The 288,358-nt window shown below is 39.7% G+C and overlaps 1 protein-coding gene and 1 pseudogene across 1 annotated transcript; one reads left to right on the forward strand and one right to left on the reverse strand.

Annotated features, from left to right (window-relative positions):
• Positions 1-58,287: 58,287 nt before the first annotated feature.
• Stim2 (stromal interaction molecule 2) lies at positions 58,288-238,693 on the reverse strand. The gene is made up of 13 exons (XM_004656103.2): positions 238,154-238,693; positions 175,913-176,043; positions 141,056-141,170; positions 94,864-94,975; positions 91,358-91,473; positions 88,103-88,280; positions 86,319-86,496; positions 81,148-81,315; positions 80,847-80,870; positions 80,334-80,434; positions 79,848-80,086; positions 64,748-65,030; positions 58,288-60,870 (listed from the first exon to the last, which is right to left on the reverse strand). Exons 1-13 carry the CDS (start codon positions 238,560-238,562, stop codon positions 60,393-60,395), a joined length of 2,532 nt encoding a protein of 843 aa, XP_004656160.2. The 5' UTR covers positions 238,563-238,693; the 3' UTR covers positions 58,288-60,392.
• LOC101604933 lies at positions 163,421-165,787 on the forward strand (annotated as a pseudogene).
• Positions 238,694-288,358: the final 49,665 nt, after the last annotated feature.

Consider the following 288,358-nt stretch of genomic DNA (forward strand, 5'->3'; position numbering starts at 1 on the left):
GCATCCAGAGTTCTGGTGGGGGTTGGGGGCGCCTTGTGCATAAGGAGTCTAGGTTCCTGTTGGACACGAAAGCACTGAGCTTCCACTTCTGCTGCTCAGAAGTTGATCCTGGTACAAAGGAATCTAGCCAAGGCCCATGGACAGTGAAGGGCAAAAGATCTTTGAAATACATTTTATCTGACCAGAGAACTGGCACAATGTAGCTGTCTTGACACATGATCTACCAAGAAGAAGTTGGCATGCAAGTCCTGACCTGAGATGCCCTGGCTGCTGGGACCTGGCCTAGAATTGTTGTGGTACTTGGTAGCATCTTCTGGCTTCAATCATGGATGGCAAGAAAGTAGGTTCTTCATATGAATCTCAGTCACTGGTTGCAGTGATTGCTTCACCCCACATCCAAGACAGTCTCAGATGTTATCATCTCCTCCATTCTGCACAGCTCAGAAGAGGATTGTTCTGTCTGCCTCAGGGTAGGTAGACTCATGACTTCACTCTCTTAGCCCAGGTTCCTCCCAGTATGGTGAGACTCCAATATCATGTGCTTGTAGTCCTTATAACGCTGGCCCTATTTTGCCTAGCCTACTAACATACATATCTGCTTGGTTTCCTATCCTTTGAGGTTCTAGTATCTTTCATGTTAACAACCTTCATTAGTCTTGCTAATCCCCTGGATTTAATCATTACTCACTGTACCTAAGTACTGAACCATCACACAGTGCTCCACAAGAATGAGCAATTAGAAAGTTCATAAAGCTTCAATTCTGTAAGTAGAAAGAAGGTGAAAAGTGAACTGCAGCATGTAGAAACATGGCATCAAAACATGAGGGCTCACAGGCTGGGAGGGGACATCCGGAGGCATTTCCCCACCCACCCACAATGATGACTGCTGTTCTCACATCTCATAACCCACAACCTCATGATGAATACCAGCAATCCTACCAGGGGCAGGGAATAGGGGAATGGCGGTACTAACACATGATGTGTCCATACAAAGTTTCTACTTAATTAAAAAAAATAAACAAAGTTAAGGGCTGGAGAGGTGGTTCAACAGTTAAGGTGTTTACCTACAAAGCCTAACAACCCAGGTTCAATTCCCCAGTGCTTATGTAAAGCCAGATGCACAAAGTGATCCATACATCTGGAGTTCATTGGCAGCAACTGGAGGCCCTGGCACGCCCATTCTCTGTGTCTGTCTCTCTTCTATCCTCTCTCTCTGCTTGCAAACAAATAAATAAAAATGTTTCTTTAAACTAAATAAAATTAAAAAGAAATGAGAGTTCTTCCCCAAGCACCAGGCACAACACTGGTGACAATTTCCTGTTCTGTGCACCTGACACCTGAGTGCTCAAATATCTGTGAAGATGAAACAAGGCAGGGCCTGATGGCAGCTGCTCCTTGCTGTCTCTACACACACAGCCTTGACCACTACCTACATAGGCAAAAATGTGGCAACTGGGCACAAAAGCTCAGCTCATGTTCTGCTTAGCATTTGGTGTTGGTGAGCACTCTGCCACAGAGCTGAAGTGTCCTAACACTGGGGTAGGCTTCCATTGGTACTTTTTCCTGTGTTTGACACCTTTCCCTTCCTTCTTGTCCTTCCTCCTTCCCTCTCTCTTTAGGCATAGTCTTTCTTACCTACTGTAGCATGGGGAGAGTGGTCAATAACAGCACCAACCAGGAACTTCAGATCTTCATTGTTTGTTATTTTAAAAAGTATGTGTGTGGGAGGGGTTGGTACATGTGGAATATACATGTGTGTACACATGCATGAAAATATACTTACATGCAGAGGCCAGAGGAAGATGTTGAGTGTCCTACGGCTCTTCCACCTTATTTCCTTCAAAAAATAGTCTCTCACTGAACATGAAGCTTAGTATTGTTTCATTAGACTCATGAGCCAATTAGACCAGTGACCCTCTTGTCTTGGCCTCCCTCAGGGCTAGGATTACAGGCATGGGAGGCAACACCCAGGTTTTTACGTGGATGCCAGGGATTAAACTCAGATCCTCATGCTTGCACAAGCACTCTTACCTACTACGCCATCTCCCAAGGCCTCTGAGACCTTAATTCCTAACCTCTGCTTTCTCACTAACTCAAGCTGAGGCAAAACAAATCAAGGGAGGCCACTGAGTTATGTTCCTGTTACATTCCCATCCTCTTATATCATTTTACATCCTTCTAGACTAGTTGAAGCTTTTGCCTGTGGAAGTACTTGCAAGATGACATTTATCTGTTGTAATTTATGGTATCCTCATTAAGATAAGTGCTTCTAAGTAATTCTTTTTTTTTTCTTATTGAAGGACTCTTAAAATGTAGCCTTTCCCTATGGTACAATCATAGCTAAAAAAGCCCACATCTCTAGCACACACTGATGGCAATTGACTTCCTCTTTGTGCCTCAAAGGGCTAGTGGGGTATCACCTCCCCATGAAGAAGGGGTTTCCAGCATGTGTGAGCATTCTAGTCTTAATTGTACTCGTGCTGATCCATAAACCCAGATGCACTGAGTGAGGAAGCTGTCTTCCAGTTTAGGGCTGGCTGACCACCTGCCCTGCTCAGGCTGTGAACACTCTGGGTATGGTTTCCTTGAACATCCCTAGCAACCTGGGCCACATTCCATGTGCAGCTGGAGTTTACAGTTAGCAATCAGTATGTCTGAGTATTGTCAAAGGGCAGCACAGACTGACTATCCAAGTGGACTCTCATGTACTGATGAGCCATTATGAAGATTGGCAGTCTATGGAAGCCATAGAGGCTTCTAGAAACAATAGGTCACTCAGATGCTTGAAACAGAGAACAAGGTCAAGGCAGTGGAGCATCTACTGGGTTATTGTTTCAGTCCCCTTCTTTGAGAACTGCAAGGTGTGTGCCTCCTTACAATCATGTTTGTTCCCTTTCCTCTGAATGAAAAGGTGGACACATGGCCCAGCCTGGCCATTCAGAGATTCTTCTGTGAGAATTTGGAATTGGAGTTGAGAAAAAAAGTCACTCTCTTGGGTGTTTGGACCACTTCCAAGGAGATATGGCTTAGATGAACTCTGTCAGACAGAAATAATAAACAGAAACAAATCAAAATAAAAAAACTTTTCTGGGAGCTAGAGAGATGACTTAGCCAGTCAATCACTATTCATGTGAGTGGGAGGGTCTGAGTTAGGGTCCCCAGGACCTCCTGTAAATGCTGGACATATGTGGTGACCTGACTATAACCCTAGCACAAGGGAGGTCAAGACAGGTTTCCACAGGGCAAGCTGGGTAGGTGGACAATCTAAATCATTGAACTCTGGTCTCAATAAATAAGGTAGACTTGCAGAATAGAAAACTAATAAAAAATAAATAAATAAATAAGGTAGAGAGGCCCACATTGCAGAACTGGGACAGAGAGGAAGGAAAAGATGGTACCAACACATGGTGTATCCATACAAAATAATAAAAAATTAATTCTTTAAAAAGAGAAAAAAGTAAGGTAAAGAGATATCAAGGATAATCCTTAAAGTCATCCTTAGGCCTCCACACATGCTCATGCACTCACACACATACAAACATGCACAAATGTATGCCTACACACACACACACACACACACACACACACACACACACACACACACACATACACACAGTTATGCAGCAAGAGGAATGATGAGGTAGCTGTGTGCACTCATATGTATCTATGGAGATGAGAGATGGAGTAAAATACTCTTCCCAGTTCTCCTTCCTCATCAGTAAGTAAAAGGGGAAAGCTGTTTAGCAAGAAGTGATATGAAAAAGAGCTGAGTTAATTTTTGTACATTTCTACTGGTTTGGACAGAACAAAATATATAAACATATATTCATGTCAGTTAAATATTGTTATGTTTGCACTTAAAAGTATGGCACAATATAAAACTGAATAGTGAAATGCATGCTAATGATGTAATTTTCAATATTTTCTCCCTTAGAATAGCATTAAAAGAGGAATATAAACAACCATGGTATTGTAGTTACCGTCTTTTGCTGGAACAAAGCATCAGACCAAAAGCAACTGACAGGAGTAAAGTTTTTATTTTGTCTTAGTCTCATGGAGAAGCTTCATGATGGAAGGGGAAAGATCGTAGAGACTGGACATCGCCTCCCACAAAGCAGGTGGAAATCAGCAGCAAGAGTGAGCTGAACTCTGGCAAGGAGAGCTGCCTATAACACCTCTAAGCTCACCCCCCAAAAGACACCTCTTCCAGCAAGGCTCCACCTCCAAAACTCCCAATAGCTTGGAACTAAGCATTCAGAACATATTAGTTTCTGGGAGACAACTGATTCAAACCACCAAACATGGCAAGTTTTAACAGCTACAGTAGATAAAAGGGGAAAATGCTGTATTTTAATATCCTTTAACCATACACTCTCCCCTGCATTTTCATTTTGTACTGGGCTGGCCAACTATGAAACCAAGAACTGCTTGAAATGCTATTTCTGCTCAGATGCTCTGAACTTTTGCTTTTTCCCAGCATTTCTCATAGCTATTTCTATGCATACTGAAACACAAATGTCACATAATCACAGCACTCAAGTGCGCAAAAATGTCACCTTTTTTTACTTCCCTGCAACTGATGCTCAGTTCTTCAAATTCCATTTGCCATTGATGACAGAGGGAAATAATCTTTCCAATTCAAGGAAATCCAGTGTCTGTGGATCTGAACTCAGTCAACTCCATCAGCCCTCCATCTCCCGCTCCCCGGGTAGAGATTCCAGTCTCAGGCCTCAGGACACGACATCTGTCTACATTGACTTCCACTGAGACAGAAGATCACTGTCCACCTGTGTTCATCAGTCCTCCTCCTGCAGCTACTGATGCAGCTGAAGTCCACACCACGCTGCCCCAACCCACTCATCCTCCTTCACTCCTTCCACACCCATTAGGCCAAAGGTTTACTGGAGCCTATCACATCCACTCATTTATACTTTGCCATGGCTGCCTTCACTCTAAGATGGCAGAATTCAGTAGTTTCAACAAAGACTTCATGTCCTCAACAAGCCTAAGACACTTATCTTCTGACTTTTTACAGAAAAATCTTGCCAACCCTGATCTAGGCTCACTCCTACGTGTCGCCTCAGTGACATTCTTTCTTCTTGAGGCAGTTTTCTGCCCCCATCAGAAGCAAAGAGCTCTCAACTTACTTTGGCGTCCATCAACCTCTGGAACATCTGCTCATGTCACAAGGTGTAAAACCATTGTTGCATTCCCAGAAACATCATCTCAGCCTGTCCTCTTCTGTTGCATTAGTTCGAATGGATGTCCCCCATAGACTCGGGTGTTTTATCAAAATGGATTTTGCAGCTTCAGTTGCCTGCTGGAAGACTCCAGCTCACTGAGAGTGGATCTGGATTCAAGTCTAAGGTGTGCAGAGGTTTTGAGCTCTGACTGTGCTGGCTCTGTGGTGTCTCTTTGCTTGGATTTACGAATTGGAACAGCTTCTTCGGCCACTGATGGAACTTCCCTTGGATCTGTAAGCTTGAATAAAGCCCTTCCTCACCTAAACTGCCCAGTTTGGATGTTCATTCCAGTAACACGAAATTGACTACAACTGTCAATGCCAGTTACATCTCCATTGCATCTTTAGACAAGATATTGGTTTTGCATCATGGTGTATCTGCCACTTGTCTTATTCTTATTCATCTACTGGTATATAATAAATTACCCCAAAAGTTAGTCCACACATCATCTTATAGTTTCCCTAGGCCAGGAATCTTCTGTGTCTTATCCTCTCCGAAGCTTGCAGTCAACCTATTGTCATCCCAGGCTCAGGCAAGGGAGGATCCACTCTCAAGCCCATGGCAGGCCTCAAAGGTTCTGCTGCAAGCTCATACCATACTAACCTCCACCATAGAAGCAATACAAGGCAGTGGGGCACAGCTCTCAAGAGTAATACCATGGTCTTCTCCTACCATGTTCTTTCTCTAAGCTAAATTAATTGTACAAAATAATAAGTTTTATTATAACACTTTCACAATAGTGCTCATATATGCATATGATATATATTTATTGTATCCCTACCAGTACTTAAATGACCCCTTCTGCTTGCGCTCCATTCTTCGTTTTTCTGTAGAGTACATACAGTGTGGTATGGGTGTGCGGTACATGTACATGTGTGTGCAGATGGGCTCACCCTCTGAACGTGCAGGCCGACGATGCTCCCCCTCCATTACCTATCCACATGATTTCTTGAGATGAAGGCTCTTGCTGATTCCAGAGCTGGCTGTTGTCAGGAGCCCCAGCAATTCTTTGGTCTGTTTTCCCTACAGATCTGGAGGTACAGATAAGCTTGGTCATGCCTAGCTGTTTATGTGGGTGTTGAGGAATCAAACTCAGGTGGCATCGGGGTCCCTCAAGTCCTCATGCTTGCAGAAAGCCATTTTATCTGCCATGCCATGCCATGTCTCTATCTCCATTATACTCTTTTTTTTTTTTTTTTTTTTTTTTTTTTTTTGGTTCTTCAAAGTAGGGTCTCACTCTAGCTCAAGCTGACCTGGAATTCACTCTGTAGTCTCAGGGTGGCCTTGAATTCTCAGTGATCCTCCTACCTCTGCCTCCCAAGTGCTGGGATTAAAGGCATACGCCACTACGCCCGACTATACTCTTTTTTTTTTTTTTTTTTGGTGTGAATGTGTGTAATATGATGTGTGTGTGTGTTTATGTGAGATGTGTGCACATGTGTGTTAGAGCTGAAGTAGCCCAGGCACTCACCTGCAGAGGCTGGAGTGGAATGTTGAGTGTCCTACTTTCTTATGTGAGTCAGAGTCTCTTACTGCTCCAGGAGCTTCTTGATTTTTCATAAGCCCTGGCAATTCTTTGGTCTCTGCTCTCCTACAGCATCAGGGTTATAGATGTACATGCCCACATCTATTGGCTTATGTAAGTCCAGCTCATATTCAAGGAAAGGGGAATTAAACTCCACTTCTGAAAAGAAGGAGAATCCTTAAAACCACCACGTCCCATCCCTCTAAGGCTTATGGCAAACTCTAGTTCCAACACGTCTTGAATATAACCAGAGCGACCACAACAAATCTCTTGCAGGAGGAAGCCTAGGCTCTAAAGATAGCTATCAAGACAAAAGCATCTGTTGTAGTCAGTTCCCCGCTGCTGGTTTAGACTAGGTTTAGGTTTAGGGTGGAAGGGATTTGTTTCAGCTTACAGATGCATGGGGAAGTTCCGTCAATGGCAGAAGAAGCTGCTTACTTCCACACTCCAAGAGGAGAAAAAAATGACGAGCAGCCAGCAAACACAGTATCCGACAAGAAGCAGAGACATGCCCAACCAGAACTCCCACTGCTCTCCTTACCACGGGGCTGGAATCAGCTCTGCCGCCAGTGACACCTTAGGTCTGGACTCCAGGACCCACCCCTAGTGTTGCCTCCTCCAACCAGGTGACTGGAGATCCAAATTACAAGATTTAATAAAACACCTGAGTCTTCGAGGGATAAATATTCATGCTATCACAAAAATCCATTCAGAAATGTGTTTGAAAACCATTTGATATCTTAAGGATCCTTCTCCCTTGAAATGATAAATATTTTGGTGCAAAAGGGTAGGACCAGCAAGAAAAGCACTGGTTATTGTATTCCACCACATTTACTTGATTAAGAATCTTGGGTAAAGGGGCTGGAGAGATGGCTTAGCGGTTAAGCGCTTGCCTGTGAAGCCTAAGGACCCCAGTTCGAGGCTCGGTTCCCCAGGTCCCACGTTAGCCAGATGCACAAGGGGGTGCACGCATCTGGAGTTCGTTTGCAGAGGCTGGAAGCCCTGGCGCGCCCATTCTCTCTCTCCCTCTATCTGTCTTTCTCTCTCTGTCTGTCACTCTCAAATAAAAAAAAAAAAAAGTTATAAAAAAAAAAAGAATCTTGGGTAAAAAAAAGAAAAGAATCTTGGGTAAGCCAGACGAACAAGGTGATACAAGTGTGCAAGGTCGCACATGCACATAAGATGGTACACACTTCTGGAGTTTGATTGCAGTGGCTAGAAGCCCTGGAGCACCAGTTCTCTCTCTCTCTCCCTTCCTCCCTCTCTCTCTCTCTCTTTCTCTCTCTCTCTCTCTCTCTCTCTCTCTCTCCCGCTCTCACTCTTGCTTTCACACTCTCACATAAAAAAGGTCAGTCTGTTGAGCTTGCCTCAAAATTTTTTTTTTAAATTAAAAGAATCTTGGGTATCTAAAACCTATCTGTTCAAAGAAACAAGGCAGATAAAGTGAGACATATGGGTCTAGATTGACAGTAATGAGCCCTCAGTTCCCCACAGGTCTAAATACATGACATGTTTATTCAAACACTGAGGGCTGCATAAATGTCAGTGAGCAAGTGGTTTAAGAACAGGTCCATGGAAGGTCAAGGTGAAGAACATCACAGCCTCTCGACAGGAGGCCATCCTATACAGGTGGCATTTTGTCTTCTCTGATTCACACCCACAAGAGCAAAATGTTCATAATGCACAGTGTTAACATGTCTTCGTTCATGCACAGTACTCATGAAGTTTAAAAGCAGTACTTTCCTCATTATAAAAATAAGTTACAATAAAATAACACCCATTGCTTCCAATGAGCAATTTACTGAGCACTTTACATATATTCTCATTGAATTCTCATCCTCTCAACAACTCTGCTAGAGACATATTATTCTGCTTTTCTTGTTTTGGCTTGTTTGTTTTTTGTTTTTTTTTAGATGAGTAAACAAGCCTAAAGAACTTAATTTCCTGAGTCACATAACTATGAAATAATCTAGCCAGAATTTAAACCCATATCTACCTGAATCCCAAGTCTTTACAATGATACTATACAAAAAATGTTTAAAATAAACCACATGCACATTTTTTCTGTATATAAATATTTAGGGGCAAATAGTGTTTCCCTATTAAAATAAACAAAAACATTTGTACATAGGAAAAATTAATGTACATTGTTAAGACTAGATTTAAACTATGCATGGAAATTCCTAAGGAAATGGATTCCATATTGTTTCTGTTGGATTTTCCTCCATTAAAAAAAAGTCAACCTTGGCATCACACACCACTTCACAAGTGAGTAGTCAAAAATTGAGGCTATCAGGCACTGGAAAGTTTTGATTTTAAATGCTTAACACAGTCCTATTTCCTCGTGGGACTCCCCCAACATAGCACCTGCAACTTTGTATAGGGGAAATGCGTGGTTGGCTTTTCAATGCTTGTCCCACCCCACTTTGCCTCTGAGTTCTGGTGCAATCCCATTGAGATCCGTGCTAGGGAATGAAACACTTAGACTTGTTTGTTGATTCAAAGGTAACTCCCTGGGAAATGCTATAACAATTGTGTTGAAATCCACTCAAATAAAATGTTTTTGCTTATTAGGAAACAGTCCTTGCAACGGAAGTAAGCTGTGCATGAGACAAGATGAGAAGAACAGAGTCGCTCACAGGTTTCTGATAATTTCTGAAGATGTGCCAATGTATCATATTTAAGAGAAAAGTGAAGCTACTTGAAAAACAGCAACTCATGGGCTGGAGAGACAGCTCAGTGGTTAAAGGTATTTTCTTGTAAAGCCTAATGGCACAGGTTTGATTCTCCAGTACACCCATGTAAGGCCAGAAGTACTAAGTTGCACATGCATCTGGAGTTTCATTTGCCAGAGGGCCCAACCTCCCTCTCTCTTTCTCTCTATCAAATAAATACATAACAATACTTGGCCACAGGCTGTACAGATGCCTAAGCATTGAAGGCACTTCCTGCAAAGCCTAATGCCCCAGGTTCAATTCCCCGGTACCCATGTAAGGCCAGTTGCACAAAGTAGCACATGCATCTATACTTTGTTTGCAGTGGCTGGAGGTCCTGGCATGCCCATTCTCTTTCTCTCTGTTTTCTTTCTTCTCTCTCTCTCTCTCTCTCTCTCTCTCTCTCTCTCTCTCTCTCTCTCCTTGAAAATAAATAAATATATTTTTTAAATATTTAGCCAGGGGTGGTGGCACATGCCTTCAATCCTAACCCTTGGGAGTCAGAGGTAAGAGGATTGCTGTGAGTTGAAACCCAGCCTGGAGCTGTAAGAGTAAGTTCCAGGTCATCCTGAGCCCAAGTGAGACCCTACCTCAGAAAAAAAAAAAACAAGCATATATAATGTTTAAAACAGAACAACTCAACAACTTAGGCTTCATCAACTGGAAATTAGGACACTGGCCCATGCTGAAAGACACCTGCCATTTGTAGAGTGACAGTGTGCTACAAATTCTACAGATGTGTCCATGTATTCCACACAATCCCTGTACACCTGTCTCCACTTCACTCGTGAAGGAAATGTGTAAAATGATACAAGAGATCAGGAATTTTTGAAGGTCACTGAGCTAAAATGTAGCAAGGCTTTGACCTGGACTGGAGTCTGATTCTTCAGATACAAAGGTCACTGGCACATGCTAACTCTGGATGTTCCCTTGTTGGAACAGCCATAGCATTCTAATTTATGATATACTCAAAAGTCTTTCCTGCCAGAGCCTCTCCCAACCCTTGAAAGGACTGAGGATGCACAGGCCAGTGGAGTGTTGGCTTGAGTTCCTGATGCCACCACTAGTTAGGGCCATGGGGAAGCCACATGCAGCCCCACCATGGGATACTTGAGATATGTGTGAAGAAATGGCTGCAAACTCCATGCCAGCACCTTCCCACACTTCTGTCCCCAGTGACCATGAAGGGCAGTTTCACCTTTCCTACCACCTGATGCATCTTACTCAAGTGTCTCTAATTGGCTGAGCATAACCTCGAATCACACTGAAGCAAAGAATTATGGGGTGTGTCAGTTGTCACTCATTCTCTGAAATGTGAAAGAGAACTGGCAGAACCACTGAGCTGACCATGGCCAATTCAGCCCAAAGAGTCAGGTTAAGGTCCGTCATCCGGGGCCAGAGAGATAGCTCATTCAGTAAAGCGCTTGCATCCCAAGTATGAGGACCTGAGTCGGGTCTCCAGTACCCATATAACAAATGTGAGGTGTGGTGGTGTATGTCTATAATCCCAGCACCAGAGAGGACAGGCAGATCTCTGGGGCTGGCTATCCAGGTGGTTGAGTTTGGTGAGTTTCAGGCCAATGAGAAATCCTGTCTCAAAAAAGATGAACGGTGTAGCTGAGAAATGACACCTGAAGTTGTCCTCTGGCTTGCACCCAGGCACACACACATGTATATATGCATACACACACACACACACACACACACACACACACACACACACTTTTTAAAACTATTTTTATTTATTTGAGAGAGAGAGTATGAGTGCACCAGGGCCTCCTGCCACTGCAAAGGAATATTCAAGATGTATGTGCCACTTTGTATATCTGGCTTTAATTAGGTACTGAGGAATTGAACCTGGAGCAACAAGCTTTCCAAGCAACTGTTTTTAATGGTAGAACCATCTCCCTAGCACCAACATTTTAAAAAAATTAATGGCTATGAGCCCTACGGGTGTAACATCTGCTACTGTCTGGCCAAAAATATGTACTATGTTCACCAAACTGCTCAGTAAGTACTTCTCCTAATGGTCATACCCATATATTTTTGGCTAGAGAAGCTTCTCTTTTCAGATGGCAGTGACCTTGGGATGACTCAAAAGGCACCATGGTGCTGAGCAGAAGTGACAGAGGAGTGCTTAGCCCTGAAGTATCTCTATCACACCTTCCAAGGCTCAGGGTCTATTGTGGAAGAGGTGGCTGAAAGAATGTAAGAGCCAAAGGAAGGGTAGGACTCCTTACAATGTGCTCCTCCAGACACAAAATGACCTGGATATCCATGACTTCCTGACACTACCTACACAAGACCAACATAATAAGAGGAAAAGATCATGAAATCAAAACAAAAGAGAGACTGATTGAGAGGGGGAGGAGATATGATGGACAGTGGAGTTTCAAAGGGGAAAGTGGGGGAGGGGGAGAGAATTGCCATGATTTATTGTCTATAATTATGGAAGTTGTCAATTTAAAAAAGCTTAAACTGTCCATGGCTATGGGCTGGAATGGAGGAGAATTTGTGCATTTCTCTTCTAGTCTAGTTGACTGCAGATTACCCAGGTTTATTCCCACTGAGGTTGGCAGAGTTCCCAGGGCGTGAACAGAAGCTGCAAAACCTCATAAGCCTCAGGCTCAGAAAGCATCTTGTCATCTCAGCACATCTTACTGGCCCAGGCAAGTTGTACAGGCTGCCCAGACTCAAAGGGCAGAGAAACTGACCACATTTACTGTTTAAGAGGAGGCCCAAGAAATGTCCAAATAGGTTGTACATTCCCAGAGCAGAGTAATTGCCACTTTTGTAAACATCTACAAAATCGATTAAATAATTCTTGGAAATAAAGGCATGTAAGAGTCACCATGTTTTTAAGTCATTTTCCAGACTTATGTGTATTAGACTGTATTGTCTCCATGAAGAAGGCATAATTCTTGTTGGTCTGATATCCAATAATCATCTTGATGAAACACAACTCTGCCTCATTATGAATTTCTAGCCTGAATCTAGAGAGATGGCTGTTTTTGTAATTTAGGGGATGTAATGCTACCAATGGGGTAGGTTTTTATTTATTTATTTTTGTTTTTATTTATTATTAAGAACATATTTTGTATGGATACATCAAGTGTTGGTACCATCTTTTCCCTCCTCCCTGCCCCATTCCGCAGGGGACCCTCTTCAGTGGGGCTGCCGGTATTCCCCATGGGGTTGTGGGTTACGTGTTTCAGGAGCAGCAGTCAGTTACTGGGGGCTGAGGGGGGGGGCGGTAAGTGCCTCTGGGCATGACATCCCAACCTATGGCTCTTACAAGCTTTTTGCCCCCTCTTCTGCAAAATTCCTTGAGCCATGGTAGGTATGTCTTAAGTCTACTTCATTCATTGATAAGCTTAGGAGCCTCTGGATTTCTGCTTTAGTATGTCTTGAGTATCCTCAAATTATGTCTCCTTCACCCTGGCACTAATTTTAAGGCTTACCACAGAAGCAGCACTCTTGCTCATCTCCCCACTTCCTCTGTGGTTTCACCTGGGTCTTGATTGAGATGTGAGGGGTGGTTTATCTCCTTGGGTCTTGCTACCTACTGAAAAAGAAAAACAGATTCTCCAATCTGTGTGTGCACCCTCCTGAGCAGGGGATCCACAGAAAATGTCTTCTTTTATGTCAGGGTTGGGAGGGGAAATAAGGTGCAATCATGATCCTCCACCTTTGGTCTCCACTTGGAAAGATCACAGCATGAGTTGCAACAGCCTCCCTAAAGTCATTATTACTTCAGAGCCAGTTGAATTGCTGGATAATAACAATTCCTTGCACTTACAGAATATGTTTCCTCCAAGGAGAGCCAAGTAATTTACTATCACTTATTAATTAATCCTCAGCCCCCATGTGAGATAGGGGTGGGATATTATACATCTTTGACAGATGTATAAGGTGGGCAAAGGGACATAAAGTGACAGTAGGCTTCTGCCCAAGGTCATTCTGTTGTCACACTCACTGGACATATTCCAAACTCTACAGACCAGTGGAATTCTTCAGAGCAAGGGGAGGTGGGGAGGGGAGTTCTAGCTTTTCCAGTCATGTGAGATTCTGAGTTAAACATTAGGATTTCTATCCCACTTCATGGGTGCCTGTGGTTTCTCATTTTTACTGTTCTCTGTGTGTGTTGGGGGCTGCCATGTCGTTTTAAACTGAGCATTCAGGTGTCCAAGAAGAAGTGGGCTCAATCCCATTCATTTTGCCCTCTGTTCACTTGGGCAGGATGTATACACCCCAAGCCAAAATGGGATTCCAGAATTTCTCACAGAGTGTGACAGGGGACAGAGAATGGCAGAGGGACATGTGAGTCATCCTCCAGAGCCTTGTATTTGCACAGAAGCATCAAGCTGGGAGGTAAATGCAGATATGCTTTTTTTATGGTTGGTGGGGACAGGGAGAAAGAATTGGCATGCCAGGGCCTCCAGCCTCTGCAATCAAACTCTTGTGCTACCTTGTGTGTATATGTGACCTTGCACACTTATGTCACCCTGTGTGTCTGGCTTATGGAGAACCTTGAGAGTCAAACAGGGGTTCTTAGGGCTTGCAGACAAGTGCCTTAACCACTAAGCCATGTCTCCAGCCCAAATACACTTTATTTTAATCAGAACATACATGTCGCCACCCTCAGCTGACTTGAAGTCCACTTTCCTTAGCGGCTGAACCAGTTCTTGGGGAAGTAGCTGACCCCAGAGGAGTCTTTCAGAGGAGTCTCAGGTACTATTCCCCATTCAGACCCCAAATGTGCATATTCCATAACACAACTTCAACCAAGCTGGATGGGTGTGGTTTGTAAAGAGCAGAGAGAACCTACCCCATGAGGAGAAGAACTACACAATTCACTGGAAAGTCAGACACTGGAAGACTGACATCCTCATGGCAAGAGAAGGAGCCAGCGTCCTGAGCTTTGCCACACCAGCTGCAGCCACCCTTGGCAAAGAACACTTTTGAAGGCCTAGGAGAAGGTAAGCAGTACTTCACTTCCAGGGTCAATTTAGTGGAAGAAAGCTTTGTAATGTTTACAACCTGAATGAAACCCTCTTCTGATATGATACACATTTGCGCTAATAGACCACCTCCTGTCCTTCATGCCTTCACTCCTCTATCAGACGGTTACAGTGCATCTGGTCTATTCAAAGCCCTCTTCTGGAACAAAACAAAGCCTACAGCCTGCAGTGAAACATTCACAAATTATTTTCTTTTTTTTTTTTTTACTTTTTTCTACTTCCTGTTGTTCCCTTTAGACCTGTGTGCCTTGTAGGCTCTGCCAAGGTAAGACAGACACTCATCTCATTCCCTGGAGATTAGCATGTAAATTAGAAACCCATCCTGGGAAATGGCTGAGTAAGGTTTCCAGCAAGACACAAAGAAATGCTCCAGCTCTCCAAGGAAGGAGGGCATGCGGAGGAGCAGTCATCAGAAAAGGCTGTGGGAAGAAGCAGTGCTGCATGTGACTCAGACCACTGCCCAGGGCAGGAGTGCCTCCGTACTATCATTCTCACTGCGGAGCCCTGGGCACAGGGGACAAGTGTGTCATAACCCAGGGACGGGCCTGCAGCTGGCAGCTGTCGGCCCACCTGGAAAAGTTCCCATGGGACCACACCAGAATATCTTAGGATTCTCTCTCCCTGGAAGCTGGAGCACTGCTTTTTTTTTTTTTTTCCTCAGTCCTGAGATTAATCTTGTGTGTCTGTGTATGACAGGTGAATGTATGTCCCAACATGTGTTTTAACTAATTGCTCATTACTGAGTGAAATTTGTCATCTTCAACCTGTCCTTTTCCCGCCCATCTGCCCACACCTGTTAAATCCTCTTGATTATCCTCCAAAGCCACATTTAACTGATCCAGCCTCCTCCGCTCCACCACCACAGAACAGCCCTGGAACAAACCTCACATCTCACTGTTTGCATCAAGTATCTGTTTTTCAGAGTCATTGCGAAAAAGAAATGAGATAGTTATGCAAAGCGCTGGCATGGTGTCAGCCATCATTACGTGTCGATTCTCTTCCTCCCCCTTCCACTGTCTTCCTGTGTTCCCATAGCAAACTGCTCATTTGACTATATTGATTTAGGTTAAAGGCTGCTTTGTACAAAGAGCCCTTTAAGTTGATAATGAATAATTTTTAAAAGAAATGGGAACTATATCAACGATAAGGTAACAAAGATAGAAATAATAGGTGTGGACTGGAGAGGCAAGGTAGACAAAAATAATTGATTTTCATGAGCACTTTGGCTAGGGAATTAGACCCAGGAATTTGCTAATGATCCAATCATATGATTTCAAAGCATCTGTCAAATCAACCATATTTTATAACATAACCTTCTGGAAACTTGCCACATGAGAATTTCACTCTATATTTAAAAAGACAAAAGAAATGAAGGATGGTGATTTTAAAAAGCTATTACTAAATATAAGAAGAATACAAAAGAACCCAGGAGAGAAAGACATGGGATACTGGTAACAGATCTGTTCACTGTGGGCAGGTGTCAGGTGACAACCAATGCCAGTTTACACATAAATTGCTAAAATACTACCTCACAGAGTGCAAAGTTTAGCAGATACCTGAGAAGCAGCAACTAGTAGCTAATGAGCTAACACATACACTGTCTGAAGACAACTCTATTTCTCTGTGACCTATTTAGAAAAGAAGCATTAAAAAGAGACCCTGTAAGAAGCAAAGAGAAATATTGTTCTTTACCAGTGCTTTCTCTCAAGATTCTATGCCAAATTCAGTATGGGAGTACTTGGCCAGAAACCAACTGACCTATAATAAGACTCCAGTTATCCACTGAATCTGATTTATTAAGGTCCAAGGGCCATCTATTTATTTTCTAAATAACATTGGGAAACATCTTTTCTATATGTACCATTAAGATTATTTGAGGGAAGGGTCCTGGAGAGATGGCTTTGTGGTTAAGACTCTTGCCAGAAAAGCCAAAGTACCCAGGTTTGATTCCCCAGGAACCACATAAGCCAGATACACAAGGTGGCACATGCATCTGGAGTTCATTTGCAGTGACTAGAGGCTCTGGCATGCCCATTCTCTCACTTGTCTCTCCATCTGCCTCTCTCTCTCTCTCTCTCTCTCTCTCTCTCTCTCTCTTTCAAATAAATAAATAAAAATATTTTTTAAAAAAAGATTATTTGAGCCAGGGATGGGGTACATGCCTTTAATCCCAGCACTTGGTAGTCAGAGGTAGGTAGATTGCCATGAGTCTGAGGTTACCTTGAGACTACATACTGAATTCCAGGTCAGCCTGGGCTAGAGCGAGACCCTGCCTTGAAAAACCAAAAGAATAAATTATTTGGGGGTGGGGGACAACATGAAAGTTACCAAAAATTAACTGGAATCCAGGTGTGATGGTACATGCCTTTAATCTCAACAATCAGGAAGCTGAGGTAGGAGGATCACTGTGAGTTCAAGGCCAGTCTGACACTACAGAGTGAATACCAGGTAAGCCTGGGCTAGAGTGAAACCCTCCCTCAAAACAACAATAACAATAACTGAAGTCTTTTAGAGACCATGTTTTTGTTGTTGCTGTTTTGTTTTGGTTTGTTTTTATTAATTAGAAACTTTGTTGCATGGACAAATCTTGTGTTAGTCCCATTCTTCTCCTCCCACCCCAGTTCCACTGAGGCCCCCCTCACTGTTCTGGCATTCACCATGGGGTTAGGGGTTGGTTACAAATGCAACAGTCAGCCATTGAGGTGAGCAATGTCTTTGAATACTCCCTCCACTCTGTGGCTCTTACAGTCTTTCTGCCCCTTCTTCCACAATGTTTCTTAAGCCTTGGTGGCTGTATTACGAATCTACTTGGGCCACTGAGTCAGACACCATGTTTTTGTATCTTCAGCAGGAAGCTGCCTGGTCTGCCTCAGTGCCAGGCACTTAAGCCACAGAGGTGCCAGCCTCTAAATGGTACCCCAGTCCCTCCTGTGCCTAGCAGAGAAAAACTCAGAAGCAAGTCTTCAAACAACCTCCCACCTTGAACCCTGCTTAGCTAGACAAGGTTTCTATCATTCTATGCACTTAGGGAAGGAAATCATCTGCATTTTTATTTGAGCCAAATCCACTTTAGGCAATCCCAAAGAGATGATTATTAACTGTTCCCACTCCGACAACATCTTCTGGCCTAATTAAGGACAGCCATGGCTCTGGGGATAGAAAAGCTGGTAGGACTCCAACACCGTCCTCATGTAATGCATTCTCTCACCTCACCCAGCAGAAACTGGCAAAAGCCACTGAGAACAAGATGAGCTAGAACTGGGCAAGTCACCAAGCTGAGGAGATGGTGACTGCTCCCCAGTTCTAAAGAGAAAAGCAAGAATCTACAGCTGTCCCTCCACAGAGATGCCCTTATATACAACCAGGGCAGCAGGGACATACAGATTGCGGCTGTTCTCTCACCTTTATACATGTGGGAAAAATGGTGAACCCAGAGCTGGAGAGAGTTGGCTCAGTGGCTAAGGAACTTGCCTGCAAAGCCTAATGACCCAGGTTCAACTCACCAGGACCCACATAAGCCAGATGTACAAGGTGACACATGAGCATAAAATAAGGTCACGCATGCACACAAGATGACACATGTGTCTGGAATGCAACTGCAGTGGCAAGAGGCCCTGACCACCAATTCTCTCTCTCATAAATAAATAAAATATTTTTTTTTAAAAAATAGAAGAAAGATGAACCCAAATCAGTGGGTAAGATGATTGGGCTTCACACACACACACATACACACACACACCAGAAAGATTCTTTCTTTAAACATGTGTATAAATGAAGCTTTTCTCACCAAACTTGCAGCCCTCTGAGAAGCTTCTGCACAGAAGGTGTCCCATGACTAATCTGAATAAGCATGAGCCTGTCAAGTTAAGAGTGTGTGTGCCAGTTGCCACCGGGCAGACCTCCCTGCTTTCTACAGTGATGGATGTTTGCATGCAGCTGGTACACTTAGCCTGGCATGCGCCAGAGTCTCCAGGGTCCTCAAAGCTCTCCTTACTATCGCTGCTTGCAATGTAGTAACGCAAACAATACATTTCATTCAAATCAACTGCATAATTGGCAGATAGTTTGAAATTTTATTCTATAGTAAGGGTGACTTTTATTGCTGTAGAGACTGGGGGATAGCAATAGCCAGATTTCTGGTCCCTGAAAAGGCAGTATTAGAGTTCTATAGGAATGTAAAGTTGAGAAGAGGGGCTCTTCCCAAGATTTGTGTGCAAAATAAAGCAAGAGCTTTACAAAGCAGGGGAGCTGGACTCCTTAATGTGGCTCTCCTTCAGAAATATTTATACAAGCCTGTGAGCCAAACTCAATGATTCAGAGTCGCTACCTGAGGTGTGCACAAAAACATCAAATATTTAAACCCTCATTTTGCAGAAAAAGAATACTTTACATGCTGTCTTGACTGAGTAGCATTTAGACAAAATTCTCTTTGTTCTCACCAAGAGAGATATGAACATTTTTTTTCTCATCTTTTCCTTACTAGGAGGGAATGTCTTTTCCTTTGCTGAAGAACCAGGAAAACACTGGTAGGTTGAAAGGTTGGTTAATCATTCCAGATTCACCTACAGGATATCAGCCCCAGGGCATTGACCGACCCACTTGGCCCCGAGGGGCATGGAGAAGGATGACACTGGTCTCTCCGGCTCTCCAGAAAGATGCTGGCAAGTGATGAGCTGAAGAAGTACAGTGGGACCAGTGGGTTATGGGGGACCACATGGGGTACAGATGATCAAATGTAATATGTATGTATGAAAATGTAAAAATAAGAATGTCAGTGAGAAAAGAACCTCCCAGTCTACACATTCTCCTACCAGACCTGCCTCTCAGTCCAGCTCTTTCCTTCCTGCCTCCTCAAGTCATTCTGCCTTTGCCCATGTGGTCAATTACACCATGGGTAATTGACAGGAGAGCTGGCTTTAGCCCGGGACTTCCACACTTGAGGAGAGACACAATTGTCCTAAGGTGGAAATACAGAGCTGGTGCTTCTCGTAACAAGCACCTCTTAGCCAAAGGTGGCAGTGTTGACAATATACACCATGTATAAAAAGTGACCTGTCTTGAGGTTTGTTTTGAAATGAGAAAGGCTGTCAGAATTTTCAGTGTTAGGAGAAGGTGGATGTTTATTCTAATTCAATTTCCATCTGGCCATCTGTGAAGTCTCTGAAAGTTTGACCAAAAGATAGACCCCACTTCACTGGGAGAATCTTTTAAATTAGCTCTAACAAGATGCAACTTGGAGCTGGAGACGTGGACTAGGGGGAAAACAAAAAAATAAAAATACAAAAAGCATTCTGTGGGGACAAAGGTGGCCAAGCAAGTTTTGGTGCAAGTGTTCAGGTTCTGATGCATAAATCCACAAAGACACAGAAGGGACACAGAGGCAGAAAGGAAGCAGAAAGGTCAAGAGGAGGCCAGGAACGATTTAAGTCAGAGAATTTAAGTCATGCGGGAGGCGGGAGTTATCCTGGATGGAGGTAGGCTACCTCTCTGCCCTGGAGGTGCAGGACCTGGGTCATGCTGCCAGGGAGGTAACTAGGAGCAGACGGTACCGCTAACATGGCTGAGGCCCACTTTGAATTGTCACAGACCTCACTGTCATCCCAGAACACTGTGGAAACTAGGTGAGGCAGTCATGACAATGGTAAAAGAGATCCGTGGATCTGAGATTTCCAGCATTGAATTCAGGAGTGTGGAAGAGTTAGAGCTCAGGGCAGTGTGAAAGCCAGCTCAGCAAAACCTTGCACACTGGCTTATTTAGAGACAACCTAAGTAGGCGTGGTTTTGTGTGCTGCATTGGATACCTGGAGCACCAGAAGGACTCAACGAAGACCTCCACCTGGACAGTACTGACCGCCACTGACAGCGTTTCTTCCTGTTGGCTTCCTTTCAGGCACTGTGAAGAGAATCCTCCAAATATCTCTGTCCCTCAGTGAGGCCATCTTCATGTTGACACAACACCCATCCCTAAGCAAATCCCAGCTGGGCCAGAGGGACAATATAGAACTTGGATACTGGAGGGGAATGAGCCTCACTCATTCTTCCAGCTCTAACCGGAGCAGAAAAGCAGGTTCTTAAATGCCAAAACAGAGAGTTTCAGGCTCCTGCTTCACACTCAACTGTAGTGCAGACTCACCAGGGCTGAAGGGAGGGCACTCTCAAAGCCCAGAGCCCCCAAACCAAAAGACATCAGGGAAATATTACTGGGCGGTGCTGAAGATAAAATTAATACTTCATATTTGTCCAAATCACCAAAGCAAATTGCACAAAATACCTCCAAATGGAATATTTAATTAGCCACTCTGAAACGGATTTGTTCTCAAGCCATCAATCTAATTAACACACCAACTTCCCCCTTGCAGCACTTGCCTTGCAAGAGCAGGGCGCACATTGTTCTAGTTCAGTCTGCAGATGACTCTGAGAGCCTTCCCTTGTCTTTCAGCCGATTTTCTGTTCTCTTGCCTCCCATTTTTGTGGGTAACATTCATTAAGAACAAAACAAAATAAAGAAATTGCTCCCAGTGAGAAACACTAGATGTCTCAAACTGTACGAGGAAGGGGCTGTTTTTCCAATGTACACTGCAGATGTGGCAGCTGGATGCATGTGCACATGCAAAACGCACGCGTACTAAGCGAACAGGCTGCAAAGCCGAGACGATTGTATGCAATATGCTCTCTTTCGGCTATTAACTCAGGAAGCGCCAAGGAAGGGGTGGGCGGACGACTCTCATTTTGTTCTTTTAAAAATCGCAGCTTTATGGACTATACCTGCTTACTGATAAATTTGGGTTTTTTTAAAGTACTACAATAAATTTTGGGACAAAATTATTCCTCCTAAAAAATTATGTAATGAACAATTTGCAGGCATTTGGACAGGGAATAGCTGCGTCACCGGTACAATACTGCCATCTAGAGGAAAGAGTGAGAAACCACATCCCCCTTCTAATTTTTCTGATTGCTTTTGTCCATGCTCACAAGTTTATGTGCGGAGGCTAAAGTAGTATGTCAGGGGTTCCCTTACCACTCATCTGTGTATTCCCTTAAGACGTGGTTTCACCCCAAACCCAGAGCTGCTATCAACAAGACCCAGATATTCTCCAAGTCTCTGGCCCTGTCTATTTTACAGCTGTGTGTCTCCTTACCCAGCTTTTTTTGTTGTTTGGTTTTTAGAGGTAGGGTTTCACTCTAGCCCAGGCTGACCTGAAACTCACTATGTAGTTTCCAGGCGGTCTGGAACTCATAGCAATCCTCCTACCTCTGTGTCCTGAATGCTGGGATTCACCCAGCTTTTAATTTATTTTTATTTAAGACAGAGAGAAAGGAAGAAAGAGAGGGAGATAGAGAAAGAGAGAATGGGTGCACCAGGGCCTCTAGCCACTGCAAACGAACTCCAAATGCATGTGCCACCTTGTGCATCTGGCTTACATGGGACCTGGAGAATCAAACCTGGGTACTTAGATGTCCCAGGCATGTGTCTTAACCGCTAAGCCATCTGTCCAGACCCCCACCCAGCTTTTTTTTTTTTTTTTTTTTTTTAGGCATGGTCTTGCTCTAGCCCAGGCTGAAGGCTGACCTGGAATTCACTATGTAGTCTCAGGGTGACATCAAACTTAACAGTAATTCTCCTACCTCTGCCTCCCAAGTGCTGGGATTAAAGGTGTGTGCCACAACACCCAGCCCACATCCAGCTTTTAATTTTTTTTTATATGAGAGAGGGAAAGAGACTGAGAGATAGAGAGAGAGAGAGAATGGGCATGCCAGGGCTTCCAGCCATTGCAAATGAACTCCAAATGCATGTGCCGCCTTGTGCATCTGGCTTACCTGGGTCCTGGGGAATCGAACCGAGGTCCTTTGGCTTTGGCAGCAAGTGCCTTAACTGGTAAGCCGTCTCTCCAGCATTCACATCTAGCGTTTAAAGTGGGTTTTTGGAAGTCTCTGCCCCAAGAGGCCCTCATGCTCAAGCAGCAAGCACTCTTACTTGCTCAACCATCTCCCCAGCCCTGCCTGGTCTTCTTATATTAATTTTTCATTTTAGCTATGGTTTATACATGGAATAATATTACTTCGTAGGCTCTGTTTGGTCCTTCAGCTGGTAGCACTGTTTTGGGGAGTGGTGGAAACTTTGAAAGCTTGCACTGATTGGAGAAAGTAGGTCACTGGGCGTTTGAATTGGGTCCAGTTGCCTTTCTCTCTACCAACTTCCTGTCAGTCATGAGGCAAACAGTTTGGAGCCCCAGGGTCCTGCTGCCATGGTGGTCTATGTAGGCACATGGAGCCAATCAATGGATGCTGGAACCCCACCTGGCTTCACTTAAATTGTTCTCTCTGGAATTTTGGTTACAGTGATGCAAGTTACTAATATGGATGGAGGAGAGGAGGTAATGGGAGGGGGCTTAATCAAAATTTAAGACATTATGAATATGCCATTGGAAACCTATTTATTTGTCAGCCAATATGTATGTTAAAAGAGAGAGGGGGACTGGAGAGATGGCTTAGTGGTTAAGGCATGTGCCTGCAAAGCCAAAGGATCCTAGTTAGATTCTTCAGGACCCATGTAAGCCAGATGCATAAGGGGGCGCATGCATCTGGAGTTCATTTGCAGTAGCTGGAGACCCTGGCACGCCCATTCTCTCTTTCTCTCTCTCTCTGTCTCACTGCCGCTTTCTCTCTCTCAAATAAATAAATAAATAAATATATTTTAAAAAGAGAGAGAATTTGGGCAGAAGTCTTCTGAGGAGGTGGATAATATTATGCCCAGAAACTGTAGATTATTTATTTTTATTTATTTATTTATTGGGTTTTCAAAGTAGGAGCTCACTCTAGCCCAGGCTGACCTGGAATTCACTATGTAGTCTCAGGGTGCCCTTGAACTCATCGCAATTCTCCTACCTCTGCTTCTTGAGTACTGGGATTAAAGGCATGTGCCACCATACCTGGCCGCTGTAGATTGTTATTAAAAAAAAAAAAAAAATCCAGTACCAGGGGTGGGATACATTCCAGTGAGTTGTTGGCCACGGAGGCTCCTGATGCCCCCAAAACATGACAGGCTATTGCCAAGGTTCTTAGTTGCCTAACAGAACTAGAATGTGAGACTCTATTACTGTAGACCCCACATGCTTAGGCTACAGGTCACCAAGAAATCAAACTGGAGCTGAGCTGGAAACCTCCTCCCTGCTGACTGTCAGCTATCAGGGTGCTAGAACAAGCTATGCAGCACCCAGCCTCTGGGGGGAGAAAAGTCATCAATGATCTAAACTAGCTAGGGGCCCTGTAAGCCCTACGGCTGGCCAGCCCAGACAAATGTATCAACTGGTACAATGGTAGCATGTGAGTTTTGAGAGAAACCAACTGCTCTTTGATTGGACTTGAGGCTGCTGCATAGGAGGGAATTCATACCTGGTACTGCAAATCAAATAGAAGCCTATATCTGAGGTCATAAGCCTTATGGAGAAAACTACCACTGATGTACGGTTAAATACATATATTATGCCCACCAAAGTGCCCTGTTATGTTTATGCCCATATGTTTATGCCCATAAGTTAAGGCTACTCTCACTTTTGGTTAAAGAAGTTTCTCTTCGCAGATGACAGTGACCATGGAGATGACTCAAAACTTACTGAGAAGAAGTGACAATGGAGTGTTCAGCACTAAGTGAGACATCTCTATCACACCTTCCAAAGTTCAGGGATCAGAGGAGGCAGAAAGAATATGAGATTCTTAATTCTCTTACAAAGAAAGGGGAGGAATGCTTACAATATTGTCATCCACATACAAAGTGGCCTTGATATTCATGACCTCTCAGTGGCTGATGCCACCTACACAAGCCCTGCAAAACAGGAGGGGGCAAATAATGACATCAAAATAGAAGAGAGAGAAGTCGGAAAGAAATGATTCAGTGGAGGAGGGATTTGGAAGGAGGGAGAAGAGGTGGGTCAGGATTATGATTGTTTTGAGAGTTTTGAGGCTTCTTGCCAATAAACTAACATGCCAATGCTCATGCCATGTGGGTGGCAGGAGGGGGTAGGGAGGCCCATGTGGGAGTATGGGTCTGCTACTGGGCTGAGACAAGGGGGACCTGGAAGTTCAGGAAAGGTGAATAGCCAAAAGAGACCTTGCTCGCCCAGGGAGAATCTATTTATAATTTATCATGGTGGACTTTACCCTTAGGCTCAAGTGCATTTGAGAATTGATTAGTCTGGGCTGAGGGTCGGGGTCAGGCATAGAGGGTGAGAGAGCTCATTGGATTGCTGGATCAGATGCTGAACTCTGCTGCTGAAATGGAGGCACGATGTTCCCTTGTTGGACCTTCCCTCCTTACTGGCTACCTAATTCCCCCTCAAGATCATGGTATCTTAATCTCTATTTATCAAAATTACCAATAAACAGTTTAAAAAATTAAAATAAGGAGCTGCAGAGATGGCTAAGCGGTTAAGGCACTTGCCAGAAAAGCCTAAGGATCTGGTTTTGATTACCCAGTACCCATGTAAAGCCAGCTTTACAAGGTGGCATGCATGCATCTGGAATTCATTTGCAGTGACTAGGGGCCCTGGCATGCCCTTCTTCTCTCTCTCTCTCTCTCTCTCAATAAAATAATACAATATATAAATAAAACAAAATTTAAAAGTTACTAATGAAGGAGGATAGTTGAAAGCTACTTTCTTTTAGGCAGTTTCAGTTAGAAATTGAGGCCCAAAGAGAACCGGGAGATGCCACGCCACATACCACATCGCCCTGGCACAAGAATAGAGCTCTTGGTGGAAATGGAACTGATGTCTGATGGAGACTGATCTACAACGACCCCTGCTGCCCACAGTCTAGCATGCTACCGAAATAAATGGCCCAAGTAGGCTGGCCCTGAGGTCGACTCTCCAAATCTACAAACCAATTAGGTCTTCCCCTTCCATACAAGTCTGATGAAAGAATACATTTTCTATACTATAAAGGCTGTGGCCTTCTTCCTGTTGCTTTCTCTGGATCCCCTCCCATCCCTGCCTACATACACATGAGTGGCTTCCCCTCTCAACGTGGGGGTGGGGAAAAGAATACTTCTTGGTCTAGATGGTCTTACTGCTTGCCTCTGTTTTGTAGCTCAGAATAATTTCTCACTTTGTTTACTTGTATGATTTTCCTCAGGTCTCTGAATCTACCACATGTGAACTTCCCTTACACTCCAGATCTACCACGTGGGTGTTGTCACCAACTCGAGGTCTGCTACCTGCATAATTTCTTTAAACTCAGGGTAACCATGAGTATAACCCTCTTCGTCACTCATTTCTCCTCTGGGTCTCTTGATCTCTGCTTTGATATCTGCCCTCTCATTTTTCCTTGAGGCTCACCATTTGCCTTCTTAGCTCCCCTACATGGAGAAGCAGGTTCCTCCTAGGCCCTCCCACCCAAGCTCCTAGATTCCATGCATTTGCAGCTCTATTTTAATTCCTCCTTAAAAGCCTCAGTTTCTTTTGAGTGAGCTTTCCATATGTTTGCAGCTTTCCTCTAGTCTCTCTTTAAAAGGCTCACTTTCCCTTAATCAAGCTTTATGAACTCCCCTCCATCTGCTTAAGATGCTACTCCAGTCTTTCTCTAAAACCTTAATTTTTCTTAAAAGGAATCTTATAAACTATAAAGTGTTTTCCACATGAGAGCATGTTTCCTACTTCCCACATGTTTATGATTCTTCTCTAGCCTCCCTTCTTACACCCCAATCTCCCTTAAGTCCCACAACTTGTGATTTCCCCAAAATAAATTTAATGCTTCATAATTTACCCTGTCAGGTCTGTCTTTGTTAAAGGTAGGACAGAACCCAAACTTGGGGTTCATAAATTTGGGAGACACCTCCTGAACCCTAAAAATCCTGCATCACTAATACAACTCATTTTAAGAAAACTGGAAAATATACATGTATGTGAAGTCTCTAAATATTTTAGCATGCTAACATAAAATCAAACTGTATAATCTGAGTAAAATATGTCTGAAGGCCAGCTCTAGCTCAAAGAGCAGCTACCTACCCTGTGATTTTTCCAGGGGAAGGAAAAATGTCATTCATGAATGCTGGTCAAATAAGCAAGAAAGATAAAGCCTAGGAAGCATTTTACATGTTGGAAATTTATCAAGTGAAATTGTGTGCATACACTGAAATGCCAGTTTAATCAGGTGAGACTTAAGGATCAATAGCTCTCCCTGAAAACTAGAGAGAACTAAAAAAGAGTTAATAACTAACCTTAATATTAGAGTGCCATAAAGAAGCAGTGGAGACATTCAGTCTTGACAGGCTCAACAACTCCTCCGATTGATAATCTTCCCTTAGCTCAAAAAAATACCTTCGGTTCTTTACATACTTCCTTTGGACCTGCAGCTGGTTCAATCTGTTTGTCTTAGGTTCCTCCTTAGAAGTTTGAACCCCAGCCTGACTCAGGGCTTCAGCCTTCATTCCATGGAAAGGCCGCTGCCCCTTGCTGTACCTCAATAACCAGTCTGTCTATAGAGATCAAGTCTGGTGTTCTCTTTTGCTTTTCTCTTATACTTTCCTTGCATAGACAACAAGGTTTAAATAGATTAGTTATAGTGATCCTATGCCATTTAATTCAAAGACCCCTGTGGTGTAGAACTTAATTGAAATATGCACAATCCCTAATTACCCCCCAGTGACACCAATAACCCTACTGAAGAAAGCCCTCAGGGAAAGAGGAGGAGGGAACATACTACAACCTATGTTAAAAACTTAATTAAAAACTAAAATAAAATATGCAACATCGCAACTTTCCCCCCTCACCACATGCTCTGAGTCTACACCTGAGAAATTTTCAAGAACTGTGAAATGGATGATGGAAGACATCAAGACACCAAAGGGATCAAGATAAAAGCCCCAGCAAGAAATAAATAAAATTATAAGCCAAGACCTGAAATTGTAACTCAGGTAAAGGGGGTATAGCACACAGCTTCAGGTTTGCTGAGATGAACTTCCAGACCAGACACAGTTATGGAGGAAGGGATTTATTGAAGCTTACAGATCCAGGGGAAGTTCCATAATGGCAGGAGAAGCTGGCCTGCCTTCACAGGACCAAACACACGCAGAGAGAAGCACAAACCTAAGGCCAAAAGCCACAGCACACATCAGGAACTCTAGCTAGGCACACTTTGCATATCATTAGATTGAAATCTGAAAACCACTACCACACCTTAAGATCTACCAAGTGACACTGCCTCCAGCCAGGTGGCTTCAGATGCAAACTACAAACAAATAAAAAACTGAATATATTGGGGGCCACCTATTCAAACCACCACATTCTACCCCTGGCCACCAATAGATTTATAACCATCACACATTGTAAATTGTACTCAGTTCAATTTCAAAGGTCCCCACAGTCTTGACCAATTTAAGATTTTAAGACCTATAAAATCAAACAAGTTAAACAATTGTAACATATAAAGGCACAGAGTAAACATTTTCAACTGGTATAAGGCACAGCAAGGAGAGACTAAAACAATGTAAATTCAACCACCATCAAACAAACATCAAACTTCAGCAGTTCAAGTTCAATATAACTAGAGACTGAAAGTCTCCAGATTTTCCAATTCTGCCCCTCCAGCGGGGCAGAGTAGCCAGGGAACACTTCCATCCCAGGCCAACAATGTACTCTATGGTAGCCCTGGCATAGTCCTGGTATATCCAAAACATCTTCAGGTCTTCAGGCAAACCATGGTCCATCTTTCAAAGGCTCTTTCAGCCTATCAGGGCATCAGACTCTGCCTCATGCCTCATCTCAGCAGCAGCTCCTGGAACTGTGTGCAATTCACGACTGCTCCACGCATTTTTCATGCTTCTGAAACCAATACCAGGTGTGCAGGACACAGCCATATTCTTAATTCACAGATGAAATAAATCATAACCTTGAAAAAACAGGTTCCTTATCCAGTCAACTGTTTCCAAAAGTTTGCATTTCTATGAGATTCCTTCCTCAGGCATCCTTTCCATTGTTTTAATGTAAAGCAATTGGACCATCTTCCTTAAGATTGCTAACGTGTTGACAATAGCAGCTTTAGTAACCTAAAATAATTCTCTGTACCAGTAAACTTAACTCGCTTAAAGTTTTCCAGCTTAAAAATCTTAAATCTCAGTCCAATATCTTTAGCCAAGCACATCAGTCCATTACAAATTTAACGTTGATCAGGCTGGAGAGATGGCTTAGCGGTTAAGCGCTTGCCTGTGAAGCCTAAGGACCCCGGTTCGAGGCTCGGTTCCCCAGGTCCCACATCAGCCAGATGCACAAGGGGGTGCACGCGTCTGGAGTTCGTTTGCAGAGGCTGGAAGCCCTGGCATGCCCATTCTCTCTCTCTCCATCTGTCTTTCTCTCTGTGTCTGTCACTCTCAAATAAATAAATTTAAAAAAATTTTTAAAAAAAACAAATTTAACCTTGATCAAACTCTCTGGGCCTGGGCAGCAGGACGTAGCCAGCCCTTAAGCCAGTAGCTCAGTTCCAACAAAGTCCTCTTCAGTCTTTCCTTACCCTTAGAAAGCTCATTAGCTAAGCCTGGAAGTTCAATATTGTCTGCCCTTAGAATTCTCAAACTCTCATCAGAATAGTCTATAAAACTTGGCTTACCACTCCAGAAAGGCATCTTCCTTTGCAAGCACCAAGTCCATGTCCATTTCTCCAAAACAAAGGTTCCAAAAGATCAACATCCACATGGTCAGGTTCATCTCAGTCCACTACTCAATACCAAGTTCTGTATCAGACAGCTTCAGGTTCACTGAGATGAACTTCCAGACTAGGCACAGTTATGGAGGAAGGGATTTATTGAAGCTTACAGATCCAGGGGAAGTTCCATAATAGCAGAAGAGGCTGGCCTGCCTTCACAGGCCCAAGCAGACAGGGAAGAAGAAAGGAAGGAAGGAAGGAAGGAAGGAAGGAAGAAAGGAAGGAAGGAAGGAAGGAAGGAAGGAAGGAAGGAAGGAAGGAAGGAAGGAAGGAAGGAAGGCTGAAAAAAATTGCTTCCAACAGTGGGGTTACTACTGATAACTACATGGCCATGTGGTTCTTAGGACTGAGGAACTGGTTGGCAGGAAGGATGTGGAAGGTCATGGAGATGGAGGCTCAAGAAACCCTGTAACATTATCAGCTTTACTTCATGGCCGATTCTGGTGAGACTCGGAAGATCAGAATGCTAGCATAAAGGCAGAGAGAAAAACTTGGGTTTCAGATAGCATTGAGAATTTGCCTAGAGGAAATTCTGGGGAAAAGAAAAAACTTTCAAGACAATTGTACATTCAAGATGTGGCAGAGTTACTACTTACTGCTTTTAACCAGATTTATAGTGAGATTTTACAGCAAACAGCAGAGCAGAAGGATTTTTAAAATAGGCAGCTTGGCAAGCATGGAATGCAAACAGGGCTGGAGGAACAGAGACAGCAGTAGCCATCATCTCAGAGATTTAGCTGTGAACTTGGCACAACAGGAAAGGTGCTTGGAGGGCCAGACCCCACCCATTAATGGGCCTAGGGTGTGAAACCGCAAACCTATTTGAAAACCTTTCATTGAAAAGTAAGTGCTTTTTTTTTTTTTTTTTTTTTTTTTTTGAGTATGCTGCTGGGAAATAGCTGCTTAGTGAAATGTTTTCCCAGGCTCAGACACACAAGCACACACAAAAAACAATCAGAGGCTGCTGCAGGGCTCCTGAGTACTTTCCACACTGGCAGAATCAGGTGTCAGCCACTTGGTGATGGTTTTGCAGACATGCAAAATGTAAGAGTTAAGGACTCATAGAGGCTCGCACTGCTTTCCAGAGAAAAGTCCTTGGGGCCCAGCTCTAAGGTGTTACTAGAGATGGAACTGAATTACAGCCTAAGGTATGCAGACAGCAGTCAGAGCTCTGCCTGTGGTTCATGAAGTATGCTTGCTTGCAGTGCTCATGGTGGTATTTCTCTTTGTGTGGACCTGTGAAAGGGGACCAGTTTCTTCTGCCATTATGGAACATCCCCTAGATCTGTATGCTTCAATAAATAAATCCTGTTCCCCCCATAAACTGTGCCTACTTTGGAAGTTCCTCCCAGCAATGTGAAGCTAATTAAGACAGGAGGTTTTGATTGGCAGAAGTAGGTCATTCAGGGTGGGCTTCTGAAAGTTATACCCACCCCTTGTTCCAGACTACATTATCTCCTCATCCATGCCATGTGAATAGCTGCCATCTTACACATTTGCCATCTCAGGTGCCACCACTCTACCCACCCTGCCTTCCCCACCATAATGCACTGGAATCCATCTGAAACTCTGAGCCCGAATAAACCTTTTCCCACTTAACTTGTTTCTGTCAGGTATTAGTTACAGTGGCACAAAAGTAATTAATACAGAGGTATACTCTCCAACTTCTTTACACTGAGTTGTTTTGCCTTTTTGTTCTATCAGTATATGAAGAAAGGATGTTAAAATATCCAATCACAATTGTGAACCTGACTCTTGTCTTAATTCTATGGATTTTTGTCACATGTTTTTTTGCTCTATTATTTTTTTTTCTCCATACATACTAGGGTTCTTGTGTGTTCTTGGTGAAGTAACCATTTCTTCATAGTAAAATATCCCTCATTGTGTGTAGTAATAATCTTAATCATGAGTCACTTGGTATAAAATTAAACATGGCAGTTTTATTATGCTTGCTTAAAATTTCCATATCATTTTCTCCCTCTTTTTTAAAAAATTTATATATTTTTTTATTTATTTGAGAGACAGAGAGAGAAAGACACAGCAAGAGGGAGAGAGAAAATGGCACACCAGGGCCTCCAGCCACTGCAAACAAATTCCAGATGCATGTGCCCTCTTGTACATCTGGCTTACATGGGTTTGTGGAATCTGAGGTCCTTTGGCTTTGCAGGCAAATGCCTTAACCGCTAGGTCATCTCTTCAGCCCCCACCCCTTTTTATATTTTATTTAATTATGGTGTGGCATGGGGAGGAGAACAGTGTGGATATTACAGTGTGTGCCCATGTGTGTGTGCAGCCCGTGAAAGCCAGAGTAGAATGTTGAATATCTTCATGTATTGCTCTTTCACATTGTTTCCTTGAGGCAGTTGCCCACTGGACCTTGAGCTACCATCTTTCAGTCAGTTTGGCTGATTAGAGAGCCCCAGCAATTCACCTATCTTAATTTCCCTCAGGACTGGGGTCACAGGCATGCATGACCATACCTGGCTATTTAATGTGAATGTTCCTCCATCGATTTCTACTTGCTCATTTTATTTTTCAATTGTCAATTTTTAAGTATTCTATGTCCTCCACCAAGATTTAGTTAAATCTTATTTTTATAATGATTGCTCTAGGGGTTTCAGTGTCCATCCATCCCTTAACTTATCACACACTGCTATACTACTTCATGTGAAATGAAAGATGTTTTTAAGACTGTAATTTTATTTTTATCACTTGTGCTATTATTGCCACGTATTCAACATAATAATTTCTGAAGCATTTACAGGGCTTTGCATTACATGCCATAGATCTGCATTTCTGGTATCATTTTTAACAGGCCAGAAGAACTTCTTTTAGCATTTCTTAAAGTTCAGGTCTGCTGACAACAAATTTTTTCACCTTTTATCTGAACAGTCTCTTATTTTCAACCTAACTTTTGACAGTTGACAGTTCTTTGTTGAGCTTTTTCTTTTTTTTCAACACTTTTAAGATGTCATTCCATTGTTTTCTGGCTGCCTTCCTTACTTTCAGTTAGAAGTTATTTGTCATATGAACCATTGTCCCATCAGTAATGAGCATTTTTCACCCTGGCTGCTTTGATGATTTCATCCATACCTCTAGTTTGGATATTACTAATTTGCTATGGGTTGGTATTTGTAATGCTCTATTTTCCAAGAGGCATATAATGAAGTCCTTTCCTTTGAATTATCTTTAACTTTTATTTAAAATTTTTTGTTGTGCATTTTAATTTATTTATTTGAGAGTGACAGACAAAGAGGCAGATAGAGAGAGAGAGAGAGAATGGGCACACCAGGGCCTCCAGCCACTGAAAACAAACTCCAGATGCATGCGCCCCCTTGTACATCTGGCTAACATGGGTCCTGGGGAATTGAGCCTCAAACCTGGGTCCTTAGGCTTCACAGGCAAGCGCTTAACTGCTAAGTCATTAACTTTTATTTAGACCAGGAATCAATAAAACTATGGTCCATGACTGCATTTGCTTCACTATGAGTCAATGCAGCTCACAGCAGGCAAATTCCAAGTGTGCCCATTGTTTAACTCTTCCCCATGGCTGCCATGCCATGGCTTTTCTTATAAGAGTTAGCATCAAAGCCTGTGCCCTGGATATCCTAACATTTCCATGCTTGCTTTGCCAACTGTCCTCAACAAACCAACCAAAAGAGCCAAATTAATGGGAAAATCAGAAAAAGAGATTTATGTAATGTGTCCACATTGGGAAGAGACAGTGATAGTGTCCCCTGACCAAGGCCATCTTAGAGTTATGTAAGTTATGGGGAAAGAAATTAGACTTCCGGGGTAAGAACAAGAAGCTGAAGGTGTGTGATGCAGAGAATGAGAAGACTCAGAACAATTAATAGACTATTCCAAAAAGGCTAAAAGGAGACCATCAGAAACCACATTAAGAGAGTTAGAGTAAAGCAGGTAGGAAAGATCAGGAAATTTATGCTAACATGGGAAGAGAAGCATAGGAAAAGAAAATGGCCATTCGGGACTTCCGGTTAAGATGGCGGCGTAGGTACCACGCCAAAGCAGCCTAGGGGGGAAAAAGACCAAAAAAACTCAGCAAAATACATGCTTTTACTAAAAAGTGAGGTGTATAGGAAATTGAGGCGGCAGCGGAGAAGTAGAAGAGTTATAGAGCATCCAGAGCCTGCACAGGCGGGAAAAGCGGCTCCAGCGGCTCAGGCAGCTCGGCCAAATGCCGCAGCCGCGGCGCAGCAGAAAACCGCCAGACCAGCTTGAGCCGCAGGAAAAGCCAGGTGCGGGATTTTCCCCTCACACCGCACTCTCCGCAACTCGGGAAACGTGAGGGGAGAGTGGCAGCGAGCAGTGGAGGAGAAGACCGCGAGGTAGAACACGTGGAGCAGCGAGACAACCAGAGCAGCCGCGGCTCCCTCCCCTCCCCCACCGCTTGAGCCCAGCTCCAGCGAACACAGCAGCCGCCCGGGACCAGGCCACGCCAACTTGGGCTGACAGCGGGACCCAAGCAGGAGCAGAGTTCAGCAGCAACTTCAGTGGCTCCAGCACCGGTACCAGTGGCCCCAGCAGCAGCGGCCCCAGGAGCGGCAGCGGCGGCAGATCCCGCAGCAGCGGCTTCGGGGGGAGCAGCGGCGGTGGTCACGGGCGGCAGCTTCAGCAGCGGTGGTGGCTCCGGTGGTGGCAGCTATGGGAGCAGCAGAGGCAGCAGCAGCGGCTCGGTTTGCCCCATAGGAAAAGCAAGTGCCCAGCTACAGAAATCAGAACAGCAGCCCGACGACCCAGGCAGCAACTTGACTGAGACCAAAATCATCCAAGGTAACTGGGATTACACCAGGGAAGGGTCTCACTTGGTCACAAGCTGACTTGGATCCCTCAACAGACCAGAAATCTAAACCTCTTTGTTGATAGAAGATCTGGTCATTATAATAACTACTCTTGCATACATACTCGGGGCTGTTTTTGATTGAATGTGTACAGTGTTTAGTTAAATTTTAGAATCTACCTGTATTTTATTCCACTCAGCCTGCTTGAATACTCCTATAGCAGGGAATCTCAACCCCTAAGAACATCTTTGTAGATACTCTGAGAGTCTTAAGAGCCACACCTAATACCTTAAGGTCCTACCCTGAAAATATATTACATCAAATCAATTGATACAGCTAAGAATACACAGCTAGCTAGAAAATCCAAGCATTAACTTAATCCAAGATGCAAAAATATATACATTATAACACAAGAAACACTAAAAAGCAAGATGATATAAATCCACCTAAAAGTATTAATGCATCAGAAATGTCCTCCAGAGAGAAAGAGTTAGAGGAAATGCCTGAGAACGAGTTCAAAAGAATAATTATAAATATGTTCAAAGAGGTCAAAGAACACATGAAAACAATCAAAGAAGAAATCAAAGAGGAAATCAAAGGAATCAAAGAAGAGGCAGGACACCAATTTAATGAAATAAAGAAGGCAATACAAGACATAAATAGGGAAATAGAGATAATAAAGAAAAACCAGTCAGAATTACTAGCAATGAAGAACACAGTTAATGAAATAAAAAACTCTGTAGAAAATCTCACCAGTAGGATGGATGAGGGAGAGGACAGAATATCTAAGCTAGAAGACCAGGTGGCAGACCTAATGCAGTCCAACAAAGAGAAAGACAAACTTATAGAAAAGTATGAGTGGGAATTTCAAGATATTCGGGACACTATGAAAAGATCCAATATAAGAATTCAGGGCATAGTAGAAGGAGAAGAACTCCACTCCAGAGGCATAGTAGGCATCTTCAACAAAATCATAGAGGAAAATTTCCCCCAAATTGGGAAAGAGGTGCCAATACAGATACAGGAAGCCTTTAGAACCCCAGCCAGACAAAACCCAGAAAGAACCTCCCCTCGCCATATTATAATCAAACTTCCAAACATACAAACCAAAGAAAAATTACTGAAAGCAGTTAGAGAGAAAAATAAAGTTACCTACAAAAGCAAGCACATCAGGATTACAGCAGATTATTCAACACAAACTTTTAAAGCCAGAAGGGCTTGGAGTGATATATTCCAAGTTCTGAAAGATAACAACTGTCAACCAAGGTTACTTTATCCTGTAAAGTTATCCATTCAAATAGATGGAGAAATAAAGACATTCCATGACAAAAGCAGGTTAAAGGAGTATTTGAAGACAAAACCAGCTCTACAGAAAATACTTGATAGAATCCTCCATGCTGAACAAAAGGAAAAGCACACATATAAGGAACCTAGAAAAAACAAGCTATACTCAAATACCAGTTAACAGAAGAGAGCACAGATAGAACCAGTAACACACACACACACACACAAAAATGGCAAACATAAATACACACCTTTCAATAATATCTCTTAATATCAACGGTCTCAATGCCCCAACGAAAAGACATAGATTTGCAGACTGGGTTAAAAAGCAGGATCCTACAATTTGTTGTCTCCAAGAAACTCACCTTTCTACAAAGGATAGACATTATCTTAGGGTGAAAGGTTGGAAGACGGTGTTTCAAACAAATGGGCCTAGAAAACAAGCAGGGGTTGCTATCCTAATATCAGACAGGGTAGACTTTAGTCCGACGTTAGTCAAGAAAGATAAGGAAGGTCACTTTATATTGATTAATGGCACACTCCAACAGGAGGACATTACAATCCTAAACATATATGCACCTAACATGGGGGCTCCCAAATTCGTCAAACAAACACTATTAGAACTAAGGTCACAGATAACACCAAACACAGTGGTGGTGGGTGACTTTAACACCCCACTCTCATCAATTGACAGGTCATCCAGGGAAAGAATAAACAGAGAGGCATCTGGACTAAATGAGGTCATAGAAGGAATGGACCTAACAGATATATACAGGACATTTCATCCAAAGGCTGCAGAATATACATTCTTTTCAGCAGCACATGGAACATTCTCTAAAATAGACCATATATTAGGACATAAAGCAAATCTTAACAAATTCAGGAAAATTGAAATAATTCCTTGCATTCTATCTGACCACAATGGAATTAAACTACAAATCAGTAGCAAGAAAGGCTATAGAGCATACACAAAATCATGGAAACTAAACAATACACTACTAAATGATGAGTGGGTCAATGAAGAAATCAAAAAGGAAATCAAAAAATTTATAGAGTCAAATGATAATGAGAACACAACATACCAAAATCTCTGGGACACAATGAAGGCAGTTCTAAGAGGTAAATTTATAGCCTTAAGTGCCTATATTAAGAAATTAGAAAGGTCGCAAGTAAACGACCTAATGCTTCGCCTTAAAGCCTTGGAAAAAGAAGAACAAGGCAAACCAAAAATCAGTAGACGGGAAGAAATACTAAGGTTAGGGCAGAAATTAATGAAATAGAAACAAAAAGAACAATCCAAAGAATTAATGAAACAAAGAGTTGGTTCTTTGAAAGGATAAACAAGATTGATAAACCCTTAGCAAATCTGACCAAAAGAAAGAGAGAAGAGACACAAATTAATAAAATCAGAGATGAACAAGGCAACATCACAACAGATTCCAGAGAAATCCAAAAAATCATAGGGACATACTACAAAAGCATATACTCCACAAAGTATGAAAATCTGAAAGAAATGGATGATTTCCTTGATCTATATGACCTACCTAAATTAAATCAAAATGAGATTAATCACTTAAATAGACCTATAACAAACATGGAGATCCGAACAGTTATCAATAATCTCCCAACTAAAAAAAGCCCAGGCCCGGATGGATTCACTGCTGAATTTTACCAGACTTTTAAGGAAGAGCTAACACCATTGCTTCTTAAGCTTTTCCAGGTAATAGAAAAAGAAGGAATTCTACCAAACTCCTTCTATGAGGCCAGCATCACCCTGATACCAAAACCAGGCAAAGATAGAACAAAAAAATAAAATTACAGACCAATCTCCCTCATGAACATAGATGCAAAAATTCTCAACAAAATATTGGCAAACAGAATACAAGAGTATATCAAAAAGATCATTCACCCTGACCAAGTAGGCTTTATCCCAGAGATGCAGGGATGGTTCAACATACGCAAATCTATAAATGTAATACATTACATAAACAGGTTGAAGGACAAAAATCACATGATCATCTCATTAGATGCAGAGAAAGCATTTGACAAAATCCAACATCCCTTCATGATAAAAGTCCTACAGAGACTGGGAATAGAAGGAACATATCTCAATATAATAAAGGCTATTTATGACAAGCCTACAGCCAACATATTACTAAATGGGGAAAAACTGGAAGCTTTTCCACTAAAATCAGGAACAAGACAAGGGTGTCCACTGTCCCCACTTTTATTTAATATAGTTTTGGAAGTCTTAGCCATAGCAATAAGGCAAGAGACACATATAAAAGGGATACAAATTGGAAAGGAAGAAATCAAGTTATCATTATTTGCAGATGACATGATTCTATACATAAAGGACCCTAGAGACTCTACTAGCAAGCTGTTAGAGCTGATCAAAACCTACAGCAATGTAGCAGGATACAAAATAAATACATAGAAATCAGTAGCCTTCATATATGCTAACAACAAACACACAGAGGATGAAATCAGAGAATCACTCCCATTCACAATTGCATCAAAAAAATTAAAATACCTTGGAATAAACCTAACCAAGGAAGTAAAGAATCTATACAATGATAACTTTAAAACACTCAAGCGAGAAATTGCAGAAGACACTAGAAAGTGGAGAAACATCCCTTGTTCCTGGATTGGAAGAATCAATATCGTGAAAATGGCAATCTTACCTAAAGCAATCTACACATTTAATGCAATCCCTATCAAAATTCCAAAGGCTTTCTTCATGGAAATAGAAAAAACAATCCAAAAATTCATTTGGAATCACAAAAAACCTCGAATATCTAAAATAATACTGAGCAACAAAAAAGAGGCTGGTGGTATCACCATACCTGATTTTAACCTATACTACAGAGCCATAGTAACAAAAACAGCATGGTACTGGCACAAAAACAGACATGTAGATCAGTGGAACAGAATAGAGGACCCAGATGTAAGCCCAAGTAGCTATAGCCACCTGATATTCGATAAAAATGCCAAAAATACTTATTGGAGAAGAGACAGCCTCTTCAGCAAATGGTGTTTTGAAAACTGGATAAATATCTGCAGAAGGATGAAAATAGATTCTTCTCTCTCGCCATGCACAAGAATTAAGTCCAAATGGATTAAAGACCTTAACATCAGACCAGAAACTTTGAAACTGCTAGAGGAAAAAGTAGGGGAAACCCTTCAACATATTGGTTTTGGCAAAGACTTTCTAAATACAACCCCAATTACTCAGGCAATAAAACCACAGATTAACCACTGGGACCTAATGAAATTACAAAGATTTTGCACCGCAAAGGACACAGTGAAAAAAGCAAAGAGGCAACCTACAGAATGGGAAAAAATCTTCGCCAGCTATATATCTGATAGAGGATTAATATCTAGGATATACAAAGAACTCAAAAAGTTAAATAATAAGGAATCAAAAAAGCCAATCAAAAAATGGGATAGGGAGTTAAATAGAGAGTTCTCAAAGGAAGAAATACGAATGGCATATAAGCATCTAAAAAAATGTTCTACGTCACTAGTCATCAGGGAAATGCAGATTAAAACTACATTGAGATTCCATCTCACTCCTGTCAGATTGGCCACCATCATGAAAACAAATGATCATAAATGTTGGCGGGGATGTGGAATAAAAGGAACCCTTCTTCACTGCTGGTGGGAATGCAATCTGGTCCAGCCATTGTGGAAAACAGTGTGGAGGTTCCTAAAACAGCTAGAGATTGATTTACCATATGACCCAGCTATAGCGCTCCTAGGCATATATCCAAAGGACTCATCTCATTTCCTTAGAAGTACATGCTCAACCATGTTTATTGCTGCTCAATTTATAATAGCTGGGAAATGGAACCAGCCTAGATGTCCCTCAACAGATGAGTGGATAATGAAGATGTGGTACATTTATACAATGGAGTTCTACTCAGCGGTAAAGAAAAATGAAGTTATGAAATTTGCAGAAAAATGGATGGACCTGGAAAGTATTATACTAAGTCAGGTAACCCAGGCCCAGAAAGCCAAGCACCACATCTTCTCTCTCATATGTGGATCCTAGCTACAGATAACTGGGCTTCTGCGTGAGTATGAAAATACTTAGTAGCAGAGGCCAGTAAGTTGAAAAGGAGACATAAAGGGTGGAGAAAGGAAGGGAGGAGGATACTTAATAGGTTGATATTGTATATATGTAATTACAATGATTGTACTGGGGAGGTAATATGATGGAGAATGGAATTTCAAACGGGAAAGTGTGGGGGTGGGGAAGGAGGGAATTACCATGGGATATATTTTATAATCATGAAAAATGTTAATAAAAATTAAAAAAAAAAAGAAAAGAAAATGGCCTTTCATCCCAGGGTGAGACTTGTCCTTTCTGCTGATAAAAGCAAGAAACATAAGATGCCATTATCATGATGAGATCATATGGCCCATGGAGACCATGTGTATTTTCTTAAAGTTTTCAAAAACAATAGATATATTTTGCTTATCTAAGGACAAAATTATCTGGAACTGTAAGCCCCTAACACTTTCCTCTCTCAGACCTCAACAATCTTTGTTAATACACTTTGAATGTTAAAGAGAAAGAAGTGGTGGTCTAGGATCTGTTAGGGATGTAAGGGTGATACCAATTAGGAACAAGGTAACTTTCTATGATAAGTTGTTAGTGATGGCAGAGGCCCAGGCCACCCTACAAGACTAGCCTGAGTCTGACTCAATCTGATCTACAAAGGTGACAAGCAGCAGTTTCCTAATTCTTCTCCCTTAACCTCTCATAGGCTTGTATTCCCCATGGATTGGTATTTTCTGAGCTTGCACTCCACCTCCCACTAACCAACCAAGGTCCTTCATATATATTTGAACTTGGCAATAATTCCATCCTGACTGGATGACTAATTTATAAAAAAAAAAAAAAAAAAAAGACCTGTTTTAAGTTGCCACATGGATTTCCCAGTAGGTCTTCCCTCTTCCTGTTTCCACCTGGACTGGGAAGGAGGAGCCATTCTTGGCTTGAAAGCATGTCTTATCACTTAAATTTATCCTCTTCAAGCAATTTTTAAAAAAGGATACAAATTGGTAAAGGAAGAACTCAAACTATCCCTATTTGCAGATGACATTTTATATACAAGTGACCCAAAATATTCCATCAAAACATATGAATGTTGGGCTGGAGATATGGCTAATCAGTTAAGGTGCTTGCCTGCAAAGCCAAAGGATCCAGGTTTGATTCCCCAGTACCATATAAAGCCAGATGCACAAGGTGGCACATGTATCATTTGCAATGCCATGGTGTGCCCATTCATATTCTCTCTCTCTCATAAATAAGCAAATTTAAAAGTTTAAAAATGTTTAAAAACTTTTAAAGGTGATAAACTCTTTTAGTAAAGTAGCAGAATCCAAAACCCATACACGCAAATCAGTAGCCTTCCCAAATGCCAAAGATAAACATATGGCAAAAGAGATTAGCCATGGCATCCCATTTTCAATAACTGCACAAGAAACATAAATACCTTGGAATATCACTAACCAAAAACATGAAAGACCTATATAAAGAAAACATAAAAACACTGAGAAAAGAAATTAAGGAGAAACCGGGGCCTATGATGCCAAGTCCCTATTCCCCTGCTCTGGAGGGTACACATGCAGAGTGAGGAGGCCAATGTTCCTGGTTCCTTCCCCACCTCCCAGTTCCCTGGTCCCAGTACCTCTGCTGGTGGCCTGGTCCCTGTGTGCATGCTGCAGAAGGCGGCCTTTTGCTTGGGTTTCTTGATTGACTGCCCCCTGGGACTCCAAATCTCTAGTCCTCTGAGCCAGAGGAAGCATGGGCCACTATGGGAGCTGGCCTCTTGCTCATGGCTCCCCAGCTTCCCAGTTCCTAAGTCCCCAACCCCTGGTCCCCTTGTGCTGAAGAGGGCCCACAAGTGGAATGAGTAGGCCAGAGCTCTCAGGTCACCACCTCCCAGTTCCCCAGGTACCTTTAAAGTACTTGCAATCTCCACAACCTGCACACCTACAGTTATAACCCTATCATGCACCAATCTGGTTCACATTTAAAACAGAATGCTCACTGAAGATCCTAAAAGAACAAATATTTGCTTCCCCCTCAACAAAATAAAACTTTTCCCCAAGATGGGCAGACCACAATGCAAACAAAACCAACAAAAGTCAGAAAACTGAGAGATCTCTACCAAGGATGCTGTTGCAGTCAGGTTTGAATTGCTAGTAGAAATCACCCAACCAAGAGCAACTTCTGGGAATAAGAGATTTATTTTGGCTTACAGACTCAAGGGGAAGCTCCACAATGGCAGGGGGAAATGATGGCACAAGCAGAGGGTGGACATCACCCCCTGGCCAACATAAGGTGGACAATAGCAACAGGAGAGTGAGCCAAACATTGGCTTGGGGAAACTGGCTATAACACCCATAAGCCTGCCCCCAAAATACACTCCCTCCAGGAGGCATTACTTCCCAAATCTCCATCAGCTGGGAACTTAGCATTCAGAACAACTAAACTTATGGGGGACACCTGAATCAAACCACCACAGATGCCTAGTCCCACAATGAAATCCTCCAATGAAATCAAAGAGAAAATGACATTGAATTCCAAAATGAAAGCACAACAAGTTATATAACCCTGACCAAAAGAATTGCTGAACTGAAAACAAACCATCAAAGAACCAATAATCACATTAATGAAATTGAATAGAATCATCTCTTAGAGCACTCAGCTTTTGTCACTAGGTTTAACTTAATTAAAGAAAACCAGAGAAGCCTCAGAAGAGATATAAATGAATTGAAAGTGAGTCAACAAATAGAGGATCTCAATAACCAGCTGATTAAGATTAATGAAGATATGATCAAATGCAGGATGAATTCCAGGAAACAACAAGAAAATCAGACATCAAAAAAGAGATGGACATGATACAAAATAACATAAAACAAAAATAAAATAGAACTTTATTCATTTTGTTTATTTATTTGAGAGCAACAAAGAGAGAGAGGGAGAGAGAATGGGTACACCAGGGCCTCCAGCCACTGCAAATGAACTCCAGATGCATGCGCCCCCTTGTGCATCTGGCTAACATGGGTCCTGAGGAACCGAGCCTTGAATCGGGGTCCTTAGGCTTCACAGGCAAGTGCTTAACTGCTAAGTCATCTCTCCAGCCCTCAAATAGAACTTTTAAAAACCTCTATACAACCCCTCACTAAAAGAGTGACTCATGCAGAAGATAGAACCCTAACCTGGAAGACAAGATAGGAGAAATTGATCAGGAGTCCAAAAACTTTGTTAAGTTCAAAAATTCATGTGAACAGAATATGAGGGAAATGTGGGATACTGTGGTGGTTTGAATAGAATAAATGGCCACCAATATATTCAAGTTTTTTTTTTTGTTTGTAGTTTGCATTTGCAGCCATCTGGCTGGAGGCAATGTCACTAGGTAGATCTTAAGGTGTGGTGGTGGGTTTCAGATCTCAATCTAAAGATATGCAAAGTGTGCCTAGCTGGATTTCCTGAAGTGTGCTGTGGCTTTTGACCTTTTGGCTTGTACTTCTCTCTCTCTGCTTGGTCCTGTGAAGGCAGGCCAGTTTCTTCTGCCATTATGGAACTTCCCCTGGATATGTAAGCTTCAATAAATCCCTTCCTCCATAACTGTGTCTGGTCTGGAAGTTCATCTCAGTGAACCTGAAGCTGTCTGCTACAGATACCCTAAAATGACCAAACATCCAGATCATGAGTATGCCAAGAGAAGAACTCCAGGCTAGAGGCATAGAGAACATATTCAATGAAATTAATGAAGAAAATTTTCCAGTCTTGCAAAAGAGAGGCCCACCCACATATAAGAAGCTCACAGAACACCAGACAGACAGGACCAAAGAAGAAACTACAAGGCATAATATAGTTCAAACTCTTAATAATCAAAACAAAGAGTGCCAAAAGCAGCAAGAGAGAAGCAACTCACTACATACAAACACAATGACATCAGAATTACACCATATTTCTCAATGGAAACCTGGAAAGCCAGAAAGACCTGTAATGGAACACTTCAAAGTCTAAAAAACCATGGCTTCCAACTCAAAATACTGTAAACAGCAAAAGTATCCCTCATAATATATGGGGAAAGGAAAACTTTCCATGAAAACAGTAAATTAAACAATTTATTAACACAAAGACAAACCTACAGAGAATACTTCAGGGAATACTCTACACAGAAGAGTCACAAAAACCAATCTCAAGAGCTTACAAGAAGATTACAATAACCAAAATTAGAGTAGACTTAAAAAAAGTACAAAACATAAGAAAGCACCAAACTCCATAAAGCACCTCACAGTTAAAATCTTAAATATTAAAGGTCTTGACTTACCCACCAAAAGACACGAGTTAACAGGGTGGATCAAAAACATGAACCTTTGTATCTGTTGTCTTCAAGAAATCCACCTCACCACTAAAGACAAACACTGCTTTGGGGGAAAAGGATGGAAAATGATATTCCAAGCAAATGGAAATAAGAAATAAGCAGATGTTGCTATATTAATATCTGATAAAATATACTTCATACCAAAAGTAAGCAAAAAGGACAAAAAAGGTCACTTTTTACTCAAGGGAATGATCCAACATGAGGACACCACAATCATAAATATATATGTCCCAAACACAGGTGCACCACAGTTTATGAAATAAAACTTACTTGACAACAAAACAGAAACAAACACCACCACCATCATAGTCACTGACTTCAATACTCCACTATCATCAATCAACATATCATCCAAGTAGAATATCAACAGGGAAATAACAGAGCTCAACTATACCATAGATCAGCTAGAGCTAATGGCTATCTACAGAACTTTCCACCCCAATCCTATAGAATACACATTCTTCTCAGCAGCCCATGGAACCTTCTTGAAAATGGACCATACATTAGGCCATAAAGCATGCCTCCATAAAATCAGGAAAATTGAAATAGCTTCCTGCATTATATCATATCACAATGCTTTAAAACTAGAAATTAACAAGAGACACATCATGAACTCCACCAGCTCCTGGAGACTGAATTTAAACAATGAATATATTGTGGAAGAAATCAAAACAGAAATTATAAAATTTCAAGAATTGAATGATAATAAAAACACAACCTACTAAAACTTATGGGGCACAATGAAGGCAGTCATAAGGGAAAAATTTATGTACTAAATGCCTTTATAAAAAAGATGGGGATATCCCAAATTAATAACTTCACTGTCTACCTAAAGGCCTTGGAAAAACAAGAAGCTAACCCTAAGAGCTCCATATGGAAAGAAATAATCAAGACCAGAGCAGAAATTAATGAATTAGAAACTAAGAAAACAATTGAATTGAAGAGCTGGTTCTTTAAAGAAAAAACATGATTGATAACCCCTGGCCAAGTTGATCAAGCAAGAAAAGATAAGTATCAAATTGACAAAATCAGAAACAAAAAAGGAGAGGTCACAACAGATATCAATGAAATTGGAAGAATCATCAGGGCATACTTCCAAAACCTCTACTCCACAAAATCAGGTAATCTGGAAGAAATGGATAAATTCCTAGACATATACCACCTACCAAAACTAAACTCAGAGCAGATTAATCTCCTAAACAAACCTACCACATCCATGGAGATTGAAAAGGTAATCAAAACCTCCCCAAGCCAGGCACGGTGGTGCACGCCTTTAATCCCAGCATTTGGGAGGCAGAGGCAGGAGGATTGCTGTGAGTTCAAGGCTACTCTGAGACTACATAGGTGAGTTCCAAGTCAGCCTGAGCTACCTTGAAAAAAAAAAAAAAAAACATAAACAAACCTCCCCCCAAAGAAAATTCTGGACTGGATGGCTTCTAAACTGAATTCTATCAAACCTACACTAAAGAACTGAAACCAATTTTTAAAACTGTTTTGCTAATGGGGAGGTAATATGATGGAGAATGTAATTTCAAAGGGGAAAGTGTGGGGGTGGGGAGGGAGGGAATTACCATGGGATATTTTTTTATAATCATGGAAAATGTTAATAAAAATTAAAAAATTAAAAAAATCTGTTTTGCATAACTGGAGAACAGGGAATGCTCCCCAACTCCATTTATGAAGCTAGCATCACCCTAATATGAAAACCAGACAGAGAAACAATAACAAAACTATAGGTCTATATCCCTGATGAATTTAGATGCAAAGATCCTGAACAAAATCCTCACAAACTTAATTTAACAACACATCAAAAGCATTATCCACTTTGATCAAGTAGGCTTCATCCCAGGAATGCAGGGATACTTCAACATATGGAAATCGGTCAACATGATATACCATATTAATAAACTCAATCACAAGAACCATGTGATCATCTCAACTGGTACAGAGAAGACCTTTGTCAAAACACAACACCACTTCATTATCATAATGCTGAAGAGAATAGACATGGAAGGTTTATATCTCAAACAAAGGCTATATATAAAGCACCTAAAACCCAAATAATACTTAATGGGGCAAGACTCAAGGAGTTCCCATTGAGATCAGGAACAAGACAGGGGTACAAGGACAAATATACAGGGGAATAAATCAATGCGGTTGTCCAGTTTACAATACTAACATAAAATAAAATAAAAATTTTGGAATAATGCCAAGGATGTGAAAGACCTATATAATGAAAACATTAAAAAACTCAAAAAAGAAATTGAGGAGGACACGAGAAGATGGCAAGACCTCCAATGCTCCTGGATAGATAGAATTAATATTGTGAAAATGTCAATTTTACCAAAGCTCAACATCTGGATTTAATATAATACCAATAAAAATTCCAGCATAATTCTTCACAGAGATAGAAAAAAGTGGTCTCTAATTCATATGGAGTGGTAGCAGACCTAGGATATTCAGACATATACTCAGCAAAGGAAACATCTTTAGAGGTATCACCATACTCAATCTAAAGTTATATTACAAAGCCATAATAACAAAAATAGAATGGTACTGGCATAAAAAAAACAGAAATATAGACCAATGGAACAGAACTGAAGACTGGGACCCTAGGTCAAGTAACTACAGCTATTTGATCTTTGACAAAGGTGCCAATAATGTAGACTGGAAGAAAGACAGCATCATCAATAAATGGTGTTGGACAAATTGGACAAGTATATGTAGAAAAATGAACCTGGATGTACACAAAAATCAAGTCCAAATGGATTAAAGTCCTCAATAGAAGACCTGAAACATTCTACTGGAAGAAAAAAATAGAGGAATTCCCCATGATATTGAAGTGGGCAAAGACTTCCTGAACAAACTTCCAGTAACCCAGGAAATTACACAATCGCTCAACCAATGGGATCTCATGAAGCTAAAAAGCTTTTACACAGACCATAATCAGAGCTAATATATTGCTACAGAAGGGGAGAAAATTTTTGCCAGCTATGCCACTAACAGAGGCCTAATATCTATCTACAAAGAACGCAAAAAAACTAAGCAATAAAAAAATCAAACAACTTACTCAAAAAATGGGGCAGAGAACTTAGTATGGAGTTCTCAAGGGAAGAAATACAAATGGCTAACACACACTTAAGAAAATGTTCAACATCACTAACCATTAGGGTAATGCAAATTAAAACAACTCCGAGATTCTACCTTACTTCAATAAGGATGGCAATCATTAAAAAAAACTCTAACAACAGAGCTGGAGAAATGGCTTAGTGGTTAAGGCACTTGCCTGCAATACCAAAGGGACCTAGGTTCAATTCCCCAGGGCCCACATAAGGCAGATGCACAAGGTTGTACATGTGTCTGAAGTTCGTTTGCAATGGCTGGATGCCCTGGTGCACCCATTCTCTCCATATTTGCCTCTCTCTCTCTTTCTGTCTGCTTCTTTCCCTCTCTTTTTCTTTTTCAAATAAATGAATATATTAAAAAAAAAATCTAGCAACAACAAATGTTGGCAAGGATATGGGAAAGAAGAACCCTCATCCACTGTTGATGGCAATGCAAAATTGTACCACCACTATGGAAATAAAAATGGAGATTCCTGAATAGGATGAACATAGAGCTACCAACAGACCCAGTTATTCCTTCGCTGGTCATTTATCCTAAATGCTCAATGCTTCACTACAGAGGTATTTGCTCAACCATGTTGACAGCTGCTCAATTCATTATAGCTAAGAACTGGAATAAACTCATGTGCCCCTCATTGGATGAATGGCTAACAAAATTGTGGTACATTTACACCATGGAATAATCCTCAGCAGTACAAAAAAATGATACATTGAATTTTGTTTAAAAAAATGGACCAACTTGGAACAGATCATACACAACAAAATCACACACGCACAGAAAGACAAACACCACATGGTCTCACGCATCTGTGGTTCCTAACCTGGACCAGCTTGAGTTCCTGACATACCTGATCGGCAACTCAAGGTCCAGGCAATAGGGATGGAAGGGCTTGGGGGGAGGGGAAGAGGAGGGTGGGGAAAAACAAACACAAAACTAAATCCAAAATGAACTGGCATCATAGAAACCATTATCCTTGAAGATAAGAGTAAAATATATAACCCTCAACAGGAGTAAGGGTGAGTACCTGAAAAGAAGGGCCCAGAAGAGGGTGGGATGGAACCTAACCTTAAATTTTTTTTTCTCTGACCTGTAATTTCTGGTACCAGATATAGGTTGGTACCCACAATGAGCTGTTGATCAGAGAGACCTACAAGGTTTCCAAAATGAGACAAACTTCTGTCAAAGCATTTGATTACCCACCTGAGGCAAAAGGTAAAACTCTATTACTGAAGACACCATATGCTGCTGACACAGAGCATGGAGAGACTCAGCTGGAAACCAGAAGAGGGCCAGTCCCCAGACAGCCCATCTAGTACTGAAAAGTGCAACATGAGCTATTGGGGTAAAGAGGCCAAAAATGGTCTGAGCAACCAGAGGTCTAAGCTACTACCCTTACAGGATGTACATGCCAATGCAGTAGTGGCACACAGCTTTGGTGGGTAACCAATAGCTTTCTGATTGCCTAAAACTGGATTCTGTTCCCACAATACATAACCCACAATCCTATGGGGAATACCTACAACCCCACTGACTGGGGGCAGGGATGAAGGAAAAGACAGTACCAACACATGATGCATCCATACAAAAAATGTTAATAATAATAAATAAAATGAAATGGCATATTATTATGTCTGAGTTCACCCATGTACTCTGTATGTTTTACAGCATCCCTAGATTATTTATACTTAATACAGTATAAATGCCATGTTGACTCTCTGGTGTAGGGAACAAAAAGAAAGAACCTTCATCAAAAGCAATTTTTTTTTTTTCCCAAAGGTTTTCTCTCCATGGTAGGTTGAACACACGTCCAAATATATTTTAAAGACATCCAAATATATTTTAAAGTTTATTTCAAAATATGCAAGCTACCAGTGGCACTCTTCTTATACACACATACATGCAAATGCCACGTGCACATGGCGCAGAGATTAGCATCACCAGAGTCACCATATTCTCCTGGACCACTTTCCTCTGAATGTGCAGTCATCTGTGGGAAACATAGGCTTTTATTTCTTCAGGACTGTGACTTGTCACTGAATGTAATACTCCTGAGGTTGAAACCGTGCTTCCTACTCTTGTTTTGTTGAATGGCTTTTTCTGAAGAGATGTGAAAAAGGTCTATTTACCCTAGATTGGGCACTGGTGATAGGCCAAAGAAACAATTCCACCCTAGTTAGTTTTTTAGGGTTAGTGACAGGAGCATGGATAACTCAAAGGCTGCTGTATCATGGAAAAGCTCAACGAAGCACAAGTAATGAGTGGTGACAGCCATGTCCCCAGAACTCTCTGCACAACTTACAGGCACTTCAGTTAATTGGTAGTTCTCTTCTCCCCAGGAATTGTTTTTGAGTAGATAAGGTTGGGTAAAAGCTATGTGAACCTTGAAACTTTTTGTTTTGTTTTGTTTTGCTTTGTTTTTGAGGTAGGGTCTCACTCTAGCCTAGGGTGACCTGGAATTCACTCTGTAGTCTCAGGGTGGCCTCAAACTCATAGCAATCCTCCTACCTCTGGCTCCCGAGTGCTGGGATTAAAGATATGCACTACCACGCCCATCTTAAATTTGTTTTAAAGATTTTATTTTTATTTATTTGAGACAGAGAGAGGGAATGAGAGAGAATCAGCATGTCAGGGTCCTCTAGCCACTGCAAACAAACTCCAGATGCATGTGATACCATTGTGCATCTGTCTTATGTGGGACCTGGAGAATTGAACCTGGGTCCTTAGGCTTCACAGGCAAGAGCCTTAATGGATAAGCTATCTCTCCAGCCCCAAACCTTGCAACTTTTAAGACCTTCTTGAGCCCTGTTTCATCTACCTTCTAGACTGTAAGTTTTGTTTACTTCTGGGTCTTTTAAGATTCATTTATCTCCTGAGTTTCATGAGCTTCTCTTCTCCCTCTCTTCCAAGTCTAAACCTTGTTGGGCATGTTCAGTACTCAATCCAGGCAGCTGCATGCAAGATTTCAGCATTTCCCAACACAGCTGGAGAATACAGATTTTAAGAGGAGAGAAGATCAGCTCTGGTTTTCCTATGAAGTACAGACTATGTTTGGTTGTCTCAACATCATCTTTTCTTCTTTTTTTTTTTTTTTTGCTTGTGTTTGTGTAATATGTGTGGTGTATTCATGTCTGTGAGGATGTACAGACTCCATGCCCATATATACAGAGGCCAGAGAACATTAAGTATCTTCCTCCGTTGCTTATTTGCATTGCTTCCTTGAAATGAAGTCTCTCGTTGAACTTGGAGTCGCCAGGTGTTTCGTTTTTTTTTTTTTGTTTTGTTTTGTTTTGTTTTTTGTATTTTTGTTGTTTTTAATGAGAGCGAGCGAGTGAGCAAGAGAACAAGAGAATTGACATTCCAGGGCCTCCAGCCACTGCGATTGAATTACAGCTGCACGTACCACCTTGTGTGCATGCACAATCTTGTGTATCACCTTGTGTGTTTGGCTTATGTGGGATCTAGGGAGTTGAACATGAATCCTTAGACTTCACATGCAAGTGCCTTAACTGTTAAACCATCTATCCAGCCCCCTTTTCTGGCTTTTTTTTTTTTAATTTTTTTATTTATTTATTTGAGAGCGACAGACACAGAGAGAAAGACAGATAGAGGGAGAGAGAGAGAATGGGCGCGCCAGGGCTTCCAGCCTCTGCAAACGAACTCCAGACGCGTGCGCCCCCTTGTGCATCTGGCTAACGTGGGACCTGGGGAACCGAGCCTCGAACCGGGGTCCTTAGGCATCACAGGCAAGCGCTTAACCGCTACGCCATCTCTCCAGCCCTTTTCTGGCTTTTTAAACAGACTGGCTAACTAGTGAGTCCCAGTGATTCTCTTTCTCTGCTCCTCACAGGACTGACAGGAGTGCATGGCTATGCTCAGCTTTCGATGTAGGTACTGAGGACAGAACTCAGGCCGAAATGCTTGAGTAGCAACCACTCTTATGCAGTGAGCCATCTCCCCAGATGAATGATGAAAGAATCCCAAAATATGATGTAGAGGTGATAAAATATTTCCAAATGAGGAAGTGAGGGGTGGGAAGAGAAGGGAGATGAAAGTCTATGATTTATAGACCAAGAAAAAAATGCAAAGATAAGTTTTATTATGATCAAAATCATTCCAAGATTTTCTTTTTCTTTCCTTTTTTTTTTTTTAAGACAGCATCATAAATATAGCTAAGGAATGTCTCAAATGTGTGATTCTCCTGGCTCAGTCAACTGAATGCTAGTATTGTAGGCACATGCCACTATGTTCAGCTCCCAAGAGTATTTTTCATGTAGATTCATAGTGCCCAGTCCAGTATGAATCAAAACAGAAACTTGAAAAGCAGGTCCCCATTCTCTCTCTCTCTCAAATAAATACATTTTTTAAAAGTCCCTTTCATCTCAATTTTAAGAATGTTCTCCATAAGCTACTGACTTGCATGCTGATTGGCAACCAGTGTGGGGCAGGGGAGTACTATGAGGCCTGCTATGAACTGAATTTTCCCATTCTCTCATGAATACACTGAAGCCCTAAATACAGTGTAAATGTCTTTGGATATGGGGTCTACAGGAATTAAAATTGAGGTTAGATCCAATAAGGTGTTGTAAGTAGAAGAGGTCTTTTCACTTTAAAGTTCTTATTGACAATTTTTGTCCATGTACATCATGTGCTTTGATCACAGTATTACTTTCTTTGGCAGATCCTCCAATCCCATTCCATTGAATCACTGCTTCTTTCCAAGTAGTCCCTTAGAATAAGTCTCTTGAACTCCCTCTGCCATATGAAAAATAGTAAGGAGGCGGCCATCTGAATGCCTCACTAGAACCGTGTCTTACTGCCTCCTTACCTCAGATTTCCAGCCTTCAGAACAGTAAGAAAATAATGTTGTTGAGGCCACTCAGTGCATGGCGTTTCACAAGTTTAGATGTAGCCTGGACTAGTACCAAACTCCTCACTTTCCACTGCACATATTCTCTCATTAAGTCCCCAGTAACTTCTTCTCTCTCACCCTTACAATTGCCTCTCTCCTCTTGGAATTGCTAAGTATGTTACTGAGGTAGCTAAGTGAGAAACAGGTGCTAACAGGCAATTTTAGCAATACATAAACCTATGTGTATCAACTCTCAATCTGTCTAGATAGATCTAAAACAAAAGTAATCATTTTTATTATCAGCAATTAAAATGATTTCGTATGGATCTTAAGGGGGAGGTACAAATCTTGACTATGGCTTACAAGGCATTCCCAATCTCACCCCTTTCTTGTGCCCACATTACAATGCAGTTATTATAACCTCATCATTTACTGGACACACTTGATTCTTTCTCTCCTGGAATGCTTCTGCATGTCATTTCATCTGGATAGCTCAGAAATCTGGTCTGATTTCTAATTGTTCAGGCTTTAGCACAAATGTCACTTCCTCAGCAAAGGCCTTCTTTATCTTCAAGACCTCCTTTAATTAGTCTTGAAGCCCTGAGAACTTTTCTTCTTAGTGTTACTGGTCTTGAGTTGATGGAGCCATCCTCAACTCAGTCTAGGGCTACAGTGCCAGGCACTCAACTGTAACTAAAATCCAGAAGCCAGTGGCTCTTGAGTTTTTTGTCTTGCAACCCAAGACTGGCAAGTGCAGACATGGCAGAAGGGCAAGTTAATCAAAGGCTTATTAGAAAAGAAAGCGACATTAAAGCTAAAAGTAAAAGTAAGTCAGGAAAGCTTCCTTGCAGGCAGGGTATTGAGCTGGTAACTGCCTAGGGACTTGGATCAGGGCTTTTTATAGCCTGGGAGATGTAAATTAAGTATCAAGTTGGGGTGAACTAGTAACTTTGAATGGATGGGGGGAAGTCCTACTAAGTTGATAAGTTAGACAAAGGATTTGCTTCCTGGCGAGTCAACATCAGTCAGGGCTTTTGGGGTTTCAGTTCCCTGAGAATCTTTGTGTTCACTGGCTCTGTGAGGTCAGAGGATCTGTTTATTCCCTTTGGGCCTATAGCCCTGCAAGCCTATAAAAGGTAACTACTTTACTCCTAATTATTATCAATAGCACTAAAAATAAAATTAAGTTTGGCAAGGAAAGGTGTGTAAGCAACTTGAAAGTTCCAGCAAGGTGAGTGCAGATAAAACATTCCTATTAAAGATTAGCACTTAAGAAACCTAATCTTTACAGTGACAATAAGAAAGGTGCACTGAGGGGCTGGAGAGATGGCTTACCGGTTAAGCGTTTGCCTGTGAAGCCTAAGGACCCCGGTTCAAGGCTCGGTTCCCCAGGTCTCACATTAGCCAGATGCACAAGGGGGCGCACGCATCTGGAGTTCGTTTGCAGAGGCTGGAAGCCCTGGCGCGCCCATTCTCTCCCTCTATCTGTCTTTCTCTCTGTGTCTGTCACTCTCAAATAAATAAATAAAAATTAAAAAAAAAAAAAAACAGGTGCACTGAGAGCAAGACACTCCCCCATCCACCCACTGAAGGCTCTAATTTGTGAAAATGCTAATCAATTTAAGGGAAGCCTAAACGGAGAATGCTTTCTGGCGCTACTTGCTAGAATGAAACTGAAGGGATGTGCTCCTCCAAGGTCAGCACATGGAGCAGATGATACAATGGCCCAAGGGAACCAGGTTCCATCCCAAGCTGGCAGCAGACCATGGCAGCACCATCCACTGTACTGGTTTGCAGGCAAAAAGATGTAAACTTGAGGGGCCTTTTGGTCTTATGCCATAGTTCCACATGCTGCTGAGGCCAGGTAATGTGTGGCAGGTGGGGCATCCCAGAATCATGGGACATCTGTTGAGGAAAGCTGCAGGCAAGGAGTGGAGCTGGCCCAGGAGAGAGGCTGTGTAGACTAACAGTAGCAGAACTGGGGCTACCGAGGCCCCCTGGAGCCCACATTATTCCATCACAAGTGCCACATGCAGTGTGAACCTCTAAGATTTTGCTTCCCCTGCTGAATTTTGGTTTTGCCCTTCATCTAAGCTTTCCTTGCTATAACCCCACTGCTCTCATGGAAAGGTCGTGTTTATTCCGTGTCTCTGTATGTAACATTCTTTTGTTACAGGGGCTCACTTAAGACTGTCTGTCACCAGAAGAGATTCTGCTCTTCCACTTTTGAATTTTTAGACAATTGGAAGACTCTGGGGACTTTCATGCTGGACTGAATGAATTTTGCATTATGAGATGTTGATTAACCTATGGGTGGGTGCAAGGTGTTGGAACATTATGATTTAAAATGACATGTTTGGGCATAATGTTGACAAGTAGTGATATTCTGATATCTTGTCAACTTGTTGGGATTTAGGATCACCATGGAAACAAATCTCTGGCACGACTATGAGGAAATTTAGTTTGGTCAATTAAGTAAAACAATCCACCCTTTGAGTAGTACCATTCTATGAGCTAAGGCTCCACACTGAAAAGGAGAAAGCAAGCTGAGTGCTGGCACCTGTCTTCCTCCATCCCCACTGTGGATGCAATGTGACCAGCTGCCCTCAGTGTCTGCCACCATGCTGTCCCCACCATGATGCACTTTTGAACTTCTTTCCTTACGTTTGTCAGGTATTTTGTCACAGCATGAGAAAAGTAAGGTATAAGTGTAGTTTATGGGTTTTTTTCCAGGAAAAGAGGTCAAGAACTATGCTGATCTTTCCGATTTGCTCAACTCCCAGCACATTATAGACTCTCACTACTTAATTACTGAAACAACAGGGCTTAACAGTACAAGCAATCACACTAATTACTATACATGTAGTGTAGCCATTAAATGCTGAGTTTAGGAAGGGCAAAAACCAGGCCTGGATACATTAACTGGGCAAAAACCTGAGTACAGCCTGAATCTGACCTGTTCTTCAGGTAAGGACTACTCACCAGAGAGAGACTAGCTCTAAAAATGTTCTCCAAGAAAAGGTACCAGTCAGTGCATGCCATTTTGATCTATACCTTTCTCAGAATTCCCATTTATGGCAACAAAGTATACAATGCTCATTTACATTGGCTAAGTCTTGAACTGTACTCTTATCTTTGAACTTATGAAGGCCCTTAATAACCTGAAATTTGAAGCCACCAAAGCTACCTGTTAACTCATTTATGAGACATAGATGTTCCGTGCCTGAAGTACCAATTCTTGGGAGTTCACAGCTAAGAAAGGGCAAGTCCCTGAATTTACACAGTACAGTCTATTAGGCCAATAAGTAAACATGTTATTGTGATGTCAACACAAGTGCTCTGAGAAGTTTCAGACATTGACAGAAATGGTACCTTAATCAGACTGGGGTATGCATCAAGGGCTTTCAGAAGATAGCTGACTTGAGTTAAAGGCTAAAAGTTGCCCAATTTAGAAGACATTCCAGGCAGCCTTAGCAGCCACATTATACTCCTTCCCAACTCTTCCATGGGTCCCTATCTCAGGTTATTTCCAGGTCTGATCCCCACCCCTGGAAGGGTCTCCCTCTAGCCCCAGACGACCTGGAATTCACTATGTAGTTTCAGGCTGGCTTCAAACTCACAGCACTCCTCCTACCTTTGCCTCCTGGAGTGCTAGGATTAAAGGGGTGCACTACCATGCCTGGCTTCCAAGTTCAGTTTCTTTCTTTTAAAGTTCAAAAGCAAATTCTGGGGTTACTCATACCCAGGCTACATTTTTCTTTGACTCAACCTTTAATATTTATACTTTTTGGTTACCTAAGCAGACTTTAAATATCAGGAGGAAGGCTTTTCTTGGAGAAGAACCAAACAGAAATGCCACATACTTTCAGAACCTTTCCAAACTCCTAGGTGCTGATGCCATAATTCTTGCTAGACTTGACTCCTTTGGAGACCAAAGGCTGTTATGCCTCCTGCTCTAACATTTTCACACCTATGTATGTATTTTAGTGCTACATTTCAGTTAAAGAGGTGGTGCTTAGGGAATGAACAGAGCATTGAGACAAGTTCAACACTGAACACCTACTATGAAACAAAACTATTTGAAACTAAAATAAGATGAGCCAAACAAGACAAGAACTGTTTTGATCCAGGAATACTGCTCCGTAATACTGCTTGACTCTGACTGTCCTACCACAGAACTTTAGGGCAAAACAGGAAGTCAGTAAGAGGCAGAAGCTCAGCTGCTGCTTTAAGGAGTAGCATCTGAAAACTTGAGCCACTATGCTTATTTGGCACACACCTACCTGCACAGGTGCCCCAGGGGCAAACTGCCTTTCTTACCTCCAGCACATTCCTCCCCATTACTTCTGAAGGCTGATGAAGAAGTGTTCAATTCAATACAAAACTGAACATCAGAACTGTAAGGAATCTGGCAATGAGAACTACATAATTCAGCACAGGATGCTGGGCATTTTGCAGTCTTGCTCCTGTCACACTGTTAAGAAATCAAGATCTAAAGTGAGACCTCTCTATAATATTGGGTCTGGTCCTACAGTGAACACAACCTTCAAAAGGCTCCTCAAGAGAGCCACTTGAGATTCATAGAGAACTTGAGGCGAGCCCAATCTCAGAATGGAGGTGAAATCTTGAAGCCCACTTGATCCTGATTCCTTCAAGGTTAGTAAGGGCCTACCCTGGCATACTAAAAGGATATTGTTTTCAAAAGACTTAACCCTTGAGGAAAGGCAAGGCAAATGGTTTTTTAATTAGTAGTATCTAGGCTTAAACAAGATAGTTAACATGCTCTACTTTTTGGCAATTTATGACAAAATAAGCCTCCATATTTCTATTATCAAGTGATCTGCCAAAACTCAGTAATTGCAAGCACATTTGCAGAAGTCACACTAATAAAAAGCTATAAAACTAACTTGCCTTGGGTCCTTGTTCACATCATAGGCACTCTCTCAATTCGCAGCAAAAGAACATCACTAAATTATTCCTAACACCTCTCCCCATGAGCCTCCAGCACAACACTCACAGTATGCTAAGCACATGTCCAATCTGCCTTCCCATTACATATGGAGTTCCTCCACAGTAAGCACCTGCATATTAGTACATACTCTTTCAGGGCTTATCACAACACTTGGTATATGGTAGATTATTAAAATCTTTATTATTCTTAGTCTCCCACCTGTAATAACTGGGGTACAATCCATCTTAACCATTTATGTTTAATATTTATTTGCACACAGGAGACAGAAGAGAGATATGATGGGTGTACCAGAGCCAACTCCAGATGAATGCACCACTTTGTGCATCTGGCTTTATGTGGGCACTGGAGAACTGAATCCAGGTCATTAAGCTTTGCAGACAAGCACCTTAACTGCTGAGTCATCACTCCAGCCCTACCACCACCATTTAAACAGAGTAAGACTCTATAATCAAGACTTAATAACTAACCTTTCCTTTCACTTTCTTGCCAAATAAGGATGTTAGAAAAATCATGGATCAGTTTAGTTCACCAATAAAAAAACATAATAGCTACATTCAAAATACTGTGAAAGATTTAGGAAAACACTACGTTTTCATGAACCCAGGAAGCAAAAATCATGCATATTAAATTTACTAACATGAGAAATACATGAGATTAACAAAACACTAAAAACCTTCCCAACTTCACAACATTATTTACCTGAGTAGTTAGCAATGCTTTAATCAAATGGTAAGTCAGAAATGATAGTGTGAGAAACACTCGAGCATAATAGGGAGAGTACGTGAATACGAATGTATATAAGAAATCTTGAGAGAAAAGTTATCCCACAAAAAGTATGTGTGACATACATACGTATGCACATATGCATAAATATAAACTTAAAGTACTGACATATACTTCTTTAAAACATACTGAGGAATCAAAATCCTGATTAGAATTCATGCAGAAGAACTAGAAGAACATAGTTCTCTACCACTTATTAATTATGTATCCTTCAACATATTATTAATCTTCTAAGCTGCCTGCTCACCAGTATGATAATGATCTAAAAGTACAGTAAGGACTACCTTACAAGGCTGGTATAAAGATTAAATGAGAACACAAGAACACAAAGTACCATTTAAAACAGTGCCTGGTATACACAGTGCTCAATACATATTAAAGACTATCATTCCACATGTCATAACTTTAGTAACTGCCTAATGTTTAAGGACAGAAGGATGTTTAAAAAGGTTACAGTAAGTTGATACAATGCCATATTATTGCAGTCATTAAACATTGTTCATAAAGAACTTTTAATGATGTTAGAGCAATGCTTATGTTAAGTGGAAAAAAACATGACATAAAAGTAGTATCAATTATGGAAAATATACATTGCTATATAGAAAAATAACTAGCAGAAGATATAACAAACTATTAAAAGCAGTTATCTTAGGTACAATTTATCTGTCTTGTCTTCTTCACTCATTTTCTTTCTTTTTTTTAACTAATTTTTTTTAACTTTTCAGTCAGAAAAAAACAGGAAACACTGTATTTTTCAAAAGATAAAAATAGGCAATAAATGGGAAATTTACAACATTTATAGAAATGCCCAACTCTTCACATGTAAGTGATGTAATACAGAAATTATTGTGACTTTCCAAAACTAAATTACTTTGTTGAATTTATTGAGTACTGTTATTAATGCAAAATAAATATGACAAACAATATAAAACATCAGTTCAATATTTGCATGTGAGTGAAATGCAGTACCCACAATGCACTCCCTGACTGAAAATGCATACCTTCCCCAGGTTCTGACCCAGAACATTCTCTCAACTCTCAATAATCAGCAACACTGTTGGTGGCAGTACCTTTTCTGAGCTTCACTCAACATTCCAGGAGCTTTTTCCTTCCTGGTCTATCAAACTCAAAGTGTTCATCCCTTCGCATTTTTCCTGTCTGTCTAGGAGAAAAAGAAAGGCATTTCCTTCACTGAGTACATTTTCCTGAAAACTTTTCAATTTTTCTGCACAGTTGTTTCTTTCTTGTCCAGCTCTAGAACTGTTGTCCTAAAATCTGCCTTTCAGATTATCTTACTTTATTATCCTAAGACAGTATCTTTTTCACCAGCCAACATCTGTCTCTATCACTTGATCTGTTAACTATGTAACCATCTGCCTGTGTGACTATCATTTAAGACTTTTAACAATTTTTAACATCAATGAAAATAATCACAATTCACATAAGACTTTGTGAAATTTACCTTATTTCAATAAAGCATTCCCTTAAAATAAAATTCAAAGAAACGTTTCAGTCATCAATCCACATTTCTACCTAAATAGCACAGGGTTAAATATTACAGTGTATTTTAGCTACATGGCTGAAAAAAGATTCTAATTAATGTGTATCAGTCTCAACCCAAACATCCATCCACACTGATAACTCTGAATTTTAACAGTGAAATAACCAGAAAGCTCAGATGTTAATGTATGAGCTTGCTCTACATGACTTTATCACAGTAAAGCTATCCTTATAACTGCCTGTCAGTTTAATGAATTTCAAACATTATAAATTAATACAACACAATCTAAATGCACCATAAATTTATATTTGTTAATCTTGATATTAGAACATTTAGACATTTCAAACTACATAAAAATATGACAAACAATATAAAACAGAAAGAAACTTGCTGACAACTCATTTCCAAAACATCAATATTCCTTATATTGTAATTGAGCAACAAGACAGATTACACAGCTTCTCCAAAAACAGTATTTTTAGTGGAGTGTTACCAACAAAAATTAGCACAATCCCACGCAACAATGTTTCCAATTTATTATCTTTTCCACAGTACAAATTTTTCACAAACCATAAATTCTTTGCAGGTATTCAAAATCTGTAAACAAGTGCCTGAACCCCCACACCCCCCACCTCAGTTTAAGCTTGTGAATGTTTTAAGTCCTTCAATCAAGTTTCAACTCTTCCACTTGTATAAGGAATCAAGAGCCTTCTTGCTTTAAATTATTTCTATTTTATCATACAGCCTGCAATGCAGTAAATCACAGTGAAAGCCCTGGGGAAAACAAACAACATGATCTTTACAGCAGGACTTAAAACTTAACAATATTAAATGCATTTGAAGAAGCATCCCATAATAAAAACATGGGTCTTCATTTCCAGAAATCAAGTCAATTAGAAACCCTAGTTTCTACTTAAAAACCCATTTTGATCTAAAATTGAAAACAGTCCCCTATCCATAGTCATTTTATAAACTCTATACAGTTTTGCTTGCAGAGATTTTTTTCCAGTCTGGAAAACAGTAGTGCAATTAGTTTTACGTTATAAAGTTATGTAGTCCATGATGTCAACAGCTCTGTGGAAAGATAAGAAGATACTCAGGTAAACAAGAAATGTTTGCAAGCCCATGCTGGCTTACAGTCCATTAAAGCTTGTAAGTCCATAGTGGCTTTCAACACAATGTTGTATATACATCACTAACAACTATGCAGAAATAAATAGGCAGAAATGACTGTAAACTGTCTCATCTCAATGGTTTTTCAATAATGACTTGACTTGACAAATTGATTATATAGTCACTTAAATAAGCAGACAGTAGACAGTTGCCCTTAAGGACATCCCACTAGGTCATCAGGTCTGGAAAGCTCCAATGGCATTATATTCCTAAAATTAAAACAAAAAGTAGAGTGGAGGGTGGGAGCTGAAGTTTGCAGATGCCACTGGAAGAGAATACTGTCAAGTCAGCAGGTCACTTAGACTTCTTCTTAAAAAGGCTTCTGATTTTTGATGGCTTTTTGCTTTTCTCTCCATTATGACAGAGGTCATGCGGGATGCTGCTTATCCGGGAAACATTTGCAGCTTCCTGGACTGGCTTACTGTCATTGCCAGCTGAGGAACATGATGTATGACGAGGTTTAGGCACTGGGATGCCACTAGAAAGCTGGTTCATGCTACAAGATTTCTCCAATATGCCATTGTACACTTTGCTGGCAGGACTGAAGATCATACTCTTTGTTTCTGTCAGACCTACACAATCAGGAGAGCCCCGCGAGATGTCCGCTGTTACTGGTGACTCTCCTCTGGAAGAATCCTCTAGGGAGAGCTCATCTTTTGAGATCTTTCGAGGAGATAATGTTTGGTATATCTCGAGGCTTAAAGGAGGAGACTGTTTCCTCCCGATAGAAGAGTTTAAGGAGTCGCACTCTGAAGCTGTGTCCGGCACTTCCCTGCATGATAGGCACAGGTAAACATGTTACATGAGGAGATTCTAAGTGGCTCCAGAAAGCTTTCTAACGAAATCAACTTTCATTATTTAATGAATTATAAAACAGAAACCCTATTCATTTTGTCCCAACAAAATTAGTCATTTCTTTAATATAGTCTATTAAACTCAGATGTTCATTTTTAAACATAAATTATAATAATGAAACAGTAAAACCTAAGCTATGCCTTCTTTGTTTGTCAAAGAAATAAATATTCTGAACTTTTTAAACCTTTGTATAATTTTTGTTTTCTTTCAATACTCTTTTTCTTTCTGATGACAGAATTGATGATGAATCTGAGAAAATTAACTTTTAGTCATTGCTCTTTTTTTAAGTTATTAACTTGATGAAATATAGCTTCTTATGGAAGTAAAGGAATACAAAGTACATTAAAACAGGCTCTATCAAGTTTTAAAAAGGGAAAAGGCAGTATGGAAAACTGGATGAACAGGTGAAGAAAGGCAAGTATATAATACTATTTTCAAAAAATGGAATTCAGTGGCTTCTCAGAATCATTATGTTTCCCCAAATTTCTCCACAAAAGAGAAGAGAAATAAAGAAGAGTAGAAAACTAAAGTTGATAATCCAATAGCCACTGTACAGTAAAAACTACCAACCATCTATCTATCCTTTCTAGAAACACCATGAACTCTCCTTAAGTGACTCTACAACTTTTTTAGAGGCCTTTACTGCTGCCCTGTTCTTCCCACAGTTACTTCTCTACAAAATTACAGCATATCATTCATTTGTTCACAACTGTGTAGTGATTTCCTTCAGAGAGAGATGCAAAGTCCCTTCCAAAGCTTAAGCAGCCCTGAACCTCTGTCCATGGTTCTAACATATGGCCCTCCTCTGCTCTACCACAGCCTCTAGATTCCTTCAAAACATCAATCCTGGGACTTTCTCAGGGATTTGCACTTGCTGTTTTCCTCTTGTCTGAAAGTACCTTCCTCTTGCCAGCTCCTCAATATTCTCTTCTACCCACCCTATAAAAAAAAACAAGCATTGCTTTTCCTTTTACCTGTCTCTGTCCACCATCCCAGTATGTCTCAGTAACAAAAATGGTATTTTATAGTAACTTATTCATAGTAAATTTTCCCACAAGAAAATATATTTAATGATGATGGGAGATCTTATTAACTACTGTGTTCTCTGCACTGTAATACTGGCAAACTCCCAGTAGACAATTAACAAACAGGCATTGAATAAATGAATGAAATGACACATCTAAAAAATGAACTACCATGTCTAATCAGCTATTGTAGTCACTGAGACCAACAAGAATATTCTTTACTCCAGGAAAGAGATGATCTAAAATTGAAGAGTAAAGGTCAAACTGGCCAAAGAAAGGAACAGAAATAGAGCTGAAGACAAGACAGAAAAGTAAAAACTCATATGATAAGATTCTAACAGCTGGAGCACCACCAGGACTCAATTCACATTTATAGAAAACAAACTGAACAAACTCTCAACCTTGATGACCTGATTATTATCATTTTAACATTATTTATATGCACTTACTTTTGGTAAATACTTTGTTAGTTCCATATTTTTTTCACTTACATTAGATTGTTGAATTTACATAGGCATTTCTATATGCTTTCCTTAATAAGTGTGAAGATAGTTGCTTCCAGAAAAAGACTAAATGTTTTCATATAACTTACCCATATATGAGGCATAGTTTTCAAGTGATTTTAAAATTTGATAACAGGTATTGTTACTGAAGGCAGGAAGCCGTTTAAATAAGAAGGAATGATCAAACTCAGACATGAGTAAATACCAGGTGCATCTTTCTAAAGCATCTCTAGGGTGGACATTCACTAACTGAACAGAACAAATGAATCACTGTTCTGGGAAGCTTCCAAACTCAAAGTTGAAAAATTTACGTACTTTTCTGCTATCTGGTTTGGCTGTTTTGTGTGTGGAATTCTAAGTTGGGTTAAAAACATTTCAAAAACAGGTCTCAGGCTGGAGATATGGCTTAGCAGTTAAGGTACTTGCCTACCAAGGCAGAGGAACCATGTAAGCCAGATGTACAAAGTAGCACATACATCTGGAGTTAGATTGCAGTGGCTGGAGGTTTTGACATGCACATATTCTCTCACTTCTCTCTCTCTCAAATAAATAAAATATACTTTTTTAAAAAATTGGTCTCTAGGGCTGGAGAGATGGCTTAGCGGTTAAGCGCTTGCCTGTGAAGCCTAAGGACCCCGGTTCGAGGCTCGGTTCCCTGGGTCCCACGTTAGCCAGATGCACAAGGGGGCGCACGCATCTGGAGTTCGTTTGCAGAGGCTGGAAGCCCTGGCGCGCCCATTCTCTCTCTCTCCCTCTAGCTGTCTTTCTCTCTGTGTCTGACGCTCTCAAATAAATAAAAAAAAAAATTGGTCTCTAAAATCTAAATGCATGAAAAGATACAATTCTATGTTTAAAAACCTGGATCTCCCTGTTCCTTATCACCCTGGTCCTGCTGTTTATCAACTGTGAAATCTTGGGAAAATCATTTGATTTCTCTAGGTCTTGATCTTCCAATGTGTTAAAATAAAAGAATAGGATTGATCTCTAATGTTGCTTCTCCTACTTCTAATATTCAAATAACTTAATGCTTTGCTTTTCACATAACTAATAAGATCTGGGGTGTAGGTAGAGCACAACTTAAAGTTTATATTATTTCTAGTGCTTGTTTTCTTTGGAATGTTGAACTTACTCATATATACCATTTATGTTACTTCTCCATTGTTTTCCTTCTCAGTGACATATAGTTAAGCTCATCTTTTTGAAACAGGATGGTACTCAATGAAAGCAACAATATTGCACTACTACAGAAACATCAATTTTCCTGTTACTAAATACCATTTTGTTTCAAAAAGGTAACATGGTTTAGGGGCCAGCTTCCCAATAGCAATGGTTCATGGGGAGTACTGGTGTCCTTCAGCTATAATACACACTGCTGTATCTACTGAATGAAGAGAATTAAGTTGTGTATTTAATTAACTTACTAATTAAACTTTACCATCTTTTAAGCCTTCATTTCTGAAGATTTTCTTAAGCCAGGCCTCGGTGTATGAAACTGCTCATGTGCCAAAACATGATAGAGCAAATCTCGAAATTGCAGCAAATCATTTTCAAATTTCACTCGTAACTGATTCTATAATTCACATTATGAAACTGTTCATTTAACAAATCAGTGCACTTGAGACCTGAGCCAGCTGCATCCAGGAGCTTCTGTACTTAAAAATAGCTCCCTACATCTCAGTGGCAGGCAGAATTCTCAGATGGTTTCCAAATTTCACACATCTCCCAGTTATCTGACTAAACACAAATGTTAAGTGTGCTGTGAAAGGACTTTAAAGATAAAATTAAGGTCTCAAACTTGTTCATCTGGAAACAGAAATTATTATCCAGGTAAGTAAATCAGAGATGAAGGAAGTCAGAGATTCAGAGCAAAGGCTGGATATACAGAAGGGGAATTTTGTTTGGATTTGAAGATGAGATCATCAGACAAGTATGGTGGGTTGCCTTTAGACCTACTGAAGGTGGTGCAGAAGAGGATCCTAGGCCTATCATCACAAAGATATGAATTCAGTCACAATTACACAAGTTTGAGGGGCCTCCAGAAGCACATGGGAATGCAGCTCAGCCAGAACCACGGCTTGTGGCTTTGAAACCAAGCAGAAAACTCAGTCAGCCCAGGCTTGGACTTCGGATGTACGGTACCAAGTGTTCATCTGTGGCACCTGGTTACACCGAGAATACCAACTCCAAGCACCCTTCCTACTCCATGCTCACTCTTCCTTTTCACTCCCATCAGCCCCTTCTACTGCAGCTTATGCACTGCCAATACCATTGCTTTTCAGCAGTGAAGTAAATGGCCTCCTCATCCTCTTCATTCCGGTAAAGTGCAGGGCAACTTGACACTGAAAGGATGTCTGGATCTGGGGAGGGTAATGAGTGCTGGGGGTGCTGGGGGTGAGGGGCATGGTGAGGATGTCGCTGGTGGACTGGGTGAGGAGCATGTGGAGGAAGCTGGGCTCGCTGGGACTGCGGTGAAGACGGCACAATGCTGCGACGAGAGCGACATAAACTACTGCTTCTGGCTAAAGATCCAGCAGGCTTAGCCACGGTCCCTGAAAAACATAAGCCAATGAAAACACTCATACTACTCAATATTCCCTTAATGGTCACTGCAAGTACATACATGAAAACTGGTGTGATTAGCATGTTGAGATTTAATATTTCTTTATTCAAATAACTACATAATTACTGATTTCTCTACTACCTATAGTAGGAAAATCAAAAACAGGAAAAAAGTATAACAAAAATGCATCTGAAATTTAAACAGAAGTGAACATTTACACATATGGGGTTTTATTTATTAGCATCTTAATTATGCAGAGTAGACTCCATGGTGACATTTTTCTACATGTATATATTTTGATACTATTTGCTCCCAATGTCCCAGCGTTCCTATTGATTCTCCTTCTTCCCAACTAATTTTTGTTTGTTTTTGGTGACCCCGTGAGTTTAACCAGGGCTGCTTAGAAGTGCATAGGTGAAGTGTTAGCTACAGAAGCATGGGCAACTTACCATGAAGAAAATGACTCTCCCTCCCCCGCCATTAACTACCCTTTTAATTTACAAACCACGATAGCTGAAATCCTTACTCAAGGTAACAAACCTTTAAAATCAATATAGTGTATTTTAACGAATGATAAACTTTTTAAATGAATGCTAGTATTAAAACAGATAATTAGCAATATGAAGCCGACTTTTGCCAATGGATAGTCTTGACATATTACAGTTTGCTTAAACTTTATTAATTTTTAAGTTAAATTGAGTGCATGTAACATAGTCACACAGTTGGGTCAGGCACAGATGAGACCAAAACTTATTTCTTGAACACAGAGTCTTATGGACCAAACTGTCTTAAACCATCATGTATAGACTGCCAGTCTTAGTCTAGACTCATGCAAGTGGCAAACACACTTGTCCTCACCCTCAGTGCTCTCACCAAGTAAGCAGGCATTCCATTTTCTTGCTTTAAATAAAACAGAGATTGCCTACAAATAGTCTTTTCAAAAGTTGATGCTGTTTCTTCATTTTTCACTCGCATGCCACAGCACAAGGATACAGGTGAGTGGTCTGCTAGCATAACAAGCACGTGCACAACCCTGGTTCTACATCCTTTATAACACGGGCTCCATCCGAAGCTCACACTATTAGGCACCAGCAGTCTTCAGCATCATGACAAGGGTCACCTCCCTATCACTCTGGCCCATCATCATCATAAGCAACCTTGTTCCTAGGACCAACCTGACACTTAACCAGTCAGCTTTCACCTCTCCTCCTCTGGCTTTCCAAACCTCTCCCACACCACTGGTTACCCTTCTTGCCTGTATTTTCGTTAACCCCCTTTCAATTTCAGCATCATCATTTAACAACAGATGCTGAAAAGACAAATCTTAAATAAAAATCAAGCAATTAAAATTAAATTAAGAAAACCTCCTCTACCTCAGACTGTTCTTTGGGTAAGCAGTGTTCTTTTTTATGAAAAAGTTATCTATGTTACTGTCCCTAGCACTTCACCTTCAGTTGTAAAAATCTGTAAAGTACTTGCATGGCCAAAATCTCAGTGGCCTTATTCTCCACTGGATTATAATCTACCTTCTAGCTGCTAACTTTGGGAACTATCTCAACCCTTCTTTGACATTGGACAGCACCTGACATTCCTATTTGGACATTTCATTGATTTATCTCAGCACATTCTTACCTCCTTCTTCACCTGTCCTCTGCGGTTCTTCTAAGTTCTATTCTAACCTTTGTACTACTGGTCTTGTTTCTCTTTCATCCCAAGGAATCTCACCACTCTGGTGACTTCAATTATTTTTATAGTCAATAAAAAGGCTCTATCTGAACTTTCATGCTCAATCTTTCCCTAAACATATAACCAACTGAATAATGGATACTTGAATATTCACAGATGTCTAACTGAACACATTTTCCCTTCAAATTCATCTTCTGGTCCCTTGTTTCACTAAATAATACGACTACCTCCCTAGATGTATGAATGAGAAACAAAGGCATCCTTCATTCCTCTTCCTTCTTTAATCTACATCAAGTGCTTCCATTTCTTCCTCCCTGATACTACGACCATGTCTCTAGTGCAAAGTAACCAATGGGTTACTTTGGACCATTATATCAGTCTCCTGATAGCTACCCTCCCGTGTGTTCTCCAGACCACACCTGCATGTCCATCCTACAGTAGATCAGAGTACTCTATGTATTTATCCAACTTCAAATGTGAAACTAGTATCCCTCTCTTCTGTTACTGGGATATTAGGAACAGTCTGCATCTCTTAGTTCCTCAGAGGTACCATACTCCCTCTTGTTAATATGCCTCCTTTTCCCATTTCTTTCACAACTTGCTATTTCAAGTCATTTCTGAATGTTAGTTCCTCTAGGACCTCCAAGTTTGAGATCAATATTTTTTCCCGTTTGTGTTCAGTTGATAATAACTTAGCATATTTCTCTATCACACAATTTATCTCAGTTCATTGCTTTTGTCTGTTCTCCACCTGACTGCAAATCTTATAAATGTAATAATAATAATATATAATGTTCAACACTGATTTATAACACCCAGCACAGTGCTAGAGAGAAAGCAGACACTAAGGAATAAATTAATCAAAGGTACAAATCAAAATTACTAATGAAATAGTCTGATGGACTGAAACATACACAGCAGGGTGAAATGCAATAGACTACTTCAAAAGCTTTTACCACTTTCCTCAATACTGCCCAAGGTTTTTCATGGAAATTCTTATAATTTAGTAACGCATCTAAGAATTGTTTTGCACTTGTGTCTAATTCATTGATTAACAGTGAGAAGAGACCTTTGAAATCATGAAGTGGATATTCTTATTTTGCCAAAGAAACCACATTTTGCAAATGCTGCTCTTATCTACAGTAATCACTAGCTATGAGGAATCTACAATAAAAGTAGCAAGATTCAGAGGAATGTTATGGGGTAGTGTGAGGAAATTCAGGATTCAATGCTTGGAAATATGACTACTGCCCTCAAAGATGAAAAAACTACTACAGAAGGAACCAGTAAAGAAGGAAGCAATTCATTTATATAAGGGGAATTTGAAAATCAGTAAATTAGTGATTTATAAATTACTGAAACCCAGCAATTTTCTCCAAAAATAAATGGTTTCTTACAAATGCTGTCATCTCTTTGACTTCTAGTCATACAGCAGTTAGTTTTATAGTGTATCTGGAGCTGAGAGGTGAGAGTTGCCACAGTTAGTTCCATGGTATATCTGGAACTGACAGTCCCCGGAGTTAGTCTTGTAGTATATCTGCAGCTGAGAGTTCCCACAATTGGTGGTACAGTATATCTGGAGCTGAGAACTCCCACAATTGGTGGTACAGTGTATCTGGAGCTGAGAGTTCTCACAATTGGTGGTACAGTATATCTGGAGCTGAGAACTCCCACAATTGGTGGTACAGTGTATCTGGAGCTGAGAGTTCTCACAATTGGTGGTACAGTGTATCTGGAGCTGAGAGTTCTCACAATTGGTGGTACAGTGTATCTGGAGCTGAGAGTTCTCACAATTGGTGGTACAGTGTATCTGGAGCTGAGAGTTCTCACAATTGGTGGTACAGTGTATCTGGAGCTGAGAGTTGAGAGTTGCCACAGTTACTTCTATGGTGTATCTGCAGCTAAGAGTGGGGAGTTTCCACAGTTAGTTCTATGTTGTATCTGGAGTTGCAAGCTTCTCCTCCTTATTGCTTTAAGAGTCCTTTTAGGTCTGGTAGTAGTTTCAACATCAAAAAATTTTATGGGCTTAATGGCTAAGGCACTTGCCTGCAAAGCCACTGGACCCATGTTCAATTCCTCAGGACCCACAACAGCCAGATGCACAAGGTGGCACATGCACCTGGAGTTAGTTTGCAATGGCTGAAAGCACTGGTGTGCCCATCCTCTCTCTCTCCTTCTCTCCCCACCCCTCACATAAATAAATTAAAATAAATAAATAAATGTTTTAAAACATTATGGAAAATTATGGCCTTGTAACAAGTTTCCCCCAAGTGGTAAATGTTCTATGATAACTTATGCCATTACTAATTCCTTATGAAGATGGAGACTCATTCACACTTACAACTTTTGGGGAGGAAGTATACAGAATATGTGGTATGATGGGTGAATAGTGTATGCATGTACCGATGTGGGCGCCTTGTGCATATGTGACTGGAGGCCAGAAGAGAACACTGGGTTCACTTACCTGCTTTCTTCTTTGATACAAAGTCTCTTACTCCACTCAGACCTGCTTTTTTTTTTTTTTACAGTACCAGTGATTCATTAGTTTCTATCCCCTGCAGGACTAGAGTTACAGATATGTACAGCCATCTCCAGCTAAACTTATATAAATGCTGGGGAATCAAACTTGGGCAGTCTCAGGCCCAAGCTATCTGCCCAGTCCCCAGGCTTATGATTGTTCAAGAGTTCTAAAGTGATGCATTTAAGTTCACTAAAAAATTCATAGCAATTTAATATGAATCTATAGTTGCAGACTATATGTGGTGACTTGTTTCTTAGAGCAGAAAGGCAACAGTTTTTTGAATAAGGGAGTCCTCTAATGTTCCAACACAGTAATATACACAACTATGGTTCTAGCAATATGGCAGTCATACATAATATGGGACTATCCCCCCCAAAGAATTAAATACTTTTGAATACTTGCAGAGTAGCATGTAATAATGGTTTTAAGTAAAGAGATGAGCTTGTGAGAAGAATAACCAACTCTCAGATGTCAAAACAAAGTGACAAAAAGTGAATGGTGGGCTGGAGAGATGGCTTAGCGGTTAAGCGCTTGCCTGTGAAGCCTAAGGACCCCGGTTCGAGACTCGGTTCCCCAGGTCCCATGTTAGCCAGATGCACAAGGGGGCGCACACGTCTGGAGTTCGTTTGCAGAGGCTGGAAGCCCTGGCGCGCCCATTCTCTCTCTCTCCCTCTATCTGTCTTTCTCTCTGTGTCTGTCGCTCTCAAATATATAAATAAAATTTAAAAAAAAAAAAAGTGAATGGTAACAGCTCTTGAGTAGCAATACATTGCTCTGGGAAGTTCTCAGTTGTAACATCCTAAGGTCTGGGGACTTAGACTGGGGATAAAAAATTAGGTCTACGTGAGGAAGTGGAATTGTGAGTGACCACAATGACTATTCTTAGAGATAAAGTAAGTATCAGAGGGAAAAAAAAGTCTGATCAATACACATGTAAATTTTTTCAGTGCAGTCTCTGGATTCAGAGATTTCAAAAGGCTCTATGAAAAACTTAATTCTCTGGACATGTATCTCCTATTAGTTAAAACATACAACATATAGAGAAGGCAGGCTGTTGTGCAAATACAAGCAACTGCTACAATAACCAAGAACAAAAAATAGAGTTACAAAATTAAATTAAAAATAGGAATCTTAAAATCATTACTTACAAAATAAATTTTAATGTGGAAAACGGATGAAGTAACATTAAGAAAAATAGCCGGACATGGTGGCACACGTCTTTAACCCCAGTACTCGGGAGGCAGAGGTAGGAAGATCACCGTGAGTTCGAGGCCACCCTGAGACTAGGGAATTCCAGGTCAGCCTGGATTAAAGCGAGACCCTACCTCAAAAAAAAAAAAAAAAACAGGAAAAAAAAGAGAGATGGGGGGGGGATAGAGATCTGACAAAGAGTTAAGGAGAATAATAAAGAGAAAGGAAATTCAGACATTGAATTAAATTTTTAAAATGGGTTAGCCAGGTGTGGTAGTGCACGCCTTTAATCCGAGTACTTAGGAGGTAGAGGTAGGAGGATCACCATGAGTTCGGGGCCACCGTGAGACTACAGTAAATTCCAGATCAGCCTCATCGACAGTGAGACCCTGCCTCAAAAACAAAAACAAACAAACAAAAACAAAAAAAGATGGGTTAAACAAAATTAAAAAGAGCTGAAGAAAAAAACTAGCAATATAAAAGACTAATCTAAGTAAGTTCTCTTAAAAAAAGTTATAAAAATTATTTTCAAAACAGCTGCTGATATAGAATATAAAACATATTGACAATTGGCTAATAGTAGTCTAAATATGTCTGTATAGCTAATACACAAGGAGTGAACAGAGACACAAAAACACTTCAGAAATAATGGGTACATATTTTTTCAGAAGTGATAAAAATACATCTTCACGACACTAGAAAGTGGAGAAACATCCCTTGTTCCTGGATTGGAAGAATCAATATTGTGAAAATGGCAATCTTACCAAAAGCAATCTACACATTTGATGCAATCCCTAACAAAATTCCAAAGTCATTCTTCATGGAAATAGAAAAAACAATGCAAAAATTCATTTGGAATCACAAAAAACTCTCAAATGTCTAAAATAATACTGAGCACCAAAAATAAGGCTGGTGGTATCACCATACCCTGATTTTAACCTGTACTACAGAGCCATAGTAACAAAAACAGTGTAGTACTGGCACAAAAACAGACATGTAGATCAGTGGAACAGAATAGAGGACCCAGATGTAAGTCAAGATAGCCAGAGCCACCTGATATTCGATAAAAATGCCAAAAATACTCACTGGAGAAAAGACAGCCTCTTCAGCAAATGGTGTTGGGAAAATTGGATATATATCTGTAGAAGGATGAAAATAGATTCTTTTCTCTCGCCAGGCACAAGAATTAAGTCCAAATGGATTAAAGACCTTAACATCAGACCTGAAACTCTGAAACTGCTAGAGGAAAAAGTAGGGGAAACCCTTCAACATACTGGTCTTGGCAAAGACTTTCTGAATACAACCCCAATTGCTCAGGCAGTAAAACCACAGATTAATCACTGGGACCTCATGAAATTACAAAGATTTTGCACTGCAAAGGACACAGTGAAAACAGCAAAGAGGCAACCTACAGAATGGGAAAAAATCTTCGCCAGCTATATATCTGATAGAGGATTAATATCTAGACAGAGAACTCAAAAAGTTAAACAATAAGCAATCAAACAAGCCGATCAAAAAATGGGCTATGGAGCTAAATAGAGGATTCTCAAAGGAAGAAATACGAATGGCACATAAGCATCTAAAAAAATGCTCTACATCACTAGTCATCAGGGAAATGCAGATTAAAACTACATTGAGATTCCATCTCACTCCTGTCAGATTGGCCACCATCGTGAAAACAAATGATCATAAATGTTGGCGGGGATGTGGAAAAAAAGGAACCCTTCTACACTGCTGGTGGGAATGCAGTCTGGTCCAGCCATTGTGGAAAATAGTGTGGAGGTTCCTAAAACAGCTAAAGATTGATCTACCATATGACCCAGCTATAGTACTCCTAGGCATACATCCAAAGGACTCATCTCATTTCCTTAGAAGTACATGCTCAACCATGTTTATTGCTGCTCAATTTATAATAGTTGGGAAATGGAACCAGCCTAGATGTCCCTCAACAGATGAGTGGATAATGAAGATGTGGCACATTTATACAATGGAGTTCTACTCAGCGGTAAAGAAAAAGGAAGTTATGAAATTTGCAGAAAAATGGATGGACCTGGAAAGTATTATACTAAGTGAGGTAACCCAGGCCCAGAAAGCCAAGCGCCACATGTTCTCTCTCATATGTGGATCCTAGCTACAGATGATTGGGCTTCTCTGTGAGAATGAAAATACTTAGTAGCAGAGGCCAGTAAGGTAAAAAGGAGACATAAAGGGTAGAGAAAGGAAGGGAGGAGGATACTTAATAGGTTGATATTGTATATATGTAATTACAATGATTGTAATGGGGAGGTAATATGATGGAGAATGGAATTTCAAATGGGAAAGTGTGGGGGTGGGGAGGGAGGGAATTACCATGGGATATATTTTATAATCATGGAAAATGTTAATTAAAATTTTTTTAAAAAAGAGTCAGATGCACAGAAAGCTAAAACACTGCATTTTTTAAAAGCATTGTGTATTTTTCATTAGTTTTAATATAAATATAAAAAAACCTCAATATTTATGAAATTTGAAAGAGCAAAGAAGTGATTCTATTTCTCAAACCAATGTTTCTTTGGGGTTTGTGTTGTTATGCCTTTGTTTGTTTGTTTTCCCAGCAGGCAGGTATTTTTACAAAGATGGCATATTTATTTATTTTACTAAATATGATAAATTCATAACAAAAGTGAATTTATTTAAATTATGAAATGCTAAGTGAGATTTAATTTATATATTATTTTGATATATGTTTTTGGACAAGTCCAATTTATATACATTCATGATTTATCAAGTTATTAAATGGCAGTGGGCAGGATGGTCCACTCCTGCACTCCCAGAACTGGGGATGTAAAGGTAATAGGATCATCAGTTTAAGGCAGCGCAGGTTACATAGTGAGCTGGCTAGGATACATGGAACCCTATTTCAAAAAGACATAAACATTTAAATGGCTTTATAATTAACTGCAGAATTACTTTACACTTTTCAGTATACCTAAAATAAAACACTAATTTTTAAAATACGAAAAAAATTAGCTGGCCAAAAACACTGCAAAAAAATAATAATAATAATCATACCCCGTGGTGAAATATTACAAGCATTCTACTTAAGTTTAGAAAAGACAACCTTTCCTATGGTGGCCAATTTTATTTAACATTTACTGAAAATCTTAGTTTGGAACTTAGAGAATCAAAAGCCAAAAAAAGGGTTAAAGAGTGGAAAAGAAAACACTCATTTATATACACATACACACAAAGCCAAAAACTCCAAACATCCAGAGAATTAGTTTTTTTCTGATAATACAATACCAGCAAAATCATCAACATACAATTTGACATATAATTTTTTAAATACTTATTTGCAAGCAGAGCAAGCATGAAAGGTAGGGGGAGAGAGAGAAGAGAGATAGGGAGAGTGAGTGCACCAGGGCCTCCTGCTGCTGCGAAAAAACTCCAGATGCAAGTGCCACTTTGTACATCTGTCTTTATGTGGGTACTGGGGAAATGAACCTCAGCTGTTCGCCTTTTCAGGCAAGCGCCCTAACCACTTAGCCATCTCTCTAGCCCAGACATATAATTTTTAAAAAGGGAGGTGACATATGTAACTATAGGGTAGCTAGAAATTAATCTTTCAAACAGTATGTATAAAACCTGCAAAGAGAAACTTAAATATTCACTCCAAAGCCCTGAAAAATTCAATAAATAGAATTTATTTGTATTAATTCTCAATTAAATGAATTATTTCAAAAAGTTTCCTCAGGAAAAACCTATAGTGGAACTTCCCGTGGAATTTCATAAGCTGACCTTAAAATACATAAGGATAATGGGTTAAGACTAGGAAATCTGAATTTTAGTAACACCAGAAGGTTGTCTTATTAATTATCAATAGTTTCTATGAAGCAATATGAAATGCAGAATTGAACTGTTGAAATAAGAGAGCTAGATCTATGGAGAGGACACTATAAGTCAACAGGGATAAAGCAGGAACGAGACTGTGCCAAGTGTTTACACATAAACCAAGAGATGTGTTTAAATACTAAATTCACACTGAGAGCAAAACTATTTACAGATGGGCTAAAAGACTAAGGGATTAAAGGAAAACTTAAAAATTTTAGGAAAGCCACAATTATCAAAGACATAAAACATCAAAATAAGATCTCAAACTTTGTGATTAAAAAAAAAAAAAGGCAAAGGCAGGGCTGGAGAGATGACTCAGTGGTTAAGGCGCCTGCCTGCAAAACTAAAGGATCCAGGTTCAATTCCCCAGTACCTACATAAAGCCAGATGCACAAGGTGGTGCATGCATCTGGAGTTCGTTTGCAGTGGCTAGAGGCACTGGCATGCCCATTCTTCCCCCCACCCTTTCTCTCTGTCTCTCTCTGCCTCTTGCTCGTGCTCTAATAAAAGAAAAAGGCAAAGCCAGAAAATATAAAGAATGGTTCCAAATCAAAAGAAATCCTGGAGGAACTCCATGATTGTCACAAGATCGCAGAGGAAGAAATCTGAAGGACAAATGGAGACACGTGAAATGGCACTCTGTCCTCAGCACACATGGAGAAGTAATTTCAGAATACTGAGGTACTAGTTCACATTCATTCAAGTTGGAAAACCAATACATCAAATCATTCCAACTATGAGAGAAGATACAGGCACACACAGTTCTTACAGCTACTGAGCATGTAAGCTGTGAAAAGCCTTCTCAATAATTAGCAATCATTTGTAGGTACACAAACAAAGTCAGAATTGTGTGCAAGTGATACAAGTTTGTTACACTATCATTTCTAAGAGGAAAAAAGTACACAGAACCTCTCAGTGAAAAAAAGAGGACAAACTACATTTTTAATGTAATACATATTGTTAACTTATTTTTAAGCAGTAAATTTAACTATATATAAACTTAGAAAATTTCTGAAATTTTTGGGCAAAGAAACAGCCAAATGATACTGTCAGGCTGATAAACTGATACGAAATAACAACAAAGGTCTGTACTATCATGGCCATATATATGTAACAAGTGCCGCAGGCTTTAGAAGAGCAAAGGGGGGGGGGGTCACGTGATTTAGCTGTATCTGATGGTTCACTTCAGAGAAACAAACAATACAACTTGTTTACCCAGACTTGGGGAGATGGCTCAGTATGTAAAGTGCTTGCCATGCAAGCATGAGGGCCTGAGTTCAGATCCCCAGCACCGTCTAAATGGTAGGTGGGAAGAAGAGTATCTATAATCCCAGCATGGGAGGCAGACAAAGACACCTAGGGCATGGACACTACCTAGACTAGCAGCACTGGTGAGCTCTGTACTCAGTGAGAGACCTATTCTCAATAAATAAGGTAGAGAGTGTTGGAGTGACACAAGCAATGTAACCTCTGGATTCCACATGCCTGCACACATATGTATGTATGTGCACCTGCTCACACATGTGCACCCATACGCAAGAACACATACAACCATGCAAATATACATACACAGCACCACACATACACACACAAAATAGAACCTTGTTTATTCTGGAGGTAAGTGAGGATATCACGTAAGTTTAAAATAAGAGCCTGAGTGATAACACAGTCAGTAAAGTGCTTGCCCAATACTGGAGAGGCAGAGACAGGTGATCACTGTGGCTTACCGATGAAATCAATCTAGCCTATGTGGTAAGCTCCAGGCCAGTGAGAAAGTTTTTGTCTCAAAACGTTCTCTGAACTCCACATGTGCACAGTATGAGTATGCACACAGACATTTGTGGTGGTTTGATTCAGGTGTCCCCCATAAACTCAGGCGTTCACTGGGTTCCCAGCCGATGGAGATTTGGGAATTAATGCCTGCTGGAGGCAGTGTATTGTTGGGGGCGGGCTTATGGGTATTATAGCTAGTTTTCTCTTGCCAGCATTTGGCATACTCTCCTGTTGCTATGATCCATCTGATGTTGGTCAGGAGGTGATATTTACCCTCTGCTCATGCCATTGTTTCCCCCTGCCATCATGGAGCTTCCCCTCAAGACTGTAAGCCAAAATAAACTCTTTTATCCTACAAGCTACTCTTGGTCAGGTGTTTTCTGACAGCAATGCAAACCTGACTGCAACAACACTCTAAAAAGTTTGATATAAACTGCCAATACATCCTTACTCTAAAAGCATTTTATACATGCTTAAAAACTGGATGGGGGAGGGCTGGAGAGATGGCTTAGCGGTTAAGCGCTTGCCTGTGAAGCCTAAGGACCCGGTTTGAGGCTCGGTTCCCCAGATCCCACGTTAGCCAGATGCACAAGGGGGCGCACGCGTCTGGAGTTCGTTTGCAGAGGCTGGAAGCCCTGGCGCGCCCATTCTCTCTCTCTCCCTCTATCTGTCTTTCTCTCTGTGTCTGTCGCTCTCAAATAAATTTTAAAAAATTTTAAAAAAAAACATATAAAAAAAACTGGATGGGGGGATCATTCTCTGTTTTACCCACAATTAGCTAAAGGTTGATAGCTGAAGTTCTTTCTTCACATAAAATTAAATATAGACAATACCATTCTGTGTATAGAGTTTGAATATTTAACTTCACTGTTTACATATCAAGCACATTTCTTCATCATTATTTCAAACATAAAATTTGCACACATCAACAGACTACCAAGGATGTATTTCATAAAGCACCTAAAATTTACCTCTGATTCTATTCTTATTGCTTGTAGCCTCTAGTTTATCAGGTCCAGAAACTATGTTTTTGTAAGAAAGCAGAATGCTGGGCTGGAGAGATGGCTTAGCAGTTAAGACCCTTGCTTGCAAAGCTGTAGGACCTAGGTTCAATTTCCCAGTACCCACATAAGCCAGATGCACAAGGTGGTACATGTATATGGAGTTTGTTTGTAGTTGCCTAAGGCCCTGGTGTGCCCATTCTCTCTTTGTCTGCCTCTATCTCATCTCTTCTTATCTACCATCTCTCAAATAAAGTAAATAAATTAAAAAAGAAAGAAAGAAAGCAGGTTGCAGTACTACAGTGGTGCCACTGGGTGGAGGCAGAGCTCTCCAAATGTAATGTCTGGAGGGAGTTTTTGATTATGGCATTTGTAAAACATATTAAATTTAAAACCAATTCTTGTGCTTTTTTTCATATGCAGAAGTTCAAATTTCTGTGTGCACCACAATAATTTAAAACTCAGGGGCCAGAGATGACTTAGCGATTAAGACATTTGCCAGGAAAGACAAAGGATCCAGGTTCGATACCCATGTAAGCAAGCTATACAAGGTGATACATGCATCTGGAGTTTGTTTGTAGTGACAAGAAGCTATGTATGGTGGCCATTCATACTCATATTCTCATTCATTCTCTCTCCTTTCAAATGGATAAATAAAAATATTATTAAAAACAGAATATTAGGCCAGGTGTGGTAGCACATGCCTTTAGTCCCAACACTCAGGAGATGGAAGGAGGAGGATTCTGTGAGTTTGAGGCCAGCTTGAGACTATCAAGTGACTTCCAACTTGGGCTAGAATGAGACCCTACCTTGAAAAATCAAAGGAAACACACACACACACACACACACACACACACACACACACACACACCCCATAAAATTGTAAACTGATATTCACATATCATATTGGATTGGTCTCAAAAACTAATACTCTGTGGGGCTGGGATGATAACTCAGAAGTTAAAGGTGCTTGTTTGCAAAGCCTGTTGCCTGGGTTCAACTCCCAAGCCACCCATGTAAAGCAAAGTAGCACAAGTATCTGGTGTTTGCTGCAGCAGCAAGAGACTCTGACACACATGTGCAAACATACAAAACTAATATTCAACCAACTTGAAAGGACTACAGTAAATATTGTTCTCCTCTCTTCAGAAGCTTGCTCTACTGACAAGTGTTTGTAAAAAGCACAAATATTAGGGAAATGGACCAGGCAAGCAATAACATAGACAAAGCATTTTTCAAATGATTTAAAACTTATAAAAAATATTTTCTGTGTGTGTTTGTATGTGTGTGTATATGGTTGCACCAAGGTCTCTTGCAGCTGCAAATGAGTGACAGTCATATGCTTGCACCACTTTGTGCCTGGCTTTATGTAGGTACTAGAGAATTGAAGGCAGGCCAGCAGACTCTGCAAGCAAGCACCTTTATCCCCGAGCTATCTTCTTAGCACCTCAATTGACTTCTAACATAAGACAAAACTATAATTTGAAATTATCTGTAAGTCAAATACTTTAAGTTTCATCTTACTATTAAAATGTCTTCTCACAAAGTAAAGATTTTCAAAGCATAGAGTAATATGATAGAAGGTACACACTTCATCTTTGAAAAGATTTCCATATTCTAGCAAAAGTAAAAAAAAAAATACTGCTAGGCATGTTGTCATACCCCTGGAATCCTGGCTCGCAGAAGGTTGAGGCAGGAGGATTAACAGTTCAAGCCCAACTTTGCTAAACTGCACAGCAAGACCTTATCCTGAAACAGTTATAAACAACTATAAACACACAAATACACAAACTGCATATGCCACACAGGTTTATCACATATTTGCCATGCTTTTCTATGCAAATAGTTAAAAATTGATTCAGTAGATTAACAGTTAAATACAGCAGGATAGCAATTTCAAAAGAATGACAGAACTTGAAAGGCAAAAATACTAACAATCACAACTACAGCAAACAGTAGCTCAGTTAAAATAATTCATACAATGACCTAAAAGTACGCCTGATAGGGAGCAGAGCTAGCATTCAAAGCCAGGTTTCCAAACCTTCCTCTAACTTTTACTTCTACTGAAGATTAAGCTTTCATCTGAAAGGATGGATGCTGACCTCGAAGGCTGGCATTTTGCAACCATTTGACATTCATTATACAGTATTTTTACTGTTTTTTTTTTAAGTTTATTTATGAGAGAGAGAGAGAGAGAGAGAAAACAGAGAGAGAGAGAGAGAGGGAGGGAGAGAGAGGGAGAGGAAGACAGAAAGAGAATGGGTGCACCAAGGCCTCCATACACATGTGCAACCTTGTGCATCTGGCTTATGTGGGTCCTGGAGAATTGAATCAGGGTCCTTTGACTTTGTAAGCAAACACCTTAACCTCTAAGCCATTTCGCGAGCCCATTTTTTAATGTTTTTTAACATAACTCCTTTATTTTAATTTAACTATAAGCACTGTTTTACAAAGTCCTACAGTCAATACTTAATACATTGAGTTATATGTAAAAATTGATCAAATAAACATTTGTGTTCAATTATGCAAATTAACCAAGCATTCATGTTTCTTAATACGTACATATTTATAAATAAAATGTGTAACAGATACATATGTACCTCATACAGTAGTCTCAAATAATAACACCTAAATTATTAATAAAAATAAGAAAGAGAAAATGGAAAATAAAAAATTTTTGTATAAATGTCAGGGTAAATAATTCCTAAAAGGATTTCATAGGAAGTTACTTTACAAACTACACTAACACTATACATGAACTCACCAGGAAACTGCGACACTATCGGGGGTGTATCTTCATCTAGGTCGTCGACTCCTCCAGCTATTGGGTAGGGCGGAATGGAGACTCTGGGCATCACCACCCAGCTGTGGTCAGAGTAAAGTGAGGAGGTTAAGCTGGGGAGTCCTGAGTTGTGAGCTATCTGAAAGCCACAGATCTTCTCAATCTGCTGCCAGCGAAAAAGCCGTTCTCGTAAACACGTTGTCAACTCAGAGAGAGCTTTCCTAAAAAAACAATGAAAAAATTACTTGTTGCATCAAAGTTTTTCATATGGCACTGATAATGGCAATTATATGAACAGAACATGGAAATTAGCAAATCTCCAAAAGCAAATCCATAGTTTTAGAATTAGTATAAATTATGTGGTATAAACTTAAATATCCAAGTATTTAACTCTAACTATATATCATCTATAAACTATACATCTCAGTGGAAGACCAAATAGACAGAAAGGTAATGTAACATCCTTACTTTGCTTCCAGAATTTTGTGATCTACCTCATCAAGCGAGGAGCTATGTGCCACATGCAGTGTCCCAAACACTGTGCTTCTCTTCTTTTTAATTTTTTCTGCCTAGAAGCCCAGAAAGGAGAATGATAAAGCTAAGTTTGGAAAAAAGTACACTTACAGTACTAGTATTATTATTTAGTTTTTGGTTATATTAAAAATCATAAACCTATGGAGAAGTATTAGCCAAGGTACAGTCAAGTTTTCCAAAACAGAAAACAACTGAGAGAGAAAGCATGCTGTTCTAAGGCAATCAGTGTCATTTAAAACTTTGTTCTGGAAATTATATTTTTATTTCTATACCTGAGAAAGTCCTGAATCTATTAAAACTAATAGAAAAACATCAATCAACTTCTGCTGCAATGAGGTGTTAGTCCATGAGCTATACATTTTTTTTTTTTTTGGCCAGAATTCAGATTAAGGCTTATTCTTATTCCACACAATAAATGGCAAACATTAATTTCTAGTAACTACTAACCTGAATCAAATATGAAGCAGCAACCTAGAGGAGAAAAGCTCTGTATAAAACATGTATCATCATCATAATTAATAATAATCTCTAAAGGATGCTAAGGTCATTTTAAAAGCTATATATGCACTTCTATAAATATAATAACTTTACTTTGAAGCCTATGATTACAAGAGTCAATTTACACAATAAGTTCTAATTAAGAAAACAATCTGCAGAAAGACTTTTACTCAGGTCTGTTTATCCCAATTGATTAACCCCTCTAGAATGCAGCCACAGAGGTAAATTGAATAAATAAATAAAAGCATACCTCGTCCTTGGCAATAGCTAATTGCATTTCCGCATTTTGTCTTTTGATATTGTAGTACTGAACTTCTACTTCATGTGTTAACTGAAGCCATTTCTGAAGGGCATCTGGAACAGACCAGCTGCTTCTCAGTTCAAATTCTTTCTCAGCTTTTTTAAGAGCCATGCGAACCTGGAAAGAACACAGGAAAAAGTCATGGAAGAAATAAGGACTGAAATAAATTTTAGCACCAAAATGAAAAGAAAAATCAACTTTGACTATGTTCTTTACAAACACCTTTTGAAGACACTAAGTCTAAATATAATATACTCACATTAACACTAAAGCTGGAGTTTTAAGTGCATTTTAATTTCCCTGAGCAAAGATGTATAGTTGTAAAGGTTAGAGAAGGTGTATGTATATTTTATGTATGTATATATTTACATCTATATACATATAGATATCTTCACACACACGCACACACACTCTCTAAATTGCTTAATTTACTCTTTATATTTAAAGTTGTCAGGTTGAAAGGAAAACTACAGGACATAGGAAAAATACTGAGCACACTTTAAATCATTTTTATTAAGGATATGAACAAATGCTCAAAGTCAGGTAGATACCTGTTGTATTATTTCTTCTCAGGTCCTTAGAAAATTATGTTCCTTAATTATGCACTGTTTTTAAAGTAACTGTGTGTTAATCTTTAGTTTTCCATAATACCTTATGTTCATTACTCACTGTTCTACCTGTTTTACTTCTTCTCTACAGTTTACTATTCCTAACATACCAGACGAAAAGTAGACAGTGAGCACTAGACCATGTGTAAGTTAAGAAAATGGATTTTTAACAATAATCTCCTGAGCTTCCCCCTGAGGAACTATGCAGTCTTTAGTGAATGTTGTGGTATTTCTTCCACTTGCCTTTAAAAAGGGCCTGTCAATAAAGAAAAGAAAATCCTTAGTGTGTTAGGTATAGCAAGTCATAAGGAAAACTATCTTAAGAAAAGCCTCACTACGAAAATGACATACAAGGAAGAGAATCTGTTCTTGGAATGATTTACTTAAAAAGGACCAAGAATGCCAAGTAAAGATGTATGAAGACACAAGATAGAATTCATGAACTAGTGACCAAATAACTCAAGACCATTTAACTTCTGGGCCGGTAACTGTGAAGTGACTGCCACCAAAGATAACTGAAACACCTTTCCCAGACAGAAGTGCAGAGGAATGTTTGATCTGAATAAACCCAGAATTTAAACCAACCTTAGCATTAGCCACAATATATAAGAGTAGGGCTCTACACAAACTATTGAGGAAGAAATTCAACAGTTAACAGATATTGTGGAGAAAATAATTATGTGGAAACTATTTTTATGATTCTGAAATTGTAAAAAAAAAAAATCACAATTGTTCACAAAGTAGAACATTCAATTTTTTTTAAAGAATTATTAAAAATAAGGATAAGATGGAACTTTTCCAACTGAAAACAATTCTAAGCAATACATGTCTAACATGATTCATTATGTGATGTACTTGGGATGTAGTTGGGTAAGCTGTGTGGGTACATGCTAATCTCTCAGGAAGAAAAAATTTGAGACCAGCTCCTATGACATGCAGTTCTGTGTAATATTACAAAGTATATGTGAGCAAGGCCTCTCTTTCACAAGATTTTTAAAAAATATATTTTATTCTTTTATTTGACAGACAAAGAGGGAGAGAGAGGGAGGAAGAGTATGGGTGTGCCAGGTCCTCCAGCCGCTGCAAACTCCAGACGTGTGTGCCCCTGGTGCATCTGGCTAACGTGGGTCCTGGGGAATCAAACCTGGGTCTTTTGGCTTTGCAGGCAAATGCCTTAACCACTAAGCCATACCTCCAGCCCCTCTTTCACAAGATTTTTAAAACCAAAAATTCTACATACTTTTAATTCTCAAGGTAGTTTACAGAGTCTAACTCATTTCACTCAAGTTATTCTCCATAATAATGAAGATTTTAATAATATTTTCATAAATACATTTCCTCTAAAACAAATCCAATACTAACACATTTTACGATAAATATTATTCCTTGTTGATAGAAATTGAGAATGATCAAAGTTTACATTAACTGCTAAGTTTACATTAACTTGTGAAAACTGGATCTTCCTCAATAGCAACTAGTCAACTGTTTTCTCTGTATTATTCATGTTTTTCTCTTCTCTGAGATTTTAACCCTAAATTTGAAATAAACTTATGCATGAGAATCATCAAAGTGAAATTAAATAGTAGCTTTCACAAATGAATTACTGCTCTCTACATTACTATGTATATAATTTTGGTATGTTAGGAATAAAAACAATAATAATTAGCAATATGTCACAGAAATAGCCTTAACTATCTGAAAATCCAGTTTCTAGAACCAATTTTATTGTTCATTACCTCTGAAACTTTTAGCAAGTTCCATACTTCCCTGAGCCTTCCTGTCTCAGGCAGGGAAGAAGGATATTAGTAATTAAATTGACTGCAAGATTCTGGAGACTGTATAAAAAAAATAAAATACTTGATATGAAAGTTATTTAATTCACATAACATGTGAAGCCATATTATTAAGTCACCCAAGAGTTGTTTTGAAATAACAATATACAGTGCTTAAAGTGAATTGTTCTCTAGAAAAAATAAATGTTTTAAACAATATGAAATTTTAAGTAATCTGACATCACATGACATTGATGCCCCTGTTAAGATTACTTCAATAAATAAATCAGAAAACAGACTTTGAAACATGATGTATAAAATTTTGCTTATGTCAAATACTAACTTATTTAAGGCAGGTTATTTAACTTCTGTGCACAACTCATTTATAAAGATCTGTGTAGTACAAGGGTTAGTATTTAGGAGCCAACCAAGGGCACAGTAGGAAACATACATGTGCAACATGCAGGGAATGCTCAGAAAATGGTGTTTCTTACCAATCACATCATGTTGGACAGAGTTCTTTCTAAAATACCCCTGCTCTCCTTTAAGCCACATCTGAATGATAACTGTACCTCATAAGGATTATAGACATAGTGGTACAACACAGTGCAGTGACCTTTGGGTCTACTGAAGCATGCAAGGTCTCTATGCCAAAACCTCAGGTAAGAATGAATGCTCATAATTCTTTTGCCTTGTTTTATTCATTTGTTTATTCTGTCTTCTCTCACACTGTGAGGCAGTCATATGTGAAATATTGTATCAGATCTAATTTGTTCCTTATTATCAGCAATGGTTAGATAGTCAGCTGATAAACTTGTTGGTAGTCCTGGGACAAACCAAGAGTTAGACAACTTAGTGAGAATAGACAGAAGTTCTCCTAAGAGAATAAAAAGCATAATATTTAATTATTGGACACAATACAGTTTTAGCTAAGCTTTTACTGTTACTTCCCTGATTCTTTCCTACATGATACCCAGCAAAGGTTTGCCAGAAGTGGGCATAATAACTGCAAAATATATCTGAGAGAATGTTTAAAAATCTTAGGAGAAAGAGATTTCAAAATTAAGAAAAAAAGAAAAACGGAGTTAGTAGTGACAAAAGAGAAGCCCAAGTAGTCAAATTCTCCCAAAATGAAAACCTAGAAGGAAACAGCAATGCAGCATACATGTCCCCACAAAGTGAGGTTGAAACTCATAACTCAATCTATCAATCAATCAATCAATCAATCAATCAAGAAAGTAACAGTAGCCAGGTATGGTGGCGCACACCTAAACCCCAGCACTCAGGAGGCAGAGTTAGGTGGATCACCATGAGTTCAAGGGCACCCTGAGACTACATAGTAAATTTCAGGTCAGCCTGAGTTAGCATGAAACTCTACCTCAAAAAAGAAAAACAAAAAAAAGAAAGAAAGCAACAGTGACAACATCCATACTTACAGATAACACACCATAATTGTAGTCCCCTCCACCTCCCACTACTCTCCCTTTTCCCCCTCTTATATGTCCTCTCCACTCAGTCCCCTTTTTCTACCTAGCCCCTCTTCTAGTTTCTAGGAGTTAAATTTGGCAGTCCCTTTAAAAGAAATCATTTTAAAATTAATACCAAGTATTATTAATTTAGGACAAAGATATGATCAGCATATAGTTGTATAAATCTGGTTTAATCTCATTGAAATTTAATAGTCATTTAAATGTATTAATATCAGATATGATTTTCATTATTTTATATATATACATATATATTAAAATATTTGTATCTAATCCTAACTTCTATAATAAGGCCAAGATAAGAACAGTAATGTTTAAGAAGACAACAGTGCATGAAATAAATGGGAAGCACAATATTTGTTTCTCACCCCTGCTTTACTTCAATTCTGAACAAGTCTCCAAATTCTCATTTTGTTTCCCAGTTTATCAGTAAAGAAATGGTCAAAGTCAGAAAAAGGAGATGGTAACATGGACAAGTAACCATGATACCACGGTTTAAAAAAAAATGCTTTAAGACAAAGGAAGGGGCCATGGGCCAAGAAACACAGGCAGCCTGTAGAGGAACAGGCAAGAAGACAACCCTCCCTCTTCAACTCATAGCTCTGTCGACCTGTTGTAGATGCCTATCTCCAAACTTTTAAGAAAATAATTCTGTATTTACTTATGCCACCAAGTTTGTGGTAATTTTGTTTGCACAGGAATACAAAATCAATGCATATGTATACTGTTGAATGCTCTCAGAACCCTAATTTCTCCAAAGGATGGTGCAAAACCTGAGTGCTTATTACATTCTAATTTGAGTAAGTGAACAGAGGAAACAGAAATTAGGAAAGACATCTTTTCAGACAGCTTTGACACTTTTAGCACAAGTAAAGACATTTATTGGATACCTTACAAAGATCCTCCTTCTTTGCAGAAGCTCAAATTTGGAGATATTTGATATTCCTAGGTGGCAGTAAAAAGCTCATGATTACAGACGTTAATACTCCAGCTACACTCAAGGCAATTAACTAATAGGATGAATTAAAGTTTCATTAAAGAAAGAATATGATGGTAGCTTTACCTTACAGTTATCATTTTGTTATTATAATATATGGACTTTGACCAATGCCAATAATATGAATAAATGACTAGTTCATTAACCAAGGAATGGCACACAGCAGAAAGGAACATAGACTAGACACAAAAGAGCCCAGCCTGCCAGAGCACAATGCAAATGCAGCAACAGACACTTCTGTACGGATGTTCGGTACCTGCTCCAGTTCCTGCTCTGCGTACTGGCGTCTACTCAGCTCGCATTCGGCTCCCTCCCTTAGCTCCCTCAGGCGACAAGCCTCCTCTTTGGCATAATTGATTTCATCCATCATTTTGCGCTCTAGATTTTGTTTTTCTACAGCAACATTTCTGTTTTCTTCCTGTGCCTTTTCAAGCCTAGAATAACAATAAAAATAATAACTCCTCACAAAGTTACCAGAATTTTAGATGTGTGTGTCTATGTATGGAGGCCAGGGGACAGCTTTCAAGGGGTCCTCATCTTTCAACTTCCTTTGAGGCAGGGTCCCTCTGGGCCTCACTCTGCTACTGCTATTCTTTGCTGGTTTTCTGCAAGCTTCTGAGACATTCTCCCATTGTTGTCTCCTTTCTTGCTTCAGTGTGCTGGGATTACAGAAGCCTATCACCGCTTCCAGGCTTGTTCTGTAACATGTGGCTTGGGGACAAAGATACTCAGGCTTGAGCAGCCAGTGCTTTATCCACTGAGCCACCTCCCCAGCTCCAAAAGTTAATTTCTTAAAAAAATTTTGCTTGGGTAGGCAATATGGCGTGTGTGTGTGTGTGTACACGTGCAAGTTCACACATGCACAACATGGTGTATGCATGTGCATATGCTCTTGTGGTGCCTTATGTTCAGGTTTGTAGTGGGGATCCCTCGCCTACAGAAGCTGGAATGTAATGTTAGGTAAACAACTCCATGACTTTGGGTCTCATCTGGCTTTGAGCTGGACTATCCTTTTACTAATTCTGGCTTGTTTCTCATTTCCCTTTCTGGACTGGGGCTACAGGAGTGGGTGATCACACCTAACTATTTTTATTGTGTGAGATATGAAGATTTGAACTTGGGAAGCCTCAGACCCTCATACTTGTGCAAGAAGTACACTTAACCACTAAGGCATTTCTCCAGTCCCCAAATTTCATCTTTTATGAAAGAAAAATACCATCTCATACAATATACTATTTTAATATGAAATCACAGTACTTTCTATTAATCTTAAATGTGAGTAATATTGAGCTATTGTGTAGATATTTTGTTGTATTTGGATCAAAAGAAGGATAGCAGAAAAACTGCAAAAATATTTTTAAGAAATTTATAATTATTGAAATCAAGTTAAAAATAGATTATACATATCTCTTGATTTACTTTCTCTGATCTTCTGCCCATTAATTTCCAACTGCCACTTATTTATCGTATATGATTGTAATAATTTACTCAAAATATGAAGTAAAATAGACATGCATTTCTGATGTGTACACTCGTCTAAAATAAGCATTTAGATATCCACTCATAGTAACAGCTAACATACTTCTATTTTCCCTGGGCCTATTAACAAATATTAAAAGGAGATAAGACTTTAACAAATATTTAATATTTTATTTTACTTTTACATTTTTTTTAAATTTTATTTATTTATTTGAGAGTGACAGACACAGAGAGAAAGACAGATAGAGGGAGAGAGAGAGAGAATGGGCGTGCCAGGGCTTCCAGCCTCTGCAAACGAACTCCAGACGCGTGCGCCCCCTTGTGCATCTGGCTAACGTGGGACCTGGGGAACCGAGCCTCGAACCGGGGTCCTTAGGCTTCACAGGCAAGCACTTAACCGCTAAGCCATCTCTCCAGCCAACTTTTAAATTTTTTGAGACAGGTTCTCATATACCCCAGGATGAGGATAACCCCAAGCTCCTCATCTTCCTGCCTTTACCTCCCAAGTGCTAGGATTCGAAGTGTGTGCTGCCATGCTGAGTGATTTAAGTTAAGACTTACCTCTCTTGTAAGTCCATAAGACTTTGTTCTGCCGTTTGTAGACTCTCTAAGTCTTTCATCATTTTTGCAACATGCTCTTTTGATGTCTTATTTTGTGTATAAGCAAACCAGCACCCTCCAACACCAATTACTATAGAAACTGTGAGAATGAAATCCTTCATCCAGTTATGAGGTGGGCCTATGAAGACAATTACAGGCAGTTATATCAATCGTTGAGAGTAATACAATACAAATATGGAGGAGCATACTTCTTTTTCATAATGTTACAGGTCTCATTGTCACCACTGCAATACATTTACTGTATTTCAATTTAGCCACACTGAACAATTAGGCGCATACTTTTTAAAAGTAGCAAGTATCAAAAAACAGCAACAAAAACTAGAGCTCTCTCTATATATAAGCCTTTAAAGAAATCTCTCTTCATATAATCAATATGCTTCGTTACACTATGTGAGGTATGTGACCTGCAGAAGGGCAGTAATAAAACTGACAAATGACAAATGTTAAAAAGAAAAAAAAAAAACTGACGAATGCACAAAGATAAACAAGTCTTGGCTGGTAACAGAAGTAGTAAGTAATAACCAAAGTTCTGGAATTTTAAACATCAAGAACATCTCCAATCATGTGCTACTCAAACAGGCCCCTGTAGGTAGTGGGAGTCACAAAGTGTGTTGCCGTTCTCTCAACTCCTTTCCTTCAGTTGTGCATCATTGTCACTTAGACACAAACTGGCTATCCAATCATCCACTGAAAAGTATTTTTCCCAAGCATGTAGCTATGATATTAATTACATTCACCAGTAGCCCTCAATTGGGAGGTTTTCCTCCAGATGACATGTGACAACATTTTTGTTATCACGCTGGATTAGGTGATTTGTTACTGGCACCTCGTGGGCAGTGCATCCCATATGGCACATGACAACTTGCTCTCACATCCTCTCTGCCATTAGCAAAGATTTACCTAACCTCCATGTGAGCAGGCTGAGGAGCCATGGGTTCAATGGTTATACCAAGTACTACATTTCAGATGGTCACTTGCCTGAGATACAGGGGTTAGTGGAGGGAAAGCACAGACTTTCCTCAATAGTCTAGGCATGACATGAACACTAGCACTATGCTTCATGCAAGGAGGAAGGTGCCAGGGACTACTGTCTTCTATGATACAAAACACAGAAACCCCTATTCAAATATTAGTCTAGTCCTAGCTGTCAATATACAAGTCTTCAGTGGTTATTAGGAAGGGACACACAGTAGTTAATAAAGTAGGATGCATTATTTCAGTGTTCCACAGAAATATAATTTGCACAAATCCTTAGCCCTCCAGTAGGAAGGCATTCAGCTTGTCTGTTAAGATGAACTAACTCTGCAGATGTCCCAAGTTGCTAGGTTGATGACAAGTTGCGTTCATCCTTGCTTGTGTGGCATGGTAATTATCAAGCTCTACACTAGAGGCCTGCAGTGTTTCTTACTTCAGAACACACATCCTCACCTATGCTGGGAGATGCATGGCAGGCAGCTATCATCTCAAAAGGATCTGTTTCTATTTGTTTCCAATCGAGAAGTTCATTTGAGGTCCTACTTTAACTAGGAGCCCTATTCTCCAACTCTGGATAAAATATAATCACCAGGAATAAGAATAAATATACAATTCCATTAAGTACCACAAACTAGAAAAGAATTCGGTGAAAACTTCTTTACAATGAGTTTCTGTTCACTTAACATCAGCTTTAAAAAAAGCTAGCATTATCTATCTATCTATCTATCTATCTACCTACCTACCTACCTACCTACCTATCTCTCTCCCTCCCTCTCTCTCTCTCTCCATATATATATATATATATATATATATATATATATATATATATGAATAATTTTAGGACAAGCACATTTACAAAGTATTGCATAATAAAGTTCTTAATTGCTTTATTAGAATGTGTGGAAGGGATGAGGTGAAGTCAAAAGAAAGTAGTGGGAGGTAATAATCAAAGACTATGTACATATTTGAAAGTAGTCAATTAAAGTTAAAAATATGTTTACAATGTTTTTTTGAGAACGCTTTGATTTCTTTTCAAATAACTAGACAGTATCCATTCTCTGAATTTGAAAATAGCATGTTCCCACATTAGTAAAGAAAATGTATTCCTAACTAAATTGTATATATACAAAGATTCTATGCCTTAATTTAGTGTCACTACCCATTTACTTGAAAACAAATTAAAACTCTGCAGAAGATCATCTCTATTAGATGTCCTTAGAGCTCTGAACTATGAGGGAGGCTAAAAAGAGACCCTGTCTACACCCTGTTCTGCTTCCTAGGCTTGTGATTTCCACAACTGCTCTTAAAAGAGAAGTCCAGCTGTGTACTTAGCCAAAGCCAAAAAAGTAACCAGCAGCAAGTTAGGGTATCCATTACCCACACTAGTTACCCTCTTTCAGAAGAGCCACAAGACAGTATCACAGAAACCTGAGAGTCTTCCAACTCCAAGTATTCAGATAGAATAAACATTAGTTTTCTAATATGTAAAGTCAATATTGTACTATTTTGCTATTCCTTTTTAACTTGTAAAAAAATGAAACAAAATTTCTCTAAAATGTGTATTTGTCAAGCACTTCTCTGTAGCTTTCTAAAATTTGAAATTAAACAAGAATATTAAGCTCCTCTTCTGGATGGGGGTGTTCCTAGCAAAGTATAGAAATAAGAGGATCATTTTCCCTAGAAAAAAAATGACCTAACACTTCTTAAATGTTCCTTTTCAAAATAATCAAATAACCATATCCACTTAATGCTCCTGCCAGAGCAGTGTTGTTACTTTACAAAGCTTCAAGTGGGTTTTTGTTTTTGATCTGTATCAAAAAAAAAAATCCTTTTCTTGATGACTAATGAAATTATTATGACTTATTACTTCATGTCATGAGAACAGTTAAGCTGTCATATTTTAAGCATTCTTCAGTGAACATCCAGCTAAATCATATCACAATTAAATTGCTACAATGGTCCAAGTTTAAATCCAAAATTTCTAAATTATCACCTAACCATATTTTCATAACCTTTTACAGTAAAAGTCTACATTTATACTTCAATAGCAAAAAAAAAAAAAAAAGAAAAGAAATATTTCAAGACTGTATTATGCTTCCTTCACAATTATCAGGCATTGTGCCTCTCAATGGCCTCTAGCTATGTCATTTTACCTTGCTTAACTAACACAGGGATGGTGGAATATGCTACAGCATCATACTCTGAGTTAAAGATACTAACGTGTCAAAGGTCCGAACAAAACGACATCCAGTGCTTTGAGCTGAAGCTTCTGTCTGTGACTCCGGTCACTGATTTTCAACTGGGATATCATAAATGAAGGTTCATGTACTGCTATCCTGTTCATTAAAAAATAAATGTATAGTGAATGAAAGTAGTTCTAGTATAACTTACATATTAGTGATCATTAGTAAGAATTCATCTATATTACTACATCACATCTCACAAACCCTTTCAGCATACTTGGCTCATGAAAACCCCCTCTCTAATGGTTTACCTGCTGAACTGGTGAGTGGTTATTTTCCAGTTACTTTAGGCCAGCCTACTTCTATTTGACAGTATCTAAAACTGTTCTGGCGTTACATTTAACATTTTACCTATTTAAAAATTCAACCAAATACCTAACTGGAAAGTAAGATGCCTTCTTGGGTTGGGTAGAATTATTTTTAAAATATTATTTATTTAATTAATTGTAAGCAAAGAGAGACTGAGGGAGGGAGGGAGAGAGGGAAAAATGGGCACACCAGGACTTTTAGCCACTGCAAACCAACTCCAGATGCATGTGCCACTTTGTGCATCTGGTTTTACACGGGTGCTGGGGAAGTGAATACAGGCTGTCAGGTTTTGCAAGCAAGTGCCTTAACCACTAAGCTGTCTCTCCAATCTCTGGGTAGAGGAATTTTTGGAACAAGTAGCTGTAAACTATTATAGTGGGAAAGAAGAAAGCATGTAGCCAAAAGGCGAAGATGAAAACTGCAAACCCAAACAGAACAGTACTCAAACACTAGTTCTTAATGATAAAACAAGATACAGATAAAGAGCTTGTAATGAATTCCAATAATATTAATATAATCAATATTGACAATAAAGATTCCTATTCCAATGGCTTAATTAGTATTCAAAATAATTCTCTAAAATATAAAATATCTCCACTTCACAGGTATCTTTGTGAGAAGTTAAATTTGCCCAAGGTTATATAATTAATAAGAGAGAAGGCAGAAATGCAAAATAAAACACATTTTATCCCAAAGACTACTTGGAACTAGCATACTTCATTTAGATGACATCAGTACCTCTGAATATGGAAATATTCTCTAAAACTTTATAGAGTTCAAAGAACTCTAACATTCCCCTTTCAAAGTGCTCACTCTGCCTTCTCCACAGATCCCTATCCTATATGCTTCTCCACTATGCAACATGACCATGGTGGTGGAGGCAAAGATTGTGCCTCCCCTCTGTACCCCCAAAGCTTAGCATGGCAATTAGTAAAAGAAAAAGTCTGGCAAATGTTTGTGTAATATAGCTGAATGAATGTATGAATGGGTACATGAATAGATTAACAATAATATGACCAGCACAGTAAATTTAAGAAAGATAAACTATTGTAGAAAGGAAACTACGGAACTTGGAAAATGGTTCAGAAGTTGAAAGCACTTGCGTACATATCATACCGGCCCAGGGTTCAATTCCCTAGCCACCCATGTACGCTGAAGTCAAAAAGTGGTACACAAGTTTCTGGAGTTCTTTTGCAGTGGCTGGAGGCCCTGGCAGGCCACAGAAAATATATATAATCAATAAATTATACATATATCATTAAATTCTTTTATTTATTGAGGGAAGTACAGAGCCAAGGAAAGGTACCCACATGGCTAGAGATCCCATGTGGAGGGACTGGAAAACACACTGTGGAAAGAGAAGACAGAAAAGAAAGTTCAAGGAGTTCCTGCCATGTGGGGAGCTGAAGGGAATAAAGGAGCCCATGTGGAAAGTAAGGGCTAGGGGGCCCACCTGGCTAGGACTGGTAGGCCCAAGCTGAGTTACCCCAGGCCCAGCAAGGGAAAAATTCATCCACAGCTAGAAGTTCCCAAGGGGTTAGAGAAGTAAATACAGTTTTTGAAACCAGAAAACTATGTCATAGATATTATGCAAGGTTTGGTAATGACAGATTGGGAAGTGATTCAATTTCAGTGAGTGAGGTTATCAGGGAAGGCCACACAGTCAGAAAGAAATGAGGAGGTCTGTGTCACTTGAAGACAGCCTTACAATAATAATAACAACAACAACTATAGAACACAGAAAGTAAAGTAAAAGGCCAAAGACAGCTAATGTAATTTGGGTTACCTATAGCAGATTCATCTTGGTATCGTCAAAGGGATTTTACATGATTAATACTTGACATGCTTAGAATTTTTGGCTATTTGGAATTCTGGAATATCTGCATATCCACAATGAGCTATCTTTGGGATGAGACAAAAGCCAAGACACAAAATTCATTTATATTTGATATATTCCTTAAATATATGAGCATAGAAGTAATTTGATGTACTATTTTTGTTGTACCTGCATTTTGACTAGGAGTGAGGTCAGGTGAAGAAGTTTAAATATGTGAACTCATGTTGGGAAACAAAATGTTTCAGATCATAGACTTTCATTTCTATGATGAGCCCTTGTATCTATGGATAAATGAAATGAAGCTCTGTAATTTATATAGCAATTAAGCTAATCTATATTGTCCCTTTAAACTTACTCATCTACTTGTTACTATCATAGAAAGGGGCCTGAAAGAGAGTATTAGTTACTGTTTCCCCTTCTTCACCCCAAAAGACACTCCAATGGGCTTACCTGAAAACTTGTACGTTTCTCTCACTCTTTTGTTTTGTTTTTATTTTTTTCGAGGTAAGGTCTCACTCTAGCTCAGGCTGAACCTGGAATTCACTCTGTATTCTCAGGGTGTCCTTGAACTCATGGCAATCCTCCTACCTCTGCCTCCCAAATGCTGGGATTAAAAGTGTGTGCCACCACCCGGTTAATTAATTAATTTTTTTGTTATTAAAATAACACCACTTAAGAAAGACCTGAATAAAGAGCTGGGCGTGGTGATACACACCTTTAATCCCAGCACTCGGTAGGCAGAGGTAGGAGGATCACCATGAGACTACATAGTTAATTCCAGGTCAGCCTGGGCCACACCAAGACCCTACCTCGAAAAACCAAAAAAAAAACCCTGATCAATTTTAATTCATTCACATAGGTATTTTTATGAAAAGGTTGTTACCTGATTAAGATTTTCTTAGCTTTAACAGATAGTCAAAATCTGAGCCTTCAATGTTATCTGAGAATAATGTAATTGATCCACTTTCTAATTCTCAAAATTGCTTTCATTTTTATTAATTCACTTTAATTACTTGGTTCTTGAGGTAAGAAAAATAAGGGGTGAACATGCAGTTCAGTGGTATAGGGCCACCCTGGTGCCAGACTGAACGTGCAGTTAAGAGGTGGAGTACCTGTCAGAGCATGCACAAAGACCTGGAAAATGACTTGTACCAGAGATAAAATACAAGTGGCATGCATTTTTTTAAAAGGAACAACAGGAAAAAGGTTAAAGAATGAATAAATATTTGTTTTGCAGTCTCATCCACAGAAGTGGCTTACAGATTCAGTACTGAAATAATTACATCTAGTATATAATTCTCTGTGAGTGGAAACACATCTGCATAACAAAGACTAACCTGGGGAGTGTTGTTCCTTTCACATTATTGTCTCTAAAATTCTTCTCATATTGTGGGAGTTCAACAAACTCTATTAACCACTGAAGGGTGTCTTCCAGTGTCCAATTATGAACTACAAGAGAGAAAAGAGGAAGGTATGTTTTAAACACATGCTTTCAGAAATATCTGTGCATGCTATAACTTGAGGGAAACGATATTGCATTAAATTTTCAATTCCATTTAATAAACTAAGTACTAAAATAGTACATAGCATTCTAAGAGAAACTAACACTAATGAGGGACACATAGCTTATTTTTAAAGGCTTATAATATACATCAGAAAGAACACATAAAAGAAATCTGGTCAAATATTAGCATAACTAGCCCTAAATATGCATCCACAAAAATCTGTACAGGGTGATTTAATCCATCATTTCTCTTGCCGTTGGCACTTACCGAACATGCACTTAAACTATACTTCACCTAGCCCATCAATCCACATACTACTGTGATGAGCCTTCTAAGTATCAAGTTGCAGGCTAAGCCCTGGCACACATGGAAGCCAGCAAGATAGACAAGATACATATTTATCCCTCTGGAACTCAAGTTGTTATCATTATTATTAGTAGTAGTAGTAGTATTTGGCAAAGGTTATGATGGGACAAATTACAAAAAGCAGGACGATGGAAGAAATTTTTAGACAGTGATTACTTACTAAGAAAGAAAGTTGGGATAAGCCTCTGTCAGGTGATGTCTTCTGAATTAAGAAAAGAAGTTCAGAAGGTCTGAGAGAGAAAAAAATAACTCTACCAAGAGGAAAAAGTTAGTATAAAAAGTCCAGGTGTGGGCTGGAGAAATGGCTTAGCAGTTAAGCACTTGCCTATGAAGCCTAAGGACCCCGGCTTGTGGCTCGATTGCCCAGGACCCATGTTAGCCAGATGCACAAGGGGACATACACGTCTGGAGTTCAAGTGGCTAGAGGCTCTGGAGCAACCATTCTCTTTATGCCTCTTTCTCTCTGTTTGTTGCTCTCAAAAATAAACAAAAATTTTTTTTTTAAATCCAGGTGTATATGAAAAATAGGAAAAAAATCAGAAAGCAAGCCGGGCGTGGTGGCGTACGCCTTCAATCCCAGCACTCGGGAGGCAGAGGTAGGAGGATTGCCATGAGTTCAAGGCCACCCTGAAATGACAGAGTTAATTCCAGGTCAGCCTGGACCAGAGTGAGACCCTACCTCGAAAAACCAAAAAAAATAAATAAATAAAAAATCAGAAAGGGTTATAACTTTTAAGAACTCTGGATACTTTTGTAATTTAAGTAAGAAAGGAAATAAAAAAAATATCACTCTGTAATACAAAGACTCAATAGGAAACAGGAAGAAATAATGAGGTCGCTTCTTACATGATTGTCTACGCAAAGAAATGACTGTTATATAGACCATGGTGGTCATAGAGAATATGGTGACATGTGGTCAGATTCAGGAAATATCCTAGGGATGTTAATAAGATGTGCTGATGAATGGTCAGGGACTGGTGGCTAAGGAAATGATAAGTACAGAGGCAGTTGCTATGTTCCCCAAAGGCCCATGTGTTAAGGCTTGGCCTTTAGCCTATGGTAGAACTGGAAGGTGGTGGAGCCTTCAAGTAGCTTAAAACAAATGGAAGATCTTTAAGTGGCGAAGGCATGTCCTCAAAAGGCATTGTAGGGCCTTGTTCTCTTCTTTTTCTTACATCTTGTAATCGTGAGGTAGGTAAGCAACTCTGCTCTGCAACATGATCACACTGATGTGCACTGCTCTCACTGCAGGGCTAAATGCAGCAGATCTACCTGATCACAGACTGGAATGTCCAAAGCTATGAGCCAAGACACAAGACACACTGTGTCTTGTAAACTGAGTTATCTCAAAATACGTGTTACAGTAACATACAGGTGACTGACATGGGTGGGATGGGGGGGTGCCATCAACTAATGTAGAAAAAAAGATTAGGTAGACAAGCTGGGACAATTTCAAGTTGTTTTCAGATTATGCATGAAGTATGTACTTGACATTTAAGTGTGGAAAACACAGTAGTGATCAGACGTTCCAAGTGCTGAGAGTTGACAGGAAAGTGGAGTTTGGCAGCATTATTAACACAGTCATCAACAAATAGATGATCATAGAATGTGATTGCCCAAAAGATTCAAGATAAGTATTAATAGGTTTTAGGAGTCTAGCCCTATGCCAGGAACAAAATGTAGTATGTCTTCTCTAGACATTTATTTTCATTCAAGCCTTAGAGAAAAAAATATAAAGTACTAGCATGACAACACGACAATCTATATTTTGGAAATGAAAGACTGAGAGGCCAATGAGACCACCACAGTAAGTTGCAGGACTGGATATGAATTCAGGAAAACTAGCCATGGACCGTGCCTTTATACACTTTGAAAGCAATGCTGGTTAATAAAAGTAAAGATATGAACGAGCAATAAACCACTGGAACAAGACAGAAACTTTTGCTTGCCCGTACTGCAGAAAGGGTAATAATGACCTTATCCAAAACAGTTTGAAAGTGAGCTTGAAAAATGAAGAGTTCAGTTATCTGAATTTAATTTGAGGATGTGAGAACAGAAAGTGCCACAAACCACACAGGACAGAAGGGTGAAGAAAACAAGTGAGCAATAAATGGAGATCTGGGAATCCATCTGTGTATAAAGAGAGCTAAGCAAAGAGCTTTCTAATACACTACAAATATTCCAAATTCACGTTTGTGTGCAAAGCTAGGTTTTCACAGACTTTTGAGTAAGTGCGCTTCCGAGGAAAGCAAAACCTAAGTAATTCAAAATTAACTTAAAAAGCTTCATTTAAAATTGTATGTTGTGATAATTTTATACTGAAGCAATGCTTTTTTTTTTCTTTTTATGTTCTCTTCTTCATGGGCCCAAAACTGCTATATCCATTTAGCCAAATAAATGAGGCTGTCAGCCAAAAATCCAGGCCTGGATGCTCCCCGCTCCCCCCCACACCACCAAATTTACTAGTCAAAGTAGCCTTCTTACAGAGACTAGCTCTTCCTCCCAGAGACTGAGCTGCAGTAGAACTGCCATCTTGCCTGCCAAGGAGCCAACAGCACAGCTGCACTGCACACCCACACAAAAATCCTCAGCCAGAAACAAGGGTGGGATTCTCTGTTGTTTCTCATTGTTCAGTAGTAAAAGACATGATCTAAATGTATTCCCAACGAAACAGCACACACAGGAAGAAAATTCAAATAAAAAGGAATATATGCATATTTAAACTGCTCAATCCTAGTATTGCTCTACCTGATAAAACAGAAAACTATTGGTTGCATAGTAGCTTTCTTTTTGTCTGCAAAAGTGGCTTTCTTTCAAATAAGTTTTATAAGACAACAAATGGAAAGTTACCTGCCAGATAGGGATCACTTGCCCTTGCTATCTACCTCTTTGCTTCTCCTCTCATGACTGGGACATATATTTTGTACTAGGTTCCTCCAAATACTCTCCTTGTCTTCCAGTTCTTAAGCGAGATCACACTCCTTAGGGCCCAGTGCATGCTGCTTCTATGGTGTGAAAACCCTTCTATCCATTCACTTCCTTGTACTGAGCCTCTGTGTGTATCTCATAAATCACTGATTCTGCACTTCTCCTGTATAGTTGGCTGTGAGTATCTATCAGTAGGAGAACTCTCCCCACACCTGCTTCCTCACTAAAGAAAGTGCAATGTCCGCAGCATGGTGAGCTGCACAGAGGAAGTGCTCACATTCTCAGTTGGATGCTGCTAAACAAATAAAGCAGAAGTTGTCTCACTAATATTATAAAATTTTGTTTTTATATTTTAATAAATGTATCTAGATAAACTCTAACAAGGGTTTATTTACAAATGAAATTCTCAATGGTCAAGGAAAAGTATCCACTTCCTTATTGCCCACGTGTATTATGCTCTGCTGCATAATAGCCCGTGTAACACCAGCAGGCAGACACAGGGCATCACATTTTAAAAATGTACTTCATAGCTTAGTCACAGAAAGGGCACTTTCTACATGTTTAACATTGTTTTTTTGCTCAAAATTGTAGCAAATGCTACAGGTTGGTGTCTCAGTGATTTTTGGCAACTGATTCCAAGACAAAAAAAAAAAAGAGAATTCTGAATTAGGAAGAGACCTTATGAAGAAGGCCCACTGTGCCACTGATTTATGGTAACATCACAACCAGATTACTTGATTCTGGCTCAGTTTCGTAATACACAGGATAATGGAAATGAGCTAAGCCATCTTTAAAAGTCATCCAGATTCTTTTGTATGATTCCATCTTACCACCACCAACAAAAGGTATCTAAAGCACTGCAAGCCCAACAGTTTGCCTAGGACAGTTCATTATAGAATGCTGACAAGCAGAAGGGAGCCCCACGAACTCTCATGCCAGCAAGGAAAACTGCTAGCATTAAATGTCTATTACTTGCTCCATTAATGAATGCTGTTTCAAATAATCACTGCAACAATCTAATCATGTTGAGCTTCACATTTTATTAAAGTAAAATCTTAATTAGATATTAAAGATTAGCAAATGGCAAAACATTGGGTTTCAGACCAAGCTTATTTCTAGAATCGCCCAGCACTGCACAGTAATATTTGATCCTCAAACCAGATCAGGAAGCTCTTCTAGACAGCAGTCACACCATCAGTTGAATCCACAGCCTCTACCATATTCCCCTGTGCTGCCTGCCACTCCTCAACCTGGAATGGCTTCCCTCTTTCCCTGTGGTGTCAGGCGGGCTCTTGAGAATCTTCATGGTTCAGACTGAGCTCCTCCTCCAGGGCGTTTCCCCTACCGTTCATTTCAAGATTCCAGTTGTCCTTCCTTCATGCTCTCTCACCATCTACATATGCATCCATGTGTGTGAAACCTTAATTCACAGTTGGCAGTGCCATTCTGGAAGGCTGTGTAGCCTATAACAGGTTAAGCCTTGCTGGAGAAAGTGTGGAATTTGGAGGCAGGACTTTAATATTACATCCTGGCCCTGCTTGCTGTTCTCTCTACTTCCTTGCGGAAGAAATGCCGACATCCTGCCCCCACCCTCCGGCAGTGGACTCTAACCTCTGGAACTGTAAGCTGAATTAAACCCTCTTCTGTTCCTAAGTTGCTTCTAGTCAAGAATTTTGTCCCAGCAACAAGAAACTATGACAGTACTCAAGAATAACACACTATCAACAAGCCATCTACAACATACATCTACACTGAAGCCTGCTAAATAGAGAAATGAACACAAGAATTCAATCATGCTATTAGTTCATGATGGAAGATCACCTAGCACACAATGAAGGCACCAATTTATTTATATGTGTGTGAAAACTTCTGTGTGATCTCAGTCCATTCTCTCTGACTTAAGCAAATCTGATACACAAATCAGTGTGAAATCCAAACTTTGTAAGACTATCATATACTATTTACTAATTCATTACCACTATAGATTACTGTCCACATATTCAAACTGTTAAGAAAGCAACTGGCTTAGCAAGTATTTTTAAGAAGTCAACTTCTGGTATCATTTGACAGAGCAGTGGCATCAATGCAGTGCAGCTAAATATCTAAGTTTCTACTTAAGCATGAAAGCATCCTTTTGATACCAAAGGCTTGATAAGGGCACCAGGGAGGAGAATAAACATTGCTAACAAAAGGGACTATATTTAAAGTTGGCCCTATCAAAAGATACATATTTGCCAAAATGGTCCATGTTTTAAAGATTCTATAGTATAAAAATTTTAAACTTGAAAGCTTGATACATGTTTGAAACATTTGTATATTTACAAATATACTATATTCCAAAACATTATCATTGTGCATTGGAATTCATCATAGTTAAGTTCAATTTCAAATGGTATTTGCAAGTCAAAGGCCTCTGTAATTCTTTTCACACTAAGTCATAACTTCCCATAGGAAATTTCAGTTAAAGATGCAATTTAGAAAGGCTTTCATAATTAAATTTTAATTAAATGTAACATAAATATGAAAGAAAGTAATGGCTTTTTAAACGTAAGATTAAAGCTGTTTCAGGCTCATTTCAAGTTAACTCAGTCTGTTTCAGGGACTATGCAGCTTCTGATGAGCAGCTGCTCAGCCCTGTTGAGACAGACATGTCGTTAGAACAGGGCAGAATGAGCCGCTCCTCTGCACAATGCTCAGCAGGGCATATCTTTGTAATGAGACTAAATTCCTACATCCTGGTGTATTTGGCTGTCTACTACCACACCCTGAACTTGGGAAGCTCAGATATCTGTTGCTGTACCAATATCTTTGCTCATGTGTGCCTCACTTTGTATCATGCAAGAACTAAGTGCACAGACATTTTATAACACTATCTGCAGTCACTCCATGAAGATGGTGAGAGGCAGCAAAGTTGTATCTAAAACTGAAAATGGGAAATACTAAATTCTCAAATTCTAATTATTCTTAAGATTAATGACAAGATTTAAAATGATACATTAAAATATACTCTTCAGATTAATATTACATAATCACAAATTCATGAACTAGATAGTATATTATTAAAGAAATTCTAAGAATTGGCTTTCTTTATGAACAACTGAATGAAAACAGTAAACAGTGGCTATGGCAAACTAAATGTTTAATCAAATTTGCTTAAACATTTCATTTGAATGTCACTGAACAAATTGACCTTAGAAACATAGCGGCTAAATCTCTCCTTATTCAACCTTCCATTTTATACCAGCTCTCTGATACTAACAAGTAAGTCTTACTAAACAAAGCTAAGTTCTTGGAAGATTTTTATTTCAATATTCTCAAAGTCAAAAATTCTGTGGTACTAAAGAAATGTGGACTGGCAGGCACAGAGAACTGATTCCACATTTGTGGATGACTGAATGCACCTCAAGATTATTCTGTTAAATAAGGCTGCCAGGAAAGTGAGTCTTCACTCATTCTTTTAAGTGTCATTTCTGGATAACCCAACGAAGTTCTTCAAAAGTATGCCCAAGCTTCATAAAATGAAGAACATGCTATTTACTTTTCTTCTTTCTTTCTTTTGGTGCCTCTTTTGGGGTGGGGAGTTCAAGGTAGGGTCTCACCCTAGCCCAGGATGACCTGGAATTGACTATGTAGTTTCAAGCTGGTTTTGGAATTCACAGCGATCCTCCTACCTCAACCTCATGAGTGCTGGGATTTAAGGCATTTGCCACCATACCTAGCTTTTTTGTTGTTGAGAAGCAGATATCAGTAGAGCCCAGGCTGACCTGAGATACACTATGTAGCCCCAGGATGGCCTCTAATTGAAAGAGATTCTTCTACCTTAGCCTCCTGAATGTTGACATTAAAAGTATGAGCTACCAGGCCCAGCTGAGCACCCTTATTTTCTTCTTTAAAAAAATATTTATTCCTCTGTGTGTGTGTGTGTACTGTTGTTGCTGCTGCTGCCATTGTGTACACAAAGGTCTCTTGATGCTGCAGATGAATGTTCATACAGCTCTCCATGAATGGCAGAGAAACAGAATCAGAATCTGCAGACTCTATGAGCAAGTGACTTTAACCACTACACCATCAGCTACCCTATTTTCTAAAAAGTATAAAAAGCAACAAAACTTATATATTAGGCTGGGAAGATGGCTTCAGTGGCTAAGATACTTGCTTGTAAAACCAGACAGCCTGGGTCCAATTCCCCAGTACCTACATAAAGCCAGATGCACAAAATGGTGCATGGGTCTAGAGTTTGTTTACAGCTTGTTTCTTTGTGAATAAGTAAATAAAAATTATTTTAAAAAACATATTTCTAAGATAGCTACATAAAAATTTCTTCATTTTCTGCTACTATTCTTTCTTAGAATTTGAAAGGTTTTTTTTCAAAAGATTTTTATATAATCATTTGGAATTCCTTCATATCTGTAAATACTTACTGGGTATAAATAAGACAGCAGGGTCAAGGAATTGTACCCAAACCCATCAAAACGCATGAAGTAAAGAGATGCACTAACTTTTCATGAAAATTCAACAGCAATAGCAACAGCAAAGAACACAAAAGCCTAGTCAATCAAAATCCTCTTCCTAAAGGACGCTGGTTTAAAGGATAAACAGAAGTGGAGCTTGCACTGCTGGTTGTCACACAATTTCCAGCTTACAAGACACTTAACATCCAAAAGTTCTAAGTCCTGTTTTTTTAAGAATTGAAAATTTCACCAATTCTAATGGCAGAAATATTTCCATGTTAAGTTGACTGAAGAAATTTCTGTTTGATCTCCAATTACAAATGATTTTTTTTTCCTGAAAACATTTAACATTTAAAAATCTAGCAGTTCATAAAGTCATCACACTTACTTGATATCTAGCATTTTCCAGCTTTGGCATCACTTGATGGACAGTATTATGGGCTACCATTGTTACAGCAAAACAGCTTTCAGGAAAAGTTCACTAAATTCTTAGTACTGACACAATGGTTAAATACCAACTTACTAAACAGGCTCATTTACAGAGAACCTTTGTTAATGGCTAGAGTTAATTATATAAGAAGATCGAAGCGTGAATAATGTACCTCAGTAATAAAAATAAATCCACAAAGACAGACTTGCTTCCTCAGAAAATGAGTAGTGCTCACTTCAACTTCACTAGTTTTATCTGACTCTCCAGTTCACTTCAATAATCTTCTATAGGAGAGAAGACAGAATTCACATCAGGTAGACAGTGGACAGCAGCCTTGCCATGATTTAGCATGAGAGGAGCAGCAGCCCAACATGGTCAGGAAAATGGACTATGAACAGGGGACGAGGAAGGAAATGCACTGACACTAACAGACCAGGTCTCTCACTGTCAGTGAAGGCAGATACAGACAGCAAAAGAAGCTATTAAGTTCGAATCCACCCAGTAGTTTTGGACTGAAATTGGAGGTCTCAGATATCAATGTGAATTCAGGTTTTTTGTTTGTTTGTTTGTTTTTCAAGGTAGGGTCTCACTCTCGCTCAGGCTGACCTGGAATTCACTATGTAGTCTCAGAGTGGCCTTGAACTCTCGGAGATTCTCCTACCTCTGCCTCCCAAGTGCTGGGATTAAAGGCGTGCACTACCACGCCTGGCTCGAATTCAGTTTTTAATAGAGAAATACAAAGAGACTTTCTCCCTTGTCCCCCTCCCTCCTCCACCCATATATGTGTGCGTGTATATGAAGTCTACCCATTGAGAAGGCCTGGGCACAGTATCATAGTAGCAATGAACATTTGTGTTTAAATCTTGGTTTTCTAGGCACCACATCAACTAAAGTAATCAGAACTCCTTGGAGAAATAGTCGTTTCTAGGACTGGTACTCAGAAAGAACACAATATGCCGAAACATCCTTTTAGACAGAAAGCAAGAAAAGACTCAAGAACTGATAGAGACATATAAAAGGACACACAAGTCAGCTTCTAAGGTTGACCAATAACCAACACTGAGAAAATATGAGTATCAAAATAATACTGACAGCAGCGAATTAAAACCCACAGAATAAAGCTGGGTGTGGAGGTGCACACCTTTAATCCCAATACTCAGGAGGCAGAGATAGGAAGATTGCTGTGAGTTCAAGGCCACCCTGGGCTAGAGTGAGACCCTACCTCAGGGAAAAGAAAAAAAAAGCATAGAATAAGTAGGAAGTAGGCACCTATCATAATAGAAATGAGGATAGAACTTCAGAACAGTCACAAGATGCTAAGACCTAATATTTTTCTCTAGGGTCTAGTTTTAAGATATGTCTTTTATTACCTACTATCGTCACCTCTCATTCTTATTTACTTTCAGTTAAAAAATTTAAATTTGAAACATACCTCTTGTTCTGTAGTTACTAAGTTCTCTATTACTTGGTAGCATGCATGTCTTCAGCAGCTTCACTGATAAGGGTGAAAGCAAGCACAAAGCCTTTCCTAGCTACCAAGCACTGATCTCACTTAATCCTCAACACAAAACTCTCTGCTGAGTATATTAATTAGTGCACTCTACAGCCAGGGAACATCAAGAAGAGAAAGATTAAGTTGCTTGCCCAAGGTCACAACTGTGCAGAGGATTAGATAGAGAATTGAATACAGGTAGTCAAGTCAATGCTCTCATTCTCTTTGGATATTTTCGATCTAGAAAGGAGGGATCTTTAATTAAATAATTAAACAATCAAAGTCTCAGAACCTGTATTAAGTTTACTTCTTTTTCAACATTCATTTAGGAACAAATACATAATCCTGAAAAGCTTTGAGAACTGACTTAAGATGTTTAGCAAAGCACTAATAATCCACTAAAAGAATTTGTGCTATATTGAAAACTAGGCTTCGAGGGAAAGTGAATTCTTTTCTTGACTTTGCAGTTGAGAATAAGCTAAAATTTTAGTGGTCTTTTGAAAAATGTGGTGATTACATTGGTTTAAGTTACTAAAATATTTCATGTTTACGCTTCAATTCTTATGGGCTGGAGATAAAAAACAATCCCCTTCAGCCTACTTCAGATTACTTCTCCCTGCATTAATCATCTATTCAATAACTTCAACATTCCTTCCTTTGTATTTCTTTCTTCTCTTGAAATCGACTTACTTTCTAGATCTACGAATGCTCTTCTATTTTATTTGTTTAATTACTTTTGCAGGCCCCTAGCTGAGCCAATGAGGGAGAAAGTAATTCTGCTTGCTCTGATGAAACTGTGTTAGAGACAAACCAACAAATTTTTATGAAATAAATAAGCTCAAAGACCCTCCTAACTGTTTCTTCTTGCAAATGAAATACTTTATTGTCTAGGAATGATGACTTGTAATGGGACTGTCAATACACTAAAACTAATAAGAATTACCTCTAAATTCTGCCTAACAGATTTACTTGGAAGATAATTTTTCATACACTAGGAGACAAAATCCTGTCTGCAGTTTATACATGCTTTAGGTCTGAACAAACGCTATTAAATATTGTAGTAGTTAATGTACTAATTATACATTTTTCATAGAATCCTTGCTTCTATTAATATGAAGACAAACTACTGCTCATAAAGGCACTGAATTAGGTTTTGAAAAATGCTAACCAAATCTTCTGCTAGCAAATACAGAGAATAAAGATAGCATTATAAACAACCAAAGCCTAATTTGATAGTAGCCTATTAAAGAGAAGTATAGCATTCCGTACATTTTACAGCAGCAAGATATTACCCTTAACTACTTACAATGTTAAAAAAAATTGTTTTAATTCCATAAAGGCATATTCTTCCAGGCAATTTTCTAGATGCCTTTATAAATTTTATTTGTATTCATTGACTATAGTTGTTCCCTGTCCGTCTTAAGAGGGCATCTGACAAAAATGCATGGTACCCCAAATTTACCTCTGGTATAAATGAAGATACAACATGGCAAAATTCCTCTACATTCTTTTGTTTTAAAAGGGTGAAGCTGGGTGTGGCTGCATACACCCAGGGCTGGAGATGGGGAGAGATGGAGACAAAAGGATCAGTGGAGCTCCCTGGTCAGCCAGTCCAGCTTAAAAAAAAAAAAAAAAAGACAAACACCTGGTTCAATGGAAGATGCTATCTCAATAAAATAAGATGGAAGAGCAATAGAGGATGATAGCTGACGTCTCACTCTGGACCCTGTAGACATATACATGTGGCACACACACATCTGCAAGTACATGCAGACATCACACATGCACATACATATACCAGTAGCTGGCATTCTGGCTATTATTACAGTGTGATAAACACTGCTTGTCTTCTGAATGTCTAGGTGATATGCCAAGAAACGTTTTTCCCCAAAGCTTACAGATATTTGGAAGAGATCCCTTTCTCAGGGGTTCTAGACAAGTTCAGTTTAGATAGTGCCTAGGTATTGCCACCTCCAATTCACTTTTCTCCTCCTTCAATGATGCCTTTAAACATATGGATGTTAGCTGGGCATGGCAGAAAATTTCCTAATCCTGATACTCAGAAAGCTGATGCAAGAGGATCACACAGCAGCCTATGAGATTTTGTCAAAAATGAATTTTTCACCACATGTGGTGGTGCACACCTTTAATCCCAGCATTTGGGAGGCAGAGGTAGAAGGACTGCAGTGAGCTCAAGGGCACCCTGAGACTACAGAAAGAATTCCAGGTTAGCCTGAGCTAGAGTGAGACCTTACCATGGAAAATAATAAAATAAAAAAAATAAAAAAAATAAAATAAAATAAAATAAAATAAATAATTGTTCCTGATATGGACATGCTCAGTGATCTTATAGGAGATCAGTTAGGTTTCACCTTGTCAAAGTAAAATGTTTTGGGCAGCATGTATATAGGATGATTTAAAAAATTTCCATGGGCAATGAGCTTTTGATCAGAGAAACCTACAAGGTTTCCCAAAACAATGACAGACTTCTGTCAGAGTAATAGATGACCCACCAAAGGCCAGTGGTAAGACCCTATTGCTGAAGACTCCATACACAGCTGACACGTAAAATGGAATGACATGGCTGGAAGCCAGGAGAGAGTCAGTCCCCAGACAGTCAGCGTGTCTAGTGCCAGAAGGCGCTACATAGGCGACTGGGGGAAGTAACCAAGATCTGTCCAAGCAACACATTGTTTAACCTAAGTAGCAACAATTAACCGGATGTGATACCCACACAAGTGCAATAGTGGTACACAGCCATGGTGAGGAATCAATTGCTCTTGATTTGGCTAACTGATCCACTCAGTGGTACTAGACCCTTAGCTGGAGCTGGGAAACAAGTCAGAACCATACCCAAACACAAGCCCACTCTACAATATCAAGCTACCATCAATCACGGGGTATAAGAGGGCCTACACCTATCAAACTGTCTATCAAAAAAGTAAGTGTTATCTCAATTTTCTGGGTGCTAACTTACTCTCCGTTGGAGAATCTGCTTCTCTTTTCCAGATAGATGCAGATCCTAAGAAGAGAGCTGCCCCAACATACCTCAGAAGGGGCCCAACTGAAACTAAGGACAACTGGCGAAATAAGCAAGGGTGATGTTTTCCTGTGAACTGGATACCAGCACAAAGGGGAGGGAGATCAATGCAGAGAAAAATCAACTCCTACCAAATCAGAGAGCCAGAGCCTCAGAGGCCCCCAACACCTCAGCACTGAAGCAGACCAAAAATGAACCCAACATGGCTCAGGGAAATCTTGCGGAAGAGGGGGCGGAAAGAATGTCAGAGTTACATGTTGGGTCATGATTTTCAGAGACATTTATCATACTAATAACTGGGGGCTAACTCCACAATGCACTACCCATTTTCAATAACAAGGAGGGTCTAATGGGAGGGGGTAGATCACAGATGAGCCTAAATAATGGTACCAAACTGCCTGTATTTACTGAAAAGAAAACTAATAAATTAAATTAAAAAAAAAAATTTCCATGGGTAAGAGCTGTATTAGATCATTTAATTAAAATTCTAAAACTGAACTTATTAAATTTCTGAGTTTGGGAAATGATACCCTCAATTTTCACAAAATTCAGAGTGGGATTAAAAGAGGACCATGAGAAAATCCACTTGTAGTCAAGAACTTATGCTGCTCCACTCCACCCTCAACCCTTTCTCTGGATCTGAAAGAACATACTGAGGATTCCCTCCATCTATGCTTCACAGTCAACTTTCTCTAGTAATGAATCTGTTGGAGCTTGCAGGCTACTAAGTACCCTTCTCTCTTTCTCTCTCTCTGTCTCGTGACAGGTATAAATTTGGCCCTGTGATATGAGTTGCTTCTCGGCATTTTTCTAAATAGAGCCGGTAAGAAAGACTCCAATTTCACTATGATAATGATCCTAGAAAAAGGTAATCCTACAGATGTCAAAATTCACACTACTAGTCCCTAGAAAGCAGCAGAAGCAAATAAAATTGAGAAAGCAAGAGACAGACGAGAGAAGACCAGACTGGAACAAGTCCAGTCATACACCTGTACTTTCCAATTAAAGATAGTTTTAAAAAGCAGATAGCTCAACCTTTATTGTTTATTTGTTATTGCTATATGTTATTTCTGAACCCAAACTGTTCTATTAATATATAAACACATTGCAATACTTCCAATTTTAAAAATACTATTTTTGAAATAGAAAAAACAATCCAAAAATTCATTTGGAATCACAAAAAACCTTGAATATCTAAAATAATACTGAGCACCAAAAATAAGGCTGGTGGTATTACCACCCCTGATTTTAACCTATACTACAGAGCCATAGTAACAAAAACAGTGTGGTACTGGCACAAAAACAGACATGTAGATCAGTGGAACAGAATAAAGGATCCAGATGTAAGCCCAAGTAGCTACTGCCACCTGATATTTGATAAAAATGCCAAAAATACCCTTTGGAGAAAAGACAGCCTCTTCAGCAAATGGTGTTGGGAAAACTGGATATATATCTGCAGAAGGATGAAAATAGATTCTTTTCTCTCGCCAGGCACAAGAATTAAGTCCAAATGGATTAAAGACCTTAACATCAGACCTGAAACTCTGAAACTGCTAGAGGAAAAAGTAGGGGAAACCCTTCAACATATTGGTCTTGGCAAAGACTTTCTGAATACAACCCCAATTGCTCAGGCAGTAAAACCACAGATTAATCACTGGGACCTCATGAAATTACAAAGATTTTGCACTGCAAAGGACACAGTGAAAACAGCAAAGAGGCAACCTACAGAATGGGAAAAAATCTTCGCCAGCTATATATCTGATAGAGGATTAATATCTAGGATATACAAAGAACTCAAAAAGTTAAACAATAAGCACTCAAACAAGCCAATCAAAAAATGGGCTATGAAGCTAAATAGAGCATTCTCAAAGGAAGAATTATGAATGGCACATAAGCATCTAAAAAAATGTTCTACATCACTAGTCATCAGGGAAATGCAGATTAAAACTACATTGAGATTCCATCTCACTCCTGTCAGATTGGCCACCATCGTGAAAACAAATGATCATAAATGTTGGCGGGGATGTGGAAAAAAGAGGAACCCTTCTACACTGCTGGTGGGAATGCAATCTGGTCCAGCCATTGTGGAAATCAGTGTGGAGGTTCCTAAAACAGCTAAAGATTGATCTACCATATGACCCAGCTATAGCACTCCTAGGCATATATCCGTAGGAATCATCTCATTTCCTTAGAAGTACGTGCTCAACCATGTTTATTGCTGCTCAATTTATAATAGTTGGGAAATGGAACCAGCCTAGATGTCCCTCAACTGATGAGTGGATAATGAAGATGTGGCACATTTATACAATGGAGTTCTACTCAGCAGTAAAGAAAAATGAAGTTATAAAATTTGCAGAAAAATGGATGGATCTGGAAAGGACTATACTAAGTGAGGTAACCCAGGCCCAGAAAGTCAAACGCCACATGTTCTCTCTCATATGTGGATCCTAGCTACAGATGATTGGGCTTCCATGTGAGAAGGAAAATTCTTAGTAGCAGAGGCCAGTAAGTTAAAAAGGAGATATAAAGGGAAGAGAAAGGAAGGAAGAGGGTACTTAATAGGTTGATATTGTATATATGTAAGTACAATGATTGAGATGGGGTGGTAATATGATGGAGAATGGAATTTCAAAGGGGAAAGTTGGGTGGGGAGGGAATTACCATGGGATTTTTTTTTATAATCATGGAAAATGTTAATAAAAATTAAAAAAAAAAAAGAAACAGGGCTGTGATACCTGAAGGGAGATAAGATATAAACAAACATGAAAAATAGTATTTTTATTTTATTTTATTTTTTTAATTTTTATTAACATTTTCCATGATTATAAAATATATCCCATGGTAATTCCCTCCCTCCCCACCTCCACACTTTCCCATTTGAAATTCCATTCTCCATCATATTACCTCCCCATTACAATCATTGTAATTACATATATACAATATCAACCTATTAAGTATCCTCCCCCCTTCCTTTCTCTACCCTTTATGTCTCCTTTTTAACTTACTGGCCTCTGCTACTAAGTATTTTCATTCTCACGCAGAAGCCCAGTCATCTGTAGCTAGGATCCACATATGAGAGAGAACATGTCAGCCCTGTTTCTTCATTCTTCCTTTGGGAAAAAAAAAAAAAAATCAACATACTTGTATTCACTTCCTGTTTAATCCATTCCATTCAACTTTCATTGACCTGTGAGACTGTTTCTACAAAGACTCCAGCAATCTTAATCTCTACTATGACAACTCAATGGTGAAGTTCTCTGAACTTCTTTCAGGAGCATGTGCTGAGTCCTCTTTTTTGGTATGTGTATGTGTGTGCACACATAGGTGGAGGCTAGAAGTTGACACTGAATGTCTTCCTCAATTGTTGTCTACCTCACACTGACAATAGGTTCTCTCTTGCTGAACCCAGGGCTCACAAATTTAATGAGACTAGCTGACCAGAAATCCCAAAGAGCCTCCTGTCTGTCTCCTAAGTGCTGGGATTACTGGAGGTTGTCACCACGCCTGGCTTTTACAAGTGCTTTATCAAATGAACCACCTCCTCAGCCCTATGCCTTCTGTCTTAAAGCCTTTTATTCCCTGGGCACCCAGGTTCCCAATTCCTGATGGTTTTCCTCATTGGTCATTTCTTGGCCTTCTCTTACAGCTCCTACCTTGTTTTTTGACCTCATATCCCTTATTCCTCCACTTCTTTGCATCATCATTAAAAATAAATATATCTACCAGCATTTTTTAACTTTTTTCTTTCATATCATTGACGATATATCAACCACTAAAGTCTATTCACATTTTTTTCAAATCATCCACATCCCACGCAAATTCTAAACTCATAGATAGACAAAACCTTTATTCCTACCGACATCCTGAATTCAACCACACAGCAATTACTGCCAGGTAATTCTTCAAATTAGATTAATGAGTCAGAATCTCCTGTCACTTTCTTCTGCCAGGTCTTCATTGCCTTGGCCCAGGTCACTTCAAGAGCCACAACACATCTGCCACTTATGCTCCTGACCCATTCTGACCATCTAATATCCACAGTAATGATTTAAAGAAAATTCCAAAAGATAAATGATATTACTACTCTGCTCAAAACTCTCAAATGGAACTATATTTACACTTACAATAAGTCTTATAGTCTCTTATTTGGCTCTACAAGGTCCTGTGGGATTTGACCCTGACTGTCCCATTTGACTTTTATTCACTCTATTCCTCCTTACCTTCTAGCTATAGTAGTAGCCTTCTAATAGTCCTCAAAGTATGCCAGCCTTAGAAACCTTTGGCTAATTAGTCATTAAGCTTCCAAGGAAAAGACTTCACTCAAATTTGCTCCTGGTTCACTCTATCAGGGAGTTCTGACTTAACTATATCATTTCGATAGTTCTTCCTTTCCTTGGTCACTGGATACCCTGTTACCCTGCCTTGTTCTTGTCATATAACTCATCTGTGCCAGCAGTCATGTGAGTATATATATCTACACACATATACACTTGACCACTGTCTCTCTAAAAGCATTAACTCCATTAAGGCAAATACTTTGTTCAATACTCTGTCCCCAACATCTGGAGTAATATCTGTAACTGAGTACTAGTAAAAAACAACAACAACAACAAAATAACTTTTTGATAACTTAATGAATGAATGAATGAATGAATGAAGTTAATCTGACATTGTTCTCTGTAATCAAGCTAATTTAAGGTCAAGTTTCCTTACAAAAAAAGTTCTCATTACCTGACATAATATGAATTTCCATCTCCCAAGGAAAGGTGGGAGGGAAAAAAAGGAAGGAGAGAGTAAGGGACAAGAGAAACAGACTTACTAAAATTAAAAAAAAACAAAAACAAAAAACAGTTGCTCAAATTTTAAAGTAAAGTTCTGCAGTAAAATTAAGATATACTATAATGTCAAGCCAATCAACAAAGCATGTTAAACAATCAGTTATGCATAAGAATTAAGCACTTAGTTTTGTGATGCAGTCGGCCTCCCACTTTAACTTTAAACTTTGTGCAGGTTTCATTACAAACTAGAGATAACTTCTTTGGGCATTTCTAGAAACTATTCAAATCATCTAGGTCTTCCCCTAAAAACAGTAACTTAAAACCTCATGGTTCCTTTTCCAAACCTCCCAATTACAAATCCAAATGAGGATTCTGTCTGTCATGGTCAAGTTCATGCAGTTAAGCATACTCACTAAAAACAGATGAGAAATTTAGACAACTACCAATCAACAGATCAATCTTCAGTCTCACACTGCAATCTGGGATATGCTAAGGTCAAAGGCTCTGCACAGTGGGTATGCAGCTAGTACACAAAAACCCATTATTAGTAAAGGTAGGAAAGCTATAGCACTATTATGAAAATTCTACTACAAAATATTTGGTTACTGGTCAAAGCAATGGGAAATGATAACATTAAGAATTCCATACACTTACAGAATATATTAATTAAACCAAACAAATGTGTAAAGCAATTTATAAGTTAAAAAAATCTCAGGCAGGGGGCAGAGAGATGGGTCAGTGGTTAAGCACTTGCCTCTGAAGTCTAAGGACCCCAGATCAAGGCTCAATTCCCTAGGACCCATGTAAGTCAGATGCACAAGCTGGCACATGCATCTGGAGTTCATTTACAGTGACTAGAGGCCCTGATGTGCCCATTCTCTCCCTCTCTCTCTCCTTCCCTCCCTCCCTCTTTATCTCTCTGTCACGTTCAAATAAATAAATTAAAATAAACAAAATAAAAATAAAAACTCTTGGGCCTCTATCCTCCACCTCCCTGCTTTTACCTCCCACCCACAAACCCCCTCTTAAAGTTCAAGTTATTGTTTAACAAGCACTGCCAGCTAAATCTGTCATAGGAAATGAATTCTAAAAAGAATCTGAAAATGGTAAATGACATGTTTGTGAGTCACTGCCATTAATCTCCATTCATATTTTAGGGTATTTTGCTAACAAGTCTCTTGACTGTAAAAGCTTAAATTTATTTGTATTAACAATTTTTTTTTTAGTCCATGAACTGAAATAATTATCCACAAAGAGAATAGATCTTGTTAAATGGAAAGATATACCAAACATACCTCCTAAACACAGATGTTTAAAAAGTTATGGCTGCCATGACTTTTTAAGTATGTTCAATTTAAAATACAACAGCCAAATTTTTTCTTTTAAATGCAGTCAGATACACGTTCTCCTCAAAAAACCCTTTACTTGAGCATGTTCCTAATTTGTAATGACCATTCAATTATCTACCATTTTTATCTGTTCTTTAAATAGGACGTTACTCACTGTTCTTCTTTCTTATTCATTCTCTCTTAATATTTTTAGTTAATAAATTTATTTGGGGTGTGTTGTGCAGTGTGTGTTCATGGAGTATAGACACATTCGTGTGGAGATCTACATGTCCATGCACATGCTACAGAGTGTCCACCTTATTTCCCTGAGAAGGAGTCACTCACTGAACCTAGAGCTCCCAATTTTGGGGGTGTAGACTGGCTGACCAGTGATCCTCCTGCCTCTATACCTGCCAGCACTGGGCTTACAGGAGTGCTTGGCCATGCCTGACTCTTTATGTGGATGCTGGGTATTGAACTGCAGTCCTCATGCTTACACAGTAAGTGCTCTTGCCCACTTAGCTCTTTTTCATCCTGATGGTTTCTTTAAATAACAAAATGCATATAAAATTTATCATTTCAATCCTTCTTAAGTTTATAATCTAGTGGTGGTGTGTTCTCATACTGGTGTGTATCAACCCACACAATCCATCTAACATTGTTTCCCTTGTAAAGCTGAAATTCAATATGTATTCATTACATAGTAATTCCCCATTATCACCTCTCGAGAACCACTAGCAACCAGCATTCTCCCTGTCCTCATTATGATTTTGGCTACCCTGTTAGTATGTCATATAAGTGGAATCACACAATATTTGTATTTTTTTAATTATGTGTGCATCTGTTTATATGTGTGGATGTATACGGGGCGTGTGTGTGTGTTTTCACATGCTACAGAACACATGTAGAGATCTGAAAGACAATCACTGGGTGTTTTGTCCCATCCCTGTACCTCACTTTAGATAGGGTCTCTCTTCATATTTTGTCACTTCACTTCTTGTGTGCCAGTCTAGCTGCGCACAAGCTTCCAAATTCTCCTGGCTCTGCTTCCCATTGCCATAGGTTCTTTGGGAACACAGATACATGGGTCACTTTGTGTCCAGCTATGCATGGGTTTTGAGTTCAACTCCCAGGCTGGCAGGCTTACAATTAAATGCCTTTAGCCACTGCAACTATTGTCTCAGCCCAATATTATTAAGTTTCTTATTACCTATTGTATTTAGCAACATGCCATCAAAATCCATCTATAAGGCTCCTTATGTCAAAGAATTTTCTTCTTTTTTAAGCCTGAATAATAATTCATTGTGTTATATTGCATATTTTTCTCACCATTCATTCATCAATGATCATTTGAACTGAACTGGTTTCACTTCAGTCTTTTACTTTTCACTTTTTTTTTTTTTTTTGGTGATTCCATTCATCAAATGAATGTTTAAATTAATTTCTTGAAGATTAATTAATGGTTTGCTTCCTGCCAAATCTAGCAGATTTGGGGGAATTAAATATGTCGTATTTCTCTAAATCCAACTACTAAACACTTTTTTGTCTTTATTCCTCAGCTAAAGGGACAGAGGTGTACAGAAAGAGAAAAGAAACTCTTTACAAAGAAATAAATTACATTGCTGGGCCAGAAAAACAAAACGAAGGTAACTTAACAGCATTGATTAAAATTAATTAAATGTAAACAAACAAATTTAGTCACAGAATTCACAGATAAACACAAAAACTGTACTCAGAGGTACATAAATGCTGCTTAATACGACCTAAAATATATTCTTAGCAGATACTTTGCAATAAGGAATACTATGCCCTCAATTACCCATACCCATCTACCTGTTTCCTAAACACACTCTCTTTCTTTTCTATGCATTCTCTCCTAATTTTTCTCCTGTATTTTTCATGACTAGTACTGACTTCGTTGGTAAGGTTTCTGCCTTACTGCCACTGTTCCTTAAGGTTGCTCTCTCCCCAACTTCTTTTTTGTAGTGAACTTTCAATACATATATGCCTTTTTTCCTCTCTCTAGTTCTGGAGATTAAGCCTAGGGTTCTACATATGACAGGCAGATGCTATCTATATTCCTCACCTATATCTTCAACCTTTTTTTACTTTTTATTTTAAGACAAGGTCTTGGTGAATTGTCCAGGCTAGCCTTAAACTCACACTCTGTATCACAAACAGGCCTTGAAATCTGTGATCACTCTACCTCAGCCTTTTAAGTAGCTGAGATTATAAGACTGGTTCAGTTCATATGCCTTTTAGCTATTATATATATAGTAAGTCTATATTGTTAATTCTGTTAGAATAGCCCTTAAACAATTAAAAGGTACTAATGTTTACACTACTTTTATTTAAAAGAACTGATTGATTCATAACGAAAAAAGTTAGTAGTTATAGTAGAAAGTTCATTCATTTCAATGAAGTACAGATGCTGCTTAAACTAAACTAGATTACTAATTTTAAACTACTAATTTCATTAACTGACTAATTCAAAACACTGTGAAGTTTAAATTCCTAATGGTCTATTATTTTCAACATTCTGAAAGAACTCACAATGAAGCAGAGAGAAGAGCCCACACACTAAACGAATGCTTATTGAAAACCTCTAAGTCTATAAGATCTGACTTTTAAAACATGAAACCAGGGTCTGGAGAGATGGCTTAGTGGTTAAGGAGCTTGCCTGAAAAGCCTAAGGACCCAGGTTCAATTCCCCAGTACCCACATAAGCAAGTTGTGCAAGGTGGAGCAAATGTCTGGAGTTTGTATGCATTGGCTACAGGCACTGGTATGTCCATATTTTCTCTCCCTTCCCTCCTCAAATACATTTTTTTTTGGGGGGGGGGGTTCAAGGTAGGGTCTCACTCTGGCCCAGGCTGACCTAGAATTAACTATGTAGTCTCAGGGTGACCTCAAACTCATAGCAATTCTCCTACCTCTGCCTCCCGAGTGCAGGGATTAAAGACGAGCACCACCACGCCTGGCTAAATAAAATATGGAAACAAATGAGGAAAATCAGACAACCTAACACTTATGTTTTATTCCATACAGACTAGGCATGAATAGAGTTAGAAAAATAAAACATATAATGATTGCAGTGAATATTAGTGAAACCCAAAACCAACCAGAATAATGAGAATAGAAGGTAAACTGTCTAGTATAAGTTGTATCACTTCTATCACATCTGCCTGGGCCCCGGAAACATTACAGAGAAGTGGGGATTCAACATGAGTGCTGCTCTCACTGCTAGCCTGACAACTTCCTCCAAGGAGATGGCAGTTGACAATGAGGAGACTCCAAATTCACCAAAGCAAAAATTCAGAGTCTCCTGAGAGCTCAACACTGAATGAAACTTATAATACACAGGCTCTGTGAACATTGTAGAAGAGGTTGTGAAAAGAAAATAAGAGGGTGGGAAGGTGTACTCTAAGGCATTGTGGCCCCCTCACAGAAACTGACTAGCACATTCATAACCCAAGAGTGAGTAGCAATAGCCCTACTAAGGAGTGCCTCGGTAAAATGGGGGCAGGGAAGAGGGCACGTAAGTATAACCCAATGGAAATATGACCAATTTGCAATATGTTCATACACATACACACACACACACACACACACACACACACACACAAGTTCTCAATAAAAATGTTCATATATGTGATTCACAATATTCATTTTATTATGTATTTGTAACTATATATTATATATAATATAAAGTATACACAAATATACATTTCAGAATAGAAATGTTAACAAAATTTAGAAATGAGCCATAATTTAGAATTCAACAGAGTGCATTTCCTGCAACAACTTACATGTGAACATTCCAGAACTATTTTAAGTATCCTTCCTACTTCCCCCTTTCTCAAACCAAGAACTGACAAAGCTAAATTTAACATGAATCTATATGCAACTGTTTCCTAACTGCCAAGGAAATGATCAAAAGGCAGGAAAGAACAACATGATGCTTGAAAGCCAGTCATTTCCTGGATAGTCCATCACAAACACTGGAAAGTAGACAGTCCTCATTTTTTTTTCTGCAGAAGGTTCTGCTACTATACTAAAACTTGAGGTATCCCTTGAGTCTACAAACACAGCAGAGGAGAAATGTAGAATAATACAGGAAGAGAAGACCATAATAACCAAATTAGGTGTTCTGAATGCTAGGTTCCTATCTGATAAAGACTTAGGAATTAATGCCTCCAGGAGGCAGAGTACTGTTGGAGGTGGGCTTATGGGTATTATAGCAAGCTTCCCCTTGCTAGTGTTTGGCACACTCTCCTGTTCCTGATGTTGGCCAGGGGTGATGTTCACCCCCTGCTCATGCGGTCATTTTACCTGCCATTGTGCAGCTTCCCCCTCGAGCCTGTAAGCCAAAATAAAGCTCTGTTGTTCCCCCCACACACAAGCTGCTCTCTGTTGGGTGATTTCTACAAGCAATGCAAATCTAACTGTAACACAGACTATTTGTCAAGATCACAGCTTCCCTGTAGAAAAATGCCTTCTGTAAATAATGAAAACCTACCCCCTGTACTAATGCTTCTTTCTTTACTGACTACCAGAGCCTCTAAAACTAAAACACCGGATGGAGGTGCAAACTATTAAACCCTCATTCACTGAAACAGTCTAAGCATCTGCAGCATATTAAGAAATTGTGCTCCTTAAACTGTGCATAGAAATTACAAACATATAGCTATTACTCCAAAACAATGTTCCCTGGTGAAGTTTGTGTGGCAGGAGAGGATATTGTCCTGGAAAGCAATTGCACTTGCTTGCTTAACCTGCAGCAATGGATGTGCTTTTTCTTTTACTAAGGCACGACTCCTGTCACATAATCTTAATAGCAGATTGTAGCACAGCACTTAGTTACTGGTTCATAGATCTTTCTCTCCGAATGGACAGGTGGGGGACAGAAGGCACATTCTTGATCTGAGTCTCCCGTGTCTAAGACAATGCCTAGGTCATAATACAAACTTGCACAAGACTACTGACATGATGGACCTGTTAAATGAACCTCCTCACACCCAATAGATCCAAAACCACTAGCAGAAAAAAACAAAGAAGCAAAATACCTTGAATTCATTCTCAACTCAGGAGCAAAGGTAATCCAAGTCTTCTTTTAAACATCTCTAGACTCATGGTGTTCCACTCTTCCCACTCAAATCCCTATCATTTAAATGCAAGGTTTATCTTCCTGGCTCAGTCAGTGAATTTTTCTACAAGCCTTCTATATTACAAAGTTTTCTAAGTAAGAAACTGTAGTAACTCTTAATAGTCAGTGGTGGTGTTAAAAATACTCAAGACCCTACCACCTCCTATACGCACAGTCAGCATTGTTAAGCAGTAACTATAATACTATCCTACAGTAATATCCTTCCTTGCTACTGAGACCACATACCATGCAAGCTGCTATAATAGGTTCCTCTAGGCAAACATTATAGTTTGATAAGTGCTGCTTTGGTCTAGGCACTATTCCAAACACTTCACATGTATACATTCCTTTCATCCTCAACAAGCTTGTGTATGTAGTAGTCATGGCTCATTTCCCCATTTGACTTATGACAAAACTAAAAAATATTAAGCACCACAGGTTAATTGCAAAAATAAATATTCAAACAGCAACTTATTTCACATACACTAAAATCTATTAGATGTCTGGTTTGTAAGCTATGCTTACTCAAAGGCTAAGTGTGAATTTCACATACTCATGTTAGTGTTATAAAATGAGTATCCCTGAGTCTCTTATTCCTAAGAAAATTGTGTTCTTCATAATCTTTGATGAGAAATTCTCCTGTCATTAACTTATTCCCTACAATAAGTCTGTCTATTCTCTTAAATTCCTTTAATAGTTCACCACTTAGTTAGTACTTAATTCAACCTTATTAGATAATTATGTTGTTGTTTAGCTTTAAATCTGTGTATATGGAAGACAGTGTTAATCTCCTTGGAGAAAAAATATATATACCTCCTTGTATCCTACTAGTGACTACCATGCATGTAGAAAATATACATGTAGTTAGTGAATGGCACAAAAATGATGCTACAGTTTTGTCTTCAAGGTTTATGTTCTCTGTCACCATGCTGGTAATGTTCAACAATACATACAGGTCCATTTATAAGATTTTCATCCCAGGCTCTAAGTGAAACCAATAGATAGAACCAAAAGAGCCAAAAGATTTGGTCAACATACAGAAAGAAACACCTTATGCATATAAAGCACATGCATAAAGTAAATATCCATAATCATTCCTCCTACTTTCAGGAATTTAAGACCTGTCCACGGTTATGAACAGTTTCCTTTACATTCCTTTTAATCTAATGATTATAAATATTGCTCTCCTAAACAGAAAAAATAACCATAGACTTTCCCCTGCCCCCTCTGGTCAAGGTTTATGTATACTACAAAATGATCATATTAAAAGTCTATTTTCCTTCTTTCAATTTCAGTTCCTTTAAATATGTAATCCTTAAAGAAAAGAAAAAAACCCCTTAACCTTCCAAATATCTATTTAATTTATAGATCCAAAAATTACATAATGACATTAGGTAGGATAAGACTAATGCTGCATATGATAGAAATATTAGAAGATAACACTATAATTCATTATATAATATAGCATGTAATATAATAACTAATCCAGTGATATATTTTTTTTGAGGCAAGCCCAACAAACTGGGCTTTTTCTTTTCTTTATGAGAGAGAATGAGAGTAAGAGCAACACAGAGAGAGAGAGAGAGAATTGGCACACCATGGCCTCCAGCCACTGTAATCAAACAAAAGACACATGTGCCACCTTGCCCATGTGTCACCTTCTGTGAGTGGCTTACGTAGGGTCTAGGGAGTCAAAAATGGGTCCTTAAGACTTCACAGGCAAAAACCTTAACAGCTAAGCCTTCACTACAGCCCTGAATTTTCATTTTTAAAACAATACATACTCATATCAGTCTTAATAAAAGTATCTGGCCACTATTAAACTATTTGTAGATTTTATCAAAATCCTTCTGAAATCTAAAAGCAGTTTTTAAATGGCTTTAATATGCACTGAACTCTTTCCACGTGCATATTGGCCAAGTATGCTGTGCAAATAAAATTAATGCATTCAGGTCACTGCTGAAATTTTCCTATTTGAAATCACAATGAACTTCTATAAAAAATAATTTTACTTTTTGACAATTGACAAAATTCCAAAATATCTTATTCATCTTCTCATTGCCCACTTTGATATGAAAAATATAATGTCACACACACACTCAAAAAGGCAGCTAAACTTTAAGCATGGCTTAACATTTTAATTTACGGAATTTTATTACAAAGACACAACATACTTCCTAAGTGCCTATCAGTATGGTAAAAGTAGGTCAAGCATTTTTCAAGCATCACATCTATGTCATATAAAAATTGCAATCTGAAGAGAACTCCTAATGACTGGACACTTCACTGTTTTAAACAGAAAGGCTAGGATTTTGAAAGTCCACATGTTTTCAATAGCGTGCTTCCTGTACTTCTGCTTCTGATGCATACTCAGGTAAGTAAAGAAGGATCTGTCAGGGTGTTGCAATTTATAATCTTCCTTCCTATCTTACAAACAAACCTCCTTGTCAAGCTATATGGTCTACCCCAAATACCACCTTCTAGGAATGTACCATTAGTGAATTCTTGAGCACTACCACACCTGTAAACTACCTCTATACCATAATCGTATTTGTATTATTGTTCTTATCACCTTACAATCATTTATTGCTTATTTTATCTCTCCTATTCAGTAATTTGATTGGCATAGCCCAATCCCATGTTTAACTAAGTTTTACTATTCAGGATTCAATGTAATGCCTGTTACCACATACACACGTGATTCTGTAATGTGGATTTGTTTATGTGCAACTGGTAACTAGGGATCATGGCAATACAGTGTAAGAGTCGCATTATTTCTTATGAGGTGTTTTCAAACAAGTTAGTATTTCGTATCAAACAACAGCAAAAAGATACAACATAAATTCACCTCAACTCACCAAGCTGTGACAATTCATCCCTTCTTAGCTCAGTTAGCCATCACCTTTCATAGCAACACTTACTTTTCTCTTCTCATTCTTGTGCACTTAGCATTTCTCTTCCTGTTTTAGCAACCTCAACCCTACCTAATACAATTCTCTTGTCTGCTGTTACCTTCACTTGTAAATTCTAATAATAAATTGCTATTTCTACCATAGTATTTAGTGGTTAGGAATTTTAGATTTTTTATATGTAGCAGTATTTCAATTAGTACTCAGGTTACAGAACTAGAGAAGTTTTGAGTATTCTCCATTACTCACATTTTTCCCATACAATGTCAATTTAAGTTCATAATTTTACAAAGCCCAAGTTTTTCATGAATGCATATATTGCATTTTAAATGCCTATATGCAAAATATTTGATGAAATAAAATACAGAGCATTCAATGTCAGCAGACACTGCTTTCTTTCACTCAACAAATATTTACTAACATCAGAGTGAAGGAGGTACTTCTCTAGCCATTGGATTCATAGGAGAGGCAGAGAGAGAAAGGGACAGACAGGGAGAGAGGGAGGTGGAGAAGGAGAGGGAGAGACAGAGAGAGAGAGAGAGAAAATACAGAATAACACTGAAGTATGAGGTTTGCTATAATTTTCAGTAGTGTACAAAGCTTTTTAAGAGAATCACTTATTTTTCCAAGAGCAATCTTAAATAGGAGGAGGGGGAATCCACCACTTAACAGACCAAGGTAGATCCCTAAACCTCAGTATACCCAGCCCCCACACTGCTGCAACAATGCCACCCTGTAAAAATAAATTCTCTATAAAGTTTCTGAATGGTTTATTTTGCCGGAATCCTCCATGAAGTTTTCCCCTCCCCCTTCAGGCTGCTGTGCTAGACTTCTTATCCCAGACCTCCATCCCTAACAAAGTTATGTGGGACACTACAGTATGCAGAAGACAAAACCAGAACAGATAACCTGGGCCAACACTTTAGACATAGGGCTATTTCCTCACTACCACAATCGTAAAATTAGATGTTAACAGTATAGTGGTAAAAGCTTAAGAAAAAGATGGTTAAAGAAGCGTTCACCTTGGATAAATCAAGAACAAAGTTACTAGAGCAGGGAACAAAGAACACTTTGAGAAAGACTCCATCATTTGGGAACCTATTAAATAAACAAAACAGATCTCCTTTCTCTTTGAGCCTTATATTGTAGGGAGGAGATCAAATGTGAAGAGGAAGTCATTCCTCAATGCCACAGCAAGTGATAAATTATATGGGGAAAACAAAATATGAAGCATCATGAGTGCCAAAAGAAGAATAATCAAAATAAAATGAAGATTGGTTTGTACTTTTATACAGGGTGGTCAGTCTAGAGCTCACAGAATGAACAGACCTTGACAAAGATGAAGGGAGATGAGGGACTTAAGTGAAGAAAAGGCCATTTGCATTCTGAACATCTACTTTCCCGCATTTGTCAAACAGCAAGCTTGGATAGATCAGAAAGTGAGGAAGACAACCAAAAGAAGAGGTGAAAGAGATGCGAGAGGTATTTGGAGAGGGCACACCAGTTAGAGGCTCATTGTAAAGATGTTGGTTGACCTTTTCTCTGAGTCACTATATGGTGACAATATAGATAATTTTGTGTGAAGAGCACAGGAAACACAACACAACAATCAGGTGAGAAAGTATCTTTGATATATCTTAGTTAGATATGAAAACTATGCTTTTGAAAAGCCATTCTACAAGCCTACATTTATCTACATTAGTAAAATAAATAGCAAGTGTAGGCAAGAGGCATTGCTAACACCCCTTTTTGCCTGGGAAAATTTTCGAGAAGACATGATGACTCTGAAAATAGGCTCCTACAGAGTCCCTTTCTGGGAGCCTTTTTTTTTGGGGGGGGGGGAGGTTTCGAAGGTAGGGTCTCACTGCATCCCAGGCTGACCTGGAATTCACTCTGTAGCCTTGGGAGTACTTGGGAGGCAGAGGTAGGAGGATCACCATGAGTTTAAGGCCATACTGAGACTACATAGTTAATTCCAGGTCAGCCTGGACCAGAGTGAGACCCTAGCTCAAAAAAAAAAAACAAACAAACAAACAAACAAACAAACAAACAAAAATCCATGATCTGACTTCTTATCTCTTGTCTACTTCTCCTAGACCTGTTTTTCCACAATCAGGACCCCTTCTGGGAGGGAGGTCTTTCATAGGATTTAAACATGTGGTTGCTGAGTTCAGCCCCAGGAACTTGGTGCCAGAGCTAACCTCTTCCTTGGACAGCCCCTAACCCTAATCAGCTGTCCCTCTGGTTCACCTGAGCGGGAAAGACAGCCCACCCCCATAAGATCATAAATAACTTTGCAAGGGGACTTCCAGCTGTGGGTTAGTTTTTTCCCTTAGCAGGGTCTGGGCTGGCCTGGCCTGTAGACTCAGCTTGGAGAGGCCCCTAGCCTTTACTCTCCACATGGGCTCCGTTAGTCCCTCTAGCTCCCCACAGGGCAGGAACTTGTTGAACTTTCTTTATCTTTCCATGCTTTTTTTCCCCAGCCTGCCACATGTGGGTACCTTTCCTTGACTCTACTTCCCTGAATAAATATAATTTAATAATTATCCTTCTCAATTTTCTTTTTTATTCAATTCTTTGACTGAAATTAGAAACGAACCTTGGGTTTGGGGGTACAAGGACTTTCCTGGACCCCTAGTACCCCGTTACAGTTAGTGACCCTGATGGGACAATCTTAAGAAGGAAAATTATGATTATTGTATTATGAGAAAAGATGGAAAGCATGTTTTCTGGCTGTGAATATATATGACGTGTAGTATTTCTATTGCTTCTCTCCACTTTTGGGAAAATTGGCTTGCATTCTCTTCTGGTTGGAGGCTAAGCTCTCTGGTTAAGCTGAGAAGGCAGCCTCAGGGACCCACCACAGCTTCTTAGCCTGGCCTACTCCATCCTGCTGAGACTGGAGCAGTACTGAAATGCACTATCGCCTGAGGCCAAGCTGGTATAGTGCCCGCCCGATGTGGCTCTTTTGCAAAGGTGACAACTTCTATGCACTGGGTTGGGCTTCTCCCATGCTAAGGCTGAACTCCTCCAGATCTTGGGAGCTGGTTCTGCTGAGCTGAGGGGAAGGGGTCTTGTGGCCACATGAAGGCTCCAGAACCAAAGACCTCTGACCTGGGCTGGAGAGATGGCTTAGTGGCTAAGCGCTTGCCTGTGAAGCCTAAGGACCCCAGTTTGAGGCTCGGTTCCCCAGGTCCCATGTTAGCCAGATGCACAAGGGGGCGCACGCGTCTGGAGTTCGTTTGCAGAGGCTGGAAGCCCTGGCACGCCCATTCTCTCTCTCTCCCTCTATCTGTCTTTCTCTCTGTGTCTGTCGCTCTCAAATAAATAAATTTTAAAAAAAAAATTCTTTTTAAAAAAAGACCTCTGACCTGAATGTCTTCTAGGTTTTTTGGATTTTCTTTTTTTTTTTTTTTCTTTTTTTCCTTTTTCATTACAAGCCACTGTGCCACAAGCCTCATGGCTGCCTGGGGTGGGGGGGGTGGGGGGGTGGAAGTATGGAGCTCCAACTCCTGCTCTGTGGCACAGGCTTCTTCAGCCTAACTTAACTGGAGATTTGAAACCTCACCTCCAGAGCAGAGGGAGACCCCAGGCAGAGGCCCCCAGGTGTGTCTTTGGCTGCCTAAATGAAGGAGAAACTGGAGCTGAGGTCTGTGGCTATGACAGCTGGGTGGGAGAGGTAACCATGTTGTGCCTCAGAGACACAATGGGAAAGATATGTCTGATGGTGCTTACTGTTATGATTTTCTGCATAACTGCTCTATGACAAATATATCTTTATATACCTTATAAGTCATTATTCATACAGGTATTATAACCAGTAAAGGCCAAGCCTGATGGCACAGGCCTATTATCCTAGCTACTTGGGAAACCTAGACAGGAGGATAACCAATGATAGCCTGACTCCACATAACTTTTAAATTGCTTGGTAAAATTAAGTACGTAATTTTAATTTGAACTGTGCCTGATATTTTCTCTTTTATTTGGGCTTTAGACAAATAGGATGTTGTTTATACACACCTTTTAGTTTCTTTATTAAACCAAATAGTGCAAAAGGTATCTTCTAAAGTTTTTATTGGCAGTTGATTTACTTCAAGGTTTCTTTGTTTTTGGATTTAAAAGTCAGATTTAACTAAAGTCTATGATGAGATAAAATTTTATAACATAAATATAATTACTGAGTTTATGTTCTAGGTCAACTTCAACTTACCTAGAGTGCTACTGAAACAACAAAATTCTCTCTGAGGTGGTGGCTCATAATTTGCCAGGTATTTTAAAAGATTGTAATGTCCTGTTGCTTAAAAGGAAGAGGCAACTGGTCTGAGTTCTAGGCCAGCCTACCTCAAGACACAAACAAAATTTGCCCTAGTTACTCTTAATAAAAGCATTTCAAGTGTGTTAGAGATGTTGATAAAGATTATAATCAAAACAGTTCTCATGTTTTGCCTGTATTCATAGTCTTATAACTTGAACGTATATTTCATGGAGTTTTTAACAGGAGATATCTCAAGTCAATGGGTTATATATAATCTATAGATATATAATGGCATTATAAAACAAGTCTGGTTGTCAACTAGAGATTTTTGGTGACATAAATACTAAGGAAGTTGTAAGTTTTTCTGCTAAGGCTGTTTCTTCTACAAATTTCCAACAATAAGATTGTTAAATGTTTAAAGCTAAAAAGACTAAAGACTACTTGCTTCTTTGTCAGTGGACAATAAAATTAATCAATTTGGTGTAGCTTCTCTTAATAGTCTTATAAATTAATTGTGAGTTGAGATGAGATGACTAAAGGAACTGGGAAAAAATTCTTTCAACGGGACACAGAATGCTTGTTAAAAATGGCTCTTTTGAGTGGAATTTAGACCAAAATGTTAAAGAATGTGGAGGAAGGTGTGTGTATGTAAAAATGATGCAGGTGATCTAAAAAGACAAAATTTTGCCTAAAACTAAGGTCCTTTTATAAGGAACAAAAGACTAATTTTCAGACTAAATGCAGATAAACACCATGGCTAAAATTAAAGATTGTTCAACTATTTACAGACTCTTAAGGATGCTCTGCAAGTTTTATATAGGGACATAGGCTTAATCAAAATTCAGGTGATGTCCTATGCTAGGTGGGTCACAAAATCATAAGCACAGATGTAATTCATTTTCTTTAGAGGTCTAACCAGGTTAGACATAGACAAGACCCCACCACATTATGTACTACAAATGGGTAAAATTAATTTCCTACGTTAAAAATGAATAACTTCAGAGTAGACAAAAAAATGTCAGGATGCTTAACTCTCTACTCTGTCATTTCCTTTTGCTCTTGCTATTTAAAGTCATGACAAGCTTGACTCCAGAGAAAGGGATGGTGCCCCCTTTACTTCAGACCCCATGCAAGTTTAAGCCATGTATGTGTCCCCCAGGCCCTGTCCAGAGACAAAATGGCCAATTGTCTCTAACAAAGAAAAGGGAATGACAAAGAACATATGACTCTGGTTCTCTTTATAGTTCTTCTCTTTTGAACACCTAAAGTCACATCTGTTAGATGAAATTTCTCAGTAGATAAAAAGGCTAAATAAGAAACTGTATCAAGGTACTTTAACTTAAAAACTTAACTTTAAGTTATAAACTCCTTACATAAAACAAAATTCACACTTACCTACAAGGTTTATCAGGATATAAACAGATATGATAAAAAGGCATCAAGTAAGCCAGGCATGGTAGTACACACCTTTAATCCCAGCACTCAGGAGGCAGAGGTAGGAGTTCTAAATGAGCCCAGTTTTTCAGGAGACAGGCTAGCAGGTGAGTTCGAGGCTACCTTGAGGCTACATAGTGAATTCCAGTCAGCCTGGGCTAAAGTGAGACCCTACCTCAAAAAAAAAAAAAAAGGCATCAAGTAAATCATTTCATCTGTCTGTCTCTAATATAAACAAAGGATAAAACCAAAGATTACTTTTAAAATAATGCCCTTTAGACCCTACACCATTCTAAAATACTCACAAGTAGGAGAACCCATATTCCAGGCTCCCACAGAGCAGAGAAGGAAAAAGGGTCCCAGGAAACCCCTCCCCTAGATGGGCATACAGGCTATTGAGACAGGAGTAGATGCGAAAGTCTTCACACTTGGGCCTATCTTGCCAATGGCACTGCTTATATGTCGTGATAAAAGACACGTCCAGGGCTGGGGAAATGCTGGAGGTACTCAGGCTTGGGAGCTGGCCAGACAAGATGTACATGAATATCCTGTCCTGGACCTTCCTTGCTCCAGGAGACACATAGACCACACTATATGACTCCGTTTGGTTGGGGAGAAAAAAAGAATGGACTTGCTTCTCCCACGTCTGGTTGGAGGAATGCCCCCTTCTACACTTCCTCCACTTTGTCTCAGATGGGACAGCTGGCTTCTAAGCCCAAAAGTCTTTACTAACCTGTCTACTGAAAAACTGGGCTCATTTAGATAATACAGGGAAAACAAAAATTGTTCATTACTTTTCCCCAAGACTTACAAAGATTGGTAGCTAAACCAAATAAGAACTTAAAACAATTGTTCTAGGTGCTAACTTCTATTTATTATAATAAAAAAGCAAAGTAAAAAAAGAAAAAAAGGGACCACAGAGGACAATTTAAAAAAAAAGATATCACCAACACATTATAATGGTAATAAAGGATGCTCAGGAAAGTGCTCTTTCATTAAAATATTTAATTGGATAAAATCTAATGTTTACCAGATGCCAAAGTTTTAATCAGTAGAAAAACTGAATCTTATGGTTAAAGCCTCACTTGTTAACAGCTCACTGATGCTAATTTGCTATGGTTTAAAGATTTTATAAAAACCGACTTTGAGACTCTCAGTAAAGTAAATAAGGTTCTTCTATTTGTCACAATTTAACCATTGCAGAAACTGAGTCTTAAGATAAAGGTTCATGTAAAAGTATTTATTTTCCAAAGATGAGGTACTCATACCTAAAGATGTTGGTTGTGACTTTAAAGACAGCTTCTGTTTTATTTATGCTAATTTTATTAAATGGTCATCACTAGGTTTAATCACTTAGGTTTAAGTGATCTAATTTCAGTAATAACTTTCATCTTCCTGTTAGGTAAAATATGTTGGGATAACTTGTTTAAGTTTTATCAAGTTTAAGTCTGGGTAAGACATAAATTATCTTACGTTAATAAAAATTGTATGGTACATAAAATCAATTACTATCAAAATTAAACTAAAATCACTGGTTGTCAAATGGTGTTTGCTCTTTCAAAGTAGATTTGTCAAAGGCTGTATTACAGCTTAGCTGTTCTGGCTCAACAGTGACCAGATTCTGCTCCATTACATGTAAAGTAACTGTCTCATTTCTGGCATTTCAAGTCCAGTGCTTATAACAAAATTAACTGTTAAGACCCCCCCCCCCCCAGGCAGGGTCTCACTCTAGCCCAGGCTGACCTGGAATTCACTATGGAGTCTCAGGGTGGCCTTGAACTCATGGCAATCCTCCTACCTCTGCCTCCCGAGTGCTGGGATTAAAGGCATGTGCCACCACGCCAGGCTATTAAGACATATTTATTCCCTACTTTAAGATACAGCCTCATGCTCAAACAATGGTCCTCATCTGGGAAAAAAAAAAAAAAATCATTTCTAGCTTTGTGGTTATGTTTCCAATGTTCTCTGGGTAATTGGTACCCACACAGGTATCTGGACTAATCAAAAATTTTTCAAAACACAGATGCTAAGACTTTATACTCTCTTACTTGTCCTTTTCTGACAATTTCTAGGTTAAATTAATTGATTTAGAATTTATTGTTTTCAAGACTGGTAAAAGGTTCTGTCTGTATGTATAAGTATTACATATTTAAAAGATAAAATGTGCCTTGTTTCTGTGCTTCAGATGTGGCCTATACTGCCACAGAACTAAATTTTAAAAGGTTTAAAAAAAAGTAACTTCAAGCTCTTGTGCCATTCTTCAACTAAATCTATTTCAACAATCAAATGTGTTTTATATGTACATAACTAGTTGGTATAACTTCCTTTCTAAGTGTATTAATAACCTATGTAAAAGCCAAAGCCAATTAAAATCACCAGAGCTAAAAAGGCAGTATTTTGTCCTATGTTCTCAGGTCATGAGGCCACTGGAAATGATGGGACACTTCTACGCTGAACCCCTGGTAAGTCACCTGTCATGCTGATCAAAAAGATAAGGAGACCCCTTCCCCCCCCCCCAAAAAAAAACACTGGTGCAGTCTCAAACAAGAGACACAATTGAAGAAAAATATCAGTCCTCCTGGCTTTCCCTCCACCACCACCCCCCAAAATAAAGTACTTGGCCAGCATGACCCTGACTCATCCTAACAAAAACATCAGTATTAAAAAAGCTACTGCTGGGTCCCTAAAATCTCGTTGGGAAAGCCATTAGTGACTTCCAAAATTAATCTTTGATTAAATTTTGGCTATCTGCTTGGTCTTAAACACTCAGAAAAAAAGTATAACCAAAGATAAAGGAATACCACAAAAATACAAATGGCCTATTTAGTAATACAACAAGAGCTTTCAAAGAGAAAAAAACAAACAAGGCCTTAAAATATGCTGTCCCATCTCTAATAGTTCTAATTCTATAATTTACAAAACACCATAGATGTCAAAAGGGTTATTTTCAAATCTAAAAATATATATAGATGACTTTGACCAAGGGTTGCTTAATTCAAAAGACTTCCTTATAGTAGCAACAATGGTAAATCTCTTCTAACTTGAGCCAGGACATCCTTAAATAAGTCCTGAAACCAAAAATATATTTATATAGCCTTTAATGACATTCAATGGCTCTATGGCACCAACCTTTGGGCCTGGCTACACCCAGTACACATTTTAAAATGTACACTTTAAATGGTATTATCAAAGCTAAATGTTCTGTTTCTGATAACAGCTAATATCTCATCTGTTTTACAAGCTATACAAGAACAGAGTCAGACCATGTCAGATACTTCTGTGCCATTTAATGAATGGTTCTGAAAAAAGATTTAATCACCTCATGCTCAGATGGCCCTGAGACAATCCAACTCCATCCACCTGGGTTTCCTTGAGTGATCCCCAAGGCCTAGAAGTCCACAAAAAAGACAACACTAAAGACAACCAGTTCACTGTGTGTTTACTTCTCATTAACTCCTTACTTTTATTCTTTTTCCCCAACATTCTCTTCCAAAACTATCTTCCTGTACTCTCATCAATACACTTTCAGGGTCCTTTAAAGAAGTTCTCCTCTCTGGGAGAGACTCTAACTGCCTACAAACAACATCTTGTCCCATTGAACAAAAAAATAGTACACAATCTGTTATCATTGCCCCTTGTCCTCTGACAGCAGTTAGAGTGTCTTCTCATGAAAGAGGGAAATGAGAGGGGGGTAGGGATAGGGTAACTGGACCCCTGAAGGTGAAAAGTGCAGGAAAGTTTGTACTTGCTAGAGCTAGAAATCCAAGATGATCTGACTTCTTATCTTTTGTCTAGTTCTCCTAGATCTGTTTTTCCACAAACAATCAGGACCCCTCATGGGAGGGAGGTCTTTCATAGGATTTAAACATTGTGGTTGGTCAAGTGCAGCCCCAGCAACTTGGTGCCAGGGCTAACCTCTTCCTCAGACAGCTTTAGCCCTAATCAACCATCTATTCCTCTGGTTCACCTGAGCGGGAAAGACAGCCCACCCCCATAAGGTCATAAATATGTTTGAGGGGACTTCCGGTTAAGATGGCGGCGTAGGTACCACGCCAAAACAGCCTGGGGGGGGAAGACCAAAAAAAACTCAGCAAAATACACACTTTTACTAAAAAGTGAGGTGTATAGGAAGTTGAGGCGGCAGCGGAGAAGTAGAAGAGTTCCAGAGCATCCAGAGCCTGCACAGGCGGGAACAGCGGCTCCGGGCCGCTCGGCTACCCGCCGCAACCGCGGAGCGGCAGAAAAACCGCCGGTCTCTCGGCTCGAGCCTCAGGACAAGCCAGGTGCGGGATTTTCCCCTCACACCGCGCTCTCCGCAACTCGGGAAACGTGAGGGGAGAGCGGCAGCGAGCAACGGAGGGAGGAGCAGACCGCCAAGTAAAAGCACACGTGGAGAAACGATACAACCAGAACAGCGCGGCTCCCTCCCCTCCCCTGCCGCCTGAACCCAGCTCCAGCGAACACAGCAGCGGCCCGGGACCCGGCCACGCCAACTTGGGCTGACGGCGGGACCCAAGCAGGAGCAGAATTTGGCAGCAACTTCAGCGGCTCCAGCACCGGTACCAGTGGCCCCAGCAGCAGCGGACCCAGGAGCGGCAGCGGTGACATATCCCGCAGCAGCGGCTTCGGGGACACGGCAACAGCAGCTTCAGCAGCGGTGGGGGCTCCGGGGGTGGCGCCTACAACAGCTGCAGAGGCGGCGGCAGCAGCTCAGTTTGCCCCGTAGGAAAGCAAGTACCCAGCTCCAGAAATCAGAACAGCAGCCCGACGACCCAGGCAGCAACTTGACTGAGACCACAATCACCCAAGGTAACTGGGATTGCACCAGGGAAGGGTCTCACTTGGTCACAAGCTGACTTGGATACCTCAACAGACCAGAAATCTAAACCTCTTTGTTGATAGAGGATCTGGTCATTATAATAACTACTCTTGCATACATACTCGGGGCTGTTTTTGATGGAATGGGTACAGTGTTTAGCTAAATTTTAGAATCTACCAGTATATTATTCCACTCAGCCTGCTTGAATACTCCTATAGCAGGGAAACTCAACCCCTAAGAACATCTTTGTAGATACTCTGAAAGTCTTAAGAGCCACACCTAATACCTTAAGGTCCTACCCTGAAAATATATTACACCAAATCAATTGATACAGCTAAGAATACACAGCTAGCTAGAAAATCCAAGCATTAACTTAATCCAAGATGCAAAAATATATACATTATAACACAAGAAACACTAAAAAGCAAGACGATATAAATCCACCTAAAAGTATTAATGCATCAGAAATGTCCTCCAGTGAGAAAGAGTTAGAGGAAATGCCTGAGAAAGAGTTCAAAAGAATAATTATAAATATGTTCAAAGAGGTCAAAGAACACATGAAAACAATCAAAGAAGAAATCAAAGAGGAAATCAAAGAGGAAATCAAAGAGGAAATCAAAGAGGAAATCAAAGGAATCAAAGAAGAGGCAGGACACCAATTTAATGAAATAAAGAAGGCAATACAAGACATAAATAGAGAAATAGAAATAATAAAGAAAAACCAGTCAGAATTACTAGCAATGAAGAACACAGTTAATGAAATAAAAAACTCTGTAGAAAATCTCCCCAGTAGGATGGATGAGGGAGAAGACAGAATATCTAAGCTAGAAGATCAGGTGGCAGACCTAATGCAGTCCAACAAAGAGAAAGACAAACTTATACAAAAGTATGAGTGGGAATTTCAAGATATTCGGGACACTATGAAAAGATCCAATATAAGAATTCAGGGCATAGTAGAAGGAGAAGAATTCCACTCCAGAGGCATAGTAGGCATCTTCAACAAAATCATAGAGGAAAATTTTCCCCAAATTGGGAAAGAGGTGCCAATACAGATACAGGAAGCCTTTAGAACCCCAGCCAGACAAAACCCAGAAAGAAACTCTCCTCGCCACATTATACTCAAACTTCCAAACACACAAACCAAAGAAAAAATATTGAAAGCAGTTAGAGAGAAAAATCAAGTTACCTACAAAAGCAAGCCCATCAGGATTACAGCAGATTATTCAACACAAACTTTTAAAGCCAGAAGGGCCTGGAGTGATATATTCCAAGTTCTGAAAGATAACATCTGTCAAACAAGGTTACTTTATCCTGCAAAGTTATCCATCCAAATAGATGGAGAAATAAAGACATTCCATGACAAAAGCAGGTTAAAGGAATATCTGAAGACAAAACCAGCTCTACAGAAAATACTTGATAGAATCCTCCATGCTGAACAAAAGGAAAAGCACACATATAAGAAACCTAGAAAAAACCAGCTATACTCAAATACCAGTTAACAGAAGAGAGCACAGGTAGAACAAGTAACACACACACACACACACAAATGGCAAACATAAATACAAACCTTTCAATAATATCTCTTAATATCAACGGTCTCAATGCCCCAACGAAAAGACATAGATTTGCAGACTGGGTTAAAAAGCAGGATCCTACAATTTGTTGTCTTCAAGAAACTCACCTTTCTACAAAGGATAGACATTATCTTAGGGTGAAAGGTTGGAAGACGGTGTTTCAAGCAAATGGGCCTAGAAAACAAGCAGGGGTTGCTATCCTAATATCAGACAGGGTGGACTTTAGTCCGAAGTTAGTCAAAAAAGATAAGGAAGGTCACTTTATATTGATTAAGGGCACACTCCAACAGGAGGACATTACAATCCTAAACATATATGCACCTAACATGGGGGCTCCCAAATTCGTCAAACAAACACTATTAGAACTAAGGTCACAGATAACACCAAACACGGTGGTGGTGGGTGACTTTAACACCCCACTCTCATCAATTGACAGGTCATCCAGGGAAAGAATAAACAGAGAGGCATCTGGACTAAATGAGGTCATAGAAGATATGGACCTAACAGATATATACAGGACATTTCATCCAAAGGCTGCAGAATATACATTCTTTTCAGCAGCACATGGAACATTCTCTAAAATAGACCATATATTAGGACACAAAGCAAATCTTAACAAATTCAGGAAAATTGAAATAATTCCTTGCATTCTATCTGACCACAATGGAATTAAACTACAAATCAGTAGCAAGAAAGGCTACAGAGCATACACAAAATCATGGAAGCTAAACAATACACTACTAAATGATGAGTGGGTCAATGAAGAAATAAAAAAGGAAATCAAAAAATTTATAGAGTCAAATGATAATGAGAACACAACATACCAAAATCTCTGGGACACAATGAAGGCAGTTCTAAGAGGTAAATTTATAGCCTTAAGTGCCTATATTAAGAAATTAGAAAGGTCGCAAGTAAACGACCTAATGCTTCGCCTTAAAGCCTTGGAAAAAGAAGAACAAGGCAAACCAAAAAGTAGTAGACGGGAAGAAATAATAAAGATTAGGGCAGAAATTAATGAAATAGAAACAAAAAGAACAATCCAAAGAATTAATGAAACAAAGAGTTGGTTCTTTGAAAGGATAAACAAGATTGATAAACCCTTAGCAAATCTGACCAAAAGAAAGAGAGAAGAGACACAAATTAATAAAATCAGAGATGAACAAGGTAACATCACAACAGATTCCAGAGAAATTCAAAAAATTATAGGGACATACTATAAAAGCATATACTCCACAAAGTATGAAAATCTGAAAGAAATGGATGATTTCCTTGATCTATATGACCTACCTAAATTAAATCAAAATGAGATTAATCACTTAAATAGACCTATAACAAACATGGAGATCCGAGCAGTTATCAATAATCTCCCAACTAAAAAAAGCCCAGGCCCGGATGGATTCACTGCTGAATTTTACCAGACTTTTAAGGAAGAGCTAACACCATTGCTTCTTAAGCTTTTCCAGGAAATAGAAAAAGAAGGAATCCTACCAAACTCCTTCTATGAGGCCAGCATCACCCTGATACCAAAACCAGGCAAAGATAGAACAAAAAAAGAAAATTACAGACCAATCTCCCTCATGAACATAGATGCAAAAATTCTCAACAAAATATTGGCAAACAGAATACAAGAGTATATCAAAAAGATCATTCACCCTGACCAAGTAGGCTTTATCCCAGAGATGCAGGGATGGTTCAACATACGCAAATCTATAAATGTAATACATTACATAAATGGGTTGAAGGACAAAAACCACATGATCATCTCATTAGATGCAGAGAAAGCATTTGACAAAATCCAACATCCCTTCATGATAAAAGTCCTACAGAGACTGGGAATAGAAGGAACATATCTCAATATAATAAAGGCTATTTATGACAAGCCTACAGCCAACATATTACTAAATGGGGAAAAACTGGAAGCTTTTCCACTAAAATCAGGAACAAGACAAGGGTGTCCACTGTCTCCACTTCTATTTAATATAGTTTTGGAAGTCTTAGCCATAGCAATAAGGCAAGAGACACACATAAAAGGGATACAAATTGGAAAGGAAGAAATCAAGTTATCACTATTTGCAGATGACATGATTCTATACATAAAGGACCCTAAAGACTCTACTAGCAAGCTGTTAGAGCTAATCAAAACCTACAGCAATGTAGCAGGATACAAAATAAATACACAGAAATCAGTAGCCTTCGTATATGCTAACAACAAACACACAGAGGATGAAATCAGAGAATCACTCCCATTCACAATTGCATCAAAAAAAATAAAATACCTTGGAATAAACCTAACTAAGGAAGTAAAGAATCTATACAATGAGAACTTTAAGACACTCAAGCGAGAAATTGCAGAAGACACTAGAAAGTGGAGAAACATCCCTTGTTCCTGGCTTGGAAGAATCAATATCGTGAAAATGGCAATCTTACCTAAAGCAATCTACACATTTAATGCAATCCCTATCAAAATTCCAAAGGCTTTCTTCATGGAAATAGAAAAAACAATCCAAAAATTCATTTGGAATCATAAAAAACCTCGAATATCTAAAATAATACTGAGCAACAAAAAAGAGGCTGGTGGTATCACCATACCTGATTTTAACCTATACTACAGAGCCATAGTAACAAAAACAGCATGGTACTGGCACAAAAACAGACATGTAGATCAGTGGAACAGAATAGAGGACCCAGATGTAAGCCCAAGTAGCTATAGCCACCTGATATTCGATAAAAATGCCAAAAATACTCAATGGAGAAGAGACAGCCTCTTCAGCAAATGGTGTTTTGAAAACTGGATAAATATCTGCAGAAGGATGAAAATAGATTCTTCTCTCTCGCCATGCACAAGAATTAAGTCCAAATGGATTAAAGACCTTAATATCAGACCGGAAACTTTGAAACTGCTAGAGGAAAAAGTAGGGGAAACCCTCCAACATATTGGTCTTGGCAAAGACTTTCTAAATACAACCCCAATTGCTCAGGCAATAAAACCACAGATTAACCACTGGGACCTAATGAAATTACAAAGATTTTGCACCGCAAAGAACACAGTGAAAAAAGCAAAGAGGCAACCTACAGAATGGGAAAAAATCTTCGCCAGCTATATATCTGATAAAGGATTAATATCTAGGATATACAAAGAACTCAAAAAGTTAACTAATAAGGAATCAAACAGGCCAATCAAAAAATGGGCTAAGGAGCTAAATAGAGAGTTCTCAAAGGAAGAAATACGAATGGCATATAAGCACCTAAAAAAATGTTCTACGTCACTAGTCATCAGGGAAATGCAGATTAAAACTACATTGAGATTCCATCTCACTCCTGTCAGATTGGCCACCATCATGAAAACAAATGATCATAAATGTTGGCGGGGATGTGGAAAAAAAGGAACCCTTCTGCACTGCTGGTGGGAATGCAATCTGGTCCAGCCATTGTGGAAAACAGTGTGGAGGTTCCTAAAGCAGCTAGAGATTGATCTACCATATGACCCAGCTATAGCACTCCTAGGCATATATCCAAAGGACTCATCTCATTTCCTTAGAAGTACATGCTCAACCATGTTTATTGCTGCTCAATTTATAATAGCTGGGAAATGGAACCAGCCTAGATGTCCCTCAACAGATGAGTGGATAATGAAGATGTGGTACATTTATACAATGGAGTTCTACTCAGCGGTAAAGAAAAATGAAGTTATGAAATTTGCAGAAAAATGGATGGACCTGGAAAGTATTATACTAAGTCAGGTAACCCAGGCCCAGAAAGCCAAGCGCCACATGTTCTCCCTCATATGGGGATCCTAGCTACAGATGACTGGGCTTCTGTGTGAGAATGAAAATACTTAGTAGCAGAGGCCAGTAAGTTGAAAAGGAGACATAAAGGGTGGAGAAAGGAAGGGAAGAGGATACTTAATAGGTTGATATTGTATATATGTAATTACAATGATTGTAATGGGGAGGTAATATGATTGAGAATGGAATTTCAAATGGGAAAGTGTGGGGGTGGGGAGGGAGGGAATTACCATGGGATATATTTTATAATCATGGAAAATGTTAATAAAAATTAAAAAAAAAATAAAAATAAAAAAAAATAAAAAATAAAAAAGTAGAGAAAGGACTAGCAAGGATCATAGTAAAAAAAAAAAAAAAAAAAAAAAAAAAAAAAAAAAAAAAAACACCCCAGGGGCTGTGGAGATGGCTCAGTGGTTAAAGGCACTTGAAAAGCCTAATGGCCTGGGTTCAATTCCCCCAGGACCCACATAAAGGCAGATACACAAGGTCTGGAGTTCATGTACAGTGGCTAGAGGCACTGGCATGCCCATTCTCTTTCTCTCTATCTGCCTGTCTCTCTCTCTCTCTAATAAATCAATCAATAAATAAAATATTTTTCTTAAAGTAAAAAAAAAAAAAAAAAAATATGTTTGAAAGGGGAGGACAGGCTCTCAGATCACTTGGGAACATCCAGCTTTGGATGTTTTCTTCCTTGGCTCAGCCTGGGCAGGCTGAACCCTGGCCCAGACCCAGCTGCAGGGCCTCCTAGCCTTCACTCTCCACATGGGTGCCTTTATCCCCTCTTGTTCCCCACATGGCAGGAACTCCTTGAACTTTCTTTTCTCTTTACCTTCCAACTTTTTTCCCGAGGTTCTCCCCATGGGATTTCTAGCTACATGGATGCCTTTCCTTGGCTCTACTTCCCTCAATAAACACAATAATTTAATAATTAGCCTTCTTGGTTTTCTTTTTTATTCAATTCTTTGACTAAAGTGAGAAATGAACTTAGGGTTTGAGTTGTAAGTACTTTCCTGGACCCCCAGCACCACATTACAGAGGAAAAGGGGATGAATTAGAACAAATAACAACATTTATGTACAAAAATGCCACAGTGAAACTTGTTGCTTTGTATGTATACTACTTTCAAAACTAAAAACCATATTCAAGGAAGAATACCCAAAGGGAAGGATTAATTTAATAAATAAATAAAAAACTCTTGGGTTGGAGATACAGCTTAGCGTTTAAGGCACTTGCCTATAAAACCAAAGGACCATGGCTGGATTCCCCAGGACCTATATAAGCCAGATGCTTATAGTGGCTCATGTGTCTGGAGGCCCTGGAAATCCCATTATCTCTCTCTCTGCCCACCTCCCCTCAAATAAATAAATAAAAATAAAATTCTCTATCATACCAGAGAAATCAATTAGGTTGCTAGTATACTTGTCTAAACCAGAGATTATGGTAATTAAAATAAGCAATAGCACAAGACTCATGCTATCAAATATGTATTCCTTCATTAAAATACAGTTAAGTTTATTCCAACCTATGTATCTCATACTTGAATCCTTAAAAAAAAATTGCTAGTAACAATAAGCTATGTAACAGATCTTCAATTCCCTTAGCCTCTAAGATATTTAATATAAAGTCAATTATCAAGTTATCAAGATGCCTTTTTTTTAAAAAGTCAAGGTCAACATGTAAGTAAACTACAAATTTTGCACATTAAGCAAAACACTGAGCACTTGAAGATACTTTTGTCTGTTTCCACAATTCTCAATGTTATCATTAGCTGTCTAGTTAACTAGTAAGTTTGTTTTTTTGTTTCAAACATACAGAGAAAACAATATGTGTCATAACTTAATTGCTGAACTTTCATAGAAGAATATAAATACTAGAAAAGAGTTATTTTGGTTAACTGATTAACAACATACAATGTGTAAACTTTTAAAAAAATTAGTTGCTTCTTAGGATTGGTGAATGAGTTAAGGCTTTAGGTCATAAGCTTTTCATGCCCTAAAGAATTACTGTCCTTGGGCTGGAGATAGCTTAGCAGTTAAGGAGCTTGCCTCAAAACCTAAGGACCTAGGCTCAATCCCCAGTACACAAATCCATGTAAACCAGGTGCACAAGGTGGCATATGCATCTACAGTTTGTTTGTAGTGGCCAGAGGCCCTGGCACACTCATTCATTCTCTCTTTAGTAAGTAAGTAAATAAATAAATAAAAAGAATTACTGTCCATGAGATAACTGAACAACTCAGGAAAAGAAAAGAAATAAAATACAAGTTGTGTAATTTTATCATGCAACTTCAATAGTTCCCTCATCTAGGGGAGGGGATATGATGGAGAACGGAATTTCAAAGGGGAAAATGAGGGGGGGAGGGTATTAACATGGGATATTTTTTATAATCATGGAAAATGTTAATAAAAATTGACAAATAAAATAAAATAAAGAAAAAAGAAAAAAATAGTTCCCTCATCTATAGTTTTACTTTTTTGTGGCTTTACTTACCAACTGTCTACCTCAGTGAGAAGATATCGGAAAATTCAAGAAATAAACTCAAGTTTTAAATGACTATTGTCCTAAATAGTACAACAAAGTCCTATGCTATCCTGACTGGGATATGAATATTCCCTTTGTCCAGCATATCCAGCCTGTATACAGTTGCTAAATTATAGCTGAAAAAGACTATTTCATTTAACTTTTATTTCTAGTATATTGCTATAAGTGCTCCATTTTATTATTAATTGTTGATTTGTTGCCATGCCTAACATATAAAGTACAATTTACTAAAGGCTGTATATATAAGAAAAATATATAGTAAGCACAGGGTGTGGTATTATCTGTGGTTTCATGCATCCACTGGAGGGGTTGGAGCATAACCTCAGTGGACAAGGAAAACTACTGTATTAGCAGAGTTCAAAAAGGACTGAGAAAATTTGTCACAGTTCTGTCCTTGTAGAGGACAATATTTGCTACAATTAAAAAGAAAACCTCAAGTTCCATTATGTTTATATAATAAAATATTTATAAAATGTCCTTTAATAGCTGCAAAGATTTTAAATGTATATCATCTTATTTATTGTAGTGTAGGCTATCAAATTATCTATGAACAGCCAGACAATGAATGTAAGAAGAACAAAAATCAACTTTCAATATCAAAAATGGAAGAGTATGTGTTAAAATAAAAATATTCCCATAGAACTAGGCTTTCAAAATCATTTTATAAAATCTCATGCAATCAGCGAGCTGCCAATAGCTAAGCAGAGCTAAAGCACAAACGAGGGACCCAGGTCTCTACAAGTCTCACCTTCAGATGTTTTCCATTGTTTCCACAAGTCCTCAACAGTGATATGCTTATCTTCTCTGTGCAGGTGGCTATGCTTATTTGTAGCATCTTTGTATTTCATATCTTCTCTGATAAACTATAAAAGAGAAAACACTACATTATAATAATTAACTCCTGTAGCTCTAATAAGCTTTAAAAAATATGATATGCAATGAGCAACTATCTTCAGATAACTAGTATACTTTTGGTATTTTAATGTTTTTATCATCCACTACTAATCAGGACAACATCAGCATCAATTAAACAGTCCTTACTCAATGTTCACTGCACACCGGATAATATTAAAAGTTGTAACATATATGTCTACACTCATACACGACTGTTTAATCCTGTTATAAGTCCTATAAAGATAAGAAATGTTATTTCCATTGTATAAATGAAAAAGCAGAGGTCTAAAGACAGTAAAGATATTTCCCATGCCCAAGTTTAAAATACTGAACAGCAAATTTGAGAATCCAAACTAAGTCATGGTTACAGTCAAATACATAATTACTATCTTCACTATTCTATTTTTAAGTAATTGTGTGTTATATAGATGTATATGTGGCTACATGTGGAGGTCTGAGGAAAACTTTGAGGTGTCAACCCCCCCCCATCTACCCTGCTGGAGACAGGATCTCCCTAATTGTCTCCACTCCCAGTCCCAACCACATGTGCATCAGTCTAGCTGGCTACAAGCTTCCAGATTCTCTAGGCCTCTGTTTTTGCCTCCCACTGACATAGGTATGTTGGGATCACAGATGTGTGTATGCCACTTTGTGTCTGGCTTTAGATAGGTGCTAGGGAATCCAATGCAGGCCAGTAAATTTGCAAATCAAGTGATTTTTAACTGCTGAGCCACCTTCCAACACCCCTCAATATTATACACTTTAATCAAATAATTAGTGATGAGGTGTTTTAAGTCAATAATGCTAATCTTGATTGCTGTACTATATTTCTATGATATGCCTCTTAAACTATTGCTATATATTATATATAATTACAATTAAATCACATTGACTATGATGTTAGAACTAGTAATAGACACAGCAGAAGAAGTCTGTCTTGGAAGTCTCCAGTCAGCAGGAACAAACAAGCCACTGCTGCACTTACATGATGCACATTCAAACAATGTCTATGTAAGTTCTCTATACCACACAGCACTAGGCAACTGAAAGGACAGTTATGTGACTTCAGGAGACTTCAGTTCAAAAATAAACTAACTCCCATACATTAAGTTCATATTCTGGAAAAACTACAATGAAGTTATGGATATATTCTAAACATATGCTTAACAAACCAGAGATAAAAGCCTATAAAGACATCTAGAATTCACTTGGTTTTAAATAATTGTCATAGGCTGGAGAGATTGCTCAATGGTTAAGGCACTTGCCTGTAAAGCCTAATGATCCAGGTTCAATTCCCCAGTACCCACATAAAAGCCAGATGCACAAAGTGGTATATGCATCTGGAGCTCATTTGCAGCAATAGGAGGCCCTGGCATGCCCATTCTGTCTGTCTCCCTTCTATCTCTACTTGCAAATAAATAAATATCTTAAAAAAAGAATTCGTAAAAAACAAAAGCTAAATTGATTGAATTATACTTTGTCTGCACTTTTCCTGTAAAATAGGATCACACCAGAGAAATGGCTCAACAGATTAAGGAGCTTCCTTACAACATCTGATGGCCTGTGTATGATTCCCCAGTACCACATAAAGATAGACGTCAAAGTGGCCCATGCATCTGGAGTTTGTTTGCAGCAGCAGAAGGCCCTGGCACATCCATATATTCTCATACCCCTCCCTCCTCACAAATAAATAAATAAAAATATAAAACATTTAAAGCATGGTCACAGGACACAAAACTCCTAACAAGCTACACATAAGTACATGCTATATTACATAGACAGATCTTCACCATCCCACTCCTTTCCCTGCAAATACCTTGGTATAGATCCCTGCATCGTCCAGTCACTATTCCTTCAATCTCTCCCTCACTTCCCCAGCTACCTATCAAAGGATGCCTCACTTAGGGGAGAAAAAAATCCTGATCTACCCCAGGGCAGGAGAGTTCTTTATCACAATCAACTACAGGCAAGATCATGAAGAGCTGTGCTCCTTGATCATCACTCTGAACATTTAAGGAAATAAATACCCTAGTTTTGAAAGTACCATTTTGTGGGCAGTCAAAATGGAGCAGGTGCTAGGGGGAACAGATGAAGCCAGGAAATATGAAAAGAGAAAACAATGAAAGAAACAGCAGTGGCCACACTGCTCAATGACTTTCTAGTTCCAGTTCCTCAGAAAGCCTGGGCTATACAATTTTTATCCTTACTTTCATAATACAAATCTGTTTCTTCTTCTAATTTTAAACACACAACTTTAAGACTTCAATAGCTAGGAGATATGACTTATCACCATAGCTAAGCACTCAGACTTTGGAATCAGACATATATTCAAAATAACTCCACTAGTCATATTTTGAGACATTTGTACTCTACTTAATCTCTCTATAGCGTATTTCCTTACAAAAATGAAAATAAAATTATCTACTACATATGGTTATGGTAAATTTAAAATGTAGATTCAGTGTACACAGAAAAAATATTTTACAAGCATGAATAAATGCAATACATTGGATATAGTATACTCAAAGCACTCAGGAGGCTGAGACCAGAGAACTATAAATTCAAGACCTGACTGGGCACATAGCTTCATAGCAAAACTTTTGGGCCTACTAAAGAAATTTAAAAGTAAGACTGCCAATATCATAGAATTCCAAACATGCTAAAACAAAATACATAACACAGAGATGGAGAAGAAACTACAGAGGCCTCAATAGTAAGCACAGACTTTCCTAAAGGCCACCTGTCACCAAACTAACATGGTGTTCAAAGTCTGATATGTGAGTCAGTTTAGGCAGATGGTTCCTTACAAACACCTGCAGGGTCTTCATGAAAGTAATACCCAAACAGCTTAATACAACAACTTAGAAGAAGTAACATGTAATAAAAAAAAAAAGTACTACTATTATTCCCTTTTTTAAAGATGAAAGGGCTTACAGGAGGACTACCAATGTGTTCCTTTCCATGTAGGTATTTAAAGAAGATTCAATACTGGAAACAAAATTTTAAAGAATTCTAACATTTAAGTTCTTCACCACTGTATTAAACTTAATGTTCTGCACTCATTAATCTTGTGATGCTTGTCAATTTAGCTGGAATTAGAATCCCCATGGAAACAAATCTCTGGGCATGTCTGTGATAGTTTCTAAATTAGGTTGTCGTAAGAAGACTCATCCTAAATGAGGGTGGTGCTGTTCCACACACTGCATAAACAGAAGAAAGCTAGCTGAGCAACATCCATTACTCTCTGCTTCCTGACTACGGATGTAACATGACTAGCTGCTGTGATAGACTGCAGCCTGGAGCTGCTGGCCGAAGTAAGCCCTCCTTCCTAAAAATAAAAGGTTAACCTCCTCCAAAGAGTCATAATGTTATAAAGTTATTAAGTAATTTATTTGATATGAAGTACACTCAAGAATGCCAGCTATTTATGTTTCACAGAAGAGTAGTTATTTTTAATAATGATGAGCTAATTTTTCCCCTTGATTTACAATCTTTTTTGTTTGGGTTTGGTTTGGTTTTTCAAGGTAGGATCTCGCTCTAGCTCAGGCTGACCTGGAATTCACTATGGAATCTCAGGGTAGCCTCGAACTCATGGCAAACCTCCTACCTCTGCCTCCCAAGTGCTGGAATTAAAGGCATGCGCCACCACACCCGGCCAATTTACACACACTTATTTCTTGATGTGAGTGAAAATAGTTTAAGATGATATATTATGTCAGCCAAAAAGCAGTGATATAAGAATTAAATCCCAAAGATCATCAGAACTGGGTTGGGAAGATAGCTCAGTATTACAAGCACTTGCTGCAAAAGCCAGATGGCCAGAGTTACGATATGCAAAACCTACATAAAACCAGATACAAGTAGTACATGTGACTATAACACCACTAAGTTCCTACAGCACTGAGAGGTTTCTAGAAGCAAGAGAATCCTGAAGCTTATGGGAACAGCTAGCATGGCACTTACAGAAAAAATAAAAAGCAACCTATCACACCTTGTGGGGGAATATGTATGGTGATATTAATAAAATCTACAGCAAGTTATAACTGTTCATCTTCTATTGTGCCCAATTTATAAATTAAACTTTATCATAAATAAAACATATGTATCAGACATATCAGAAAAAATGTTCTATATATGACTTAATACTATCTGCCATTTTGGATATCCTTGGGGCCTTAGAACATAGCCTCTACAGAAATTGAGGGACTGCTATATTATTATAATAAGTAGGTACCATAGCAACAAGAAATGTATCAAGGTCTATCTAACTTTGACCACTGAAATATATCACTAGGCTTTGGCCCCAGATTCCACAACTTTTATTATCTCCAAATGCCCACACAACTATCTTTTTCCCTTCAAAAGTTTATGCAAACCAATACCTGTGCAACCATATGAGTTAATATGCTATCTAATTGACATAATTTTAGTAATATATATGACATTCAGAACTGATACGTGAATAGTTAAGTAGGTTAAGTATTTACAGCTTCACAACTTAGAAATATCTTTATTTATTTTCAAAGGGAGGGGGTGTCACACCAATGCCTCTAGCCACTGCAACTGAACTCCAGAGATGCATGCACCACTTTGTGCATCTGGCTTTATGTGGTTAGTAGGAAATTGAACCCAGGTCGTTAGGTTTTGCAGGCAAGTGCCCTAACCTCTAAGCCATCTCCCCAGCCCATCTCCATGTTTCATTTGCTAAAATTGGGAATATTTCCAGTAAAGATGAAGTTCCAGACACTAATTTAACAACCCCCTCTAAAGAACAATATGCCAGGTGAGCCACATAAACACCGAGTTTAATACACTGAATACCAAACACCAAAGAACAGTGACACTGGCAGACCAGAAACAAGTGTGCCCTTAGACTGGCCTAAAAAAAATTCCCAGAGAGGACCACAAACAAGCTGCAGGAAGAAGGAACAGTTTCTCTCAGATGAAGAGACTAGGTGGAGACTGAAAAGACCAAGGTTGCTAGAGATTTCAGAACTACATAGCAGAGCTGCAAGAGCGTAGCTAGACCTCTAGGGAGGGATGCTTCGAGCCTTTGGATGACTCCTGACAAAGTTGCTGCAAGCCTGTCTGAAAGACCAGAGAAAGCAAGAACATGGGGAAACAGTCCTTGTTCCAATCAAAGGGGATAAAACCTCAAAACTTGTGAATCACCAGGGAGAATACTAGAAAGGGTTCTGCTTCATTACTGGTCAATAATAACAACTGAACTCTACACTGATCCTTCCTGAAAATGTTCTAAGAATGACCCCACAGGATTAAACTGTAACTTGGCCCAGTTCTAGAACAAAGCTTAAGAACATTTATAAAACACAAAATGTCCTGCATACAAAAAGACATAATTTACAATGTCTGGCATCTAGCGAAAAATTGCCAGACACACAAAAATACAGGAAGATGGGGAGCCAGAGAGATGGCATATCAGTTAAGACGCTAGACTATGAAGCCTAAGAACCCAGGTTCAATTCCCCAAAACCAATGTAACTCTGATGCACAAGATGGCACATGCATCTGAAGTTTGTTTGCAGTGGCTAGAGGCCCTGGCATGCCAATTCTCTATCTGCCTCTTTCTCTCTCTCTCTCAAACAATAAAATACGTTTTAAAAAATGAAAAAATGCAGGAAGATACAACCTAACATTTACAAAATCGATTACTCAAAACCAATCTGAAAATGGCACTGCTGACAGAATTAGTGAAAGAGAGAGAGAGAATGTGTGTGTGTATGTGTGTGTGTGTGTGCGTGCGTGCGTGTGTGTGTGTGTATAAACAGGTACCACAGCCATACTATTTATGCTCAACAGTACAGGATATGTTCAGGGAGCTTGTTAAATGGAGACATCTAAGAAGTTTTTTAAAGATACAAGCCAAGTTTTTAGACATGAAGAATACACTGGAATTAACGACGGTTTATGACAAACTAAAATATAAGAAACTTAAGTAGAATAAGCAGTAGACAATATTCTAAATGAACAGTGAATATTAAAACAACTCTAAGTAGTGTCACTTGTAGAATTGTAGCCCCTGAAGGAGAGGGGAGAGATAAAAACATTGCCAGCTTTTTTCCAAATTTCATCAAAACTATGAACTCACAAATCCTAAAAGATTATCAATACCCAAGTGAAGGAACACAATGACAATGGCACAGACACATCACAATCAAATAGCCTAAAACCAGGGGCAAACGGGAAAACTATGAAAGCAACCTGAGGCAGAGGAGGCACACTTTTCAGAGGAACAAAGACAAAGATGACAGTAGGGTTTTTCATCAGATAAAACACAGAAAACATGCAGGACATGTAAATTATGAAAGAAAAAACTGGAAACCTAGAATTCTCACCCATCAAAAACCAGAAAGAAAGGTGAATAAAAATTCAGATAGTTAAGCTACAGAATTCCCTACCAGAAACCCTGCATGGCTAGAAATGTTTTTAAGTCCAATAGCCAGAAGAAAAATACAGATGGATTATTGACAATGTTAACCATGTAAGGAAATACAACTTATAGTTATCAATGATATTTCAATAAAACTGTTAAGAAAAAAATGTGCTTTGTAAGTGATGTGCATAAGAAAGCAAATCCACACACTTGTGCCAATACAGCTGGCAGGAGGGCAGCTATAGCACTAGGATTAAAATGTTAAATAACCATTGCCGCTAATGTAGAATTTCATAAAAAAAAAAATTACCAATTACAAAAACAGTGTAGTCCTAAGAGACAAATCACAGCAAAATTAAAAATCAGGTATATATCTATTTACCCTTAATACAAAAAAGAGAAGCTGACATTGGTTATCTGATATTTAATAAAATTACAACAGTTGAGTATAACTAATTGCTCTTAATACAAGATCTGGATAGTTGTTATATACTGAATGCATTTATTTGAAAAGCAAAATAAACTAGAGCTTATGATGTACATTTCCATACACTCTCTTAACTTGCCTTACTTACTGCAGGAATTTTACCTGGGTAATTCCCACAAATGCCACAGAATTCAATCAACTATTGCCCAGGGTCTATTTTGCAAACAGCTTATTTTAATCCATTTTATGTTACTACATACAAGTACCTATACCTATAATTTAAAGAGAAGCTGATTTTTCTCATAGTTCTGGAAGCTAGGAAGTCTAGAATCTGTTGAGCATCATCTTCCTGCCAGCATCCTCATTGTAACAGAAAGGAACACAGCAACAGAGAGTGCCTGCGCCTTAAGTCCCTTGAAAAACAGCTCAAATACATTTACAAGAGTGGCATTCTACTGACCTAGACAAGAAGAAAACAAATCTACCAAAGACTACTAACAATGATTCCAAAGGATCCAACTACAAGCCTATTAGCCCCAACAGAACCAGTTTAAAAAAAACACAAAACAATAAAATAATAGCAGAAAGCTCATTTAAATCCATGAGCTCATGAGAGTAAAACACACACACACACACACACACACACACACACCTTAAGTTTCCCCTTTGGAGGGGTCTTGGAAATTATTTTGAAAGTCTTTAAGAAGGAAAAAGAATCAAACATTTATTCCACCTTTCTTATATGCATAAATAACTGACGGTCTGAAAGTGAAGATAAATTTTGAATAAAGAGGTAGTTTAATTAAGAAGGAAAAACAGAATATAAAATACTGTAATTTTTTAACTTTTAATAAACAAATGGATGGGGCAATGAGTAACCACAGCAGATGACATCACAAAGTACCTAAGGAAATGTCAGTTTTAGGACCATACCAAGAAACAAAGGCAATGAAGAAAAGATCTAAGTAAAGCAGAAAGCCAGGACACAATATTCAACAACATTTCTCTCTCAATTAAAGATAACTATTACACATCCAAATGGAAATGCACAAATCCAGAGCTTAGAGTCCAGAGGGCAGTTAAACACCTTAAAGTTAGGCATGATCCCCATGAAGGTAAACATAAATAAGCAAAGAGGTATAAGGACAGGGGAAATAAAGAAGAAATTAACAAGGAAACTCAAAAGAAGTAACTCATACAGTAGAAGTAAAATAGGGAGCATATAATTTCCTGAAAGCTAAGTGGAAAACACAAGTACTTTTAAAAGAAAAGCATAGGCAGGCTATGATGACACACATCTGTAATCCCAGAACATGGGAGGTAGAGACGTGAGGACCAAAGTTCAAGGTCATACTTGGATACACAGTGAGTTCAAAGTCAGCCTGGGCTACAGGAGACTGTCAAGAAAAGGAAAGGACGGATGTTCAACATGCTGGTCAGTGAAATAATGAATGAAAACTGACCAATGCACAGCAACACCAGTGAACATAAAGTGTCTATATGGAGTAATGAAGGGAAAAGTGTAAGTTCAAGAAAAACCAAGAGAAAAAATAAACAAGTCCTCTGAAAAAATTCAGTTATAATCAAAGGAGCAAGGCAAGGAGACAACCAACAAAGGGAAAACGCGATTCAAGAGAACTTTGTTGCATTTAAAGTTAAGAAAAAGGGCTAGAGACACGGCTTAGTGGTTAAAGCACTTGCCTACAAAGCCTAAGGACTCATGGTTGACTCTCCAGATCCCACGTAAGCCAGACACACAAGGTGGTGCAAGCACAACGTCACACACACATTAGATGGCACGTGCCTCTAGAGTTTGATTGCAGTGCCTGGAGGCCCTGGTGTGCCAGTGCCCCCCACCCCATTCTCTCATTAAAAAAAAAAAAATGGCATGTTTATTTAAGCCAGATGTTCAGGCAAAAAAAAAAAGTTACCAGTCATCTACTGTCTAGAAGACAATTCCTGAAGCACTGCTCTGAAACAGGGAAAAGAGAGGAGGTCAAGTACAGAGCAAATGCATTCGCTTTGCAAAGAACAAGAGCAGAGAACCAAGAGGTTAGAGTTAGGAAGAAAGTTCATAAGCAGGGAATCAACAGGCTAGAGTGAGGGAAGAGAGCTCATGAACAGAGAATCAACAGGCTACAGTGAGGGAAGAGTTTAGGGACAAAATGCAAACCAAGCTCCCAGGGGCTAAGTGGTCTCTGACCGTGAGACAGAAAAACTTCTCTAACCCAATTCTGACAGCTTTGGTCAGGATTAGATCACTAGCAGAAGACTTAAGCACACCACAAACCATGAGGAATAAAGAAGGAACAGAGAGTTAAACTGATTATATAATATAGCAACATAGAAAGCTCTATAATCATTGTCTTCTACAAAAGAAAACCATGAAGATCACGATGTTCTATATCTCAAATCAAGGGAACAGATATATCGGTATGTACATATTTAAAATTCCTCAAACTGCACATCGAAAATCTCTGTATTATGTTATATGTGAATACACAGGGGTGCCAAATCTCAAAATTCAGAAACTGTGTAACTAAATTCTATGAAAAATATATCAAAAAATATTAAAATCAACAAGCTTTAAAGAAATGTATTTTATTAGACAGGTAGGACTTTATCTATTAAAACAATATTACTTCTAGATATACTGCTAATCTCTAGGGATATTAAAGAAATCAATTGTTAAGTGATCTTATTAATCTGCAACTTAGTGCAATTTTTAAGTGTCTTTATAACTTACTGACTTTTTAATATATATTTTTTTATTTATTTATTTGAGAGCCACAGAGAGAGTGGGAGAGAAAGAGGCAGAGAACAAGAGAGAGAATGGGCATGCCAGGGCTTCCAGCCACTGCAGACGAACTCCAGACGCATGTGCCCCCTTGTGCATCTGGCTAACGTGGGTCCTGGGGAATCGAGCCTCGAACCGGGGTCCTTAGGCTTCACAGGCAAGCGCTTAACCGCTAAGCCATCTCTCCAGCCCTTTTTTTTTAAATATATATATTTTTTTAATTTATTTGAGAGCCAGAGAGAGAGCGGGAGAGAAAGAGGCAGAGAACAAGAGAGAGAATAACTTACTGACTTTTAAGGGGAGATAAAAGACTTTAAAATGATTCTGTAAGTAAGGCTCAAAGAAGCTAACTGTAATTCATTTCTTTGAACATGAAAATTATTTATAAACATTTAGGTAGTATTGGCTTCTTAGGTTGCTAATTACAAGAAGAAATTCCCCTCATCACCATATTTATACTACACCAAGGATGTCTAATCCTACGATGAAAGTCTCCAATGAAATCAAAGAGATATCAACTGAAATTCATTCCCGAAATGAAAGCACAACCAATGAGACCCTGATCAAAAAAAAAAAAAAAATCTCTGAACTTCAAGCAAACTGTCAAAGAACCAACAATTGTATCAATGAAATTAAACAGAATCATCTCCTAGAGCATTCAGCTTTTTTTTCTGCTTTATTTATTTATTTGAGAGGGACAGACAGAGAGAATGAGCCGGATGGGGGTGGGGGAGAATGGGCAAGCCAGGGCCTCCAGCCAGTGCAAACGAACTCCAGACACGTGCGCCCCCTGTGCATCTGGCTAACATGGGTCCTGGGGAATCAAGCCTAGAACAGGGGCCCTTAGGCTTCACAGGCAAGCACTTAACTGCTAACCCATCTCTCCAGCCCGAGCATTCAGTTTTTGACAGTAGGCTTAATTTGATTGAAGAAAACATTAGAACCCTCCAAAGATATATGAATAAATTGAAAATATGTCAAGAAATGGAAGATCTCAACAACCAGTTGATTAAGCTTATGAAGACTTGATCAAATGCAAGAACTAACTCCCAGATTCATCAAGAAAATCTAAAATTGTACCTCAAAAAAAGAGATGGACATGATGCAAAATAACACAACAGAAAAGAAAGATCAAATAGAAAATATAAAAACCTCTCTAGAACCCCTCACCAACAGATTTACTCATGTAGAAGAAAGAACTCTGACCTGGAAAACAAGACAGAAGAATTGATCAGGAGGAAAAAAAATACTGCTAAGTTTAAATAATCAAGTAAACAGAATACGAAGGAACTGTGGGAAACCCTAAAGCAGCCAAACAGCAGATCATGGGTAAACCAGAAGGAGAGGAAATCCAGACCAGAGGCATAAAGAACATATTCAACAAAATTATTGAAGAAAAATATCTGAATCTCTCAAAAGAGAGGCCCATCCATATACAAGAAGCCCACAGAACATCAAACAGACAGGACCAGAGAAGAAACTCTCCAAGACACATCATAATTCTTAACAATGAAAACAAAGAGAGAGTGCTAAAGCAAGAAGAGAGAAACAACTCAAAATGTACAAAGGCAATCCCATCAGAATTATATCAGATTTCTCAATGAAAACTATGAAAGCCAGAAGGGCCAGGAATGGAACACTTCAAAGTCTCAAAAACTATGACCAATAAAATTACCAACATCATTCTTCACAGAGACTGAAAAAATGATCTCAAAATTCTTATGAAATGGCAGAAGGCCTCAGATATCCAAACATATCCTAAAAAACAAAACAAAACAAGAAAAAAACACCTCTGGTGGTATCACCATACCAAATCTAAAGCCTCATGACAAAGTCATAGTGACAAAAACAGCATGGTATTGGAATAAATATAGAAATACAGACCAGTGTAACAAAACTGAAGACCCAGACCCTAGGTCAAGTAACTACAGCTGGTTGATTGTTGTGACAAAGGTGTCAATAATGTAGGCTGTAGAAAAGACAGCATCTTCAACAAATGGTATTGGACAAATTGGAGGACCATATGTAGAAAAATGGAATTAGACCCATTTGTTTGTTTCACCATACACAAAAATCAGGTCTAAATGGATTAAAGACCTCAATATAAGACCTGCAAAAAAAATAGGAGGCACTCTCCACAATATAGGACTAGGAAAAGACTTCCTGAACAAAACCCCAGTAGCCCAGGAAAAAAATAGAAGAAAACAAGGAAGACTCTACACTGAAGTTCTATCTGTATTAAATCATAAAACTAATAATCTTAGAACTAAGTGTGTTGGAATAGGAGGATTGCAGTGAGTTCAAGGACACCCTGAGACTACATAGTGAATTCCAGGTCAGCCTGGGCTAGAGTAAGTCCCTACCTCGAAAAACCAAAGGGGAAAAAAAAACTAATAATCTTACAAGATTTCAGTTTAGCAAGCAAACTTAAAAAGGAAGAGGCAGAGAAATTATGAGTGCAATGCTCTGTGGACCTAAGAATATAGGGCAAATATAAAGGGCAGTTAATAGTTCACTTTTTGGAGGACTGGAAGATGACTCAGCAGTTAAAGGCACCTGACTACAAAACCTGCCAACCCAAATGCAATTCCTAAGCCTCCCACATAAGCCATACACAAAAAGTGGTGTAAGTGTCTGATACTCATTTGCAGTAGCAAGAGGCACATACACATGCACACATACACACAGAGAGAAATGTAAAAAAAAAAAAAAAAAAAATTAAGTAGCTCACTTTGGTGAGGATAAAGATTGCATGAATGTGGCACATCTATACAATGGAGTTCTACTCAGCAGTAAAGAAAAATGAAGTTATGAAATTTGCAGAAAAATGGATGGACCTGGAAAGGATTATACTAAGTGAGGTAACCTAGGCCCAGAAAGCCAAGCGCCACATGTTCTCTCTCATATGTGGATCCTAGCTACAGATGATTGGGCTTCTGCGTGAGAAGGAAAATACTTAGTAGCAGAGGCCAGTAAGTTAAAAAGGAGACATAAAGGGAAGAGAAAGGAAGGGAGGAGGGTACTTAATAGGTTGACATTGTATATATGTAAGTACAATGATTGAGATGGGGAGGTAATATGAATGAGAATGGAATTTCAAAGGGGAAAGTGGGGGGGGGGGATTACCATGGGATATTTTTTTATAATCATGGAAAATGCTAATAAAAATTTTAAAAAAAGATTACATGAAAGAAGACATGTAGAAAATGGTTAAGGCTAGACAGGTAGACTATGACTAACTAGAAAACATCATGGAATGCCAAACTAAGAAGCCTAGACTGTACCTGGTAGATCATTGCAGTGAGTCTCAGAGTCTGCCACTGGAACAGCAGGATCACCGTCACCCAGGAACTTGTTAAAACCATAAACTACTGGGTCTCATCCAAGACCAAATGAATCAGACACTGAGTGTGGGCTGAACCATCTGTGTCGTAACAGGTCCTCTGGCAATTCTAACACACATGAAGTTTGAGACCACTAGACTGTGGAGATTCCATTTAAGGGTTTTTGTTTGTTTTTTGTTTTGTTTTGTTTTGTTTTTTCTATCAAGCAATAGAAAGGAAAGTACAAAAATAGTGAAACTGAACAACTCAAGAGAAAAAAGACCTAAAGGCAGAGAATTTAAGACTGCAGTACTGTCACAAATTGTGTTAAGTTTAGCATGTCACTATAAAATAACAAAGACTGCTGTTGGTTTGCTTGTGTTTAAGGAAACCAATGATTAGTTCAACATAAGGCTTTCTAGAAAGGAAAATAAGAAGAAACCATATGTTGTGTTAGCATTTAAGACAATGAGTTGGAGATCCTAGCAGACCAACTTTGAGAGCAAAACTGTGGCTACAAGTCAAAATGGATATGCACAACAGTGAAAATTAAATCCACAAGCCTGCATGAAATTTCTAGAAAGAAAAAGATGCAATCAAGACAAGAAACTGGAGTAGACAAAATCACAAAACACCAGGTTCTTTTCAATTCTGTTCTCAATAATTTCACATTTCCTTACCACATTACACTTGCATTCTACTGCTTTTCCCTATCCTAACCCCACTTCATGGAATGTCCTTCAGGTCATCTAAACCTGTAAAACCTACAGCCATTTCACAGGGTCCAGATCAAGGGCTCTATACCAGGTATAGTGGTTTGAATGAGATGGTCCCCATAAACTCATGTGTTCTGAATCTTGGTCACTAGCTGGTGGCAATTTGGGAGGTGAAGCACTGCTAGAGATGGTATGTTGTAGGGGTGGACCTTGAGATTTATTAGCCCTAACTTGTGAATGTGAGTTGGCTCGCTCTCCTACTACTGTTTTCCACCTGCCGTGGCAGAGGTGATGTCCAGCCTCTGTTCATGGCATGCTGTCCCCTGTCATCATGAAGTTTCCCTCAAGAATGCAATGAGAAGATAACTCAACAGTAGGCTTTTCCTGACTCTCCCTAAACAGGTATGCATTTTCTACTCTGAAACACAAAAGCACTTCCATGTTTCCTTCTGATTCCTAGAACTGAAGTTGCCAGAATGAGTATTTTCTTGTATTGCTGCCATTATGTGATCTACTGGCTGGAAAACTCATGAAATTTTATACTCATGAAATTATTCTGCCCCATGCTTACTAAAATATTACATATAAATTAGAACTTCAAAACATTCATGTGTTTTACATTTAATGGAATGACCAAGAATGGTAGATATTTCCTAAGCCCTCAAAGAAGCTAGGGAAAAGAAGAAGAGATGAGAATAATACAAAACTGCTACACTTCTCTAGTTATTTGAAACCTTAGGGTTTACTTAAATGATATGAAAATAAATCTGTAAGGGTTATTTAGCAAGTATTAGTAATTAAAGTGAAAGACTCTCAAATATTTATCAACTGTTTTAAACATTCAGGATCAAGGCAAAATATTTGTTCATCTACACAAAGGTTCTCATCAGTTTCTACCCTCTAGGCCCAGTAAGATTAGTGTAAGACTCATAGTGGTACCACAAACCAGTCATCAGTAATCCTGTAGTGTCAAGGCAAGCCAGACTCAGAAAGGTCAGGATAGGAAGCGTAAAGAAGGCTGTGTATTTAGTTAGCTTTCCATGACTATGCCTACTAACAGAGAAATCAACTTAAAGAAGGAAAGGTTTATTTTGGCTCATAGTTTTGGTAGTTTCAGCCCACAGTTGTTTGGCTCTGCTGTGATGGCCTAACTATAGCATAGGATTAACAAGGGGAAAAGTAATCTTAGGATTAAGGTAAAATGGATTTACCAGCTTTAGCTAACACTCAAGATATAAGTCAGTATGTATGGTAAGTTTCAAGCCAAAATAGCAAACAAGAGATTGAAGTCAATGAACTAACATCAATGCCCAAAGGTTTCAAACCAAATCTAAGTTCATCAATAGAAAACACAGTTGAAGAACATATATACAGACATTCATCTGGTTTCCATGGTTCAAACTGTATATAAATTGAAAGTAAACAAACCAACATGTCAATTTGGATCTGTGTTTAAGCATGTCACAGAGAATGAACCAGACATGGAATAGTTGAGCTTTAATCCCAGTTCTCCTTATACAAACACTACGTGACAGAAGTCACTAAATCTCCGTCTCAAGTCTCCTCCTCTACCACAGAGAACATTTGTCCTACGTATCTTAACCAACACTGCTAAGTAATCACACAACACACATCCTCCATCAACCATTCATCATCACATATTGTGGGACTGTAAAAATGACCGTACATCTTCCTCAGACAGCACAGTACTTTACCTTCAGGAACACTCCAACAGCTTTGTAGATAGAGCAAAACCACCTTCTCTGAACACTATGGTTAATGAATGCAGGTCTAAACTCTTAGAGAAATTCCAGCAAGCCAAATACTGAACATGTTTACAGGAAAAAAAAAAAAAAGCCAACTATATAAAATTCCTCAAATATGAAATTTGGTTCCTTTGTTTTGTCAGTGATAGAAATCAAGCCTTGATCTTGTGCATGCTAGGCAAACGCTATGCCACCTAACTATAAAACTTGAGTCCCACTCCTGTGGGGTGGCATAAGAATACTTAAAAATCTAATTCCTTAACAAAAATGACTTGCAAGCTGGGCGTGGTGGCGCATGCCTTTAATCCCAGCACTTGGGAGGCAGAGGTAGGAGGATCACCGTGAGTTCGAGGCCACCCTGAGACTACATAGTGAATTCCAGGTCAGCTTGGGCTAGAGTGAGACCCTACCTCAAAAAAAAAAAAAAATGACTTGCATACAATATATACAGTTATTAATTGAAGTCACCAGATGTACATTATATTCCCAAAGCATATTGTATCTTTTTTTTGGGGGGGTGGGGGATTCAAGGTAGGGTCTCACTCTAGCTCAGGCTGACCTGGAATTAACTATGTAGTCTCAGAGTGGCCTCAAACTCACAGCAATCCACCTACTTCTGCCTCCTAGGTGCTACAATTAAAGGCATGTGCCACCACGCCCAGCTTACATTGTATCTTAAAACTGAAAGTTTGCATTCTCTGATATGACTTAATGATGTATTAATTAGCTTGACTATAGAAATCATTTCACAATGTACACATACATTAAATCATCATGTTACGTGCCTGATGCATAATTTGTTGGCAAATGTTTGTGTAGAGTACATGTGTGGTGTGGTGTGAAAACAGGTGCACACCCCATGTGCACGTGTAGAGGCCAGAGAACACTGGTGTCTTTATCACATCTCTTACCTGCATATTTCCTTGAGGTGGGTCTCTCCCTCAACCCTGACCTGTTGGTCCTTCAGCAAGCCCCAATGATGTTCCAGTTTATAGGCTGAGGTGACAGACATGCTTGGCCAAACTCAGTTTCTTACATGGGCTCTGAGGAGTCAAATTTGATCGTCTCTAGCCTGACAGGCCTTCTGGCTTAAGCAGCAAGCACTCTTTACCACTGAGCCATCTTTCTGGCCCTAACATTTTCTTTTATAAAAATGGTTTATTTGGGAGACAGAGAGAGAATATGGGTGTGCTAGGAACTCCTGCCACTGCAAACCAACTCCAGATACACCAAACCACCTCATGCATGTGGCTTTATATGGGTACTGGAGAACAGAACCTCAGCTGTCAGGCTTTGCAAACAAGTGCTTTTAACCACAAAGCCATCTCTCCAGCCCAATTTTTATATTCTGCTGCTACATTTCACCCATCTAAATATTAACCCGGCCTGATACTACTTAGTTTCTGAGATCAGAAAAGTTTGGGGGCATTCAAGGTGGTATGACCATCGACTACATTATTTCTAAGGAATAAAATATCATGTAACTTTAAGAAAGAAAGAGGAATTCTTTTATGAGTAGTTATGCCATGTTACTAGAAAACAATTTATACTATATGAAAAGACTCAAGACTACTCAGCATTGAGAGAGATATAAACTTTAATAATAGTACAAATCCTGACACAATGCTTAGAACAATTTAAGAACAAGTCAGTAAGAGAGTGAGACATTGTGAAGTTATGATAAACCATATGGTGAGGATAATTTTATGGCTCCCTGCCTGGGACAGGCTGCATTTACACCTGCTGTCTTAAGTGTAATTATTAATAGCACTCTTCTTCATACTCAAAAGCATCTCAGTTTGGATGATAAATTATATGGTCACTCCATCTGTAATATCTGCAATATAAGGCTTATAGTGTTAAGGTTACACTAAAGTACAATTGTATTTAATTCATTTGTGAAATGGGGATAGATTCTGTGCAAACTTAAATTTAGACATCTTTTAGAAAAAAAGACAATCTGTGAAGTCTGCTAAACTCTCCAAAATATGTTAGATAAGTCCAATGCCATACTGTGATCCTGAAAACTCTCAAAGAAGGGGGAGAAGAAGAGCAGGACTGGCAGTACAGACGAGAGAAGTACAGATGCACTGTCCTGATTCACACGCCTACTCCTCTGCCCTTCCAGTCTGTAGCAATATTGAATATGAAATACTGGTTGAGGTAAGTTAAAATTCAATGGAATAAGATGAGAAATATTTTTTCATTTCTGTTGGTTTCTTTTTTTTTTTTACCCTGTAGTCTAGACTGACATAGTACTCACTAAATAGCCCTGGATGGCCTCAAACTCATGTAAATCCTGCCTCAGCCTTAAAGAGTACTAGGATTACAGGCATGAATCATCATGCCTGGTTGAGAAATTACTGAAATTTAATGAAAATGTGTAATTAACATGTAACCTATGGAAAATAAAAAGGCAGTAAAGATTTCCTAGATGAAAAGGGAAGTTGAACAAACTCCCAGAAACAGACAAACCTGCTGATTGAAGACTATTCCATGATGACATGACATGATTGTTGAAGTTTTTGATTATTCTTTTTTTGTTTGTTTGTTTTGAGTTTTTCAAGGTAGGGTCTCACTCTAGTCCAGGCTGACCTGTAATTCACTATGTAGTCTCAACTGGCCTCAACCTCTTAACGATCCTCCAACCTCTGCCTCCTGAGTGCTAACAGATCTCATATTGCAGGATCCTCCTTCCCAGTTTACTAGTCGGTTGCTGTCAAAAGCCTTTTGCTGGGATGATCATAGGCCCTAGCAGGGAAATTACTACTGTTGTTCTGTTGAATGGACATATCTCCTAAATATTTGTGTTTATTATCAAATATTATGTTGATGTCCATAAATTACTGTGTCTCTGAGCCTTGGCCAGAGGAGCTTCTTACAGAGACTCATACCTAGTAAAAAAGTAGGTAAGGACAAATCTTCATGGCAGTAACTGTCCCTGGCTTTTATAGTTGTACTTAGTACATTTTGGGTTTCTTTACACATGGTGACAAATTCCTGAACTACTGTAGGATTTAGCACACTTAGTGCTAACAATACATACTTTTAGTCAAGTAGAACAAAAACTATTATAACCAGCATTTATACATACAGAGACTATTGCACTGTTTAGTATATGAAATATTTTGAATACATCTTCCATGTGTCAAGTATGACAATTTGGCGTCAGTGTGATCATGACACAAGCTTGTGATCATGATTGTTCAGATGACTAAGTTGGAATTTCTGCATGTGTCAAATTGTGATAAAAGTGACAGATATGATTTTTGTATTATTAAAAACCAATTTGAGGGCTGGAGAGATGGCTTAGCAGTTAAGCGCTTGCCTGTGAAGCCTAAGGACCCTGGTTCGAGGCTCGGTTCCCCAGGTCCCACATTAGCCAGATGCACAAGGGGGCACACGTGTCTGGAGTTCGTTTGCAGAGGCTAGAAGCCCTGGCACGCCCATTCTCTCCCCCCCCTCTCTCTGTGTGTGTGTGTGTGTGTGTGTGTGTGTGTCTGTCGCTCTCAAATAAATAAATAAATAAATAAACAAACAAACAAACAAACAATTTGGGCTGGACAGATGGCTCAGCAGTTACCTACAAAGCCTAACAATGCTTGTTTGAATCTCCAGGTCGCACATATGCACAAGGGGGGGGGGGGCATACACATCTGAAGTTCATTCACTGCAGCTGAAAGGCTCCGGTGTGCACTCGCTCTCCCTCACAAAAATTTTAAAAAAAGAAAAAAAGAAATTGGTGGGCTGGAGGAATGGCTTAGCAGTTAAGGTGCTGGCCTACAAAGAACCTAGGTTCGATTCCCCAGAACCCACATAAGCCAAATGCACAATGGTGCATGCATCTGGAGTTCATTAGCAATGGCTGGAGGCCCTGGTGCACCCATTCTCTTTCTCTATCTGCTTCTTTCTCATAAATAAATAAAAAATTTTTAAAAATTATTGTATATAATGTCTTTATTTCTTTGTGAGCAGATCAATTTTTAAACTCTTATGTTTTGAATGCCTGGTCCCCAGATGGTGGCAGTTTGGGAAGCTGGAGGTATGGGGCTGGAAGCAAGCTTTGGGGTGTTATAACCCAGCTTCCCCTTTCCCAGAGCTCAGCTCACTCTTGCTGCTTTCTGACAGCTGCTATAGCAAGAAGTGATGCCCAGCCTCTGCTCTACCATCCCTTCCCCCGCCTTGCTGAAATGTCCCCTGAAGATGAAAATGTATTCTTATATGGACTTGCCAAAAATATTAACAACAAATGTCATTAGATATTAAATGGGTTACGTGTAAAAATGTATTTGCCATTTTAAGCACATCATTCCACAAAAAAGAATACTATGGTTTTTAAGTCCCTCATTTATCAGAAATGCCTACTCAAAACACATGTAACTGAAAGATGGAATGCTCATGGTGCTTTCCAAATGGTCTGTGATGAAAGCTCCTGAAGCTGGTGGGTAAAAAGAATCTTGGTTTCTGCAGTGATTGCTCTGACAGACAAGCAGACAAATAGCTAGAAATACTCAGGGCCAATCAGTTCTTCAAATGTCTTTTATTAGACAACAGTTGTTAAATGAAGTGGAAATGCATTGACACTGAAGACAAAGTTCAGTAAAGGGTACTACAATTGACAAGATATCAAAAATGAGGCTGGGTACTCAACGGAATAAATGCTAGGGCAGAGTAAAAATTTTACAATTTAAATAAGAATTTCTAGATCTAACCATAAAGTACTAAGACTTTTTAAAGATCTGCATTAATACCTTACACAATGGTTCTTAATCATTTGGGTCATAAACCATCTTACTTCAACAAAATAAAACAACTGTTCTTCAGAAAAAAAGTCAAACCATGCTCTATAATAGCTGTCTGTTCATATTTTCCTAAAGTGTGTAAAAAGGAAAGTTTAGGGTAAAATGTGCAAAAAAAAAAGTAAAATCACAACATGTAAGTGCAGAAAACATCTTTGGTAAGACTATCACAATAGTCAAACATGAGCCCTGTGCTTCAGATTATAAAACTGTTATCAAAGTTTAACACAAAAATAACCACAGAATTTATTGCAGCATGAAAAGTCGTGAACTATTTCTTTACAGATTCAATCTTAAGAAAATAATATTGGTAGATATGCTGTGCATTCAGAAAAAGGTCCGTTTCTGTCACTATCAGGTGTCCAGAAAGCAGCCTTCAAACTTCATCAGATATAATCACTCTCAGACCTATTAAAACATTGCTTGGTGGTTCATGCCTTTAATCCTAGCACTCAAGAGGCAGAGGTAGGAGGATCACAAGTTCAAGGCCATACTGAGACTACATAGTGAATCCCAGGGTCACTCTGCGCTAGAGTGAGAACCTACCTCAAAAAACAAAAAACCAAGAACCAAAAACCAAACAAACAAACAAACAAACAAAAAACTGCTTGGTGCTCCTTCCTGACTTCTGACTAAGCAGTGTTAGGATATTGCTCAAGAATTTGCCTTCTAACAAATGCCGTGTGGAATTAATGCTGCTTGTCCAGGAAGCACAGTTTGACATATCCCTTAGAGCAATTTCTCTCTTCTATGCCCATCCCTTTTTCTGTTTTCTCCCTTGAGGCCCAAGTGCTTGATTATGATGATCTTTATACTTCCTCTCTCCATAAATACTACATATCAGAGTGCCCAAAGCGTTTTCCACAACCCTGCAACACATACACCTAGACCCTGCATCATTCTGGATAGTTTCAGCTCCCGTAGTTACCAAAATGACAAAATTGTTTGGTGCATAGCACATTCTGGTGAGTTGTTGAGTTTCAAAAGATCTTGAGTACAAACTAACAAATTACTTCTACTAATAAGGTACATAATTAAAAACTAGTTTGGAGGAGCTGGAGAGATGGCTTAGCAGTTAAGGCACTTGTATGCAAAGCCAAAGGACTCATGTTTGGTTTCCTATAAACCACATACACAAGGTGGTACATGTGGTCTGGATTTTACTTGCAGTGGCTGGAGACCCTGGTGCACCTATTCTCTCTCTCTCAAATAAATGAATAAATATATTTTTTTAAAATAGGAAAACAGAACTAGGTTTAGAGTTTTAAAGTTTCTCTCTTTCTGCCCCTTTCTCTGTCTCTCTCAAATAAATTAATTAATTAAATATTAAAAATAATACTTTGGACAAATATAGTTTTAGAGAATTTTGGTCTCTGCAAAGTGCCTTCATTTTTTGCTGTTCTAAGAAGCATTATGTGATGTAACAATAATATTTGAAGGTTCTTATTGGAACCAGAGCTGTATGTTTGTATCAAATCTACCAAGCACCCCTCAGTTTTTTCAATTTGCACTCACCCATTTGGAGGAAAGATTTCAATATCTAAGAATCTGTGAGCATCACCATGATGAAAAGACATTTTTTGTTGTTTCTAAGCTCTCCTTTATACCTCAGTAAGCTAAGTTTTTAAGAACAGATATGAAAAAATTAGGGAATTCTAGAAGCTGTCCTTTTAGTATTATTCACCTGTGGTACAGAGATGCACTCATTCTCCCTACTGCCCAACCAGTTTTCTGTGATTTACACTGATGCCTCACTTTATTGATATCCATGGGTCACGCCAGCCTAAAATCACTGATTTTCCATGTCTTTTCTCATGTCTGAATTCTTTCATGACATGTCAATATGTGTTAGTCCATGAAATGACAAGTCTAGTACAGACACTAGGTTTCTTTATTTATCTTTAAAATGCCACTGCCGAAATGAGCTGAGGCTGGCCAGGCCAGAGCCGCTACGGTTGGGGGTGGGGGTGAGGTGCCAGAGGCACTGCATAAAGTGGGCCTGAGCCTCGAGGATGACGGTGCTTCAGGAACCTGTCCAGGCTGCTATATGGCAAGCACTCAACCACTACACTTAACGAGATGCAGTTTTCCTTGCAGAACGACTGTACGCAGAAGTACATTCAGAAGAAGCCTTGTTTTTGTTGTCAACCTGTTATTACCACTCAGGAAAGGTAATATAAAGCATATAGACTCTTGAAAGGACACAGTTGTGCCACAACACAGTGTAAATACCTGCTTGCAAAATGTTGTGTTGATCTCAGCAAGCTTGCAGAAGGGGAACAAATCTTATCTGGTGGAGTGTTAAATAAGCAAAAAAGCCATGACAATACTGTTACTGTGATTCAGCTTGCTTTACTCTTTCTTTGTTGGGACATGTATATTGCAAGACAGATCGACTTGTCAAAGGATCAGAAAGTTACCAAAAAAGCCTTAAGTTTATTTAAATCCTTTCTTCTGGTCTCCCTTTGAATCACTGTGTGAAATAGGTGAAAAGCCAGATCCTGACCAAACATTTAAGTTAACATCTATACAAAACTCTAGCAACTGTCTGCCCAACTCTTGTCCCACACTAGTATCCAGTCACAGTTTATCTCATAGACAGCCTGAGACAGTTCTTACAGAAACACCCCAGGACACAACTGAATTAAACAGACTGAACTTAGACTCTTCCAATTCAAAGTACTCCTTGAATACAGATTCCTCAGTGTCTTATACGGATTCAGCTGTAATTTCACCAGATATTGTCCCTCTTGGAACCAGTACTTCCATATTATCTAAACAGGTTCAAAATAAACCAAAAACTGGTCCAAGTTTATTAGGAGGACCAACAGCTCTTAGCCCATTAATCCCAAATTTTGAGATTTTGCCATTAGAAACCCCAAGTCCTGGAGATAGATCCTATTTACAAAACTACACTAATATACCTATAATTGATGTGCCATCCACCAGAGCCCCTACAAAAAAGTCTGTTGCCAGACTGGGCCAAACTGGAACCAAGTCAGTCTTCACAAAGTGGAAATAGTCGAGAGGTCACCCAATTCTTGTTGCACAAACACAAAGTTCTGGCCCACAAACAAGTACAACAGCTCAGGTATTGAGTCCCACTATTACATCTCCCCCAAACGCCCGGCCTCGAAGAAGTTAACACCTTTTTACTAGTGACAGCTCTACAACCAAGGAGAATAGAAAAAATTAAAAATGAAGTTTCCACCTAAAATCCCAAACAGAAAAACAAAAAGCAAAGCTAATAAAGGAGGAACAACTCAACCTAGCATAAATGATAGCTTGGAAATTACAAAACTGTATTCTTCCATTATTTCAGAAGGGATAATGTCCACAATCACACCTCAAATCCAGGCTTTTAACTTACAAAAAAGCAGCAGCAGCAGGTTTGATGAGCCTTCTTCGTGAAATGGGGAAAGGTTATTTAGCTTTGTGTTCACAGAACTGCAAAGAAGCTATAAATATTCTGAGTCACCTTCCTTCTCACCACTACAATACTGGTTGGGTATTGTGCCAAATTGGAAGGGCTTATTTTGAACTTTCAGAATACATGCAAGCTGAAAGAATATTCTCAGACGTTAGGAGGATTGAGAATCACAGAGTTGAAGGTATGGAGATATACTCTACAACACTTTGGCACCTTCAGAAAGATGTTGCTCTTTCTGTTCTTTCAAAAGATTTAACAGACATGGATAAAAATTCACCAGAGGCTTGGGGTACTGCAGGGAATTGTTTCAGTCTGCAACGTGAACATGATATTGCAATTAAATTCTTCCAGACAGCTATCCAGGTTGATCCCAATTATGTTTATGCCTATACTCTGTTAGGGCATGAGTTTGTGTTAACTGAAGAACTAGACAAAACATTAGCATGTTTTCAAAATGCTATCAGAGTAAATCCTAGACATTATAATGCATGGTATGGCTTAGGAATGATATATTACAAGCAAGAAAAATTCAGCCTTGCAGAAATGCATTTCCAAAAAGCACTTGGTATCAACGCTCAACGTTCAGTTTTACTTTGCCACATTGGAGTTGTTCAGCATGCACTCAAAAAAATCTGAGGTTTTGGATACCCTAAACAAAGCCACTGTTATTGATGCAAATTTCACAGAGCCTCAGTTTTATTTGAGAATGAAAAATACAAGTCTGCTTTACAAGAACTTGAAGAATTGAAACAAATTGTTCCCAAAGAATTGCTTGTTTACTTCTTAATAGGAAAGGTTTACGAGAAGGTAGGTCAGACGCATCTTGCCCTGATGAATTTCTCTTGGACTAGGGATTTAGATCCTAAAGGAGCCAATAATCAAATTAAAAAGGCAATTGATAAGCGCTATCTTCCAGATGATGAGGAGGCAATAACCCAAGAACAACAAATCATGGAAACAGATGAATCCCAGGAGAGCAGCAAGACAGACGCAGACGACACACAACTTCATGCAGCTGAAAGTGATGAATTTGAACCTCTGGAAGTCACATTTCTGCAACTGGATGTGTGACTAGTGCTGACATGTTTCTTGTCCCTCCATATACTGTCTTCACTCTTGAGCCGGCCATGTCATTCATCACTTACACCATGAGTGTGCCACTTTCACTGGACCCTGACTGTACACAGAATGAAAGGCAGTGCAATATCTAGCTGCTAATAAGACTGGCTCTTTTACCAGTATGAATGACAATTTTGGGGGTAGGGTAAACTTTATTTTCTTTACTCTCTCTTAGTTGGAAAGCTATCATAGATGGAAGAGTTGTGTTTCTGATCTTGAAGGAACCATTACATACAGAAAGAGTGATGAACCAGAATTTCTTGGTCATTTTGCAAATTCTGTTTTTCATTGGGTTCTGTTACTGACAAACAGAGTGATTGACCTTCATTTCTAGGTTCTTCAAGAATGGTGTTAGCAAGTGCCAGATGGAACAATAAAAGACATTGCCTATAACAGTAACTTCATTGCCAAGGATTGTAATTTACCTTAAACTTGCAGTGTCTCCAATAAACAAATGTAATAGGCCTATTGGGACTCGTATGTAGGAATCAAATACGCCTTCATGGAGAATGCCTCAATGTCTAACCAAGAATTTTAATTTATTCATCTTACTTCAAAGTATTGATCATTGTTGTCTTGGTATTACACTTTAAATTGTTCTTCACCATATTGCCTTTACTCTTTAAGCTCTGTGGGATCACCTTTAACATTCAAAGATGCTAAAGTGGTTCCCCACTGAAAAGCCAAAACAAGGCCCTTAATAACTACTTAAATTCACCATGAGAATCAGTATGAGAACACTAAAGAGAGACTTCAAGAGATCATGATAGAGAAAGTCTTAATACAATTGGAATTGTACCATAACCTTGAGTCTACATTTTTTTCCAAGATATTATTCCATTTCTAAATATATAAATAGAATGTAAGAATGTGTGTTCACCTTTTGAGGTCATTCTTTTTAGCACTCCGCTTCAAATTTTCAGCAGTGGAAGTTAACACAACTTGCACTGAGAGGGTGTGGATTTATGATTCTGGAAACTTTCATCCTGGGATAAATTTCTTACAAAGTAGACAAGTTCTCTACTGAGTTCAGCATAATATGGGTTGGTGTCTTGGAGAATGGCCACAATTTTAGAGATCTAATTATGCATATAAAAATGGAATTATTGGAATATCACATTGACAAATTTAAAGTCTTAAATTGTGTATCTCCTTTATTGTAATGTATTGAGAATTATGGAAAAACTTTAGTTGTTAACCTTTTATTAAGTGCCAATGTCAGAATATAACAAATTATAGTTTCTTACAAATGACAGGCTTATAGTTAATATTTTGGATCATCTGATGAAGGACAAACTTATCTACTGGTTTCTTTTATTTGTTAGTCAAGCTGTGAAAATAAGATGGATTACAAAAGTTATGAAAAAAAATCTTAGTCTGTAGACTCAGTAATTTTTTTTTTTTTTTTTTTGGCTATTACTATTAATCTTCTCATTTCCACATGGGTTAGATACCATTATAAATTCGAGTCAAAGTCTTGGGTTAGGTATTAGGTTCCAGACAGGCAATTAAGATAATTTCCTACCTAAAAAAGTATAAAGAAAACTTGGGAATAAGTGATTATCATTTAAATTCCCAGAGGCTAGCACTTCAATTCTAACAAATATTCCATTTTATTATCCATTAGTTCTGTAATGCTTGATTTTATATTCTTTTATTTTTTTAACTGGCAAATCATAAGCCAGCTATTGTACCTTAAACAAAAACCCAGTGATAACCAGTATTTTACTCTTTTTGAAGAAAACAGTTTCAGAGTCTCTGATTAGCCAGAGTATAGTAAGGGTCTTCACTGAGAAATACGAAGTCCCATTTTCTTTGTGCAAACCTGGAAAAAAAATGCAAGTGTGGGTGTGATGTGTGTGTTCTGTTTGCATTAAAACAATGTAATTTTGTGTTTTTGCATTTCCTGACTTATTTCAGAAATTGTACGGTCTTTGAGGGGGGAAGTCTTTTCTGTTAATATATTTACAGTTCCTTAAAGGATAAGGAAAATCCAAATAAATTACTTTTGAAAGCAAAAAAATAAAATAAAATAATAAAATAAAATAAAATAAAATAAAATAAAATAAAATAAAATGCCAGTACCTCACAACCTCTATTGGCAGCCACAGGTGCTCAATAAAACACGGCTGAAATAAAATGTTGATTCACTAAACATTTATTAACTGCTTATTAGGTATTCTGTTATATAATTACAGCTAAGATGTGCTTCCAGGAAATTTTTCATAAATGTAAAACAAAAGCAATACTTAGCCAGTAACAATTTCATTTATTGCTTGCTATATACTTTGTCCTTGATGTATCTCAAACATTATTTTAACATCATTACTAAACTACTGTAATAAATTTAATAAATCTATCTCATACTATGAATTAAGATCAATTATGGATAAAATATGCAACTAACCAAATACTTAATAGACTACTCATGGGAAACACAGAGCTTCAAGACACTTGACACATAAGATAGCCTGAATGTGAAAATATATTTGTTAAACAGACTTAAGAATTATCCTTTTAAAAACTAATTATACACATTGTCACAGAGAAGCAACACAGACTAGAAGCAAAGAACATAAGTTATGTCTCAAGGTGAATTCAAAATACTATTTCTAGCAACTTATCAGCTAGTGATCATGGCCATGTGACCTGAAGTCTCTGTTATCAGCAAATAAGATATTTAAACTATAGTCTTAGCTCCTACGGTTGCTGTGAAGAGTGCACACCATAGTAAATGCTTTTACACTGTAGATAATTAAAAAAACTCAAGCATCAAATTATTCCAAGATGCAAAAATCTATACATTGTAATACAAGAAATACAAAATCAAGACAATATAGTTCCACCAAAAATTATAAATCCATCAGAAATGGCCTCCAGTGAGACTGATTTAGAGGAAATGTCTGAGAAAGATTTCAAAAGAATGATTATAACTATGCTCAAACAAATCAAAGGGGAAATAAAAGGACTTAAAGAAGGCATAGTAAACCAATTTAATGAAAGAAGAAGGTCAATACAAGAATAAGAAAATAGAAATAATAAAGAGAAATCAGTCAGAAATACTAGCAGTGAAAACCACAATAAGTCAAATAAAAAACTCTATAGAAAGTCTCAGCAATAGAATGGATGAAAAAGAGAACAGGATATCTAAACCAGAAGACCAGATACAGACCAACAAAGAAAGACAAGCTAATGAGAAGGCATAAATGGGAATGTCAAGATATTTGGGACACTATTAAAAGATTATAGCAGGAGAGTGTCACTCCAAAGGCATAGTGGGTGTTTTTACCAAAATCACAGAAGAAAATTTCCCCCAAATTGGGAAAGAGATTGTCAATGCAGATACAAGATGCCTTTAGAACACCAAACTGATAAAACCTCGAAAGAACTTCTCCTTACCATATTATAATTAAACTACCAAACACACAAACCAAAGAAAATATACTGAAAGCAGTCAGAGGAAAAGCAAGCCACTTAAAAGGCAAGCCCATAAGGATCACAGCAGATTACTCAACACAAACTTTAAAAGTAAGAAGGGCTTGGAATGATGTATTTCAAGTTTTGAAAGACAACAACTGTCAACCAAGACTATTTTACCCAGCAAAGCTATCCACCCAAATTGATGGAGGAAGTAAAGACATTCCACAACAAAAACAGGCTAAAGGAATAAAAATTCTACATTTCTACAGAATTTCTACAGAAAATGCTTGAAAGATTGGATCCTCCAGCTGAAGAGAAAGGAAAGCTCACATATGAGAAAATAGGGAAAAATAAATCATACTCAGAAAAACACATAATACAAGAGAGTAAAGGGAATAAAGGAAACACTACAAAACAAGAATGGTGACTATACATACATTCCTTTCAATAATAACTCTTAATACCAATGGTTTCAATGTCCCAACAAAAGACACAGGATTGCAGATTGGATTAAAAGCCAGGATCATTCTGTTTGTTGCCTCCAGGAAAACTCATCTCTCCATAAAAGAGAGACACTACCTTAGGGTGAAAGAACAGAAAACAGTATTCCAAACAAATGGGCCTAGGAAACAAGAAGGTGTTGCTATCCTAATATCTGAAAGGATAAGCTTCAAACCAACATTATTGAGGAAAGATAAAAGTCACTTTATATTAATTAGATCATCCCAGCAAAAAATAAACAGAGAAACATCTGTATTAAATGCTGTCATAGAACAAGTGGACCTAACAGATATCTATTGAACATTCTATCCAAATGCTACTAAATACATTTTTTTCAGCAGCATATAGATCATTCTCGAAAACAGATAATACATTAGAACACAATGCAAATCTTAACAACTATAGGAAAATTGAAATAATCCCTTGTATTCTATCTGATCACAATGGGAATAAACTACAAATAAGCAACAACAAACACTACAGAGCAAATACAAAATCATGGAGAATAAACAATACAATAATTAATGAAGACTGGGTTATTAAAGAAATAAAACAGAAAATCAAAAAATTCATAGAATCAAATGACAATGAAAACACAACATACCAAAATTTTGGGGACACAATAAAGGCAGTCTTAAGAGAAGAATTCATAGCTTTCAGTGCCTATATTAAAAATTATAAAGTTCACAAGTAGACAATGTTCCACCTTAAGGCCTTGGCAAAAGAGTAACAAGACAAATCAAAAATCAGTAGATGGCAAGAAATAATAAAGATTAGGGCAGAAATTAATGAAATAGAACCAACAAAACAAAACAAAGAATCAATGAAAGAAAGAGTAGGTTATTTGAAAGGGTAAACAAGATTGATAAAACTCTTAGCAAAGAGACACAAATTAATAAGATTAGAGATGAAAAAGGCACCATTACAACAGATACCAAAGAAATTCAGACATACTTTAAGAACATACAATCTACTAAGTTAGAAAATCTGAAAGAAAAGGATGATTTCCTAGATTTATATGAACTACCAAAATTAAATCAAGATGAGATAAACCATTTAAATAGAATTACAACAAGTACAGAGATTCAGGCAATTGCAAAAAAAAAAATCTCCCAACTACAAAAAAGTCCAGGCCCAGATGGATTTATTGGTGAACTGTAAAATAGAAGAACTAACACCAATGCTTCTCAAACTTTTCCACAAAACAGAAAAGGAAGGAATTCTACCAAATTCCTTCTATGAAGCCAACATCACCCTGACACCAAAACCAGAGAAAGACAGGACAAAGAAAATTATGAACCAATCTTCCTCATGAACACAGATGCAAAAAATTCACAAACAGGAGGCAAGGATATATCAGAAAGATCATTTACCCCGACCAAATAGGCTTTATCCCAGAGATGAAGGAGTAGTTCAACATATGCAGATCAATAAATGTAATACTACAGAAATGGACTGAAGGACAAAAATCACATGATCATCTCAATAGATGCAGAAAAGGCATTCAACAAAATCTAACATCCCTTCATGGTAAAAGTCCTACTAGGAAGAGAAGGAACATATCTCAACATACTAAAAGCTATTTATGACAAACCTATAGACAACATAATACTAAATGGGGAAAACTTGAAGATTTATCATTAAAATCAGGAGTGAGACAAGGGTATCCACTGTTGCCAATTTTATTTAATACAATACTGGAAATTTAAGCTATGGCAATAATATAAGAGACACTCAAAGAGACACAAATTAGAAAGGAAGAGAAAAAATTATTATTTGCAGATGATATAATTCTATACATAAGGGACCCTAAAGACTCTATGAGAAAACTGTTAGAGTAGATAAACACTTTTAGCAACATAGCAGGATACAAAATAAACACACAGATATAAGTAGCTTACTTAAACACTAACAACATACATACAGAGGATGAAATCATGGAATCTCTCATATTCACAATTGCCTCAAAAAAAAAAAAAAAAAAAGGTCCATGCCTCAATTCAAAGAGAGATGCTCAACCATGTTTATAGCTGCTCAATTTGTAATAGCTAAGAGCTGGAATCAATCCAGATGTCCATCATCAGATGAATGGATATAACTAAGATCTGGTATGTCTACACGATGGAATTCTACTCAACAGTAAGAAAAAAATGATACAATGAAATTTGAAGAAAAATGGTCAAACCTGGAACAGATCATTCTCAGTGAACTCATCCAATCACAGAAAGATAATTGCTGCATAGTCTTACTCATCTATGGCTCCTAACCTGAATCTACCCAAGATGCCGACATACCTAACAAGCATCTAGAGGACCAGACAGTAGGGAAGGTGGGAAGGGAGGGGAGGGTAAAGGAAGGGATGGGGGACACAAAACTGGACCTAAACAGCAATGGTACCATAAAATTCTACATCCTAAAAGGCAGACCAAATGGTTGAACCTTCACCAGCTGCTTACAGGGAACATCTGAATCACAAGGTCCTGGAAAGGGTATGATGAAGACTGCCCTTAATTTTCTGTTTCTGTTTCTCTCTCTCTCTTCTATCTCTTTTATAATATCTTTTCTTCCTTCTCTTCTTGGGCACTGACCTGTAACTCCCAGTACCAGCAGGTGGCTGTCATCCACAATGAGCTCTTGATCAGAAACCTAAAAGGTTTCCCAAAAGAAGATAGATTTCTGTCAGAGTACTTGATGACGCACCAATGGTTAGTGGTAAGACCATACTGCTGAAGATACCATATGCTATTGGTATGAACATAAAATGACATGGCTGGAAGAGATTCAGTCCCCAGTTAGCTATCTAGTGCCAGAAGGTGCTACATGAGAAACTGGGGAAAAATAACCAGTATCTGAGCAAGAAACTCGTGGTCGAAACACTCAGCAGCAAACAACCTGATGTGATACTCACACAAGTGTAATAGTGGCACACAGACATGGTGGGAAACCAACTTCTCTTCATTTGGCTAACTGATCTGCTCAATGGAATGAATCCCAAAACTGGAGCTGGGAATCAATTCAGAACCATATCCAAAACGAGCCCACTCTCCATTACAAAGCTCCCACCAATTGCAGGCCACAAAAGGGCCTACAACTATAAAATTCTATCTAAAATACAAAGGTTATCCCATTTATCTGGCACTAACTACACTCTCCATTGGAGAATTTGCGTCTCTTTTTCAGATGGACGCAGATTCTAAGGAGAGAACCAGGCCATTACACCTCAAAAGGGCCCCAGCTAAAACTAAGAATAACTGGGGAAATGAGTAAGAGTGCCAGAGTGCTGCTTTCTTGGTGAACCTGGTACCAGCACAAGAGTGAAGGAGACAAACACAGAGAACACTTGATTCCTATCAAACTAGATATGCAGAGACACAGAGGCTCCCACTCTCATTACTGAAGCAGACCTAAAATGAACCCAACATGTCTCAGGGAAATTTGAAGAAGAAGGGGCAGAAAGAATGTCAGACTCACACATTGGCTCATGATACACAGAGACTTTGCCACCTAACCATAACTGGTGGCTACCCCACAATGCACAGCCCATATTCCCCAAAAAGAAGGGTCCCTGCAGAGGGGGGAGGGCAGGGAGGAGGCTAATGATGGTACCAACTTGACTGTGTACACTGAGTACAAAACTTAAAAAAGAAAAAAAAAACAGTACCTTGGAATAAACCTAACTAAAGAAGTAAAGGATCTCTAGAATGAAAACTTTAAAATACTCAAAGCAACAAATTGCAGAGACACTAGGAAATGAAAAGACATCCCATGTTGGAAGAAATCAACAGTGTGTAAATGTTAAGTATTTTATTTAATTTTTTAAAAATATTTATTTAGGACTGGAGGGATGACTAGGTGGTTAAGGCGTTAGCCTGCAAAGCCAAAAGATCCAGGTTCGATTCCCCAGGACCCACGTTAGCTAAATTCAGGAGGGGACACACATGCCTGAGTTTGTTTGCAGTGGCTGGAGGCCCTAGTGTGCCCATTCTCTTTTTCTCTCTCTCTTATCCTCTTTCTCTGCCAAATAAAAAATAAATAAATAAAAATATCTAAAAAACGCACTTATTTGACAGAGAAATATAATAAGTAAATAAATATATTTTAGATATTTATTTTTATTTATTTATTTGTTAGAGAAAGAGAGAGAGAGAGAGAGAGAGAGAGAGAGATGCACCTTGTACATCTGGCTTATGTGGGTACTAGGGAATTTAAGCTGGGTTCTTAGGCTTCACAGACAAGCACCTTAACTGCTAAGCCATCTCTCCAGACCAACATATAAATTTTTAGGGCAAGCAAGCCAAGTTTTAATCAAGAGCAACAAAACTCCCTGCAATAAGGAAGGGCCTCAAAAGTGAGTCATCAAGTAGCATTTGGATCAGAGGTTTTTATAAGAGATAAAATACTTTTGACTTAAGAAAAAAAAACTTCAGTAAAAATTACCTGCATTTAATCCTTTGGATACTTCATATAATTTTTAAAAATCACTGGTCCTCTTTTGAAAATGCATTTTCTTCTATATTTTCTAACCCTGCTCTCATAAGTGACTTTGCTTTCCTAAGTGACTCTCAACAGACAGACTACAGTGAGATATGGCTTGAAGCAAAGAAACTAATTATCTCAAGTGACAGAATAACATGAATGAATAAGTGGGTGATAATCAAGAAAAATTAAAGGAATGTTAAAAAAAAGCAACCAGGGCTGGAGAGATGGCTTAGCAGTTAAGCGCTTGCCTGTGAAGCCTAAGGACCCCGGTTAGAGGCTCGGTTCCCCAGGTCCCACGTTAGCCAGATGCACAAGGGGGCGCACGAGTCTGGAGTTCGTTTGCAGAGGCTGGAGGCCCTGGTGCGCCCATTCTCTCTCTCTCCCTCTATCTGTCCTTCTCTCTGTGTCTGTCGCTCTCAAATAAATAAATTAAAAAAAAAAAGCAACCATAGTTCACACATACCTAATAAGATTTTTAATCACAAAGAAATTAAAATGCCCTGTACTGCTATGCTCATGAAAACAAAACAATTCATTTCTCTTATTTAAACTATTAGTTGATAAAATGCCTACCAAACAACTATACTGATAGAACATATATACATGACTATAAGGAACAGGTAGGTCTATCTAAAGAAGTTACAAATTCAGTACACACTGACCTCTAATTTCCCATTCTCTGTGCCCAGAAGGGAATGATGTTACAAAAAAGGTCTTATGTTCTGTTCCTAATCTGAATTCCCTTTAGCCTCCAAATTCAGTTTTACCATAGCTTTCAAAAATTATCAGATATTTATTCTCTTACTGATCTGAGTAATGCAAAGTATATCTGTTATGTGGTACCATTGTAAATGAGACCTAATGTGGCTATAGCCAACCTCCATCATGTACCTATCTTGATCACCTTCCCTCCCTATGAATTTAGTTCATTTTAATTTGACTTCCCAGAAACCATATCATAATATCAAACTGAAGGCAAAGATTTTGTCTGTCTTGTTTCTGATTTATTTCTAACACTTATTTGGACAGTAAGTACTCAAATATCAGCTTAAAAAATTAAATAAATAAATGCAAGCTATACAAACAAACATTTTCTCATGACAAAAATGTAAGCCAGGCATGGTAGGTAGCACATACTTTTACTTCTAGCACTAGGAGACAGTGGTAGGAGGATCACCATGACTTCAAGGCCACTCTGAGACTACAGAGTACATTCCAGGTCAGCTTGGACTAAAGTGAGACCCTACAAATCACTAAGGAAAAAAGTAATAAGTTTTCAGCCAGCATTTTAAAAAGCTAAATATTTTTGGAATTAAAAAAGTGACATTATTATTCAGGATCAGAATTCAGAGAAAAGAAAAGGAAAGCAGGAAGGTCATACAAATGTACTAAGTGAAATCAAACTTTAAATAAAGAAAAAAAGAGCTAAAGATATTTAAGATGAAAAAAAAAATGTGTCATGAAGAATAGAGGGGAAATGAAAGACTAGAGCCAAGCATTCTGTTTTGAGAAAATAGCAGGCACCAAGCATTTCACCTACTTCGTCACTTTCATCAACTTCAATTCCACCATCTTTGTCGTCATCCATCTGTTTATGTATGGTCTGAAGAGCTTCCAGACTAAATCTATCTTCTTCCGTGAAGCACGGTGGACTCAGCGACATACAAGGATCTAAAACAAAACCAACCAAAATTACCAACTTTCCATGCCAAAACACAGACTATAAAGAGAGCATGTTAACTTAGAAGAGGAAAAAAAAAGTAAACTTCTAAATTAGACCAAAAAGTTCTAAAATGTCTAGCAGAATATATACTAATAAACACACATAACTAAACATAAATAATATGGTACAGCCTAGAGTTAACCCAATACTAATTTCATGCTATTTAACATTCCATCTTTCACCATTACTTCTTGTCCAAACATCTATTATACTCAAACAAAAAGAGATTTCCTTCTCATACTTAAAAGAAGGGAGAGATGGGCTGGAGAGATGGCTTAGCGGTTAAGCGCTTGCCTGTGAAGCCTAAGGACCCCGGTTCGAGGCTCGGTTCCCCAGGTCCCACGTTAGCCAGATGCACAAGGGGGCGCATGCCTCTGGAGTTCGTTTGCAGAGGCTGGAAGCCCTGGCGCGCCCATTCCCTCTCTCTCCCTCTATCTGTCTTTCTCTCTGTGTCTGTCGCTCTCAAATAAATAAATAAATAAATAAATAAAATTAAAAAAAAAAAAAAAGAAGGGAGAGCCAGGCATGGTGGCTCATGCCTTTAAGCCTAGCACTAGGGAGGCAAAGGTAGGAGGATGAGAGTTCAAGGCTACTCTGAGACTACATAGTGAATGGAAGAAAGGAACAAAACAAAGAATACAAGGTGCTACTTTTGTGTAATCTAGTTTAATTAAAATTAAAGGCCTAAAATTAAGGCTGGAGAGGTAGGTTAGCAGTTAAGGCGTTTTGTTTGCCTGCAAAGCCAAAGGATCCTGGTTCTATTCTCCAGGACCCAGGTAAGGCAGACGCACAAGGTGACACATGCATCTGGAATTCATTTGCAGTGGCTGGAAGCCCTGGCATGCCGACTCTCTCTCTGTCAAATAAGTAAGTATCAAAATTATTTATTAAAAATTAAAGGCCTTGGGCTGGAGAGATGGCTTAGTGGTTAAGCGCTTGCCTGAGAAGCCTAAGGACCCCGGTTCGAGGCTTGGTTCCCCAGGTCCCACGTTAGCCAGATGCACAAGGGGGCGCACGCGTCTGGAGTTCGTTTGCAGAGGCTGGAAGCCCTGGCGCACCCATTCTCTCTCTCTCTCCCTCTATCTGTCTTTCTCTCTGTGTCTGCTGCTCTCAAATAAATAAATAAATAAATAATTTAAAAAATAAAAAAAAATTAAAGGCCTTGCAAATCCTCAAAATAAGAAAATAAAATGTAAAATATTCAAATGATCCATATTTTTTTCATTTTTTTCTACTTACAATAATTTAAGAGGCTAACCTATATGACTTTTTTAATATATATCTTTCTAGAGTCAAGTTTTAAAAGATTGTTTATTTCTTTAAATCTTGTTCTCCGTGTTTCCTTTTTATTGGCTAAGCCTCTTACTATGGAATATTATATTCAAGCTATCAAAATGTAGAGGGCTGAGGATATAGATTAATTGATAGAGTGTTTGCCTGGCATGCAGAAAGCACTGGGTTCAATGCTCGGATCTAATGGGGGGGGGGCCACAAGTCAGAGTATAGGGGTTAAAGGCTTAGTCAGACTGACAAAAGTTACTTCCTATTGCTATGACTAGTAAAAATCCTACATTCCAAAATGAAAAAGTACTGTCAAATTTCACTTACATCCTATATGGATGACTGATCTATTGACACATTCTAGGATGTTACTTGCTACTATTCTAACTAGGTCACTAAAATAATATTCTTTTAAAGTTATCAACAGATTTGAGAATATGTGCCTAGATGCAAAATGGTCTTTAAATGTTTACTGTGATTAGGCCAGATGTGGTGGCATATGCCTTTAATCCCAGCATTTGGGAGGCAGAGGAAAGAGGACCACTGTGAGACCAAGGCCAGTCCAGGACTAGAAACTCAGTGCTGCCAGGTCAGCCTGGGCTAGAATGAGAATCTACCTCCAAAAAAAACCTGAAATAAATAAAGTGTAACATGATCATTAGCATAGATACAAACTGCCATAATGTAGTTATCTTGACAGTGAAAAAAATCTATAAAGTATTCTGGTGACAACTTTAAGGTTACTAGTTAAATGTGAACAAATCATTTGTCAATGAGTTTTCTCACTGACTCCCCAACTAAAGCAAAGAGAGCAGATGCATGAGTCAACTGTAGTAAATAAATAAATAAAAAATAAAACAAAACAAAGCCTCAGAATAACAATGTTAGTAATTATAAAACATAATTGTGGGCTGGAGAGATGGCTCAGTGCTTAAAGATGCTTGCTTGCAAAGCCTCACAGCCCAGGTTAAATTCACCAGTGCCCATGTAAAGTCAGAGGCACAAAGTGATATATGCATCTGGAATTCCTTTATAATGGCAAGAGGTCCTGGTATGCCCATACATTCTTATCCTCTCTCTCTTGCTTGCTCTCTCATTCTCTCTCTCATAAATAAGTTTAAAAAATAATTGTGAGAAGGTAATACTTGAGACCCCAAAATCATTTTCATTTCCTTTTTTGTTTTTTTTTTTTTTTTTTGGTCGAAATCTATTTTCTAAAAACAAATTCAAACCAATTTATCTACATTTCCAGTTACATTCTAAAAAAAAACCCTATTTAATAATTTTATAAACAAACTCTAGTTTTAATTTCTTTAGTCTTAAAAGGAAAATCGTGTAAGAGACTAGGAAACTACAAAGTGAAAATTTTAATTACATGGACTAGAGTAAGAACCTGCCTCAGAAAAATGTATAAGGGCTGGAGAGATGACCTAGCAGTTAAGGCACTTGCCTGCAAAGCCAAAGGACCTCCATTCGATTTTCCAATATCCATATAAGCCAGATAACACAAGGTAGCACATGTATCTGGAGTTCATTTGCAGTGGCTGAAAAGTCCTGGCACACCCAATATCTATCTATCTATCTATCTCTCTCTCTCTCTCTCTCTCTCTCTCTCTCTCTTCCCCTCTTTCTCTCAAATAAATAAATAAATAAATTTTTAAAATATGTATAAGGTGAATGTGTTTATTATAACTGGTTTATAAGAAAAGGGCCAACAAAATTGATTTTGATGGCTCTGCAATTAAACTATCTAAGTGGAGTTAATAGTGAGAACTGTGCCACTTATAGAAATTTTTGAGGAACATACAATAAATAATCTGAAAAATATTCATATATAAGTAAATTGGGCAAGACATGGCTGTAATCACACCATGTCTATAATCCTAGCACTTGGGTGGCAGAGGCAGAAGGATTTACCCCAAGCCTTGCTTACAAATCAAGTTACAGGCAACCTGATTGTCTATATAGCAATTATTAAAATATTATAGCAAATATTAAAGTTTAAAATAAGTAACTTTTAATGTGAATGAATGTAAAGACAACTTTTTTAATTTATGAGAGAGAAAGAGAATGGGGTCATCAGGGCCTCCTGCCACTGTAAACCAACTACAGATACATGTGCCACCACATATATCTGGCTTCCATGGGTTCTGGAGAGTCAAACCTGAGTCCTTAGGCTTTGCAAGTAAACACCTTAACTGCTAAGCCATCTCTCAAGCCCAAGATAATTTGTTTAATAATATACATTTGAAGTTTATTTCAGGGTATAACTTCTCCACAAAAACCTTTCATAAATACTAAGTAGTGATCTTTTTTTCTCCAAATTCCATTCCATCCATTCAATATCTATTGACTGACTACCAGATGGTGCGCACCGGAAATACTACAGAAACAACGTACATTCTAAAGAGAAATACAGACACAACAAAATGAGTACATAGAAGACACAAAAATGTTACCAAGTATAAAAAGGGGAAAGACAGCAAAAGAAATGCTAAGGAAAGAATTTGAATGTTTTGAAGCATGAGGATCTGAGTTCCTCCTCCAGCACCCATGAAAGATGTCAGGCATGGTGGTGCATGCCTATAATCCCAATGCTATGGAGGTATGTACACAGAAAGATCCTTGTGGCTCACCACATAGCCAAATTAACCTAAAAGTGAGCTCCAGGCCAATAAAAGGCCCTGTCTCAGAAATACAAACTATGTTCTTGAGGATGACATACATGTTTGCCCTCTGGCCTGCACACATACATACACACACATACAAATATACATACACAAAGAGTACAATTATGTAAGGCCTAGAAAGCTATCAAAATAGTCATGGATTCTTAGCTCCATCACTTTTTCTAATGTGTTTTTTTACTTCTCAATTCCTTAATCCTCTAGATCAACTGAGCAAAAATGATCATTTATATCAGATTAGCTGGCCTAAATTCTTTTAATATACAGTCTGTAATGAAAGACCCATGGCTATAATGAATCCAGTATGTAGGGCTTATAGATACCTTTGCTGCCCAAAATGCATTAATATCCATCATTATGCTTCATACCTGAACACATTTCTTATCTAAGTAGGATTTGCTTACAATGTGCCAGTCACTATCCTTGTTGCAGGGCACAGAACAGAACAAGGACAAATTTCCTCCCATTGGTGCCTTCATCTTGTATTAATACAAAGTGACACAATGTATCCTTTTGGCTTCATATGCTCAACATTCTTTTCTTTTTCTCTTGACTGTCAGCAGTACTTGGTACTCAAGAAAATAGAATTAGTTTCAAGAGAATGAGACTTAGCCTAAGTTAACAATCAATAGTATTAAATTATACATTGTTTTCCTATACTTAAACGCAAATCCTCATTCTGATTCTGCAGAAATGAAGTTAAATGAATTAAAATGACTTCATCTAATAAGAATCATCCACTACATTCTAGAAACCAATGTCACCTTATATATGTAACTCCCTTCAATCCTACTGTGGAGCAAGACTCATCTCCATCTTTTTGATGAGGGAATGACTCACTAGTAACTTGTGTAAGATCACACGTAACAGGTGGGATTATAACCGAGTTCTCAAGATTCCAAACCCATGCTTAAGTGCCAATACAATGAACATAAAGTCATGAGTCAGTATTAACCATGTCAGAAAACAAACCATTCTACCTCAGCTGCTGCCTGAGAAGCTGAAGGATGCAAGAAGCTTAACATGAATCATGGGAAGAGATGCTTCCAGGATGACATTCGTAAAGCAGAACATATACCTATTTTTTCTATCTTACTTGTCCTTTCGACAATATATCTCTACTGCAACTCATACTCCTAAACAGTTTGTTGTAATTTAAAACTGAATTCTCACCCAAGCTCAAGTTTTGGATCTTTGCCCCTAAAAGGGTGGCAAAATGGTGAGAAGCTATGATGCCTTTACAAGATGGGAGCTGGGTAGAGAAAGTAAGCTAGTAGGCAACATTCCCTGGGGGTGACACCACCCTGGGTTCTAGCCTTTCTCTTGCTTCCTGGCCTGTTATATGAAGAGGCCCTGCCTCACTCACTTGTCACCAAAGACTTAACTACTCCATCATGGCTTCCCAGCTGATAAGACTACAACCCTCTGAAACCAGAAACCAAAATAAACACTCCCTGAAGTTCTCTCTGTCAGGTCACAGCACTGGAAATGTAACCAGCATATTGTATCACATTTGCCATTAATTTGAGTGTGAGCATGCACTGTATTTTTTTTGGTCACATATCTACCTCAATGAGGGTCATATTTGTTCAGTGGTTTAAATATGTATGAATATTCAAAGCCAAATGGTAACTACAGTCATTTATCCAGCAAATATATAAACATCAGACTTAGGATAGAAGCCAGGCACACCAAAACAAAGTTAACTTAATGGCAGTTGCAGTAAAAGACATTGATAAAGATACAAGGATAGCAAAACTAAGGAAGCAGTTATGTTTACATGCACAGTAAATCTTCAAAGAGAAAGTGACTTTTGCATGGATTCTTCAATAACTGTTCTCATGAAGCATACATGAGCAGGAGGGTCCTGCTTATAATAACAAATAACTGCTAAATAAGAACTAAACTATTAACAGTAAGCACTAGATTATGGATGGATCTACAGACTATTCTGAAAAAGAAGACAGAACACTAAGAAATGACTGACTTGTAGATAAACCGCTGATTGGAGTGCCCTCTATACCTGCAAAGCTTTACCCATCGTGGATGAACTCCTCTCACTCCAACTCAAATGTTTTTCTTCAGAGACAACCTTCTTAGCAGCCATATCTAAAGCAGCCTCCTGTCTACTTTTTACTTGCTTCCTTTTTCTCCACAGTTCTATATCACGGTGTGCTCCACTATCACCTTCCGTGTTCCTCATTAACTAACACACTGTAATGCAACTATGAAATCATATGCTCTATTTTGATCATCCTTCTTTCTACACTACCTAGAATCCTATCTGGAACACAGCAAATACTTGAAAAATACTTGCTTACTGAATTACTTACCTGACTTTTAAATAAAAATATTTGGAAACAAAAAGTCTTTTTTTTTGGGGGGGGCGGGGTTCAAGGTAGAGTCTCACTCTGGTCCAGGCTGACCTGGAATTAAGTATGTAGTCTCAGGGTGGCCTCAAACTCTCAGCAATCCTCCTACCTCTGCCTCCCAAGTTCTAGGATTAAAGGTGTGCGCCACCACATCCGGCAGAAACAAAAAGTCTTTCAAGCAGGCTAGAGTGATGGCTTAGCAGTTCAGGTGCTTGCCTGCAAGGCCAAAGGACCCAGGTTCAATTCCCCAGGACCCATATAAGCCAGGTAACACAAGGTGGCACATGTATCTGGACTTCATTTGCAGTAGCTAAAAAGTCCTGGCACGCCCACCTGCCCTCCCTCTCTCTCTCTCTCTCTCTTGCTCTCGCTCTCTCAAGGAAAATAAATAATAAAAAATAAAAGCCATTCAAGAAATTACTTGGCTGATTAGAAATCTAAGTTATAGAAACTAACAACAAAACTTCTCACTTTTTATGGCACTGAGGTTAATCTGAAGTCAATACAAATACTTCTAATTACAGCTTTTTTAATACTCCCTATAACAGAAGGGATTGGAGAGATGGCTTAGTGATTAAGAAGCTTGCCTGTAAAGCCTAAGGACCCAGGTTCAATTCCCCAGAACCCAAATAAGCCAGATGCACATGGTGGTGCATGCATCTGGAGTTTGTCTGCCATGGCAAAAGGCCCTGACATGCCCATTTCTTTCTCTTCCCCTTCCCGCCTCTCATAAATATACAGAATATTTTTAAAAGAATCACAGAAATCCCTCTCCCTTTAACCCTCCCAAGAGGCCATGCTCTAACAAGGCCTAGGGCTCTAGGCCTACCTCCTGTTATATTTCAGACTTCATATGTCTCACTTCCCCAAGAGTTCATCAGGGGACACAGTCAGCCTGTCTACTACAGGCTCCAAGCAAATCCCCTCACAACCTATTGCAGAATTTCACAGAATGTCCCCCAAGCTTTTTCTTCCTTTGTTCCAAAGGGCTTCAACCTCCTCATGCTCTGCTCCTCTCTGCCTCTCCTGCTCTAAGGTGCATGCAATCACCCCCTTCTCTTTGTCCTTTCTCCCCCGCCCCAATCTTCCTTCCCTTCAACCCATTATCTTTCCTCCTGGCTCCAAATTGTGGGTTCCCCTCCCATATGGCTCCAAGCCACACTCTTGTCTGGCTGGCACTGAATAAAACCTCAAATCCAAGCTGGAGAGATGGTTTAGCAGTTACGGTGCTTGCCTGCGAAGCCAAAGGTTCCAGGATCGATTCCCCAGTACCACGTATGCCACGTGTACAAGGTGGCACATGGTTATGGTGGTTTTTGTTTTTTGTGTTTTGGTTTGTTTTTTGTTTTTTGTTTTTGCAGCGCCCGGAGGCCCTGGCATACCCGTTCTCTCCCTCTCCCCCTTCTAATAAATTAAAAATTAAAAATTTTTAAAACTGGGCTGGAGAGATGGCTTAGCGGTTAAGCGCTTGCCTGTGAAGCCTAAGGACCCCGGTTCGAGGCTCGGTTCCCCAGGTCCCACGTTAGCCAGATGCACAAGGAGCGCACGCGTCTGGAGTTCGTTTGCAGAGGCTGGAAGCCCTGGCGCAGCCCATTCTCTCTCTCTCCCTCTATCTGTCTTTCTCTGTGTGTCTGTCGCTCTCAAATAAATAAATTAATTAATTAAAAAAATTAAAAAAAAATTTTTTAACTCTCAAATCCAATAAAACCATCTCAAAGTCTGAACACACCTCTAAAGCCTCAAAGGGAGGGGAGGGGAGGGGAGGGGAGGGGAGGGGAGGGGAGGGGAGGGGAGGGGAGGGGAGGGGAGGGGAGGGGAGGGGAGGGGAGGGGAGAAAGGAAAAAGAAATTATTTGGGGGGATTTTAGTTTAGTCTTTAGAATTTATAAATTATACTTTATAATACTTTACTATAACTGGTTTTATTTTCTAAAAGACTATTATAACTGCTGAATCTATACTGGCAATTCTATCACTCTAAGTCCATAATTTTACTAAAGTTCACTCTTAATGTTGTACATTTGATGGGTTTGGATGAATTCATTATAACATGTAGCTACCCTTAAAATTATAGAGGATAGTAGGCTGCCTCCCAAACCCTGTGTTCCACCTACACTTTTCACTCCTATTCCTGGCAACTGCAGACCTTTTTAACTATTTCAGTTTTGCCTTCTCAGGGATGTCACAGTGTCAACCACTGCATATAATCTTTTGAGTAAAATGCACTTCTGATTCGACCATGTATCTTTTCATGTTAGCTCACTTCTTTCAAGAAAATTATTATTTCCTTGTGTTGATGCACCACAGTTTATTCATCCACTTCAATTCCTAAGGACTTTTTGGTTGCTTCCAAGTTTGCAATTATTAAGAAAGCAGCTGAAAACCTCCATGTACAGGTTTCTAATTCCTTTGTAAGAATCCCAACAATAATGCAATCACTAGGCTGCACAGCACTCTGGCTTTGTAAGAAACTGACAGCAATCTTCCAAAGTGGCTAGACCATTTTGCATTCCTAGCAAAGAGTCAGAGTTCCTGGTGCCCCATAACCTACCTCATCAACATTTGGTATTGTAGGTGCTCTGGATCTACCAAGCTATTCAGTGTGATGCATGATGAACCTCATTGCTTTAAACTGGTTTTCCTGGCTAACAAATGATGTAGAGTATGTTTCCATAAGCTTACTTGTATCTTCATGGTAAGATGCACTTTCATTTAGACCTGGAGATATATATGTGCTACCAAAGAATGGATGATGGCACAGCAGTCTAGACAGGAAACAACAAAATACAAATATAAACGACAGGGCTAATGATAACACCTAAATGGTACAGCACGTGTCTAGCATGTACAAGGACCAAAATTTGGTCCCCAGCACCAAAAACAAAGACTATAAACTACAGGTATGGCAATGAAGATGTAAAGAAAAGGTCACACGAAGTAACAGCTGAAGGCTATGAGAGAACAGAGACAGACAGGATTGATCTTCCAGCCTAAAAGTCATCTAAATTAAACAAGGGGTCATTGCACTTCTTTTTGGATGGGCAAAACTAAACTAAGGATTTAAAATGCATCAAATGTGCCATCACTAAGCCTCTACTGAGGAACAATCTTCCATATTCTCTATTTTGTTATCCCAGTCAACTGATAGATGGAGAAGTTTAGAAATCCAAGAAAGAGTTATTGGGAGAGGGAGCCAAAAAAGGTAATAAATGCAATCTTTCGTCTCCTCCACTGTAGTACTGGTTTCAAGTCGGTAAATTGTATGCAGAAAAGAATAAGTGGAGCCAAGTCACTCTTAATCACAAACCAAGACTGTAGCCCACATATAGTGCACAGCACAACATCATATGCTGCCAAGAACTTGGCTTATCATCCTGGCAGCTATTCAAAGTGTCTCATGATTAGGATTTTCATAATTACTCCCACTGAAAGAAATTTAGAAAAATTGTTTGTATTTATTACTTCCAATTACAGTCCAAATCAAATACTTCAGTCTAAATACTGTCAAACTTTAATATCTTTAGGGATAATGCTTTAATATCATTTTGCAACCTCCAAACATCTAATTCAAATTCACAAGGAGAGTGAAAAATGTCTCTCTTCTCTTCCAATAGCCTCTCTAGGGCAGGGTCTGTCTTACATTCCCAGTATTTAGCATACCACAGGCATAGCACATAATAAGACTAAAAGAGATTTTTTTAAGAAGTATAATAAATGATAAAAGCTGCTCTTTGTTTTTTAGAGAAAAATGAGTTTCAACCTATTACATATTCTATTACCTGGTACATAACAGGCCTTCAAAACATGACAGCATTTCTTAAGAACTTACTACACACCAGAACAATGACAAAGGGAACAGTATCATTAGACTGGTACACACGCTATAAAGTGCAAGCAAAAAACTCCAGAATCTCTACTACATAACTCAGACTTTTGAACATTCAACAATTTAAGAAGACAGTTCTTGCTAATCAAGGGTTGATAAACCACTAAAGAAATATCTAGTGATAGTGCAAGTGTTATTCTAGAAGAAAATAAAAAGTGAAAACCCCCTCTAACTGCATCTTTAAACTCTGAATCTATCATCACTACTAATTCATAAAAAGGACCTATTGGTTTACCTGAACACTAACAAAAAGAAATTTCTTCTCACATTTGAAAATTATCACAAAAATGTTAAACTTTTTCCAAATGTTTTAATTAAACTATCAGATACAAGCCTGCTTCCTTGTGTTCCCTTTCCACTTTCGAGGGGTATTATTTCACCCCATTTATATCCCCCACATGTCCCACAAAACACAAAGTTCCCCTCAGCAGTAATGCCCCTACCTCAGAACTACCTTAATATGCAATTCCTTTCCTCGTACACTTCCCTGTACAAAAAATAACCTCCTTTAATTTATGGTTAACATATATGTTCTGTTAGTGTATGTAAATAAAGATTAGGACACATTATTCAGCCATTACTTCATGCACCAACAGCTACCTCACTGTTTTTCATTTTCTTTCATACTATAAGCTCCTAGAAATCAGTAATGGATTTGTCTACAGTGCTGTACCATCTGCAATGTGAGGAAATGCTGTTGACTAAGTGCATAAAAAGAAATGCAAGAAGGTACACACATACACTTATTTATTGATTCATGTTTTCCCAGGATGCTCTAAATACTTAACAAAATATTTTACACAGAATAAAATCACAGAACAATTCACAACTTCTATCCAAGAATCCAAAATAAAATAAAATACCGTACTGACCACAAGCAACATGAAAAAGAACTTAGAATTAGGGTTCCAAGAAGCAATAGCCCTTTCAAGATCATATCTAGAGCCCAAATTATGTACATAGTTTTTAAAAAGAGCTTTAATTGTTTTTGTTTTGTGCTGTTTTGTAAGGGAAGGGAAAGGATAATTCAAAGTTACAATTACAATAGTGTGAATATACCTGCAACACTATATTGAACACTTAAAAATGGATGAAATGCCAGTTTATCTAAATCAACACTAAGAAAATAAATAGAATGTTATCATTATTGCCAAGCATAAACCAAGAGCAATTCAGCTTTATTTCTGTCAGTGTGAAACCTTAACATCATGGAGAATTAGTGTCAATATTACAAATGAACAATCTGCTAAGGTTAATAGGTATACTCAATTCATTCCCTTCCCGGCACTTAAATATATAACTTTGGAAAAGTTATTTACCCTTAATTTTGTCATCCACAGAATGGAAATAAAAGAACATTTTGCAAGGCTGTGGTTATATTTTACAAACACACCTACACACATTCTTTTTACTAATAGCAGTATGTACCACATATTTGAAACTCAACAAGCAACACTCAATAGATACTTATCACTACCATCTAGAAAGATAAGGTGTCCACAGTAATTAGCTATAGACACGTCAGTAGAAATTCAATGCTAAATCTCCTGAAATATCTAGTTTCAATCTGTCAATCATCAAAAAACAATCAAGGGCTGGAGAGATGGCTTAGCAGTTAAGGCACTTGCCTGCAAAGCCAACAGACCCAGGTTCGATTCCCCAGGACCATCTTAAGCCAGATTCAAAAGGTGGTACATGCATATGGAGTTTGTTTGCAGCAACTGGAGGCCCTGGTGCATATCTCTCTCCCTCTCCCTCTCCCTCTCCCTCTCCTTCTCCCTCTCCCCCCCCCTCATTCCCCCTCCCCCTCCCTCCCTCCCTCTCTCCCCCTCTTCCCCTCTTTCTCTTTCAAATAAATAAAAATACAATATTTTTAAAATTTAAATAGACTTAATTCTAAATATTTTTTTTGATCTTGCCAAAACCAAATATTCCCTAAAATGCAGAAAAAAGATAACGATAAAATGAATGCTGCATTTACTGTGACTATCACAGCAAGCATTCAGATAGGTACTTTATCTAATTCAGATGCTCTTATTAACTCTGACATGTCAGTATCATACTTCTCATCATGAAGAAACCAAAGTTCTCATAGGCAAATTTTTCTAAAACTCAAACAACTGTTAACAGTTTTGTTGCAATTCAACCCAGTTCTGTTTAAATATCAAACAGTTAAAGATCACTTCCTAGTTTTTTTCAACACCAAAAAGAATTTTCTGTAAAAAGGGATGCATTCCTTCATCTTTTTACATCTGCAGTACTAGGGCTCAAACCCAGCACTTTGTTTATTCAAGGTTAGTGCTCCACCACTAAACTACAGCCACAGTCCCACCTTCCGAAAGTAAATTTCAAATCTTTAATTCCAAAAGGAGGTTTATCAAACATATCACTGAAGAGGAATATATAAACTCCAAAACTCACTTTTAAAATAATGTCCAATGGGGAGGTAATATGATGGAGAATGGAATTTCAAAGGGGAAAGTGGGGGGGGGATTACCTTGGGATATTTTTTTATAATCATGGAAAATGCTAATAAAAGTTTAAAAAAAAAAAAAAACAAGAAAGAGGGCTGGAGAGATGGCGTAGCTGTTAAGCTCTTGCCTGTGAAGCCTAAGGACCCTGGTTCGAGGCTCGGTTCCCCAGGTCCCACGTTAGCCAGATGCACAAGGGGGCGCACGCATCTGGAGTTCGTTTGCAGAGGCTGGAAGCCCTGGCGCACCCATTCTCTCTCTCTCCCTCTACCTGTCTTTCTTTCTGTGTCTGTCGCTCTCAAATAAATAAATAAATAATTAAAAAAAAAAACAAGAAAGAAATAATGTCCAATTATTTATGTTTTGTTGTGTGATTACTGAATGAGTTTTGTCTGTTCAAACAATTATTTTAGGAAGTTGTTAAATGTTTTGTAATGGAAATAAATCCACATAGAATCCATTACCAAACCAATTTTGTCTCAGCAACAAAAACAAGGAATTCCTTTCCCTATTCCATAACAAAGCTATACCACTGTGGAAGGGAAGGGGGAGGAAGGCATATGTGCAATACAAAGCTGGCAGCAGCAGCAGCAAAGTGAGGTCATGACCCACAGACTTAATGTTCAGTGATACCTGAGAGCTGTACATACAAGATATAAAGTCTTTTTTCTGATTAAACAAACTCAAAAAATAGTTTACATTGGGCCAGGCGTGGTGCCTTTAATTCTAGCATTTGGGGGACAACGGTAGGAGGATCACCATGAGTTTGAGGCCACTCTGAGGCTACATAGTGAATTCCAGGTCAGTCTGAGCTACAGCAAGACCATCCCTTGAAAAACAAAAACAAAAATTTATACCCAGTCTGTAAACTCAAATACTCTCCAGGTGAAGCTTTTTTTCTCTGAAGAAGTTTATTTTCTCTGGTTCATAGTCTTGGGGGGAGGGATCCCACTCAACTCCCCTGGTTTTATGGAAAACACCACCAAAGATACAAAATAAAATTAGAGTGGGGTACAGCAGTACATACCTGTAATCCCAGTGCTTGGGAAGTGGAGGCAGTACAATAAGGAGTTCAAGGCCAGCCTGGTCTACATGAAATCCTGTCTCAAAAAAAAAAAAAAAATGCCAAAATATCTATGCACAAATTAATACTGCCCTTCATATTCCAAAGAAGTCTCCTTAGCAAGGTATATACAGAATTCAAACATGTTGGCAACTATGTAAAACTCATCCCACTCGTGCATTACCCAAAAGAATTATTTAACAGGTGTCAATGTTTTCTACATATTCTTTATAAGAGCATAATATCTTCCACCTATACTTTTAGCTCCGGAAATTGCTCAGATAGTCTTCAGAAAATCACTTTTGGTACAAAAATAGAATTAGGTTCTGGTATGAAAGAAAGCTACTGCCATGTGGATGATACATTATATAATAAATTCTAATTTACTAGACCTCAACTTACTTCTGTTTAATATTCTTTGGAACATATAATTACGTTTTTTTAAAAAAATGTGATCTAAATAACTCTTAATGTCAATTGCTGGACCAACAGTAGTAAAGATAAGAGATACAACTGGAGAGATAGCCTAGAAGTTAAGGCTTTTGACTGTGAAGCCTAAGGACTCAGGTTTTATTCCTCAGTACCCAATTAAGCCAGACACACAAGGTGCATGTGTCTAGAGTGTTTGCAGTGGCTAGAGGCCCTGGCATGCTCATACTCTCTAACTCTATCTCTTTGCCTCTTCCTCTGTCAAATAAATAAAAATATTTTTAAAAGATAAGAAATATGTATATCATCAACTAAACCAGTTGGTTAACCATTACATATAAACACAATATAACTTAAGATACAGTAATCCTTTCATTTCATACATTTTACAACATTCTCATTAAGAACCCAAAATCTGTACAAACTGCTGATTTCTGTGTTGCATTTGGTGCTAGGTTTCTTTTCCCTAGGATTCCCTGGATCCTAACAAGCACTCATTAAGTATTTACTGAATCAAGACAGAAATGTAATATGCAATCATGTATTAAGCTGATTTTTATTCATATTTGGCTGGCGCTCTCTCTTCCCCCCTTTCTCTCATAAATTAAATAAACAAATAGTAAGATATTTTTAAAGGATTAAGAGATTGGTACTACTTTCTCTACTAGCAGTTGTATGTCTGTTCTATAACATCTCAAACATCCACTTGAAATCAGAAATGTCAATAAATATTGTTCAGAAATACACAAAACATTACATGAAATATAGAATTAATTGGTCTAAATATCCTTCAAAACCATATATTTAAGTGTGTCAGTACATGTCTGTAAATGCCCAGTGATCCTCTTTGGCTAAGACATGATTCTAAATACTTAGCAGAACCCATTAGTAGTAACAGAACCATAGACATGGGGGGGGGGACAGTGTCACAGTTGAGTTATGTATAGAATATTCAGGAAGTTGCAGAATACAGATTTAAGGATAGCAGACTAGAGTAGGCAGGGAAACAAGTTGTTTGTTATCCCAAGGAATGTGAATTTAAACTAAGACCATGCTACCATGAGAAGAAAAAGGCATCTACAATGTGCATTTTAATAATTCACAGAACTCTGGTTCTACTTTACCATGCCACCTGGGTATTACAAAGATGGCACCAAATAGGAAAAGATCTCACTCATCAACCAGCATAAACCTAACTACCCTTTTCCTCTGAGTTTTATTTTTTTTAAAAAAGTTATATATGGCATGGAAATTAAATGATCAATTATGATAGCTTACTAAACATATACTATCAAGCTTTTTAGTTCTGGCCATTTTAGCAACAGGAAGACCATTAACAATCTGAGAAAACTCCACTTGCCACATAACCAATTGGAACACTGCAACAGATCCCTTCCAGCCTGGGATATGAGGAAAGGATAAGATGAAGAGGGACATCAAATAAGTAGAACTTGGCCGAGAAGACATGTTGTTAAAAAGACTGACAATTACTTCATTATTCTTGCCTGCAGAACTCCAACAGAAATTTCTAAGAAGCAGCTTCAAATGGTATAGAATGAGATGAAAGAAATCATTCATAAAATAGTTCTGATCATTTTAAGAAACATCAGCTTTGGTTTCTGAACTGCTGCTACCATGTAGGCCCTGGAACAAAATTCTTATATTATAATTATTACCATGATGCAAAAGCACAAAGTTCATTTCCATCTAAAGAAAGAACTCTTTTTCACTTAGAAAAGTGATTTCCATCATAAATATAGCTATACTCTTAGCAATTAAAAGCAAAGTTCTTTTTAGATCAGCAATCAAAAAGTGACCAGAATACTAGGTCAGCCTTCTAAATCAACACACTTAGCTCTCATTATTTGCAGGTGGGAGGATAAGGAACAAACTTAAATCTAGTTCCCTTCTCTCCATTCCTTACTCACTGCCCCAGAGAACCAACCTTTTCACTTCTCCCATAACCTTACTGTATATGGCCTCCCTGTCTCCAGAACAGCACATTACAAATGTAGCCATCTTGACAGAGTCATCTCCCTTCAGTATGAGTCTGGTCCCTTTCCTCTGAAATCCTTCAATCACTCTGAGTGCTACAAAAGGATAAATAAAGCTCAACTTTCACAGCATGAAACACAAGGGGCATTCTGATCCTGAAATCCATCCATAAAGCCCTCCTGACCTTCCTAACAGATGTTTCCTATTCTCCACTAGCACACTTGCAGTGTTTACCCACCAACCCACATCCTCCACTAACTAATCAGTCTCGCAAAGGGATAAGCAGAATTTCATGAGACCATTGCCTCATGACCTAAATTTCACTACTTACTTAGGATGTAATCTGTCAAACCTCTTATGGTTGTCATTGTTTGGGTTTTTGTTGTTATTGTTTTGTTTATGAAGGTAGGGTCTCCAGGCTGACCTGAATTCACTATGTAGTCTCAGGGTGACCTTGAACTCACAGCAATCCTCCTGCCTCTGCCTCCTAACTGCTGTGATTAAAAGCGTGCACCACCCCTCCTGGCTCCTCTTAAGGTTTTTGAATCAATTTCCTCAACTATGAAATACTTACCTGACGGGTTCCAATGGACAAAGACGAAACAGATATAAATGAATAATAGGTATAGAAAGTATTTTGAACTGTAAAGTATCCAAGAGAATCCATAAAACCCCAAAAGGAACACATATTATCCACAAGAACTAACTCTCCTCTGTTAGACACAAGTTAGTCATACTTTTCTGGTTAAAATTCACACACACACACACACACACACACATAATGCATTCCTTTAAAAAAAAAAAGTTGGGCTGGAGAGATGTCTTAGCAGTTAAGCACTTGCCTGTGATGCCTAAGGATCCTGGTTCGAGGCTCAATTCTCCAGGACCCATATAAGCCAGATATATACAAGGTGGAGCATGCATCTGGAGTTTGTTTTCAGTGCCTGGAGGCCCTGACATGCCTATGCTCTATCTGCCTCTTTTTCTCCCTCTGTCGCTCTCAAATAAATAAAAATAAACAAAAAATTATTTTTAAAAAATGTTTTGCATTTCAGAGAAAAAAGGCAAAAGCTTACAGAACAGCTAACCATTAAATCTGCCCCTCAACTTTTAAGTCAATAAAATTATAATTAATGTTATATTAGTGCTTACTGAATCCTCATAGAAATTAAGGAAACTTCCTATTCATCTTTATTCAAAATATTCACAAATCTAGCAATTTTAATAGGGTTGTCTCTTTTAAAAAAATATGTGAACATGACTAATAATTTGTAAAGTAAAAACTTATTTAAAATATGTCACATATGGGCTAGAAAGATGGCTTAGCGGTTAAGGCAACTGCCTGCAAAGCAAAAGAACCTCCGTTCAATTTCCCAGAACCCATGTATGCCAAATGCACAAGGTGGTGCATGCATCTGGAGTTTGTTAGCAGTGGCTGGAGGCCCTGGCGCGCCCATCCTACCCGCCCCCAATAAAGAAATAAAATAAACAATATTCTCATCTCTGTTAAAAACACATCACATATATCTTCTGTAAAGCTACACAGATAAGAATGTTTAGGATGGCAGAATAGTCTCTGCAAATGTTGTAACATGATCTTAGAAATCTTATAACTTTATAAACAGCAAGCTTCCTTGAGGCAGAGAGGGATTAAAAAGGAAGAAGATATTTTTTTTTAATTTAAATTTTTTTTGTTTATTTTTATTTGAAAGTGAAAGAGAAAGAGTGTGTGTGAGAGAGAGAGAGAGACAGAGAGAGAGAATGGGCACACCAGGGCTTCCAGCCACTGCAAACTCCAGACGCGTGCGCCCCCTTGTGCATCTGGCTAACGTGGGACCTGGGGAACCGAGCCTCAAACCAGGGTCCTTAGGCTTCACAGGCAAGCACTTAACCGCTAAGCCATCTCTCCAGCCCAAGGAAGAAGAAATTCTTATATGAAACCAAACAACAGAACAGAGGGCAAGGCAAGGAGATGGGAGACACTTCACTTCTGGGAATCCTCCCTCCACTCACTGTACAATACACTGAGGTTTCAACACTCCAATAAGAAAGAACAGATGTTTCCATCAATAGTATCAACTTTAGAAATGTGAGGGCTAGAGAGATGGCTTAGCAGTTAAGGTGCTTGCCTGCAAAGCCTAAGGACCCAGGTTCGATCCTCCAGTACCCATTATAAACAAGATACACATGGTGACACATGTGCCTGGAGTTTGTTTGCAATGGCTAGAGGCCCAGCATACCCATTCTTTCTCTCTCAAATAAATAAAAATAAAATATTTTTAATTAAATAATTTGAACATTATATATAGCATTTAGGGAGATCTATATACATCTAAGAGAGACTAAGGAATTACGTAGGAAAACTGAGCTTTGAAATACTACCTTTAACAAATACAATCAGTTTTAATTTTTTTTTTTTTTTTTGAGGTAGGGCTTCACTCTAGCCCAGGCTGACCTGGAATTCACTATGTAGTCTCAGGGTAGCCTTGAACTCACAGCGATCCTCCTACCTCTACCTCCCAAGTGCTGGGATTAAAGGCGTGCGCCACCACGACTGGCTCAATCAGTTTTAATTTTCCATGTATATAACAAATTAAGGTTTTACTAACATTATAGTAAAGTAATGGTTTTCTAAGTAAAATTTCAACTCTACAAAATTTTCCAGGACAAAGCAACAAGGAATTTATTCCTTGTAGTATTAGATGAATTTTAATCTCTAAAAACTTTAACAATGTTCTCTTTGTGTAGATTATTGGGGCAAATGCAATAACTACTTCAAATGCATTTTTAATTACTAGTAACTTAAGATACTGAAGTCTTAAAATTCCTCCCGCCCCCCAATATCACATGTACTTTTCTAAGCTTTTGGAATACACTCATCCTGCTACCTAAAGAAGTTTTTCATTACCTAATATTTCATGTGAAGAAAGAGGCAAAATTGGAAGTCTAGTGACCTGAGAAGCAAGAAGCCTGGGTTGTTCTGTGCACTCCCTAGCCATAGATGCCTTTGGCCATTTCTCTAGCTTCGGAATTTATTTTCCGTAAGTAGGGGAACTTAAGCAGATCTCAGATTCCTTCTACTCTAACTTTATTTGAGCATTTTGTAGACATTAATTTTAAAACCTTTGTAAATGTAGCAGTTCCTTTCTGGTTGCTAGGCCAAAATTCCTGGCCAGAAGCAGCCTATGGAAAGAAAGGGCTTGTTTTGGCACACATAGTGAAAGGAAAGCATGCAAGAACAAGAGAAAGCTGGTTCTCATCATCACATGTCAGCAGGGAGGAAGCCTCAAGAGTGATCTAGCTAGCAGTGACCAACAGGGCTGGAGTGTACATCCTAAAACCCAAACGACAGCCCCACTCCCTCAGAGCTCCACCAGCTGCGTTATAGGTAGAAGGCTTCAACACAAGCACATGAGACCATGGGTGACACTTTATACTCAAACCATCATAGGAAATTTAATAATTTATAACACCCTTCTTGATTTATCCTTATAAATCTACATAAAAGACATATTTATATTACTATTATATATGAAGCATATACTTATATTTGAGACTCAGAAAGTAAATAGAAACTCAAATAGAACCCAACTGTGGTGGTTTAAATAGAATAAATGGCCCCCAATATGTTCAGTTCTTTATTGTTTGTAGTTTGCATCTGCTGACACCTGGCTGGAGGCACTGTCACTGGGTGGGATCTTAAGGTGTGGTGGTGGGTTTCAATCTAAAGATATGCAAAGTGTGCCTAGCTGGAGTTCCTAAAGCGTGCTGTGGCTTTTGGCTTATGCTTTTACTTCTCTCTCTCTGCTTGGTCCTATGGAAGCAGGCCAGCTTCTCAAAATACTGTCAGAGCCAGTAGAACCTAACTAATAAAAATGCCCGAACTTTTATAAAAATGGAGATGAAATAAATCAACTCAATTTTTTTTTCACTCATTACTACTTATTTTGTCATTCTAAGATTTTTTTTAATTCACATTTGCTTATAACATTTTGTTTGTTATTCATTCACATAGTTTGTTTTGGTTAACCCTCCGCTTCCATCTAAGACCACTATCTCCTTGATTTTTTTTTCCTTTCCCATTTGTATCTGTTTTATTTGCTTATATGGCCTTACTGCTGTAGTTAAGGATTCTAGCACTATTATTAAATAAAAATGAAAAAGTAGACACTCTTGTTTGTTTCTGATTTTAGTTGAAATGGGCTGTTTTTCCCCATTTAGTTTAATGGTAGTGGTTGGTTGGCTTGTTAATCATTTATTATGTTGAGATATGTTTCTTCTAGCCCCAGTTTCTTCAGGACTTTTAAAAAAATATTTATTTATCTGACAGAGAAAGAGGGAGAGGGAGAAAGAGAGAGAATGAATGGATGTGCCAGGGCTTCCAGCCATTGCAAATGAACTCCAGACACATGTGCCCCTTGTACAGCTGGCTAACATGGGTCCTGGGGAACCGAACCTAGGTCCTTTGGCTTTGCAGGTAAATGCCCTAACCGCTAAGCCATCCCTCCAGCCCTCTTCAGGACTTTTATCATGAAAGAATGTTCGGTTTTGTCAAAACATCAGTTGAGATATACATGTGACTTCTGTCCTAAAGTCTATTTATTTATATTCATTTTATGTATGTTGAACCATCCCTGTTTCTCTGGAATAAAGTCAACGTAATCACGACAGTCAATCTTTTGATGCATTCTGCATTCTATTTGCAAGTAATTCACTGAGAATTTTCACGTCTATGGTCATCGGGCAGATTAGTCTATAATTTTCCTTTACTGTTGTGTCTTTATCCAGTTTTAGTATCTGGGTAATACTAGCCTTGCAAAAGGAGCCTGGTAGTGGTCCTCATGTTCCTTCTTTATGAAATAGTTCTCGAAGCTTGTGACAGGTACCTCTGAAAACACTATGATCTTCCAGTGAGAATGGCATTCCAGAGCCAAAACCTAATACTTGGGGGAGGAGGAGATGACACCTAGGCTGATGTTCAATGTGGACTACAATAATGAACTGGGGATGATGACAACTGACTCTGTGGATTTCACTGTAACATATGGGCTTTATTACACACGCAATGGGTCTCCAAGATGGTTCTGTAGAAGTTCAAAGTTAAGTCTCGTGCACAGGTGAAAGCTATAACCAATGAAGTGTGGACAAATATGTGGTTAAGATTTGGCCACAGAGAAATCAACTGCAAGTGCACAAAGTCAGTCTGTCTCTAAAGACAGAAGTTTCTGCCCATAGTCAAGATTTCATTTTGATAGCAAACACTTGTCTGTAGTTTAACACTTGGTCTCTATTTGTGGGAATTTGCCAGTTATGATGTTCTCAGGGTTATCAAGACATCGGAAATAGTAATGTGGTCTTCTTTAGTGTGCTTCTTTCCTAGTTGCTGTGACACGTACTTAACAAGAAACAATTTAAGGGAAGAAGTTTGTGCTTACAGTTTAAGGGGATACAATCACCATGGCAGGGAAGGTGCAGCTGCAAGAGCATGCAGCCACTGATGATATTCAATCACTGGAAGCAGAGAAAGATGAATGCTAGTGTTCAGCTTGTTTTTTCCTTTTGATTCAGTCCTGCAGCCCAGCCAACGTGGGTGCCACCCACAGCAAGGGAAGGTCTTTTCCATCTCAATTAACCTACTGTTGAAACTACTGCAGAAAGAGACATGCCCAAAGATTTGTCTCTTAGATGATTACACATCCTATTCAGTTGGGAATTAATATTAATCATCACACTTGGCTTTGCAAGTATCTTTGCATTGTGACTTTGCAGACAGACAGCACAACTGGGTGCTCACCTCTACCACACCTCAAGAATTCAGAGAAGCTTTAGCTTTCTGGCAAGTGAAGCATCCTGACCGACGAGTCTGGATGAACACAATGACTTGAGCATGGTCTCTGATCACACCACAGTGTTCACCTGGTGTTGTGAAAGAGGCATGGCTGACACAAGAGCCACCATCACTGGCTTACTTTGGATGCCACTGCTGTGAGTTTTGGGTGCAACCTGTGTGGCAGCTGACTGCAGGAACCAAAGTTCTCACCTAACAGTATCACAACACAGTGCACAATAATTTCTCTGTGGCTGTCGGGAGAAGGGCTGGGGCAAGGGAAGGCTGGTTTTATTGACATACACAGAAGTATGCTAATGAGGCACACCATTGACGTCATCTGCTAACTGGCTGCCTGTAAAATCACGAGTTTGTTATTAAAGCTTTTTTACTATTAAAAAAAAAAGATACAAACTTGGAGAAAATAATCTCAACAGTTCCAGAGATTAAATTACTCACTGTTCTGAAACCATCTGATAAGGGAGAAAAAAAGGAGTATTTTCCTGCCTTTTCTGGATGAATACAGTTTAGAAGAACTAGTGAAAGTTCTTGACAGTACACCTAGTGAATGCACAATAACAAAATTAGAAAAGCACTATCTGTGACCTCAAATAGTACAACTAGGTAACAATCATCAATGGTTGTAACTATACAAAAATAAAAGGCAAATCTTCACCAGACAATATAGAATAAAGGAATGAATGTTTAAATAATACACAAAAGCACTAACTATAAAGAAAAAAGTCCAGCTAATTTGATAAAACTAGCATAGAAAACAATGTGCATGATGATACTATATGAAAAGTATTTGAAAAGTCAAGGCATAAGTCAGAAAAAAATATATTTCCATTGTAACCAAGGAATTCTGGAGGGGAAAAAAATCTTTTAAAAGAAAAACAAATGAGCCAACTGAATAGGAAAAATGACCAGATGAACAGAGAACCTCCAAAAGAAAAAATCTAGCTAACAAACCTGGTAGCACAGAATGATGCTCAACATTCAAGTTATGAGTGAAATGCAGAGTAAGTTCTTAAGATAGTACCCACTAGAGAAAAAGAAGAGAAGGAGGAATGTTAGTGAGGCTGGGAAAGTAAACTGATACATCCTCTCTGGCAAATAATTTGGCACAACTTACTTAAGTTGATACCATGTGACCTACTCACCTCCTTAGTTATATAACCTTGAAAAACTCGCAATTATTTTCAATAAAGAGATACTCACAAAAGAACTAGTCATAGGGCTGGAGACATGGCTTAGCAGTTAAGGCGTTTGCCTGCAAAGCCAAAGGACCCAGGTTAAATTCCCCAGGACCCACGTTAGCGAGATGCACAAGGGGGCTCATGGGTCTGAAGTCCATATGCAGTGCCTGAAGGCCCTGGCGTGCCCATTCTCTCTCTCTCTCTAATTCTTTCTCTGTCAAATAAATGAATAAATAAAAAAATTTTTAAAAAGTACTACTCATAGAAAAATGAAAACTAAGAGCAAATATTCTAAACTGTGGAATATTTCACAAATAGAAGACAACATAGCAATACAAAAGAGAAAGAAAGCACACAAAATGATTCCACTAAAACACAGGTCAGAAAAGACAAAATAAAATATTATTGGGATTTGTTGCAGTCAGGTTCAAATTGCTGGTAGAAATCACCCAACCAAGAGAAGCTTGTAGGAAAAAAAAGGTTTATTTTGGCTTACAGGCTCGATGGGAAGCTCCACAATGGCAGGGAAAATGATGGTATGAGCAGAGGATAGACATCATGCCCTGGCCAACATAAGGTAGACAATAGCAACAGCAGAGTATGCTAAACAGTGGTATGAGGAAACTGGCTATAACACTCATAAGCCCACCCCCAACAATATACTGCCTCCAGGAGGCTATAATTTCCAATTACCATCTGCTGGGGAACCTAACATCCAGAACACCTAAGTTTATAGAGGACACCTGACTCAAACCACCACATTCCGCCTCAGCCCCCATAAACTGATAACCATACATGATGTAAAATGTAGTACATTCATTCAAGTTTAAAAGTCCCCATAGTTTTTATCAATTCCAATGATGTTCATGCATCCCCATAGTCCAAGATCTTTAAACTGAGCCATAATACCAAAACAATCCCCCCCAAAACCATAATGGCAAAAGATGGCGTTGGGCATAGCAAAGAAATATTCAACCAATACAAGATTTAAAACAACCAGGGCAAACATCAAACTCTGCAGCATCAAGTCCAACAACTCTACCAGTGACAAATCTCCAAGTTCAGTAATTCTGACAATAAGTCTCTGGCATTCCAATTCTTCCCCTCCATCTAGGCTACTCACAGTCCTGGAAAACTTCATCCGGGGCCTGCAGCTTTCCTTAGCGGCCATCTCATTCATGGTCCTGGCATCTCCAATGGATATCCACTGCAATCCACGGTTCATCCTCATGGCCCCATGGGGTCTCCATGGAGGCAACCACAAACCTACTTCACACTGCCCATGGCCATTTCCAAATCACAAGACCATGTTGCAAACTCAATGACCCTCTTTATCCTGCATTTTTCATACTCCACAATACCAGGCAGGGTGCCAATTTGTTAATCCAGGGGGGAATAAAGTCGACTTTAAAGAACAGGACACTCCTGGAACACTAAGGCCCCTTCAAAAGAGTCTACATTCTTCCTGTTGCCCCAGTATAGGTCAGCTGGCCCAATCTCAAAGGTTGTAATCTCTCAATTGCAGCTGAACAGTCAGCAGTTCACCAAAAGATTTTTCTTTCTGTGCCATATCCCTCTGTTCATACCAGTTCATTTCTACGCAAAGCAACCCTGCACAACTTCTCAGGACACAGGCATAACAGTAAACTTTCACACAAACTGCTAGCCTAGTCCAAGAAAAGCTCTTTCTCACCCTCATAAGCCAAACCTCATAGTCCATACTTCTTACCACATTCAGATCTTTCAACTCTGACCAGAACAGTCCATCAAGCTGTACTTACAGCACTGCAAAGTTTCTCTTAGGCCAAGTTTCAACCCCACTCTCAGTACCACTTTACTGATGCAGTCAGGCTCACATTGCTGGTAGAAATCACCCAACCAAGAAAAGCTTGTGGGGGAAAAAAAAAGTTTATTTTGGCTTACAGGCTAAAGGGGAAGATCCACGATGGCAGGGAAAATGATGGTATGAGCAGAGGGTGGGCATCACCCCAAGGACAACATCAGGTGGACAATATCAACAGGAGAGTGTGCCAAACACTGGCATAGAGAAACTGGCAATAATACCCATAAGCCTACTCCCAACAATACACTACCTCCAGGAGGCTTTAATTTCCAAATGGCACCAACTGGGGAACCTAGCATCCAGAACACCTAAGTTTATGGGGGACACTTCAAACCACCATAGGGTTAATATACAAAAGTAATAAAAGGAAAAAAAAAAAAGGAGGAAAACTATGAAAGAAGTAATGATACCCTTGGCAGGAGGAGAGGTTACAATTAAGAGGGAACGGGGGGAGGTGTTTCTGGTAATAAGTTCTGCTTCTTGATCTGGTGTGACTTTATATGGTACTCTTTAATTTATTAAACTACATATATATATTTTGTTTTCTGTATTTTATATGTCATTTCAAAACTATTCTACTCGAAAACATAATTACACATTTCATAAAAAAAAAAAACCTAGTGGTCATTTGTATTAAAAGAACTACATTTGGATCAAGTGAATTAGTGCATAAGCTTATTATGAATATCTTCCTCATATTTAATTTTGTTATTGTTGTTGTTGGTTTTTTGAGGTAGGGTTTCACTCTAGCTCAGGCTGACCTAAAATTCACTATGTAGTCTCAAGGTGGCCTCAAACTCATGGAGACCCTCTTACCTCTGCCTCACGAATACTGAGATTAAAGGTATGTGCCAACACGCCCAGATTCATATTTAAATATTTTAAATTATTCGTTTAGAAATTAGATGGAAGGCCGGGCATGGTGGCGCAGGCCTTTAGTCCCAGCACTCAGGAGGCAGAAGTATGAGGATCGCCATGAATTTGAGGCCACCCTGAGACTACACAGTGAATTCCAGGCCAGCCTGGACAACAGTGAAAGCCTACCTCGAGAAACAAAAAAAAAGAAAAGAAAAGAAAAAGAAATCAGACAGAGAATCACCTGGGGTTTATGATGGCAGAGTTTATGTGTCAACTAAGCTAGGTATAGTACCCAACTAGTCACACAAATACTATATAAGTGTGAGAAGATTTATGCTGTACATGTAGCTAACATATAGACTTCATTCACTACAATAAGGAAGACTGTTCTTGATAGTGTGGATGGTCCTGATCCAATCAGCTGGAAGACAATAAAAACAAAACAGAGGGGCAGGAGAAATGGCTCAGTGGTTAAAGGTACTTGCTTACATGCCTGCCTGCCCATCCAAGTTCTACTCCCCAGTACTCATGTAGTCAGATGCACAAACTGGTGCATTTGTCTAGAGTTTGTGTGCAGTGGCAAGAGGCCTTGGTGCACCTATTCACATTTATTCATATTCTCCCTCTTCCTTTCTTATTTATTTACTTATTTATTTATTTATTTGAGAGCAACAGAGAAAGGCAGAGAGAGAGAGAGAGAGAGACATACAGACAATGGGCACACCAGGGCCTCTAGCCACTGCAAACGAACTCCAGACGTGCAGCACCATGTACATCTGGCTAACGTGGATCCTGGGGAATTGAGCCTCGAACTAGGGTCCTTAGGCTTCACAGGCAAGCATTTAACCGCTAAGCCATCTCTCCAGCCCATTCTCCCTCTTTCATTCCCTCTCCCTCTCTGTCTCCTTCAAATAAATAAATAGATTTTTTAAAAACTGAAAACAATTTTTTAAAAACTCAGGCTTCCCTAAAACACAAATGTTGCCTCAAGAATACAGCACAAACTCCAACTCCAAAGTTTCCACACCAGGCCACTTGCCCTACAAATTTCAGGCCTCCACAATCCCAGAAGCCAGTGAATTTCTTATCTTGTAGTTAGTTAGGCACCTACACCCTCCCAGTTATTTCTCTGAGCAACCCTGACTGATACTGATCTAAAGACTGACAGTGGCTCTACAGAATGAAATTATTTTAGATATGCTTTCTGAATTGGCAATAGCAGACTCTATTTGCAGCAGTAATGAAGAACATGGCACAGCATAAAAGTACACCAAATACTGAAGACTTGCTAGAAAGCAAGGTTCTGCATGACCATGTATTTGATAGCTTAGAGCACTGTTAAACTAACAGGTGTGCTGAGATGAGCTGGTGGTTCGTAACTGCTAAAGTAGAAATATAAATATAAAAAAAAAGTTAAGGCTTCATATACCCAATTTAAGCACTTCATAAATGACCTTAAAAAAAATCTATGTCTAAGCTTGAAAGAACCCCTTATCCATTGCAGCTACAGAGGCAGATTTCTGAATACCAAAACTGCAATGCCAACCTGTGAGCGCCATCATTACAAAACAGATTTTTCAGCTTCACTGTCCACCAAAAAGAGGGTATTGGCTTAGGAAGAAATGGAACTCTAGGAACTAGAATGAGAACTATGCAAATGGTAGTGGGTTCATCAAACACCTAAATTGTGATGGGTCTGGTACAAACATGTTCTACTATACTTTCTGGTACGGTCTGGACACAGTTTTAGCATACTGCCCAAGGATTTCTCCATTTGAAGTTTTGTTCTTCAATGTGATGAACTTTTGAAGAGGTAAAGCCTAAGGGGAGGTCACTGTGGATGCTGTGTAGGAAGGGATTAACATTGTGCTTAGAGAACTCCTGTTAACAGTTCCACAGTTATTTTTAAAAAAAAAAAAGCGGGCTGGAGAGATGGCTTAGCAGTTAAGCGCTTGCCTGTCAGGCCTAAGGACCCCAATTCGAGGCTCGATTCCCCAGGACCCACGTTACCCAGATGCACAAGGGGCGCACACGTCTGGAGTTCCTTTGCAGTGGCTGGAGGCTGTGGCATGCCCATTCTCTATCTATCTATCTGCCTCTTTCTCTCTCTGTCACTCTCAAATAAATAAATTTTTTAAAAAGCAACATTATTTTTCTCTCACAGCCCACACCTATGGCTTCATGGGAAATAGCCTATGTTGACTAGAGAAGAAAGGGTTAGGTTTAGTTTATAGATGATTCTGCACAATATGCACATACCACCAGAAAGTTAGGGGTTGTGACACCTTTCTGAGACAATCTTTTAGTGATGAATGGAATGCTCCTTGTAGTCAAAAGGTTAGTGGTAAGACCCTACTGCTGAAGACACCATATGCAGTTGACACATAAAATGAAATGACATGGCTAGAAGCTGGAAGAGAGTCAGTCCCCAGACAGTCAGCACATCTAGTGCCAGAAGGTGCTACATGGGCGACTGGGGAAAAATGACCAATATCTATCCAAGTAACTCATGGTCTAAACTACTTAGCAGCAAATAAGCTGTCATGATGCTCACACAAGTGCAATAGTGGTGCACAGCCATGGTGAGAAACCAATTGCTCTTGATTCAGCTAACTGATCCCCTCAGTGGAACGGGACCTATAGCTGGAGCTGGGAAGCAAGTCAGAACCATATCCAAACATAAGCCCCCTCTCCATTATCAAGCTACCACCAATCGTGGACTACAGGAAGGCCTACACCTATTAAATTCCCTATGAAAAAATAAGGGTTATCCCATCTGTCTGGTGCTAACTTTACTCTCCATTGGAGAATCTGCTTCTCTTTTTCAGACAGACGCAGATCCTAAGGAGAGAACCACCCCATCACACCTCAAAAGGGCCCCAGCTGAAACTAAGAATAACTGACAAAACAAGCACGGGTGCTGTTTTTGTGGTGAACTGGGTACCAGCACAAGGATGAAGGAAATTGACACAGAGAACAATCAACTCCTACCAAATTAGATATCCAGAGACAGAGAGGCCCCCAACACCTCATCACTGAAGCAGACCAAAAATGAACCCAACATGGCTCAGGGAAATTTTGCAGAAGAGAGGGTGGAAAGAATGTCAGAGCCACACATTGGTCATGATTCGCAGAGACACTTCTCCTACCCATAACCATGGGCTAACTCCACAATGCATGACCCATATACCGCAACAAGGGGGGGGCCAGGGGAGGGAGTAGGACATGGATGAGCCTAATAATGATAACAACTTGACTGCATTCACTGAGTACAAAACTAGTTACTAAAAATAAATAAATGAATGAATACAAAGAGGAAAAAAAACTTTGAGCAATGCAGACAGTCATCCATTGAGCTTGAAAACATTGGAACTGCCAAGGAGAATATCAATTCACAGCATAATATCCTTTGGTTTAGCTAGGTGGGCAGCGATTTGAAAGAACATGAATAGAAAACTGGAAAGGAGGCCTGAAAAAGGTATACTGACACACCTCTGAACAATAACAATAATGAAGATATCTGAGTCCAGGCTGGAGATGGCGTAACAGTTGAGGCATTGGCTGCAAAGTCAAAGGACCCAGGTTCAATTCCCCAGGAACCATGTAGCCACATGCACAGGGTGGATCATGAGTTTGGAGTTTGTTTACAGTGGCTGAAGGCCCTGGTGCACCCATTTTCCCTATATCTGACTCTTTCACACACACACAAATACATAAAATTATTAAAACTAAAATTTTAGAAACATAACTGGATCTAACCTGAATACACAGTGAAGGGTGACTTCAACAGAGAAGGATTTTAAGAATCAAGTGGGTAGGATTGGCCATTCTATGAATAGCAGTCAAACTTTTGTCCTGGCCACTCTTAATATTGTCCAATGGCCCTAAGGCCCAAGGGGCCATGGGAGTGAGGAAGAACATGTATATACTCAGTATGAGATTTTACTCAGACAAAGCAGCATGGGACATTTATCTGCCAGCAATGGAGGCCAACACTGAGATAATTTGTCAGCTACCTGGGTGCAAGTTGACTATACAGGATCATTCCCAATATGCAAGAGGCATGTCCTTCCTATAACTGACATATACATTCTGACTTGCCTGCCCTACATGCCATTTTTGCCAAGCCTGCCATCCAAGGACTTCCAGAATACTTTATCAATTATCAAGGAATTTCACACAGCATTGCTTCTAATTAAGAAACTCACTTAAGGGGCTGGGAAGATAATTCAGTCAGTAAAGTGTGTGCCACACCAGCACAAGCACTTGAGTTCAGAGTCCCAAAACTCACATAAAAGCTGTGTGAGCAGTGCTGGAAAGATGGCTTAGCTATTAAGGTGCAAAACCTAAGGACCCAGGTTTGATTCTTCAGGTTACATGTAAGCCAGAAGCACAAGATGGTATATGAATCTGAAGTTCGTTTGCAGTAGCTAGAGGCCCTGGTACACCCATTTGCTCTCCCCTGCCCCCTCCTTCCCTCTCCCTGTCTCAAATAAAAATAATTCAAAACAATTAAAAGCTGTGTATGATAGTACATGCCTATCATCCCAGTGCTGGGGAGGTGGAGACAGGGGATCCCTGGGGCCTTGCTGGCTAGTCTAATCGGTGAGCTCTGGGTTCCGAGAGAAAAATAAGGTCGATAGCAATTGAGAAAGACAGCACCCACATGTACACGTTTATTACCCCCACCACACACACACGCAAATACGAACACACATATACACACCACACACATGCAAAAAAAGAAAACGTAACTCAGGGCTGGAGAGATGGCTTAGCAGTTAAGGCACTTGCCTACAAAGCCAGAGACTCAGGTTAAATTCCAGAGGACCTATGTAAGCCAGATACAGAAAATGGCACAAGCATCTGGAGTTCATTTGCAGAAGCTGAAGGCCCTGGCTCACCCATTTTCTCTCTCCCTCTCTCTCTCAAATAAATAAAGTACAATATATTATTTTAAAAGGAGGAGGAGGAGGAAAAGAAACTCACTTAAAAGTATATGAAGCATGACAGTGGGCCCACGTTAATGTTAATTCACTGGTCTTACCATGTTTCCCCATTATCTTTAGGCCACTAGCTTGAGAGAATGGTGGAATGTACTTCGGAAGGCTGTTATAGTACCAACTAGGTAACAAAATCCTTTGCAGGTCTGGAGTAGTGCTATCCATAAGGCCGTGTGCATACTAAATCAATCCAACATATAGCCCTATTTCTCCCACTGGCCGGAGTCAATGAAGTTTAAAATAGCAATAGTACCACACTCTATCACCTCTAGCAATACCGCAGCATACATAGTCCGATTCCACAACCTTATGCTCTGAATGTCTAGATGTCTTAGTTCCAAACTAATCACCCAAAACTTGCCACCCAAAGTATCTACTAAATGGCAACCTATTATAAAGGATGCCCACAGGGGCTCCTGTAAATTAGTAGAATTTAAACACTAAATTCTTTCCATCCCTTCTAATTCAAAATCTATTAACACTATATTGATTTTAGATTAGCATGATAATCTCAATCCAAGTAAAAGTAACAGTTAACCCTGCACACCCCAGGCTCCATATCCTTTAGATGCAACCAGCCACAGATAGAAATTATTTGCAATGGAGCTGGAAAGATGGCTCAGAGATTAAGGCACTTGCCTGCAAAATCTAATAAGCAGAGTTCAATTCCCCAGTACCCATGTAAAGCCAGATGCACAAAGTGGCGCATGCACCTGGAGTTCATTTGCAGCAGCTGGAGGCCCTGGTGGGTGTACCCATTCTCCCTTCCCCCACACGTGCAATCAAATTTTTTTTTTTTTTCTTTTCGAGGTAGGGTCTCACTCTGGTCCAGGCTGACCTGGAATTAACTCTGTCATCTCAGGGTGGCCTTGAACTCATGGCGATCCGCCTACCTCTGCCTCCCGAGTGCTGGGATTAAAGGTGTGTGCCACCACACCCGGCAAATATTTTATATTTTTTAAAAGAGAAATTATTTGAAAGGGGAAAATATTTTATCTATACTGAACAAGCACAGGTTTTTAAAGTATTCTCTAAACAATGCAGCACAACAGCTATTTACACAAGTTACATTTTATTAGATATTACAAGTAATTAGATATTACAAGTAAGACATGACTTCGAGTATATAGAAGGTATCTGCAGGTTCTGCGCAAATACTACACTAGTTTATACAAAGGATCTGAGCTTTAAAAAGCCTGGTACTATGCCAGGCATGGTGGCGCACTCCTTTAATCCCAGCACTCGGGAGGCAGAGGTAGGAGGATTGCCATGAGTTCAAGGCCACCCTGAGACTACAGAGTTAATTCCAGGTCAGTCTGGACCAGAGTGAGACCCTACTTCGAAAAACCAAAAAAAAAAAAAAAAAAAGCTTGGTACTCACAGAGTCCTGGAACCAATCTCCCACAGATACAAGAGATGAGCAATGTGGACCAAATCTCAGAAGAGATACAGAGGCCAACTACTTATCACATCACTGCATCTAGAAATTTTCAGTGCTGGGGAGATGGATGGCTCAGAAGTTAAAGGCATGTGAGGGCAAAGCCTGCTGGCCTGAGTTTGACTCACCAGCACTCACATACAGCCAGATGCAAGCAGTGGCCTAAGTATGACATTCATTTGCAGTGGCTAGAGACCCTGCTATAGCCATACTTACATACATACACATTCATATAAAAGTATTTAAAAAAAAAAAACGCTCTCAAATAAATAAATAAATAATTTTAAAAAAACGCTCTCAAATAAAAAAAAATTAAAAAAAAACGCTCTCAAATAAATAAATAAATAATTTTTTTAAAAAAGTATTTTTTAGGGCTGGAGAGATGGCTTAGCAGTTAAGTGCTTGCCTGTGAAGCCTAAGGACCCCGGTTCGAGGCTCGGTTCCCCAGGTCCCACATTAGCCAGATGCACTAGGGGGCGCACGCGTCTGGAGTTCGTTTGCAGAGGCTGGAAGCCCTGGCGTGCCCATTCTCTCTCTCTCCCTCTGTCTGTCTTTCTCTCTGTGTCTTTCGCTCTCAAATAAATAAAGAAAGAAATAATTTTTAAAAACAGTATTTTTTAAAAACAGCTGAGGCTGGGGCTCAGTGGTAGAGCACTTGCCTAGCATACAAACCCTAGCCCAGCCCTCCACAAAAAAACACAACCAAATTTCACCATTTCAATTCTATATAGACATATAAGCAAATATGGGGCTGGAGAGATGGCCTAGCGGTTAAGCGCTTGCCTGTGAAGTCTAAGGACCCCGTTCACGGCTCAATTCTCCAGGACCCACGTTAGCCAGATACACCAGGGGACACACGCGTCTGGAGTTTCTTTGCAGTGGCTGGAGGCCCTGGCATGCCCATTCTCTCCCCCTCTCCCTCCCTCCCTCCCTCCCTCCCCCCCCCTTTCTCACTCGATCTCAAATAAATATTAAAAAATTTTTTAAAGCAAATATGTTTTAAGTGTCTTTTTTCTTATATAGTAAATATGATAGTTCACAGTATGAGGAAGAGTTTTTAGAGACATAAGGAAGTACTATTCTAAAATTGTGAATTTTTACTGCTTTTACTAGTCTCATTTACTAAGGAGATCCTCATTTTTTAAGAACTTATAGGGTTTTATAATTTGATGAATTATGATTACCAAAAGCCAAAATAGGGCTACTTATACATCTCTCTGATTCTTTCCAAGGAGGCCAAACAGGGAAAGAATAAAGATGGCGAAGAGAAAAGAAAATTCAGTGAAATATTTCTATATTTTGTATCTATGTTAACACTTTCAAAATTAGCTGAGAGGCTTATAAGTGAAAAAGAGATAAGCATTTGAGGAACTGCTTCGGCCCACTAGATACTACTGGACACTCGCATGCATTCTCCATTGGTGACTGAAACACAGCATCACACCCTAGGAAGCAGATAACAATACAGGCCCAGAAAACTCACCAATCAGTACATAGTAGAACCAAGCTTCTAATTCTTCCAAGTCGAACTGTAAAGTCTGGATCATTGGCACAGCCCATAATGAGTGCAACATCAACATATATGAATTTTTAAATGTGTATGACTCAATGAACTCAGTCTTCAACAGATTTAGTGAATAAACAGTAAAATGAAATGACTACTAAATGAATAAAGCAAAATAAGCATTTACTAAGTACATTCATCTGCTGGACAACAGTAAAAATTGCCTCTATTACTTGTTTAGTACACAGCAAGCTAAATATAAAATCAGACAAACAGTAATCCGGACCCAAACGGCAATGGTACCATAAAATTCTACTTCCTAAAAGACAGACCAAATGACTGAACCTTCACTAGTCCCTTACAGGAAACACCTGAACCACAAGACACTGGAGAGGGTAGGATCAAGACTGACCTAAATCTCCTACATCTTCCCTCCCTCCCTCTCCCCCTCTCCCCTCTATCTCTCTTCTCTCTAACTCTTGTATATTAGTTATCTTTTTCCTCAATTTCTTAGCTGGATACCAGCACAAAGGGGAAGGAGATCAATTCAGAGAAAAATCAACTCCTACCAAATCAGAGAGCCAGAGCCTCAGAGGCCCCCAACACCTCAGCACTGAAGCAGACCAAAAATGAACCCAACATGGCTCAGGGAAATCTTGCGGAAGAGGGGGCGGAAAGAATGTCAGAGTTACATGTTGGGTCATGATTTTCAGAGACATTTATCATACTAATAACTGGGGGCTAACTCCACAATGCACGACCCATTTTCAATAATAAGGAGGGTCTAATGGGAGGGGGTAGATCACAGATGAGCCTAAATAATGGTACCAAACTGCCTGTATTTACTGAAAAGAAAACTAATAAATTAAATTTAAAAAAAAAAAAAAATCAGACAAACTAACTTGAAATTAGACAGCAAACAATGAAATAGGTTTAAGAGAATTTAAGACATTATACAAAAGAAGCAGGGAAGACCAAAAAGCTAATAAATTACTAATATTGTTGTTCCAAGACCCCTGACCAGGAGCCAAGTCCCCCAGTCACCCAGGAGTCACCCAGAGAACCACCACAGAAGCCGAGACATTCAAATGTAAAAGCAACAGGTCTCTTTATTGCAAGCCTAGGCCTGGGCTCCGTCCCCACAGTCCGGCACAGTGGTAGTGAGGGAGAGAGCCCCTTTCTTTTGGGGTAAGGGGTTCATACAGGAATTTGAACAAAGTAGGGGATAGATACACGATTGGTTGATTTAAACAGTTCTGATTGGCTTGGGGTTTCAGCGGGCAAAGTTGGGGGCAGGAGCTAGGGGCACTCCAGGCAGATGAAGTAATCTCCAATGTCCTTGAAGTGGAGATTCCTCAGTTTCTTATCTAAGCAGGTGGTCAGAGGCCGGAGCGCCCCCCCCCCCACCCCCAGTGGAGTGTTTCAGCAATGTCCTTGAAGTGTAGATTCCTCAGAAACTTTAGGGGGTAAGGCAGCAATTAAGCAAACAAAGTTTACAGAAACAAAAGGTCAGCACATTGGCTGGCTAGTTCTCTATCTAAGTCAAGCCTGGGCCCTTTTTTTTTTTTTTACTTAAAATGGTTATATTTGATCTCTCAATATAAAGGCAGTTAAAATAGACCAAACAAATCAGGTATTTATTTGCAATTATTTCTGCATATAAGAGGAAGAATAAAGAAATAAGGTTGAGAGAAATGAAAGTAAAAGGGGAAACAAGTCCTATACTTGGATTCAGTGACACAGTAGAAGGCAAACAAGATCTAACTACTTAGTTTGGTGCTTATGCTATCCTAGAATATTCAAGAATTGAATTCCATAAATTTGTCCCAATGATTCAACGCTTTTAATCATGTAAGTTTTAGGTCTTCATATCACCATAAAGTTTATATTATAATGAACTTGACTATCAGGACAGCTGAGCAGAAAGGTTTTCTCTTTCACTGTATATGGCACCTGCATATGGCAGTACCTGTGACATCTTCACAACCTCCACAGCTGATGAGGCCGCTCTACCCTGCCCCCACTACCACGCTGATCCAATATTAGCCCTTTTACAGTCTGACCTCACTAAAAGGATGAAAGTGATCCCTCTGAAACATAGATCATGTCACACCTCTTCTCCAAAGCCCTGCTCATTCCCTAGCTCATTCTCAATGTCCTCCTCACATCAGTCTAAGAAGACCCAGTCTACAGTCCAGCCTGGACTCTCTCTCTAACCTATTCTCCTACTCTTCTCTCAGTCTTCTGAAAGAGTCTTCAAAATCCAACCATGTTTTGCTCTCCACCCACAGAAGCAAGCAGCTTTAGCCACTGAAAAACCTCCACAGCCCTCCCCACCAAAGGAGAGGAGGGGAACATTACTCATCTCTCCCCATCTCTTCTCAAGCATCTCCTAAGAAGCTTTCCCTGGCCACTAAACACGAAGTAGCAGACACACACACATCCCAAGCACTCTATTTAGCTCTCTACCAGAGCTTTGCAGCTCCTGACGTGCGCAAACTTACTTGTCTCCTTGTTTCCCATCTCCCCACTTCTGTGCAAGGCCGATGCTTTGTTTCACTCACTGCTCTACTGCCTAAGAAGCATGAACTGAAATAATAACATCGGCCTTAAATTAAGACTTAGGCACTCTTTTCAAATATGTGACTATGTTATTAAACAGTAAAAAAATTCAAGCAAGAAAATTTTATATACTGATGTAGCTCTGCTTCTATTCTTCTTACTGATTTGTCTTTACATAAAATATAAGAGAAAATAAATGTTACATGGCTAGAGAGATGACTCAGTGGTTAAAGGTACCTGCTGGCAAAACCTAACAGCCCAGGTTCAATTCCCCAGTTTCCATAAAAAGTGAGATGCACAAAGAGCACATGCATCTGAAGTTCATTTGCAATGGCAGGAGGCCCTGGCTCATGCCCATCCCCCACCCCAAATAAACAATTGGTTGTTAAAAGAAACGTTCCACCTATCACAGTTGTACTGTTTTCCACTTTAACACAAATTGTGAATTCCGTAATCCTAAATCCCTTAGTTACCAAATGAGAAGAACTAGTCTGTGGTGACCAGCTTTCAAAAAAATGTAGCCTCTCGGGCTGGAAAGATGGCTTAGAGGTTAAGGCATTTACCTGCAAAGCCAATGGATTCGGTTTGACTCTCCAGGACCCACGTAAGCCAGTTACATAAGGGGCACATGCATCTGGAGTTCCTCTGCAATGGCTGAAGGCCCCGGTGTGCCCATTTTCTCTGTCTCCCTCTCTGCCTCTTTCTCTCTCTCAAATAAATAAATAAATGAAATATATTTTTAAAAATACAGCCTCTGAATCAGATGTGTGGCAAAGTTTAAACAAAACTTCCCATTAAGTATCATGGTACTTCCCAGTACTTAAGAACCCTGTACCTTGTTTCATTGTTATTGTACTCACTCTGATAAGCACCATTTCTATAACTTACATTCTGACTTCACTTAAACAAAACATAGGGGAAAAAAACACTCACGAATGAAAACGGTAACATATCATACACTAAAACCTTATACTATTTACTCAAAGGACAATCTTCATACTACAAATATTTATAACCCAAGCCGATATCTATTCAACATTAGTACATACTAAAACGTTTTAAAAATACAGCTGCAAAATAAATAAATTTGATACAATCATATGTTCATGATTACTTTCAAAAACAGGGAAATAAATCTATGGTATTAAAGTAAGGACAGTAGTTAACTTGGAGCAGAGGTATGCTGATCAGCAAGGGCTATGTGGGATATCTGGGGTAAAGACAATGTTGCATCGTTTTTTAAGTATTCACCTTGTGAAAACAGATGAACTGTACAGTGATGATTTATATAAAAAGCTTATGAAAAAGGATCACAGTAATTCAAGGCTACATAAGATAATGTTGATCAGTTCAATAAAAATCAGTCTTCAAGAGTAACTATGTTTGCATGTGAACTGACAGTAACCTTATGCCTATTATCTATACTCACTATACTGTGACTAAGAAGGAAAATAATACATTTTAGAAATAATTGGCTTCCAAAACCTGTTTTAAAATTCAAAGGTGTTAAGCTTTAAATACTCAAGAAGGAAAAGACAGGAGGTTAAGGCAAACCCTATTCTGACACTTCAGACTTGCCAGCGCCTGTGTAGTTGGCCTTAGCTTCTTTGGGTCTGTGACCTCTCCTAGAAAATGAGGGTCTGCTTCACAACTTTGTTGTGAGGACCAAATGAGCCATTCCATGTATAGCACTGAAAGCAGTAGTTCACATGCAGTAATACTGAATCAACTCAAGGTTTTACTCCTATGGGATACTTAATCCCCCAATGATGCTAAGTAAATAGTGTTTCTAGGCTTGCCAGCTGACAGATGAGCACTGAAATGCAACACAGCCCCTTCTTAAAATAACTGTACTTCACCCCATCTCTACAGCGGTCTCATTAACTGTTAGGTTTCTTAGTATTTGAATTTGCCAAAGTAGCTGCTATAGCAGCAATAAATTGGACTTCAGATTTTAATTCTGGAGTATTTAATCCTCCAGATTAAATTCTGGATTTTAATCCTTAATTGCAGCAAAAGATCCTGAAGAATCAGACAACAATTTGGAGCACTGCAAAGGATTTAAGTAACACTATCAGCATATGCTAACCACTGTAAGCACTTTTCCTATTTTCTCAGTAATCCTACTAAGGAGACATATTTAATAGGATGACTGAAATGGCATAAACCCATTTTACTGGACAGCATATTTTATTTGCTTTATTCCAACACCTCATGTAGCTGCCAGTCAGGGTCTCATGATGGTTCACAGGAGCCAGACCCTAACAAAGAAAGAAGGCTATAACTCAGCAGCAGGACTTCTGCTTGAGTGAATTACAGAACAGGTACTTTCTCTTCCAGAGGGAAGAAAGGACTCCAGTATCTAATCCCACTACCTTAATCCTACTTGGTTTAGTGAGAAATTTATCCATCTGTCAGGTGTTAAGCTAGGTGAAAATTTGATAAACCTATTGTTAACAGAAACTTTTCAGAGAGACTGCTCTAAATCAATTTGAAGGCCATAAAATAAAATTATCATCGGTGTTGTGCAAAACAAGAACACACAACCTGCAAAGTGACATGGCTCACTCAGCATGGCAGCAGCCCAAGCTGACACCACACCTGCTGCTTTTCTCTGCCAGCCAGAAAGTGGAGTCTTTACTTTAACACAACTGTCCCTTTCAAATACATCAATGTGGATGTGAGGGTGATCTGGCTGCAACATCTGTCACCCCACTGATTGCCAGGGTTGATTCAGCTGATCTAGCTGGCTAGGCAGGTGTCCCCATCCTCCCTCACTCCAAGTGTGTCTGCTGTGTGCTTGGTCGAAGAGGACAACCTTCTCCAAATAGAGGAGGACCGGTCTTCAGTCAAGGGTATAGGAGTAGCTGCGCTCCCCTGCTAGAACCTCCAAACAAGCTCTCAAATACATCAGTGTAGCAGAAAGTTTCCATTTTAAATGCATCCAGTCTTTTTATACCTTATATTAATTGTACAGTTCTACTTCCAACTATATGTTTGCTATAAAAATTCAACCTGACAAGCTGCTGTACTCCATACAGTATGACTGCCTGTGCACTTTCGGTGCCACAGGCAGTGTCCTGGGTGTACACCTTATGCCTATGTTTATGCAACACAACCTTCCTAAATACTGAGGCAATCAATCCCTCTATTCCCCAAAGGGGAAAAAAGTTAATTCACTGAACACCAAATTACAAAGAATACAGATGTACATGTGTATAATCCTTACAACAATAGGAATTTTGTCCTTCCCCTTCCCTGTGGGAAAAACTGAAGACAAGAGACCTTGAGCTAGGAAACAATACACAACTGAAACACAGGGTTATGCATGGTCACTACGCTCACTGGTAAGAGTGCTTAACTAGTATGCATGAGGCCCTAAGTTCAATTGTCAGCACTACAAATGAATGAAGAATGAATAAATGATTGGTCTCGTTGTGCTAAAGGTGAGTTCATTCCATTATTCCTTGCTATGGTCCCCTACCAGCCCTCCCTCTCCATAGAGTGTTTCAGTAATCACCAGTTCCTGTGGTAGGACAGACAGTCCCTGGATTTGTATTTTCAAGCCATAAGAAGTTGCTGACAAACTGCAGACTAACTGTGCAACAACTATTTATGATGGAATGCTGTAGAAAAATAGGCTATTCCCTGGAGGAACTCGCAACCAATAATAAAGGCAACCAACATCTGTAGTTTTTGAGGTAACTTGCAGTTAGCACAGAAATCTAAGTTTTTAAGAAATTCCAGGACTTTGGATGCAGCACAATAATAGTAGAGTGAGTGCCTAACTAGGTAATGGGAAGGAGAGGAGGAGGGAGGAAAAGATGGAATCCTTTTAATGAATGTATTTACTGAATGTCAAGAAGAAAAATCAGTGTGCACCCTCTCATTAGTTACTTAAGAGTTGAGAACTTCAACCCTCAATCACAAGGAGTAATGTGTTCAGAAACCCACAAAGGAGAACCAGCTGGGGTAGCACACATCTGTTAACCCAGCAGTCCAAAGACTGAAGCAAGCAGATTGCTGCCAGTTCAAGCTCAGCTTGGGTTTACTCAGTAAGACTGTCTCAGAACAACTAACAACAACAATAGTAAAGATTCTTTTTCAATGAAATACCAACGAAGATTCCAAAGCACAATACTTCCTAAAAGCAATGTGGTAGTAAATATACATATAAGTATGTAAGCCTTAAAATATCAATATATTTTAACCTAATAGTATTTTATGTGAATAATCCCCTTAAAATTCAAAATGCAGAGCTGGAAAGATGGCACAGCACTTAAGGAGACTGATTGTCTATGAAGCCTAAGGACCCATGTTCACTTTCACATAAGCCAGATACACAAGGTGGCATAGGTGTCTGGAGTTCGTTAGTGGCTAGAAGCCCTGGCATGCCCATTCTCTCTATGTGCTTCTTTCTCTCTCTCAAATAAATAAATAAATATAATTTTTTAATCTAAAATGTAGAAACTATTTAAGCACGGAAGTGTTTATAACAATATTCTTTAAAGAAAAATGGAAAAAAGTATCTGACAATAGAAATCTATCCAATTATATGTATATATGCATATATACATATATATAATAAATGATTAACACCTTCCATTCTGTTCAGTAGGAAGAAAAAACTCAGACTGTCCAATTTTAAGAAAATACAAAATAGCATCTGTACTGTCCATTTCATTGTGCTATAGAAAACACCTTAGACCAGGTAACTTAGGAACCACAGGAACTTAATGTTCACATGTCCTAGAGCCTCCTGAGAAGCTCAAGATCTGGAGATGGCTCTCTGCGATACAGACTGCACCTTGTACTCAGTCCACTCATGACAAAGAAAATACGCAAAAGGACCTAATAAGCCCCCCAAAGTCTTTTATAGAAGTACTTATCCTGTGCGTAAGAGCATTGCCCATGTTGTCCTAATCAAGCCCCAAAAGAGCAAATCTTACTACTATCACCTGGGAAGCTGGGTTTCAATATGTTAAATATGAGGAGAGGCATACATTCCCACCACAGCACCTCTCCGTAAACAATCTAAAAAGAATACCAAAATAGTTCTTTCTGAAAAGTAATGTTTTACTCTTTTTGCTATACTTCTGTTTATCTTCCAAGTTATATAGTCAAATGAAGAATGAAAAATAGAATTACAATTGAGAAAATATATCTCCATATGTTTAAAAATCCTTTCTACAACATCTATTATACATGGCTAAAATATAGAGATCTTAAAGAAAACGTTGAAGAAGCAAACCAGTCAGACCATGCATGGATTTATGTGGAACAATATGATGTCTCCATTCTGCCATAACTAGAGAAAAAGAAAACCACCAAAGGGGAGAGAGAAATTGTGTGTATTTTTATAAGCTTCAGAGAGACCAAACTGGACAGTAAAAGCAGTAACGAAAAGGAAGTTACTATAGGATCCCTCAAAGAAAAAGTAATGACTGAGCTACAAAAAAGACAAAAAAGAAAGAAAGAAAAGTAAATAAATTCAAAAGGTATGTATGTGGTGGTTAGAATCCATAGAATTTACTGACAGACAAGACAGGGGACTGAACACCTGATGTAGAACAATTGAGCATGGCTCTTGTGATTTGGGTTGAATCATGATTTAAAAAGATAAAACTTGGGCTGGAGAGATGGCTTAGTGGTTAAGCGCTTGTCTGTGAAGCCTAAGGACCCCAGTTCGAGGCTCAGTTCCCCAGGTCCCACATTAGCCAGATGCACAAGGGGGCGCATGCGTCTGGAGTTTATTTGCAGAGGCTGGAAGCCCTGGCGTGCCCATTCTCTCTCTCTCCCTCTATCTGTCTTTCTCCCTGTGTCTGTTGCTCTCAAATAAATAAATAAATAAATAAATAAATAATTTTTAAAAAAAGATAAAACTTAAAGTATATTTCTAACAATACAAGTATCTATTAAATGGGAAATTAGTAAAGTTTAGAGAAACTTTGTTTCTCTTACCATCTATGAGGTATTTAACTGAATAGGGCTTCACTTTCTTCAAATACCTACTATCCTCAGAGAGTTGTTGAAAGGATTAAATGGGATGCATTAAAATTGTATTAAATAAATCAATGCTACCAGAAGTCATAGGATATTATGTCAACACTTAGAATAGAGAAAGTATTCGATAAGTATTTTGTGGGTGGACATACAATTTTAAAAAAAATGGTAAAAAGGCCAAGTCTTCTGATCTGATCTTATAATATGAAAATAAGCCTTCACCAATATGCACTCTTCACAAGAGTGGGAGGGGGGTCATTAGAGTATGAAATCACCTGAGGAGAACTATGGCATATTCTTAGATCTCTGGTACAAAGGAACACAATAACCCAAGTTCTTGAGGGACCAGTATTATACACAGTCAAATATACTAACTAGAATAACAGATCATTCTAAGTCATAATAGTAATTGCAAAAGGTGACAGACCTACCCAGAGACTGATGAGTCAATCTGAATGCAATCAATGAGACCACATGACTTGGAATTTAGATAAACTAACAGAGACTAGGCAGCAAAGAACTACCAATGAGAAGCCAAGGACTGAATGGAGAGTGCAAGTGTCAGGATAACCCAACAGGATTTACAACATAAAAGCAATGTGCAATAATACATTATTTTAAAAAATCAACTTGGACGGGGTGTTGCACGCCTTTAACCCCAGCACTCTGCAGGTAGAGATAGGAGGATCACCATGAGTTCAAGGCCACCCTGAGACTACACAATGAATTCCAGGTCAGCCTGAACTAGAGTGAGCCCCTACCTCGAAAAACAAAACAAACAAATGAACAAACAAAAAAAAATCAGACTCGGACTGCAGAGAGGGCTTAGCAGTTAAGCACTTGCCTGTGAAGCCTAAGGACCCGGTTCAAGGCCCAATTCCCCAGTACACACATAAGCCAGGTGGACAAGGTGACTCATACATCTGGAGTTCGTTTGTAATGGCTGAAGGCCCTGGTGTGCGTGCTTGCTCTCTCGTGCTCACTCTCTCTCTTTCTCTCTCTGCCTCTTTGTCTGTCACTCTCAAATAAGTAAATAAAAATAAACAACAACAACAAAAAAATCAGACTCATTCACCCTAACAGAGAAGACCAGACCAGGAGAAATATATATCCACCTCTGTATTATGCATGGAAAAGTCCTGGCTTTGAGTTAAAACCCCAAAAGAAACAACCCAAACACTATTATCTCAAATGTTGGAATTTACCCATTTTTATTATTGTTCAATTTGCATAAAGTAATGAGTTTTGTGGTGGTATTTTCATACATACTTTTTTTCTTGATTATCCTTCCCCCAGCCCCTAACCTTCTCCCACTTTCTCTCCACAATAGGCCCCCTTCAACCTTCAAATGTGGAAATTTCAAACAATCAAAAGTTTTAAGTCTAGGGCTGGAGAGATGGCTTAGCAGTTAAGCGCTTGCCTGTCAAGCTTAAGGCCCCCAGTTCGAGGCCCGATTCCCCAGGATCCACGTTAGCCAGATGTATAAGGGGCGCACGTGTCTGGAGGTTCTTTGCAGCAGCTAAAGGCCCTGGGGTGCCCATTCTCTCTCTCTCTCTCTCTTTCTCTCTCTCTTTCTCTCTCTCTACCTATCTATCTATCTATCTGCCTCTTTCTCTCTCTGTTGCTCTCAAATAAATTTAAAAAAAAAAGTTTTAGGTCAAGCAGGGCGTCATGGTTCATGCCTTTAATCCCAGCACTAGGGAGACAGAGGTAGGAGAATCGCCATGCGTTCAAGGCCACCCTGAGACTACACAGTGAATTCCAGGGCAACCTGGGCTAGAATGAGACCCTACCTCAAAAAACTTTTTAAAAAACATTTTTTAAAAAGTTTTAAGTCTAAAGTATTAAAATATCAAAGTCCCAAAAATGTAATACTGGGGAAATTTTTTTTTAATTTCCTAACATATACTTATACTTTTAGAAGATTTGAGAAATATAAAAACATAAAAGAGGCAGACCCAGGCATAGTGGTAAACAACTATAATCCCAGCAATTAAAGGCAGAGGCAGGAGAACAGGAATGTAAGGCCAACCTGGATTACATAACAAGCCCCTGTCTCCAAAATAAAAGCAAAACAAAACAAAAACAAAAAAGTTTCACCAGCCACTTTGCAATATGACACAATAGAATAGTTTAATAACATACAAATTTTGCAAGTATAAGCATGCAGGTATCCTAACAGTAGTTGCACAAATGGACCAGGTATACACAGATCACCTGTATTTATTTAAACAAGTTAAAAGTAAAGAATATAAATCCAGGGCTGGAGAGATGGCTTAGCGGTTAAGCGTTTGCCTATGAAGCCTAAGGACCCCGGTTCGAGGCTCGGTTCCCCAGGTCCCACATTAGCCAGATGCACAAGGGGGCGCACGCGTCTGGAGTTCATTTGCAGAGGGTGGAAGCCCTGGCGCGCCCATTCTCTCTCTCTCTATCTGTCTTTCTCAGTGTCTGTCGCTCTCAAATAAAAAAAAAAAAGAATATAAATCCAAATGATGAGACCACTAGAGAACTGTGTACAGCCAGCTTTCCAGTTAGTCATCTGAAATATGATGAATAACCTGTATTTTGACAAGACCAATTAAAAATCATGGAAGCCCACCACCACAGCATCCCAGAATAAAGACCCCAAGAAATGTTACCTTTCATAAATGCAGATGTTCAAAAACGACATCTCTTCATTGACTGAGGGAATTTCATGTATGCTCATAATTCTTATAACAGAGTGAATATTATAATGATGCAGAAGTCAAATTTAAGGAAAAAAATGAACTAGCACCATACCACCCACAGGAATTACAGCACTCAGGATTGTGGCTTTCCAGTTTCCAACATTAAGGAATTTAATCTTTTAGAATTGAAATTTGGAGGACTAAAAGCTTTAGAGACTTTAATCATTAAGGGTTTCAACACACAACATTATGGCATTATGGGTAATGTCTGGGGAAAACTTCAGTCTCAAAGCTGATGCAAAGATATACAGCAGAGGGCTGGAGAGATGGCTTAGCGGTTAAGCGCTTGCCTGTGAAGCCTAAGGACCCCAGTTCAAGGCTCGGTTCCCCAGGTCCCACGTTAGCCAGATGCATAAGGGGGTGCACGCGTCTGGAGTTCGTTTGCAGAGGCTGGAAGCCCTGGCGCGCCCATTCTCTCTCTCCCTCTCTCTGTCTTTCTCTCTGTGTCTATCGCTCCCAAATAAATAAATTTTAAAAAAATTTAAAAAAAAAGATATACAGCAGAAATAAAGGTAAAAGCAACATCTTTCCCAAAGGGTCAAAAAAAAAAAAAAAAAACTCACTGAACCTGCGTCCCGGAGAAAAACTTCCTAAAGTTTAAGGGAAATCAGGAAAATAAAAGCCTAAGCCATTTTCACCAACAATGGTAGCAAACACAGGGAAAACCATTATGGAGCACAGAGCTTCTGATGCAGAAACACAACTAGGGCCACAGAAAGCACCCAGTAACAATGACCCACTGCAGATCTAACAACTGTAAGCCAGTTAGTGGCAAAACCAACTCATCCTACCACATTGACAGTGGGCAAAACAAGAGCACCCATTTCTGGACATAGGTAATGTTTACTTGTCTCAACTGTACTAATTCAATTACAAGTTAATTATAAGACAGATAAAAGCAACAAAAACAGTTTCAATAAATAAAATAAGATGACTCAAATGATAGAAGATGCTACAAATGACTGATTTACAGGTTAACAGATCCAGAAGAAAAGGCTAGCATGGTGGAAGATACAGACATGATCAGTGAACAGGAAATTTCAGAAGAGACATGGAAACTCTAGGTCAAATAATAACTTTCAAACAAGGTATCAAAGATGACAGTATTTCTTTAACATAATTATCTTTTAAAACACTTCAATAGAAATCATCCAAACTGAAGGAGCAAAGAAAAACAAAGTGCTAAGAAGAAACCAGCTGTGTGCATCCCAGTTACGACATATATCAAACAGTCTACTATATATATATTTAAGTAAGATCCCAAAGTAAAAGAGGAAAAAGCTGGAAGAAAAATATCTGAAAAGGCAACAATCATGATTTTCCAAAATAAATGAGATTGCAAACCACAGATCCAAAGTTAGAAAGCCCTCTTTAAATTGTCCAAGTTACAGGTTACCTTAATTAAGCTAGTCAAAGCAAAAGGCTAGGTTAATTAAGCTACCCCTTAACCAAATATCTGAGATAATCAGTTGTAAAACTTACCCTTACTTAAACTATCTGAGATAACCAACTGTAAAAGAGAAATGAATGGCTTGTTTTGACTCACAGTTTAAGAGGCTTCAGTGCACCATTTGTCCCATGGCTCTTGGACCTATAGTTAGGCAGCACATCACATCCAGAAGTATATGGTGGGACAAAGATAATCACTTGATGGTTGACCAGGAAACAACAGGATGGAGACACCATTGTCTTCTAGTCATCTTAAAGAGCATGCCTCCTTTCACCAGGCCCCATTTCCTAAAGGTCCAATGCCTCCTACTATCTCCAGAGAGCTGAGGACCAAGACTTTAACACATGGGCCTTTGGGGAACACAGAGGATTCAAACAATATAAAGACTATAACAAAAGATGGGTCTAAGCTACTCAGAAGCAAACACACTGACAAGATGTACACAACAGTGCAACAGTGACACACAGCCTTGGTAGGTAACCATTAGCTTTCTGATTGCCTAAAAGATGCACACAGTGGAAAGGAACACATAGCTGGATCTGGGAAATGGGTCTGAATCCTATGAAGACAAAGATTATGCTCTCTAATGTCAAACTCAGACTAGTCTCTGTCTTAAAGAGGGGCTATATCCATCCAATTCTCCCTAAATTATAATGCTTATCCAATTTAACCTATACTGACTTTTCTCTCCATTGGAGAATCTGTTTTTTTCTTTATCAGAAGGAAGCAAGACCTGAAGAGATAAACCACCCCTCGCACTTCAGCCAAGCCCCAGCTGAAGCCACAGAGGAATTGGGGAGATAATCAAGAGTGCTGCTTCCATGGTGAGCCTGACAATCAGTGCTGGAGTGAAGGAGACAGATGCTGAGGATACTCAACACTTGCCAAAGCAGAGATCCAGAGGCTCCTAAAAACTCATCACTGAAATAAACTTAAAACTCTCCCACCATAGCTCAGCCACTAGCTGGGGAATCAAGCGTTCAAACACAGACTATGGGACTATTTCACATTCAAAGCACAACTTCCATGAGAATTTATGCCAAGGTGACTCCAGAAAAGGAGGGATCTAGAGGTTGACAAAAGTAAAGTAGAGAAGAAATAGATGTAAGTCTTAAAAACAGTCTCAGGCTGTGGATGTAGCTCAGTAGTGACACACTTGCCTGTGTAAGTCCCTGCTTTGGAAACAGACAATAGAATAAAATAAACTGCAAGTTTGCATTTCAAGGAAATCCAGGTAAAGACTACTGGCCTTAAAAGTGTACTCCTAGAGCGGGACAATGGTTCAGGGGATGAAGAGCCTGCCACACAAATGTGACTGTCGGACTTCAGACGTCCAGAACCCACATAAAGCTGGACACTGCATAAGTGTCTGTAATCCCAGCATGCCTACAGTGGAAGTGAGATGAGGACAAAAGAACTCCCTGGAAGCTCAAAGACCAGTAAGTCTGATTGGTGAATGAAGCAAAGAACAAGGGGCTGACCAGAAAGACCCACAGACCCACCAGAAACCATCTCTCAAGGTCTGGTATTACAGAACCTGGCACCACACCTACAATTTTTACATGGGTTCCAGTCCTCATGTTTGCAAGGTAAACAGTTTACCAACTGAGCTATCTCTCCAGACTGCTTTAATCATTTTATGCACTCAAATTAACCAGCACATTTGAGGCCACTGTCTACTTGTTTTAAGTAACAATTAAAAAATGGCTGACTTTGCAATAAATACTGAATGGTACTATAATACATTATCGAGTATACATACTATCTAATGCGACCTAAAAGGGGTTTCTTTGTTGTTGTTGTTGCTTGACTGGTTTGGTTTTGTTTTGTTTTGTTTTGTTTTGTTTTGTTTTGTTTTGTTTTGTTTTGAGGTAAGGTCTCACTCTAGCCCAGGCTGACCTGGAATTCACTGTGTAGTTTCAGGATAGGCTCCAACTCACAGTGCTCCTACCTCTGCCTCCCTGGGATTAAAGGCATGTGCCACCACGCTGGGCCTCAAAAAGGGTTTTTTAAGTACTTCAAACGCTACATGAGTAAACATTATGGACACTTCCTAGTTATAAAGAGGTAATAAATGCAAATTAACTTTTCTGAATTTCAAATTCAGAACATGCAAATTATCCCTTACTATTTTCTTTTAATAAATATACAAGAGCTCTAATGATCTATAGATCTTCACTCTGAAGCCTACTTCTAGGAACCAGCATGAGCATCAGGGAAGTCTTTCGGAACCACAAAGAGCACGCAGTCTAAGAACAGTCCTTGTCAGTCCTTGCCTCCTCCTGTACTTCCACTGCCATGCCACACTCCAAAAACAAGCCTCAAATTCTACTGCTTCCCTAGTCTACTCCATTATCAACTCTCAATACACAGCATAACCACTTCCTAGACAATCCCCCTACTACTCTTAATACCAACAATTCATTCCCCAAAATCAACACTCTTCAGGTCTTTAAAATGCAGATCACGCAGAAACTGGAAACTTTGAACACTGTTAGATTACAAAATGGTGCGACCACTATTCAGAAGTATGAGAATTTTCAAAAACTAGAAAGCAGAAGCAACCTAAGATCCAACAACCCCACTTGTAGATAAGCAGTCAACAGTACTGAAAGCAGGACTCTGAAAAGGTATCTGCACATGCATGCTCACAGCCACATCTTTATTCACAAGACTCCAAGTGTCCCTAAAGGTTGACAGGTATGGGCAAGTGCATGCTCACAGCAGCATCTTTATTCACAGGGAACACCAACTGTCCCTGAAGGAAGAGTGTATAAAGAAAACGTGGTATACATGTAAGATGCAGCACATCAGCCTAGACAGGAAATTCCACGACATGTGACACACCCTTGATGTGTATGCCAAGTGGAAAATGCTGTTAACAAGAAGACAAATAACCAAAGAGTCTACTTATATGGTGTTTAAAGTTATCTACAGAAATCAATTTCATAGAAACAAAAAAAAAATGAGACAATGGTTACCTGAGGCTTGGGAAATACAGTGGATATAGTTTCAGTTTCATAAACATGAAAAAGTTCTGGTAATCAACAATTTGAAAATACCTAACACTAGTGAATAGTACATTTATAAATACTTCGTTATGTATTTTCCCCACAACCTAAACAAATTATTCAAGTCAAACACATATACATACACATACCACTTCACTTCGTATCATGTTCTAAGTAAGCCCAACCACAGTAACAAGGTCAACAAGGCTCTTTACCTCCCTCAAGTTGCTCAGTAAAAGACATTCTCTTACATCCCCAACTCTTCAGACCTGACTCATTATTGTACTTCAAATAACACCTTAAATGTGACCTAATCCTCCCTAGCCAACCCACTTGAATGAGCAGGTGCCCCAGGCCATAAACATTAATTTCTATTTCGTATGTTTCCTTTTGTTCAAGATTATTTCTCATAACTTTAAAATTTTTGTTATTTTCCCCGGTGAAATACAAACTTTCTGGAAACAAGGACCTCATAAATCCTACTTATCTGCTTCCCAACACTTCTCATAAGCCTGTAAATACAATTGGCATCCAAGGACTTATTAATTTCACATTTAAAATTTACTCTAAGAGTACATGCTTAGCATACACAAGATTCTTGGGGCCAATGAACTCCATAAAAAAAAAAAAAACTGAACTTATTCTATATTAAAACATATACCTTAGCCAGGCATGGTGGTGCATGCCTTTAACCCCAGCACTCAGGAGGCAGAGGTAGGAGGATTGCCATAAATTCAAGACCACCCTGAGACTACATAGTGAATTCCAGGTCAGCCTGGGCTAGAGCAAGACACTACCTCAAAAAAACAAAACAAAACAAAATATATATATATACACACACACACACACACACACACACACACACACGCCTTAAAGAAAAGACTGTAAAGAAATAAAATTTTGACTTACAATTGAGGTAAATATAGTTCTTGAATTTTATATAATAAACTTTTAAATTCAGAAATAAAAGTTTTTAAAAATCTACCATTTCAACTGCAAAATACTCAAATAGTTCAGTTATATAAAATAATAAAAGTATACTAGGAATGTAGCACATGAAAGAGTGGTTGTTTACATACGGCAGCCTATACCAGGGAGAGCAAAGATCCATTAATGTGACAAGATACTCAACTGCCTATCACTAGCACAGCCATCTCTACCACATCTCCCAGGGCCGGAGAGACACAAGGAAATGATGACTTAACTTTGAGTGCTGCTTGCACTGCTAGCCTGACAACCAGGTACTTACATTTACCTGGATCTATGTTAAGCAGTTTAACAGACTACTAACTCATTTGTTCTCCAAACCTCATTTTAATAACATGGAAATATAAGTACTAATATGTTAAGTAACTTATCCCTATCAGATTGACAGTAAAGTTCATATAAAATCCCTCTTATAGTCTGGTGCTATGTTCTTAATCACACTATACAAAAGCAAACTGAGAGCCCACATGAAAGTTCTAGATATGAGATGTGGAGCCTAAATAGCCACACTCCCTCTCTTAAGGACTATTCATGACAACAAAGCAAACAGAAATTACTTACTTAATAAGGATACTGGCTTTTTACAAAGCATACTTGGGACATATATCGTATCACTGGCCTCAGAAATTACATATTATGTATGAGTCATTTGAAAGATTCAAAATACTTCAAGCAAATATTGGCTATTTTACAAAAATAAATGAAGGTGGAACTGAAAAGACAGTTGGACTATTAAGATCTATAATTCAACACTACTAGAACATGTAATCCCACTGCTTCTCCAGCCTTATTTCCTAATCCAACCTGAATTATACTCTATACTTTAACCTAAAGATCATTAGCACTGGAGGACTTTAAGGTCCAAACTGCTTGAGAACACTCCTAAACTCCCAATACATGTAACCACTTACTAAGAGAATACAACCCCCTCACAGGATTCTCTAAGGATTCAGAGATGAGGCACACACACTGCTGCTATAAATGTGGCCATGAGAGTTGGCATAAGGCAAGCAGACGCCCCACTAACTACATGACCTCCTGGGTGTTTACCATCACCATCACACCTAGTATTTTCATTCTGGAGAACCAGTATCTACACAGAGTCATTCCCTACTCAAGACTCCTACTTTCAGACTCCCCTATGTGACAAACTCACATTCTCAGCAAATATCTCCACTCTGGAAACAGAACTCCATCTTTGTAATTCCGAAAAACAACACAGACTCTTAACACCTCCATCACAATGTATCAATATATAAGTAGGTACAGCTCCTACTTACTACAGAAGACTTCAGGACTGGGTGAGTATCTTACTGATTTTGAAAAGTGCATGCCTTTAATTCCAGCACTTGGGAGGCAGAGGTAGGAGGATCACCATGAGTTCAAAGATGCCTGGAGACTACATAGTGAACTCCAGGTCAGCCTGGGCTAAAGAGAGACCCCACCTACCTCAGGGGGGAAAAAAGCCACTGAAGTCTTGTTTGCTTACTTACTTGTTTAATACAGAGGGAAAGCAGTGAAAAAGGGTGAGCAAAAAAGAACTACACATGTGTCCTCATCACATCTCATTTCAAAGGAGAAAAGGGCAAAAACTGTAGCTCAGAGGTGGGGAGCTTGCCTAGTATGGGCAAGGTCCTGGGAGGTATCCCTGGCTTCCTGAGTAGGGCTGGAACCACACACAGTGTATGTTTACCATTGCAAATGTACAACAAAAAAAAGCTTCTAATAAATATCCTAGTGTATACTTTTCTAACTTCAATGAAGTATATTCACAAAATATATACTTAAGGTGTATACTACTTCGTTTGGTAGGTTGTATACATAGTGAAATAGTCACTATAATCAAGATACTCAACCTATCAGATACCTTCCATCCTTACTTTTACTTTCAATGTGATGAGACTACTTAAGATCTAGTCTCTAGCAAATTTCAAGTATACTGTACTGTCAATTATAGTCACAGTGGTGTTGATTACATCTCCAAAATTTATCTTGCATATCTGAAACATTGCATCCCTTGCCCAACATCATCCTCTATTGCCCTGCCTTCCAGCCATGGTAACCGCTATTCTACTCTCGAGTTTGACATGTTAGGATTCCACATAAGATCATGCAGTAACTGTCATTCTATTATTGGTTTACTTTATTTAGCATAATGTTGACCAGGGTCATCTGTGTGGTCACAAATGACAGAATCTCCTTCTTTCTTAAGATTGAATAATATTCTACTTTATATATCTGTGGGTCATTTTCTTCAACCATTCATCCATCAACACACATTTAAGTTGCTTAACATCTTGGCTACTCTGAATAATACTGAAAAGAACATGGAAGTGAAGATATCTCTAAAAGGTGTAGTTAGCAAATGTAGGAATGCAAGTAGGTAAGTAACAAACTTTATGTGAATGTGCTCCAGGCAAGTTACAGGTTTATATTGTTCCTAAAATTGTTTCAATGTCAATTTCAGCATCTTTTTTTAAACAATACTTTTATTTATTTGAGACAGATTGGGAGCTCCAGGGCCTCTTCCACAGCAAACGAACTCCAGACATATATGCCACTTTGTGCATCTGGATTTACATGAATACTAGGGAAATGAACCAGCAGGCTTTACAAGCAAGTCCCTTTAACCACTGAGCAATCTTTTGAGTCCCAATCATACCTAGCTCCTCAAGTGATGGCTACCACAAAAACAGTAACTAAATAATATTCTTAAACTATACACATACACATACATATTCACCAAAACTTGACTTTAACCCTCATTCTTGCTTAGACACACTCTAACAGATCTAAAACCTGAATACATATCTGTGAATTGAACTGTAGGCAATCTGACTTTGCAAGAAAGTGTCTTTAAACTGGGTATGGTGGCTCACGCCTTTAATCCCAGCACTCAGGAGCAGAGGGAGGATTGCTGTGAGTTTGAGGCCTCCCTGAGACTACATAGTGAATTCCAGGTTAGCCTGAAAAGAGAGAGAGACCTACCTCGAAAAATACAAAAAGATAGTACCTGTAACTGCTGAGCCACCTCCTCTGTAGTCTTAAAGGTTTGTAAACTGATAGCCAGAAGAAAGAAATAGGAAGAACATGCGTGAGCTGGAAAGAAGGGAGTCAGTGGAGTGGGGATAGGGAAGAGAAAACAAAGGATGATCATGGAAGGGAATTATGATCACGGTATACTGTGTGTTTGTATGGAAGTTGTCCAAAAGTTTTAAAATTGAAAAAGAAGTGTGTCAGACAAAGGGCTCAAAGATGGCAATGATTTAAGACAGTGGGAAAAGAGAAAATTTATCAGTAATGGAAAAGTCAAAAGTTTATTGGTGGAGGATAAAGAAGGGACATTAAGATTACCTAATTATTCAACTTAGGGTGTTTTTAGAAAGAAAAACAAACAGTAGTGACAAGAAAAGAGGAAAAACCTGGATCTGTGAAATAGAAGTACATTAAGTAGCAGATAAAAATTTCAAGTAAAGACTGGGCATGGTTGCACAATAGTACAGTAATCCCAGCATTGGGAAACTGAAGGGAAGTGTAGTGGGAGAAGAATGTAGAGTTCAAGATCAGCCTGAGCTAAACTTCAAGTAAGTATTTAAAAGCTGATTTTACTTATTAATACTCACTGAACTACAAATTACCTTCTTTACTACAGGGATTTTCATGACGCTGTTTAGTGTTCAGTAATCCCATAAAGTATTCCCCCTGAGAATTTTAAAAGTAAAAACCCAGCCCTTAATTCAAGTAACCGTTAAAAACATAACAGAAAGTGCTCCACTTTCATAAAATGGCAAGTTTAAGAAAATCAATGAGAAAAGCTGAGAAAGAGAAGCTCTTGACCACAGGAAAAGCAGCAGCACCCTGCTAAAAGGCCGAGATCTATAACGCACACATGCAAGAAGAAACACTTGAAGAAGGCCTTTCACTGTGAGTCCAAGTAAACTGTTCTTGCAAATACTCACCACCACTGTTAAGGAATCTATCCCTTTTAGTCTTAAACCTAATGTCATTTCACTTAAAATAATATAGTTGACAAAGCCTAACAAAAACTGATCCTCAAGAATGCAGCCATGATGATGGTGCAGGAGCACTTCAAAGGCCAAATGAAATAAAGCCAAATCAAATCAATCATTGGCTTGGGGTTCCCTACCCCCACCTCAGAACTTTCCTAGTAATGAAGTTCTCTGAGGAGGAAGTGTTCAGCTAGAAGAACACAAGATTGAGAACTGTGATTTAGGAGAGAACTATCCTTCCTACCAACAACAAAGACACTAGTGAAAGGAAAAGCTTTACTGAAAGTAGGAGCAGAAAATGTCAAGAAAGACCAACTACCTGCTAATATAAATTAGACCTAGATGGATAAGGGAAAGAGCAATCCACTTACATTTAGCATTAGCAATTATCACCTACAGAGCAAGCCTGAATTTCACATAGTAAACTCAAAAGTTAATTTTGAAACAAACAGTATGTCAGACTTATTCACAGAAGAAATTGGAGGTAGATTGAAAGGTCTAACTCAGCTCAAGCTGAAAACAGTTTTCTTTACTAGGAAATACATAGAGATATTTAAATATAGGGCTGGGAAAATGGCTCAGGGGCTAAAGGTGGTTGCTTGCAAGGCCAGCTGACAGGAATTCAATTATCCACATAAAGCTAAATGAAAAAACATGGCGCAAGTACCTGGCATTCATTTGCAGTGGCAGGAGACCCTGGTGTGCCCACACATGTGCATATACACAAACTGCTAGGGCTACAGAGATGGTTTAGCAGTTAAGGCACTTGCCAACAAAGTCTAAGGACCCATGTTCAATTCCCCAGGTCCCACATAAGCCAGATGCACAAGGTAGCACATGTATCTAGAGTATGATTGCAGTGGCTGGAGACCTTGGCATGCCCATTCTTTTTAATTTCTATCTGCCTCTCTCTCTCTTAAACAAATAAAGATAAAATAAATTAAAAAGTGAGACCCTACCTCAAAAACAATTTAATTAAAAATAAATACAGAATCCTTAAGACTTGATCTTGCAAATATATTATTGTCTTTGGCTATTAGTGTTTTGAATTTATTTACCAAACAGCTGGAAAATATATTTACAATTGTTTTGTTTTTAACTTTGTAAATCATCACCTATGCTCACTCATATAAAAGTAACCTAATATGGTGATAAATGGGCCTCTCTGAAATAAAAGTGATAACTGTGTTTCTTCTTGGGCTTTTCCAAGACATATATTTAGAAACTCTAATTGTTTAAAATTAAAAGATAATTCATATGTCTTAGACTTATAAATAGCCAGACTCCTTTCTAACTCCTTTCTAAGAATAAAACAAATTTTATACAATTTCTTCTACACATTTTTATAGCCACTACATAAATGAAATTCTCAATCCTCTATTTCTACAGTTTCTGATGAGCTCTTTTACCTCTATCATCTGCTCACTTCCATCCACCCAGAATTAACTTCATCAAACACAGCTCATGTCTCAGGCTCATGTTCAAATAACCATAGTGTCCCTTGCCCCTTAGTGGCAGGACAACAGATTTTGAATTCTAAGAGTTTACTCAAAAGCTCTGTGTATCTTTAAAAAATTAAATTTATATTCTCCAGAACATGTGCACAATACTTTTGAAATGTTTTAAATTATCAATTTTTAATGTTTGTTTCCCAACTAATGTAGCAGAATCTGTAAGTCAAGAAAAGTTACCCTGTTTTTACTATGACTACCCATACTCCGCAGCACATGGCCCAGTTTAGAAGTGCTGACACTTCCATAGGTATCAAAAACACTTGGGAACATTGAAGTGCCTCGGTGATTTGGACCCAAGCTTGTCTCCTTTCACTTCTCACTACGCTACATACACTCAAGGCATAAAAACTCTGAAGACAACAATTAACTTTCTCCTTACTCTCACATATGCCTCTCCTTAGAAAGTTTCATTCACCTCCACAGGAAATCTATCCACCAGGGTCTCTCAATTCCTACCAAAGTACCCTACAGCAAGTTCTTCTTTTCCACAGCAGTTTGTTCTCCATCACTGTGCTGATCCAAGTCTTTCTCATATTTAGTTTGATAAGTAAGGTTATACGCAGCATAGAGCTTAAAAAAAAAATCAAAACGCTAAAAGCATAGAAATCCAGGTCAACCTCTAACTCTGCTTCCTAGTAGGTATGACCTTCAGCAAATTCTTTGAGATCACAGGCCATCAGTTTTTTGTAAGAGTAGGCTATTCTTCCCCAGGTCTCTGCCTTGTGATCTGTCTGGAAGCAGTTCTCCAGCTGTCTTCGAACTCACAGTGATTCTACCTCAGCCTCCCGGGTACTAGGACTAAAGAAGTGTGCCATCAAACCCAAAAGAGAAAAAGAGAGAGAATGGATCCATCAAGGCCTATAGCCACTGCAAATGAACTTCAGAAGCATGTGCCACTATGCATCTGGCTTTACATGGGTCCTGGGAAATCAAACCTGGGCCCTTTGACTTTGAGAGCAAGTGCCTTAACTGCTAAGCCATCTTTTCAGCCCTGAAATATTTTTTAAGTACATTATTTATTTGAGAGAGAGCAGGTAGAGAGAATGGATGCACCAGGGCCTCTAGCCACTACAAACTCTGCTGTACATGGGTACTGAGGAATCAAACTGGAGTTCATAGCTGCCTCTTTCTCTTCCCCATTTCCTCCCCCCTCAAAAATTAAAAAATAAATTAATTTAAAAAACATTTTGTTTATTTGAGAAAGAGGAGAGAAGAGAAAGAGGCCTCCAGATGTATTGTGCCACCTTGTGCATCCAGCTTTACATCAGTACTGGGGAATCAAACATGGGTTCTTTGCTTTGCAGGCAAGCCTTAACTGCTAAGCCATCTCTCCAGCCCAACTTAAAAAAAATGAAAAAATAAAAAAAAAGGTTTTATCTAGCCAGGAATGGTGGTACATGTCTTTAATACTGGCACTATGGAGGCAGACAGGAGGATCACTGTGAGTTTAGGCAAGCCTGAGACTACATGGTGAATTCCAGGTCAGCCTGGGCTAGAGTAGGACCCTATCTCAAAAAAAAAAAAAAAAGTTTTAGTCTTATTGGCTGTCCTGACCTCCAGGTCCCTACTCTAGTAAGCCCCTCATCCCACATGGGCTCCCTACCCACTTCTGCCTTCCACATAGCAGAGCTCTCTCTACTTTATTCTCTTTCCTTCCCTTAATATAATAAAGCCTCTCTAAAGTCATTTTTGGTTTTTTATTGTTGTTGTTTTGGTTGTTTGTTTTGTTTTGTTTGGTTTGGTTTTTCAAGGTAGGATCTCACTTTAGCCCACTTACCTGGAATTTACTATGTAGTCTCAAATTTACAGTGATCCTGCTACCTCTCCCTCCTGATGAGCACTGGGATTAAAGGTGTGATCCACCACACCCAGCATATCTTTTTTTTTTAATAATTATATTTATTTGCAAGCAGAGAGGAGAGAATGGGCACGCCAGGTCCTCCAGCCACTACTAATGACTTCATATGCATGGGACACTTCATATTTGGCTTTACATGGGTACTGGGGAATCAAACCTGGGGTCAGTAGGCTTTGCAGACAAGTGCCCTAACAACTAAGCCGTAACTCCTCTTTTAAATCTTAAAAAAAAAAAAGTTAAAATAAATAAAATTACGATCTTGAATAAAAAAAGAGCAGGTACCTAACAGTCTCAGAATCAAAACACGTTTTATGTAAAGTACTTAGTCTAGTACTGACACCTGGTAACAGTTTAGTTACTGTACCTGTTATCACCTGCCCATGCTAGTATGAATTCCCAATGTGCAGACTCGAGCCTTCCTCTTCTGTATTCTTTCACATTCCTAGTTTGCTATATCTTGCACATACTTAATTACTGTTTGGTTGATGAAACTTGATCAAGTCTGAAAAAAGTTTCATTAGTTCTCAGCACAGACCAAACACTAATGAATATCAGAAATAGCTTGCCAGTCATTATTAATTGTAATTTTTAACATATGCTTAAACTGCTTATACTTTAGATCTACACATGCATAATTCAGGTCTCCAAACATCATATTAAAAGTACTCACAATTTAGCAATGACATATCAATAAGTAAAATGCTTAATACCTGAGAAAAATAATTTAATCTAAACACAACATAACATGGAGTATCCAACCACAAATCGAGTCATAAGCAAATTATCCCTATATGGGTCTTCCTTTTTGTAGCAAAGTAAGCTAAATCTTAAACCTACATTTCCAAAGGGTCCATATGACTTTTCCTGTGATATGAGATCCTCACCAAAGACCAACAGTTCCTGATAGTCTCAAGAAAAGTAGCAAAGAAGGCAATGTTTTAAACAAAGATCATACCTAATTTTCAATCCTTCAGAATAAACTCAGTGGATACCAGTAGATCATGCACCCCATGGCTAGCAATAACAATACATCAAACTTAAAATTTTACTATGCAACATAAAAAATTTTGGTTCTACATAATCAGAACATTTACCCACTGAATTCTGGAAGGGTAATATAAAAAAGAAATTATGAGCACTTCTTTATTATGACAATATGTTTGGATGGTTTGCCATTGTCTGTAAGCACATTTTTTGGGGTGCTCTCAAAACTAAGCACAAGTCAGATTGAAAGGCAATTTATTCTTAAAATACACTAAACGGGAACCCTTACATGGCAAATTTCAGTGAAAAAGAATTTTTCTAGATTTAATTAGCAAACCAGAGAAAGGTCCTAATGTAAGTATTAAAGCTACCAATCTGGAGAGGAAAACAGAAAGTGATTTAACTGTCATTTTACAGAACTATTAAGAATACTGGGACTCGAGACATGGCTTAGCGATTAAGCGCTTGCCTGTGAAGCCTAAGGACCCTGGTTCGAGGCTTGATTCCCCAGGACCCACGTTAGCCAGATGCACAAAGGGGGGCACGCATCTGGAGTTCATTTGCAATGGCTGGCGCGCCCATTCTCTCTCTTACTCTCTGCCCCGCGCTCGCTCACGCTCGCTCTCTCTCTCTCTCTCTCTCTCTCTCTCTCTGTCGCTCGCAAATAAATAAAAATAAACAAACAAACAAAAATAGGTAGCTATTTTGAAAAAAATACTGATAATTAAATAACAGCATTAATAAGACGACAAAAAGAAAAATTCTACTCTTAAGCATTCTTTCAAAAATTTTCAGTTGTTCCAAATTCACAAAGTGTAGTTCCCTATTATTTGATGGTCTACTCTATCCACTATTGACAACTAGCATGTAAATTGGGAGCATTTTATGTTTGTCTGAAGTTCTTCCTCAAGTGTAAAACAACACTGATATATGATGTTCTGGACTTAGCATGACAAATGGAACCATTAGTTATTCACATAGTCTAAAATATCGACAATGGTCTTGTAAAATCCATGAATTCAAAGCAATTTCCAATGTTTTAATTTTATGAAGTTTTTCAATCTACTTTTTCCAAGATATTTGTCCTACTGACTATATTTATGTAAGTTTATTGAAATCACTGCAATTTAACTTGGACACACTATAGCTTTACAATTCTAAACTTTAAATGGAAATGTTTAACTTGTCAAAATCAGAATTGTAACAAAAAACAAAGAATTAAAACCAACAGAAGTAATTCCAGGATTAACAAAAATTTAGCATAAATTCATTTTGTTTGGTGTATCAGATTTTTCCCAATAAAAATCACCTTATCTTTTTCGCAATGCTATTAATAACTACAGAGAAACTTAAACCTTAAGGATTACAGATTACTAAAATTCCATGTGAGGTAATTTTGTTTATAGAATGTGTGTAGTATTAAATATAATTAAGTTAATAAATGCCAAAATTCTGAATCGTTTGCCTTTCTACCAATTACATTTGATAAAGCATTATGAAATTTTTGTTAATCAAAATTTCTGCCCCCAAGACCAAGAGCTATAGACCTATAGCTTCTGGAAGCAAAAAAAGTTCTAGTCCACTCCCAACATGAGGCATTAAATAACCCTCAACCTATAACTCTATTTTACTACGTTAACACTACTCTTTACCACATTATCTGCCACATTTACATTGAAAAATAAAAATTATTCAAGCCTGAAACTATCCAATCTATCTTCCAGACTACTACTGACTGCTCAGAACACTGATATTCTATAATCTTTGATCCATAACCAGTGACAGGTTTGCTGTTTCAACTTCCGTTTCACAGGGTTTGGTGTTTCTGGCTACGCTCAATATGCTGGTCACTAAATTCTATGTGTTACAACTTCCACAGTGCCTGACAAAGTTTACTAAACTTTCTCCTCTCTAGAAGAGTAAATATCCTGTCAAAGAACTCAGAGATTAAATGCTTGGATCTGAAGAATATAGCTCCTGAGCACTTTCCAGAGCAGCTGCTAGTGACTTCCAGACGCCTGTTGGACTATCACTTTAGTTAACAAATGATGGGTCATCTTGTCCCCCCCCTTTACTTTTTTCCTCTCCAATCTTGCTTTTCCTGCAGAAAACCTACAGATGTACTTTGAAATAAAGTGAGTACTAAGAGAAATGAGTTACTTTAGCTCCAAGCAAATCATTCCAGGATCTTTACATCACTGCTGAAGCCACAACAGTTCAGTTATATAAGACAACACAATGAAGGCTTTAAAAAGATACAATTTTCTACTTAACCTTACCCAACATACCCGCTTCAGTATGCGCCAGAACCTTCTATATTTAAGATTTAAAAAAAAGCTAGTGCAGTGGATCAGAACTGCACTGCTCAAACACACGTCACAAATATCCTGCAGTTGGTAAATTTCAGGTGTGTTTCTGGTTACCTGATGAGCCTTCTGTACCTTCTCATCCAGGGATGCTTTCAGTAGCAAATACTTTCCATCCCTTAAAACGCCCTCCCTTCCACCCCTCAAACACACAGTAGATTCGGATGTCCCTTCATACTAAGGCAACCGCTAATGCCACTTAGGTGGTGAGAGTCAAAGAATCCTGCAGCAGCTTCCCCCCAGGGACGCGGTGCTCAGCGGGGTTCCCACCCTGTGAGCCTACAGGCCAGCTGCCTTTGCAAAAAGCAGCTCCGAGGCCGCGGAGTACCGCATTGCTGCTGCTGCTGCCGCCGCCGCCGCCGCCTCCAGCAGCTTTAGAGGAAAAGGGGAAAGTCGCCCAGCACCCTGCAGACAGACCCCGGTAGCCCTTCTGCGACACGAAAGAGAAACCACCGCATTGCTCAGCTGGGAAGAGCGGAGGTTACAACCGAAGGGCGGGGAGGCTAATGCCGTCGAGGGCGAGGTGTCGGGTGAAAAAAGAAAAAAGAAAAAGACTTCCGAAGCGAGGGAATGGCCACCGATCAGCGGCCAGGACGCCGGCGTCCAGGAGCCCAAGTTCCGCATCCCACATCGGTTCGGGGTCGTCGAGGAGCGAGCGGCTCACCCGCCGCGCCCCGGGACCTGCCGGGGCCACGAACCCGCCGCCCCGCCGCCCGCGCCGGCCCTCACCTGTCAAGAGCGCCGGGCGGTCGCCCACCGCCGCGGAAGCAGAGGCGGCGGCTCCGGCCGAGCCGGTGGCCTGTCGGCCGCAGAGGTGTTTCGGTACCAGATGGCATCCGTCCGCCGCTCCGGCCACCAACAGCCCGAACAGCAGCAGCGCAGCCCAGCGCCGCCGGGGAAGCGAGCTCGCGGCCGGGCCGGGCGTCGCGGCGGGATGAGGAGGAGGAGCGGGAAGAGCGCGCGGAGGCGCCCGGGCCGCCGGCCACCCGTCCGTTCCGCGAGGCGCCGGCGCCGCCACGGCCACGGCCGGAGACTCCCCAGGCGGCTCCGGTAGCCTGGGACGCGGCTTCCCGCCGTGCTCCAGCCTGGTCCCCTCCGCAGCGGCGGCCTCCGGAGCTCGGGTCCCACGGTCGTTCATTGGTTCCGGTTATTTTGAAAAAAAAGAAGTGTGCGGGGGAGAGCGACAAGGCTTGGCGTCCTCGGGCCGCGCGCGACACCCGCGCAGCTGCCGCGGGCACACCGGGATCCGCTCGCTGCTCTGGCTAAGCACCAGCCCAGCGCCCGCGTCGCCGCCGCCGCCGCCGCCACCGCCGCCGCCGCGGCGCATCCCCCCGCCCCCTCCGGCCCGCGCTCGTCGTAGTACCACGCTGGGCCGGGACGCCTCCCTCGCTCGCGGCCTCCCTCCTCCCCTCACACACGCCACTCGCATACCGATCCCCCGCCTCCCGCGGCCGCTCCAGCGCGCAGGCGCAGTGCTGCCGGAGCTGCGGCACCGCGCGTGCGCGGCGCTCCGGAACCCGCCTCTCTCCCCCCTCCCCTCCCGAGGGCGTGGCCGCGCACGTGGGCGTGCCACCGCGGACGGTTCTAATGCGGCTGCCCGAGCCCCGGGAAGAGGAGTGGAGTGAGAAGTCCTCCACCGGGTTTACGCGGCTGGGGTGAGGGTCGACCCCCGGGGCCCAAGAGAAAGTGTGTGGACATCCCAGATTGTTCGGGCGACTTATTGCTGTGGAGAAAGCAGCAAAAAGGACTTGCATGGGTCAGAAAAAGTCATGCACTAAGAGAAAACCGGGCCGTGCCCACCACTTCGTCGGAGGTGGGGCTTGCCCTTAGCCGCTCTGCAGAATGGAGGTTGGCATAGGGTAGAGTTTTATTTACTCGTCAAACACTTTAACAAAGCATTCCTCCGTGCCCGCGCGCTTGGCATGGCTCCTACACACTGACATAGCATGTAGCTCGTCCTTAGCATCGCCATGGTACCCATGAGAAAACTCCAGCCCTGAAACGTTAATGACTGGGATGCACTGAAAGGAAACGGGAAAGCTGGCTCTAGCTTCCTTCCCCTGGGTGCAGAGTTGACCTGCAGTCGTCACTATTCTCGCCCCTTCCCACAGTCTGGGTCAGCCGAACAGGTTGCCTGGACAACGGCGTAAACTACCTACTTGCAATGAGGCAAGGTTCTCGTGCATGCAAGATGTGCCTCCTCTTTGTGATTCAGGTCCGAACGGGCTAGTTTTGGTGCTGAAAGAGGAAAGGAGCTAGAATAATTCTCATACAAGTAATTGCTAACACTGGTTTCAGGATGTTTTCCTAGTTTTACTTATCATGATAGATGAAGCCACTTACTAGCGCTGTGCTACCTATACCTCCAACCCCTAAAATCAACACTTTTTTTTCAGGAAACCGTTTGAAGTTTAGATTTTTTTTTAATTATTCATTTAGGAGCTAAGAAGACACTCAGATTACCCAATCTCCTAAGGAATTTCTTAGGCAGCCTTACCAAGATAAACCACAGATATTACTCATTAGTACTGGGCAGACGCCCAGTGCACAAAAGAACCAGGAACAATTTTGAAGCTAATGAGCCTATCAACAATGATTTCTTGACAGACTTCTTAGGGGCATTGTGTTTGAGTGACAGGGTAACAGGAAGAATATGTTTGCCTTGCTGAAAGGCACAACAATGAAGTTAGGTTTTCTGAGTTACCAAACTAACAGTAGATAGTAATTCTAGGACACCAGTAAACCATAAAATTCAATCGCAAACTAGTTTCCTGCTCCCCGGGAGGCATCATTCAATTCATTCAATATTTACTGAACAGCTAGTATGTGCCAGGCAAAGCACTGGGTGGTGGGGATTCAGTAGACTATGAGAGAAAGTCAACTGAGTCAGCATTTAGTGAACCTTACCATCTTGTTTGTGAGATAATCACTAAACAGTTGCTAAATTGAGTGGCGCAAACTGGTTATAGCAATAGCAATATAAAAACCACTAACGAATTAACAAATCACTGGGGCCAAGCTTCTTTAAACAAAGATGACATAGCATTTCTTCTTTTAAAGACGGGGTATTGGCACTGAAAGGAACTGTATACGGAGTTTTAAAGTGTTTGCTTCTCACACTAGAGCCAGAAATCACTGTTGAAACCTCTCAGACAGACATGAGCCAGAATAAATCTCTAATGTCATCTTTCCATAGGTACTTGGAAGTGAACAGCCCTAACGTGTATTAATCCCAATGCATCACACCATAAAGCTAGGTAACGGGCAGAAAAGCCCATTGCTTTGAAAGGAAATCCCATCCCTAGAATTACAGATATTCCTACTTGCAAGCCACACATTAATACAAGGCTCCAAGTGAAGCGATCTTTTTCCTGTCCTCTCGGGTTCCCTTCTCTTTTCCTGGCAACCCAAAAGCGTCTTCTCTGTCTTTCCTCTTGCCAAAATCCCATTCAAAATGTATTTGGAGTCCCTTTGCCCTGAAGTCGGCCCTATGTCTACAGCCCTGCCCACACCTCTTGGTGTCTGAACCTCAAAACTTGCCATTTATTTACAGAATGTCTTATCTCATTTTCAATGTCATGACTTCAAGCTTCTGAAGGGAAGGCCTAAGCTCTGGTAGAAACCACAACTCAACTTTTTAAAATAGTTTTATTAAGCTGCAAGCAGAGAAATGGGAGCACACCAGGGCCTCCTGCCACCGCAACCAAACTCTAGGTTCATGTGCCACTCTGGGCATCTGGCTTTATGTGAACACCATGGAATGGGACCCCGGCCGCCAACCCTTGCACCCTAGTGTTCTTAACCACTGGACCATCTCACTAGCCCACACCACTTTTTTTTTTTACTTACTTTTTCTAACTTAGTTATTAGAGACACAGAGAGAGAGTAAGAATGGGCGAGCCAGGGCCTCTAACCACTGCAAACGAACTCTACACCCATACGCCACTATGCATCTGGCTTACGTGGGACCTGGAGAATTGAAACTGGGTCCTTAGGCTTTGTAGGCATGTGCCTTAACCGCTAACCCACCTCTCCAGCCCCCCACCCCACTTTTTAATGTGACCTGAGTACAAGAAGTTCACCTTTCCTCATTTTCCCCACCTGGAAATTAGTAGCCCAATAATGCTCATAGCAGAGTTAAGAATAAGGCCCTCGCACAGTGTCTGGGACACAGGTCTTTCGTCATCCCTCTTGGAGAACTGGCCCAAGGGTATCAGCGTGCATTGTAAGCGCGCTTGGGATTTAGGGTGAACACATCCACATCGCACTTTGCCCTCACAGTTCGATTTCCTCTTCCTGCAAATAACCCGAAACTTCTGAGAGCGCCCAGCACAGATGCCCAGCCGCGGGCTCCTCCCCATCCCAGGGGCAAACCCTCCCCATCCTCCTCTCCTCCGCAGCCAGAGCAGTCTGCGACACGCTGCCTGCTGCACTTGGAGAACCGGCTCTCCCGCGAGGCGCCTGCGCGGGTCCCGTAGCTGGGCGCATGCCCGCAGCCTCCCCCGGCCGGCGCAGGTGCGCGGCTCCCGCCCGCTGCGCGCCGCCCCACGCCGGCTCCCGCCGCTTCTGGCTCCGGCTCCGGGGCGGTGACGTCACCGCGTGGGCGGGCGTCGCGGCCGGCGGACGGTGGGAGCGTGGGCGGGCGCGGGGCGGAGCGGGATGCTAGCTGAGCCGAGGGGAATTCCGGCTTCTTCCCGCTGCCCACGGCTTCCCCAGTCCCGCTCTGGCGCGAAAGTATCCACGCATCTGCGATATCCTGGGCAGATAGATGGAGCACAAATGGTCACTCATCTTCGGTGCTGCAGGGTCCTTGCAATGAAATTGGAGGTCCCGAGAACTTTGAAATATCCATCAAAGCTAATGCCGTTGATTGGTCGGGGCAATAGGACAATAAAGCCTCAGTGTATAAACGCAGTCTTCAAATTGTTAAAGACACTAAAGCACCACGAAAAAACGTGGAAGTAGCTCATAAATAAGCAAGGCCACTAGTAAAAGTGGAAAACATCATTTCATCTTCCTCTAGTACTGGAAAAATGAACTCTTTTTTTTTTTTAAGTGTCCTACCTAAGTCCAAAGAATTCCTCCAGAACGTTTAAAAAATATTTTATGTATTTATTTTAGAGACATGGGCCCCGGAAAGGCCTGCGGCTGCAAACAAACTACAGAAGCATGCTGCACTTTGTGCATCCGGCTTTACGTGGGTGCTGGAGAATCGAACCCAGTCCAGCAGGCTTTGAAAGCAAGCGCCTTTAACCCCTGAGCATCTCCCAGACCTTTCAAAACTTTTAAGTTACTAATACAGTTTTTTTTGTTGTTGTTCACGTCAGAGTCTGGGAGACAGTTAACTCAGTTGGTGTAGTGCTTGCTTGCAAACATGAGGCTCTGACTTCATCCCCAGTAACCACGTATACAGACATACAGGAACAAAAAGAAATCCACCCCACAGAACAAACGCAAATCAAAATTGTTCACTTAAACCAAGTAAGTCACGTGTTTTGTGGGGTCATTTCTGTTACAAACACAATATGTTTGCTCTTAATTTAACTCGAAATGTTCCATGAGGAACTGAGGAAATGATATCCGCTAAGGGCTGAAGTACCAGGGGCAGTGTTGACATTTCCTGCAGAGTAGGACTGTGGTGCAGATAAAAGGAAAGATAGTGCAAGATAAAGGGCTTGTAATCCAAGCACTCCAAAAGATGGGGAGAAGGTCGCTGCCTGCAAAGCAATGATGCTTCTGAAACTGAAGGGAAGATCATACAAATTATGCAACAGGTAAAACTTGTGGATTTCATGAGAGTGAAAAAGTAGCTGATGAAACAGAACCATGTTTATTATGACGCAAGAAACCAGGATTCTACCTGGACAATTTGATTCTGTAATCTCAGCACCTAGAGATGGAAGCAGTAGAGTCAGGAGTTCAAGGATAGCCTGAGATATATGAGACTCTAGGGAAGAGAAGGATGAAGGAAAGGTGGGAGGGAGGGAGAGAGAGAAGGGAATAAAGGAGAGGTAAGGACTCTAACCTACACAAGACCAGTATAATAGGAGGAAAAGATTAAGATATTAAAATAAAACAGAGACTGATTAAGCAGGGGGAGGGGGGCCAGCTCTAAGGGATTACTGGGGTGGATCTAAATTCCAACCTGAAAGTGTGCAAAGTGCTTGAGCTCTGCCTGGGCTTCCCAGAGTACACCTGCTTTTGGTGGTGCTGGTGGTGGCTGCTTTTTTCTCTGCCTGGATCGGTGTAAAGGGAGCCAGCTTCTTCTGCCATTATGGAACTTCCCCTGGATCTGTAAGCTTCAAATAAATCCCCTTCCTCCCATAAACTGTGTCTGGTTTGGAGGTTCATCTCAGCAGCATAAAGCTGACAGTGATAATACCTGATGTCACCCTTTGGCCTCCACATGCACATGCACATGTGTGCACAGCACATTTGCCCACGCATATGTGTACCCACACACATATGCATATCCACACACACTCATTATACACATATATGCACTCAAAAATTGAAATATATAAATACAATAAAAGACTATATAGCCCTTTTGAAAAGGTGGGGACTGGCTAGATGGCTCAGAGCGTAAAGTGCTTTAATACAAGTAGGAAGACCTGAGTTTAGGTCCCAAAACCCATATAAGAGCCAGACACAGTGAGTGTGCATGTAATCCCAGCATTGGGAGGCAAAGACAGAGGGTTCTCAGGGCTTTCTGGCTATCTAATGTAGGCAAATCACTAATCTCCAAGTTCAAGAGAACTTGTCTCAAAAAAAAAAAAATGACAATAAGAGGCTGGAGAGATGGCTTAGCTGTTAAGGCACTTGCCTGCAAAGCCTAAGGATCCATGTTCAACTCCCCAGATTCCACATAAGCCAGATACCCAAGTAGCCTAGAGCTCAATTGCAGTGGCTGGAGGCCCTGGCAAGCCAATTCTCAATCTCTCTCCCCCCCACCCTCTCTCTCTCTCTCACTTTCTCTCTGTGTGTCTCATAAAAAGATAAATTAGAGGGCTGGAGAGATGGCTTAGCGGTTAAGGCATTTGCCTGCAAAGCCAAAGGATCCCAGTTCAATTCTTAGGACCCACGTAAACCAGATGCACAAGGGGGCACATACATCTGGAGTTCCCTTGCAGTGGCTGGATGCCCTGGTGTGCCCATTCTCTTCCTCTCTCTCTCAAATAAATAAATAAATATAATAAAGACTTTTTTTTAAAGTTAGAGAATGATTTAGGAAAATATCTAACATCAATCTCTGGCCTCCACACATGTGCACAGGTATCCGCAAATAAACAGCCCACCTGCGTACACACCATATGCACATAACAACAAGAGCATTTCTGTCATTCTGAATCATATGGATAGAGCTGGAGGACAGTAAGAAGTAAGCTCCATACATGAAGACAGACACGGATGAGCTTCCATGTGATATCTAAAACATGAAATCTCATAGAAACAGACAATGGAAAGGTGGTCACTGGAGGCTAATAAGGAACAACAAGACTAAGATGGGGAAAAGGAAGGTATCCTCAAAGGGTACCAAGTTTCTCCTAGATGGAGGAATAAGCTTGAATGACATGCTGCACTGTGTGGAGACTACAGTTCATCACAGCACATGGTATGTCAAAATTCCTGACGTATAGAACTTTAACATTCTCATCACACAAAAAAATGATCAATTGCTAAGGTGATTGTTATGTTAATTAGCTCATGTTGCAGTCTGATTCACATTGCTGGTAGAAATCACCCAACCAAGAGCAGCTTCTGGGAAAAAGATTTATTTTGTCTTACAGCCTCAAGGGGAAGCTCCACGATGCTCCATGAGCAGAGGGTGGACATCACCCCCGGCCAACATAAGGTGGACCATAGCATCAGGAGAGTATGCCAAACACTGGTATGGGGAAACTGGCTATAATACCCAAAAGCCTGCCCCCAACAGTACACTCTCTCCAGGAGGCATTAAGTCCCAAATCTCCATCAGCTGGGAACCTAGCATTCAGAACACCTAAGTTTATGGGGGACACCTGACAAACCACCACAGCTCACTTGAATTACTGTAATGTTTACATGGATCAAACATTACATTGTATACCATATGCATATACACCTATTACTTACTAAATAAAATCAATCAATTTTTAAAATGTTCCTGAAATTGGTGAGTTATAGGACAAGAAACTGCTAATGGCTTCCCTTCAACACATGAAGAGATTACATAGGTAGTGACTCATGCTATAATCTTAGCATTTGTGAGGCTGAGGCAGGAGGATTATCACAATTTTAAGGCTAACCTGGGTTATATACTAATTTCCATGCTAGTCTGAGTAATATAAAATATTACCTACAAGGAAATTACTTACATTTAAAGTCAAAGTCATAAAACCTCCATTTTAGAAAAGATGCCACAGAACTTTAACCTTGGCAAAAAGAACAAAAGTGGGTTGGTGCTAAAGTTTCAATGGACTATCCATTCCCCTCTTTGTGGGAAATCTATGCAGGGGCTGAAAACTTAAACCTCTTCTTGCTAGATTTGAATGCATTGGAAAAAAAAAACAGTCAAATGCACAGCCAGCTATTCTGAACCTAAACTTTTCAAAAGCAAATGCTGGGGTCCTATTTGAGGCATGTCATCATTAAGAATATACATTCTGGAGTAAATAGAACCACTGACTTTAAAGTCAAGTTATTTAAACCAATCAAGCTCAGCTTCCTCTTTAGTAAAAAGGCCATAACAGCACATAAACACAGGATTGTTGTGAGGTTTAAAAAAATGATCATAAAGGTATCTAGTATGTAGTGAATTATCATTGTCTAAGCCCCTCAGTATTGTGGATGAGCTCTTTTTAGTGAGGTTGTGCAAAAGGGGAAAGCAGAAAGAAAGAACATGAGAAAATATAAGAGCCCAGACAACAAGAGTAAGGACATTAAAACCTCACAGAACAATGTGTTAGCCAGCTTTCCATTGTTGTGACTACATTCCTGAGAGAATAAACCTAAATGAAGGAACAGGTTGGTTGGTTTGTTTTATGGTTTCAGTCCACGCTTACATGGCACAGCTGTTCTAGGACTATGGCAGCACAGTGGCGTAGTGACATTAGCACACAGTAGAGAATGAATTCTAACCTTATGGGTATGGGGGGGGGAGGAAAAAATGGGAAGTATAAGAGAAAGAAGAGTGAGGAAGAGAAGAGAGGGAAGGAGAGGAGTGAGAAGAGGGGCTGAGTCCCAAAATACACCTGAAAGTTATGTCTCCAATAACAAAACACTTCAGTTAGGCCCTCTTAAAATTTCCACCATCTCCCAATAGTGCCTCAGACTGGCAATCTAGCCTTCAGCATACGGTCTCCTTCAAAGGACATTGAACATTCAAACCATAGCAGGCCATCTCCCTAAAGAGTTAGTTAACAGTGAGTCTTTATTCTAGGTTCCTTTGAAAGAAGGACCTGATATAAAAGCTTATGTAATAATTCCTTAGAGAACACAACCCCCAGGGAATGGGAATCAAAACTATAGGTAGGAAGACACAAAATAGTCAAGGCAGCAGAAAATTAAGGAGACAAGCCTTGAGCTAGTCACAACTTTGCAACAAAGATTGCTGGGTGCTTAGTCTCTCATCATGTCTCCAGAGAGGACTTGAGAGACCACTGTATTTTGGAACAGCACAAGAGGAAAGGAGAAAAATGGAGTATGGCTTCCACCAGCTAAAGCTTTCTGTAGGAGACATGAACACCCCTGCACTTCTCAATCATGCCACTTGCCTCTCCAGGCAACTGCCAGGGAAGCCAGATCCCTGAGCAGCAGTTACATAATTCGTGTATGAGTTGAGCCAGCAAATGAATGAGGGCCAATACTATTCCACAACTCACCACCTGCCACTGCAGCTTCCCAGGAGAGTTGACCCCTTCTGTAACCACACAGAAGTCTCAAGGGGAAAAGTCTATACATCTGAAACATTAGCTAAGGCTTCATTCTGACATGCTCAAAAGTAACATAAGGGTCAGAGACTTCGTCTCTGGTTACAGATGTCAGACTTGAAACTGCAAATGTTTGATGTATGCCTGCTGATTATTGATCTTACATTGGTCCAGTCTCTGCTTATTATGCTTTCTTTTTGCAATGGGAATGTTTTCTCTGTGCCATTATGTGTTTTACAGGTCACAGTTAAGAAACTTTGGATCCTGGGGATATTTGAACATTATTGGGATTTAAGACTATATGGGGACTTTTAAAGTTGGACTAAATGCATTGCATTTTGCATCATGAATGGTCATCTGTTTATGGATGCCAAGGGCAGCATGTTGGTGCCCGCCATAAACTCGTGTGGTTTTGAATGCTTGGTTCCTAGTTAATGGCTATTGGAGGTATAACCTTGCTGGAGGAGATGTGCTGCTAGGGAAGGGACCTGGTTTGCCAGTGTTAGTTGCCTCACTCTCCTGCTGCTGTTGTCCACCACAGAAGTTATGTCTAGCCTCCGCTCATGTCATATTTGCCCCTGCCATCATGTAGCTTACCCTTGAGATAGTAAGACAAAATAAGTCCTTTATTCTCATGAAGAAGAAACGAAAAATTAAAAACATTTTTTAAGGAGAACACAGGACCTGGAACATGTAGAGCCTCACAAAATCCTGGCCCACATAACCAAGGAAGCCCCAGTGTTCAATAACACTGCTATCCAACTGAAACACCCCTTGTGTTGCTGTGGGATAACATTCTTGAACAGTAATCATAGCTTCAAGCATGAAACTATGACCAAGTATGTGAAACATTTTGAGAAAAAATGGTTTCAGTTCTTCAATAAAGGCTTGATAGAATTCAGCTGAGAAGCCATCTGGCCCTAGACTTTTCTTTTGGGGGAGTTTTTTGATTCCTTTTCAATCTTGATGGATGTGATAGGTTTGTTTAGGAGATTAATCCACTGTGAATTTAGTTTTGGTAGGTGGTATGTGTCTAGAAATTCATACATTTCTTCCAGATTACCCAATTTTGTGGAGTAGAGATTTTGGAAGTAAGTCCTAATAATTCTTCCAATTTCACTGATGTCTGCTGTGACTTCTCCTTTTTCATTTCTGATTTTGTTAATTTAAGGCTTCTCTTTTTTCACTTGATAAAATTAGCCAAGGGTTTATCAATCTTGTTTATTTTTGCTCAAAGAACCAGTTCTTTGTTTTATAGATTTACTTGTTTTCTTAGTTTCCAATTCATTAATTTCTGTTCTGATCTTGATTATTTATTTCTATCTCCAAGCTCTTAGGGTTAGATTCTTTTTGATTTTTCCAATGCCTTTAGGTGGATGGTTAGGTTATTAATTTGAGATGTCTGTCTTTGTTAAGAAGGCATTTAGTGTTAGGAATTTTCCCCTTAGGACTGCCTTCATTGTGTCCCATAAGTTTTGATAAGTTGTGTCCTCATTGTCATTTAATTCTAGAAATTTCACCATTTCTCAAACTGTTTCACATAGTCAGAGAACAGGCAATGCTCCTCAACTCCTTTTTTGGAACTAGCATCACCCTAATACAAAAAGCAAACAGAAATACCACACACACACACAAAAGAAAACTATAAGCTTGTATTCCTGATTAACTTAGAAGCAAATATCCTAAACAAAATCCTTGCAAGCCAAATTCAACAATACATCAAAAGCATTATCCATCTTGATCAGGTAGGCTTCATCCCAGGGATGCAGTGACAGTTCAATTTATGGAAATCAGTCAATGTAATACACTGCATAGATAAACTTAATCACAATTGATGCAGAGAAGGCCTTTGACAAAATATACCACCAATTCATGATCAAAACACTGGGAAGAACAGGCATTGAGGGTTTATATCTCAACACAATGATGAGAAAGAAATAAAAGTGATACAAATTGGAAAGGAAAAAGTCAAGTTAGCCCTATTTGCAGATAATATGATTGTATTCATATGTGTCCCAAAAGTCTTCATCTCAAAACTTCTAAAGATGATTAATTACTTCAGTAAAGTGGCAGGATACTAAATCAACACACAAAAATCAGTAGCCTTTTTACATGAAAGGAAAAATATAGAGAGAAAAAAATCAACAAGACTGTCCCATGTTTCAGTAGCAACAAAAAATTAAATAACTTGGAATAACACTAACTAAGGATGAGAAAGACCTATATAATGAAAATATAAAAATACTCAAGAAAGAAATTGAAGAGGACTTGAGAAGATGGAAAGGCCTCCCATGGTGTGGAATAGGAAGAAGTGATGTTATGAAAATGGTAATTCTACCAAAAGCAATATACAGATTTAATGTAATATCAACAAAAATTCTAGCACAGTTCTTCACAGAGTTAGAAAAAAAAAAGTTCTCTAAATTTATATGGAATGGCAGCAGACCATGGATATCCAAACATGCCCTCAGCAAAAGAAATTCCTCTGTGGGTATCACCATATGTGATCTAAATCTATATTACAAAGCTATAGTAAAATAAGCAACATGGTACTGGCATAAAAACAGAAATATAGACCAATGGAACAGGATTGAAGACCCATACCTTAGGTAAAGTAACTACAGCTACTTGATCTTTGACAAATGTGCCAATAATGTAGACTGGAGAAAAGACAGCATCTTCAACAAATGGTGCTGGACAAATTGGACAACTATATGTAGATAAGTGAAACTAGACCCACTCATCTCACCCTACACAAAAATCCAGTCCAGATGGATTAAAGACCTCAATATAAGACCTGAAACACTTTTCCTACTGGAAGAAAATATAGGAGGAGCTTTCTACAATATAGTAGTATGGGGTAGTACCTGAAAAGATGGGCCCTGAAGGGATTGGGATGAAACCTAACCTTAAAATATCTTTTGGCCGTCAGGCATGGTGGTGCATGCCTTTAATCCCAGTACTTGGGAATCAGAGGTAGGAGGATTACCATGAGTTTGAGGCTACCCTGAGACTACATAGTGAATTCCAGAGCTAGAATGAAACCCTACCTTGAAAAACCAACATATATAGATAGATGATAGGTAGATGATAGATAGATAGATAGATAGATAGATAGATAGATAGATACATACATACATACATACATACATACATACATACATACATACATACTTAGAAAGATAGATACAGATAATATATTGGCTCTGGCCTGTACCTCCTAATACCAGAAATCAGTTGCTACTCACAATGAGCTTTTGATTGGAGAGACCTATGAAGTCCCCAAAACAAAACAGACTTCTGTCAAAGCACTTGATTACCCATCTGAGGTAAATGGTAAGACTCTATTGCTGAAGACACCATATGCTGCTGACATCGAACAGAAACCCACCTGGAATCCTGAACAGAGCCAGTCCCCAGACAGTTAGCTGGTCTAGTGCTGGAAAGCACTATATAAGCTACTGGGGGAAAGTGGCCAACAATGGTCTGAGCAACCAGGGGTCTAAGCTACTCAAAAGCAAACACCCTGACAAGATGTACACACCAGTACAATGGTGGCACACAGCCTTGGTGGGTAACCAATAGCTTTCTGATTGGCTAAGAGATCTGCTCAGTGTAAAAGAACCCCTATCTGGAACTAGGAGCCAGGTAAGAATCCTATGGAGACAAAGATTATGCTCTCCAGTGTGAAGCTCCCACTAGTCTTTGGCTAAAAGAGGAGCTACATTCATTCAATTCTCCCTAAATTAATAACATTTATCCCATTTAACTTATGCTGACTTCACTCTGAGTTAGAAAATCTTTTTCAGATGGTAGCAAGACCTGAGGAGATAAACCACCCCTCACATTTCAGCCAAGCCCCAGCTGAACTGGGGAGATAAGCAAGAGTGTTGCTTCCATGGTGAGCCTGAAAATCAATGCCAGGGTGAAGGAAACAGATGGTGAGGATACTCAACACATACCAAAGTAGAGATCTAGAGGCTTCTAAGAGCTAATCACTAAAGTAAACTTAAACACACCAACTAAGGCTCAGGGAATTTTGCAGAAGAGGGGATAGAAAGATTGTAAGGGCCACAGGTTGAGACATCATACCCACTGACTGCTGCTCCCACAACACATAACCCACAAACTCATGGGGAATACCAGAATGGGGGCAGGGACAAGGGAAAGGATGGTACCAACACATGATATATCCACACTCAATATGTCCATAATAAAAAAAAAGAAAACTATGACCAAGCAAATCAAGCTAGTTATATAAACTAGATTAAATATAGTGATAATAACAGAAACACAAGAGAACTGTGGCATAAAAGGGATGACAAATTGATTGTGGCTCATGGTTTCAGAGCTTACTGTCCATGATAGGCTATCTCCATTGTTTCTGCTCCAGGGCAGACCATCATGTCAGGAGAGTATGGTGGAAAAGAACTATTTACCTCAAGGCAGCCTGAAAGGAAAGTAACCAGAACAGACCAGGGCCAACACATAACCTTAAGGTCACCTTCCCAATGACCTCCTTCCTCCAGTTAGACCACCACCTCATACATTTTCCAAAGTAATACCACCAACTGCGAACCAAACTTCAAACACATAAGCTTGTAGGAGGTGGTTCACAATCAAACTATAACATCCCTGATCCCCAAAGGACCATCCCTTAATATATTTAATCAATCTCTAAGAGTTCCAGTTTTTCAATAGTTCCAGCATTTATTAATAGCTCTAGTTCAATGTCTCCTCTGAGACTTAATGCAAACTTACTGTGAGTCTCTGTATAATCAGAAAAGAATTTTACATACTTCACACATACAATGACAGGAAAAGGTACACATTTCCATTACCAAAGGGAGGAATGAAGGACAAAGAGAAAGGACTGGACCAAAGCAAGGTCAAAGTGAAGCAGGGCAGGCCTGGTGTGGTTGAGCACACCTTTAATCCCAGCACTTGGGAAGCAGAGGTAGGAGGATTTCTGAGAGTTCAAAGCCACCCCGATACTACATAGTGAATTCCAGCTTGCACTTTTATACCCTGGACTGTGGAATAGGTGGTGACTGGGTAATCCTTAGGATGATCTCAAAGCATCTTTCCTATGGTCCCAATGCGAAGTGTCTGCTTCTTTCAAATGGCAATAATCTTTTTTTTTTTTTTTTTTTTTTTTTTTTGGTTTTTTGAGGTCAGGTCTCACTCTGTCTCAGGCTGACCTGGATTTAACTGCGTAGTCTCAGGGTGGCCTCAAACTCACAGCAATCCTCCTACTTCTGCCTCCCGAGTGCTGGGATTAAAGGCGTGCGCCACCACACCCGGCTTTCAAATGGCACTAATCTTGTTAACAACCATACTGGCCTTGTTGAATATGAATATTTTCATGACAAACTGCAAGATTTTAATATCTTTATACTCGACTTTCTGCTTATTTTTTTCACCGTAAACCTGATTAAAGTAGCCAGAAATAAACCATGCCACAACCGGAATGCTGGCAGCTGTCTCGAAATTTTTTTTCACTGGATTAACTAGTCTATCATCTCTAAACTCAGCCTCCCATAAAGCCTGAGAGCACAAAGTATAGATAAGTTCTTTGTTATTATGTAATGTGAATGGATCTAGCCTATTGCAATAGAATCCGCATTCCCATCTGAAACTTCATGAGCAGGGTCATTGGGAGTCTGCATTCCTATCAGGGTTCTGATCTTCTGAGATCCCACAAGAATCGCACATGTAGCTCTGTATACAGCCTTCTGGTGCTCCTCTATCCTGCATCTCTGAAGCGTTCCAAATTCCTCCCACAGACAAGTTCAAAGGCTTCTGAAGTACATCATCTGGAGCAATCTCAGTCACAGCCTCTCCTCTCCAGTAGACCTTTCATCACTCTAACAAATACCCAAGAGAAACAAAGGAGGAAAGACATCAACCCCATGTTTTGCTGACTCCATTGCTTTGGCTTCGGAGAAGACAGAAATGCTATGGGGTTGGGAGTGTGTGACAAAAGAGGCCATTCACCTCATGGTGGCTGAGAAGCAAGGTGAGACAGGAAGGAGTTAGGAGAAGGCATATCACCCAAGGATGCACTCCCTCCACCAGGGATTTACTTCCTCCAGCTAAGGCCCACCCCCTAAAGCTTTCAATCCCTCATAAAACAGCACCAGGAGCTGGGGACCAAACCTCCAACACATGGCCAGTGGGAAATAGTTTATGTTTAAACCATAACAGGCGTTCAGCCTTATTTTATTAGATCCTTTATTGCCAAGGGGGAAAGAAAAGCAAAAGAAAGCCTCTTGCTCTTGTGGAGTATACAGTGTAGTCAGGAAAGCTAGAAACACATGAACTACATAAATCATGTTCTGTGATCCAGAATGATGGGTGCTAAATGCAGGGGGTTTAAGGTGGGAAGTGATTTAAAGTAAATAGCTTGCCAGGCATGGTGGTACCAACCTTTAATCCCAGCACTCAGGTGGCAGATGTAGGAGGATTGCTTTGAGTTTAGGCCAGCCTGAGACTACATAGTGAATTCCAGGTCAGCCTGGGCTAAAGTGAGTTCCTACCTTGACCCCCCCAGCCCAACACACACACACACACACACACACACACACACAGCTGAACATAGTGAAATAATCATTCAGGTCCTCAGGGAAAGACAATCCCAGCAACCAGAAGCATCTTTGGGAAAAGGCATCAGTGGCATGTTAAGGAACACCGAGGAGGTGAGTGTGACTAGAACATTGGCGGGAAAGAGGAACAGATGCCGTAGAAGTGCCTGGGGCAAGAAAATCCGGGGTCTTCCAGGGACAAGTAAGAACTTTAGCTTCTTCCATTGATGGAGTTTGGAAATCACTGGGAAGTTCTGAGTAGAGTAAGGTGATGTTTTCCTAAGATTGTTCTAGTTACTTTGCAGCAGGATCAGGACCAGATTTGTGGCAGAACTGACAACTAAAAGTGATGAACTTCTTGGTAAATATTGACGGTAAACTTAAGAAGATCTATAGATCAACTGCACACCATGAATGACAGAGGAAAGTAAAAAGTGAGCCTAGAGCAAGGGAGGAAGCTCAGTTGGTAAAGTGCTTGCCTTACAAGCAGGATGACCTGTGATCAATTCCCACTAGCCACATAAATGCCAGGTATGGTGGCATGTGCCTGTAATCCTGGGGCTGGCAAGGAGTAGACAGGCAGATCCCTGGCACTTACTAGCTGTCTAGTATAGCCTAATCAGTGAGCTACAGGTCAATGAGAGACCCTATCTCAAGAAAAGATGACCACTGCCCAAGGTTGTCCTCTGACCTCCACATGCATAGACATATACATGCACAAACACATGCATGTGCCCACAAATGCATAACATGCACACCATACATGCATGCACATGCAAAAAATAAGACTAAAATTTCTGCCTTAAACAACTGGACAAATGGAGTTGCCATTGAGTAGGGTGAGGAAGACTATGTACGAGAAGAGAAGAGCAGGCTGGGAGCAGAGGGCAGGTGGTGGCAGAAGAACACTGGAAACTCAGCCTGGGACATGTGCAACTTGAGAGGCCTAGTGAAAAACCACATGAGCTCTTAGACACACTGGCCTGGCCTGGAAGCTTAAATTTAGAAGTCATTAGCATACAGATTGTATTTAAAGCCATGGGATTATTCAGACTTGCCCCAAACATACCCTTCCTGTCTTGTTCTCTGTGAACTAAACAGGTGCAAATAAAAGAAACACTATTTATCCAAGCCAGGAAGAAATTTATAGACTTCACTATTCATAGCAGTAGCATTAACTAAATATTCAAATAGCAGCAATGATAGTTTAGTTAAATTAATAGTCAAATAATCCAAAGTTAAGTTTATTAAGGGACCTCCAGTAACTTAGGTCTACACCGGTTGCATCCAGAGCAGGAGGTGTTTAGGAGAATATTTCATAACAAATGGAAATGTCTTTGAAACTAGTTGTGGTAATTACCCTCACTTCGCTGGGACAAAAACCCTGACCAAAAGCAGCTGATGGAGACATCGAGAGATGATGCCAGAACTGAGAGGGAGAACCATTCCCTCCTGGCTAGCCCCCATAGCACTATGGAAACTGCTGGGGGATAACTATTACCAGCCGCATGAATGAGCAGGAGATCCTGCAAGATACAAAATCAATTAGCTGGGTAAGAAGTACAAGCCTGTGCAATAGTGGCACACAGCCTATGTGAGTAAACAACCGTTCTCAGATTGGACATGAGACCGGCTCAATGGGAAAGAACCCATACTGGTAGTGGGAACCAAGTCATATTCCCATGGATAGTAAACCGATAGACTACAGAAAGAACCTGTACTACTCTAGCTAAGAAGAATGGATGTAAACATCAGTAAGTCTCTCAAATAACTATGCTTATCCCCTTTAATCTAAACTGCTCTTACTTTTGGTTGGAGAATCCCTTTTATCTTACAAATGCCAGAAAATACTGTGGAGATTCAGAATACATCATTACAATAAGAAAAGATAGCTGACTTCCTACCATGAGACCAGTCACCTCTGCCACATCTGCTGGGACCCGGTAGTCATTGCAGAGGAAGTGGCATGAGTATGCTGTCATGGCTTGCCTGAAAACCAGTTCCAGGGAGATGGTGACCAGCACTGTAGTCACTCAAACATCATCAAAACAGAGACCCAGAGAATTCACACTAAGTCAGAGATCTAATACATCCATCAAGGCTCAGGGAACACTGCAGAAGAAGGAACAGAAAGATCATTAGAACCTCAGGGTGCATGGGATTAGCCTGAGGCCCTGCTTCCCTCCCCCACCCCCAGAGACTGACTAAGGCCTTTAGGACCCCACAATGACTAATAATAATCCCACTGAGGAGGGCCTTCAGCAGAATGAGGTGAAAAGATACAGGAGTACTACATTTTTATAAAAAGTAAATTAACTTTTTTTATTTTTTTAAATTTTTATTTATTTGAGAGCGACAGACAGAGAGAAAGAGAGAGTCACAGAGAGAGAGAGAGAATGGGCGCACCAGGGCCTCCAGCCACTGTAACTGAACTTCAGATGCGTGCACCCCCTTGTGCATCTGGCTAATGTGGGTCCTGGAGAATCGAGCCTCAAACTGGGGTCCTTAGGCTTCACAGGCAAGCACTTAACCACTAAGCTACCTCTCCAGCAACCCCCCCCCCGTTTTTTTTAAAGCAGCTGATGGGCTGGATGTAGTGGCATACACCTTTAATCCCAGCACTTGGGAGGAAAAGGTAGGAAGATTGCTTTGAGTCCAAGGCCACACTGAGACTACATAGGGAATTCCAGGTTAGCCTGGGCTAGAGCAAAATCCTACATCAAAAACAAACAACAAAAAAGCAGCTGATGGGAGGAAAGAATGTGTTATGGCTTACAGTCTTGAGGGGAAGTTCCATTGGCAGCGGTAAACAAGCTGAGGCTGGATACCAAGATCTGCCATAGCAGGTAGACAACAGCAACAAGAGAGTGAGCTGACCTCTGGTAAGGGGGAGGTGGCTCTTAAGCCCATCCCCAGAAACACACCACCCCCAGCAAGTCTCCACCTCTCAAATTGCCACCAGCTGGGAACCAAGCATTCAGAATACATGAATTTCTAGGAGACATCAGGTTCAAGCCATTACACTAGTCAACCCAGTGACCAATCTACTTTCTGCCACTGAGAAAGTAAAATACATGTCTGTCTCAGTTTGCAAGGGCTATGAGCTAGCCGGTGTTCTTCAGAGAGAAAGAATTGATGACAGCCATGATAGATGACAGAGAGGGAGAAAATGGAGACAGACCAAGGAGGAGTATAGATTTACGAAGGCAGCTGGCTCACCTCATTACGGAAGGTGCAAAATCCCATGACAGACCATCTATAAGCTTGAGACCCAGGGACACCAGCACTATGGCTCTAAGTCTCAAAGCCTCAGCATCAGGAAAGCTGCTGGTATAAATCTCCACTTGAAGCCTAAGAACATGGAGACCGTGGGAGCAAGTCACAGAGTTCCAAGTTTGGAGAACAAAGAACTCTCATGTCTTGCCCCAGATCTCAAGAGGGATACAGCAAGCCGCCTTCTCTATCTTTTACTTTTTCCCAAGTACCTATCCCATTAGTGATTGTTCCCTACAGAACCTTGGCTCACCTGTCAGTTTCTTTCAGAAGTACCCTCACAGCCACACCCAGACACAGAGCTCTACCAGCTCTCTAGATAGCCTTTAATCCAGTCAAGTTGGCATTGAAAATTAACCATAGTACCATAAACTGAGTTGCTTAAACAACCGAATTCACTGTCTCACACCTCTGGAGGCCAGAAGTCTAAACTCTAGTCATCAGCATTGGTTTCCCCTGAGGACTGTAAGAGAAGGCTCTGTCCCAGGCCTGTGTTCCACTTGTGTTCCACCTACGTCTCAATCATGTCACCTTCCCTCTATGTGTGTCCATCTTGAAATTCTCCTCTTTTATACGGATATCAGTCATACTGGATTAAGATTCATCTAATGACACACTTTAACTTGATAACCTTTCTCCAAATAAGATCATATTTTCTTCTTTTTTTTTTTTAAGCAGAACAGAAAGTTTACTTAGTGTACTGCAAGGAGTAGCAGGCTGGGCAGTAATCAGAGTAACGCTTGTCAAATAAGGTCATATTTGGAGATACTTGGATTAGGATTTCAACACATGAATTTGGAGGGGACACAATTCAACCCACACCAATGCCACTGTGGAAAGAAAATCTAAATTTACATACCTGGCAAAGAGTAGGCAATCAAATTGCACAATGAAAAGGAATAAGGCTTGACAAACAATAGCAACCTATGCACAATGCTGAGACAACCTCCCACAAACATGTATTTGCTGTAAAAATACTGAAACTATCACTGTCCCTTCAAGCCAACCAAATGTTGCACACTCGGGGACATATGATGATCTTAAAACCTGGAAAATAACTTGAGATTTAAAGTGACATGACATAGGTTTAGAGGTCAACCTGACAATCACAGAGCCTTAATTTATCCAAGTGATGATTAAAGCACTTTCATTTACACATGCCTTTTAAGTTTAGTTCTTCAAAATTATAATGTTGCATACTATTTTCCAAGTGGTTTAGTATACACACACACACACACACACACACACACACACACACACACACACGGCCTTGGCAGAACACTAACCTCAGAGAATAACAGCCATTAACAACTTATTTAGAGCAAGCATGGTTGCCTATTAGAGACTTTTAAAATACAATCCATTATTTTCTTCATAGAAGGGAGTGGGGAGGACCCTTACCTGAGATACCAGCCATTCCCTCCCAACCAGTTACATGCAATTCTGCTCCAGCTGCACATGGTCTCCAGAGGTGTGAGAGAATATAGACGGTTAATTGAAGGGGAACTTCATCTATGCAGCCATGGTAGATAATTTGCAGTGATGCACTGTTTTGGGAGTCACCCTGGTCCTGTAAGTAACCTCTCATCCATGCTCCTTCCACCACCATGTATGCATTGCTATTAATAAGGACAGTCATTGTGCTGCTTGCTGGCACTAGTGTTAAAGGGACTGACTACTTGTATCCAAAGAACATCCCATTTAGTGAAGGAGACAGATGAATAAGTGTTTGTAGTTTAAAAAAAAAAAAAAGATGGAGACACTCGTGGTAAAAATAGACTGCTTCATAACCATAGTCTAGCTGGGACACTGAGGAAGGCACTGAGAAGATAGAAAGTTGAGAAGTAGTTACCAAATTAAAGACTAACTCACATGCACAAGGCTCTGGGTTTCAAAGTATTATTATTGGTATTTTTATTTATTTATTTTAAAACCTATTTTGAAATTGGTTTATTTGTGTGTATCTGTGTTTATGTATGTTATAGGGGCATGTGCGTGCCACAGTATGTATGTGGAGGTCAGAAGGCCAACTTTTGGGTTAGTTCATGCCTGTCTACTTCATTTGAGGCAGGATTTCTCACTGTGGCTTCTTGTTCTGCCATCCTCTTCTGGGTTCTCCGTGAGCTTCCAGGAAATTCTCCCATCTCAGCCAATTTTGCTATCAGTGTAGGTGTCCTAGGATTACAGAAGTCCACCATAGCTTCTAACTTTTTCTCAATAACTTTTTTTTTCTAATAGAGAGAGTGAGAAAGAGGCAGATATACAGAGAGAATGGGTGCACCAGGGTCTCTAGTCACTGCAAACAAACTCCAGATACTTGTTTATTGACTTAAGAGATATGCACGCCAGAACCTCCAGCAACTGCAAACGAACTCCACTTGCATGTGCCACCTTCTTCATCTGGCTTGATATGGCTACAGGGGAATCAGACCTGAGTTCTTTTGCTTTGTAAACAACTGCCTTAATTGCTAATCTCTTTGGCCTGGTCCTTTTAGATAAAGAAGGTAAATAAAACTTTCTTTCTTAAAATACTTTTTTGTATTGTTTTCTTTTTTGAGGGAGGGTCTCACTCTAGCCCAGGCTGACCTGGAATTCACTACATATTCTAAGGATGGCCTCAAACTCATGGCGATCCTCCTACCTCTGCCTCCCAAGTTCTGGGATTAAAGGTGTGCACCACAACACACAACTTTTCTATAAATATATTTTTTTAATTTTTTATTTCTTTATTTGAGAGCGACAGACACAGAGAGAAAGACAGATGGAGAGAGAGAGAATGGGCGCACCAGGGCTTCCAGCCTCTGCAAACAAACTCCAGACGCATGCGCCCCCTTGTGCATCTGGCTAATGTGGGACCTGGGGAACCGAGCCTCGAACCAGGGTCCTTAGGCTTCACAGGCAAGCGCTTAACCACTAAGCCATCTCTCCAGCCCAACTTTTCTATATTTTTTTAAAGATAGGGTTTCACACTATAGCCCAGGCTAAACTGGAATGCATGGCACTCTTTCTGCTTCAACCTCTTATGTGTTAGGTTTATAGGCATGAGCCATCACATTTGCCAAAAACTTTTTATAGAAAAATGAATATTCAGTGTTTGAAGAATTACCATATTTTGCTCAACATTAGCATCTACATGATTGAATAGTACATCTCGGCATCATCAGTCTTGTTGGGTAAACTTCTCCTGGTGAGACATGAATAAGTGGACACTCATTTAGATAGGACATTGTTGCAGTCAGGTTTACGTTTATAGTAGGTATCACCCAACCAAGAGCAGCTTGTGGAAAAAGAGGTTTATTTTAGCTTACAGGCTCAAGGGGAAGCTCCATGATGGCAGGAGAAAATGATGGCATGACCATACAGTGGACATCACCCCCTGGCCAACATAAGGCAGACAATAGCAACAGGACAGTGTGTCAAACACTAGCATGGGGAAATTGGCTATAACACCTGTAAACCTGCCCCCAACAATACACTGCCTCAAGGTAGTGTTAATTCCTAAATCTCCATCAGCTGTGAACCTAGCATTCAGAACACCTAAGTTTATGGGGGACACCTGAATCAAACTACCTACCTCAGGAACCAATGACATACTAAAGTAACAGTCCCACCTGAGCCTAACTGTGTGAGCCAAGAAGTTTATTAGGTTTACAGCAGCATGGATGAGAGGTTACTTATAGGACCAGGGTGACCCCCCCCAAACAGTGCATCACTGGAAAGTCTTAGTTAGTCCAGCATGGATAATGACTTGATCATAGCTGCATAGATGGAGTTCCCCTTCAATTAACCTATTCTCTCACACCTCTGGAGACCATGTGCAGCTGGAGCAGAATTATATGCAACTTGTTGGGAGCAAGTGGCTGTTATCTCAGGTGAGGGTCCAGTGATCCTCCCCACTCCCTTCTATGAAGAAAACAACAGATTGTATTTTGAAAGTCTCCAGTAGACAACCATACTTGCTGCATTAAGGTATACTCACAAGAGCAGAAATGAGTGGAAGAAGATCTTTGGGACAGCTAGTGACTCACTATTGTAAAGTCCAGGAAAGAAGTAAAGATGATGGGAAGGCTATTGAAAAATTGACAAGGTGCATTCATTCCTTGGGTGCCAATGTTAAATTTGTTATATATCTTAATAGCTACATAGGAACTTAAACACATAAATCCATATCAATAGTTTCTGTTTTCTCAGTTTTTATTTCTCTAGTATGTCAAAATGGTGGGTCCATGTATATAAGTAAAGAATAAAAGAAGAGAGGTAATTGAAATTAGGACACGTTTAGTTAGACTTGTAGCAAACATTGAAATATATGATGGAATACCCATAATTCAAGGTATGGATTTCTTTTCTGGTTGTAGTCATTCCTAGGTAGTTTCATCCAATCCTACAGTTTTAAATGCCATTTGGATTAGGATTCTCCAGGGAAGCAGAACCAATAGGGCACTTGTATCTGAGTATATGTCATTATAAAGTATCTATTATAAGGCTGGAGAGACAGCATAGTGGTTAAGGCACTTGCCTGCAAAGTCCAAGGATCCAGGTTAGATTCCCTAATATCAACATAAGCCAGATGCAGATGCACAAAGTGGTGCATGCATCTGGAGTTCATTTGCAGCAGCTGGAGGCCCTGGTGTATCCATCCCCCCTCCCGGCCTCTTTGTCTCTCAACTAAATAAGTAAATAAATAAAGGAAAGTATCTGTTATCTATCATTTATGTACCTACCTATCCAGGAGTCAGAAGGAGAGATCATTATTATAAGGAAGATTCTAGGGGTTAAGAAGTCCCATGATCTGCAGCCAGCAAGCTGGAGACCCAGGAGAACCCATGGTATGGGTCCAGTCTGTAGAGGAGAAGCCCAGTTTGTTAGCTCAGTCATGCATAGAGTGACTTCTCCATTTCTTCAAGTTTTGCTCTATTCTGGCTTTTGATAGGGTGATGCCCATGAATATTGAGGAAAGCAATCATCTTTACTCAGACTGCCCATTCTTATTCTAAGCATATCCAGAATCACTCTCATGAACACATCCAAAAACATTTAACCAAGACCCAGGTACCCTGTGACCTGATCACATTGACATCATCATCTCACCATGTCTTACTGACTCCCAAGTTCATTTTTCCAGATAAAAGTAATTTTGTTAACAAGCAGACTCATACTGGTAACTCCACTTGGATGTCTAATTAGCATTTGTGTTACTGAGGATCTTAACAGCCCCTGGAAGCCTGTGTTTTATAGGCTTTTCCACAGAGTGGCATTATTGGGAAATGGAAGTACCTTCAGAAGTCAGATCTAGCAGAAGGTCATTCAGTCATGGAGGTGTGTCTAGAAGAGGACTTTGGGACCATGGATCCTCACTTTTCTTGTTTTGCTTCTTAGCCATGAGATGAGAGATATTCCCCTGTCTTTTCTACTGTCATGTGGTGCCTTACCACAAGCTTGACATAGTGGAGCTGGGCCATCACAGAACAGACCTTCTGAAACTGCAAGCGAAAATAGAAATAAACCTTTTTTCTCTATAAGCTGCTTGTTTGAGGAATGTGTTATAGCAAGAGGAAGCTGACCAACATAGCTTCTCAAATCTACACATTTGAAAACTATGCTCTAAGTATTCTCCCCAGAATCTACTTCCCTCTAGAATCCCCATCTGAGTCAGCAATCACTTCATCTTTCCTCACATTTCTACATAACCATTCAAGAAATCCTGTAGACTCTACTTTCACAACAGAAAATGAATCTGGCCTTGCTTACTACTTTACATCTTGCCACTTGCATGCAAACAATCATTATCTGCCTAGGTTGTAAAAGTTTCCTCTTAACTGGTTTCCATGTTTCTTCCATGTCTTTTCTTGACAGAGATCATGCTATTTCTCTCCTCAGAAGCCTTCCAAGCCAGATGTGATGGTGCATGCCTTTAGTCTCAACACTTGGGAGGCTGAGGTTGGAGTATCACCATGAATTTGAGCCAGTCCAGGGCGACAAAGTGAGTACCAGGTCAGCCTGGATTAAAAAAAAAAAAAAAAAAAAAAAGACAGAACTAAGTAAACCCCACCAAATAGGACGATGGGGAGAGATAGCTTAGGTGGAATAGTGCTGGCCTTGCAAGCATAAAGACCCGACTGCAGCACCTACATAAAAGTTGGGTACGGAGGTACACACCTGTAGTCCCAGCACTGGGGAGGTGGAGACGGACTGATTCCTAGGGCTTGCTGGCTGGTTTGTTCAGACAAATTGGTGAGTTCCAGGTTCAGTGAGAGACCCTGTCTCAAAAAGTTAGGTGGAAAATGACTGAAGAAGAAACCTGATATCAACCTATAGCCACCATATGTGCATGCCTACATATGTGCCCTCATGCATACGATCATGCATGCATATACGCACACATACCACACATACGTAAACAAGCAAAAGAAGAAAAACATCCACTAGCCAGCCAACCAACCAAACAACCAAACAAAAACCCTGCCATAGTGGCACATGCCTATAAGCTCAACACTGGGAGGTGGAGGCATAAGGATCTGGAGTTCAAGATCTTCCTCAGGAGCAAGTTTGTAGCCAGTCTAGGCAACATGTGAAACTGTCTCCATACTACACCCCCCATATACCTTCCAATTAATCTGGGTGTCATGGCACATACCTATGACCCCAGCACTCAGGAGGCTGAGGCAGGAGGATGGCAATTCCAAGGGTAGCTCACTTAAATTTCAGACCAGACCAAGTAATTTGGTGAGACTCTACCTCAAAAGCAAAAAAAAAAAAAAAAAAAAAAAAAAAACAGAGCTGGAGACATGGCTCAGCAGGTCAGGTACTTGCCTGCAAAGCCTAGTGACCTGGGTTTGACTCCTCAATACCCAAGTAAAGCACAGTGCTGCATGTATCTAGAGTTTGTTTGCAGCAGCTTGAGGGCCTCATATACCCCACTAATTCTCTTTCTCCCTCTCTTTCTGCTTGCAAATTAATAAAATTAAAAAAAAAAACAATAAAACAACTGCAAAGCAAAAAGAGAAAAGAGAAAAAACATCCAGTTTCTTGGACTTAGAGCAATAAAGGTCCGTGGAGTCCTGTATGAGCTGGCCCCACCTGAGCCCAACTCTGACATCATTTCCTGTCAATCCTTCCTCATTCAGCTGCTGGAGTCATGCAGTCTCCTTATTGCTCCTAGACTCTGCCAGGCACAGCCTTGCCTCATGGCCTTCGCATTTGCCTTTCCTTCTGCCTAGCATGTTCTTCAACAGATATCTATAACAATTGTTCCCTCTCATTCAGCCCCTTGCACAGTTGTCCCCTGTGGAACATTCTCTGATGACTCAGCTGAAACCCAACCTCCCTTGCCTGCATTAGTTTTCTCCATAGCTCTTATCACTCCCTAAAATAGTATAGATTGCTTATGCTACAGGACTCTTGGGCTCAGTCTCAAGAATGTAAATTCCATGTGCATGATCACTGTGTCTCCTGAGCCTAGAAGTGTGCTTAGTGTTCAATGAACATAAGATGGAAATTGAACCAACCAGTAACTGGAAATAAAGTTCTGGAACCAAAGTAGGAGGTTTTTAAAAAATATTTTTATTTATTTATTTTACAGAGAAAGCGAGGGAGAGACTGAGAGAGAGAGAGGAGAATGGGCACACCAGGGCCTCCAGCCACTGCAGATGAACTCCAGATGCATGTGCCCTCCTGTGCATCTGGCTAACGTGGGTCCTGGGGAATCGAACCTGGGTTCTTTGGCTTTTCAGGCAAATGCCTTAACCACCAAGCCATCCCTCCAGCCCAAAGTAGGATTTCTTAAAGATGTTTTTAAAGTTTTTACTTATTTATTTGCATGCATGTACATACATGAGAAAAAGAAAGGAGATATAGAGCACATGGGCATGCCAGGGCCTCTGGCCATTGTAGGTGCATTCCAGATGCATGCAGCACTTTGTGCATCTGGTTTTACAGGGATACTGGGGAGTCGAATCCAGGGCAGCAAGCTTTGCAAGCAAGCAATTTTAATTGCTGAACAATCCCCTATCAAAGATTCCTTTTTTTTTATTTTTTATTTTTTAATTTTTTATTTATTTATTTATTTGAGAGTGACAGACACAGAGAGAAAGACAGATAGAGGGAGAGAGAGAGAATGGGCGCGCCAGGGCTTCCAGCCTCTGCAAGCGAACTCCAGACGCGTGCGCCCCCTTGTGCATCTGGCTAATGTGGGACCTGGGGAACCGAGCCTCGAACCGGGGTCCTTAGGCTTCATAGGCAAGCGCTTAACCGCTAAGCCATCTCTCCAGCCCCTCAAAGATTCTTTTGTTGCTTCTTTTTTTCCTTCCTTCCTTCCTTTTTTTTTTTTTTTTGAGGTTGTGTCTCACTCTATAGCCCAGGCTGTCCCAAACTCACTATATAGACAAGCCTGGCATTGAAGTCATGGCCATCCATGTGCCTCAGTCTCCCAAGTGCTGGAATTATACTCATGATCTACCAAGCCCAGTTCAAAGATTTATTTAAAATGTCATTCATATAGTGTGGAAGCTGGAACTGTGATCAGGGGCAGATAACTGAGTGAGAGCAGATGAAGGAAAGAACAAAGGATAGACATTAATTCCAGGAGCAGGCGGAGAAACAGCACAGTAAAGGAACCTGAAAAATCACCAATGGAGTCTAAAAGAGGAACCAGGAGTGTAGTAGCAAACAAAAAGTTGAGAGTGCCGGATGTGGTGGCACACGCCTTTAATCCCAGCACTCAGGAGGCAGAGGTAGGAGGATTGCTATGAGTTCAAGGCCACCCTGAGATTACCTAGTGAATTCCAGGTCAGTCTGGGCTAGAGTGAGACCCTACCTCGAAAGAAAACAACAGTTAAGAAGAAAAAAGAAAAAAGTACAAAAGGGAGAAATATAGTCAGTCCTCCATATCTGTGAGTGGCAGATTCATGAATTCTGCATACACTGATACAACCATAGGCAAGGAAACTGCATATGTTCTGAACATGTACAGACTTCTTTTTCTTCATACCCATAAACAATGGGCTATAACAGCAATATATGGATCATCTATATTGTATGAGCTGTTCAAAGTAACTTAGAAGTGATTTAAAGTCTATGGTATATATGGATGAAGTTCAAACTCTACACCATTTGATATAAGAGGCTGGAGTATCTGTGAATTCTGGTGTCCAAGAACCTGAAACAATCCCCTCTGGTTGCTGAGGAACAACTATACTTTCAAAATAATCATTAGTAATGTCAAATGTAGCAGAAAGGTTGAAACTAGCACCTAAAAATATCCTAGACATCACTTACTTATTTGAAAAAAAATTCTTACATCATATATGTAAGTGTTGAATGCAACAATTCAACATAGAAACATCCTGGTATATGGAAAAGTATTTTTCTGAGCTTCAATCATATAGTTTAAAAATTTGATAATAAATAATAAATTAAAATAAAAAAAATATTTCCTATGTACAAAAGAAACTCAAGAGCCTTTAATCCCAGCACTCGGGAGGCAGAGGTAGGAGGAGTATGGTGAGTATGAGGCCACACTGAGACTACATAGTAAATTCCAAGTTAGCCTGGGCTAGAGCAAGGCCCTACCTCGAAAAAAAAAGAAAGAAATGCAAACAAAATGTTAAAATAAATTGGGCATATATATAATATATTTCATAATAGAGAGAAATTTTTATGTTAAATACTTATAATAAGAAAAATCAAAATTCTAATTTACAAAAGGGTGAAAAATATGAGATATTTCATCAGACCTATATAAAGTTATAAGCTATAAAATGTAGTTGATTGGCTGAAGAGATGGTTCAGTGGTTAACAGCACTTTGCTCGCAAAGCCTGATGGCACAAGTTCAGTTGCCAGTACCTACATAAAGCCAGATGCATAAAGTAGAGTATGCATCTTGTTTGTTTGCAGTGACAAAGGCCCTGGCACATCCATTCTGTTCCTCCCCCCCCCAAAAAAAATAAATTTTTTAAATATAGTTGACTAACAAGTGTAGTACAAATTAAAACATAATATTTTTCCTATTAAACATTTTTTAAAAAATAAAAATTTAAAAACACAGAACAGATCATACTCAGCAAATACACACAATCACAGAAAGACTAATGCCACATGTTTTCACTCATCTGTGGTTCCTAACCTGTATCAGCTTGAGTTGCTGGCATGCTGGATAGGCAACTTGAGGCCCAGACAATAGGATGGATTTGGGCTGGAGAGATGGCTTAGCGGTTAAGCGCTTGCCTGTGAAGCCTAAGGACCCCGGTTCGAGGCTCGCTTCCCCAGGTCCCACGTTAGCCAGATGCACAAGGGGGCGCATGCGTCTGGAGTTCGTTTGCAGAGGCTGGAAGCCCTGGCGCACCCATTCTCTCTCTCTCTCCCTTCCTCTGTCTTTCTCTCTGTGTCTGTTGCTCTCAAATAAATAAATAAATAATTTAAAAAAAAATAGGATGGATTTGGGGATAGGGAAAGGGGAGGGTGGGGGAAGTAAACACAAAACTAAACCCAAAATAAACTGGTACCATAGAAACCTTTCTTCCTGAAGATAGACTTCCTCAATGGGAATATAGGGGGAACTCCCAAAAAGAAGGGCCCTGAAGAGGATGGAATGCAGCCTAACCTTAAAAAAAGTTGGTCCTGACCTATTACTTGAAGTACCAGAAATAGGCGCTACCAACACTGAGCTATTGATTGAAAAGACCTATGAGGCCCCCAAAGCAAGACAGGCTTCTGGCAAAGCACTTGATTACGCACCTGAAATCAAAGATAAGACCCTATTGCTGAAAACACCATACGCTGTTGTCCCAGACCATGGAGAGATCCGGCTGGAATCCAGAAGAGGGCCAGCCCCCAGACAGCCCATCTAATGCTGGAAAGTGCTACATGAGCTACTGGGGTAACGTGGACAACAGTGTGAGCAAGCAGAGGTCTACGCGACTCAGAAGCAACCAGCCTGACAAGAAGTACACAGCATTGCAATGGTGGCACTCAGCCTAGGTTGGTACTCAGTGGCTTTCTGATTGGCTAAGAGATCCACTTAGAGGAAAGGAATCCATATCTGGAACTGGGAAACAGGTCTGAATTCTATGGAGAAAAAGATTATGCCCTTCAATATCAAGCTCCCACTAGTATTTGACTTAAAGAGCAGCTACATCCATCAAACTCTTCCTAAATTAACAACACTTATCCAATTTGACCTATACTGACTTTATTCTCTGTTAGAGAATTTGTTTTTCTTTCTCAGTAGGTAGAGAGACCTGAGGTAATAAACCACCCCTCACATCTCAGCCAAGGCCCAGGTGAAACCACAGAGGAACTGGGAAGTCTATCAAGAGTGCAGCTTCCATAATGAACCTGACAATCAGCACAATGGTGAAGGAGACAGACCCTGAGGATACTCAACACTTACCAAAGCAAAGATCCAGAGGCTCCTAAGGCCTCATCACTGAAGTAGACTTAAAACATACCCACTGAGGCACGGGAATTTTGCAGAAGAGGGGCTGGAAAGATTGTAAGAACTACAGGTTGGGATGTCATGCCCAGAGCTATTGCCTCTCTCCAATAACTAGCTGCTGCTCGCACAACATATAACCCACAATCCCTTGGGGAATACCAGCAACCCCACTGAGGACGATCCCCTACAGAATGGGGGCAGGGATGAGGGAGAAGATGGTTACCAACACATGATGTATCCATACTTAGTATGTTCTTGATTAAAAAATAATTAAAAACATAATTATGGCAACTGAGTGATGGAATAGGAATAGTTATCAGTATATTTAAGCAGCTATAATCAATTTTAGAAGTAATCTTAAAAAGACAATAAAATGTATATAACAACCAATAGGTGGAACCCATCCAAATGTCTATCAGTAGATGAATAGACAAAATGTGGTAGGTACATGCAATATAATATTATTATTCTGCCTTTAAAAAGAAGACAATTCTGGTGCATGCTGTAGCATAGAATAATGTGTGCATGTGTGTGTGTGTGTGTGTGTGTGTGTGTTATATAGCGCTGATTGGGTATCCTCCTATATCATTCTTCATATTAGTTTCACGAGACGGAATCTCTCACGGAACCCAGCACTGCTGTTTTCAGACTGGCTGACCATTGAACCCCAGTGACTCTCTGGTCTCTGCTCCCCACAGCACTGGGGTTACAGGTGTATATGCACTTGTGTACCTTTCTATGTTGATGCTGGAGCTTGAGTTCAGGTGGTCTCAGCCTTCCAGGCCATGATGCTTGTGTGGCAAGTTCTCTTATTGTCTGAGTCATCTTACCAGCCGCCACAGAGATGAACTTTGAGGACATTATATTAAGGGAAATAAACCAGACACAAAAGGACAGTGCTGTATGATTCCACTTATATGAGGTCCGTAAACCAATCAAATTTGTAGAGGAAGTAAAAGAAATGATGTCTCTTGGAAGTCTGGGAGAGGGAGGAATAGGAAATTTGTGTTAAATAGACAGAATTTCATTTCAAGATGATAAAAAAAAAAAAAATCCTAGGGACAAATTGTGGTGGTGGTTGCCTAACACTGTGAATATATGTAATACCAATGAACTATTCAATTACAGATTTCAATGTAGTGAATGGCACTGTTTGATTTTGTATGTTTCTGTTTAATAAAGAAAATCTTAAAAACATGTTTGAGCTTGAAAATGACTCACAAATTCTACTTTTAGAAATTTCTTGTGGAAATAAACCCAAATTTAAGCAAAGATCTTTATTCAAATGTGAAACAATGCTTGTAAGCAAAGTAATGGTTAAATTCCAGCATACCTACACTAAACTGGCAGCTTCAGGACACCAGGGACTTTGTTTCTTCTTGCTCTAAATTTTATCTCCACCACCTTTCTATGCTTGAAACACAGAACATACTCAATAGATACTTGTTGAACTAATTAATAGGGTGGAATGATGGGTACAAGGATATTTATAAAGGACTTTAATAATATAGGAAACTGGTCTGATAAAATAAGTAAAAAAAAAAACACAAGATAAAACTTGTGTATATGATTTGACTGCAACTATGTAAAACAAAGGTTCTCATTAGGAAAAATAATGAATTCCCTTATTGTTGAAGCCAACCTTGAGTTATGGCTTATTACATCTGAAAGCTTCCTAACTAATCCTTCCACCCACACAAGAACTCCACTCATAAAGATCTTCTCATGCTTGCCCAGAGCTTATTAAACATAAAAACAGAAAGTTAAGAAACAGCAGTGGGATCATTGAAAATTACCTGACCACAAGGGAGGAAAAAAAAACCCGAAAAATTATTTAATCAATGCACACACACAAAAAACTAACAATTGCACCATAATATATAGCTGGTACTAGCTGTTTAGTATAAACTCAGAAAGTTCCACACACTTGAATAACCATTTGAGATATTCTTTAAAAGATTTTAAAATTAATTAAATAAATTTATGTGGGTACCAGGGAATCGAACATAGGCCATCAGACTTTGCAAGCAAGTGCCTTTAACCACTGAACTATCTTTCCAGCCCTAAGCAATTTTTAGAATTATGGACATTTGGAATAATGATCCTGAGTTGCCAACAGAAAGTTCAACTGTGCAATGGATTTTGTTTGAGAATGTGGTACCTTATATAACACAGTTTAGAAGGATTTGGCTAACATGTTTAAAATATTTAAGTATGGTAAACTGAAGTGCTTCTGGCAATTTTACTTAGCTGTAATTTCTATTGTTTTAAACATTGATTATTAGATAAGCTAAAATTCTTGCATTTATGTTGACAGTTGGCTTTTTCGAAGATGTAAAGTGCATAGTACATCACCTGCAGGTTCCTCAGTTCTTCCTCCAAGATCTCCACTTTGGTAGGTCCAGGATTGAGATTGAGAACTACTGTTGTTAACAGAGACACCAGATGTCTGACACGGGATGGACTAGTATAGCAGCTACCGTCTTGTTGCTGGCCCAACATACTTAACTAGAAGCAGCTTATAGGAAGAAACAGGTTTAATATGGCATACAGTTTTTTTTTTTAATTGGGTAAATTTTTTTGTTTTGTGATTTCCAGTGTAATTTTATAGGGAAACTTTTTATTGACAACTTCTAAACTTATAGACAATAAGCCATATTGCCCTCCCCTCTCCCATTTCCCCTTCACAACTGTGCTCTCCATCATATCCCTCTCTTTCTTCATTAGTCTCTCTTTTAATTTGGTGTCATCAACGTTTTCTCCTACTATAAGGGGCTTGTGAACATGTTGCACTGCGAGGTCATGGATAACTAGGTGTTTGTGTTTGGAAGAGTGCATTATGAAGAGTCCTACCCTTCCTTTGGCTCTTACATTCTTTCCACCACCTCTTCCGCAATGGACCCTTAGCCTTGGAAGGGGAAACAGGGATGTTTCAGTGCTGGACACTCCTCTGCCACTTCTTCTCAGCACTATGGTGCCTTTTGGGTCATCCCAGTGGTCACTGCCATCTGAAAAGAGAAGAAACTCTAACCAAAAGTGAGAGTAGCATTAATATATGAATATGAACATTAAGTGTAGTGCTTTCAAGGCAGTTTGGTGAGAATAATATATGCATTTAGCCAGACAAGAGCAGGCTTTATACCCCTAAAGCACATGACCTCCACTTCCATAAGCTTCTTTAAAAAAAATTATTTATTTATTTATTTGAGAGCGACAGACAGAGAGAAAGAGGCAGAGAGAGAGAGAGAGAGAGAGAGAATGGGCATGCCAAGGCCTCCAGCCACTGCAAATGAACTCCAGATGTATGCGTGCTTCTTGTGCATCTGGCTAACATGTGTCCTGGGGAATCAAGCCTCGAACCAGGGTCCTTAGGCTTCACAGGCAAGCGCTTAACTGCTAAGCCATCTCTCCAGCCCTGCCATAAGCTTTTGATTAGGTTTTCGGTACCAGGCCTGTATACTCTCCCAGAGAGCTGTCTTCCAGTCCAATTAGAGAGCAGTTGGTTTCCCCCAGAGCAGACATGTCACTATTGGACCTGTTCAGTCATTTGGCCTTGGTGGCCATACTTGAGGCTTCCAGTGTCCACTGTTTTCACTGTGGTTGACTTCTGTCTCCCACAGGGCTGCATGCAGTGCACTTTTTTCCAGCTTACAGTTGGCTAATCTAGACAGAAAACGTTTTCAGCTCTGCACCAGCTTGATTTTTCAGTGATCTTGATGCCACTCATGTGAAGTCTTCAGCAATAGGGTCTTACCATATGTTACTCCTGGGAAACCAAGGAGCATGGCAAAAGCCTGTAATGTTTTGGAGGCATCAGGGATTTCCCTGGCCAGCAACTCACTGGTAGATATCCCATCCCTGGCACTGAAAATTTTCTAGTAGCAATCTATGATTTCTGTATGTGACATTATCCAAAGAAGTAGGCTTTCATATGTCTTATTCAGAATATCTTGAATTTTGAATGATCCTCTTCCTACACTTCTCTTACTCAATCTCTTCCCTTGGTATCACTTAGGCCATTCTGCTTGCTGTAATCTGTATTTTCTACTTACATATATATAATACCACTCCTTAAAGCCCTTCCCTTGCCTCCCTCCCTTATAGTCTTTTTCCAGCTTGCTGGACTCTGCTACCGATGTTTTGGTTCCAGCTCATACACAGTCTGAACATTTGTAGCTAGGATCCACATATGAGAGAGAGAACATGTGACATTTGGCTTTCTGGGTCTGGATTACCTCACTTATTGCTGTAGCTAAGATTTCCAGTACTATATTACATAAAAGTGGGGACAGTGGACAACCTTGTCTTGTTCCTGAATTTGTGGAAAAGCTTCAAGAATTTTCCCAGTTAGTATTATGTTGGCTGTAGGTTTGTCATAAATAGCTTTTTGTATGTTGAGGTATGTTTCTTCTATTCCCAGTTTCTATAGGACGTTTACCATGAAGGGATATTGGATTTTGTCAAATGCCTTTTTCTGCCTCTATTGAGATGATCATTTGATTTTTGTCTTTCAGCCCATTTACATAATGTCTTACATTTACTGGTTTGCATATGTTGAACCATCCCTGCATCTCTGGGATAAAGCCTACTTGGTCGGGATCAATAATCTTTCTGATATATTCTTGTATTCTGTTTGCCAATATTTTGTTGAGAATTTTTGCCTCTATGTTCACGAGGGAGATTGGTCTGTAATTTTCTTTTTTGTTCTTTGTCTGGTTTTAGTATTAGGGTGATGCTGGGATTAAAGGCGTGCGCCATCACGCCTGGCTTCTAATTTCCTAATAGAGGTACTTAGAGCTATAAATTTCCTTCATAGGACTGCCTTCATTGTGTCCCAAAGGTTTTGGTATGTTTTGTTCTCATCATTTGATTCTAAAAATTTATTGATTTCCTTTTTGGTTTCTTCAGTGACCCATTCATCATTTAATAGTGCACTGTTTAGTGTTCATGGATTTCTGTATGCTCTGTAGTTTTTCTTGTTGCTAATTTGTAGTTTAATTTCATTGTGGTCAGATAGTATACAAGGGATTATTTCAATTTTCTTGTATTTGTTAAGGTTTGCTTTTTGTCCTAATATATGGTCTATGTTGGAGAATGTTCCATGTGCTGCTGAGAACAATGTATATTCTGTAGCATTTGGATGGAATATTCTGTGGATTTCTGTTAGGCCCATTTGTTCCATGACATCATTTAATCCAGATGTCTCTCTGTTTATTTTTTGTGTGATGACCTGCCAATTGATGAGAGTGGGGTATTAAAGTCACCCACTACAATTGTGTTTGGTGTTATCTGTGACCTTAAGTCTAATAGTGTTTGTTTTATGAAATTGGGAGCCCCCATGTTAGGTGCATATATGCTTAGGATTGTAATGTCCTCCTGTTGGAGTGTTCCTTTGATCAGTATAAAGTGACTTTCTTTATCTTTCCTCACTAATGTTGGTTTGAAGTCTATCCTGTTAGATATTAGGATAGCAATCCCTGCTTGTTTCCTATGCCCATTTGCTTGAAATACAGTTTTCCATCCTTTCACCCTAAAACAGTATTTATCTTTTATTGAGAGATGAGTTTTCTGGAGGCAACAAATGGCAAGACCTTCTCTTTTAATCCAGTCTTCTAGTCTGTGTCTTTTGGTTGGGGCCATTGATATTAAGAGTTATTATTGAAAGGTATGTATTTGTTCTCGCCATTCTTCTTGGTTTGTAGTGCTTCCTGTTTTCCCTTTACTTGCTTGTTTTAACAGTTATTTGAGTATGGTTTATTTTTTCCTATTTCCTCATGTGTGTATTTTGCTTTCTCTTCAGCATGAAGGATTCTTCAAAGTATTTTCTGTAGAGCTGGCTTAGTTGTCATGAAGTCCTGTAGCCTATTTTTGTTGTAGAATGTCCTTATTTCTCCATTAATTTGGAAAGATAACTTTTCAGGATAAGGTAATCTTGGTATGACAATTGTTATGTTTCAGAATTTGGAACACATCATTCCAAGCCCTTCTGGCTTGTATAGTTTGTGTTGAGCAATCTGTTGTTATTCTGATGGGCTTGCCTTTATAGGTGACTTGCTTTTTCTCTCTAACTGCTTTCAATATATTTGCTTTGGTTTGTGTATTTAGTAGTTTAATTATAACATGGCAAGGAGAGGCTCTTTTCAGGTTTTGTCTGGTGTTCTAAAACCTTCCTGTATCTCATTGGCATTTCTTTCCCAACTTGGGGAAATTTTTCTTCTATTATTTTGTTGAAAATACCTGCTAATCCTTTGGATTGAAATTCTCCTTCAACTATGCCCTGAATTCTTATATTTGATCTTTTCTTAAAGCCCAAGATATCTTGAAATTCCCATTCATACCTTCCTATTAGCATGTCTTTTTGTTTGTTGGACCATGTTATATCTGCCACCTGGTCTTCTAGTTTAGATATTTTGTTCTCTCCTTCATCCATTCTACTGGTGAGACTTTCCACAGAGTTTTTTATTTGACTGAATGAGTTCTTCAGAGCTAGAATTTCAGCCTTGTTTTTCTTCAGTATTTCTATTTCCTTACTCATGTCTTGTTATGACCTCCTTATTTCATTAAGCTGGTTTCCTGTGTTCTCTTTCAGGAGTTTGTTTTCTTCTTTAATTCTTTGGTTTTTTTTCTTTTATTTCTTTGATTTCCTCTTTGATTTCTTTGAGTATAGATACAATCATTTTTTTAAATCTTTGTCAGGCATTTCATCTAAAACAGTCTTGTTGGGGGCATTTCTGATGGATTTATAATTTTGGAGGGGATGTATTGTCTTGATTCTTTTTGTTTCTTGTAGTATAATGTTATGATTTTTGCACCCTGAGTTTATTTGATCCTTGGATATTCTAATAATCTGTGGTGCTTTTAGACTTGGAAGTCCAACTTTATGTAGGAGTTTAAGGTGCCAAGTATAGCTCTTGTACTCCAATCCAGCCACAGAAGTAATCCTAGATGTTGAGTTTGCCTGCTCTTCAAGTATTCTAGTGAGCTGGGTGGAGCAATTTACTGGCAAATTCAAAAATTCAACTGAGCAATATATACAATAATAAAAAACCAGCACAGGGTATACAAGTGTGGGGTTTGAAACAAACAGATAATCTTATAAAGCCACAAACCCTAAGGGTGTGTGTTGCTCTACACCCTTAATCCTGTAAACTGGGAGGTTTAGATTTCTGTTCTGAAAGAAGCTCCAGTTCAGCCTGGGTCTGAATCAGACCCTGCCCCCAATAATGACAGAAGAACAAGACAAAGGCCCTAACAGTCTGAAAGCATTAAAGGCAACAATAGTCAACTGACAAAAAACTGACAGCTTAATTGAGGATGGTAAATCTAACCAAGAATATGTAACCCATAACCTGTCCTGACATGGAAAGAGAAATTAGCACTTCCAGTGCAGGTGTATGTACCTGCTGTTTTGTCAGTCAGCCTTGTTACCTTTGAGGGTGGCTTCAAAGCTCACTAATGCTGAGTGCCCACTGGATCCCTCCATGTTGTGCTGTGAAGCTGGTGCTCTGATCAGCTGTGCTGGATGCCCTGCTGCGGGGAGCTGAATGCGTTCTTACGTTAGCAGGTCTGTCGGTTGGGGGATGGGAGAGTGGAGGAAGCCTGGAGTTGTACTGGAACTGCTCAGCTCGTGGTCCAGCCTGTGCCTAACTATCTCCCCTTCAGATTTCTTGACTTTGCAAGGAGGTTGCTGAGGTTGGAAAATCCCATTTGGTCTCTGCCCCTGCAGCTGGGTGCTGAGTGGTCATGCATATCCATGTGGGTCCTAGGCTTGGGTCTGCAAGCTCCTAAGTGGGATTCTGGCTGATTTCATCCTTTCTGATAGATCTTACTGTCTCCTACTTCTCCACAAATATTAATGTAAGAATTATCTTGCAACCCATTAGCTCCCACTATGCTCTGTCAGTGAAAGAATTTTTCCAGCTTCTTCTTTCTCAGTTTCTCCTTCATGACATCTACACTCAAAATGAACTCCTAGCCACCCAGATACTCCTAGAAACATACCAACACGGTGCTCAAAGAGACTATTCATTGTTTGGCTTATATGTTGCCTCTTCCCAGGAGTCTTTTTATAACTGCCCAGGGAGAATTAGTCATTCCTCTTTCTGTGATCCCACAGCCTCCTATTATGACATCTATGGTGCTAGATGGTAATTGTTTGTGTATATGTCTGTCTCTCCAAGTAGATTAAAAGCCAGTCAAAGGAAAGGCTTATATCTGAGTGGCTGGAGCTTGGAGAGTTAGATGTTGGTGGACAATTGGATATGAGCCATGGAGAGACGGGAGAAAATTACAAATTTTCTCAAATTTTTTTTTTTTGTTTTGTTTTATTTTGTTTTTTCAAGGTAGGGTTTCACTCTAGTCCAGGTTGACCTGGAATTCACTCTGTATTCTTAGGGTGGCCTCGAACTCATGGCAATCCTTCTACCTCTGCCTCCCGAGTACTAGGATTAAAGGCATGTGCCACTACACCTGGCTTGTTTCTAAGATTTTTATTCATTCAAAGACTTAGTGGCTATCTTCTTCTGAGAGGGCTTAGAAGGTGGTTAATCAAGAGAGGAGGAAATCAAAGGGAAGAATCAGTCATGATTGTGACATCAGACAGAGCAAGCTGAGTTGGGGTTGGCAGAAATCCCTCCAGGTAGCCTGTGGAGTATGCCCTCTGACCTGGTGAAGAAAAGCTGTGCCAGCCTGAAGATGAAGGGAGACCAGCAGCCAATGGAGGCCTGAGAAGGATCATCTGTACAATGGGAGGGGCTTGGGGTGAAAAATAAAACTGTGAGGCCCCTTGATCAGAAACCAGGGTACAAGCATCATTAAACTTAATAAATGTGTGGCTGGTGAGCTGGTAAAGTGAACACCATGTAAACATGAAAACCTGAGTTCAGACCGCTTGCACCCATGTGAAATACCAGGTGTTGTGGTATGTGCCTGTAATTACAGGGCTAAGGAAGCAGAGATAGAAAATCCCTGGGGCTTGCTGGCTAGCTTGTCTAGCTGAATGGATGAGTTTTAGATTCGGTGAGAGACAGTTGTTTCATAAAAATAAGGAGTAGAAGGGCTAGGGAAGTGATTCAATGGTTAAAAGCACTTGCCACTTAAGCCTGAGACCTTTTTGGGCTGGACACCATTCAGTTTGATTACCCAGGACCCACATAAAAAGTTGGGCATGGAGAGATGGCTTAGTGGTTAAGGTGCTTGGCAGCAAATCCAAACAACCCAGGTTTGATTCCCCAGTACCCACGTAAAGCACCTGCATCTGGAGTTCGTTTGCAGTGGCTAGAGGCCCTGGCATGCCCATTCTCTCTCTGTCTCTCTAAATATATATATGTATATGTATATGTATATATATATATATATATATATATATATATATATATATATATATATATATATTTTAAGCTGGGCATGGGCTGGAGAGATTGCTTAGTGGTTAAGGCACTTGCTTGAGAGGCCTAAGGACCCAGGTTTGATTCCCCAGTACCCACATAAGCCAGATGCACAAGGCGATGCATGCATCTGGAGTTCATTTGCAGTGGCTAATTGCCTTGGTGTGCCCATTCTCTCTCTTACTCTCTCTCTCTCTCATAAATAAATAAAATCTTAAAAAATGCTGGGCATGATCATGCTTGTCAGTAACCCCAATCTGTGGGGGTTGGGGTGGAAAATCTCAGGGAATTTCTTACAGCAGCTCGAGCTGAAGAAGAGGCTGTCTCAAAGAAACAGATGAGTAATATGAAATGACAATAAAGCAACAATGTCACCACTAGACGTCGGACAGCTAACACACCAGCCAGGGTCCAGGAGACACTGCACAGAAAGGAGCAACACAAATTCTGCTCTCACTTTTAGCCCCAGCTCCAGGGAGATAACAACAGACAACGTGGCTAACCAAACCCCACCAAAGCACAAACCCTGAGGCCACAGAAAATTCACCACTAAATCACGTTGCTAACAGGCCTGCCTCGGCTCATGGAACATTGTGAAAGAGGGGGTGGAGGGCAGAAAAACTGTAAGAGCCACACAGTGGGTAGGAATACCCTGAGGCACAGACCCCCCACACAGAATGACTGAGGCCTTCAAGACCCCCATAGTGAATAGCAACAACTACACTGAGGAGGGCCCTCAGTGAAAGGGGGCAGGGGTGCCTGGGTGGGTGGATATAGAGTTTAACCTTTTATAAAATAAAATGATAATTTAAAAATGAGCAAGAGAAAAAAAAAATAAAAAGAGAAGGGCATGTGCCAGAAGGTGCATGTGAACTTGGGCCTGATGGGTAAAAGTTCTGTTCCTTCCCATAGCACCCAGGTCCACACACCACTTCTCAGAGAGGGACAAGAAAGGCCTTCTCCACCAGTCAGCTGTCCTAACCAATGGCGGATGAATGTCTCCAAAGGTGCTGCACCCTCTGCACCAGGATATGCTGGCTATTTGGCCCCATCGAGTTGCCCATGAATGGGTTATGGTGCTCTGCCTGGGGTGAGGATGGCCGCTATTGCCAGGCTGATTGCACAGAAATGCCATCTGAGTATTGATTCCAGGATCCCGAAGCCTCCTGACCCTGCACTCAGGTCCCTGCCTGGGTGGAAGGCAGTAACAGTCTTGGGAGGGTGGATAGAAGTGGGCAACAGGAAGGACCCAGGGTGGAAAGGGTGGAAGAGCGGGTGGCCAAGAGCCCTTTGCAGGGAGGCGGCGACAAGATGGATTGCACTTAAGCTGAAATGCTAAGTCCCCAGCACATGTGCCGTTGCCCTGTGGCACGTCTCTCCCGAGATGCAAGGTCTGAGTTAGTATTATAGGAATTTCAAGACAGCAGCTGCAGAGCATTAAGCCCCAGGCATGGAACCCTTCTGCATGTGGGGCCCTGGACAACTGCAAGGGTTGCAAGCCCAGGAGGCTGGCCTTGGTCTGTGATGTGGCCCAAGAGGATGTGAAAATAAAGGAGGGTCTGGGAGGAATGCTGGGAACGGCAAAAAAAAAAAAAAAAAAAAAAAGGAGAGTGCACAAAAGACAGAGTGTGTAGGCAGATGGGAGAGAAAACCCGGCACAGAGAGCTATCTACAGCAGAGACCTCTCCTCAGAGGTCTGGAGAGTTGCTTACTTGTCCCCTGAGAGTCTTAAAAATTTGAGCCAGTGTTTAGAAATCAGAAACATTCTTATATGAATTAAACTTTCAAAGTTCCAAATGTTAACAAGATTTAGAAAACCTTTTTTTTTTTTTTTCTTTTCAAGAAAATGGCAACTAATTCTCCATGGCCAAAATGAACCAGAGATACCCAGAAGCTGCTTCTGTAGGAGGTACGGACACACGCCCCCTCCTGCAACAGGCTCCTTATGACTCACAGTGTCTGCCCTGCACGTTTGCTAGGCACAGGTGTAGTGAGGGGGTTGCATGTGCATTTGGACCTCAGGTGTGCACGAATGTCCAATTGTGCAGAAAGGTCACCCAGGAGAGGGCCTAAAACTAGGTCAGTGGATTGAGTGTGTTAGAGAACTGTAATGATCCTCATAAGGACATTCTGAATGGGGTTTGCGGATAGGAGGCAGATGGTAGTGGGCTGGGGAATGAATGGGAGGTGATGAGTTGAGACAGCAAGGGTACAGACTAATTCTTCAAGTTTTGGTTTTTTTTTTTGTCATAAAAGAAAGTGATGGAAAAGCAGATTGAACCTACCCAGCTATCCCTATTCCTCCCTCATGCTCCTTCCCACACACCCTCTCTGACTAAATAAGGAAGGAAAGCAAGATAATGAAGCAAAATCTCTGTTAGAAATTTTACACTTCATAAAAATATCAATTCTAGTTCAGAAGTGCAAATTAACTGGGGTCTTAACTGTGAAAGTGTCATACTCAAAGATAGCTATCAGGGCTGGAGAGATGTCTTAGCAGTTAAGGTGCTTGCCTGAAAAAGCCCAAGGACCCAGGTATGATTCCTCAGTACGCACATAAAGCCAGATGCACAGGGTGGTGCATGCCTCTGAAGTTCATTTCGGTAGCTATAGGTCCCTGGCGCACCCATTCTTTCTCTCTGCCTCTTTTTCTCTCTCAAATAAATAAATAAATAAATATTTTGAATCATTAGTATAGTCTTCTCTCAATATACTGGCTTTAGAACCTCACAGATCCTCAAATCCCTTATTTAAAACTGTATAGTATTTACATATAATGTATATGTCTCCTCCAAAATGCTTCAAAACATCTCTAGGCTACTTAAAATGCCCAAGACAGTATAATTGCTATAAATCATTGTTATATATTTTAAGGAATAATGTCAAAAAAGGTAGACACATATTTTCTGCAAGTATTGTTGATCCTCAGGTGAAGTTTTGGGTATGACTGATATCTGAGGATCTAGATGGTTCACTGGCTTTATATTAATGGTTACAAATAATAAAATTAGATTGATAATAATTGAGTGGCTTCTATTTCTTTTGTTTTATACATATATGTATGTATATACATACATACATATATATATATATATATATATATATAAAATATTGTTTTATTTTTCAAAGTAGGGTCTCACTCTAGTCCAGGCTGACCTGGAATTCACTATGTAGTCTCAGAGTGGCTTCGAACTCATGGAAATCCTCCTATCTGCCTCCCGAGTGCTGGGATTTAGGCATGCACCACCATGTCCAGCGGTTTCTACTTTTTAAGCTACTGCAAAAAAATGTATCCTTTGACAACATAATTTTTTAATAGAAACTTTCAGGACAAAAAAACCCATTTTGTTTACATTGTGGAAACAAAACATTGTTACACAGTCTGGGAGCTTCTCTAAGCACCCAGAAAATGATTTGACAGCCTTATTCTTCTTTTTAAATAGGAGGTAAACTTTTCAAGTCCTAAGATGTTGTGTAGAACAGGCAACATTCGCCCTTTCAATTTTGAATAAAGTAATCTTAAAATAAACGCTGACATCTGTTTCCACCTACTTGGCCGATGTTTGCATGTTTTACTGGTGTGTTTGTTCGTACAGGATGGAACTGAAGAGCTAATGCTTGACTGTGACCATGTTTGGATTTGGATTTTTCATGAAGTCTTCATTTTATGGAGAGTTTGTTTTGGTCAAGTAGACCTTAGACCGTGATTATGAGAGCTTCAGGCCTCTGTCTCAGAGCTACCGAGAACGCTCTGATTTAAGGGGATTGACAGGAGGTTTGGATCAGGTTTGGAATCTTTGCACAGTCAGCAGATTTTTACTCTGTCTCTGAAATTTTGTGAAAACACTGGAAATCAGCTCCCTTCTCTGTGACCAGCTCTCTCTCACTGTTCAGAACATGAGATGCACAGTGTTCAGTGTTTATTGGTGGTATGTGCTGATGTGATTTTGTGACTTCCTAGTGGAAGTCAAGTACATATAGCAAAATACCTGACAAAAATCAGTTTAAGGGGAGAAGGGCCATTTTTGGCTAGCGTGGGCACATCACAGCAGGCAAGGCGTGGTGGTTGGACAATGAGGCAGTTGGTCACATCGCATCTCTAAATCAAGAAGCAGAGAGCAACAACGTGCTCCCCCAGACACAAAATGGCCTGGATATCCATGGCCTCACAGTGCCAGACACTACCTACACAAGACCATCATAATAGGAGGAAAAGATCATGACATCAAAATAAAGAGAGACTTATTGAGAGGGGTCGGGTATATGATGGAGAGTGGAGTTTCAAAGGGGAAGGTGCGGGGAGGGAGGGCATTACCATGGCATATTGTTTACAATCATGGAAGCTATTAATATAAAAAAAAAAAAAGAAAGAAAGAAAAAAAGAAGAAGCAGAGAGCACTGAGTGCTGGAGCTCAGCTAAATCTCTTCTTTTTATACAGTCCAGGACCCCAACCTGTGGATTGATGTCACTGCCTACAGTTAAGGTGAGTCTTCTTACATCAATGGACTTAATCAAGATAATCATAGCCATTCCCCAGATGATTTTAGATTCTGTCAAGTTGACCATCAATATCAACCATCACAATGAGCTACACCTATGAAAACCAAGGAAAAATCTGGATCTTTTACCCGTGTTGTTTGTGAATTTATAACATCAGCCAGCCTTCACCTAGAAAACGCTGACCTTCCTTAAGAACCCACCACCTTAAGCACTGATCTTGGCTGTAACCCAGAACCTCAGACTATACAAAAAGCTGATTCTGGTCTCAGGGTCATGTCTACTGGGGCTCAAGTTTACAAGGTGGTGAGATGGCTTAAGATAAACAAGCCAGCAGCTGCCCCAGCCTAGACTTGGTTGCAGGAGGCCTCAGGAGATGTGTGAGTGAGTCTGCTAACAGTCTGGGAGGAGTAGGCAAGTGAAGCAGGTGGGAAAGGAATCAATAGAGTGGGAAAATGGGCCATACTCATTGTCTTCCTTTCTTTCTATTCTGATACTTTTCAGTCACAAGAAATATTGATTCTTTCCCCACTAAATCTCTGAATCACATCTGCAAACCCAGTGGATTTTTCTTCAAACTTCATTCTCCTTACCACCTTGAAGGATGTGTCAATGCTAGCAAGTTTCCTTTCTCACGAACTCCCCTTCTCTCTTGGATAACAGAGCACAGAGCTATCTGGGTCCTCATGTGACCTACCTTCCTAATATTTCTGTACCTCATTTCAGCAAGCACTTTTAACCACTGAGGAACCCTGTGTCCTCTGCCGACCTCCTTTGTGACCAAGCCTTTTCTTGCCTCCAACACTTCCCCCCTCCCCTTGCCGTCCATGCTTCTCCACTCTTACCAGTAGTGATCTCATCTGGCATCATGTCTTCATTCTTTCATCTCAGTATATGATTATGTGTTGACTGCATATGCACGTATAGACTTAGCCTTTTTGCCAGCTAGTGGGAAAGCCAAGATGCTGGAATTCAAGTGAAATGAGATCACATGAGTGGAGACCTAAAGTGCCACCCCCAAAAGCTAATTGTGATTTTCTGCCTTCTGTAGCATCCTTTCATTCAACTTCCTGACATCTTCGAATGACCCCAACTTCCAGTTAAACAGGGGAAAATGTGGTATGATTGGGCCTTTTCCTCTCTCATTCCAAGTGCCACAGTCTTTAAGTCTCACATTTCTGTCAGTTTACATCCTTTCCTTCTTTCCATTCCTAACACTCACCACAAATCAGAAATGTCTTTTCACGCCCAGCTCCATCCAACCACAGCACCAGGTTCAAGGCCTCTGTGAGTCTCCAGTGTTAACTCAAACCAGCACAAACTGTTCCACCCAGGATTTGAATTCCTCCACAACACAGGCTTTGTACTCTGCTTGTAGCTTTTTATCTGCCACTCATCCTGCCAGTCGTTATGTTCCAGTTAGACGGAATGATCTTCCATACTCTATAACCCTTCCAAGGCCTCCTGTGCACGTTCGCTGTGGCAGTCTCTTTCATGGAATGTCTTTCTGTCTCTGCCTATACCATACGTTCAAGGGGGTATGAGTTTGGGTCCAGGCAGGAGAATAAAATAAACTGTAGGCAAATCTGATACAGGCAACTGGGTCAGAAGGTGCTGGGAGGACAGAAAGAGCGGAAAACAGGAGAGGGGCTAAGGAAGGAAGACGCCACCTGGGAACACTCATGGGCTGGAGCCCCTGAGTTTGACCCCTTCTGTGCTACTTGTTGGTTCTATGATGGCCAAAGGGGCGCTGCCTGGAGCAGGCTGGGGCTGCCCTGCCTGGACTGCCTCAGTCTGGAAACCTCTGCCCTAACTGCCCTAGCAGCATGCCTCACTTCAGAGCCAGAGCGCTTTCTGAGCCTTCAGTAAACCCTCTTGGCACACCTGGCAAGCAACCCTAAGAAATGTAGTTTCCAGACACCTAGAACTACCAGTACTAGCCAAAGGGCATGTGGGGCCCCAAAGCACACGCGATTAGCTAGACAAGGGCCGACTCAAACACCACAGACTTCTGAAAGTGTCTCTCGATTCCCCCTCACCCCTCAGCGCTGCCAGAAAAACTCTCCTCTTCTGAATTTTGTCTGGTGGCATCCTTGACCGGATTTAAAATATGTATCTGTGGAGGAATCAGTGTGTTCCAGGCACTGGGAGAGGTGGTGAAAAGGTCAGTGGGAGGCCCACTTGGCTTCCACTTGTCTGATGCTTCATGGGTTGTAAGGCGTGCTTTGGGGACACAGTTCCGCAAGCAATCCCAAGGTCATCTGCGAAGCACTGAACCAGAGGAAGGGTGAGTGCCAGAGAGCGCAGGCCAGAAAGTGCAGGAAGCACCTCCTCAGGAGGCCCAAGTCGGAAGCCAGAGAAGCAGAGGCCAGGAGAAAATCCCTCTTGACAGAGACATGCATGGAGGTCCACAGAGTGCCCTTCCTCTGCCAGAGCCACAATGTGTATGGTGTGAAAGAGAGAGAGAGAGAGAGAGAGAGAGAGAGAGAGAGAGAGAGAGAGAAGAGAGAGACAGACAGACAGAAAGAGAAAGAAGTGAATGGAGGAGGAGAAGTATACACAGGGCAATAGGTATCCTAGAGTACAAGCTACAGGAGGAGTTTAGACTTAATCCTAAGGACAATGGGAGCACTGAGGATTGCTCACCGAGGTGTAATATGATTGGGTTTTCATTTTAAAGAAATTCACACAGACTTTAGGCAGAGAGCACGGTGAAGAGAAATGGGGAATGACATAGGAAGCTACTAGAGAATGCAAGAATAGGGGCAGAGATTAGGTTATGGAATTAGAAATAAGTGAATACTTCAAGGGAATTTTATATTTTTAACTTACTTGCAAGCAGAGAGAGAGAAGAGAGAAGAGAGAGAGAGAGAGAGAGAGAGAGAGAGAGAGAGAGAGAGAATGAGTGTGCCAGGGCCTCTGCAAATGAACACTAAGTGCCTGCACCACTTTGCGTATCTGGCTTTATGTGCGTACTGGGGAATAGAACCAGCGTCGTTAGTCCTTGCATGCAAGTGCTTTAACTGCTGAGCCATCTCTCCAGCCCTATCAGGGGATATTTTTACAAAGAGCGTCGAGATAAGCATGTGGGAGGTGGAGAGGGAGTCAGGGATGGTGTTGACACTTCTGCCCTACCTTGAACAACTTCATGGGCAGAAAAGATGGATGTTTCTGGGATGGATAAAATAGAAAGAAAGGGGTGTTATTTTGAGAGTATATTTAAGTTTCCATTGCTGTTGTAACAAATTATCTCAAACTCAGGAATTTCAAACAATTCACATGTATTTTTTTTCTCTCCCGAGGTAAGGTCTCACTCTAGCCCAGGCTGATCTGGAGTTCACTAGTCTCAGCATGGCCTCAAACTCTCTACAATCCTCCTACCTCTGCTTCCCCAGTGCTGGGATTAAAGGCATATACCACCATGCCTTGGCCTATTATTTTTTTTTTTGGGGGGGGTGTTGTTTTTCAAGGTAGGGCATGTATTCTTATAGGTTTAATAGGTCTGAGGTCCATGTGGATTCCACTGGGCTGACATTATGGTATTGGCAGGGCTGCATTCCTTCAGGAGTTCTCGGGAAGAGAATCCATTTCCTTACCTTCCCCATTGTCTATAGATGGTCTGAACTCCTTGATCCTGCCCCATCCTTCATCTTTGAAGCCATTTCAAACCCCTCTGTCACCTGTTACTCTATCTCTATCCTATAAGAACCCTATGATCACACCAGGCCAAAGCAGATAATCCAGTGTTATCTTCTCATCTGGAGACTCTTAATTAATTTATACCTGCAAAGTTCCTTTTGCCACTCTAGATAACATGGTCACAAGTTTCAGGGAGCCATTTTTCTGCCTTCCCCAGAGAGTGGAGGTACATATATGGGTTCAGTTTTACATACCCAGAGTTTAGTGAATATCCTGCATCTATGTGTTGATGTTGAATGAAAGGAGTTCAAGGCCTGACCTTCTAGATGTGAGAATCAGGGGGCTGGAGAGATGGCTTAGTGGTTAAGGCACTTGCCTATGAAGCCTAAGGACCCAGGTTCAATTCCCCAGTAGTCACATGAGCCAGATGCACAAGGTGGTGCATGTGTCTAGAGTTCGTTTGTAGTGGCTAGAGGCCCTGTTGTGTCCATTTCTTTTTCTCCCTCTCAAATAAATAAATAAATGTGAGAATCATCCAAGTACAGATGATAGTTGGAATCAGACATGGACAGGTAGAATTATCAGGGTGACAAAAGAAGCAGGGCCACGGTTGTAAGAAGTACCATCCTCTGCTCACGGGCAGGGGCTGTTCTATAAAGGAGAGGGGGAAAGAGCAGTCAAAGAGGCAGAGAGGACACTACAAACTGAAGCAGCCTGGTCTTTTGCACACCGTCCCCAAATCAATCTGGGCTTCATGGTGCGTGCACAGCATATGGACTCACCAATTCCCAACCCAGGCTGAAGATTGTCTTATTCCTAAATTAAAATTCCAAGAGACATCCATTAATGAATTAATTACTGGGAGAGAATATCTGATCACACCAGCTTAAGTGTAGGCATTGATCCAATGCCTGAGACTGTTCTTGACACATCCGAAGCACGCCACAGAGGCCTGCCAAATGAATACTTATGCTGGAGATTAATCTGTGCTCTCATTGGCCATAACCACAAGACATCCTCACAGAGCATCAACATGGCTATGGGAGACTGATGGGGGGCCAAGAGGATTTCACAGAGAATGAATACCGGCTAAGCAGATAGCCCAAAACAGAGCCCACGTGGCACAGCTCCTGGATAGGCATGTAGCTCAGTAGTCAAGTGCTTGCCTAGCCTAGATTCCCCAGCACCATACACCATATATGTACAAAGAACTTGTCAGTAAACTTTAAAAAATTAATTAATTAATTTGCAGAGAGAGAGAGAGAATAAGTGGGTTGCCAGGGCCTCTAGCCACTGCCAACTAACAGACACAGGTGCCACTTAAGCATCTGGCTTTACATGGGTACTGGAAAATCGAACCCAGGTCATTAAGCTTTGCTGGTAAACTCCTGAACCACTGAGCCATCTCTCCAGCCCATCAGTAAACTTTTATGGACCTACATACATGTGGGGTTCTGAGGTGTTCCTCCCTGGCCACTAACAGACAACAGCACTTCATGTGCAAACAACAAATGTACCCAAGTTGCGTTACCCATGATGCTTCTCAACAGGGCTTTACCAAATGCTCCATCTGCTTTAAGATGCTTCCAAGACGCGGCGTTTCTAAAAATCTCCTCTTTGCTTGAGATCAAACCCGCACCTCTTTGGCTATAGACTGCATGATTGTACTTACCTGATAGTGGAAAGGGTGAAGCCTAGGGGATAGCAGCTGCCAAGGCTGGGAGTGGCCAAGGCACCTGACTGCACAGTGGCATAAGGGTTTTTGTTTGTGGTCATGGAAATATGATTTCCCTCTGTCAAAACTTGCATAGCTTGTGCTAGAGAGATGGTTTGGTGGTTAGGTGCTTGCCTGGGAAGCCTAAGGACCCCAGTTTGAGGCTCGGTTCCCCAGGACCCACGTTAGCCAGATGCACAAGGGGGCGCATGCGTCTGGAGTTTGTTTGCAGAGGCTGGAAGCCCTGGCACGCTTCTCTCTCTCTCTCCCTCTGTACCTACCTCTTTGTCTGTCACTTTCAAATAAGTAAATAAAAATAAGCAAAAAATATATTTAAAAAAAACTTGTAGGGCTGGAGAGATGGCTTAGCGGTTAAGCGCTTGCCTAAGAAGCCTAAGGATCCCGGTCCGAGGCTCGGTTCCCCAGGACCCACGTTAGCCAGATGCACAAGGGGGCGCACGCGTCTGGAGTTCGTATGCAGAGGCTGGAAGCCC

Source organism: Jaculus jaculus, chromosome 11, assembly GCF_020740685.1.
Source record: "Jaculus jaculus isolate mJacJac1 chromosome 11, mJacJac1.mat.Y.cur, whole genome shotgun sequence".
NCBI lineage: Eukaryota > Metazoa > Chordata > Mammalia > Rodentia > Dipodidae > Jaculus > Jaculus jaculus.

What these genes read in the sequence shown, in the direction of transcription:
- Stim2 (XM_004656103.2), bottom strand. Translation starts at nt 238,562, where the DNA reads ATGAACGACCGTGGGACCCGAGCTCCGGAGGCCGCCGCTGCGGAGGGG. An exon ending in AAGTTGATGAAAGTGACGAA is followed by an intron (nt 141,171 to 175,912) that starts GTAGGTGAAATG and finishes TCTCTTTTATAG; the next exon opens with TTTATCAGAGAAGATATGAA. An exon ending in TTCACTGCTGAAAAGCAATG is followed by an intron (nt 60,871 to 64,747) that starts GTATTGGCAGTG and finishes CCTATCATGCAG; the next exon opens with GGAAGTGCCGGACACAGCTT.